The sequence below is a fragment of the Narcine bancroftii genome, chromosome 4, assembly GCF_036971445.1.
Source record: "Narcine bancroftii isolate sNarBan1 chromosome 4, sNarBan1.hap1, whole genome shotgun sequence".
In the NCBI taxonomy this organism is placed as follows: Eukaryota; Metazoa; Chordata; class Chondrichthyes; order Torpediniformes; family Narcinidae; genus Narcine; species Narcine bancroftii.
This window is the reverse complement of record NC_091472.1, coordinates 301796003-302028206: the sequence shown is the minus strand read 5'-3', so window position 1 is coordinate 302028206 and position 232204 is coordinate 301796003. Positions and strand designations below refer to the sequence as shown.

General features: G+C 40.1%; 1 protein-coding gene, 3 long non-coding RNA genes and 1 other non-coding gene across 10 annotated transcripts; 2 read left to right on the top strand and 3 right to left on the bottom strand.

Annotated features, from left to right (window-relative positions):
* The first annotated feature begins 1355 nt into the window (after positions 1 to 1355).
* On the top strand, positions 1356 to 81267 carry LOC138762182 (uncharacterized). Its single transcript, XR_011356809.1, has 3 exons — positions 1356 to 1424; positions 79377 to 79716; positions 81086 to 81267. It is a non-coding gene; the product is annotated as an uncharacterized lncRNA (long non-coding RNA).
* Positions 29263 to 33091, bottom strand: LOC138762181 (uncharacterized). Of its 3 annotated transcripts, none has more exons than XR_011356807.1 (3): positions 33025 to 33091; positions 30624 to 30805; positions 29263 to 30221 (listed from the first exon to the last, which is right to left on the bottom strand). It is a non-coding gene; the product is annotated as an uncharacterized lncRNA (long non-coding RNA). The 3 variants fall into 3 exon arrangements; XR_011356808.1 differs by having other exon boundaries at positions 33029 to 33043; XR_011356806.1 differs by lacking the exon at positions 33025 to 33091 and adding an exon at positions 32895 to 32999.
* On the bottom strand, positions 35559 to 51285 carry LOC138762183 (uncharacterized). The gene is made up of 3 exons (XR_011356810.1): positions 50613 to 51285; positions 47910 to 47974; positions 35559 to 35579 (listed from the first exon to the last, which is right to left on the bottom strand). It is a non-coding gene; the product is annotated as an uncharacterized lncRNA (long non-coding RNA).
* LOC138762546 (U6 spliceosomal RNA) lies at positions 74609 to 74714 on the bottom strand. The gene has a single exon (XR_011356953.1). It is a non-coding gene; the product is annotated as a U6 spliceosomal RNA (small nuclear RNA).
* A 14899-nt stretch (positions 81268 to 96166) lies between the features above and the next one.
* On the top strand, positions 96167 to 217705 carry LOC138762180 (neurabin-2-like). 4 transcript variants are annotated; one of them, XM_069935737.1, is made up of 18 exons: positions 96170 to 98071; positions 158453 to 158585; positions 159559 to 159679; positions 161088 to 161192; positions 165236 to 165374; positions 166395 to 166520; positions 168062 to 168291; positions 169179 to 169275; positions 169365 to 169512; positions 174653 to 174703; positions 175301 to 175452; positions 188527 to 188875; positions 190798 to 190884; positions 193018 to 193099; positions 196090 to 196161; positions 196342 to 196540; positions 214152 to 214322; positions 216096 to 217705. In XM_069935737.1, the coding sequence occupies exons 1-18, from the start codon at positions 96746 to 96748 to the stop codon at positions 216264 to 216266; spliced, it is 3759 nt and encodes a 1252-aa protein (XP_069791838.1). In that variant the 5' UTR covers positions 96170 to 96745; the 3' UTR covers positions 216267 to 217705. The 4 variants fall into 4 exon arrangements, with proteins under 4 accessions (XP_069791841.1, XP_069791842.1, XP_069791838.1 ...); XM_069935738.1 differs by lacking the exon at positions 190798 to 190884 and having other exon boundaries at positions 96171 to 98071; XM_069935740.1 differs by lacking the exons at positions 214152 to 214322; positions 216096 to 217705 and having other exon boundaries at positions 96167 to 98071; positions 196090 to 196165; positions 196342 to 196449.
* Positions 217706 to 232204: the final 14499 nt, after the last annotated feature.

The following is a 232204-nucleotide window of genomic DNA, read 5'->3' as shown; positions in this document are numbered from 1 at the left end:
TGAGTGGTTGTGCCTTGTCGACATAGTGTGGAACCCATTGGGCATAGTAAGAGAAAAATCCCAGGCAGCATCTGAATGCCTTCTGGGTGTTGGGGGCAAGTCCATGAGGGGACACATGCGGTCATGGTCCAGCATGACCACCCCGTTCTCCACCACACAACCCAGAATTGCGAGCCAAGTGGTCTGGAAGACACACTTGTCGAAATTGTAGGTCAAGTTCAGCCGAAATGCAGTCTGAAAATATTTCTCAAGGTTGGCATCATGATCCTCCATGTCATGGCCGCAGATGGTGACATTGTCCAGATACAGGAAAGTAGCAGTCAGCTTGTTCTGGTCCACCATCTGGACCATTTCCTGCTGGAAGACTGCGACGCCATTTGTGACCCCAAAGGGTACCCTGAGGAATTGATACAGCCGCCAATCAACTTTGAAGGCCGTGAAAGGTCGGTCTTCTCAGCAGATCGGGAGCTGATGATAGGCCGAACGCAAGTCAATGGTGGAAAATACACGGTATTGGGCAATCTGATTCACCACATCCGTGATCCATGGAAGGGGGTACGCATCCAGAAGCGTGAAGTGGTTGATTGTCTGGCTATAGTCAACCACCATCCGCGGCTTCTCCCTGTTTTTAACAACCACCATCTGGGCCTCCATGGACCCGCCACCGCTGCCAACCAGGGACTCGAGCTAGGTTCGATAATGCCCTTGTCCTCGCTTGGGATAAATTTCCTGTGTTCATAACTATATTGCTGGCTTTTGGTGGCCACAGGCTTCCAGCCAGGGGGCAGGTTTGCGAAAAGCGCTGGCGGAGCAACTCGAAGGGTGGAGAGACTACAGGTGAGGCCCCGGGGCATGGGGGCGGGAGGCTTGAGCTGCCGCTGGCAGGAGGCTTCCAGGGTGGAGTGGTTACAGACAGAGAGTGGAGTGTGAGGCCCCCCAAAGTGCAGGGAAACGGTTTGAAACTGGCACTGAAAATCCAGTCCCAGCAGTGCAGGGGCGCACAATTGGGGAAGGACTAATAGTTTGAAGTGTGTGAATGTGATGCCCTGGACTTTCAGGGTCGTCACGCAGTACCCCTATACCCCAGTCGAGTCCGATCTGGTCGCCAATGAAATTCTCTGTGCAGTGGGCAACGGTGGGCCAGGTCTGGGCGGATAAAACTGTCAGTTGACCCTGAGTCAAATAAGCAATTGGTATAGTGTCCATGCACTTTAATCAGTTCCATTGCTTTTGTGAGGAGATGGGGAAAGTCCTGGTTGAGGGTTACTGATGCAGAGACTTGTACTGGGGACAGTGGAGTCCTGTGTGATGACATCACGCAACGTGTGTGTGATGACATCACGCAAACAGTTGGGCCTAAATAGACAGTGTCGAGGAGTTGGTGTTGCTGCCTGCAGCCTGCTGGGGGTGTCAGCCAGCCAACGGTAAGTGTTGGGGGTTGCTGCTTGCCATCGGCAGTGGGGCGGTCAGCAACAGCGGGTCCCTGGTCAGCAGCGTCAGTGGTGGCGGGTCCCCAGTCGGTAGCGGCGGCGAGTCCCCGGTCACCAGCGGCGGCTGGTCCCTGGTTGGCAGTAGCAGCGGGTCCCTTGTCGGCGGCGGTGGCGGGTCCCTGGTTGGCAGTGGCGGCAGCCATTGAGGACAGGGCTTCATGAGGTAGGGTGAACATCATTGCGGCGAGGGTGGGTTGTACCTTGCGCACTCAGCGTCTGCCCCGTGACGTCAGTTGCTGCCGTGCAGTGGAGCCCTCGCTCTCATTGGACGAGAGCTCTGAGGAAGAAGTGTTTAAAATGGAAAGTGGCTATTGGGCTTCACACGAGGCACTGTGTTTACAGTGGCCATTTTGGAGCGACAGACTACAGCAAAGTGGCCGTTTTTAAGGCACTTCTGGCACCTGGCTTTTCTCGCCAGGCGGTGGGACCTGCTGTGCTTGTTCCTCCCGCAGAAATAACACTTTGGGGTTGCATCGGGCAGTGTAGCGGCAGAAGTAGGGTAGAGGGAGGGCATCCTACTCACATCAGAGTGTGGGGTCCAGCCCCGAGAGTATATGTCCATACTCAAGACTGCAGCCTCCATCGTCTCTGTGATCCGGATAAAGTCCTCTAGGTTTTTTCCCCGTGCTCTAGCAGGCACTGCCTCACCTCATTTGATCGAACCCCGGCCACATAGGCATCCTGAATGAGATCGTCTGTGGTCTCCACAGCAGTTCTGTCTGTGCCGGCACAGTCCCTGCCCATTGCCCTTAGTGCCTGAATATAAGCTCTACAGGACTCCCCGGGCTGTTGCCTCCTTGTAGCAAGTTTGTACCAAGCATAGACCCTGTTCACCGGTCGCTCGTAGAGCCCTTTCAGCACCTTAATGGCTGCGGCCTAAGTGGTTGCGTCCTGAACACTCTGGTAGACTCTCGGGGACACCATAGTCATCAATATTAGTAGTCGATGGCTGTCCTCTATCATGGCAGGGTCAGAGAACTGTAAGTATATTTCAAAGCATCACACCCAGTGCTTAAAGTCATTCGAGGCTGTAGCTGACTGTGGGCCGATGTCGAGGCATTTCAGCTGTAGCATACGCTCCATCCCTTCAAAACCTTTTAGTTAATAAAATTGTAGAGTGCGTCGAAAGAACCAAAGACTTGTTGATCCAAACCAAGGCTTTTATTTACTATAAGACTGGAGCTTATCACAAGTAGGTTGACCAGTCCAGAATGACCTGGTCTGGCTAGGAGCAATCCTTTAAGACCTGCCAACAGGTGTGGCTACACTCTCAGCCAATCACAGTCATCCTTCACTACATTGGTGATAGAATCTGTACTATCACAAAAAGTTCTTTGGATCACAGTCCAATCTCACTGGTTGCGTGCAATTCATGTACTGTGCACAGAAGTTAGCATTGACAAAGTTCACCAGTTTTTGATGCTTAATAAGCAAATGATTACCACTCAGGAGGGTTCTTGCTGGTTTTCAGAGAGAGATTCCTTTTCCAGGAGATCCACAACTGATTCCTTCTCAATCAGTCTTGCTGATAAAACTTGCCCCCTTCAGGGTTCTCCACATGATCCTCTTTCTTTCAGGTCACCTTTTACACCGCCAGTCTACTCCTTTGACCAGGCAGCCTTCCAAAGTTTGCCAGCTTGTCCTTCTGGAATGGATTTCTGTCTCTCTCCTCTTCCTCTCTGAGAGCAAAAACTCTTCTCCTCCGCCTGCAAAGCTGCTGTCAATATTTTGTTGCCTCCTGCAAAAAGCATTCTGCAAAAGTCCTGCAAATATTCTGTGTTTTAAAATGTGTGTGTGCAAGCTGCTCTAACAATTCCTCCCAAACCACCTCTAAATACTCGGTCACAATTTGCCATTGGAAATCTAATCCTAAAATTATCGGAGTGCACAGATCAGGGAGCACGTGCAATTTGAAATCTTTATATTAATTTCTCTGTACTTTCAGGGTTATTTTACAGCAACTTGTAATGTTTCATTTTAGTCCAGAACAAGCCATGGAAATTTTGTGCTTAGATAGATACAAGGTAAGATTCAGGGCGCTAGTGGTTGTAGGGTGAATATAGCTGTCAGTACTGCCCAAATTGAACAAACAGTCAATAGGCTCCCCATTTACCTCCACCTTCATCATGGAATGCTTCAGGTCATGGGGTCCATCTTGATTAATCGTCATGGACACTAGAATAGGGTCTCCCCCATGACAGTGATCTGACGGAGTTTGTCTCGTCGCTGGCTGTTCCGCTTACGATTTCAGAAGAAGTAGAAGGAGAAGAGGGAGATGAATCATTGGGGCTCTCCAGCTCAACATAGCAGTGTTGTGGTGGCGCCCCCTGCTTATTAGTAGTGCTTGAGTGCTTCTTCTTCTTCTTACTCTTCATCTCACGACATGAGCTAGGCGAGGACTCTTGCGCACAGCCCAGTGCCCTCATTTCCTGCAGTTGGCACAATTGTCTTGCCACGCGGGGCACTGAGAGCGAATGTGCAGCGCCAAACCGCAGAAGTAGCATCTTCTGTAGCGGCTTTTACGCTGCGGTTTAGTGGTGCTCAGCAGTGGATCATTGCCACAGGCGGGTCTTGGGGGTGTCACTTCAGCACCTCTCTCTTTCTCAAGGGCTTTAGCACTTTGTAGTGCAGCCTTAAGGATCTTCACTTGCTGTAGAGCTGCATTAAAAGTTAGGCCAGAGGTCTCCAGTAAATGTTGCCTGATGTACCCTGACTCCAATCCGCTTATGAATGCGTCCAGCATCAAAGATTCTCAGTGGGCTTCGGCTGTGACAGCAGCAGAAGTAGAGGCTCTGGATAGCCTTTTTAGTGCGAGCGCAAAAGCATCTTCGCTTTCTCCGGTTTGGTGTCTTCGAGGGTGACACTGATGTCTTGCAAACAAAGTGTTTTGTGGCATATCACAATAAGTTCTGAGGAGATTCAGTGCATTCTGGTAGACAGCTGTCTCCCTAACCACGGAGTAGGGTACTTCTCCGAGGAGAGCCACAACATGGTCCATTTTCACTGCGTCTTGCACAACATTATTCACTTCATGCTTCAAAACACTGGAGCCAGTGGTGAAAAATTTCTCCAACTCAGGTGGCATCTTGATCTATCTCAAGTCTTCCAGGTTTCAGGGAAGCATCCATGATTGAGAGTCTGTTAATAAAATTGATATGCCATAGATATGGACCAGACAAGCACTATACTAATACAGGGCTTTTATTAACAGACTATAACCACCACTATACTGGCCAGTGGGAAAGCATCTCCATCTGTAATATCAGTAGGGTGGAGTATCTCTACAGCCATAGCCAATAGCAAGCAGTCAGTATAATACGTGCCCCCCACCCCCATGACATTATCACTCTTTTGACAAATGGAAACTTAGAGTAGTAACAGGCTACTATTAAATACCACTCTTGATTCTCAGTGCATAAGTCTGCCCCCACTATGTGCGATGGGTTGGTAGGTACTTCTGTGGAAATCATTTCCTCTTTTTGTTGTATGTTTCTGTACTTTTGGCATATCTTCTTCATCTGAATCTCATAATTGACAGAGATCAATTGCAACTCCCAGCAGCTATCCAGACCTAGAATTGCTGGTCTGTCTGCATCTACCATCTAGAATGTGCAGAGGAGGTTCTTACCCTTATGGCAGCCATTGATCTTAGCTTTCCCTAGCTTCTTGATCATGGGTCCACCATAGGCCATTAATGTGACATTTGCTGTTTCCAAAGCACCATCGTTTGGTGCACCTTTTATTATGTTCTCTGGGAACATCTGGCGGAAGAATCTGAGTGGAAGTACATTGCTTTGTGATCCAGTATCCAACATCACCTTTAGGTTAAATATTGTAGGCTTTTTCTGGATCATCCTCTGTATTTGGATCCTGGTGTGCAACTCGCTTCCTTCTTCCATCTCACCTGACATCTCATGAAGGTGTATGGATTCTATGTCCAGTATCTGGGTGTCAGAGTCCTCATTGATGTTTCCTTCTTCTTGTCTTTTTTGCTTCACTGGTATTACTGTTTTCTTCATACCAGACTTGCACATCTTCGCCCAGTGGATTGCTTTACCACAGGCTCTACATTCAGAACCGTATGCAGGGTATTTGTTTTGGTCATCGAAGGGGTTGTTGTCTACCGCACTTCCTGCAGGTCTTGGGGGTTTGCACTTTTCTGATTGTGTTCTTTATAGCATCAACCCTTCCTTCTGTTTGCTGTGGGTGGGTCTGCATAGATAGGGATTTCATTTGCATCCTCATATCTTCGAAGGCTCTGAATGTGGCCAGCTTCAAGCTATCCTTTCCTATAAGATATTTTGGCACTTTGGGATGGGTATTCCCCCATATTAGTTGATCAACTAATCTTTCCAATATATCCTTAAATCTGCATTTTGCAGCAACAATTTTTAGTCCAGTGAGGAAGTTATCAACAGTCTCATCAGCCTCTTGCATTAAGCCTTGAAATTCATAGCATTTAATTCTACTATGAGAAACAAACTTTGCAAATATCTGCTCTGGATCATTTTTCTCCACCTCTGTAAGCTCCCAGCTATTAAATAAGTCAGGGCTTCATTCCCCTGTCCAGAGAAGTATACAACTGACCTTCTCCTCGATTGTTGCATTTTTAAAATAGCCTTTGAATGCTAAATTTCACTTCTGCTGAAACTTTTTAAATGATTCAACAATGTCTTCAGCCCCACAGTCCATCACTGGGTGAACTGCTGTTGCTCCAGCCATTTTTTTCAGTAATGTTTTTTCTCTTCTTCCCCTTCGTATTTCAGTGACTTACAATCAATTGTATGGCTTTATTCTTATTTTCTTATACCACTGCCACCATGTTATGTCTCTGAATTACTTGGGAGGCTTCTTAAATAACTTGGAGATGCAAGGTTCAAATAACAGAAGAGACTTTACTTACTGATGTTTTCCACCATCTCAGAAAAACTGCTCTCACACACTTATACATATGCCCACAGTGGGGCACTACAGTTACTACAGTGAGAAGGATGTATTCTTACGTGGATACAAAATAATTCACATTATCCTGACTATATAACATACTGTTTATTTGAATTTTGCAAATCTATGAAAACCAAAGTAAAATATAAAAAAAATATATCAAGATTGATAAGTTCCCAGGCCCAGACATGATGCACCCCATTCAGCTGTGGGAAGTGAGAAAAGAGATAGCTGGGGCAGTAGCTATGATCTTTGAGTCCTCTTTGGCCATAGGGGAGGTTCCGGAGGATTGGAGAATGGCAAATGTAGTCCACTTTTTTAAAAAAGGTAAGAGGGAGAACCCTTGGAATTATGGACCAGTGAGTCCTATGTCAGTGGTGTGCAAACTATTGTACAGAATTCTTAAGGATAGAATATAATGAGCATTTGGAGAAATACAGTCTACTTGAGGACAGTCAGCATGGTTTTATAAAGGGAAGGTAGTGCCTCATGAGCCTAACTGGATTTTTTGAGGAGGTAACAAAAGAAATTATGAGGTTAGGGCAGTAAATGCGGTCTATATGGATTTTAGCAAGGCATTTAAAAGATCCCCCATGAGAGGTTCATCCAGAAAGTTGTGAGGCATGGGATCCATGGAACTTTGGCAGTGTGGATATAAAATTGGCTTGCAGGTAGAAAGCAGAGAGTAGTAGTAGAAGGAAAGTATTCTGCTTCGAGGTCAGTGACTACTGGAGTGCAGCAGAGATCTGTTCTGAGACCCCTGATTTTTACAAATGACCTGGATGAAGAAGCGGAAGGATGGGTCAGTAAGTGTGCAGATGATACGAAGATTGGAGGAGTTGTGGATGAAGCTAAAGATTGTCAAAGGTTACAAGAGGATATAGACAGGATGCAGAGTTTGGAAGAAAAGTGGCAGATGGAGTTCAATCCAGATAAGTGTGAGGTGATGCATTTTGAAAGGACAAACCAGAAAGCTGAGTACAGGGTTAATGGTTAATGAATGAACAGAGGGACCTTGGAGTACAAATCCATACATCCCTCAATGTCACCGCACAGGTTGATAGGATAGTGAAGAAGTCCTATGGGATGCTGGGCTTCATTAATAGGGGGATTGAATTCAAGAGTAGAGAGGTCATGTGATATCTGTGCAAATCTCTGGTGAGACCACACTTAGAGTATTGTGTTCAGTTCTGGTTACCTTATAATAGGAAGGAAGTGGAAGCTATGGAGAGCGTGCAGACGAGATTTACCAGGATGTTGCTTGGATTGAAAAATAAGTCTTATGAGGCATGGTTAGCATTTTTCTTTTGGAGTGTAGAAAGATGAGAGCAGACTTAATAGAGGTCTACAAGATTATGGACAGTGTTAGGTCTGCTTTGTTCATGAATGAGTGAGTCAAACACCAGACTGAGTCGAAATCAAGGTTCTTTGTTCTTTATTGCCAGATTGTAACACATGCAACTAACAGTGTTAGTTGGAGAAGGCGCATTCTGCCATTATCAGCAAGTGGTGTTTTTTATATACCTTAGGATACGTACTTAGTAAATTATCATACCATGACATTGTCCAATGAATAAACTGTTGCTATCTTTCTCTGCTAGTTTCCTGCACATCAATTTGTCATCCCCACTCTTATCTTGAGAGTACAAGGTCACAACTGCATCTTGTTATGGCCCAGCACTGGGTGACTCCTTCTACATTCCCAGCTCATGATGCTTTTACCTAACAACAGCCAGGACCTTTTACTCCAGGGCAGGAAAAGCAAACACCAGAGGACATATGTACAAAGTGAAGGGAGGGAAGTTAAGGAGAGACATCGGGGGTAAGTGTTTTTATGCAGAGCTGTGGGTGTCTAGAATGCCTTGCCAGGGATTGTGATGGAGGCTGAAACATTAGTGACATTTAATAAACTCTTAGGCACATGGATGGAAGAGAGGGTTTCATACTATTTTTTAAAGAATATATGGGTCAACACAGCATGAAGGGCTGTGTAGCTGCTGTGCTGTAATGTTCTAATGTTAAATAACTTTCAGGAATTAGCTTTGGTAAAGAAGAAATTAATGTTAAATTGCTCATTAAATCTTTTGGGCAGCTTTTACTAAGCTACATTTTGAGGATCCTGGTTTTCCTTTGGGGCTTTTTTTTGTGCATAACTCTTTGAATATTTTATTTTTAATTTTCAAACTCATATAAATCCAAATAAATAATACATTTTTTTCCAACAATAGTGTATATCATACAGAGCCTATTTTATCCACCACCCCTCTCCCCTCCCCCCCATACTCTAATACAAAAAGAAAAACATTATATAAATTAAATAAATACAAAGAGCAAAATATCGTTAAAGTCAAAAACCTTCAAGGGAACTTTATCTAAAAGGGGTATAATTACATCTGCATACCAATGTGCTGCAGATAGGGTTGCCACACCCTAATGAATATGCCATATTCCTTCCTCAAATTGTACATAATTTTCTCCAGGGGAATACAACTCTGCATTTCTATATTCCTTCGTGTAATATTTAGTTGAGACCTATGCATTTCCTGGCTACTGACAAGTTTTTGTGAATAACTTGACATTGAATTTCCCTTTGTAATTTTAATTTCCTTCTCTCCAATTTCACAAGTCATTTCTCAAACCTTCCATCTCACTCTTTAAGGACAGTAGCCTTTTAGGATTAAGTAGACAGTAGTGCAACTGCAGAGGTGAATCCATGGACACTCGGTGTCTTTGAAGGGACACCCTTTTGCTTCTCTTGCTCAGATTATTGGGGGCACTGGTCTATGCTTGTATGCCTTCACAGCAAACAAAAGATGACAAATTTTGTGTATTATCATGTTTTGTGTATTATTACATGACAATAAAGAATCTTAAATCTGTTCATTAAGGTCCAAAAGGTGAACCTCATTCATGGCATCTGCCCTATGACCACTAAACCTAAATCAATATATTTTTAAAATAGATCAAAAGTCAGAAACTTCATGGAATCAATCACAGAAACATTGTGAGCACTGCTGCATGAATAATTCTGACACAAAATCCACAGGCTGTACAACAGGCTTTAATTAACTTACACTTGTACACATCAGGTCTCAGTATACTGCTGGGTCCACATGTCCCCGGGAGGGGCTGGCTCGAGTCTTTATACAGGCCGGTGATTGACAGCCAGCAGGTGGGGCCAGCCACCCAGGTTTCCCCCTGCAGTAGGCTGGTAGGAGTGTAGCCAGTGTAGTGATTGTATCACCACATTCACCCCCTTCTTAAAATGAGTCCTGAGTGGGGGGGGGGTGGGTATTCTCAGTACCGAGTAGTATCTACGGGTTCAGGCAGTACGGTGGCATCAGGGCTTCTGGGCCCGTCGCAGGTCAGGCTGCTGATCAATGATTGGTAGGGGCAAGGCTGTCTGAGGGTCGGCTGAGTCCAGAGTGGCCGGCAGTGCGGGAGGGATGGTGTCTGGCAGAGTGGGAGTGTAGGCATGGAGCAGGTCCACGGGGAGTGGGGCCCTCTGGAGAGGTGGAGAGAGGGTTTCGGCTCCTGGGGGATCCTGGATAGGCCAGGGGTGCCCGGGGTTGGGGGAGCTGGTGCCAGGTCCCTAGTCGAGACAGTGTCCTCCCATCCACTGAGGTACCTGACATAGGCGTAATTTTTGTTTGAATGAAGGAGGTGCATCTGCTCAACCAGGGGGTTGGATTTGTGGGCTCTCATGTGATTACCAAGGAGTTCTGGTCCCTGAGCGTCAGCCACGCTGGCAGGGAGACGCCAATTGCCAATTTCCTAGGAAAGAAGAAATGGTATTTGTGGGGGGGTCTGATTGATAGCCATGCACAAAATTGACCGTATAGGGTGGAGGTCCTCTTGTCAATAGTTGATGGACCAGCCTTTTGACCTCAGGGCCAGGAAGACCGCTTTCCAGATTACACCATTCCATCTGTGCATCGCCCTTTGGGCTATAGTTGGTTGTGCGACTAGATGCGATGGCTCACGCCACCAAGTACTGGTACAGCTCCTCACTCATGAAGCTGAACCCCTAGGCACTGAGGATGAATGCCAGGTATCCAAACATGGTGAAGATCTGCACCAGTGCCTTGATAACAGAGGCGGTGGAGGTATCAGGGCAAGGGATGGCAAAGGGAAAACCGAAGTATTTGTCTATGACTAAGAGGAAATAGACGCTCTTATTCATGGAAGACAGTGGTCCCTTGATGTGGACGCTGAGTCGTTCGAAAGGCTGAGTGGCAGGCGGAAGAAGTGCGGTTTGCACTATGCAAAGACCCTGCAGGACTCAGTCATGGTCCAGACTTTTTGGATGGTGAAGGGGAGGTTCCGGGACTTAATGAAGTGGTACAGGCACGTAACTGCCAGGTGGCAAAGGGTGTCGAGTAGGGCCTGAGTTGTTCAGACTGTGCAGTGGCGCAGGTCCAGGACAGGGCATCGGGGGAATCTTTGAGCTTCCACGGCCTTTACTGGATGTCATTGCTGAATGTGGCCACCTCGATTCTCCAGCGCAAGATCTTGTTGCTTTTGCTACATGATGTGAAAAGAAAAAAAAGTTTATATGCTTCTATGGGTGGTGCTAAAAATGAATGCCACTGCACGCTTGTCTGTGAGAACGGTGAACCTTCTGCCAGTGGCGGACTGCTTCCATGATTGCCTGGACCTCCTTTTTGATGGCAGAGTGCCCAAGCTCTGAACTGTGGAGGGTCCTGGAGAAAAAGGCCACAGGTCTTCCCCCTTGATTGAGGGTGGTCACAAGGGCAACGTCAGAGGTGTCGCATTCCACCTGGAATGGGGTGGGAATAATGAAGGGCTCAATCCTGAAACCTTGGTTATGTATCTACATCTCTGCAATATAAAGAAAACTGTTTGACCTGCTGAATTTTCCCAGCTTTGTGTTTTTACAAGAACATCAAACTCAAGGATCTCACTAAAATTTTCATTTTATAAGAATTATTTTTTAAAGTTCATTTTGTTAAGTTTTCACATCCTTGAGTTAATACTTGAGGTTCCCGATTGACTCATTTTGTACAAAACATTGTGCTCTATGAATCTTTTAAAAACATTTTTGTAATATGAATGTTCATGTTTTCTTTTTTTCCTTCTTGTTCAATAAGAATGATTTCCTATTTGTCGTTTTGTTCTGGGATCACAATCTGCTGTTGTTAAGCTCAGAGTATAAGCATATTATTCTATTTAGGAGAATCCTAGCGAAGATTTTGCCTGCAATGGAGAGCAGTGTGATTCCCCTGTAGCGCAAACTCCGGGAGATCCAAAATGAGTGGTGGACCAGCCTCACCGAACGAACCCAGCTCAGCGCAAGGGGGTAAATGGCCACATCAGCTGCAGGCTCGTTTGTGGCTGACAAATCCGATGCAGGACAGGCAGACACGGTTGCAGCATTTGCAGGGGAAAATTTGTCGGTTGGGGATGGGTGTTGGGTTTTTCCTCCTTTGTCTTTTGTCAGTGAGGTGGGCTCTGCGGTCTTCTTCAAAGGAAGTTGCTGCCCGCCGAACTGTGAGGCACCAAGATGCACGGTTTGAGGCGATATCAGCCCACTGGCGGTGGTCAATGTGGCAGGCACCAAGAGATTTCTTTAGGCAGTCCTTGTACCTCTTCTTTGGTGCACCTCTGACACGATGGCCAGTGGAGAGCTCGCCATATAACATGATCTTGGGAAGGCGATGGTCCTCCATTCTGGAGACGTGACCTACCAAGCGCAGTTGGATCTTCAACAGCGTGGATTCGATGCTGTCGGCCTCTGCCATCTTGAGTTCTTCGATGTTAGGGATGAAGTCGCTCCAATGAATGTTGAGGATGGAGCGGAGACAACGCTGGTGGAAGCGTTCTAGGAGCCATAGGTGATGCCGGTAGAGGACCCATGATTCGGAGCCGAACAGGAGTGTGGGTATGACAACGGCTCCGTACACGCTTATCTTTGTGAGGTTTTTCAGTTGGTTGTTTTTCCGGACTCTTTTGTGTAGTCTTCCAAAGGCGCTATTTGCCTTGGCGAGTCTGTTGTCTATCTCGTTGTCGATCCTTGCATCTGATGAAATGGTGCAGCCGAGATAGGTAAACTGGTTGACCGTTTTGAGTTTTGTGTGTCCGATGGAGATGTGGGGGGGCTGGTAGTCATGGAGGGGAGCTGGCTGATGGAGGACCTCAGTTTTCTTCAGGCTGACTTCCAGGCCAAACATTTTGGCAGTTTCCGCAAAACAGGACGTCAAGCGCTGAAGAGCTGGCTCTGAATGGGCAACTAAAGCGGCATCGTCTGCAAAGAGTAGTTCACGGACAAGTTGCACTTGTGTCTTGGTGTGAGCTTGCAGGCGCCTCAGATTGAAGAGACTGGTACCGGATGCAAACAGCGTCTTCATTGTTGAGGTCTTTCATGGCTTGGTTCAGCATCATGCTGAAGAAGATTGAAAAGAGGGTTGGTGCGAGAACGCAGCCTTGCTTCACACCATTGTTAATGGAGAAGGGTTCAGAGAGCTCATTGCTGTATCTGACCCGACCTTGTTGGTTTTCGTGCAGTTGGATAACCATGTTGAGGAACTTTGGGGGGCATCCGATGCGCTCTAGTATTTGCCAAAGCCCTTTCCTGCTCACGGTGTCGAAGGCTTTGGTGAGGTCAACAAAGTTGATGTAGACAACAGACTCGCCAAGGCAAATAGCGCCTTTGGAAGACTACACAAAAGAGTCTGGAAAAACAACCAACTGAAAAACCTCACAAAGATAAGCGTATACAGAGCCGTTGTCATACCCACACTCCTGTTCGGCTCCGAATCATGGGTCCTCTACCGGCATCACCTATGGCTCCTAGAACGCTTCCACCAGCGTTGTCTCCGCTCCATCCTCAACATTCATTGGAGCGACTTCATCCCTAACATCGAAGTACTCGAGATGGCAGAGGCCGACAGCATCGAATCCACGCTGCTGAAGATCCAACTGCGCTGGGTAGGTCACGTCTCCAGAATGGAGGACCATCGCCTTCCCAAGATTGTGTTATATGGCGAGCTCTCCACTGGCCACCGAGACAGAGGTGCACCAAAGAAGAGGTACAAGGACTGCCTAAAGAAATCTCTTGGTGCCTGCCCCATTGACCACTGCCAGTGGGCTGATCTCGCCTCAAACCGTGCATCTTGGCGCCTCACAGTTCGACGGGCAGCAACCTCCTTTGAAGAAGTCCGCAGAGCCCACTTCACTGACAAAAGACAAAGGAGGAAAAACCCAACACCCAACCCCAACCAACCAATTTTCCCCTGCAACCGCTGCAACCGTGTCTGCCTGTCCCGCATTGGACTTGTCAGCCACAAACGAGCCTGCAGCTGACGTGGACATTTTACCCCCTCCATAAATCTTCGTCCGCGAAGCCAAGCCAAAGAAGAAGAAGATAAGCATATAAACTTTTTTTTCTTTTCACATCATGTACCACACAGTAAATATCTTTTTTTTATGTAGTCGATAAGAGAGAAGTACAAAAGAAACCAACTAAACTTGTCTGCTTTACAGAGGAATGGGCCCATAAACTTTGAACAGTCTTAAGGGGCTCATCATCAAAAGAAGGTTCAGAATGGCTGATCTAGTCTTGCTATCTCTAAATAAACATTAACATCTTTCTTGAAGGAATGCACAGAGAATATTTTCTGGGTTTATTATCTCAAAAAAATGATATGCCTTACTGAAAGAAACTAAATATCAGAAACATTTTGGCAGAGGTGAAAATCATTAGATGCCAAGAACCATATATTTTGATGTATAAGTCGACTCCCCCTTTTTCAGCCTCATTTTAAGGGTTTTATGGTATATCCAGTGTATGTCGTCCCCAATTTTCTGGCTGCCCGAGGTTCCCTGTTGACTGGCGTATAAGTAGATCTGCAAAGCTCATGATGCCTGAGATGGGCCGTTGACCGACATATACATTGACCCCCATCGTCCACTCCCATAGATTGTGCGGATTGATCTGCTGGGTGTTGGCTGGAAGCGATTGGTATCATGGAGGGTTCATAGACACAATGCAGCAGGTGACAAAAATATGAAGCGAGCTTTAAGTTGATATAGCCAAGAAAACAACAACTGCGCTACTGCAAGAAAATTTGATGTGCATGAGAAGTTGGTAAGCGATTGGAAGAAGAAAGAAGAGACTAAGAAAAATACCAAAAAGTCAATGTTCTTTGTGAAAAGGAATCATTCATTGGCCAGAGTTGGAAAACCACATTGCAGAATGGGTACGTGAATAGAGGCAAGATTGCTACATAGTCATGCAAAATAAAATAAGAACATTTGCACTGTATGGGCCAAATCGCACCCAGACCTCAGTGATGATTTTGAGGCTACAGTCGGCTGGTGCAATCGTTTCATGAGCAGAAAAAATCCAGTATTACACCAAAAAAACAAAAATTGCACAGAAACTACCAAAAGATCTTGATCATAAAATTGTACGTTTTCAACAGTTTATTATATGGAACTGGCAAAAACACCAGTTTGCATTGGCAAATATCAGAAACTTGGATGAAACCCCCATGAATTTTGACATACTAGGCAATGGAGCAGTGGAATGGAAAGGTGATAAAAACTGTGGCAACCAGAAGTAAGGCCATGAAAGGTCCAGGTTTATAGTGTTATCATGCATGGCCAACGGGACAAAGTTAAGACCCATGGTAATCTTCAAATGCAAAATTGAACCAAAAATGAAATTCCCTGCATGTATTTTTGTACATTTTCATGAAAAAGGATGGATGGAGATGAAAATGGTGTAAAACTATGGATAGACAATGTGGGGGACAGGTGGCCAGGTGGTTTACACAAAGAACAGAGTTTGCTGACCTGGGATATGTTTCATAGCCATTTATCTGAGAACACTAAAAGAAGATTAGCACTACATGATGGTTATCCCAGGTAGCTTATGTCTATATTGCAACCTCTCAAAGTCTGCTTGAACAAGCCATTCAAAGACCATGTGCGCGAGGAATGGATGTCGAGTGCAGAAAAGTCATTTACAAAAGGCGGGCAATGTATGCTGTATCACTGTATCACTTGGTGCTCAAGGCATGGAACAAAGTTAGAGACTGATAAAATCATTTAAAAAGTGTGTATCCCTTGTGCAATTGATGGCATGGAAGATGGGACACTGATGACAAAGCTGAAACTGCCTCACCAGACTTATGATGACTGTTTAAACGGTAAGAGTATAGATGGGTTTGCTGTCATCTTTGCTTCAGACAATGAGAGCGAGAGAGACTTACGGATTCTAATTGTGTTGTTGTTTTCAATAAAAACTCGATGAAAATCTTCGCAGTCAGGTTTTTTTTTTTATTTTTCTAAGGGTTGACTTGTACACCACATCAATGCAGATTGGATTTTGAGCTGAATTTAAGGTCTCAAAAGTATATCCGGCGTATAAGTTGACCCCCATTTTTCATAGTTTTTTTTTAGATTTCACGACTTGACTTAAACACCAAAATATATGGTAGTTATGTTTCTACGTGTGGGCATTGCTCCGATAGTCAGTGGTTAGAGGACTGGTCTTGTAAACCAGGGGTCATGAGTTCATTCCTCACTGGGTGCTCACTTCTGTGAGAGCAGCTGGACAAAGTCGTGATTTTGTCTTTCTTATGGTAGACAAAGTTAAAGAATTTCATGTATGCTACATTCTAAATTTAGTATTATGTGACAATAATGGAACCTTTACCTTTAACTTTATTGCAATTTAAATGTTATGAATTGCGATACAATGCTAACTGCCTTGCATGTGACACACTGAAGCCTGCTGGTAATGATTCACTCAGAAACCTACCCTTTGGTACCCAATATGTTCTTTGTTTTGCACAATCTCATGGTTGGCTGAACTGCTGGTCAAGGTGACTACAATTGACAGGACGTATGCAATATCAGCAAATAAATATTACCAGGGAAATAATAGGCCTATAATCATTCCAGCTTTTCTAAAGAGGTGCATTGGTTTAGATTCCGATAATCTGCAGGTGTTGAAATGATCCCCAACAGTTGAAGTGATACAAAGAAAAAACCAACCTATCTGAAATTGTTGAACTTGATATTGAGACTTCAAAGAGCCCAGGTGGAAAATGAAGTGATGTTGTCCAAGGCTGCAGGATTCATGTTCACTTGGAAAGACAGGGACTGGTGAGGGGTCATCAGAACTGTTTTGTGCAAGGAAAATCATGTCTCAAAATCTTAATGAGTATTTAGAGGAGGTAACTAAGAGGCAAAAGTGGTACACATTGTTTACATGGTAGGCTGCTTCTGAGGATTAGGATACAAGGGATCTGAGGCATGTTGTAAAACTGGATCTAGAATTGGCATTCGTGCTCCATCAATTATATTTTACCTTACATTAGTCTAGAGAAATATAGTTTCAGTAAATGTATGATATTTCAGAAAGGGCAGGGGAGGGAGCGCTATAATATAGATTGCAGAAAAAACCATGAAAAATAACAGAAACTGGGAATTGCGCAGTTCAAGGGCAATCCCACATGAAGGATTCATGCAGTTCATTAATGCCAAAATCTTCAGATCATCCTTTTCATTAAAAATAAGGCAGCCGGGGGCGTGGCAAGATGGTGCAGAGGGCAGACATGCGGTCCTAATCCTCCCCAGCCAGTTTTTTTAAACACCCGTTTTTAAACTTTAATCTACATATATAAATGTTTTATTTCTGCTTCTAAGTACATTAGTTGTCCATAATGGCAGCTAATATTAAAAAACCTAAGGTTCAACTACAGAAAAAATTACTTTTTAAAAGTGCTGTAGAACTGAGGCCTATCTGTCCAGCTGGAACCATGGAGCTGCCGTCGGGAGCCTCCAAGCCACAGAGGTCAGCAGCCAGATTGAATATTACGCCAGCGCCGGTCTTCTCCCCGCAAGATGGTGCCGGCTTGTTGAAGAAATCGACCGACGACCCACGCGTTCGCGAAGTTGGGCACGCGGCCGTTCTGACGGAACAAGGAATCCTTGGGCCCGCGCTGCCATCGGGGGAGTCGAGGACACGCAGGAAGGCGCTGGAAACTGCCCCTGCACAGTCCCTCGCTCTGCTGGGTATGCGCGGTGCTTCCAAGGTCCAGGATCTGTTAGAACCCGTGTGGGCTGCGGGGGGTGTCCAAACCCGCAGCCACACAGGGAAAGTCTTAACGATGAGCGAGCAAGAAGAGGACTTACCTGATACAGCTAGTTCACAGGAACAACTGGAGGAGGAGCTTGAAGTAGGTGGGTCTCAAGATGTGGCACTGGAACCTGGACTGAACTCTGTGTTGGAAGGGATTGCTTGTTCTATGGATACTATGTTTCATCAAATGACTCAAATACAAACTACAATATCTGAAGATTTATCTATGCTTAAGAGAGATGTTAATAAATGCCTTAATTCAGTAGATGTGGTACAGGAAAATTAAAAAAAAATTTGAGACAGCTTTTTCTGAATGTAAAGAGCAAGTTCAATGTAATAAAGAAAAAATAGAGAAAGTGGAAGATTCGTTCGTGGATTGGGGAATTCAGAAGAGAGAATTATTTTAAAAAATTTATTCATTGGAAAACCAAAGCCGGAAAAATAATGTAAAAATTGTGGGCCTTCCAGAAGATATGGAAGGTGCGGATCTGATAAAATTTTATAAGGAGTGGATTCCTGAGATGTTAAGTAAAGAGTTCTTTCCAGGTGGTTTGGTACTAGAAAGGGCACATAGAGCGTTGAGGAGGAAACCGTTATTGGGTCAACCATCACGAGCAGTGTTAATTTGGTGCTTGAATTATCAGGATAGAGAAATGATTTTACGGTTGGCGGGACAGAAGGGAAGACAAAGTCAAACCCAATGATGAGTCAGAATAATAGAGGTTTTTTTAATGCTGATTTGAGTCAAGAAATTATCAGACGTCAACGTGAGTTTAATTCAGCCAAAGATGTGCTGTGGCGGAAAGGATATAAATTTGCTTTTCAATACCCTGTAGTGTTGAAGGTTTTTTATGGCAATTAACAGTCTCAATTTTTTGAGAATGATCACGATGCAATGGTTTTCACTAATTCGTTACCGGATCTACGTGTTCAGGGAAGAATTTCACCATCGTCACCTAAAAGAAGGGCCAATGGACATGGAAATGGACAGAATGGAAAGAATGGGAAAGATGGGAAGAAGGAGGCTTTGACACACAGTTCTAGTGATGTTGAAGATTCGAATCAATCTCTGGGACTGGAGTCCCAGGGCTGAATATATTAATGATGTTGAATTTCATTATTATATATATTGTATTTCTGGCTGGGGGGAGGTGGATGGCACTGATATCTTTGATAGTCATCTGCCACTGGTGGGGTGTTCTACACACAGTTTTTTATGGAATTACTACCTTTGGGTGGTTTTTTTGCGGGGGAATTAATTGTATTCCTTTCTATATTAACTTCTTTATAACATTAGGGGAGGGAGAGTAGATTTTGTTTATTAACAGGAGAGCATTTTTTATATTATGTGTTAATATTAATAGTTTATTAAATGTCTAGTTTGAAATTTGCAACTTAATTTGCAATTAAGTGAAAGTGAGTTTTAGCTTATATTAAGAAAATGAAAATTGATATTGCTTTTTTACAAGAAACACATTTGACTGAAAAAGAACATTTGAAATTGAAAAGAGATTGGGTTGGTCATATTTTTTCTTCTTCATTTAACTCTAAGGCAAAAGGTGTAGCGATTTTAGTTCATAAGAATTTATTTTTTGAGTTACAGACTGTAGAGGGGAATGCTAGGAGGGTTTTAAAAGTGGATTGTAAACTTTTTAATGAACTTTGGACTTTACTTGATATCTATGCACCTAATATGGATGATGAATGTTTTATTTCAGACACTTTTTTGTTAAGTCAAGCTAATGAAAATATTCTATAGTTGGGGGAAATTTTAATTGGGTTTTGGATCTGTTAATGGATAAATCCCTAAAATGTATTAGAAAATCAAAAATGGCGATACAAATAGGGGCTTTAATGAAAGACTTAAATTTGGTTGATATTTGGAGAAGGATTAATCTTATAGAGAAAGATTTCTTTTTTTTATTCTTCTAGGTATGATTCCTTTTCTAGAATAGATTTTTTAAAATATCGGCACATTTACAGGGAAAGATATTGCAGGCAGATTATAAAAGTAGAGTAATATCTGCTCATTCTTTACTATTTTTTTCTTATGAAAGTTCAGAGGTGTTACATCCATCTTATAGATGGAGGTTTAATACAATGTTGTTGAAAAAACCTGAGTTTGTTGCTTTTGTTAAGAAACAGATCGATTTTTTCTTAACGGAAAATGTTAACTCTGTTCATAGTAGATGTGTAGTATGGGATGCGTTAGAGGCTTATTTAAGAGGACAAATAATTAGTTATGCTACTAAAGTTAAGAAAGGGTATATGGCTGAAAGTATTAAATTAGAAAAGCAGATTGATGAATTGGAGAAGGAATTTCAGAAGGGAGTAACAGAGGATCAGAAGATAGCTTTGACTAGATTGAAATTGCAATATATGTTACAGACTTATCAATTTGAATGCTTACTCAATCGAACCAAACAACGATATTATGAGTGTGGTGAGAAGGCGCATAAAGTACTTGAGTGCCAGTTAAAGAAGGAGCAAACTTCAAGGGTTATTAATGCTGTTAAAAAGGATTCAATAGTTACCTATAAACCTCAGGAAATCAATGAACAGTTTTATTCATTTTATAAAAATTATGTACTTCTGGGGGGAAACAGGATAATGGATCTATTGATTCTTTTTTATCTACATTAAAGTTACCAGCATTAGATGAAGAGGATATTATAGATTTGGAAGCTCCGTTCACAGATTTAGAAATTAAGACTGCTATGACGGAAATGCCTAATGGTAAGTCACCAGGAGATGACGGGTTTTTGGTGGAATTTTATAAAGTTTTTTATGAAGATTTATCTTCGGTGTTTGGGGAGGTATTACAACAAGTGACTGAACATTATGAGTGACCAGAATCTTGTTCTAGTGCTTTAATTACTGTAATTCCAAAGAAAGATAGAGATCAATTAAAAGTGTCTTCGTATAGACCTATTTCTGTACTGAATGTGGACTATAAAATAATAGTTAAATTGTTAGCAAATCGGCTTGCTAAATATTTACCTAAATTGATACACGTAGATCAAACAAGTTTTATTAAAAATAAATATGCTTCGGATAATATTCTTATATTCTTCGACTAATTAGTTTGACCAATGCATACCGATGGCAGCCCAACCATTTGATGCAGAAAAAGCTTTTGATAGGGTCGAATGGAATTTTTTATTCAAGGTCTTGGAAAAGTTTAAATTTGGCCCCTTTTTTATTGGCTGGGTTAAAGCTTTATATACAAACCCGACTGCTAGGTTGGTGACAAATGGACAGATTTTGTCGTTAATTAAATTAACACGTTCTACTCGACAGGGTTGTCCATTGTCACCAGCCCTATTTGCATTGGTCATTGAACCATTAGCTCAATTAATAAGGCAAAATGAGCAGAAACAAGGGATGAAAGTTTTGGTTGAAGAGTATAAGGTTAATCTATTTGCAGATGATGTTTTGATATATTTAACAAATCCAGAACAATCTTTGCTGCATTTACAGGAATGCTTATTGCAGTATGGATCATTAACTGGGTATAAAGTAAATTGGTTAAAAGTGAAATTTTACCGGTAGGTGAAGGAAATTATTCAGTTTATAAAAATGTTATTAATTTGAAATGGACAGATAAAATTAAATATTTAGGAATAATTGTGAATACTGAGTATCAATCTTTATATAAATTATGTTCCATTGTTGAAAAAGATAAAAGCAGACTTAATTAAGTGGAAAGACCTTCCATTAACTTTAATTGGCTGGGTTAATTGTATTAAAATGAATATTTTTCCATATATTCAGTATTTTTTTCAATCAATACTGTGTTTTCTTACAAGAAACTTTTTTCAGGATTTAAATAAAACTACTAGGGAATTTTTATGGAAAGGTAAATTACCAAGGGTAGCATTAAATAAGCTCACTTGGAAGTACACATTAGGTGGATTGCAATTACCTCATTATCAGAATTATTATGAGGCAGCCCAACTTAAATTTATTCATGGTTTGATGGATTTGGATCAATTTCCATGTTGAGCTAAAGTTGAGATGGCGTGTATTTCTGAAACTGCAGTACATCAATTTATATTTTAGTGTAATATAGATTTATTATGGGAGTATGATGTGCCAATATTAAAACATTTATTGATGTTATGGACAAAAAAGAATAAGACTATAGGATCAAAAGGTAAATTATCTATTTTAATGCCATTATATAATAATCAACTTATTCCTTTTTCATTGTTTAATAGTCATTTAAAGAATTGGGATTTTAAGGGTATAAAAATATTGCAGGATTGCTTTGTAGAAGGTCAATTTCTTTCTTTTATTCAATTGAAAGAACATTTTGATATTGCTGAAGCTTCTTTGTTTGTTTATTATCCACTTCGGTCACTGGTTAAAAAAAAATGTATGGTAGAGAGATGGTTTTACCTGTATTGGAGTTTAAGTCTTTGATTTCTTCTATGCCTAAAAAGGGTTATATTTCTGTTATGTATCAAGTATAACAAGATAATATGGATAAGTTGGAATGGGAGAAATCTAAGTTTAAATGGGAAAATGATTTAACTTTTGTTTTTCCTGAAGATTACTGGATGGATATGTGCCATGATAGTGTTACTAGATTGACAAATGCATGATATGGAATGGTTAATTATAATTTTTTGCATCAGTTATATTTAACTCCTGAGAAATTGAAAAAAATATGGCCTTAGTCATTCAGATTCCTGTTTTAGATGTGGTACATGTGTTGGAACTTTTTTTACATGCTGTTTGGTCTTGTATGTATGTACAACCATTTTGGGAAGAAATTAAGTCAATTTTGGAAAAATTGTATAAGATTAAGTTACCATTAGACCCATCTATTTTTTTACTGGGTTATGTGATTCCTTTAAAGGGATTGGGGTTGGATAAATTTCAAATTGCATTTGTATATTTAGCATTGTCCATAGCTCAAAAATGTATAGCAAGTACTTGGAAGGATAAGACAGTGATTAGTATAATGGGATGGCATAATGAAATGAAAGCTTGTATTGTTATGGATAAAATCACTTATGTTTTGCATGATAATTATTTTTTTTTGTTAATAAGTGGTCATTATATTTGGAATATACGCATTTAGAGGTACTTTGATTTATTTTATTCTTTTTTTAGTTTTTTTAAAATATATATTTCTATGGCTCTCCTTCAGAGGCTGAAGGGGTGGAAGGGGGGGTTGTTTTTTTATTTTTATTTTCATATATATAAAAATTTTGTTGTGAAGTGTATTTTGTATGTTTACCAATAATTTTTCAATAAATAAAGTTTGAAAAAAATAAAGCAGCCATCCATTGTTATCCATTACAAATAAATCATATTTTACTCTTTAATTGCTGAAACATTCAATATAAAATACTGCCCAACAACATTTAGCTGAGCTTCTGTCCAACAGCATCAATGTTTGTGTCATGTCTGTAAATAGCTAAAGCAGCTGCCATCACTCTTGCTCCGGCTGTGAAAAACTGGCAATCTCAGGAGATAGCAATCTCAATCCTACCAACTGTGATAGCCTACTGTATGTAAATATGCAGTTGTAGCAAGTAAATCATTCTGGTCTGGATAATTAACTGAAGTTGGCCAGGTTGGATAAGTTGATCCAACCCAAACCCAATTATCAGAATGTGGACCAGACCAGACCTAAACCCAACACAAATTGTGAGGACACTAATCATTGGTCATTAATGGGGGGCGGGGGGGGGGTGGGGGCGGTGGAAACCTTTAACAGTTCAATATGGCATTTGAACACTACCTTTTCAAGGACATTTGGGGAAGCAGAATAAAAGTAAAACATGAAAGTCTACTTGATTGTAGTAAAAGCACAGAAATGCTGGAGATACTCAACAGATCTTGCAGTGTCCATAGGAGGTAAAGATACATAACCAATGTTTCAGGCCTGAGCCCTTCTTCAAGATACAAGTAAAAAGCAGGAAGTTGCCCAGATAAAAGGCAGGGGAGAAGAGAAGAATGTAAATGAGGAGAAGAATAGACCAACAGACAAAATGTGTTAATTAGATGTGGTGGAGGACAGGAGAGAGGAAAGATGAAAATTGATTGGGGGAGAGTTCGCTATGTGAATGCAGAGCTGGAGGAAATGAGTCTGAGGGAAAATGGAAGGGAGAGACAGAGTGAGAGGAAAGGAGACATACGGATAGATGAGGGTGGGGGGTTAATGGAAAGGGGAGAAGTATATGTTAAGGCCATCGAGTTGGAGGGATCCCAGATGGAAGATGAGTGTTGTTCCTTCAATTTGTGGGTGGTCTCAGTCTGCCAGTGCATGAGATCATGGACAGACAAGTCAGCATGGAAATAGGGTAGGGAATTGAAATGGGTGGCCACTGGGAGATCCATACTATTGTGGCAGACAGAGCCGAGGTGCTCACTGAAGTAATCTCCCTGTCTGTGTCTAGTCTCTCTGATGCAGAAGATATCACAACAAGCATCAGGTGCAGCATATAACGCCATGCAGATTCACAAGTGAAGTGTTGCTTCACTTAGAAGGACTGTTTGGGGCCCTAAATAGTGCTGAGGGAGGAGGTGTGGGTGCAAGTGCAACATCTCCGGCAGTCACAGGGGTAGGTGCCAAGGGGGCGACTGATGGGAAGGGAGGTGTGGTCAAGGAAATTACAGAGGGAGCGGTCCCTATGGAAGTAGAGAAGGGAGAAGGGAAGATGCGTCTGGTGGACGGATGACTTAGTAGTTGTCATAAATTGCGGAGGATTATATGTTGGATGTGGAGACTAGTGAGGTGATAGATGAGGACAAAGGGAATCCTGTCCTTATTACACATGGAGGCGGAGGGGGTCAGGGCAGATGTGTGGGCAATAGAAGATATGTGGCTGAGGGCTAGGTTGACGGTGGTAGAGGGGAAGCCACATTTTTTTAAGCAGGAGATCATCTCTGGCATGGAAGATATTGTCCTTGGAGCAGATGTGACAGAGATGGAGAAAATGAGTGAAGGAAATGGAATCCTTGCAGGAGACAGGTTGTGTAGTCAATCTGTGGGTGTTGGTGGGCTTATAGAAGATATCTGTCGAGAGTTTGTCTCGCAAGATGGAGACAGAGAGATCAAGACAGGAGAGAGTGTTTCCAGATGAGGACCAAGTGAATTTGAGATCTGGGTGGAAATTAGCAGCAAAGTGGCTAAAGTTATTACTATTAACTTAAACCCCCTTCTAATTCTAAGTGCACGTATATGTAATGTGTGTGTAAGTTCAGAAAAGTTCTTTGATTCACAGTCCAATCTCACTTCTCACTCCTCCAAGTTCACTGGTTGCAGGCAATTCTTATACTGTGCACAGAATTTAACATTTATGAATTTCACCAAGCTTTGGTGCTTGAAAGGTAAATGGTTACCGCTCAGGAAGGTAGTTGTCGGTTTTCAGAGTGAAATTTGCTCTCGTAGGATACCCACAACTGATCAGCCACTTCAGCGTCTTGCCAAAGAAACATGCCCCATCAGGGTTTCCAGATGACAACCTCTTTCCTTCAGGTCACCACAGAGTTCCTTTTTGTTTCCCTTATTTCAAGTGAAATATTATGCAGCCAGTCCTCTCCTCTTGTATGGACCATGAGGGGTTTGACCAGGCTGAACTAAGAACTCACAACCCGTCTTCAAAATGGGGTTTTTCCACAATCTTGCCAGCTTGTCATATTCTAGTCCCAGCTGCTGCTAAGAACTGTAGAAATGTAGAACTGAATTCTCTCTCTCTCTCTCTCTCTCTCTCACATGATCCTCTTAGAACAGCCAACTGCACTCAGACAGAATGCAGCTCCGGATCTAATCTTTAGAGTTCGTTCAACTGTTGTTTTCCAAAACAATAATCCATTACTCCACAGCATGTCCAATTAACACCTACTTAAGAAGTCCTTATAGGCATTCTTCAAAGTTTTTGCAAAGGCACCTGGAGCCTGGACTGTCTGGCTTGAGCAGAGCTCTGGCATTTTAATTGAGATCTGTTTTGAAGTGTTTTATGTGACCTACACTAAAAAACCTGCCACAATTTAGCTCCTTTAAAGCATATCCACATACAAAATAAAATATAACATAATTCATCACTGTATCTTATCAATTATTACTTCCATAACATTCTCATGATATTTTTAAATATTCCAAGTCCAGGGATTCCTCTGTCTAAAGATTTTTTTCTTCTTCACAGGAGTCAACTGTTAGCTACAGGGCCTGTGAAATTGGTTCACTTTAAACCTGCTCTAAATGCTAAATATTAAGCTCATGCAGAGCTACTGAGGACAATCTTGAACAAGACACAATTGGCAGAGATCTCTATAGATTTAATTTTCATCATTAGCGCCTATTTAAGGAGATTTCAATGTGGTGCTTCTTGGAGTGGGAGGCAGAATGGTACTTCTTACTTGGAACTTTCTCAGGGAGACTACACACAAAATTCAGGGTTGCAGATCAGTTGGTCCCTTAACATAAGTGTTGTGGTTTCCGGCCTCAGGATCCTCCTTCCTGATGCTGAATTTTCTCTTGGTGACATTTCATATTACTCTTCTAAGCATCTCTCCTCTAAGCCTGAATGCCACATGGAAGACTGTTTGAATTTGAGGTTATGCAACTGCATTAGTGTGTGTGTGTGTGTGTGTGTGTGTGTGTGTGTGTGTGTGTGTGTGTGTGTGTGTGTGTGTGTGTGTGTGTGTGTGTGTGTGTGTGTGTGTGTATGTGTGAGAGAGAGAATTTTTATCTGTCCTGCATGTCTCTATGTGTGTCCTGTCTGGTTATGTGTTTGGATGTTTTGCACCAAGGACCAGACGAGGGAACGCTGTTTTTTGTGGTACTTGCACGATCTAATGATAAATAAACGAACTTAAACTAAGATGCAATGTACCTAGAACCCGAATAAATTCTGATTCTGATTCAAGTTCTGAGCATAATTCTATGAATTAATCTGATGTGGGAAACATGAAAGCAATGCACATTAGCATAAAATTAGAATTCTATGATTTGTGAGATTATTCAATATTGGTATTAAGTGAGATTATTCAACATTAAGTGAGAACTGAATATCCAGTGAGAATTGAATATCCTTTTGTACACAATGGAATGTTAACTTTTATTGCAGTAGGGATGTCCACATTTAAATTGTGATTGCACTTGCTATATTTTCTTCAACAATGCATTGCATTGAAGGCTACTACTGCATATACCATAATATAGGGCGATCTGAAACTAAAATTGCATCATCCTAAAATTCTTCCCTTGATGACAAAGTCTCAACACAACCGCCCTCTTCTTGCGAGCTCCAGTGCTATCTCACACATTCCGCTTAGTCATTTGCAAAGTCACAGCATTCCTCTGCTGGGTCCATCCACCCGATCCGACTGCTGTCAGCTCTGTACAGGCTTTAAACGACCTGTTATAGGAGTGACAGTGGTTTAATTTAAAACATCCAAGTAAAATTTAAACCTTTAAATGATCACGTATTACGCCTATGGCCTGATATCGTCCAATCTCATCTGATCTCGGAAGCTAAGCACGGTCAGGCCTGGTCAGTACTTGGATGGGAGACTGCCTGGCAAAAAGGCGACATGGTAGGCATAGTGGTTAGCACAACGCCTTTACAGCGCCAGCTATCAGGACCTGGGTTCAAATCCCATGCTGTCTCTAAGGAGTTTGTACGTTCTTCCCGTGACTGTGTGGGTTTTCCCCGGGGGTTCCGGTTCTCCTACTGATCAAAATGTACCGGGGGCGTAGGTTAATTGGACTCATGGGCCAAAATGGCCGGTTGCTGAGCTGTTCGTTGACATTTAAAAAAAAAATTTAAATATTGTGATTTGCTTTTAACAGCATTCACAGTGGTAAGTACCAGATTTTCGGGGTGTGGGGGGTTGGTGTGGTCATCTTTTCGAAAGAGTATTGCTCAAAACCAACATTTTAGATGGAAATTCCAGAGTCGTCCAATGCAGATTCATCCTATACAATGGCATATACAGTAACAATAAATTGATTTTAGGGATGAGTGGATTATTTTATGAGGAAAAAAATGAAGAGACTAGGCCTAGAGTGCCCAGAGTTAGACGAATGAATGAAAGGTGATCTCATCAAATTGTAAGGTTCTGAGGGAGCTTGCCAAGGAAGATGCTATGAAGATGGTTCCCCTTGATGACAAAGCAAGAACTAAAGAGCACAGTCTTACCATAAGCAGTTGGCCACTAAAAGCATTTCTTTTCTTGGAGGACTGCAAATCCATCTGAGAGAGTTGTAGCTAGTAACTCATTAAGCCAACTTAAATTGAGCTGTTCAAATCGGGCATGATACTTAATGCCAGATCAGGTCACATTGCCCTATTCTGTTCCATTTTGTTAGGTCTTATTTTCTTTTCAGAGCTTCAAGGGTTTCAGACATTGAATGAGATGGACCACAAAAGAAATTTTCTGCATCTGCATGTGGCTGGGAAATCATCCGAATGTATGCTGAGATGATAGAGACTGCTAGAAATTACAGCCCCAAATCCTTAATGCAAGACAATAAATGAAAGAATGCCACAAAGCAAGTTGGCAGTACTTGGATCCGACCATCTGCATTAAAAGCTTCAGATGCATCTCAATTTACCATATCCCTTCATTAACCTAACCAAAGGTAGCTGTCAAATAGGACTCGTACTTAACCATCGTTTGCACACCAAGCACATATGCATGCATGTACTATTAGCTATTCAATCTTTACAACCCCTTTACCCAAATAGATTACATCGTACAACTTGGCAGACTTCCCTCTAACTAGCAGGACTTGGTGGTACATATTACCACATCAGGACTGATGCAACTGGAAATTCTGTTCATCTCATTCTTAATCCTCACTTTTGATGGCAATCAATAGTGAGTGGAGTGTCACGGGGTCGGTGCTCGGCCCAAAACTGTTCCCAATATATGTTAATGATTTGGAAGAGGGAACAGTGTCGATATCTAAGTTTGCCAATGACAATAGATTGAGTGGAAAAGCAAATTGTGCAGAGGATGCAGAGATACAGGGTCTTGGAGAGGCCTTACATGGTTTAGTGCGTGCATTTCTTGTTTCCTACTTAAGAAAGAATACAGTGGTTTAAGAGGTGGTGCAGAGGAGGTTCTCCAGGATGATTCCTGAGGCAAGAGGGTTAGGCTATGAGTCACCTGGGACTCTACTCGCTGAAATTCTGAAGAATTAGAGGGGATTATAATAGACACGTACAAAATTATGAAAGGGATAGATAAGATAGAAGCAGCAAAATTAGTCCTAATAGTAGGCAAGACGAGAAGTAAGGAAGATAGCCTCAAGATTCAAGGGAGCAGATTTAACATAAGAAGGAACTGCTTTTCCAAGAGAGTAATGAATCTATGTAATTCTCTGCCTAAGGAAGCAGTAGATGTGATCTCATTAAATATATTTAAGACACAATTCAATTGATTTTTGCACAGTAGGAGAATTATGGCATATGGGCAAAAGACAAATAGATGGAGCTGAGCCATGACCAAATCAACCATGACCTTATTAAATGGTGGAGCAGGCTGAATGGGCCTGATACCCCACTCTTGTCTCTATTTATTTTGTTCTACTTTAGAGAGGAGATCTGCATACAGTGAGATACTGCCCATGTGTGAATAGGAATTTGGGGGAGGGGTTAAGGATGGCAGCAGATGGTGTCTTGCTGGAGGCCGAGGTCATACACAAGTTCCGCTGCAAATGAAAGTTAATGGGACAACAACAAAGACAGCTTTAGTTATGGACAATGGATTTATTGGTGCATTGCATTACCAGTCAGAAAGCCTTACAGTCAATGTCAAAAAGCATTAAGAGGCTTGCAGAAACTTTGCACAGGACTTTGTGCAGGGCTTAAAAAACACCTTTTACCATGGTGGAAATGGTATTTGGCTTTACTTTTACATTTAGTATATATACCCAATCACGATACAACATTAATTCATCAATGTTTTCTTTGCAACACATTAACAGCCACTAAATGGTTGACACTGCAGTAGAAAGTTGGATTTCTGTTATCACTTCTGTGATGGCAATATGCATCACAAATAACAAGTAATTTGTCCTTTAACCCAGTCGGATGATGAGATGCTATCCCAGAGGATGACAGTAGCTCCATGGAAAGAACATCTGTTTTCTTCTATCAGGCCAGTATTTGTCATCCCATTCCCCTAGTGCCAGTGCTCTTATTGTAATGAGGAATACAGCAGCCCAGACTCCTATCTGACTTGCTGAGCTACTGCAGTTCACAACCAGCTCTCAAAGCCCAGGAAAACTCAAGATCATTCTTCAAACCGGTTGAGAGTTCATTTTATTGAATTTCAGCAGCCTTTATACATAGAAAGTGAAGATCGAGCTCGCATTCTCTGTCCATTTTACTTTTTTTCCTCACCTCTTCTTCCTTGTGGTCGCCAGATACTGGGAATAAAAGCTGAAAATAAGTGCTATCCCTTACGATGGCATCAGTGCAGCAGAGAACAATCACAAAACATTCATGCTGAATCAGTTTGGCATCATTAGAAATGTTTCATCTTGCAAATAAATTATTTCACCTGGCAAAGTGACTTTTGTTATTATATTGCACATTTCCTGAGATAACGGAGCAGTCATCAGCCATGTGGTCAAGTCGGTCCTTATCACCTATGGCCTTCCTTTTCCATGTTGTGATAAGATAGTTAGCTGACACAATGGACGACTGCAGGTTCAAGATATCATAATTAATGGCAGGAATTTGGGACACTGACCCAGTTTGCATATTTAACTCCAAACATAATTAATGAATCCATTTCAAGACTACACAGACATTTATAAACGTGGAAAGTAATAGCAGGAGTAGACCACTATTCAATACCACATTTCCATTCTCTCTCTATGTCTAGAAACATCTAGAAATGTATCCATCTCCTTCTTAACAACATTCAGTGACTTGGCTTCTTCAGTACACCTTGCAAGAACATTTTACAGCTTCATCAACTTCTGCGTGAAGATATTTTGAATTTCAGTCCTAAATCACATGTCCTGTAATCTATAGCCCTTTTTATGAAGTGACACCATATTGAAGCCGGCTCAATGAGGATAAAAAAAAAGATGGGCTTACCTTTCAAGGAGAAGGCCTATAAGGCTGATCCAGCATTGCGTTTATGGAGAGCCGCATCAGGAGCCATCCTCTGGAACTGAAGGAGGTGGGGCCCAACGCTGTGAGATAAAACCAATGCGTCGAGCAATGGCCGTGACCTTTCAATCTGGGAAAACATCTCCTCACATCCAGTAAATAAATTTCTGTCAGAATTTTCAAAGTTTCAATTAGATTCCTTCCCATTTTTCCACATTATAGTGCACACAAACATTATCAATGTTTCTCCTCATCTGACAGTCTTGCCATCCAAAACATCAGTTGCTGAACTCCGTCCAATGTAACCTTTGTTTTAGATAAGGAGACCAAAATTGTACACAGTACTTCAAGTATGGTCTCAGCAAGATCCAGGATAATTGCGGATGACATCCTTGCTTCTTTATTCAGATGTCATTATATAATTTGCCGTCTTAACTGCTTGCTGCACTAGGATGTTTGTTTTCAGTGGCCAGTGTACTGAAAGATCCAAGATCCTTTGTGCATTAAAACATCCCATTCTGTTATTTAATGCTTTTTAACCTCATAAAATGGACAATTCCACATTTATTCACATTATTCTGCATCTGTCACGTTTTGCCCAATTACTCAATCTGTCTATATCACTTTGAAGCCTCCTCACCATTCTTAGTCACAACAGTTTAATGTCGTTAGCAACCTTAAGAATATTTTGCTTGGTTCCATCGTCCAAATCATTACACTGTTCTCAATATCTTAGGCCCACAGTCTCCTGCTACATATGTTATGCCACTGCAAAATATACCCATTTATTCCAATTCTGTCACCCGATTTTCAATCCATGCCAATACGTGATTCCCTATCTTTTGCACTTTAATTTTGCACACAACTTTCATGTGGGACTTTGACTGACAGACTGGAATGAATGGATCTTTTGGGGGGGGGGGGGGATAGATCTCCCTGATCTATTCTATCAATTATATCCTAAAAATGTCAGTAAATGTGTAAAATAATATTTCCTTTTTACTGTAGAAATCCATGATGGTTTTGTCTAATGCATTTTTAAAATGATTGGTTCTAGCATTTTCTCCATGATTTATATTAGACTTTATATAATTCTAGCTTGACCGTTCACTCCATCTGATTGTGGCAAGAGAAAATTTAATTCTGTAGGTATAGAGTCTAAATGACTTTGCTTATACTGATGACAGACATTGCTAATACATTCAATTTCAAGTCCAAAAGAACTACACACAGTAATTGTAATTTTTTTGGTTACAGTATCTTGGAAAGTCAGAGACCAGAGTTCCAGATGGGACATCTGCCATTTTTCAGCCTATATTTGCAGCTGGTCCAGATCCCTCTGCAAGATTTTAGTCTTCCACACTGTCCATAATGCCTCCAATCTTAGTGTCATCTGCAAATTTGCTGATTCAATTTACCACATTATTGTCCAAATCATTGATATAGATGATAAATAGCAATGGCCCCAGCACTGATCCCTGAGCGCACCACGAGTCACAGCCACCAGTCTGAGAAGCAATTATGTACTATCACTCTCTGGCCTCTCCTGTATAGCCAATGTCAAATCCAGTTTACTACTTCATCATGAACACCAAGCATCTTAACCTTCCTAACCTTCCATATGGAAGCATGTCAAAGGTAGACAACATCCACAACCTTTCTTTAATCAATTTTCCTGGTAACCTCCTCAAAAAACTCTATCAGGTTGGTTAAACATGACCTACCATGTACAAAGCCATGTTACTTATCCCTAATTATTCCTTGGCTATCCGAATATTTGTATATCCAATCTCTTAGGACACCTTCCTATAATTTACTTATTACTGACATCAGGCTCACGGGCCTATAATTTCCTGGATCACTTTTGGAGCCTTTTTTAAACAATGAAACAACATGAACCTCTAATCCTCCAGCACCTCACCCATGGCTAAGGTCATTTTAAGTATTTCCGTCAGAGCCCCTGCAATTTCTACGCTAGCCTCCCTCAAGGTCTGAGGGAATATCTTGTCAGTACATGGTCCACCCTTGTTTGCTTTAAGACAGCAAGCAACCCTTCCTCTTTAATATGCATAGGTTCCATGACCTCACTGATTGGATTCCTTGCTTCCCACGACTCTGTACCAGTTTCCTGGGTAAATAATGAAATAATGACACAAAAACCCATTTAAAATCTCTACTGGCTTCATACATAGCTAACCACTCTGATCTTCAGGGAGACCAATTTTGACCCTTACTATCCTTTTGTTCTTAATATACCTGTAGAAACCATTAGGATTTTCCTTCACTGTCTGCCAAAGCAACCTTTTAACCCTCCTGATTTCCTTCTTGTTTTTTCTTGCATTTTTTATACTCCTTAATTATCTCATTTGCTCCTTGTTGCCTATACCTACTATACACCTTCCAAATCATATCCCTAATATCCCTTGAAAACCAAGGTTCCATCAGCATCTTAACTTTTCTTTTAATCCTGACCAGGAACTTACAAACCCTGCTCTTGTGATGTAAATAATGGAGGGTCATGTGACCTCTCCAACTGGATTCTGGTCAGAATGTGGATTATGGAGGGTCATCTGGCCTCTCCAGTGAGCTTGAGATCAGAAGTAACCTCACCTGCCAAACAAGTGTTAGATTTACCCAAAGCTGAGGCTGACAGGCAATTGGTCCAAGTAGGTTGTGTGTAAGGGCCCTGAATTGAAAAGGCACATGTGCAGCATGTTCGTCCTCTTTTGCTGCTGCCTCAAGACCATCACTGAAGTTCATTTGCTAGAGGGCCGTCTGCGATGGGCCCATCCCAGATCCCTAGCCGCAATCGACGCTGGAAACCAGGTTCATTTGATACACTTGTTAGTTGTAATTAATTTATTGTTCATTAGTGTGCCGAACCTGTGAGTGGAGAGGTATTGTGTGGTTAACCCTTGCATTCCCAACCGGGAGGTGAAAATGTTTAGCAGTGATTTATTTACACCTGATGTGTAATTAATGTGTACTGTTTCTATGGATGATGTAAGCCTGTGAGTGTGTACCCTTTTTGTGTATTCCCCTATGTGTAAATAAAGATCACTGTTTGGTTGTTCATAACATGTCCAGCATTGATTTTTTTGGAACCTGTCAAATCTATTCTTGAACACATCAGTACTCTCAAAATTTTACCTTTGAATGCCTTCCACTTACTGACCACATCCATGTCAGAAAACAACTAGTCCCTATCCATGCTATCTAGATCCTTTCACATTTCATCAAACTTGGCCTTTCACCAGTTTAGAATCTTAATCCAAAGACAAGATCTATCATTATCCATGATTAACTTGAAATTTATGGCATTGCGATCATTTGACCCAAAACGTTCCCCTATACATACTTCTGTCACCTGTCCTGTTCTTGTTTTAAATTCTGTTTCTTTATCTCAAGTTACCTGTTTCACTGCTACATTTTTGACATTCTCTTCTTTTGTAATGCTAGATGCAAAGTACTTGTTTAGGGTCTTAACCTTGCTTTCTACTTACATATGAATTTTTTTGGGTCCTTTGTTGTCCATGCTTTTCTTTAATGTTTTTTTGTTCAAAGTACAGATAGTTCCCTAATAGGAGATCCAGTATTGCACCCTCTCCAGTTGATACCTCTATATATTGATTTAGAAAACTTTCCCAAACACATTTGACAAACTCTAAGCCATCTCAGCTCTTTTCCAGTAAGGGAGTCTCAGTCAATATGTGGAAAGTTAAAATCTCCTGCTATGACAACTTTGCTTCTTGCATGTGTCCTCCAACTCTCGCTGACTATTGAGCAGTCTTTTATACAACCCCATTTGTGTAGTCATACCTTTCTCATTCCTAAGCTCTATCCATATAGCCTCAGTAGTCTGAACACAGCAGTAATATTTTCCGACGAGCAGTACCATTCCACACCCTTTCTTCCCTCCTGCTCTATTGCGCCTGAAACAACAGAACCCCAAAACATTGAGCTGCCAGTCCTCCCCTCCTGCAACCAAGTTTCACTAATGGTCGCAATGTCATAATTCCATGTGCCAAACCATGTTCTAACCTTGTTTACCTTTCCTAGAACACTCCTTGCACTTAAATAGATGCACCTGAGAACATTTGCACCATGTACAATCCTTTGATTTCTGATTTTACATGCAATCTTCACATCACCTTTTTCCTCCTCCACTCCATAATCTGCTCTGGCACTCTGATTCCCATTCCCCTACAAATATAGTTTGACCCCCCCCCCCCACAGAGAACCTTATCCTCCTCCCGAGAATGCTGTGAACTCGATCTGAAATATCTCAGACTCTGGCACTAGGGAGGCCACAAGCCATCCAGGATTGTTGATCTCTTCCACAGAACCTCTTATCTGACCCTCTAACTATGGAATCTCCTTTCACTGCAGCTCACCCTTTTTCCACCCTTCCCTTCTCCATGCCAGCGTCCTGATTGCTGTGGCTTGTCCCTGGTAGGTTGTTTCCCCACAAAAGTATCCAAAATGATATATTTGTTATTGAGAGGAACAGCCACAGGGGTGCCCTACACCGACCATTCTTTCTCTTGACTGTCACCCAGCTACCTTCCTCCTGCCTCCTAGGGGCAACAGCCTCCCTGTAACTCCTGTCTATCACCCCTCAGCCTCCTGACTCTGGAGTTCATCCAAATGAAGCTCCAATTCCATAACTAGGTTTGTAAGGACCAGCAGCTAGATGCACTTCTCAAGATGAATTCAACAGAGATACTGTTGGCTTCCCTGACTATCCACCTTCTGTAAAAGAAGCTTGTCCCTGTCTAGCTGCCATTCCCATTACCTATGAAATAAAAAAAAAGTTTTTTAAAAACTGTTCTTACTTGCCCAACTCTTGCACCCTTCTTCTTACATGTGTCCTCCAACTCTCAGCGAAGCCTTGTGAACCAGAGCCACAAATTCCCATGCAGTCTAGTGTGAGGTGTTGTACTTTGGAAGGACAAACCAAGAAAGGACAATATTAAGGGAACTTTTTCACCTACAGAATAGTAGGATTGTGGAATGAGCTGCCAGCAGAAGTGGTGAATGCAGGCTCAATTTGGACATGTACATGGTTGGGACTGGTATGGAGGTTAGTGGAACTAGGCAGAATCATCATTCAGCACAGATTATAAAGACTAAGGGGTCTGTTTTCTGTGCTGTAATGTACTATGGACTACAGCAGGTTCTGGATTTTAGCAAAAAAAGTCCTAATTGAAGTCTCACACAATGTTCCTTGATTAAATTTAGACAACAAAGTTTGTCCTTTAATTATGCAACCCAGCGGAATATCCTTTGTGGAATCTTGAATCTTTTAATATTGCCAGAGATATACATCCAGTTCTAGAAGTTGCTGACTTAGGCAGAGTGTCATATACAAACATGCTGGAGACACTCAGCAGGTCACATGGCATCCACAGGAAGTAAAGGGTAACCAGCATTTCAGGCCTGGGCCCATTGATGCTGCATGACCTGCTGAGTGTCTTCAGTACGCTTGTGTAGTGTAGTGCACTTGACCCCAGCATCTCTTGTGAAAGTGACTTATGCAAAGTTATAAAAAGAGCCAGAAGTCCTTCACCATGATCACATTATGCAAGTCCAAAGCACCCAGGCATCATGCCTGTTCTACATGTTTCCAGTGGATGGTTTTATGCTCATGCATTAATCCCTTAATCAACAAGTTCCTAGCCCTGGAGAATTTTGTGCACCCTTTGGAAAGCATTTTGTAAATCCAAGGGCACTTCTAAAAATGGGTGCCAGTGATGCTGAATTTGTTCTATTAATATCTCTGATGGCAAAATATTCTGAAAAGGTAGGGATGAATTAAGGGGGACGTGTTGAATGCAATGATCTAAACAATAATTGTACCACTGGAAAGGAATAATGCAGTTGAATGCTCAAACAAGGAACTCATTTGGTTAGAAGAGTAAAGAAACTACTGTACTACTGGTGCAGAACACAAACTATTTATAATAGGAAAGAAAAAAGGTTATGATTATATGGAAATAATAATGAGATTCACTAATTAGCTTAATATGGGTTAACAGTAAAAATGGAAGATGATTTGCTGGAATATACAGAACTTTCTCGATCAGTGTGTTTCCAATTCATAGGAAAAAAAAAATCAAGCTGCATCTAGTTCTATGAAAGAAAGTGGGAATGAAATGTGTTTCCAGCAAGGAGAAAGGTTATTCACCACGTCATGAGGTATGGGATAATTCTTTAGAAAACAATCAAGAATAAAAATATGGAACTGGAGAATGGCTGATTTCTACAAGTTGAAAGGGAACTGGTTCAAGTTCACTGACATAAAAAAATAAGGTAAAGCATTAATCATACAAGAATCCAATGCACAAAAGTGGGTCATGCAGCATCTATAGTTACAAAGGGTAACCAACATTTTGGGCCTGAACCCTTCATCAAGGTGACTAAGAATAAATCAAATGAGAATAAATGGTTTGATTGCAGTGTCTCATTCTCATTGGAGGGGAAAGGAAGGGCATCCAAAGGTACAGAAATTAAAATGAATCATACAAGAGGATAACAAGTGTAAAAATAAATATAAAATAATAGACTCACAATGTTGAGAAAAAATATTGGTCAGTAATGATCAAATTAGTGCACCATTAGAAAGGAATTATGTAGCTGTGTGAGCTGAGATTGAGTACTTGAGGAAGGTTAATAACTAAGCTAAAAAGAAATGCAATAGTTGTCTGAAGTGAAAAATATTAATCCAAAAAAAAGCATGGGCAATAAAGAACAAAAAAATTCATATGAAAGTAGAAAGCAAGGTTAAGGTCCTAAACGAGTACAAAAGAAGAGAATGTCAAAAATGTAGCAGTGAAACAGGTAACATGAGATAAAGAAACAGAATTTAAAACAAGAAAAATCACTCAGTGCATACGAAATGTATTAAATTACTGACCGAGGTGGATAGTGCAGGCTTTGAGATTCTTAATAGATATGTACAAGTAATTACAGCCCAATCAATGAAACACAAGTTAATATCTAAAAACAATGACCTTTGCAGAAGTAGAATAATAATGAAAATGTTGTGGTTGATGAAATGTAATCGTAATTCCAAAAGATAAAGTAAACTTTCTGGATGTAAAGGACAGAAAGAATGTAGAAAATTGTCAAGGTAACAAAAAGCAAAAAAAAGTGGTGATAGTTGTTTTACAGGCTGAAGTTCAGTATACTATTCTACTAGAATATAAATGACAGTAAATTAGTAAATATTGCAATGAAATGGTCAGACAAAATTTAGTCTAGAAAATTGAGAAGAGCCAATACATTTTTAAAGAGAGTGTTGAGAGTCTTGATGTGTTTATCTAAAAATCTTTGAAGGTGATAAGTACAAGTTGAAAAATCTGAATGTTGCTTACATTTAAGTTGTACAAAAGAAAGGTGGTTTCAAAACCAAGGTGCCATACCAGCTGAATTGCTTTGGCAGCTGGTTAAGGGCCACCTCCAGACTGAATCATCAAAGCGGTCAAACAGATTGAACAGCTGTGAATATTGCTAACAACAAATATTCAAAAACTGAAGGAAATATCAAGATTAAAATCCTTGGACCACCTGGACAACAGGGATACCTCTGCCAGACTATTATTTATCAACTATAGCTCCACCTTCAATGCAATAGTAGAAACAAACTCATCCCAAACATTTTTACCTTGACCTCAGCAACCCCCTCGGCAACTGGATCCACAATTTTCTATCCCACAGACAGTAATCAATGAGAATTGGTGACAGCACCTCCTCCACAATCATCCTCAACAGTGAGGTCACACAAGGATGTGCACTCAGCCTCCTACTATACTCCCTGTACACCCATGACTGCATGGAAAAGTTTGAACAGGTTGTGGGAGTGCATGAGTTCTATGGTGCAAGAGGATGGAACCAGAAAGGGGATGGGGATGGGAATGGGCGAGTGGCTGAGTAGGGTTGAGTGGGAAAGAGGAGGAAGAATGGTGAGGAGGAAGAACAGAACTTAACAAAGGTAAGTGGGCATATAAAAGAGAGAAAGAGGGACTGTTGGCTTGGAGCCAAGTCAATATCTTCTCCCTTAATGTCAGCAGGAGCAAGGTGCTGAAGATAGATTTCTGGTAAAGAGCCGTACTCACCCCCCCAGTCCACATCAATGGTAATGAGAGGGAGATTGTAGATAACCTTAAGTTCCTAGGACTAATTATCTGCAGTGACTTGTCCTTGTCCAACCAGATCAATGCGATAAACAAGAAAGAACGCTAATGATTCCACTTACTCAGAAGTCTGAGGAAATTTGGCATGTCACTAACATCCCTCAACAACATCTACAGATCCACTGTTGAAAACATCCTCTCAGGGTTCATCACTACATGATATGCAAATTTCTCCACCCAAGACTGCAAGAAACTGCAGAGAGTTGTGAACTTGGATCAAGGCCATTACACACACCTCTCCCTTCTTCATCGACTCTGTTATGTCTCTTAAATAACCTAGAGATGCAAGATTCAAATAATCAGTAAATACTTACTGATGCCTTCCACCATCTCAGGAAACTGTTCACACACACACATATACATACGCCCCACAGTGGTGCACTTCAATTACTGTGAGAAAGGTGTATTCGTACGTGGTTACAAAATAGTTCACATTATCCTGACTATATAACAGACTCCATCTATAATTCCTGCTGCCTTGGAAAAGCAGCTGGCATATTCAAAGATTCATCCTATTGTGACCAAACTCTCATCACTCAACTCCCCTCAGAAAGAAGATGCATGAATATGTGATCACAATAACCAGATTCAAGGGCATTTTGTTTCCTAACATCAATCTCCTGAATGAACCTCAAAAGAGTAAAATTAAGCCACCTTTGCTCAGTACCACCTGGTCTCTCTATGTAACTCTGCGCTTCTGTACTGTGTCTGACTTGTACCATGCATGAAATGTCTCGCTGGATTGCTCGCAATACAAATTCTATCACTGCATCTTGGTACATGACAATAAATTTGAACGAGCTTGAAATTTTGCAATATGTATGGCTCTATTTCTGCCAACTCTATTAGTATATCATAAGATCCATTACAATGAGCGTAGTTAATTTTGCCAGCAAACACGTCTCCTAAAGCAAATAAAAGTGCTTGAGGAACTCAGTAAATGAAGCAGCATCAGTGAGAAAAGTACCATTACATTTTGAGTCAGAATCCTTCAAGACTGAGAATGCAGAAAGGTCCAGCCATGATAATGAGGACAGGGCGGGAGGCGTTGGAAAGGGGCCAGTAGATTGGTTAACCAATGAGGGGTCAAGTATAACACATTGATGGGGAGGTAGAGACAATTGATTGGCAGGTGCTAGACAAAAGAGAGAGAGGCAATAGAAAAAAGTGGTTAGGTGGAGGAAGAGGAGTCATACAGGGTGAAGTAGTGGAGAAGACCACTGGCAAAGTAAAACTCAATGTAAATTTAAGGAACAAACGACACCTCATATTCCACCTTGTCAGAAATTATCAGATATGGGTGGGAAGGGACTGGACTTGGAGATAAAGGATGAAATCCAGGTACAAGGATATCTCATATATCACCTCCAATCCTCTTTCTCCAAACTCCAGTAAATATTTTCCTTGTACTTAACCAATTGCCCATGAAAGTTCTAATTTTGTCCATTTCTACTCATTTTACAAACAATCATTTCACATGTAAAACAGATTTTATTCAAACCATTCATGTCTCATAAATATGTCCACCCTAGCCCTTGAAAGATCTGATTTACCTTATCTAAATTCTTTATGATCACATGAACTTCTGTGAAACCAACCCCCCCAAATTTTTTTTTTGTTGCTGAGATATAAACCAGAGGCTGCAGATGCTGGAATCTGGACCAAATTTAAACGTACTGGAGGAACTTAGTTGATCGAGCTGCATCAGTGGGAGTGCAAGAATGGTCGACACGAACCCTTCATCGCGATGGATCAGTCTTGAAGCACTGACCATTCTTTTTCTCCCACAATGCTGCTGGATCTGCTGCTCCTCCAGCAGATTGTTTAGTTATTCCTTTTGTTATTGTGCAATTGTAACAACATACAAAATAGATCAGGGATATTAATTTTTGTTTTTATGTAAAAAGGTGAAAGACATATTCACCATAAAAAATTACAAATATACTAAATTTGGGTGCTCTTCTTAGATAATGAAGCATTGTAAACAGATACTAAAGTATTGCTTTTTATCTGCTTTTCATACAGACACATAGCAACCTCTAGATTTTTGTGACTTAATGCAACACAAAGTTTTACAAATTTACAAAGAGAAAACCAGGCATAGACTGGAGTTGCATTGAATGCAACTTTCTGGGCAGAAAAGGACCAGTGGGTAATTCTGAACAGTCTTGATTTGAATGATATTTGCAGCAGTCATAATCATTATTTAAACACTGTCCTTTATACCAAGGCCAATAAATACTTTATTTTACATCTCAGCTTTTTTTTCCAAAACTTTAAGCAATAATCAAGCAATGCCAGAGACCCAAGTTTAATCCTGTCCTCGAATACTGTCCATATAATTTGCTTCTTCTTCCTATGACGACTGGGTTTCCTCACGTGCACTAGTTTTAATGGATTTAATGTAGGATTGGAAATGGATGCTGATGACCTGAAGAACTGTTTCTTTAAGTATGCCTTTATTCCTCTGTGAGCTCCAAGGTGAAAAGCTGATTATTTTTATTGCTCAAGCAAAGTTCAAAAAAACCCCACAAATATTAAGCAATGAATATTAAACCTATGCAGTGAACCAGCAGTCAATCTACACTAATTGCCCAACAAGATTGATCATTGCAAGTTAGGACATTCACAACCTGCATGCCTGTGCTGACTCCATAGTGATCATAGCATATTTGTGAACAGTTGTGGCATGTAAACAAAGTGTTAGCAGGCCTTTCCTTTGCCTGAAGGAGCCTATTTAACAGCTGTCCTTTGTGTTTAAATGAACAGCAGCATAAAATCATAAGGTGTAGAATGCATTCACCCAAACAGATGAATCAGAGAATACGAGAAACTGCAGACACCTGAATTTACTGGTGGAACTCAGTGAGTGGGTTGAAGAACATCTGAGGGCAGGAGAGAAGGAATTACCAACATTTCAGGAAGAGATCCTGCTAAGGAAAATAAGCAACATGAAGAAGAGAGGGGGAAGATGACACAAGATACCATAGGGCAGGGGTGTCAAACTCAAATTCACGGAGGGCCAAAATTAAAAACTTGGACTAAGTCGAGGGCCGAACTAAATATTTATTGAAAATTTTCAACAACATCTGCATGTTTTCTCTTCTTTCAACATATGTAATGTTAAACTTTTTCTTATTAAAATAAATGTTTAATAATAGTTTTGGATAAACTCTTTCCAGAAGCATTAACAAATGAGAAATAAAATATTCAATAAATAATATTTCTCTATAAAGGATTTGTCAAATGTTGCTAGTGTGCTGTCGAATAGTAAAATCTGAGGGCTATTGAGAATGTGGGAGAATAACATGATTCCTGAAACAATCAAATGGGTGACTGATTGTGGGCATGAACTCTAGCAGGGTTATTTGCCATGCCCTTTTTCTATTGGTACAGATATCCTTTGATTTACACACTTATCAAGTTTTATGCCTAATGAGCTTGTATCCAGGTGCAGGACCATTTTTAACCAGGAATATATTTATCACTGTGACATGAAACTATTGGAAGATCGTTTTATCCTGAGATTAAAGTTCATAATACTTATGTATCCCACCTGTGTGCGGGAGGGCGGGATTTGCGGGCGATCGGGTTGGACAACGACAGTGCGGGGGCATCGGCTCTCGCTGCAGGGCGGCATCTCGGTGGATCAGCGGCCCCGTCACCGTGAGTTGTGGGTTGGCCTGTGGCAGGGAGGGGGAGTGGGCAACGGTCCTGGCGAGGTCAGGCCCGAGGCCTCCGGTTCCAGGCGCTAGGAAGCGGCCTTGGCTTCCCCTGACACCAGCCAGGCCCCAAAACCAGAGTCCACGGTGAGACCCTGCAACGTAAACAGAGGAGGTGGGGGCGATTAGCGGGCTGACGCCAATGCATTCTGGGATTTATAGTATTAGCTGTGCATGCGCTATACTGGCGCGACGGCCAGCGAGCCACCTCTAATACATTTTTGAAATGATCTTGCGGGCCAAATATAATTATATCGCGGGCCAAATTTGGCCTGCGGGCCAGAGTTTGACATGTGTGCCCTAGGGCATATATGGACCAAGGAGAGTTGATGATGGGCAGAAGGAATCATGTGGGGAAATGGAAGGGGTGGAGTTGGGGGACAGAGGCAGGTGGTTGATACATAGAGGCAGACAAGGATAAGAAAGAGATCAATGGGAGAATGGAGACCTGAAGCCCGGGGGCAGGAGGTGGGGGGGGAGTTGGGTGGGGTGGGGCGGGAGGTGATGGGGAGAGGGGAGGGTTAAGGAGGGGACAAAGGATAGAGGGTGATAAGCAGGGACAAAAAGGCTACGTGCTGGAATCTGTTGAAAAGGGAAAGTGATAATGGGAACCATTTAAGGGTAAATGGAACCAGATGAGGGAGAGGATCTGGTGGGAGAAGTGTGGGGTTATTAAGTGAATAGGACTAGGAGGGGAGCAAAATGAAAATGGCTGATGGGGAGGGTTGGGGTGGGAGGCACTGGAGAGGTGGAAATGGGAAAGAAAATGAAAATGGGAGGACCAGAGATGGATTAGGAGGAGAAATAAGGACATTGGATCTAAGGGTTAGCTGAAAATGTAAACTTAAAAGTTCAGACAATTGAGTTCCACATTGCCCATGTAGAATATGTGGTGGAGTCTAAGATCATGGCTCCCTTTATTTTAGTTCTTTAGTTCTACTTCTGAACAACAGTATCAATTTTACTTGATTAGTAATGAAACTTTACTGTTTATGATTATGAGAGATATCAGTATAGGGAATAAGAATGTTCTTGTCAATCACCTCAGATTTATTTACTTTAATACCAATCATCATGGCAATATAGATGCAAAGACGAAGTGCAGAACATTATTTTATAATTACTACATTTTACTCAATTGGCAAAAGAAGTTACGACTTCCAATGTTTTGCCCATGGATGTCCCAACCCCACATCTGCCAGGATGAGATTCAACATCAGATAATGATTCCCCTCTTCTTCTGCACTTCCCCATTCCCCCTTTTTATAAAACCCCCTTCCTACACCACTGCCACCCAGCCCCATCCATCCATTCTCATTTGCCTTATCTTCGGTTCCATTCCTCCCCCCCCCGCCCTATCTCCTTACTGGATATACTGTTCTCAACCCCTCCCCTTACCTTCTGTTTCATCTAATCTATCTTTATACCATCACTTTCACATTCTCTTCATATCAGTTTATAGCTCTGAGAGCCTTTGAATATTCTAGCTACACACTCCACCTTGATGACTCATCTTCCCCCTTTATTCTTCTTGCCTCTTCCTCCTTTTATCTGGCATCTACCAACCTGCTGCCCACCATGACTACCAGCCACCCCCCCCACCCCCACATCTCCATCAGGCACACAAAACTCAAAACGATCAACCAGTTTACCTATCTCGGCTGCACCATCTCATCGGATGTAAGGATTGACAACGAGATAGACAACAGACTCGCCAAGGCAAATAGCGCCTTTGGAAAACTACACAAAAGAGTCTGGAAAAACAACCAACTGAAAAACCTCACAAAGATTAGCGTATACAGAGCCGTTGTCATACCCACACTCCTGTTCGGTTCCAAATCATGGGTCCTCTACCGGCATCACCTACGGCTCCTAGAACGCTTCCACCAGCGTTGTCTCCGCTCCATCCTCAACATTCATTGGAGCGACTTCATCTCCAACATCGAAGTACTCGAGATGGCAGAGGCCAACAGCATCGAATCCACGCTGCTGAAGATCAAACTGCGCTGGGTAGGTCATGTCTCCAGAATGGAGGACCATCGCCTTCCCAAGATCGTGTTATATGGCAAGCTCTCCACTGGCCACCGAGACAGAGGTGCACCAAAGAAGAGGTACAAGGACTGCCTAAAGAAATCTCTTGGTGCCTGCCCCATTGACCACCACCAGTGGGCTGATATCGCCTCAAACCGTGCATCTTGGCACCTCACAGTTCGGCGGGCAGCAACCTCCTTTGAAGAAGACCGCAGAGCCCACCTCACTGACAAAAGACAAAGGAGGAAAAACACAACACCCAACCCCAGCCAACCAATTTTCCCTTGCAACCGCTGCAACCATGTCTGCCTGTCCCGCATCGGACTTGTCAGCCACAAACGAGCCTGCAGCTGACGTGGACATTACCCCTCCATAAATCTTCGTCCGTGAAGCCAAGCCAAAGAAGAAGAAGACCAACCTGCTGCCTCTGTCTCTTTTATTTCACCTCTGCCCAGAGTGAAACACAAAAGTCTGCAGATACTGTGATTGTAGTAAAAACACAGAAATGCTGGAGGATCTCAGCAGGTCTCAGGTGTCTATAAGAGGTAAAGATATATAACTGATGCTTTAGGCCAAAGCCTTTCTTCAAGGTATGAGTGAAAAGTAGGCAGGCATCTGAATTAAAAGGCTGGGGGTAGGAAATAAAGGGCAGGGGGAGGAGCACAGACCAAAAGAGAAAAGGTGAGAATTGGACATGGATAGGAGGACAGTGGAGAATTGAACATGGATAGGAGGTCAGGAGAGGAAAGCTGAGAATTGGACATGGATAGGAGGACAGGAGAGGAAAGGTGAGAATTGGACATGGATAGGAGGACAGGAGAGGAAAGGTGAGAATTGGACATGGATAGGAGGACAGGAGAGGAAAGGTGAGAATTGGACATGGATAGGAGGACAGGAGAGGAAAAATGAGAATTGGACATGGATAGGACAGGAGAGGAAAGGTGAGAATTGGACATGGATAGGAGGACAGGAGAGGAAAGGTGAGAATTGGACATGGATAGGAGGACAGGAGAGAAAAGGTGAGAATTGGACATGGATAGGAGGACAGGAGAGGAAAGGTGAGAATTGGACATGAATAGGAGGACAGAAAAGGTGAGAATTGGACATGGATAGGAGGACAGGAGAGAAAAGGTGAGAATTGGACATGGATAGGAGGACAGGAGAGGAAAGGTGAGAATTGGACATGGATAGGAGGACAGGAGAGAAAAGGTGAGAATTGGACATGGATAGGAGGACAGGTGAGAATTGGACATGGATAGGAGAACAGGAGAGGAAAGGTGAGAATTGGACATGGATATGAGGACAGGAGAGGAAAGGTGAGAATTTGGCATGGTTAGGAGGACAGGAGAGGAAAGGTGAGAATTGATGAGGGGAGGAGAGGCTCTATGAATGCAGAGCTGGAGGAAAGGAAAGAGGGAAAAGGAGAGAGAGGGAAAAGGAGTCAGAGCTAAAGATCAAATAGGGATGGGGAAAGGAGGAGATAGGTGGGTGGGCTATTGGAAACTGGAGGTCAATGTTAATGCCATCAGTTGGAGGTGCCCAGATGGAATATGAGATGGTGTTCCTCCAATTTGTGGGTGGTATCAGTCTGGCATTGCATGAGACCATGGACAGACATGTCAGCATGGAAATGGGGTGGGAATTGAAATGTGTTGCCACTGGAAGTTCCCCACTATTGCATCGGGCAGAGCCGTTGTGCTCAACAAAGCAATCTCCCAGTCTGTGTCCAATCTCTTGGATGAGGAAAAGACCACAACAGGGTCACCAGATGCATTAAATGACCACTTCCATTTTACAATGTGTGGCTTCACTTGGAAGTTCCGTTTGGGGGCCCGAATGGTGATGAACGACTAGGTGCAATTGTAGCACTTCCTGTGGTCACAGTAGGTAGGTTCCAAGGGAGTGAGTGGTAGGAAAGGAAGAGTGGGCAAGGGAGTCATGGAGGGAGCAGTCCCTGCAGAAGGCAGGATGGAGGAACTATAGTAACAACACAGAAATGCTGAAAGAACTCAGCAGGTCTTCCACTCCTCCCACCCTGTCCTTTTTACACTGGCTTCTCTATTAAATTTCCCCAGTCTCAATAAAGGGCTTTGTTTTGAAATGTCAAACACTCTTTTTCTCTACTATGCTGCCGGAGCCACAGAGTTCCTCAAGATGTATGTTTAGTTTCAGAGTCCAGCATCTGCAGTCTCCTGTGTGCCTCAAGAATATCCAGTATGTTTGCTTGATACACTATAGGATATACTGCATCAAACAAAAATACCTCAAAATACACTGCCTTTAAATAGCACCATGAATGTCACTTTTTATGAATTCTCACACAAAATGGAAACCTGCATGAGTAAAACTGCCAGCTATTCTGAAATGTTTTGACTTGCAGAACACAGTCAATCAAAACTGAATTAAGGTTGCCAGAGTGCATTTTTCCTTTGCTTGTTTAAGTTTGAAAGACCTAGTTCATTTGATTTCAACATGACAAATATTAATTGACAAGATTACATTACAGTTATATCTGTTATGCTTAATATATTTTTAGTGACGGTAGTTGCAGTATTATTTATGACATTAATGTTTACATTCAATCCCAATGCATAATTTATGAAAAAAATTGTTTTGATAGTTAATAGAAGTTCAGTAATTGATATGTTTCCATTTGGTGCTAGTTATGGAAATTACTATGTCATTACTGAATTTGGTCAAGTGCTTCTAAAGGTTGTTGGACTGAAAGAAAACAGTCCATACAAGTCCCTATAGCTCCACAGAAGGAAAAATATGAAATGCCTACTTGATATAACAAATTGTAAAAGGTGGTTGCAGACAATAGTTATTCAATAATAAATAAATTACAAGTTTACTTTTTTCAAACAGTTCATAAATTTAAATTATTTAACAATTTGATGATTTCTGAGTTTCATATTTCAAGTTCTGATAAATGAGGGAGTAAGTCATAATTAGCTATGATACTTCAAATATATGTTCTACACAAAACTATACAAAACAATCTAATTAACATTTATTTATTAAATTAATAAAGGAATATTACATTCAAAAATTTTAAAACTTCCTTAAAATAAACAATAAGTTTTTTCAATAGAATTTTGGAGCAAGATCCTTTACATACAATGAGAAATACCCCTCCCAACCAATTTTTTTGTCAATGTTTATCTCATAACATTGCTATGATATGCCTTAGGATTTATTTTTACATTAAATGGCCAGAAGCATATGAACACTGAAGCATGTGCCACGTGCATTTTACTGACTTAATTACAGCTACATAATTTGCAGTTGGAGTTGATTTTCTGTAGTTCTGTTATACTTACTAGAGATGAATATTGAGTTAAGTGTCCTTTCCCATTACTGATAGCAAATTGTAATGAAGTGCTTGCTAGACATAGAAAAAGGAAAAATATTGATTAGCAACAGAAGTGGATGAAGTTATAACAGTTGAATTGTACATTGTTTAAAATTCATTCACAAGATGAGGATGTTGTGGGCAATGTTAACAATGTTAACTTTCCTTGCTTGGTCACTTGAACATTTCAAGGCACTGTTAATAGCCAGTAATATTAACATCTATAGTCATTTGAAGACCAAAAGGAACAGCAGATTTCTTTTTCTGAGGACATGAATGAAACAGATGGCTTGAAAGACAATCCATAGTTTCAATGTCATGATCATCCGTACTAGCTTTCTGCTTCTAATCAATTTAATTAATCAAATTTAAATTTCCCAGCTGCTATGATGGGATTGAAATTCATTCAGCAAAGCACATCTCAGATCCAGCAGGCTGAACACCTTCCAATGATGCATACAATTAATTAAGTTCAATATTATGTATTTAATTAGTAAAGGTAAGTGGAATTTTTAAATTAATATTCTGCACGAATACTGACTTGTATCAGACACCTCATACTCTGAATTTAATAGCATCATATATTCATTAAAAATAATCATTACATTTTCATTCAGGTATTGACTCTTCATTCCATGCATGTTATAGTCATGAAGGGCTATTTAATATATTCAGTTATGTGAAAAATATTACTTAACTTTTAAAATTTTTAAAGATTTATTACGCTGGACAATGAAGATATTACTTCTTGAACACTTTTGGGTGTATTTTATGATTGTGGGCTGTTGATCATGAAAATCACCTTAAGATTTTCCTATCACGTACATTTTTTTAGATATAACCTATTTTTTGTGATTTCTTGACATATCTTAAGAAAACAAGTATATTGCTCACAAAACAAGCCATTTTGGTCAGTCTATGTATGCCTGGCCATGCACTCAGTGCTGGCGCAATGCAAATGCTGTCTGAGGCCTGGACATGCTAAGTCAGGATAGACGCAGACAGGCTAATAAAAGTAGCTCACGTATACAGATGCTGTGCACTACATTGATATACATGTTGATTAACATATTCTTCAAGCAATAGCATTGTGAGTGTACATAACAATAGCATTTATTGCCTTCAGGAAGATTTAATACAGCAGAAATGTCTCATCAATGTCACAATAGCTGTGATACATTCTGTTAAATTTGTGGTGAGTATACACTAAAGGCTCAAAGACGCGGCATGACTGCACTTCTTAAGAAAGCCTATGAGCTCTACTTCGATTGCAAAATTGGTGACCAAGGCAAACCTTGGGCTCTTCACATTTGTTATGCAACATGTGCTGTCAACCTGGGAGTTTGGCTTACCATCATTATGCGATTAAACATTCAATAAAAGTTAATTCAATGTTTCTCCAACTTCCTACATGATATAGAAAATCTGAAATTATCTTTGTGTTCATCTTGAAATTGTCTATCATAATCCCCTTTATTTTCAGGAAGCAAACTTTTCAAAAAAAAAAATTGTTGCCAGTGTTATCTATGGGAAAATACAATTAATCATATTCTGATTAAGGTCCTAAGTCATGATTGAAATATACCTTGAAGCATATAATCAGTACAAAGAGGCAGAAAATGTTCTAATCTAAGTCTGTACAGAAAAGAAAATCAAATCACATACAAGAGTATGTACTCTATAAAAGTATCCATTGAATTCTATGCTTATTATTAGTAGTAGTACAATCAGATGGAAAATGGAATTAGGTTACTGCCCCACGGCCAGAACTCTTCATTGAATAAAGTGAAATTGTCCCATTAAAATTACTTTGTAGCCCCTTGGACATTTTAGAGCCCGTAGTCCACTTCCTGAGTGCAGGCTCTTCATTTGGTGACAGACATAGCATGTAATTTATTATAATTTTCATTAAATATAACAAATATTAAGCATTGATTAAAATTGTTTCTGGCACGAACAGTTAGGCTACAATGATTTATTCACTTCTTATACTTATTATGAATTGAGGAGCGGTGCTTCAGACTATCGTGCAGGGCCCTGCACTCAGGACAGCGGCTGTCGCTCTATCCCCTCAAGCTGACTGACAAGGCCCTATGGGTGCTGGATGCTTACCAGCGATGACTGAATCAATGTGTCAAAGGGACCAGGGGAACGGGAGAACTGGGTGGAGGGGACTGTGGGCGGAGGTGGGTCAGGGATCATGAGGGGATTGGTGTCCTGTCTTCCATCCTACCCCAAAAGGGCTAGGCAACAGGTTCCCTCCCACCACCCGCCGCCACTGCTTACTCACCACCAAGCGCTGGTAAGCCTCCAGCGCCCATAGTGCCATGTCGCTCAGCTTGACGTGATAGAGCGACAGTCACTTCCCAAGTGCAAGGTCCCATGCAACAGCCTGAAGCGCTGCTCCTCGCTTCATAATGTGAATAAATTGTTGTAGCCTAACTGTTAGCGCCACAATGTCCAGGATCAAACTTCATTAAAATCAAACAAAACTTTACAGAAGCCATCTGCTAACCCTGAATAATTTGAAAAGTCTGTTAGTTTTAAAAGGATAAATAAAATCAGTTCTAAAAACACTGTCTCGATACAAAATAACATAGAAGGGTGAGTCATTTTTTTAAAAAGTAAACTTCAGCTCCACAGGAATATAGTGATAGTTCAGAGTCTTTACCTCCTGTGGACATTGCGAGACCTGCTGAGTTCCTCTAGCAGTTCCGTATTTTTACTTTGCAAAAGAAGTGCACTCCCCCTCTCCCTCAGGGCTCCCAGCGCACAGGTGCAAGGGAGCACAATTGACTGTTTTCATTGTCGAATCCAACAGGGAGAATGGGACACGTGGTGGCGATTGGCCTGGAGGCAGGTCCAAGAGAGTGACAGTTTTCCAAGGTCAAGCACTGGTGGAAGATAGGGAGCAGGGATGAGTGGTGGGCAGTGCTTGACGATGTCATTACAGGAGATCACATGGTTTAGTTGCAGTCTGTGTATTCTTTTTAAGGCGGGCAAGAAGGAGCAGTTTCTGTACCGCTTTGCATTGTGGGTAAAAACACTGACATCTCTCTTGATGTGCCCCATGTTAAGAATTCTGCTCCAGCCGTACTGCACCACCCTGTGATGGTTGTGACAGACTCCCTTACCTTCTGGGCCCCTAGGCTTCAGCCTATTCAGTCTAATGGTTAATTCGCCTCTGCATAAATGTTATGGAGAAAGAGGTCCACTTGAAAACAAAATTCCCAATGCTCTATATAACATAAGTCACATTCATTTGCAAGGTAAATAAAATACATTTAGCAAAGCCATAACATGGATAATTAGTTTACATGGGCTAATGTTGAACAATTTATAAAGTAACATACTTTAACACAGTCCAAAAGTCATCTAATGATGCAAAAACAAAACTCTAAATTTAAATTTCAGAACAATAGCGATATCAACAATAATTTTAATGATATTCATAAAAAAATTTTCAGAATTACAAATCAATTTTTTATAACTAAACTGTGGTATTTCAACTTGGGAACATGAATAAGAGTGTAATTTGAATGAAAACAGCATTATTTCACTGAGGCTGTGCAGGAACAATTTTAGCACAGGACTGCAAGCACAACATTGGTGCCTGAAATTTAAAATTTCTTATTCATACACCAAACAATAGAGTCAGGTATAAGGTCAGCATTCAACAGCCACTACAGCTTCCTTGGAAAAGTTGATAGTCAAACATCTTCCAAAGCAGCTCCTTCTTTTTATGGTGTAGCTGCAAATCAGATGGTGTGTGATTTGGATAGCAACTTGCGGACATTGCCATCCCTTAACTAATATTGCCAGATAATATTTAGGATGTGAGAGCATTTTTCAAACATTTCCTATTAACTTCCTGTTCACAATATCGAGGAGGGGCTCAACTGGATTTGAAGAGACCCAGATTTTAAAATACCCTGATCCTCCAGAGAGGATGGCTGAGAATCTCTGCTTATCCACTACAAGTTGGCTCCGGGATATTAATTTCTGCTTTTTGATTGATTGCATTTATTTAAAACACTTCAATTGTCAGAGTACATACATCATATACAACCCTGAGATTATTTTTCCTGCGTGGCTATGCTTCAAGGATGATGGCCTTCGTTCGGTTGATCCACCGAGCGAAGATGCCTGTGTATTTCTTTAATGTGTACTTGATGATACACTCGAAGAAGCACATGATACTTCACAAATCAACCAACTAATTCCAATGGTGTGGAAACCACGACACTTGGAGCCAATGGATTTGTTGCAGCCTTCGTCTGCCTTCACAGTCATTGAGTTCAGAGTAACTTTGTCTGTCTGTTCCACTGATGAGATCTTGGTTGGATTATTCTTTGTCAGGGACCTCACCCTCAACCTTACCAACATGGGTGACGCTACCAGGAGAGTAGCTCCACACGGCATCACTCTTGGGATCACAGGACCACACAAGCTTCTTCACCACGTCAAGATGACAATCCATGGAGGCTAGGCAGTATTGGTATTGTGATCTGTATTCAAGGAAAAGATACTTATACAAAAGAGGGAAATGGGAACAAACTGTAAATACAGAAAAAAATAAATATACTGTAATAAATAATGTGCAAATTAAGAGTCTTTAAGTGAGCCTCTTATTGAGTGTTATTTATAAATCTGATGCTCCTGAACCTGGTGGTGTGAGTCTTGTGGCACCAACACCTCTTTCCTGATGGTAGCAGGGAGCATGACCTGGGTGGTGTTGATCCTTGATGATTGCTGATGCTCTCTGATGGCAGCGTATAACATAGATTTTCTCTATGGTGGGGAGAGTTTTGCCTGTGATATGCTGGGCTGTGTCCTGATGAAGTAGAGGTGCTGACATGCTTACTTATTTGCTTCACACCTTCAAGAAATAGCAATTTGGAGCTTAGTTACAGTAGAGATAATCCTTTTTTTTCTTTGGCTTGGCTTCGCGGATGAAGATTTATGGAGGGGTAATGTCCATGTCAGCTGCAGGCTCGTTGGTGACTGACAAGTCCGATGCAGGACAGGCAGGCACGGTTGCAGCGGTTGCAAGGGAAAATTGGTGGGTTGGGGTTGGGTGTTGGGTTTTTCCTCCTTTGTCTTTTGTCAGTGAGGTGGGCTCTGCGGTCTTCTTCAAAGGAGGTTGCTGCCTGCCGAACTGTGAGGCGCCAAGATGCATGGTTGGAGGTGATATCAGCCCACTGGCGGTGGTCAATGTGGCAGGCACCAAGAGATTTCTTTAGGCAGTCCTTGTACCTCTTCTTTGGTGCACCTCTGTCTCGGTGGCCAGTGGAGAGCTCGCCATAGAACACGATCTTGGGAAGGCGATGGTCCTCCATTCTGGAGACGTGACCCACCCAGCGCAGTTGGGTCTTCAGCAGCATGGATTCGATGCTTGCGGACTCTGCTAGCTCGAGTATTTCGATGTTGGTGATGAAGTCATTCCAATGAATGTTGAGGAGAGCGGAGACAGCGCTGATGGAAGCGTTCTAGGAGCCGTAGGTGATGCTGGTAGAGGACCCATGATTCGTAGCCGAACAGGGGCGTGGGTATGACGACGGCTCTGTGCATGCTGATTTTGTGTGTTTCTTCAGGTGGTTGTTTTTCCAGACTCTTTTGTGTAGTCTTCCAAAGGCACTATTTGCCTTGGCGAGTCTGTTGTCACTTGTTGCTGCCGCCGCCGGAGGCCTGAGGTCCTGTTGCTGCCGCCGCTAGAGGCCCAAGGTCCTGCTGCCGCCCAGGGGGCCCGAGGACCCGCTGCCGCCCGGGGGGCCCGAGGTCATGCCTGAGTCCGCCTGAGGTAATGGCCGCATCGCGGGGAGAGACAGCCAGCCGAGACCGGGCCTGCCCGCACCGCTGCCCGAGCACCGAACACAGGCCGCCGTCGCCAGGCAAACCCCGGCAGCCCACACAGCCTGACCGTTGGCAGCCAAGCCCCGGGCCGGGAGCGGTCAATGAGAACAAGCTCAATACTATGTTTACATAACACGACCAGTCTCTTTCCACTCTAGTCTAAACACTAACAACTGTGAACTCCATTGCAGAGTTCTCTCCAGTCTTAAAAAATTTTCTACTAGAACTTTTCTTTCTGATCCTCAACCACTGCTACATCCCCTTTACTCGGCCGCAGCAGGAATAAACGCACGCAGGCCAATTCCAGGGTGCACCACTCTATAACTGTGGACAGCGGTCGTAGATCTCCAGAAATGGTTCAACCTAAAAGGGGAGGCAGGCCTCTTCAGAGATAATCCTATAGTTTTATCAAATATCATGAAGTCTAAGTAACTGTGCCTCTTTACATGGTTTAACAAATTTTATTTTCGCACCTTCTCTTCTACTTGTCCTGCGTTAACACCCGTTTTTCCATGAATCTCCTCCTCATGTACAATCAGAATGATCAAGACTAATATTCCTCTTCCCAGCTTCGCACCATCTAGAGAATAGAGAGCATAAAGTTCCATATAAAGGACAACTTCTCCTGGACTCACAACGCCACCACATTAGTCAGGAAGTCACAGTAGCCCTACATTTCCAAAGGACGTTGACTTCTTTTTCAAGGAGCTCTATTGATAGTGTCCTGTCTAGCTGCATCATTGTGTGGTATGGTAGCTGCCAAGCATTGGACCAGAAGATAATAAGGTGCATCATCAAAACAGCTAAGAATATTACTGAAGTCTCCCTTTCCTCTACTAATGACATTTACTGGGAACGTTGCTCAAATAGGCCTCATTATTATACAAGACCTTTTCCATCTCACACACAGTACCTTTGCTCCACTACCATCAAGTACAGGAGCATCCAAATCAGGACTTCCAGGATGGGAAATAGCTTCTTCTCGCAGACTGTGAGATTGATGAAGAGTATCCTGTAACTGAGTAAATCATCCCAAAATAATATATATATAAATATAGATATTTTAAATCATTTCCCTATGTAAATAATGATTATAATGTAGGTGTACACTATATAAGTGTACACCATGGTCTGGAGAAACACTGTTTCATCATGTTGAAAAAAGTTAGATGATAATAAACTTGAACTAAGGAGAGGATCTGCTGGGTGTACTCTCACTTACCATAGACAATTTAATGAATTTGTTAAATTGTCTCTATGTAAGAATATTAACTTCAAAAAGGGCTGCAGTGAACAAGTATGTTCTCAAGCACAAATAAAGTTAACAAATAAATGCTCGCTTTAGAGTGAGGTCAATATCCTGAGTAAGAAATTGATTGATTGGGTAGATTTTCATTTTATTCATTCACAGGATATTTTCCCATGTACAGAGGAGGTAATTAAGAGTCAACATTATTGGTAACTCTAAAGTCACTTGAGACTTTCTAATGTGGATTCTGGTTGTCATTCTCCCATGAACTTTCCCCTTTTTTCTGCTGATGAATCAGGAAAATCAGTGGGACCTTCTTAAGAATGACTGAACAAACTCAAATTTGTTCAGTCATTATTAGTCTTCACAATTGTAATGCAAGGTCTTGACTCTACATGTCAATCTTCCACTTCGCAGATGCTGCTTGTCCCATTGATTAATTAAATAATGGTTGAAAAGTTAAGCATGTTCCAATAACAACAATCAAAATTCCTTGTGAAACTTTCTGATGTGTTCTCTGGTAACTTGATCATTTAACAAATACTGTACAATTAAGGAATTCTGCCTTATAAATGTCTTGAGGTGTGATGCTCATAATATCTGACATTGTTTTGCATTTTTTAATGTATTAAAGCTATTTACTTAGTTGAGTTAATTTGGAAATAGTTTTTTTGATTAACAACTTATTCATTTCATGTGTGTCAGTAAAGGCTTGTCATAACATATGTAACCATAACCATATAACCATATAACCGTTCACAGCACACAAGCTACTCAATTTATGGTGAATCTATATTTTTAATGGACTATAATTAATTACACAGCAGTTAGTAATTCAAAGTATTTTGTATTCCAAACATCCCTTGCATTTGTACCACTCCTACTGTTTAATACTTTTCAACCCAAGCTTAAATATGGAATCACCACTTCTGGATGAACCATATGTTCACTTCACTAAATTTTCCTGGTGTTTTCGACTGGAGGCCTCCTTGATTTTTCAACTAAAGCTTACAGAATCTTTCTCTTACTATTTGTATCTCTATGACCTTTATCTCAAATTAGAGACTGGTTTCTCCAGGTAAATTAGAATCCATCATGAGTAGAGACTGAAAAAATACACATCACCTCTGTCTATTTATGCCTCAATCTACAAAGGACCTAAATTGGGGTAAGTTTAATTTCAATGGCATCAGACAGAAACTCACTGAAGTTGATTGGGAGAGGATGTTTGTAGGTAAAAGTTTGTCAGGTAATGCAAAGCTTTTTAAAGAGAAATAGGGGGAGTTCAGAGCAGCAAGTTCCTGTTAGAGTGACGAGCAAGGTTGGCAGGATTATGGAACACTGACAGACACTGAGAATGTCAGGAAGGAGGAGGCATATGTCAGCCAAAAATGGGCATTGAGATATCCATAATAAAGGAGAATCCCAAAAGATTCTGCAAGTATATTAATGACAAAAGGTTAGCTAGGAAAAGAGTAGACATTTAATGGTCAGTGTGGTAATCTACACATGGAGCAATTGTAAATGGATGAGGTATGAAATGAATACTCATCTGTATTTACTGTTGAGATGGACATGGAAACTAGTTCAAGGGAGGCAACTGATACTCTAGAGCAAGTAAACACTGCTAAGGAGGAGGTGTTGGAGGTTTAGAAAAATAAAGATGGATAAAGCTTCGGGACTTGACCAGGTGCATCCTAGGACATGATGGGAAGCAAGGGAGGAAATGGCTGGAGCCTTGGCAGAGATTTTGTATCTTTGTTGGCCACATGGATAACAAGGATTGCTAATGTGCCTTTATTTAAAAAGTGCAGCAGGAGTAAGCCATGGAACCACAGGATCTTTACATCAGTGGTGAATGTTGCTGGAAGATGTTCTGAATTACAGAATTTATTTGCATTTCGAAAGGCAAGAAATGATTGGGGAGAATCAGCTTTATTGTGTCTCACTAATTTTGAACAGGTGACCAAAAGTAAACATTGTCTACAAGGACTTTAGTAAGGTCTTTGCCAAATTTCCACATGGTAAGCTAGTAGGAAAGTTAAATCACACAGGATCCAGAGTGAGATTGCCAATTGGATAAAATTGTCTTGGAGTCAGAGAATTGGAAGCCTGAGACCAATGGTGTCCTGCAGGGATCAGTGCTGGATCCTTTACTGTTTGTCATATATGTTTTAATGATTTGGATGAGAATATACAGGTGATTAGTAAGTTTGCAGATAACAATGATACTGGCAGTAGAGTGGATAGTGAAGATTGTCTCAGGTTACCATCAGACTTGGATCAACTGGGAAAGTAGGTAAGGGAAAGGCAGATAGAATTTAACTCCACCAAGTGATGCTTATGGGACGTTAAACTAGTGCATGATATGCATAATGAATGGCAGGGGTATTGGAAGTGTTGTTGAACAGAGATCTCTGTGTACTAGTAAACATTTCTCTGAGAGCATCAACACAGATGGACAAGATGGCAAATTGGAACCTGCTTTCATCAGCTAAGGCAATGAGTCCAAGAGTTGAACAAAGGGTGGGTTACGCTGCACTGGGGACGATTGTGTGCAGATCTGGTTGCTGGATGTGATTAAGCTCGAGATTGTGCAACAAAAAATTCACAAGAATATTACTTGAATTAGAAGGCTTGAGATAAAATCAGAGGTTGGATAGATTAGATTTGTTTTCCCTAGAGTGAAGAAGACTGAGAGATGACATGATAGAGGTATATAAAATTACAAGAGACACAAATCAGGCAGATAGCTGTCACCTGTTTCTGATGGTTGGGGTATCTAAAGCCCTTTTTACACAGAAATCCCATAATACTGCTGTAAAGAAGACCCATCATTAATCCAGCTTTGCTAGTTTACACTGAACCAAACAACATAATGTTGGGCCAATGTGTCATTTTACACAGCAAGCCAGCATTCTGGGAGCAAAAAAGCGGGACGTGTATCACAATGGTGTTGTCGTTTAGTGTGATGTATAAAATATCATATTTGACGGCATATAAGACCACCTTTTTTCCCCCAAAATTGGCTCAAAAATATCCCCCGGATCTTATATGTGAAGTTGAAATTAGGGTGATGATGGTGACCGATGCCGACAGCGATACGTTGTTGTTGTATGATATATTGTCGTTGCGTGGCTCACAAGCATCACCGGTATCTATCGTTGGAGGCTGGTGGCAGGATGTTGGGGGTGGGGAGGTGTGGGGTGGTGGGATCACTGTGGGGTCTTGTGGCAGTCAGTTGGGAGATTCTCCTGATGGGCCTCTGTCAGTCCCCACAGTGTTCCCACTGCCCCGCTCCCCCTGGGAGAGAGAAGGGCAGAGCAGGGCCTGACAGTGGGCCACCAGGAGAGAGCAGGCTGTGGCCATCAGAGAGAGCGGGACAGTGGTATTATTATTAAAAAGATTTTTCTTGCTGTCCTACTTGCATGTTTTCTCCAAGTTTTAAAAGCTCACCCGAAAATACATGAAAAAAATCCCCACTGAAATGGGGGGGGGGGGTTCTTATATGCTGTCAAATACAGTACACATACACATCCTTTCCCATCATGGTCCCAGGCTGCCAGATTGCCCTTTTTACATAGATGTTGATTTAGCTATGTGACTTCCTATCCTGCCATCTTAAAGATGGGACTGCAATGGCATACACCCCCACATTCTATGCTTGTACCTTTTACACAGACAGTGTGGCACAATATCCCTGCATTTAAGTGGCTATGTAAAAGGGATTTAGGACTAGTGGGCATAGGCTTAAGCTGAGAGGAAGGTGGTTACAGTGGATCTGAGAGGTATATTTTTCACTCACTGGTATCTGGAATAAGCTGCCATAGGAAGTGATGGAAGAGTAATAACATGGAAGAGTAATCAAAGAGTAATTGAATAAGCAAGGTATGGAAGTATATGCAATTAAAGTAGGCAAGTAGGATTAGTATAGATAGGCATAATCGTCCAAATTACATAATGTGATGGGCTGAAGAACCTGTTTCTATCCTGCACAACTCTAACTCCAGAAAATGTTTTGTTTGTCTTCAACTGGAACTCAATGAAAATGCCCTTGAGATTAAAGAAAGCCAACAAAAAAACCACTACCAACAAAACTAAAAACCCATCTTAATAAAAAAAATCCCTTTCACATCACAAATTATCAATGAATCAACAATCACCACAAAATTAACCAATCATACTCCCCCTCCCTGAGACAATAGTTTCTGAGCAGTCAAACTGATTCCCTGAACAAACTCACTGACCACCACAAATAAAATCTATTTGTATACTACAAAAATTGTATCTATCAAAAAAAACTTCAAACTAACTATAAATATAACAATTCCAAATTCCAATAATCCTACGTCATGCAGCTCTGACCATGATTAGTATAATGTCGATTTCTGAAGATAGTTCTAAATGCTAGAAATTGTATCAGATGACTGGAGGACAGCTACTAAGAATTGTTGAACAAAATGTCTTCATGCATATTTTTATAAATGCATTTGCCTTTCATCCCTTAATGTGTTGTTTCATCCAACTGCGCAAAGAAAAAAATTGTTACTTTTCATGTTGGTTTACCATGTATTGATTTCATATCTCATGAAAAAAGTAATTAATATTCATATTAAAAATGTTTTTCACAAGTAAAAAATTACCAATGAATAAATATCAACTAGCACAAAGCAACAAAAGTAAGTTTTTGTATCATGTTCTTTCTGTCAGTGTAACAGTTACTTCCTCCATTAGCTTTTTTAATTTCTGACCAAGTGCTCTCCAAGCCTATTAGGTTAGGGTTAGGGGAGGGAATGAAGAGAGGGATGGGAGTGGAAAGCAAGTGGAAAAACGAATTGTGGAGAGGGTGGGGAGACTGCAGATAGGTTGAATGAGTGGGCAGGAGTCTAGCTAATGGAGTACAATATTAGTAAATTTGAAGTCATCCACTCTAGTGGGAAAAAAGTGGATCAGATCATTATTTAAATGTTGAAATATTACAGCATGCTGTTGTGCAGAGGATCTTGGGAATGCTTGTACATGAATCTCTAAAGGTTGTTGTGCAGGTACAACAGGTAATCAAGAAGATCAATGGAATGTTGACCTTCATTGCAAGAGGGATTGAATTGAAGACAGGGAGGTTCTGCTGAACTGCACAGGATACTGATGAGGCCACACTTAAGACACTGTGTGCATTTCTGGTCTCCTTACCTAAGATTCTATCTGGCTTTGGTGGCGATGAAGAGAAGTTCCATCAGGTTAATTATGGAGATGACAGAGATAGCCCAAGTAGAGCGATTGTGTCATCTAGGATTATATTACCTGGAATTCAGAAATATTAGAGGGGAATCTTATATAAATATAAAATAACTAAAGAGAGAGGCAGCAAAGTTGTTTCCACTGGTAGGTGAGACTAGACTAGGGGACATATCCTCAGGAGAGAAGGATATAAATGAGGAGGAACTACTTTTCCCAAAGAGCAGTGAATCTGTGGAATTCTCTGCCCACGGAAATAGTAAATAGATTTTTACAGAGTAGGGGAATTAAGAATTATTGGCAAAAGGCAGCTAAGTAGACCTGAGTCCATGGCCAGATCAGCCATGATGTTATTAAATGGAAGAGCAGGCTTGATGGGTCAAATGGCCTACTCCTGCTCCTATTTCTCATGTTCTGTTTTGTTTTGTTCAGATACCTTTACCTGCTTAAATCCAGAATTTGCTGGCTGGGCACGTTAATTTTGGTTTTAGTTGATTATAAACTGAGCAAGTAATTTTTTGGGTTCATTTTACTGCTGGATGCTGCCAAGTGTTCAATGGTGGAAGAGGAATTTGCTGAATTTGGGGATTCTACTCTTGGATCTTGCATTATAAGTTTTTCAAAATATTAAGATATTTAATGATATGGATATTCAGAAACATTGAATGATGGAAATCTGGAAGCATGGCTCGCTCATCTGGCAGTTTCTCAGAGGAGTTTCATGGTGATGTTTATTCAGGTCTGCCCATGTGCCTTAGTGGCATAGTAAATCATGTAGGGCTAAAAAATTTGTCTACAGGACTATCTCACCACGCAAGATTCTCTTTCTAGATATGGATGTTAAGTGAACAAAATCAATGCAGTCATTCATGGTGAGCTCCACTCAACAAAATTAAGGCCACTGTTTTTTTTATCTTGATATTTGCTACGAGAGTTTATAGTCCATATGATATTTTAGTCATCAGTCTGAATTTTTATGGTTTCCTGATTTTTTTCCAAGTAATATTTTTTTATATTCTTTGTCTTTGGCTTGGATTCGCGGACGAAGATTTATGGAGGGGGTAAATGTCCACGTCAGCTGCAGGCTCGTTTGTGGCTGACAAGTCCGATGCGGGACAGGCAGACACGGTTGCAGTGGTTGCAGGGGAAAATTGGTTGGTTGGGGTTGGGTGTTGGGTTTTTCCTCCTTTGCCTTTTGTCAGTGAGGTGGGCTCTGCGGTCTTCTTCAAAGGAGGTTGCTGCCCGCCGAACTGTGAGGCGCCAAGATGCACGGTTTGAGGCGGTATCAGCCCACTGGTGGTGGTCAATGTGGCAGGCACCAAGAGATTTCTTTAGGCAGTCCTTGTACCTTTTCTTTGGTGCACCTCTGTCACGGTGGCCAGTGGAGAGCTCGCCATATAACACGATCTTGGGAAGGCGATGGTCCTCCATTCTGGAGATGTGACCCACCCAGCGCAGCTGGATCTTCAGCAGCGTGGACTTTCTCAACAAATCTCCTGTTGGATCCCAGCAGTCAGGATGGCAGTTTAATTTTTTCTCCCTTCAATCATTCACACATATCTTCCACTCACGTTCCCTTCCATTTCCCACCCTTTTACTGATTCCCAATGACTACTATAAGGCACATGCCTGGAAAACAAAAGGCACTTTAAACTACAAAGAGGTCAGTCGCCCTGGTTTAGACAAAAGCTTCAGTGAGGTATAAAGAGATTATATTTAGAGCTTAATGCTGCTCCTTCTGTTCCTCTCCAAGATTTTTGCAGTGAAGATCATGAGCAATGATGCTTCTAATTGGATGGAATCAGTGCTGCAATTCAGGAAGTTGATCTTCAAACATCAAAGGTGGTTGAGACCCTGCTGGTTAATTTCCCTGTGGCAGACAGTTAGGAGACCACACTTCAGTTTCAGCAATTGAATGTCTCATTTCTTCATAACAATGGTGATGTTATTCCCTTGGGGAAATAACCTCAAACTAATACCTAATCGAGTTTTGTATGATGTGAGATTGTAATCTGATTTATCAATTAATTGAGATATTTGACTATGAATATCAAAATTTTTTTCCAGCAATTACTAGGTTTATATGCTGTGAGAACTTTGATTATTTATGTTTATCAACATAAATTGGGAAATTCAGGAAAGAGATAGCAATATCTTTAAGCGTATCCACATTACAAAAGAAAGTTTTGGTGGTCTTATAGGCATATAGGTGGATAAATCCCTCGGACTTGACCAAGTGTATCCTAGAACATTGCAGGAGCTAGGGAAAAAATTGCTGGAATCCTGGCAGAGATATTTGCATCATCATGAGCTATGTGACGTTGTTCCTTTATTTCAGAAGGATTACAAGGAAAAGCCTGGGAAGTACAGACCAGTGAGTTATTAATTTTTTTATTTTTCACACCATAAACCACATTGACCATGATACATACATTTTCCTTTTCAAATATATAGTGTCATTTTCTCCCCTCCCTCCTCCCATCCCACCCTCCCTACCTCCCCCCCATCCATTTAAAGTACAAAATCTAAGATACATTAAACCAGTCAAACAATGTTGTCATTCAATAAAAATAAACAAGAAATTCCACTGAGTCAATTCTTTTCATTTCCTTCTCCTTTCGTTAATTTAGGTGGTAAATGTCCCCGGTAGGTTTTCTCTATTGTGTTTCATGTATGGCTCCCATATTTGTTCAAATATTTCAATATTATTTCTTAAACTATATGTTATTTTTTCTAATGGAATACATTTATTCATTTCTATATACCATTGTTGTATTCTCAAATTATCTTCCAATTTCCAGGTTGACATAATATTTTTTTTTGCTACGGCTAGAGCTATCTTAACAAATCTTTTTTGTGCACCATCCAAATCAAGTCCAAATTCTTTGTTTTTTATGTTACTTAGGAGGAAGATCTCTGGGTTTTTTGGTATATTGTTTTCTGTAATTTTATTTAATATCTGGTTTATATCTTCCCAAAATTTTTCTACTTTCTCACATGTCCAGATTACATGAATTGTTGTTCCCATTTCTTTTTTTACAACGAAAACATCTGTCAGATACTGTTGGGTCCCATTTATTTAACTTTTGAGGTGTAATGTATAGCCTGTGTATCCAGTTATATTGTATCATACGTAACCTCGTATTTATTGTATTTCTCATCATTCCAGAACATAACTTCTCCCATGTTTCCTTTTTTATCTTTATATTTAAATCTTGTTCCCATTTTTGTTTAGTTTTACCATTTGTTTCCTCATTCTCCTTTTCTTGCAGTTTAATATACATATTTGTTATAAATCTTTTGATTATCATTGTATCTGTAGTCACATATTCAAAGTTACTTCCCTCTGGTAACCTCAGACTGCTTCCTAATTTGTCCTTCAAGTAGGATCTCAATTGGTAATATGCCAGCACTGTATCTTGAGTTATATTGTATTTATCTTTCATTTGTTCAAAGGATAATAATCTATTTCCTGAAAAACAATTTTCTATTCTTTTGATCCCTTTTTTCTCCCATTCTCTAAAGGAAAGGTTATCTATTGTAAAAGGGAGTAACTGATTTTGCATCATTATTAGTTTTGGTAATTGGTAATTTGTTTTATTCCTTTCTACGTGAATCTTCTTCCAAATATTGAGCAGATGATGTAATACTGGAGAACTCCTACGTTGTACCAATTTTTCATCAAATTTATATAATGTGTTCAGGTATCTTTTCCCCTATTTTATCTAGTTCTAATCTAGTCCAATCTGGCTTTTCCCTTGTTTGGTAAAAATCTGATAGGTATCTTAATTGTGCGGCTCTATAATAATTTTTAAAGTTTGGCAGTTGTAAGCCTCCTTGTTTATACCATTCTGTTAATTTATCTAGTGCTATCCTCGGTTTCCCCCCTTTCCATAAAAATTTCCTTATTATTTTCTTTAACTCCTTGAAGAATTTCTCCGTCAAGTGTATTGGCAATGCCTGAAATAGGTATTGTATCCTTGGGAAAATGTTCATTTTCATACAGTTTATCCTTCCTATTAGTGTTAGTGGTAAGTCTTTCCAATGCTCTAAGTCGTCCGGTAATTTTTTCATTAGTGGATAATAATTGAGTTTATATAAATGGCCGAGGTTTTTATTTATTTGTATACCGAGGTATCGTATAGCTTGCATTTGCCATATTCTGTCTTAAATTTTGAGAAATCCGCATTATTCATTGGCATTGCTTCACTTTTATTTGCGTTAATCTTGTATCCCGACACTTCTCCATATTCGTTCAATTTCTTATGTAATTCTTTTATTGATATTTCTGGTTCTGTTAAGTATACTATAACATCATCCGCAAATAAACTGATTTTATATTCCTTGTCTTTTATTTTTATCCCTTTTATATTATTTTCTGTTCTTATCAATTCTGCTAGTGGTTCTATAGCTAACGCGAACAATAAGGGTGATAGTGGGCATCCCTGCCTTGTTGATCTGCTTAAGTTAAATTGCCTTGATATATATCCATTTACTGTCACTTTCGCCAATGGCCCCTTATATAATGCTTTAATCCAATTAATATACTTCTCTGGTAAACTGAATTTTTGCAATACTTTGAATAAATAATTCCATTCTACTCTGTCAAAGGCCTTCTCTGCATCGAAAGCAACTGCTACTGTTGGCGCTTTACTCCCTTCTACTGCATGAATTAAGTTAATAAATTTACAAATATTGTCTGTTGTGCGTCTTTTTTTAATAAATCCAATTTGGTCTAGATTTACCATTTTAGGTACATAATCTGCTAATCTGTTTGCTAATAGTTTAGCTATTATCTTATAATCTGTGTTAAGTAATGATATTGGTCTATATGACGCTGGTGCGAGTGGATCTTTCCCTTGCTTTGGTATTACTGTAATTATTGCTGTTTTACATGAATCTGGTAAGCTTTGTGTTTTGTCAATCTGGTTGATTACTTCCAGGAGGGGAGGAATTAATAAATCTTTAAATGTTTTATAGAATTCTATTGGGAATCCATCCTTTCCTGGTGTTTTATTATTTGGTAGTTTTTTTATTATCTCTTGTATTTCTACTATTTCAAATGGTTCTGTTAATTTATCTTGTTCCTCTATTTGTAATTTTGGTAGTTCAATTTTGGTTAAAAATTCATCTATTTTCCCTTCTTTCCCTTCGTTTTCAGTTTGGTATCATTGTTCATTGAATTCTCGGAAGTTTTCATTGATCTCCGTTGGATTATATGTGATTTGTTTGTCTTTTTTCCTTGATGCCAATACCATTTTCTTAGCTTGTTCTGTCTTAAGCTGCCATGCTAGAATTTTGTGCGTTTTTTCCCCTAGTTCATAATATTTCTGTTTTGTCTTCATTATGTTCTTCTCCACCTTATATGTTTGTAGTGTTTCATACTTTATTTTTTTATCTGCCAATTCTCTTCTTTTAGTTGTATCTTCCTTCATTGCTAATTCTTTTTCTATATTTACTATTTCCCTTTTCAACTGCTCTATTTCCTGATTATAGTCCTTCTTCATCTTGGTTACATAACTTATTATTTGCCCTCTAATGAACGCTTTCATTGCATCCTATAGTATAAACGTATCTTTCACTGATTCCGTATTTATTTCAAAGTACATTTTAATTTGTCTTTCAATGAATTCTCTAAAATCCTGCCTTTTAAGTAGCATGGAGTTTAATCTCCATCTATACATTCTTGGAGGGATGTCCTCTAACTCTATTGTCAATATCAAGGGTGAATGGTCCGATAATATTCTAGCTTTATATTCTGTTTTTCTTACTCTATCTTGCATACGAGCTGATAACAGAAATAGGTCTATTCTTGAGTATGTTTTATGTCTACCCGAATAATATGAATATTCCTTTTCCTTTGGGTGTTGTTTCCTCCATATATCCAAAAGTTGCATTTCTTGCATCGATTTAATTATAAATTTGGTTACTTTGTTCTTTCTGTTAATTTTTTTCCCAGTTTTATCCATATTTGAGTTCAAATTAAGGTTGAAATCCCCTCCTATTAATATGTTCCCTTGCATATCTGCTATCTTCAAAAAAATATCTTGCATAAACTTTTGATCTTCTTCGTTAGGTGAATATACATTGAGTAGATTCCAAAACTCAGAATATATCTGATATTTTATCATTACATATCTCCCTGCTGGATCTATTATTTCCTCTTCTATTTTAATTGGTATATTTTTACTGATTAATATAGCTACTCCTCTTGCTTTTGAATTGTACGACGCTGCTGTTACATGTCCTACCCAATCTCTCTTTAATTTCTTGTGCTCCAATTCAGTTAAATGTGTTTCTTGCACAAATGCTATATCAATTTTTTCTTTTTTCAGTAAATTTAGCAGTTTCTTCCTTTTGATTTGGTTATGTATTCTGTTAATATTTCTGTTGCCATTTCATACTTTGTTTATCTTCCCTTTCCGTTTCTTCATCATCACCTTTACTTCTTATCCATTTCTGCTTTCTTGTTTTGAACACTTTATACGACAACATTTCTAAATCATCAAACATTTTCCTTATTCTCCTATTTAAAACTTCTTTAACCCCATTCTCCCCTCCCCCTCCTGAGTTGCCCTTTATCCCTTGTCGGGCAACCATATCTCCCCTCTCCATTTGGATTTGCGAATTCACTCGCAAACGTCACTGATTTTGCAGTGACTGTAACTCCTCCCCACCCAGCCCCCCCCCCGGAAAAGATTTCAATTTTCATATGTAACAAAGGTCACTCTTTTAATTCCCTCCTTATTCCCTCTATTCCCTTTCATTCCCTTATTAATTCCTATCTACACTCTATATATTTTCCTCTAAATACGGATACATTCATGTATACACACACATACATACACATCTATATATATATATACACACATATACTCTTTTCAATATTCTTCAGCATGATGCTGAACCAAGCCATGAAAGACCTCAACAATGAAGACGCTGTTTACATCTGGTACCACATGGATGGCAGTCTCTTCAATCTGAGGCGCCTGCAAGCTCACACCAAGACACAAGAGAAACTTGTCCGTGAACTACTCTTTGCAGACGATGCCACTTTAGTTGCCCATTCAGAGCCAGCTCTTCAGCGCTTGACGTCCTGTTTTGCGGAAACTGCCAAAATGTTTGGCCTGGAAGTCAGCCTGAAGAAAACTGAGGTCCTCCATCAGCCAGCTCCCCACCATGACTACCAGCCCCCCCACATCTCCATCGGGCACACAAAACTCAAAACGGTCAACCAGTTTACCTATCTCGGCTGCACCATTTCATCAGATGCAAGGATCGACAACGAGATAGACAACAGACTCTCCAAGGCAAATAGCGCCTTTGGAAGACTACACAAAAGAGTCTGGAAAAACAACCAACTGAAAAACCTCACAAAGATTAGCGTATACAGAGCCGTTGTCATACCCACACTCCTGTTCGGCTCCGAATCATGGGTCCTCTACCGGCATCACCTACGGCTCCTAGAACGCTTCCACCAGCGTTGTCTCCGCTCCATCCTCAAAATTCATTGGAGCGACTTCATCCCTAACATCCCCACATCTCCATCGGGCACACAAAACTCAAAACGGTCAACCAGTTTACCTATCTCGGCTGCACCATTTCATCAGATGCAAGGATCGACAACGAGATAGACAACAGACTCGCTAAGGCAAATAGCGCCTTTGGAAGACTACACAAAAGAGTCTGGAAAAACAACCAACTGAAAAACCTCACAAAGATTAGTGTATACAGAGCCGTTGTCATACCCACACTCCTGTTCAGCTCCGAATCATGGGTCCTCTACCGGCATCACCTACGGCTCCTAGAACGCTTCCACCAGGGTTGTCTCCGCTCCATCCTCAAAATTCATTGGAGCGACTTCATCCCTAACATCGAAGTACTCGAGATGGCAGAGGCCGACAGCATCGAGTCCACGCTGCTGAAGATCCAGCTGCGCTGGGTGGGTCACGTCTCCATAATGGAGGACCATCGGCTTCCCAAGATCGTGTTATATGGCAAGCTCTCCACTGGCCACCGTGACAGAGGTGCACCAAAGAAGAGGTACAAGGACTGCCTAAAGAAATCTCTGTGCCTGCCACATTGACCACCACCAGTGGGCTGACATCGCCTCAAACCGTGCATCTTGGCGCCTCACAGTTCGGCGGGCAGCAACCTCCTTTGAAGAAGACCGCAGAGCCCACCTCACTGACAAAAGACAAAGGAGGAAAAACCCAACACCCAACCCCAACCAACCAATTTTCCCCTGCAACCTCTGCAACCGTGTCTGCCTGTCCCGCATTGGACTTGTCAGCCACAATCGAGCCTGCAGCTGACGTGGACTTTTACCCCCTCCATAAATCTTCGTCCGCGAAGCCAAGCCAAAGATACCCGTATACACACATACATATAGTTCGTGGTCATTTTTACTCTCATTACATGTCTTCATCTCTCTGCTTGTTTTGTAGTTGTTCTGCAAATTTTCGTGCTTCCTCTGGATCCGAGAATAGTCTGTTTTGTTGCCCTGGAATAACTATTTTAAGTACCGCTGGGTACTTTAACATAAATTTATATCCTTTTTTCCATAAGATTCCATTTTTGCTGTATTGAACTCCTTCCTCTTCTTCAGGAGTTCAAAACTTATGTCTGGATAGAAAAAAATTTTTTGACCTTTGTATTCCAGTGGCTTTTTGTCTTCTCTTATTTTCTTCATTGCTTTCTCCAATATATTTTCTCTTGTTGTATATCTGAAAAATTTTACTAAAATGGATCTTGGTTTTTGCTGCGGTTGTGGTTTCGGGGCTAATGTTCTATGTGCCCTCTCTATTTCCATTTCTTCCTGTAATTCTGGTCTTCCTAGGACCCTGGGGATCCAATCTTTTATAAATTCTCTCATATTCTTGCCTTCTTCATCTTCCTTAAGGCCCACTATCTTTATATTATTTCTTCTATTATAGTTTTCCATTATATCTATCTTCTGAGCTAACAGCTCATGTGCCTCTTTAACTTTTTTATTAGATTCTTCTAATTTCTCTTTTAAGTCCTCTACTTCCATTTCTACGATTATTTCTCGTTTTTCCAAATTATCCATTCTTTTTCCTATCTCTGTTATGACCATTTCTATTTTATTCATTTTTTCTTCTGCATTCTTAATTCTTCTTTTTATCTCATTAAATTCTTGTAATTGCCATTTTTTCACTGATTCCATATATTCTTTAAAAAAAGATATATCCATTGTCTTGCCTTTCTCTTCTTCTTCCATTTTTTTCTGTTCTTCTTCTTCCTCTGGGTTGACCATCTGTTATTTCCTTGTTTTCTTTTTACCCTCTTCTTTCTTGTTGTCGTTATTTTCTGTGTTCTGTACCTGCTGCTGTGTTGCAGGTGTCTCTCTCAGCTGTGGAGATCGACTCCGCAGCTGTTCCCCCCTCCCGTCAGTGTTTTTTTTTAATGCGCATTGCGCACTTTTACTCGGCTCTGCGAGCCATTTTTGTAGTCCCGAGCCCGGGACTTCCACTGACCTGAGGGAGCGGGCTTCTCTCTCTGCGGCGGGCCTCCTCGGACAGGTAAGGCCTTCACCTTCTTCTTCCGACGTTCTTTCTTCTTCTCTTCTTCCCGTTGTTCTCGACTTTTCTCTCTTCGCTGCCATTTTCTTCTTACCTTTATTTTTACTTTGTTTTAAATTTTAATCTTGTACCTTTGTGTTTTGTGCATTTTTTTTAACTTTTCCGGAGAGGGCTGGAATTCCCTGACCGGCCACTACTCCATCACGTGACTCCCCCGACCAGTGAGTTAAATGTCACTTGCTGGCAAGTTAATGGAGGGAATTCTGAGAGAGTAATATATGCATTTGGAAAGGCAAGTATTAATTGTGAATAGTCAGCAGAGCTTTGTGTGTGGGAAATAGTTTCACAAATTTGATTTTTATTTGAAGGCATGACCAACAGGAATGCCAAGGACAAGAGAGTGGACGTTGTCTATATGGGCTTTAGCAAGGCACTTCATAAGGTGCTGCATGGTAGGCTAGTCCTGAAGGTTGGATCACATAAAATCCAGAGTGAGCTAAACAATTGGATTCAAAATTGGCTTGATGGGAAGAGTCAGTGGGTGGTGGTGGAGGGTTGCTTTTCAAATTGTGCTCTTCTGACCACAGGGAACAATTCTGATTCCACTGTTGTCTGTCATCTATACTAATAAGTTGGATGTCAATGTAGTGGACGTGGTTAGTAAGTTCAAGATGACACCAATATTGTAAAAGGCTAATATTAATATTTTCTGTGCACCCACCTATGTCAAGGATGTCATTAAAATAGAAAGGGTGTAGGAGAGATTTATGAGGATGTTACTCGTACAAGGTCTTATACTATAAGGAGAGGCTGAAAAGGCTAGGACATTTTTTCCCTGTACATAGAAGGTTGAGGGGTGACCTCATAGAGGAATGTAAAATCATTAGGAGGCATTCATAAAATGAATGGTCTTAATCTTTTGCTCAGGCTAGAGGTCTAAAAGTAGCTGGCATAGGTTTAAGGTGAGAGGAGAAAGACTTAAAAGGAACCAGAGGATAGGGAGGGGGCATCGTTTTCCACACATTGGTTGGTGGATATATGGAATGAGCTGCTAGGGGAATCTGCTGATGCAGATACAATTACAGTGCATATTTAAAAGACATTGAGACGATACATGGAAAGGAAAGATTTAGAGGAATATGAGCCAACTGCAGGCAAGTGGGTACAGCTTAGGTGGATAACTTAGTCAGCATGGACAAGGACAAGTTGGGTTGAATGGCCTGTCTCTGCAGAGTATAACTCTATGACGCTATGACTCTATTATTATGTAATCAACTTTATCCTTTTTGGAGGTAGTTTTGTCTTGTAGACTTTTCCTTGCGTAAGAGAAAATATAAGAACATAAGAAATAGGAGTCGGCCATCTTGCCCGTCAAAGCTGCTCCTCCATTCAATAAGATCATGGTTGATCTGATCATTGACTCAACTCCACCTCCCTGCCTTTTCCCCATATCCCTTAATTCCTTTTATTTGTAAAAATCTATCTACCCGAACTATAAATATGTTTTATGAAGTAGCCTCAACTGCTTCCCTGGGTAAAGAATTCCAGATTCACTAATCTCTGAGAAAAAGTTTTTTCTCATCTCTGTCTTAAATCTTCTCCTCTGAATCTTGAGGCTGTGTCCTCTTGTTCTGGTCTCACCTACCCATGAAAATAATTTTCCTGCCTCTGTCTTATCTATCCCTTTCATAATTTTATGTTTCTATAAGATCTCCTTTCATTTTCTGAATTTGATTGAGTATAATCCCAGACAATTTAGTCTCTCCTTGTAGGTCAACCCCCTCATCTCCAGGATCAACCTGGTGAACCTCCTCTGGACTGCCTCCAAGGCCAGAATATCCTTCAAGTATGGAGACCAGAAACTGCACACAGTGCTCCAGGTGCGGCCTCACCAGTACCTTGTACAGTTGCAGCATGACCTCCCTTCTCTTGAATTCCATCCCTCTGGTGATGAAGGCCAACATTCCATTTGCCTTAATAACCTGTTGTACCTGCAATCCAACTTTTTGCAATTCATGAACAAGCACTCCCAAGTCTTTCTGCACGACATGCTGCAGTTTTTCACCATTTATATAATAATCTGCTCCTCTATTTTTCCATACCAAAGTGGATGACCTCACATTTACTAACATTGTACTCCATCTACCAGACCTTTGCCCACTCACCTAACTTAACTATATCCTTCAGCAGCCTCTCCACATCCTCTGTACAATTTGCTTTTCCACTCTATTTAGTATCATCTGCAAACTTGGCTACATTACACTCCTTCCCCTCTTCCAAATCATCAATGTAAATGGTGAACAGATGAGGGCCCAACACCGACCCCTGCACCCCCCTCCCCCCACTTACCACTGTCTGCCAATCAGACAAACACCCATTTATCCCAACTCTCTGTCTTCTGTCAGTTAACCAATCCTCATTCCATGCCAATATATTTAACCCAACTCCATTCATTTGTATCTTATTGCTAAATCTCTTATGCGGCATCTTATCAGACATCTTCAAATTCCAAATATACAATATCAACCTGTTCCCCTCTATCTACCGCACCAATTATATCCAGCAAGTTTGTCAAACAAGACCTGCTCTTTCTGACTCCATGCTGCGTGTGCCTGATGGAACACCTTCGTTCTAAATGTCTCGTTATTTCATTCTTAATGACACCTTCAAGCATTTTCCCAACTACAGATGTTAAGCTAATTACAATCACAACCATATAACAGTTTATGGCATGGAAACAGGCTATCTTGGCACTACAAGTCCACACCGGTTCACGCAAACAACTCCACTAGCTCCCCCCACCTATTCTCCGCCCATAACCCTCCAACCCCCTCTTATCCATGTATATATCCAGCTTCCTCTTAAATGAAAGAATTGACTCTGCCTCAACTATTTCCTCTGGAAGATTATTCCATTCAGCCACCACTCTCTGAGTGAAGAAACATCCTCTAATGTTTCTCCTAAAATTTTGCCCCCTTACCCTCAACTTATGTCCTCTTGTTTCAACCTCCCCTGCTCTCAAGGGGAAGAGACTACTTGCATCTAGTCTATTTATTCCCTTCATAATTTTAAACACTTCTATCAAATCCCCTCTCAACATTCTACATTCCAATGAATAAAGTCCTAACCTCTTCAATCTTTCTCTGTACTCTAAGTATTTTAAGCCAGGCAACATCCTTGTAAATCTTCTCTGCACCCTCTCCACCTTATCTATATCCTTCCTATAATTTGGAGTCTAGAACTGAACACAATACTCCAAACCTGGCCTCACCAACACCTTAAACAGTCACAGCATCACTTCCCAGCTCCTATACTTTATGCTATGATTTATGAAGGCTAACCTACCAAATGCCTTCTTAACTACCCTGTCAACATGGGAATCCACCTTCAAGGAATGCTGCACCATAACTCCGAGATCTCTTTGTTCTTGTGCATTCCCCAATGTCCTCCCCTTTACTACATTTGTCCTATTTTGATTATTTTTATTGAAATGAAGCACCTCATACTTCACTACATTAAATTCCATCTGCCATCTTTCAGCTCAACTGTCCAGACAAACCAAATCCCTCTGTATTCCCTGAAAACATTCCTCGCTATCCACCACCCCCCCCAATTTTCACATCGTCTGCGTATTTACTTACCCAGTTAACCACCCCATCATCCAAATCATTAATACAAATTATGAACAACAGGGGACCTAGCACTGATCCTTGAGGTATTCTACTTGTCACAGGCTTCCATCCTGACAGACAGTTGTCCACCCTCTGCTCTCTCTCCTCCAGCCACCTCTGAACCCATCTTACTATATTTCTCTATTAATTAGTGACTGAACCTTCCTTACTAACCTTTCATGTGGAACCTTATCAAAAGCTTTGCTAAAATCCAGATAGACTACATCAACTGCCCTACCTTCATCCACCTTTCTTGTCACCTCTTCGAAAAACTCAACAAGGTTCATCAAACAGGACTTCCCCTTCACAAACCCATGCTGGGTGATCAGTCCCTGCATATCTAGATATTTATACACACCATCTCTGGATTATAGTTAGCTGTCTTCTGGCTACAACCCTTTTTAAAGTGTCATGACATTTGCTGTCTTCTAATCTGCTGGGATCTTCCCAGAATCCATAGAATTTTAGTAAATGACTACCAACGCATCGACTATAACTCCCACCACTTCCCTTAGTACCCTGGGATGCATCCCATCAGGACCAGGGGATTTGTTCGCTTTCAGTCCCATTAGTTTGCTCATCACTGTCTCTTTTGTAACAGTTATTTTATCGAGGCCCTCACTTCCTTTCTTGTCCCTCTCACCATTCTTTGGCATGCTGGATGTGTCTTCCACCATGAAAATTGACACAAAATATTTGTTCAATGCCTCGGCCATTTCCTCACTACTCAATATCAATTTCCCTTTCTCATCTTCCAAGGGACCTATGTTGATTCTAGCTACCCTCTTCCATTTTATATATTTATAAAATATTTTGCTGTTTTTATATTTTTATATTTTGTGCTGACTTACCTCTTCTTCCCTCTTCTTATTTCCCGTTTAGTCGTCCTTTGTTGCGTTTTAAAGCTTTCCCAATCCTTCAGTTTCCCACTACACTTGGCTACTTTGTACACATGAGCTTTCAATTTCATACTTTCCTTTATTTCCTTAGTTAACAAAGTCACCTCACTGTTCCCTCTTTTTTCACATATTTTTCTCTCTCTCTCTCCAACTGCCTGGGAATATTAAGAGTTTCTTCTGTTCCTGTTTTCTTTCTACAGATAAATTGTATTTTTTTATAAAATATGGAACGCTTCAAAAATTTGCATGTTATCCTTGTGCAGCGCCATGCTAATCTTCTCTGTAATGTTCCAATTTTAGTATAAGTGCTGCCAAAGCGAGCACAATTGTATTTCTATAAACTTTAAAAAAAAAGACTACTTTTGTACTTCAAGGTCCACTGTGAAAATTTCCCTTCCATTATCATATTTTGCTGCCATAATGTCTACCTTTGGACAAAAATAGGCAAATACGGTTGAAGTAGTAAATGAAATTTTTAGACTAAGGTAGTTTGTGCAGAAGAAAAAAAACTTATTTTAATTGTTACGAGTTGTATTATATTTTATATTATATATAAATGTTTTTAAAAGAGATAGATTGTGGGGGAGGTTTAGTGTGTAGGTCACCTCACAAATAGAGTAACACTTGACAAAACACATCTCATTTAAAATGCCAGAGCTTTGCTCAAGACAGATATCCAGGCTCTGAGTGCCTTTGGAAGGAATTTAAAAAATCAGGTGCAAATGGACAGTCCACGCTGACAAGATCCTTCAAAGATTGGGTTTGGAGCCCTTCAAGGAGTTCTGGTTTTGCAAACAGAGAGGAAAAAAGCAAACAGGATTTCTCTGCGAGAGAGAGAACAGTTCTGCAGTAGTTTTTGGAGGCTCCAACATGGCAAGCTGGCAGCTTGTTGAAAACCCCATTTTGAAGATGGGTTATGAGTTCTGAGTTCAGCTTGTTGAAAACCCTTGTAGTCCTTTCAGGAGGAAAACCCATGATGGGGCAAGTTTCTTTGGCAAGACACTGAAGTTACTGGTTGGAGAAAATCTCTTTATATGTGTCCAACGAGCAACAAATTTCTCTCTCTGAAACCAATGAGAACCTTCCTAGAACCATTTACCTTTAAGCACCAGAACCTGGTGAAAATTCATATGTTAAATTTTGTGCACAGTATAAGAATTGCCCGATACCAGTGAACTTGGAGAAGTGAGATTGCATTGTGAACCAAAGAACATTCCTGAACATATGCACATTACAGACACGTGCGCTTAGAATTAGAAGGGGGTTAAATTAGGTTAAGTTAATCGTAATAAGTTAAAGTTTGATCCTGTTTTTATGCTTAAAGAAAATTAAAAGCAACTTTTGTTTAAGTAACCATTAGACTTGGTGAATTTCTATTGCTGCTGGGTTTTGGGGTCCTCTGGACTCATAATTAAGGTACAAGGGTTTTAAACGGGATTTCATGCAAGATTCCAATTATTCCTTGCAATTTTTATATTTTGCTTAAGCGTTTATAGCTAACAATAAAGATAAATGCATGCAATTTCTCTTTAATTGACATTTAAACCTGTGACCTTTCAGATTTTTAATGTTATATTGTTAATAAACAATGCTGCCCCTCACATTGAGTGAAGCTAAGAAAAATACACACACACCGTGAGATAATTTAATTCCTTCATAGTTCTTTAGTGCCCACGGGTGTGTATAAGACTCTGTGTGTGGTACACTTGCATTTAAGCATATATATGGATGAATCATCAAAATGAAAAATATATTGTTAATTTATTGTTAATTTGATCTGCAATGCAAAGGAAGACCCTTTTTTTTTCAATTTAAATGTTTATTTCTCAGCTACAAACCTCGAATGTAATTATTTAATTTAAACTTTTAAAATGTTGCAAATTTGGATCTGCTGTTGTTACTTCTATGGGTTCATTAGCAATAGTCATATCACATGTTTTAGCAATCTTATTTCACTAAGAGCGATCACGTTACCCAAAACCTGCTAGAATAAAAACAGCCTGGAGTGTAAGCATAATATCCTGTCCAGGACTGAATATCTTCACCAAACATGCAGATGGCTCTTAAGCTGCCTTATTTCATGGTGAACATAGCCAGTAACAGTTAACTAGTTCATAGACAGCAGTTTCATTTAGCTAAGTAACACAAAGCATTGTAATTTTCAAAATCTGTAGTTTCTCTTGCCCAAACTAAAATTAATTTCTAACAATTCTCTGCCTCTGTCATGCCCAGGACTTTGGAGCTTTGAGCTTAACACATTGGCTGGTTACTTATTTTAAAATCTAACCCTCTGGGTCCTGTTCTCCTGTCCTATTTCTGTCATCCTACACCACCGTAAAAAGTAGTCAGACTTTTCAGTTCAACTATTGTGAGGGATTTTTCAATTACTGTATTATGCCAATGAATGGTTTACTTAGTCTATGAGGAAATGTAATCAAGACTACCCAAAATAACTATTATTTCAGAGTTCATTTTCAGAAAAGATAACATTTGAAGCAGACTACATACTGCATATTTCAGCATATAAGACGACCTTCAGATAAGATGGGTCCCCATTTTCAGCCTGAATTTATCATATATTGGGCTTATAAGATGACCCTCCAATTTTCTGCTCCACATCCCAGAGAAGCTGCAAGGAATGTGCCAGGGACTGGTGTCTGTGTCACCCAGCAACAACCCAACTTTGTTACAACACCCCAATCACCAAAATAATAAACCTGTAAATTAAGCAGTGATTACAATAACAGTAAAAAAAAACCTTTGCTTCTGGTCAGGAAGATGCCAAACAGTGGTGGGTCTAAGAGTTCAGAATCGGCTGCAGCCTGAGTCGGCGACAGCGACTCCATTCTCAACATCGGGTGCAGTGCCGTCCGCATTGAAAAAGTCACCTCACTGTCCAAGTGTGCTAGGTGGGAGGGAACTGGTTCCTGAACAGCTCAGGTTCCTGGGCAGGAGTGGGGACCTTAGGCTCTACAATTGTAAAACGTCTGGGTGGGTCATGGTGGCGATGGGGAGGTGTCAGGACCAGTCTGCTTTTCCAGCATGTTTTTTGGGTGCTTCAAGGGTCGTCATATACACCGAATATACATTGAGTGTTATTTTGAGTAGAATTTAAAGTCTCATTTTTGTATCTGGCCTATAAGATGACCCCAGTTGCTGTCATTTTTTGAGGTGTTTCAAGGGTCACTGAAATATATGGTATATACTGTTCTGATGTTGTAGCTAGTTGGAGTGGAGTGATTGGGTAATTCCCCTGTCAGTTAAGGTTAGTGCCCATAATGCTCTAAGCGCTTGTGATTTATTTAATGCACATAATATACATGGAATCATCCTCCACACCCTGAATTATACTGGAGAGAGCAATGTCCTTTCTTTTGCAGGATGTAGTTGCTTCAACTTCATCCTGTAAAAGCAAGGACATTTCCTCCACTCTTGTAATAAACTGTGCATTTAATAAATTAATTTTGTTTGCTGAATTATGGACTGCTTGTTGTAAGTTAAATGTCTGCTGCAGCTCCATTTGATTGACCAGTTTTAATAACAGATATTGTTTTAAGAGTTACTTTTTATAGAAAATAATTTCCAAAAAGAATCATTAAACAAACTTGTAAAATGGCAGTGAATTTTGTCTACACAAACATAAGAAATAAAACACAAAGACATATGAATTTTTTTTCACTGGCTTGATTATAATCAATGCTAAAATACGGACAGGGAAATGAAAAATAGGTGGTGCCTATGTTTAAAACTCAAATAAGTTTGCTGCCGAATTTAACATGTTCATCTTTGTTCAAACGAAGTGAGCTATTATGATTGTAAAGCTGGAATCTGTGCAACAATTATAACCACGTCTTTGGGAGTGTCTTCCCCATCTCAACCAACTACGTGTCTAGAATCTTGTGATGAACCTCAGAGAACAGAATCAGAAGAGGAACTCTGTACATCATCTATTATAAATCTTTGAAACAATCATGATCTTATTTATTTCAGGGTTTTACACTGGAGTGGAGTATCACCTTTGGTTATAGCATCCAAAGAAGAAATATACAAATAAGGTGGAGCACATTTAAAGTGCAAACAAATGTTCTATGAAGAGTTAGCAAATATTTTGTAAATAAGTTATGCAAATCTATTCAAATTTAGATTAAATATTTCTCCAGATATTATGAACTGAAACAAAAAGAGTACCTTTCACAATCACCCAGTGCTTTACAGCCAACAAGATACAATAAAATCTGTAAATTAGTAAAGCATTGAGTTAGTCTGCACTGACATTGTGGCTGTCTTTTATTTACAAGGGGGGGGGGGGGCCTCAAACATAACAAGACTACCGTATCCACAAAGCTCCATGGGTGTGGGTAGTCCTGAAAAATCTCAGCCCATACTTGTATCACATCCTAGTGGGGAACACGATATGGAAAAGACACAACGACCAACTAAGACTAGTTGTCAACGCAAAGACACCCGAAGCCAGAAAGTACAGTGTGTTCAGTGAGGGGTCGACCTGGCTACGAGTAGAAGTGTCTCCACCACAAGTCGACAGGCACAGAGAAGGGCCGAGACCACCGATCAAGGAGATACAATCAAGAAGGGCACCTGAAATCAGAGACCAGGCGAGCCACCCGCTGGATCTTCGCACGTCAACTCTGAAAAGACCGCCAAGATAATTTTCTCCACTGCTCAGTTATATCCTGACCGATGAACCAGAACAGATCATGCCTAGAGCTCCTTTACAACAAAGTGCCCTGACCAATACCATCCCTTTCCATAGATCCAAACGAACCACACACCCACCTGAACATTATAAAGACTATGTATGCTGGGTGGGGGAGGGGGAAGAGTGTTGGATATGACACCATTACGTGAATATGATGGCGTGGGGAATTGATTCATACTGAACACTTCATAGCAATGCTTGTAGTATGTAATTAGTAAAGCATTGAGTTAGTCTGTACTGATGTTATGGTTGTCTTTTATTTACAACAGGGTACCTCAAACGTAACAAAATCCCTGTTATTTGGAATTCAAGCAACCAGCAACCGGCAAAAAAAGTTGAGGAGATAAATAAATTCAAAAAACTAAATTAAACAAGAATAAATAAATATTTAAATAAAAGTTTAAAATTGTAAAAGTAAATGTTCTCCGAATCAACACACAAATCCTTGGAGAAGAAGGGAGAAAACATGCAGCCAGAGGAGTGCCCCGTCCACAGCAGCTGTTTGAATAAATTGTCTTTAAATAAAATGGTGTCGCCCAGGATGAAGAGCCAGTCGATGCCGCTCACAGCTGGGGTGGATCTCCTGAAGTGCCTCCCTATATCAGCCTAGTAAGTGTTTTTGTCTTCATTAGTATATTATTTAAGTATATTAAAAGAGGCTTTATCTGTAAACTTGGAGGAGGGGTGATTAATTATGATGGCCACATAGTTAGTGCAACACTGTTACAATGCCAGTGACTGGGGTTCAAATTTAAATTTTGTAAATTACAGGAATTACCTGATTAAAGTGAATTTTACATCATTAAGGATTACAATACTAATCAAATTACTTTACATTTTGCACTGCCTTTTGTCTTTTAAACTGTTCTTAATGCAGGTGTATTATTCTCAGGCGATTAGAAAGTTCGCATATCTGGCATCCGCAATCCCTTTAGGTGCTGGATACTGGGAGTTCTACTGTACTTTTAGAATGTCATTTCTGTAAACAGAAGGCGTGATAGCTAATATGCCCACAGTGGGATTCCACAAACTACAATGTTTTCATGACCAGATAATGTGTTTTAATCACACTTGGCCTTTTTACGTGGAAAAAAAATAGCGAGTGTAAAGGCAGATATTCTCCACCCACACGTCGCTTAACCTACCTGAGTAATAGACATTTGCCATGAAAAAAACCCTTATCCTTTGATAACATATAGCAGGTTGTTCAATAATGTTCAATGAAAATCCATAAGAGGACACAATCTTAGCTGCCATCCAAAAGATGTCACTCCCTCAGCCTATATATTCTGGAACATCGCTTCACAACCACCTAACACAGTTAACAATTCTCCACTGAATCATGGTTAATAATTAAGGGACTTACAACTGCACAGTAACTACAAAGGGTCTGGAATTTGCCAGTAATTCTAAACAGTACTGTCAATATTTGCCTTTTCAATTAAAACTCTGATATTATTTGATTCAATGGTTCAAAAATCCCAATAATTTGGCATCTGACTCAGGCATTAGTCCAGAATATTTTGACAAGCTAAAACTCACAGAGTTTCCTGCTCTTTTTAAGGTCACTAGGAGTTAGTTTCTCACTCCTTTTCAAGGTTTTTAAGAAAGTGAATGATTAAATTGTATTAATTCAACTAACATCCAATAGTATCAAAAATCTGTTCACTACATTACTGAAGATTTACTAAAAGGACTGACATGTTTGAGACAACAGTAAGAGTACAGGTCGTCTCCAATAAATGCAAATGATATTTACAGATATCTCCAAGTCAATCTTGACTACATTGGAAAATACACAAAAGTTACTCGATATGGTAACAATACCTCACAGTATTGCAATGAATGTAAACAAGACTGACAAGAAAGAACAATTATTAGAAGTAGAGAAAGAGAGGAAACTAGTTCTGCCATTCGCAGGAATGGATTTAAGTGTGAAAGTCAGATATTTAAATTATATGATGGGTTCTTGTCCCAGGCTTGGCTTGAACCTAGGACTCCAATTTATTGATCAACTCCTCAAGTGATTTCCAGGTTGCAATGGACTCGAAATGCTGTCTAATGAAGGAGCTGAGCTAGCTGGAGTTCCTTTACAGTGACTGAGGATCTGCTCTCAAATCCACACTCAACCTGGCAAGCAATCAGTTTGAACAGAATTATTTGGCTACAAGAAAAGATAAGTCACCTGATTTAAATATTTGTGATTAATATTTGCAGTTCATTAAATATCTTTTGAAATGTGTTAATATTAAATATAAAAATTAAACATTTTCTTTTATGCTACTGAATATCACAGGATAAATAATGATAGAGATGACAGATCAGTGAGGATTGGCAAGAACATCTCCGCAATCTCCATTAGCACAGGAGCAACATAGGGTCACATACTTAGACCCCTGCTCCAACTCACTTTTCATGGTCTTGGAGAAATGCTGTCTCGTCTTTACTGTGCTATTAGTGGTTATGGCATGAATGATAAATGAAGGTGACTGAGGTGATATGCCATTACACCACTAGGTCACCAGGGGCCACCACGTGACGACGTGGAGTACATAAAGCCGATCGGAGCTCAAGCCCCTCCTTCTGACCTGGGCTTGCACAGAGGAAAGACTTAGCAGTATATATCACTCTATTAAAGTCTGCATTTAACCTTCACTCTGCTTCGTGTGGTTGATGTCAGTCGCAGTGATGACCTTTGACTGTGCAGCTCAACACCATTTACAAATTTGGTGATGATACCACAGTAGTGGGCTACATTAAAAAGGGGTGATGACTCAGCAAACAAGAGGGAGATTGTGCAGGTTGGTAGCAGAACATTGAGCACCTTCTTGCTGAGTATTGGTGCACATTTACTTACCCACAACTGAAACACTAGATCCAGCTCTAAAATAATTAAGTTTGTACATGATCCGACTGTAGTTGGGCTTCATCAGCAACAATGATGAGTTGTACTACAGAGAAGAGAAGGAAAATCTGGTGAAATGAAGTGAGAATAACAATCTGAGTCTCGATGTTGACAAGACAAAGGAGATGATTGTGGACTCCTCATGAGAACTAGGGACAACTACCCTCCACTACACATTAATTGCTCAGTAGTGGAGAGAGTAAAGAGAACCAAGTTCCTCAGAGTCCACTTAAGTGACCTATCCTAGACACACACCTTCTCACTTGTTAGGAAGGTGTAACAGCAACTACACTTCCTGAGAAGATTGTGGCAGGCAAGGCTACCAGCCACCATCCTGTCAACTACCTACAGGAGCTGTCGAGAGCATCCTGGCCGCTGCCTTACAGTGCTGTATGGTTACTGTAGAGCATCAGATCGAAAGTCAATTCACAGGGCCATAAAGGTGGCAGAGAAGATCACTATGGCCTCCTACACCCCACCAATGTGATTTACTCGGATAGTTGTCTAACGAGGGCTTGCAAAATCAGTGAGAATCCCTACCACCCTGCACACAGCATCATCCAGCTTCTCTCATCAACAAAGGTATAGGAGTATCAGAGCCAGAACCACCATGCTGAGAAACAGCTTCTTCCCATAGGCAGTGAGACTGCTAAATGACAGTTGAACTGCTCATACAAGCCCTCCGCAACCCTACTATTTATTTAACAATATTTATTTTAATATTTGTATGTAAGTACAATGCATATATATAATATGCGTGTTTATGTCTGTATGTGGTTTGCAGTGCTTTTAGTCTGAGTATTTGATCAGATTATACTTCTACAATTGGATGATAAACTTGACAATTAATTTTAACTATGAGATATGCTCTGACATCTATCAAAGATCATAATTGGCGTAGTGGTTAGTGCAACACTTTTACAGCACCAACAATTGGGACCAGACCTGGGTCGAATCCCACACTGTCTGTAAGGAGTATGTATGTTCTCCCCATGTCTGCATGGATTTTTTTTCAAGGGCTCCAGTTTCCTCCTACCCTTCAAAAACGTACTGGGGTGTAGGTTAATGGGTATAAATTGGGCAGCATGGATTCTTAGGGCTGATTTACCCTGTTACAGTGCTGTATGTATAAATTAAATTTTTAAAAAATATACTTTTATGGGTAGGGCCATAATCTGGAGTGTTGTTTCAAGAAAAAACACCCAAATCTTACACGATGGTGCATAAAATAATCGTTAAATTCTTAGTTTATCAAGAGTTGAAGAGCTTTCTGTACTGCTCTTGGATTTTTAATTCAATTTCTTGCCAATTTGGTTAACTCACTCAAGTTATCAGTGATATACTTAGGATTATTCCATTCTAAAATATAACTAATATTTCAAAAAGCACATCTTAGAAAGTAGGTCAGCAAGATGTCATTTGACACTGTCCATTTTCAGTCATATGTGCATTGGGTGGTTCCAGTCACTGAAATAACTGTTATTGCTTCGCTAAGCTTCTCATTCTTGAACCATTATTAGAGCAGGATGAAAATTAGATTCCCCTCAATGTTCTGTCATAGAATATCAGATACCTTTAATTAAGTGGAAACATCAGTGAAATCAAAGTGTTTTTCCTGTGAATTTGCAGATAATTATTATTTATTAACTACTTTATTTATAAGCAATAATACTACCATACTACTAATTTGACGAAAGTCCAAGTTAATTGGGTTAACATAAGATTTTTTAAAATCTTACTTACTGTATATGAAGTGTCTTATCCATGCAGGAATCCTCTGAAGGTCCCATGGCAGAAATCTTTGATTTCTTTCATCCTTAACAAAGTTATTAGAAAGGTTTAGATTTTTGATGTAAGGCAGATGAAGGGAAAATTAATGCTCATGAGATCAATGGGTTGTCTATGTTCTTTATAATTTTTCCTTCATCTGTCTTACATCAAAAGTCTAAACCTCTCTAATAACTTTACTAAGGATGAAAGGAATCACAAAGATTTCTGCCATGGCACCTTCAGAGGATTCCTGCATGACAAATTCCTGAAGCAACCAGCAATTTCCACCCAGAGTGCCCCTTCCCTGTACTCACATTCATTCTCAAACAGGCAAAATGAAATTGAAGCATTCTGTAGTCTTTGGGAACTAATTTTTAGCTACATGTCTCAAAAATCACATACATATTACATACAATAATAGATCATTTTGGGTGTAGTGCATATATTAGACATGTTGAAGTGATGATCAATAAATAAAATGTTATTTTTGAAATAATTGTACCATTCATTGTATCACAAGTATTACATTACTTATATTTTATTTTTCCTAAACATTTGCACTTTTAATTTGTTTTTTTCTTCCCACATCTCCATTGCTTGATTTCAATACTGAGTACTAACATTCATTTTCTTTCATCAGGATTTATATCATCTTAGCTCAATTAGCAAATTTCTTTCCTTTGACGCAAAAAAATCCAGCCTTGAAACATACAAGTTATAATATCAGACCAGTTCTAAGGAAGTCTTGCATTAGTGACATTCATTTCTTCATTTGAGATGATTAAGCTAAAATATTCCTGTATTCTGTTTCACTGGTTCTGATTTACTGTACAATAATCCAATGTGAGAACCCCTATAATCTAATTTCCTGAACAATTCAAAACAGATGACTGATGATTTCTTGCATTTCTTCTCCTGGATTTAGCTATGCATGCAGTTTTATCAAAAAGGTAAATGCCTCAAAACTGATTATGCAAAATATAATAAGGCCCAAGAATAAATGCAATTTTTATACTTTACCATTTACCAATCGTTAAGAGGTTATTTTGTTGACATTTCAAGATTTGAGGCGTCTTCTGGGGGTAAACCAAGTCTCAGAAGCCAAAAGGAAGGCAGGGAACATTGTCGCCTGATAGACCATGAATTAGATGCCAGGCTTGAGGTCTTGATATTCAAAAATTCTTTTCCTCCAAAGCTTTGCTGATGCATTGAAAGAAAAGGTGAATTTTAGCATTGATGTTTGCAATGCAGAGGGTTGCTCTTGAGATAGAGAAGTAGTCTCCTTTTGCAGGGTCTCACCATGAACCTTTATTGTCCAAGTGCAGTGTTGTACAGCAGGGGCAGATTGGTAAAGCATTTTTGGCTTGCAGATATTGAGTGTATAGCTCATTCTCTAGACATCCAAAGAGCCGCTGTGGACCAAGAGCAGCACCAGAAAGAGAAAGTTCAGTGACATAGATATAAAACACTACACCACAGTACAGGCCCTTCAGCCCACAATGTTGTGCCAACCCATATATTCCTTTAAAAAAAAGTACTGAACCTTCCCTTCCCTGTTACTCTCTATTTTTCTTTCATCCATCTGCCTGTCTTAAGAGTCTTAAATGCCCCTAATGTTTCAGCCTCCACCACCATCCCAAGCAATGCATTCCAGGCCCCCACAACTCTGTGTAAAAAAAAAATTACCCCTGATGTCTCCCCTAAATTTCCCTCCCTTCACTTTGTACATATCTTCTCTGGTGTTTGCTGTTCCTGCCCTGGGATACGGGTGGTGCTGTCCACTCTATCTATGCCTCTCATAACCATATAGACTTCTATCAAGTCTCCTCCATGATCTAAAGAGAGAAGTCCCAGCTCTGCCAACTTTGCCTCATAAGACTTGTTTTGCAATCCAGGCAACATCCTGCTAAATCACTTCTGCACCCTCTCTATAGCTTCCACATCCTTCCTGTAATGAGGTGACCAGAAATGAACACAATACTCCAAGTGCGGTCTTACCAGAGATTTGTAAAGTTGCAACATGACCTCTCTACTCCTGGACTCAATCCCCCTATTAATGAAGCCCAGCATCCTATAGGCCTTCTTCACTATCCTATCAACTGTTTGTCCATCTATCTTTGTGCTTACAGTTAGCTTGACAGCAAAATTCTGTTCCAAGACAGACTGGATGAAACAAGATAATTGATGTCAGGGATCACTTTTTTTTAAAAAAACAACGGTGAGATGAAATCCATTCTGAGCTGTTAAAAGTTTGAACATTCAGTCTTAATAGTTCGGGATTTTTCAAAATGTTATAAATATTTTGCTTATATTTATTAAATGCACAGCTTGACAAAAAATTGCCATTATATACTGTACCTCATTATTTTGTAAAGCCTAAGACAAATTTAATTGTTCTAATGAAAGGTCATCATTTCAAACATCGAGTATGTTTCTCTCTTCACAGATGCTGTTTGATCTGTTAAGTAGTCCCAGTATTTTCTTTTTTGTTTGGTTATGATTTAATAACAATGAATATGCTAAAATCTCAAAAATTGGCAATTTATTACTATTATATTAATACCTCTAAATTTCTTTTTATAGATTTGCATTTCAAAATAGAAGGATAAAGAAATGATCAGATGTCGAGCATCAAGCTGTTTTAGTATCTAGCTTCATCTGACCCTCAAACATCTAAAATTAATGTCTCATTTACATTATCATTCTAATAGAATGAATTTTTTTTCTTTGGCAAACATGAACAAGTGTGACAGATTTGTTTTTTGCAGACTTAGTAGTGTCCCTGCAGATTGGGGAGTAGCAAATATAGAGGGGACGATCAATTTGTGAAACTGGTATTAGTTCTTGGAAAAATATTGGAATCTTTTGCAAAAGATGTTCATGTTCCTGCTGGGTCTAAACACCTACCTCGGCAATTGGATTCTCAACTTCCTGTTGGGGAAACGTCAGGCAGACGGGATCAGTAACAGCACCTCCAAGATCATCACCATGAGCACAGCAGGGGTGGGTGGGGGGAAGGGCTGAGGGCTGAGTCCACCCACAACTGTGCAGCTAAATACAGCTTGAACCACATCATCAAGTTCGCTGACAACACGACCACGGTGGCCCCGATCAGTAAGAATGACGAGTCAGCAAACAAGTCAGAGATTAGGTGCAGTCGCTAACAAACTGATGCACAGGAAACAACTCGACCTCAAGAGGCCCCAGGGACCATGTTCTGCTGACCATTGACAGCTCCACCATTGAGGTCGTCAAGAGTATCAAGTTCCTTGGAGTGCACTTGGCAGAGAATCTCACCTGGTCCATTAACACAATCTCCATAGCCAAGAAAGCCCAGCAGCCCCTCTACTTCCTGCAGTCTGAGGAAAGTTCATCTCCCACCCTCCATCCTCACTACATTCTCCAGAGGATGTATTGAGAGCATCCTGTGCAACTGCGTCACCGCTGGGTTTGGAAGCTGTACCTCCTCGGACCACAAAACCCTGAAGAGGTCAGTGAAGTCAGTGGATAAGATCATTGGGGGATCTCTTCCCACCATGAATGACACATGCAACACTCAATGCACACAAAAGGCAATGAACATTGTAAAGGATTGCACCCACCTCTCATGTAAACTGTTCTCCCTTCTGCCAACTGGACCCTTGCGTCTAGATCGGGCAACAGTTTTCCCCCCAAGCTATCTCAATCCTGAACTTCCAGAAAATTTATGAATCGGGTACCGTGAACTGTTACTGTATACATCTTAATATTTTAATGTCTTTAACTTATATTCTAACTTATATTTATGTAAATATGCTCTGTGGTCCTGGAGTAATGCTATCTTGCCTTTACCGTGCGAGCATGGTATAAATAATAAATAAAAGTGACCTGTCTTGAAGATGCAAGGACGAAAGAAGTAGGAGTCGGCCATCTGGCCTGTCGAGCCTGCTCCGCCATTCAATAAGATCATGGCTGATCTGGCCATGGAGCTAGCTCCATCTACTTGCCTTTTCCCCATATTCTTTAATTCCCCAACTCTGCAAAAATCTAACTGGGTCTTAAATCTATTTGATGAGCCAGCACCTACTGGTTCCTAAGGCAGAGAAATCCACAGACTCACTACTCTCTGGGAAAAGTAGTTCCTCCTCATCTCCATTTTAAATATACTCCCCCTAGTTCTAGTCTCACCTAACAGTGTAAACAACATTTGGCCTCTATCTTACCTACACTTTTCATATATTTTTATAAAATCACCTCTCATTCTTCTGGATTCCAGGGAGTATAATCACAGATGATTCAATCACACCTCATTAGCTCACATTCTCATTAGTTACATAAGCACAGTAAAGACCCTTTAGTCCACGATATTGTGCCAACCTAGTTAAACCTATTCAACAATCTAAACCTTCACTACCTCACATCCATAAACCCTCGATTTTTCTTGCATCCATGTGCCTGCCTAAGAGTCTTCTAAATGTTCCTCTTGCACCAGCCTCCATCATCAATCTTGGCAATGCATTCCAGGCAGCCACAACTTGCTGTGTAAAAAAGCTTAACCCTGACTAGTGGAGTTCTGCGGGCATCTTAACCCTCCCTTACATTTTCCTCCCTACACCTTGTAGCGATGTCCTCTGGTGCTTGTTACTCTCACTCCTGTAAAAGAGTGCTGTCTGTCCATTCTATCTATGCCTCTCATAATCTTGTAGACTTTGATTAAATCACCTCTTCTCTCCAAAGAGAAAAGCCCTAGCTCTGTTAACCTTGACTCAGGAGACACATTCCTTAATCTAAGCAACATCCTGGAAAATCTCCTTTTGCACTTTATTCACAGTTTCCATATGAATAATATGACAACCTTCTACAATATCCACACCACCTCCAACCTTCATGTCATCTCCAAACTTACTTACCCAATGCTCTACTGCTTCACCTAGGTCATTTATAAAATTCATGACAACCAGGAGGACCAGAACAGATGCCCGCAGAACTCCACTAGTCCCTGGCCTCCAAGCAGAATACATTCCATCAACTACTAACCTCTGCTTTCTGCAGGCAAGTCAATTATCCAGAGTCAAGATTCCACAGATCCCATGCCTCATGACTTTCTGAATGGGACCCTTGTCAAATGCCTTACAAAATCCACATACACCACATCTACCACCTGTGACTGATTATATATTTTGTATTGTATATAGATATGTTTTTGAAGGAGATAGATTGTGGGAGTAGTGTAGGTCACAAACAAACACTTCACAAAACAGTTCTCATTTAAAATGCCAGAGCTCTGCTCAAGCTAGATAGTCTAGGCTCTGAGTGCCTTTGCAAAAACTTTGAAGAATGCCTATAGAGACATCACAAGTAGGTGTTAGTTGGACATGCTGTGGGGTAATGGATTATTGTTTTGAAAGCAACAGATGAATGACTCAGAAAATTGGGTCTGTGCCACAATCTATCTAAATTCAGTTTGCTGTTTTAAGATCATGTGGTTTCGCAAGGGGGGAGAGAGGGGGAGGGGGGAGAGAGAGAGAGAGAGAGAGAGAGAGAGAGAGAGAGAGAGAGAGGAAGGAAGAGATCAAAAAGGCTTTCTCTAAGAGAAGGAGAGAGAGAGAAAACGGGTTTCTGCAGCATGGCAAGCTGCCAGCTTGTTTAAAACCCCATTTTGAAGACGGGTTGTGAGTTCTGAGTTCAGCCTGTTGAAATAACCCATGTGGACCATACAAGAGGAAATGACTGGCTAGAGTGTTTCATCTGAAATAAAGGAAACAAAAAGTAACTCTATGGTGACCTGCAGAAGAAGAGGTTATCATTTGGAAAACCCTGATGGGGCAAGTTTCTTCGACAAGACACGGAAATGGCTGATCGGAGGGCATCAGTTTCTGTGTCAAATGAGCAATGAATCTCTCTCTGAAACCAAAAAGAACTGCCTGCAACCAGTAAACTTGGAGGAATGAAAAGTGAGATTGGACTGTGAATCAAAGAACATTTCTGAACTTGTACACATTACATTGTTACAAGCCCAGAGGACCCCTAAATCCAGCAATAGATATTCACCAAAACAGAGTTACTTAAACAAAAGTTGCTTTTAATTATCTTTAAACATGAAAACAGGATCAAACTTTAACTTATTACTATCAACTTAACTAACCTAACTTAACCCCCTTCTAATTCAAAGTGCACATGTATGTAATGTGTGTGTAAGTTCAGAAAAGTTCTTTGATTCACAGTCGAATCTCACTTCTCATTCCTTCAAATTTACTGGTTGCAAGCAATTCTTTATACTGTGCACAGAATTTCACATTTATGAGGTTCACCAGGCTTTTGTGCCTGAAAGGTAGATGGTTACCGCTCAGGAAGGTTCTTGTCGGTTTTCAGAGAGAGATTTGTTGTTCGCTGGACACCCGCAACTGATTCCTTGCAAACAGCCACTTCAGTATCTTGCTGAAGAAACTTGGCCCATCAGGTTTTTCCAGAAGATAATCTTTCTTTCAGGTCACCAGAGTTCCTTTTTGTTTCTCTTATTTCAATTAAAACATTAGGCAGCCAGTCCTCTCCTCTTGTATAAACCACAAGGGCTTTGACCAGGCTGAACTAAGCACTCACAACCCATTTTTCAAATGGGGTTTTCCACAAGCTTTCTAGCTTGTTCTGTTCCAGCCCCAGCTGCTGCTGCTGACTGTAAAACTGCAGAATTGAATTCTGAGAGAAAGCCTGTTTTACTCTCTCTGCTTGCAAAACCACATGATCCTCTTATAACAGCAAGTTCCACTCAAGACAGCCTGCGGCTTTGACGTTCTTTTATCTGTCGCCTTTTTGTAAACAACAATCCATTAGTGAAATCTCTTGGACACTTTCCAAAGCGCTTGCAAAGGCTCTTGGAACCAGCATTCTAGCATGAGCAGCGCACCAGTATTTTAAATAAGATCTGTTTTAAAGTGTTTGTATGTGACCTACATTAAAAAACCTACCCCAATTTATCTCCCAAAAACATAAATGCGCGCTTAGAAATAGAAGGGGGTAGAAACAGATAGGCAAAATAAATTGATGAACAGAATAACAACCCTCTTCTCAGTACTGTGAGCAAGTCGATCGTTACTAGGTCTCAACACTCCAAGATTCTTCCTCTTAGACACTTCCTCCAGAGATGGACTTATTTCCACTCCAGTCTGTTGGTTTCGACCACAAATTCCTATGCAATTGAGGCAGGCAGTAGCCGATGACAGACGGATTGGTAATTTGAGAGGTGGTCAACTGCTTTTGCTGATGTATCAAATTTATAACAGGAACCTGCAATAATTTTGATGATTGAGAATGGAGAAAGTCCCTAATTTGCAAATGTCTAAAAAAATGAGAATTTGGTCATTTAAATTTAAAAGAAAATTCCTCAAATGTAGCAAGATTATTATTAATAAATAAACTATAAAAACATTTAATACCTAATCTGGACCATTCCTGAAAAGCAGTATCTATCAAAGGTTGAAAAAATAATTTGATAAAATAGGGCTGAAAAGAAGAAACCTTTGGAACCCAAAATGTTTTCTAAACTGAAACCAAATCTTAATTGTATGTTTAACCATTAGATTATCAATATTTTTTACCAATAGGAAAAGCCAGAGGCACTTCACGTATTGAAGCAATAGAAAATTTCTGGGTCAAATTCAGCTCTAAATTAACCCAAACAAGGTCACCCATTTTGGAATTGTACTTTACTTAAAAGAGGATATTTATTTTTCCAAATAATATGATGGAATCAAGTGAGTCAAAAAATTTAGGTACAAAAATCGGAATAGCGTTTTCACTGTTTTGTGCGTGTGCTCTTGGTGCATGGCTTCATGGTTCAATATCATCCGATTTGCTTTTCCACTTCATGGGCCAAAATTCCCAGGTCAGTGGAAACATTGCATTACTTCAAGGAAGCTTTGAGTACATCCTTTTTCTGATTCACTAGATAATCTCTTCCCATGGCAGAGCTCAGAATAGAGTCAATTTTGCAAGCCTGGTGTGCATGTGGACAACCTGCCACTCCGGTATAGCTGAATTACTGCAATTAGTGCCTTAATAATGACGTTGGCCTGGGAGAGGATTCCAACTTTGGTTCTTATTCTTTCAATAGATTTGGAGAATTTTGCAGACAGTGTGACTGAATTCTCTTCACTAATATAAACACTGAAAATTTTTTACTGGATCACGTTTCTGAATTTTAAAATCTCCATAATCAACCTCAATGAACCTCCTCTGTACCTCCTCCAATGCCAGTTTATCTTTTCTCTAGTAAGGAGACCAGAACTGTACACAGTATGCCAGTGCGGCATCATCAATACCTTGTACAGTTGAGATAACCTCCCTGCTCTTAACTTCAATCCCTCTCACAATGAAGGGCAGCATTATCTTCTTGATTACTTGTTGCACCTGCAAACCACCCTTTGGTGAAGGCACTTAGAAAATAATAAGATTGAGCAGAATCAAAGTGGATTTATGAAAGGGAAATTATGTTTGACTGATCAATAATTCTTTGCAGTGAACGTGGTTTCTGTTCTGATGAAGAATCTTCAATCTAAATATTAATCTTTCACTTTCCACAGATGCTGCCTGACATGCTATGGATTTTCAGGATTTTGTATTAATTCTAATATGCAGCATCTGCAGTTTTTTTTAAAAAGTGTGCTTTGCTAGGATCAATTATAACATTTAAAATCAATGACAAACTCTGAAATCAGTAGGAATACAAGTTGTGTTGAGGGCACAGAAAGGCTTCAAGGGGATGTAATTAAGCTAATTGCGTGGGAAACAGCTTTGGCAGTTGGTGTACAGTCTCTGCTTCAGTGGAATAAAACAGAAACATCGTAATTTTTAAACGGCAAGATGTTGGGAAATGTTGATATTGAAAGGGACTTCGGCATCCTTGTCCTGAAAGCTGTTTAAGGTACAGGAGGCATTCAGGAAAATAAATAGAAGATTGGCCTTCATTGCAAGTGAATTTGCACTTAGAGTAAAGATGCCTTACTACAGTTATAGTAAGACCACACAGGTACATTGTGTACAATATTGGTCTCCTTTCCAAGGAAAGATAGACTTGGTAAAGAGGAGCAATAAACATTCACCATACAAGTTTCTGAGATGGCAGGTCTGTCAAACAAGGAGAAATGGAGGAGGATTTTCCTCTATTCTCTGGAATCGAGAAGAATGAGAGATAACATGGCCTGTTTCTGCTCCGTAAATGGTTATATGGTTAACTACATCAAAACAGAAATTTCTTGGAGGATGTAACCAGGTAGTTGCAGAGAGCATTATTTCCCTCTGGTTATGGTGCCTGGAAGTGGGGAGGCATGGTTAAAATGTGGAGATAAAGAGAAATGTGTTCACTCCAAGGCTGGCAAATCTTCAGAATTATTTGTCGCAAATGCTATGCAGCCTCAGTCATCAAAGCAAAAAGTGTTACATTTTTAATGGGAATAGAGCAGAACAGTAAATTATGATCCTGATAAATGACAGAACAGGCATTAGAAGCCGAAAGGCCAATTTGTGCTGCTATTTCTTGTGCAATATAATGTAGTTAATTACAACGCATAATCGCAGCTTAGAGGATTGCATTGATTTAATGACGATTTGGAGTACCTCAAAACAATTCGGTGAAGTAAATGACTACCTGCAGTGTGAAAAACGGTTCCTCATCACTTCTCCACATAGACACGGAATAACCCGATCTCTTCTAAGTGGGTCACCAGGCCCCCACTGGGGGAGGGCTCGAAAATTTCAATAGCAAGGAAAATGGACACACAACCTACACCCATTCCCTTCCATGTTTATCAGGAGTGATCCCCCCCTTACGATGACTGATGCAGGTAGTGGATTGGCGTTTTAATTTCGATCCTCTCAAAGCAATGGGACCGTGGCTCCTGTCGCCGTTATTTCAGTCACATTGCAAACATTTTTTTTTAAAAAGCGTGGCAGCAGCTGAAGGAAAGGGCGGGGTTGGAAATGTCCTGGAGGAGCTCGGCAGGGCAAGGAGGCAAAGTTGCGCTGGAGGGGCTGAACCCAGCCCTTCATCGGCCATCAACCCGCTGAGAAAATCATCACCCTGAGGGCACTCCGCAAACAAAATTGGGGAGGGGGGAGAGGGGGGAGAGGGGGGAGAGGGGGGAGAGGGGGGAGAGGGGGGAGAGGGGGGAGAGGGGGGAGAGGGGGGGAAGAGGGAGAGGGGGGGAAGAGGGAGAGGGGGGGAAGAGGGAGAGGGGGGGAAGAGGGAGAGGGGGGGAAGAGGGAGAGGGGGGGAAGAGGGAGAGGGGGGGAAGAGGGAGAGGGGGGGAAGAGGGAGAGGGGGGGAAGAGGGAGAGGGGGGGAAGAGGGAGAGGGGGGAAGAGGGAGAGGGGGGAAGAGGGAGAGGGGGGAAGAGGGAGAGGGGGGGAAGAGGGAGAGGGGGGGAAGAGGGAGAGGGGGGGAAGAGGGAGAGGGGGGGAAGAGGGAGAGGGGGGGAAGAGGGAGAGGGGGGGAAGAGGGAGAGGGGGGGAAGAGGGAGAGGGGGGGAAGAGGGAGAGGGGGGGAAGAGGGAGAGGGGGGGAAGAGGGAGAGGGGGGAAGAGGGAGAGGGGGGAAGAGGGAGAGGGGGGAAGAGGGAGAGGGGGGGAAGAGGGAGAGGGGGGAAGAGGGAGAGGGGGGAAGAGGGAGAGGGGGGAAGAGGGAGAGGGGGGAAGAGGGAGAGGGGGGAAGAGGGAGAGGGGGGAAGAGGGAGAGGGGGAGGGGAGGAAGAGGGAGAGGGGAGGAAGAGGGAGAGGGGAGGAAGAGGGAGAGGGGAGGAAGAGGGAGAGGGGAGGAAGAGGGAGAGGGGAGGAAGAGGGAGAGGGGAGGAAGAGGGAGAGGGGAGGGAGAGGGAGAGGGGAGGGAGAGGGAGAGGGGAGGGAGAGGGAGAGGGAGAGGGAGAGGGGAGGGAGAGGGAGAGGGGAGGAAGAGGGAGAGGGGAGGAAGAGGGAGAGGGGAGGAAGAGGGAGAGGGGAGGAAGAGGGAGAGGGGAGGAAGAGGGAGAGGGGAGGAAGAGGGAGAGGGGAGGGAGAGGGAGAGGGGAGGGAGAGGGAGAGGGGAGGGAGAGGGAGAGGGGAGGGAGAGGGAGAGGGGAGGGAGAGGGAGAGGGGAGGAAGAGGAAGAGGGGAGGAAGAGGGAGAGGGGAGGAAGAGGGAGAGGGGAGGAAGAGGGAGAGGGGAGGAAGAGGGAGAGGGGAGGAAGAGGGAGAGGGGAGGAAGAGGGAGAGGGGAGGAAGAGGGAGAGGGGAGGAAGAGGGAGAGGGGAGGAAGAGGGAGAGGGGAGGAAGAGGGAGAGGGGAGGAAGAGGGAGAGGGGAGGAAGAGGGAGAGGGGAGGAAGAGGGAGAGGGGAGGAAGAGGGAGAGGGGAGGAAGAGGGAGAGGGGAGGAAGAGGGAGAGGGGAGGAAGAGGGAGAGGGGAGGAAGAGGGAGAGGGGAGGAAGAGGGAGAGGGGAGGAAGAGGGAGAGGGGAGGAAGAGGGAGAGGGGAGGAAGAGGGAGAGGGGAGGAAGAGGGAGAGGGGAGGAAGAGGGAGAGGGGAGGAAGAGGGAGAGGGGAGGAAGAGGGAGAGGGGAGGAAGAGGGAGAGGGGAGGAAGAGGGAGAGGGGAGGAAGAGGGAGAGGGGGGGGAAGAGGGAGAGGGGGGGGAAGAGGGAGAGGGGGGGGAAGAGGGAGAGGGGGGAAGAGGGAGAGGGGGAAGAGGGAGAGGGGGGGAAGAGGGAGAGGGGGGGAAGAGGGAGAGGGGGGGAAGAGGGAGAGGGGGGGAAGAGGGAGAGGGGGGGAAGAGGGAGAGGGGGGGAAGAGGGAGAGGGGGGGAAGAGGGAGAGGGGGGAAGAGGGAGAGGGGGGGAAGAGGGAGAGGGGGGGAAGAGGGAGAGGGGGGGAAGAGGGAGAGGGGGGAAGAGGGAGAGGGGGGAAGAGGGAGAGGGGGGAAGAGGGAGAGGGGGGAAGAGGGAGAGGGGGGAAGAGGGAGAGGGGGGAAGAGGGAGAGGGGGGAAGAGGGAGAGGGGGGGGAAGAGGGAGAGGGGGGAAGAGGGAGAGGGGGGGAAGAGGGAGAGGGGGGGAAGAGGGAGAGGGGGGGAAGAGGGAGAGGGGAGGAAGAGGGAGAGGGGAGGAAGAGGGAGAGGGAATCTCGTTTGTCACTGAGTTACCCTGTTCGAGAAGAGAGTCGCGCTCGAATGGTTGAATTTACACTAAGTCGAGGATCGAAGTTCTCCTCACGAGAAGTTGCGGAGCGGCCGGGGAAAGTTTCCCGAAATCTGTGGTTTTAAAAGGACTTTCGCGACGCTTCCTCCAATCGCTCAGGGCAAGTCCTGCTCGAGTTTGGCGTCTTCCCCGCGAGGGAATGCAAGCCGGCGCGAACGCCTTGAGCCCCCGCCCCCCCGCCCCCAGTCTGGGTGTCGCGCCTCCACACTGTTCTCAACGCCTCGTCGCCCCACGGAGAGAGCGGCCCCGCCTCGGGAGCTCTGGGAGGACGCGTTAATGGCGAAGGCCGGGAGCTTGAGGGGAGACCAACTCCTTACCGGTACCAAGAACTCGTAGTCTTGGGGCGGGGGCGACCCTCTTTCTCTCTCCCCCCCCCCCCCGAAAGTGGGCGGAGACGCTTTCTCTCCCTGAAGTGGTGACGGGAGTTTCGAGCGAAGTAAAGTCCGGGGGCGGATTCGACCGGAGCGGCTCCTCCTGTTGCCTGAGCCCCCAGGCTCGGGCGGGAGAGCCGGGCCCGGGCCTGACCGAGCGGCGCCACTTCCTTTGGGCCCCCCCCCCCCCACGTCATCTGTCTCTTTCCGCAGACGGGACCGGTGGGGGGGGGGGGGAGCTTCGATCCGCCCGAGGAGCAACCGCCGAGGTTTCGGCCGCGCTCGCGCTGAGGGAAGCCGTTGGTGACGGACCCCCCTCCCCCTCCCCCTCCCCCTCACGGGGACGGACACCCAGCCTCGCCGAGCGATTCCCTTCGCGCCTTCATGGGGTGGGAGTGATCGATGATGATGATGAAAGGCGACGGGAAAGGAGACCGGACGTTGAGGAGCGCTTCTCCCCATAGGAATGCGTACAAGGCGGACTTCCAGGCGCTCAGGGGCACTTTTGATGGCAGCAGAGCGGAGAAGGATTGGAGCATGGGGGTCCCAAACCGGGAGGGGGAGGACGTGCGAGGAAGACCCTTCGGTAACCGGGTGCATAAGATCAAAAACCTGCTGCTGCAAATGGGCAACCCGGCCGACGACCCCACGGAAAGGCACGAAAGCAGCAAGCCGGACTTTCCCCCCCTGTCTCCGTTGAAGCCCCCCGGCGGCCCCGTCCAGGGCGGCGGGCACAAGCCCCCGGCGCCTGCCGCCAAGAGGAAGGGCGAAGACGGAGAGCTGGACAAGGCGAGCATGGCGGAAAAGTTCACCGAGACGCGGAAACTTTTTGAGCGCCAAGCCGGGGGCGGGAGGACGGCCCTGAAAGGCTCGCCGGGCGCTGAGGGCAAGGGGGGCGGAAGGAAGGTGGAGGGCGACCCCCCTGCTCTGGGCAGCCGCCGCCGCCGCCGCCTGAGGAGGGAGGAGGGTCACCGGAGCGCGGCTCCACATCAGGCGCTCAACGCTGGCCCCATTTCCCGACGGCTCGAAAGCTTTCTGGCCGACAGCGACAGCGACGAAGCGAACAAAGACCACCCGACGCACGGCGATGCATCGCAGGCCCGAGCGAGCGCCGGGCCCGTCCGCGCTCCGCTGGCCACTCAACCCGCGTCTCCCGCAGGAGACGAGGCCAAACGGGGGCCTTGGGCTTCGTCCGCCCAAAGGCGCCGGCATCCGAAAGGGGCCAGGCTGGAAAACGGTGGGGACCGGGGCGGGGCCCCGCCTCGGGCAGACCCTTGCCGGTCCCCGCTTCGTGAGCCCCCCGGCGGCCGGCTCCCGGGTGCGGGGCCGAGCCAGATGGGGGTGGTCAGGGCTGAGTTGGTGGACGTTCAGGACGAGTCGTCCGAGAGTGAAATTGAAGCGGGCGGCGATGCTGTTGGGCTGGAGCAGGAAGGCGCAGAGCTCACGCTGCACGGCGGCGGCCAAGAGGAAGATGAGGAGACGGAGAACACCGAGGAGGAAGATCGACTGAGTGCGAAGTTGGACTTGGCACCAGAAGTTTGCGGGATTGAGAATGCGGCATTTGTAGACGACAAAGATGGGGAGGGCTCCCTCCAAGGAGAGAGCAAGGGCGATGATGAGATGGATTACAGCGTTGACGACGGCGACTATGAGGAACGAGCTGGACTTTCCGAAGAAGAAGACCCAAAGTTGCACAGAAAAGTTCATTTCTCCACAGCCCCAATCAAGGTAGGATTCTGTATTTTTCTGCTGTTGCATACTGTTGATGGAGAACATCTAATTCCGAGTGGCAGGGGAAAAGTCCTCCTCACTTTGATAAAATCTGACATACTGTATCATTTTCAGTGAAGTTTTACATTGAGAGATCAAGCTTTTGAGTATCCGGTGTCAGAAATAAAACTTCTCACACATGAGTCTCTTTAAAACTGATGACACGACAAGCTTTATTTACAAGTCTGCAGAGTTGGACTCAACTGGCTTCTCACCAGTTAAGCCCCGATACATACAGTGCATTGATTTTTATACCCTTGTTGTTTGCCCTTCCCCTTCTTATTAATACTGTTTTAATTGGTTAGTATTGCAAAAGCATTCTAAGTACAACTGCATTTTTAATTATCACGTTCGTTACGTACGCTGCGAACTCTACATACACTAAATTCTGTTTCTCACCCTTCTTATCAATCTTTTGTCTCCTGCATGTCTCTCACTATGACCATGAAAAGATACGTTTAAAAAAAACATATCCAGCTGAACTTTTTGTCCTTGGCTGCTAGTAAGCTCCCTGTCCGTTCTGGCTTCCCTTTTTATGATTAATCATCACATTTTAACTTAAGCCATTTTAACCTAAATTCTCTATCTATAACAATCCACCCCTTTCTCTCTTTAAAATGTGTGTATTATATATATATGAATGGGGATTTTAACTCGGGGAAGAGAAACGTCTCATGATAAATTAATTTCGTGCTGAAGTATAATTCTAACGGGGTCTCCCAGTTCCCCTGGTTGCATAGCCTGTTGGACCATGGAAATCACCAGGCTGCGTAGACAGGGAATAATACAGGGCAAAACAAGTAGGAGGAATAAAATACCTCCGATGACCCACAATAAGGTACACCACTAGGTTCCTCCAAACCATTTGTCCATCCAATTTAATTTTGCAAAAGGATGCCAGGTTTGAACCGGTACATGGGACAAAGTACGAATATTATCAGCGATTTTTTTCGAATGGCTTGGCCATTATCATCAATCTGTAAGCAGCAGTTAGTCAAATTAAGCTTTCCACATACACCTCCTTTCTTCCCCAAGTGCGGTCCTGAAACAGGACCGCTGTGTCTCTGCATTTCTTACATTTCACACCTGATAAAGACATAGGCAAACTAAGAAAAATCAAAGAACATAACAATAACATTGTGAATCAAGTCTTTCTGCGAAATCGCAAGGTAAGAGGTTTTTCTCCAGGAACACAAGTCCAATCTGAGTTCGTATCAGGGTCCTGAGGCGCCTCTACAGGTCCCTTAAATCTGGATGCGTGTGTCCACCCCTTCTCTCTTGTTCGTGCTGCAGCCTCTGTAGTTAAGAGAACTTGGTATGGACCTTCCCACTGGGGCTTGAGTTTTTCAGTTTTCCAGGTCTTGATGAGAATCCAGTCTCCTGGTTCCACTTTGTGTAAAGAAAAGTCTAGAGGCGGTGTTTGTGCCAATAGTCCACTCTTTCGTAAATCTGTAAGAGAGCGTGACAGTGCCTGTAAATAGTTCCTAACAAATATATCCCCTTCCCCCAAGGTGGGACACCCCTCAACTTTACTCCAGAAGGGAAGCCCAAACATCATTTCATAAGGGGACAACCCTACATCTTTTCGTGGGGCAGTACGAATTCTCAATAAAGCCAGGGGCAGACACTTTATCCAAGGCATTTTAGTTTCCACCATTAATTTTGTCAATTGCATTTTTAGGGTTCCATTCATACATTCAACCCTCCCTGAGCTTTGTGGATGCCAAGGGGTATGCAATTTCCAAGAGACCTGTAATGCATTACAAATCAATTGCTGGATTTTTGAACAAAAATGTGGACCCCTGTCTGAGTCTATAGAATCCATTATACCATATCTGGGGATTATCTGCTCTAGGAGGAGGCGAGCTACTGTAGAGGCTGTAGCATTTACTGTTGGGAAGGCTTCCACCCATCGGGTAAAGTGATCTATTACCACCAACAGATACTTCCATCTTTGGACTCGAGGTAACTCTGTGAAGTCGATCTGGATACTTTGAAAAGGGCGTATGGCTAATGGTTGACCTCCCATGGTCCCTGTCCTCATTACTTTCTTATTAATTTTTGTGCATAGGTGACAATTCTGCACCTCCTGTTGGGCCAAGGTGTAGATTCCCTTACACACATATTCTCGAAGCACTGTGTCACATAAGGCTTGGGTGCCCCAGTGGCTCTGATGATGCAGGTGTTTTAAAATATTGCGAGTTATTTCTTTATTTAGAACCATTCTTCCATCTGGTGTCTTCCATGTTCCATCAGGCAGCTGGCTTGCGCCCAGCTGAGCCATGTCCTTTTCTTCCTTAGCAGTGAAAATGGGAGCCTTCTTTATGCCTTGTCTTATTGGGATTAAGGTCAGCAAACGGACTTCTTGTTGCATGGCTGCCCTTTTAGCTTCTTCATCAGCCAGTCTGTTTCCAATTGCTGTCGGGGTATCTCCCCTCTGATGGCCTGGTATATAGACCACTGCTATTTCCTGGGGTAATGTCAAGGCTTCTAAAGTCAGAGTAATCATCTGTTCGTCTGCCAATTCCTTTCCTCTTGATGTAATTAGACCACGCTCCTTCCAGATCTTACCAAAGGTATGCACTACCCCGTATGCGTATTTGGAATCAGTGTAAATCGTTCCAGTTTTCTCTGCCAGTATTCTGAGGGCTCTCTGCAAGGCATATAGTTCACAGGACTGTGCTGACCAGCTTCCGAGTAGTCTCGTGGATTCTATTACTTTCCAAGTATTTCCTTCTATTATAGCATACCCACTTCTTCTCATTCTGTCAACACATCTGGCGGAGCCGTCAATGTAGAATTCATATCCTTCTCCCAGAGGAGTATCGCAAAGGTCTTCTCGGGTCTTGGTCTGAAGATCCGTCAACTCGACACAGTCGTGCTCCACCTCTCTCTCTGTTTCACTGCCGTATAAAAACTGAGCTGGGTTGCAGCTATTAATCTTTGCAAACTGTAGATCTTCTCCGATCATTAAAATGGTTTCATACTTTAATATGCGAGAATCAGTCAGCCATCGATGGGCAGTTTGTGTTAATAAAACACTCACAGAATGGGAGGTGTACACAGTCATCTTTCCTCCAAAAGTAAGTTTACGTGCTTCCTCTACCAACAGAGCAGCAGCCGCTACTCCCTGGATACACGTCGGCCATCCGCGAGACACTGGGTCCATCATTTTGGAAAGGAAAGCCACTGGGTGTCGCTGACCGCCTTTTTCCTGTGTTAAAACTCCCACAGCTGTTCCTTGGTTATGAGTGACAAATAGCTGGAAGGGCTGTTTTAAAGAGGGCAGAGTGAGTACCGGGGCTCGTGTCAGGCGATGCTTCAAGTCCTCAAACCATCCCTCCTCCTCCTGGGTCCATTTCAATGGATATTCATTTTCATTTGTCAGCTTTTCATACATAAACTTCACCAACGCTGAGTAGTCCTCTATCCATAACCTACAGTAACCTAAGAGTCCCAGGAATTGTCTTATTTCCTTCTTATTACGGGGTAACGGCATTCTAGTGATTCCCGCAATCCGTTCAGGGGTAATCCGTTTCTGTCCTTTACTTATCTGGTGTCCCAGATATACCACAGTTTTCTCAATGAACTGTAACTTGTTCCTGGACACCCGTAGACCCTTTTTCCCCAGATAATTCAAGAGTCTAATTGTATCTCCCCTCATTTCTTGTTCCTTGGGTCCTGATAATAGTAAATCGTCCACATACTGCATTAGTTGGGAATCATCAGATTGTGGATAGTCCGCCAAGATTTGTTCTAGCATTTGTCCAAACAGGTTTGGAGATCAGTGAACCCTTGGAGCAATACAGTCCACCGAAGCTGTCTCCGTCTACCTGTCCATGGATTTTCCCATTCAAACGCGAACATATCTCTACTTTCCTCTTCTAATGGACACGTCCAGAAGGCATCCTTCAAGTCGATAACACTAAACCACTCATGGTCTGGGGGAATCCGACTCATAATAGTATAGGGATTAGGCACCACTGGGTGGCGGGTCTGAACAATAGCATTCAAACTTCTTAGATCCTGAACTAGGCGATAGGATCCATCTGACTTTTTCACTGGGAGTATAGGGGTGTTATAAGGTGACATGCATTCTTCTAATAGTCCGTCTCATATTAGAGTCTCAATTACCGGCTGTAGCCCTTTTCTCCCTTCCAAAGAAATAGGATACTGACGTTTCCTTACCGGCTGATGACCTGGTATTAATGTGACATGTAAAGGTGGGATGCCCAGACCTCCTCGATTTCCCTCCTTATACCAGACTCTCTCGTCAATCTGCTGTTCATCCCCTTCCTTTAGAGCACAGAGGTGGACTCGCACTTCTCCGTCCACAGGGAGAGCACCCAAACCTAGGAGAGCCTGTAAGTCCCTTCCTAGGAGGTTAAATCCAGCCGACGGTAACAACAAGAGGTCTTGTAGCCCTTCTCTTTCTTCCAGTTTCACTGTTACTTGGGGAATTATTGATACCATTCTGGGAGCCCCTTCTATCCCAGAAATTTTCAAATTACTTTTTACAGGTTCAGTCCCGATTGGCACAGTTATTACACTACTTCGTTCCGCTCCTGTGTCCACCATAAACACCACCTCTTCTCCCTTGGGACCAATTTTTAGTTTTACCAGGGGTTCCCTCTTATACTTGGTCCCCAACATTTGGAACCCCTGACCCCCCTAATCTTCTTCCATAAGTTCGAGGGCACGCAATTCCCTCTTGTATCGGGGGCATTCCCTCTTAAAGTGTCCTTCCTCATTGCAGTAATAGCACTTAATGAACCTCCGGGGTCTTCCCTCTCTTGGATATCTTGGATTGTTTAGAGGAAGGTTTTGTTTTCTTTCCCCTCTGGATTCGGCATTCATCTGTCGGATAGTCTGTACCATAACCTTTGTCGCCCTCTTTTGATCTTCTTCTTCTCTCTGCACATATACTTTTTGCGCCTTTTTTAACAGGTCGCTTAGGGGTTTTTCGCTCCAGTCCTCCTCCTTTTCTATTTTCTTTCTAATGTCCTGCCATGATTTGGAAACAAATTCAATTCGAATAAGCTGTTCACCCATTGGTGTACTAGGGTCCACGCCCGCATACTGTTGGACATTCTTTCTCACCCTCTCCAAGAAATCAGTAGGGGACTCGTCTTTCCCCTGGTGGTTCCCAAATGCCTTGGTGAAATTGTGACCCTTTGGCACAGCCTCCCGTATCCCTTTAATTGTCCACTCTCTATATTGTCTCATACTTGCCAATCCCTCGGGTGTTCGTTTGTCCCACCTGGGTTCATTTAAGGGATATTTTTGTTCATGGGGTCTGGGGTCCCCAGGTTGTTCATATTCCCACATGAGGAGGGCAGCCCGTCGAATCATCTGCCTCTCCTGGGGTGAGAATAATGTTCCCATCATTCCCTGCATCTCTTCCCACGTATATGTGTTTGGTCCCAGGAATTGGTCGAGCTGTTCGGCCAGTCCTATAGGATCTTTCAATAACTTTTTCATTTCTTTCTTAAATCCCCGCACCTCTGTACTAGTTAGGGGAACATTCACATATCCCGTTCCCCCTCCCGGTCCTCCCATAGGAACTTCCCTCAGGGGATTTAGGCTTACTGAAAACTTTGATGGTCCTGGACCAGTCTGGGATCTTGTCCAGGGTCGGTTTACCGGTGGAAGTTTAGGGTCCGACTCCCTTAATTCATTCTTTTTTTCCCGGCCCCTTTCGGGGCAATCAGATTCATCACCTTTCCCCTCCGGTAATGAGCTTTCCTCGGGCGCAGTAGGCACCGGGGGAATATAAGGAGGGGGAAGGTTGTCCAGAGGTTCCCACTTCTTTTCTCCCGCTACCCTCAATTTAAAACATTTTGTTAAGGATCCTGGCCAGGGAACCCAACAAAATGCATATGCTGACTCTTCTTGATTCACCTTTGGTCTCGAATTTACATATATGTTTAATGCTTGTCTAACCCAATCCTCATCAGATCCAAATTTCGGCCACCAGACCGAGGAACCTTTAATAGGTTGTTTCGACCAAAGGAGACAATATTGAACCATCTTTTTCTTGTTTTTGTCTCGATATCTTTTACTATCCCAATTTTCAAACATTCTCCCCAAAGGGCTGTCAAGGGGAACTCCCAGGAATTGTCCTGAATTTTCAGACGAGCCCTTAGATTTTGATCCTCCCATTTTCCCACCTAGATCCGTTTATCGTTGCTGAGGACCCTCTCGTTCTGGACCCTACTCCCTTCTTCTCAGACGCCTCGTCGGAGGTACTGTCCCTACTTCGGTTACCGCTGAGGTTTCCCTGGGGTCGACCCCTCTCTTCTCGGCACTTCGTCGGAGGTGCTGTCCCTCCTTCGGTTACCGCCGAGGTTTCCCTGGGGTCTATCCTAGAGTCCCACGACAGGGTCCTCACGCCATGACAAAAGCTCAAAACCTGATCTATTACGTTAGGTTTTTTTTTATCCAAACAGGTGTATCCCGTTACACCTGTTACCCAATCCCCACACCACAATCGTAAGTCGTCACTTACCGGTGTCTTCTCGGGGATTGAACCGTCACCCTTCTCCTCTCCGTCTTGTCGTGTCACCTTGTCCGGATACCACTCGCTCAAGCCGCCCGAAGCGACGAGCAAGGGACAAGGAGCCGCTGAACTCAGCGGGGTGCACCACCTCCGATGTCCCTCTTTTCGCCTCCCCTCACGGCTGGAGTGTAGATACCGGACAAGCCCCCATTTGTCAGAAATAAAACTTCTCACACATGAGTCTCTTTAAAACTGATGACACGACAAGCTTTATTTACAAGTCTGCAGAGTTGGACTCAACTGGCTTCTCACCAGTTAAGCCCCGATACATACAGTGCATTGATTTTTATACCCTTGTTGTTTGCCCTTCCCCTTCTTATTAATACTGTTTTAATTGGTTAGTATTGCAAAAGCATTCTAAGTACAACTGCATTTTTAATTATCACGTTCGTTACGTACGCTGCGAACTCTACATACACTAAATTCTGTTTCTCACCCTTCTTATCAATCTTTTGTCTCCTGCATGTCTCTTACTATGACCATGAAAAGATATGTTTAAAAAAAACATATCCAGCTGAACTTTTTGTCCTTGGCTGCTAGTAAGCTCCCTGTCCGTTCTGGCTTCCCTTTTTATGATTAATCATCACATTTTAACTTAAGCCATTTTAACCTAAATTCTCTATCTATAACATCCGGGAAATAAAGTTGTTCACATCTGCAGATATTCTATCTTTAAACATAAAAAGTAGAATGACACACCGACTGGAGATCAAGCAGGATCTCTGTAAAGAGAAACCGTTCAGAGCTCATTTTGCTTTTGGATCTCCATATTATCATTTTCAATGAAGCACTTCCAACTCTCAATTTAAAACAAGCTTTTGAGTATCCGGGAAATAAAGTTGTTCACATCTGCAGATATTCTATCTTTAAACGTAAAAAGTAGAATGACACACCGACTGGAGATCAAGCAGGATCTCTGTAAAGAGAAACCGTTCAGAGCTCATTTTGCTTTTGGATCTCCATATTATCATTTTCAATGAAGCACTTCCAACTCTCAATTTAAAACAAGCTTTTGAGTATCTGGGAAATAAAGTTGTTCACATCTGCAGATATTCTATCTTTAAACGTAAAAAGTAGAATGACACACCGACTGGAGATCAAGCAGGATCTCTGTAAAGAGAAACCGTTCAGAGCTCATTTTGCTTTTGGATCTCCATATTATCATTTTCAATGAAGCACTTCCAACTCTCAATTTAAAACAAGCTTTTGAGTATCTGGGAAATAAAGTTGTTCACATCTGCAGATATTCTATCTTTAAACGTAAAAAGTAGAATGACACACCGACTGGAGATCAAGCAGGATCTCTGTAAAGAGAAACCGTTCAGAGCTCATTTTGCTTTTGGATCTCCATATTATCATTTTCAATGAAGCACTTCCAACTCTCAATTTAAAACAAGCTTTTGGGAGTCCGGGAAATAAAATTGTTCACATCTGCAGATATTCTATCTTTAAACGTTTAAAGTAGAATGACACACCGACTGGAGATCAAGCAGGATCTCTGTAAAGAGAAACCGTTCAGAGCTCATGTTGCTTTTGGATCTCCATATTATCATTTTCAATGAAGCACTTCCAACTCTCAATTTAAAACAAGCTTTTGAGTATCCGGGAAATAAAGTTGTTCACATCTGCAGATATTCTATCTTTAAACGTAAAAAGTAGAATGACACACCTACTGGAGATCAAGCAGGATCTCTGTAAAGAGAAACCGTTCAGAGCTCATTTGGCTTTTGGATCTCCATATTATCATTTTCAATGAAGCACTTCCAACTCTCAATTTAAAACAAGCGTTTGAGTATCCGGGAAATAAAGTTGTTCACATCTGCAGATATTCTATCTTTAAACGTAAAAAGTAGAATGACACACCTACTGGAGATCAAGCAGGATCTCTGTAAAGAGAAACCGTTCAGAGCTCATTTTGCTTTTGGATCTCCATATTATCATTTTCAATGAAGCACTTCCAACTCTCAATTTAAAACAAGCTTTTGGGAGTCCGGGAAATAAAATTGTTCACATCTGCAGATATTCTATCTTTAAACGTTTAAAGTAGAATGACACACCGACTGGAGATCAAGCAGGATCTCTGTAAAGAGAAAACGTTCAGAGCTCATTTGGCTTTTGGATCTCCATATTATCATTTTCAATGAAGCACTTCCAACTCTCAATTTAAAACAAGCTTTTGAGTATCCGGGAAATAAAGTTGTTCACATCTGCAGATATTCTATCTTTAAACGTAAAAAGTAGAATGACACACCGACTGGAGATCAAGCAGCATCTCTGTAAAGAGAAACCATTCAGAGCTCATTTTGCTTTTGGATCTCCATATTATCATTTTCAATGAAGCACTTCCAACTCTCAATTTAAAACAAGCGTTTGAGTATCCGGGAAATAAAGTTGTTCACATCTGCAGATATTGTATCTTTAAACGTAAAAAGTAGAATGACACACCGACTGGTGATCAAGCAGGATCTCTGTAAAGAGAAACCATTCAGAGCTCATTTTGCTTTTGGATCTCCATATTATCATTTTCAATGAAGCACTTCCAACTCTCAATTTAAAACAAGCTTTTGAGTATCCGGGAAATAAAGTTGTTCACATCTGCAGATATTCTATCTTTAAACGTAAAAAGTAGAATGACACATCTACTGGAGATCAAGCAGGATCTCTGTAAAGTGAAACCGTTCAGAGCTCATTTGGCTTTTGGATCTCCATATTATCATTTTCAATGAAGCACTTCCAACTCTCAATTTAAAACAAGCTTTTGAGTATCAGGGAAATAAAGTTGTTCACATCTGCAGATATTCTATCTTTAAACGTAAAAAGTAGAATGACATACCGACTGGAGATCAAGCAGGATCTCTGTAAAGAGAAACCGTTCAGAGCTCATTTTGCTTTTGGATCTCCATATTATCATTTTCAATGAAGCACTTCCAACTCTCAATTTAAAACAAGCTTTTGAGTATCAGGGAAATAAAGTTGTTCACATCTGCAGATATTCTATCTTAAAACGTAAAAAGTAGAATGACACACTTACTGGAGATCAAGCAGGATCTCTGTAAAGAGAAACCGTTCAGAGCTCATTTTGCTTTTGGATCTCCATATTATCATTTTCAATGAAGCACTTCCAACTCTCAATTTAAAACAAGCTTTTGAGTATCCGGGAAATAAAGTTGTTCACATCTGCAGATATTCTATCTTTAAACATAAAAAGTAGAATGACACACCGACTGGAGATCAAGCAGGATCTCTGTAAAGAGAAACCGTTCAGAGCTCATTTTGCTTTTGGATCTCCATATTATCATTTTCAATGAAGCACTTCCAACTCTCAATTTAAAACAAGCTTTTGGGAGTCCGGGAAATAAAATTGTTCACATCTGCAGATATTCTATCTTTAAACGTAAAAAGTAGAATGACACACCGACTGGAGATCAAGCAGGATCTCTGTAAAGAGAAACCGTTCAGAGCTCATTTGGCTTTTGGATCTCCATATTATCATTTTCAATGAAGCACTTCCAACTCTCAATTTAAAACAAGCTTTTGAGTATCAGGGAAATAAAGTTGTTCACATCTGCAGATATTCTATCTTTAAACATAAAAAGTAGAATGACACACCGACTGGAGATCAAGCAGGATCTCTGTAAAGAGAAACCGTTCAGAGCTCATTTTGCTTTTGGATCTCCATATTATCATTTTCAATGAAGCACTTCCAACTCTCAATTTAAAACAAGCTTTTGAGTATCTGGGAAATAAAGTTGTTCACATCTGCAGATATTCTATCTTTAAACGTAAAAAGTAGAATGACACACCGACTGGAGATCAAGCAGGATCTCTGTAAAGAGAAACCGTTCAGAGCTCATTTTGCTTTTGGATCTCCATATTATCATTTTCAATGAAGCACTTCCAACTCTCAATTTAAAACAAGCTTTTGAGTATCTGGGAAATAAAGTTGTTCACATCTGCAGATATTCTATCTTTAAACGTAAAAAGTAGAATGACACACCGACTGGAGATCAAGCAGGATCTCTGTAAAGAGAAACCGTTCAGAGCTCATTTTGCTTTTGGATCTCCATATTATCATTTTCAATGAAGCACTTCCAACTCTCAATTTAAAACAAGCTTTTGAGTATCTGGGAAATAAAGTTGTTCACATCTGCAGATATTCTATCTTTAAACGTAAAAAGTAGAATGACACACCGACTGGAGATCAAGCAGGATCTCTGTAAAGAGAAACCGTTCAGAGCTCATTTTGCTTTTGGATCTCCATATTATCATTTTCAATGAAGCACTTCCAACTCTCAATTTAAAACAAGCTTTTGGGAGTCCGGGAAATAAAATTGTTCACATCTGCAGATATTCTATCTTTAAACGTTTAAAGTAGAATGACACACCGACTGGAGATCAAGCAGGATCTCTGTAAAGAGAAACCGTTCAGAGCTCATGTTGCTTTTGGATCTCCATATTATCATTTTCATTGAAGCACTTCCAACTCTCAATTTAAAACAAGCTTTTGAGTATCCGGGAAATAAAGTTGTTCACATCTGCAGATATTCTATCTTTAAACGTAAAAAGTAGAATGACACACCGACTGGAGATCAAGCAGCATCTCTGTAAAGAGAAACCATTCAGAGCTCATTTTGCTTTTGGATCTCCATATTATCATTTTCAATGAAGCACTTCCAACTCTCAATTTAAAACAAGCGTTTGAGTATCCGGGAAATAAAGTTGTTCACATCTGCAGATATTGTATCTTTAAACGTAAAAAGTAGAATGACACACCGACTGGTGATCAAGCAGGATCTCTGTAAAGAGAAACCATTCAGAGCTCATTTTGCTTTTGGATCTCCATATTATCATTTTCAATGAAGCACTTCCAACTCTCAATTTAAAACAAGCTTTTGAGTATCCGGGAAATAAAGTTGTTCACATCTGCAGATATTCTATCTTTAAACGTAAAAAGTAGAATGACACATCTACTGGAGATCAAGCAGGATCTCTGTAAAGTGAAACCGTTCAGAGCTCATTTGGCTTTTGGATCTCCATATTATCATTTTCAATGAAGCACTTCCAACTCTCAATTTAAAACAAGCTTTTGAGTATCAGGGAAATAAAGTTGTTCACATCTGCAGATATTCTATCTTTAAACGTAAAAAGTAGAATGACATACCGACTGGAGATCAAGCAGGATCTCTGTAAAGAGAAACCGTTCAGAGCTCATTTTGCTTTTGGATCTCCATATTATCATTTTCAATGAAGCACTTCCAACTCTCAATTTAAAACAAGCTTTTGAGTATCAGGGAAATAAAGTTGTTCACATCTGCAGATATTCTATCTTAAAACGTAAAAAGTAGAATGACACACTTACTGGAGATCAAGCAGGATCTCTGTAAAGAGAAACCGTTCAGAGCTCATTTTGCTTTTGGATCTCCATATTATCATTTTCAATGAAGCACTTCCAACTCTCAATTTAAAACAAGCTTTTGAGTATCCGGGAAATAAAGTTGTTCACATCTGCAGATATTCTATCTTTAAACATAAAAAGTAGAATGACACACCGACTGGAGATCAAGCAGGATCTCTGTAAAGAGAAACCGTTCAGAGCTCATTTTGCTTTTGGATCTCCATATTATCATTTTCAATGAAGCACTTCCAACTCTCAATTTAAAACAAGCTTTTGGGAGTCCGGGAAATAAAATTGTTCACATCTGCAGATATTCTATCTTTAAACGTTTAAAGTAGAATGACACACCGACTGGAGATCAAGCAGGATCTCTGTAAAGAGAAACCGTTCAGAGCTCATTTTGCTTTTGGACCTCCATATTATCATTTTCAATGAAGCACTTCCAACTCTCATTTTAAAACAAGCTTTTGAGTATCCGGGAAATAAAGTTGTTCACATCTGCAGATATTCTATCTTTAAACGTAAGAAGTAGAATGACACACCGACTGGAGATCAAGCAGGATCTCTGTAAAGAGAAACCATTCAGAGCTCATTTTGCTTTTGGATCTCCATATTATCATTTTCAATGAAGCACTTCCAACTCTCAATTTAAAACAAGCGTTTGAGTATCCGGGAAATAACGTTGTTCACATCTGCAGATATTCTATCTTTAAACGTAAAAAGTAGAATGACACACCTACTGGAGATCAAGCAGGATCTCTGTAAAGAGAAACCGTTCAGAGCTCATTTGGCTTTTGGATCTCCATATTATCATTTCCAATGAAGCACTTCCAACTCTCAATTTAAAACAAGCTTTTGAGTATCAGGGAAATAAAGTTGTTCACATCTGCAGATATTCTATCTTTAAACGTAAAAAGTAGAATGACATACCGACTGGAGATCAAGCAGGATCTCTGTAAAGAGAAACCGTTCAGAGCTCATTTTGCTTTTGGAACTCCATATTATCATTTTCAATGAAGCACTTCCAACTCTCAATTTAAAACAAGCTTTTGAGTATCTGGGAAATAAAGTTGTTCACATCTGCAGATATTCTATCTTTAAACGTAAAAAGTAGAATGACACACCGACTGGAGATCAAGCAGGATCTCTGTAAAGAGAAACCGTTCAGAGCTCATTTTGCTTTTGGATCTCCATATTATCATTTTCAATGAAGCACTTCCAACTCTCAATTTAAAACAAACTTTTGAGTATCTGGGAAATAAAGTTGTTCACATCTGCAGATATTCTATCTTTAAACGTAAAAAGTAGAATGACACACCGACTGGAGATCAAGCAGGATCTCTGTAAAGAGAAACCGTTCAGAGCTCATTTTGCTTTTGGATCTCCATATTATCATTTTCAATGAAGCACTTCCAACTCTCAATTTAAAACAAGCTTTTGGGAGTCCGGGAAATAAAATTGTTCACATCTGCAGATATTCTATCTTTAAACGTTTAAAGTAGAATGACACACCGACTGGAGATCAAGCAGGATCTCTGTAAAGAGAAACCGTTCAGAGCTCATGTTGCTTTTGGATCTCCATATTATCATTTTCAATGAAGCACTTCCAACTCTCAATTTAAAACAAGCTTTTGAGTATCCGGGAAATAAAGTTGTTCACATCTGCAGATATTCTATCTTTAAACGTAAAAAGTAGAATGACACACCTACTGGAGATCAAGCAGGATCTCTGTAAAGAGAAACCGTTCAGAGCTCATTTTGCTTTTGGATCTCCATATTATCATTTTCAATGAAGCACTTCCAACTCTCAATTTAAAACAAGCGTTTGAGTATCCGGGAAATAAAGTTGTTCACATCTGCAGATATTCTATCTTTAAACGTAAAAAGTAGAATGACACACCTACTGGAGATCAAGCAGGATCTCTGTAAAGAGAAACCGTTCAGAGCTCATTTTGCTTTTGGATCTCCATATTATCATTTTCAATGAAGCACTTCCAACTCTCAATTTAAAACGAGCTTTTGGGAGTCCGGGAAATAAAATTGTTCACATCTGCAGATATTCTATCTTTAAACGTTTAAAGTAGAATGACACACCGACTGGAGATCAAGCAGGATCTCTGTAAAGAGAAAACGTTCAGAGCTCATTTGGCTTTTGGATCTCCATATTATCATTTTGAATGAAGCACTTCCAACTCTCAATTTAAAACAAGCTTTTGAGTATCCGGGAAATAAAGTTGTTCACATCTGCAGATATTCTAACTTTAAACGTAAAAAGTAGAATGACACACCGACTGGAGATCAAGCAGCATCTCTGTAAAGAGAAACCATTCAGAGCTCATTTTGCTTTTGGATCTCCATATTATCATTTTCAATGAAGCACTTCCAACTCTCAATTTAAAACAAGCGTTTGAGTATCCGGGAAATAAAGTTGTTCACATCTGCAGATATTGTATCTTTAAACGTAAAAAGTAGAATGACACACCGACTGGTGATCAAGCAGGATCTCTGTAAAGAGAAACCATTCAGAGCTCATTTTGCTTTTGGATCTCCATATTATCATTTTCAATGAAGCACTTCCAACTCTCAATTTAAAACAAGCTTTTGAGTATCCGGGAAATAAAGTTGTTCACATCTGCAGATATTCTATCTTTAAACGTAAAAAGTAGAATGACACATCTACTGGAGATCAAGCAGGATCTCTGTAAAGTGAAACCGTTCAGAGCTCATTTGGCTATTGGATCTCCATATTATCATTTTCAATGAAGCACTTCCAACTCTCAATTTAAAACAAGCTTTTGAGTATCAGGGAAATAAAGTTGTTCACATCTGCAGATATTCTATCTTTAAACGTAAAAAGTAGAATGACATACCGACTGGAGATCAAGCAGGATCTCTGTAAAGAGAAACCGTTCAGAGCTCATTTTGCTTTTGGATCTCCATATTATCATTTTCAATGAAGCACTTCCAACTCTCAATTTAAAACAAGCTTTTGAGTATCTGGGAAATAAAGTTGTTCACATCTACAGATATTCTATCCTTAAACGTAAAAAGTAGAATGACACACCGACTGGAGATCAAGCAGGATCTCTGTAAAGAGAAACCGTTCAGAGCTCATTTTGCTTTTGGATCTCCATATTATCATTTTCAATGAAGCACTTCCAACTCTCAATTTAAAACAAGCTTTTGAGTATCAGGGAAATAAAGTTGTTCACATCTGCAGATATTCTATCTTAAAACGTAAAAAGTAGAATGACACACTTACTGGAGATCAAGCAGGATCTCTGTAAAGAGAAACCGTTCAGAGCTCATTTTGCTTTTGGATCTCCATATTATCATTTTCAATGAAGCACTTCCAACTCTCAATTTAAAACAAGCTTTTGAGTATCCGGGAAATAAAGTTGTTCACATCTGCAGATATTCTATCTTTAAACATAAAAAGTAGAATGACACACCGACTGGAGATCAAGCAGGATCTCTGTAAAGAGAAACCGTTCAGAGCTCATTTTGCTTTTGGATCTCCATATTATCATTTTCAATGAAGCACTTCCAACTCTCAATTTAAAACAAGCTTTTGAGTATCCGGGAAATAAAGTTGTTCACATCTGCAGATATTCTATCTTTAAACATAAAAAGTAGAATGACACACCGACTGGAGATCAAGCAGGATCTCTGTAAAGAGAAACCGTTCAGAGCTCATTTTGCTTTTGGATCTCCATATTATCATTTTCAATGAAGCACTTCCAACTCTCAATTTAAAACAAGCTTTTGAGTATCCGGTAAATAAAGTTGTTCACATCTGCAGATATTCTATCTTTAAACATAAAAAGTAGAATGACACACCGACTGGAGATCAAGCAGGATCTCTGTAAAGAGAAACCGTTCAGAGCTCATTTTGCTTTTGGATCTCCATATTATCATTTTCAATGAAGCACTTCCAACTCTCAATTTAAAACAAGCTTTTGAGTATCAGGGAAATAAAGTTGTTCACATCTGCAGATATTCTATCTTAAAACGTAAAAAGTAGAATGACACACTTACTGGAGATCAAGCAGGATCTCTGTAAAGAGAAACCGTTCAGAGCTCATTTTGCTTTTGGATCTCCATATTATCATTTTCAATGAAGCACTTCCAACTCTCAATTTAAAACAAGCTTTTGAGTATCCGGGAAATAAAGTTGTTCACATCTGCAGATATTCTATCTTTAAACATAAAAAGTAGAATGACACACCGACTGGAGATCAAGCAGGATCTCTGTAAAGAGAAACCGTTCAGAGCTCATTTTGCTTTTGGATCTCCATATTATCATTTTCAATGAAGCACTTCCAACTCTCAATTTAAAACAAGCTTTTGAGTATCCGGTAAATAAAGTTGTTCACATCTGCAGATATTCTATCTTTAAACATAAAAAGTAGAATGACACACCGACTGGAGATCAAGCAGGATCTCTGTAAAGAGAAACCGTTCAGAGCTCATTTTGCTTTTGGATCTCCATATTATCATTTTCAATGAAGCACTTCCAACTCTCAATTTAAAACAAGCTTTTGAGTATCAGGGAAATAAAGTTGTTCACATCTGCAGATATTCTATCTTAAAACGTAAAAAGTAGAATGACACACTTACTGGAGATCAAGCAGGATCTCTGTAAAGAGAAACCGTTCAGAGCTCATTTTGCTTTTGGATCTCCATATTATCATTTTCAATGAAGCACTTCCAACTCTCAATTTAAAACAAGCTTTTGAGTATCCGGGAAATAAAGTTGTTCACATCTGCAGATATTCTATCTTTAAACATAAAAAGTAGAATGACACACCGACTGGAGATCAAGCAGGATCTCTGTAAAGAGAAACCGTTCAGAGCTCATTTTGCTTTTGGATCTCCATATTATCATTTTCATTGAAGCACTTCCAACTCTCAATTTAAAACAAGCTTTTGAGTATCCGGGAAATAAAGTTGTTCACATCTGCAGATATTCTATCTTTAAACGTAAAAAGTAGAATGACACACCGACTGGAGATCAAGCAGCATCTCTGTAAAGAGAAACCATTCAGAGCTCATTTTGCTTTTGGATCTCCATATTATCATTTTCAATGAAGCACTTCCAACTCTCAATTTAAAACAAGCGTTTGAGTATCCGGGAAATAAAGTTGTTCACATCTGCAGATATTGTATCTTTAAACGTAAAAAGTAGAATGACACACCGACTGGTGATCAAGCAGGATCTCTGTAAAGAGAAACCATTCAGAGCTCATTTTGCTTTTGGATCTCCATATTATCATTTTCAATGAAGCACTTCCAACTCTCAATTTAAAACAAGCTTTTGAGTATCCGGGAAATAAAGTTGTTCACATCTGCAGATATTCTATCTTTAAACGTAAAAAGTAGAATGACACATCTACTGGAGATCAAGCAGGATCTCTGTAAAGTGAAACCGTTCAGAGCTCATTTGGCTTTTGGATCTCCATATTATCATTTTCAATGAAGCACTTCCAACTCTCAATTTAAAACAAGCTTTTGAGTATCAGGGAAATAAAGTTGTTCACATCTGCAGATATTCTATCTTTAAACGTAAAAAGTAGAATGACATACCGACTGGAGATCAAGCAGGATCTCTGTAAAGAGAAACCGTTCAGAGCTCATTTTGCTTTTGGATCTCCATATTATCATTTTCAATGAAGCACTTCCAACTCTCAATTTAAAACAAGCTTTTGAGTATCAGGGAAATAAAGTTGTTCACATCTGCAGATATTCTATCTTAAAACGTAAAAAGTAGAATGACACACTTACTGGAGATCAAGCAGGATCTCTGTAAAGAGAAACCGTTCAGAGCTCATTTTGCTTTTGGATCTCCATATTATCATTTTCAATGAAGCACTTCCAACTCTCAATTTAAAACAAGCTTTTGAGTATCCGGGAAATAAAGTTGTTCACATCTGCAGATATTCTATCTTTAAACATAAAAAGTAGAATGACACACCGACTGGAGATCAAGCAGGATCTCTGTAAAGAGAAACCGTTCAGAGCTCATTTTGCTTTTGGATCTCCATATTATCATTTTCAATGAAGCACTTCCAACTCTCAATTTAAAACAAGCTTTTGGGAGTCCGGGAAATAAAATTGTTCACATCTGCAGATATTCTATCTTTAAACGTTTAAAGTAGAATGACACACCGACTGGAGATCAAGCAGGATCTCTGTAAAGAGAAACCGTTCAGAGCTCATTTTGCTTTTGGACCTCCATATTATCATTTTCAATGAAGCACTTCCAACTCTCATTTTAAAACAAGCTTTTGAGTATCCGGGAAATAAAGTTGTTCACATCTGCAGATATTCTATCTTTAAACGTAAGAAGTAGAATGACACACCGACTGGAGATCAAGCAGGATCTCTGTAAAGAGAAACCATTCAGAGCTCATTTTGCTTTTGGATCTCCATATTATCATTTTCAATGAAGCACTTCCAACTCTCAATTTAAAACAAGCGTTTGAGTATCCGGGAAATAATGTTGTTCACATCTGCAGATATTCTATCTTTAAACGTAAAAAGTAGAATGACACACCTACTGGAGATCAAGCAGGATCTCTGTAAAGAGAAACCGTTCAGAGCTCATTTGGCTTTTGGATCTCCATATTATCATTTTCAATGAAGCACTTCCAACTCTCAATTTAAAACAAGCTTTTGAGTATCAGGGAAATAAAGTTGTTCACATCTGCAGATATTCTATCTTTAAACGTAAAAAGTAGAATGACATATCGACTGGAGATCAAGCAGGATCTCTGTAAAGAGAAACCGTTCAGAGCTCATTTTGCTTTTGGAACTCCATATTATCATTTTCAATGAAGCACTTCCAACTCTCAATTTAAAACAAGCTTTTGAGTATCTGGGAAATAAAGTTGTTCACATCTGCAGATATTCTATCTTTAAACGTAAAAAGTAGAATGACACACCGACTGGAGATCAAGCAGGATCTCTGTAAAGAGAAACCGTTCAGAGCTCATTTTGCTTTTGGATCTCCATATTATCATTTTCAATGAAGCACTTCCAACTCTCAATTTAAAACAAACTTTTGAGTATCTGGGAAATAAAGTTGTTCACATCTGCAGATATTCTATCTTTAAACGTAAAAAGTAGAATGACACACCGACTGGAGATCAAGCAGGATCTCTGTAAAGAGAAACCGTTCAGAGCTCATTTTGCTTTTGGATCTCCATATTATCATTTTCAATGAAGCACTTCCAACTCTCAATTTAAAACAAGCTTTTGGGAGTCCGGGAAATAAAATTGTTCACATCTGCAGATATTCTATCTTTAAACGTTTAAAGTAGAATGACACACCGACTGGAGATCAAGCAGGATCTCTGTAAAGAGAAACCGTTCAGAGCTCATGTTGCTTTTGGATCTCCATATTATCATTTTCAATGAAGCACTTCCAACTCTCAATTTAAAACAAGCTTTTGAGTATCCGGGAAAAAAAGTTGTTCACATCTGCAGATATTCTATCTTTAAACGTAAAAAGTAGAATGACACACCTACTGGAGATCAAGCAGGATCTCTGTAAAGAGAAACCGTTCAGAGCTCATTTTGCTTTTGGATCTCCATATTATCATTTTCAATGAAGCACTTCCAACTCTCAATTTAAAACAAGCGTTTGAGTATCCGGGAAATAAAGTTGTTCACATCTGCAGATATTCTATCTTTAAACGTAAAAAGTAGAATGACACACCTACTGGAGATCAAGCAGGATCTCTGTAAAGAGAAACCGTTCAGAGCTCATTTTGCTTTTGGATCTCCATATTATCATTTTCAATGAAGCACTTCCAACTCTCAATTTAAAACGAGCTTTTGGGAGTCCGGGAAATAAAATTGTTCACATCTGCAGATATTCTATCTTTAAACGTTTAAAGTAGAATGACACACCGACTGGAGATCAAGCAGGATCTCTGTAAAGAGAAAACGTTCAGAGCTCATTTGGCTTTTGGATCTCCATATTATCATTTTGAATGAAGCACTTCCAACTCTCAATTTAAAACAAGCTTTTGAGTATCCGGGAAATAAAGTTGTTCACATCTGCAGATATTCTAACTTTAAACGTAAAAAGTAGAATGACACACCGACTGGAGATCAAGCAGCATCTCTGTAAAGAGAAACCATTCAGAGCTCATTTTGCTTTTGGATCTCCATATTATCATTTTCAATGAAGCACTTCCAACTCTCAATTTAAAACAAGCGTTTGAGTATCCGGGAAATAAAGTTGTTCACATCTGCAGATATTGTATCTTTAAACATAAAAAGTAGAATGACACACCGACTGGTGATCAAGCAGGATCTCTGTAAAGAGAAACCATTCAGAGCTCATTTTGCTTTTGGATCTCCATATTATCATTTTCAATGAAGCACTTCCAACTCTCAATTTAAAACAAGCTTTTGAGTATCCGGGAAATAAAGTTGTTCACATCTGCAGATATTCTATCTTTAAACGTAAAAAGTAGAATGACACATCTACTGGAGATCAAGCAGGATCTCTGTAAAGTGAAACCGTTCAGAGCTCATTTGGCTTTTGGATCTCCATATTATCATTTTCAATGAAGCACTTCCAACTCTCAATTTAAAACAAGCTTTTGAGTATCAGGGAAATAAAGTTGTTCACATCTGCAGATATTCTATCTTTAAACGTAAAAAGTAGAATGACATACCGACTGGAGATCAAGCAGGATCTCTGTAAAGAGAAACCGTTCAGAGCTCATTTTGCTTTTGGATCTCCATATTATCATTTTCAATGAAGCACTTCCAACTCTCAATTTAAAACAAGCTTTTGAGTATCTGGGAAATAAAGTTGTTCACATCTACAGATATTCTATCCTTAAACGTAAAAAGTAGAATGACACACCGACTGGAGATCAAGCAGGATCTCTGTAAAGAGAAACCGTTCAGAGCTCATTTTGCTTTTGGATCTCCATATTATCATTTTCAATGAAGCACTTCCAACTCTCAATTTAAAACAAGCTTTTGAGTATCAGGGAAATAAAGTTGTTCACATCTGCAGATATTCTATCTTAAAACGTAAAAAGTAGAATGACACACTTACTGGAGATCAAGCAGGATCTCTGTAAAGAGAAACCGTTCAGAGCTCATTTTGCTTTTGGATCTCCATATTATCATTTTCAATGAAGCACTTCCAACTCTCAATTTAAAACAAGCTTTTGAGTATCCGGGAAATAAAGTTGTTCACATCTGCAGATATTCTATCTTTAAACATAAAAAGTAGAATGACACACCGACTGGAGATCAAGCAGGATCTCTGTAAAGAGAAACCGTTCAGAGCTCATTTTGCTTTTGGATCTCCATATTATCATTTTCAATGAAGCACTTCCAACTCTCAATTTAAAACAAGCTTTTGAGTATCCGGGAAATAAAGTTGTTCACATCTGCAGATATTCTATCTTTAAACATAAAAAGTAGAATGACACACCGACTGGAGATCAAGCAGGATCTCTGTAAAGAGAAACCGTTCAGAGCTCATTTTGCTTTTGGATCTCCATATTATCATTTTCAATGAAGCACTTCCAACTCTCAATTTAAAACAAGCTTTTGAGTATCCGGTAAATAAAGTTGTTCACATCTGCAGATATTCTATCTTTAAACATAAAAAGTAGAATGACACACCGACTGGAGATCAAGCAGGATCTCTGTAAAGAGAAACCGTTCAGAGCTCATTTTGCTTTTGGATCTCCATATTATCATTTTCAATGAAGCACTTCCAACTCTCAATTTAAAACAAGCTTTTGAGTATCAGGGAAATAAAGTTGTTCACATCTGCAGATATTCTATCTTAAAACGTAAAAAGTAGAATGACACACTTACTGGAGATCAAGCAGGATCTCTGTAAAGAGAAACCGTTCAGAGCTCATTTTGCTTTTGGATCTCCATATTATCATTTTCAATGAAGCACTTCCAACTCTCAATTTAAAACAAGCTTTTGAGTATCCGGGAAATAAAGTTGTTCACATCTGCAGATATTCTATCTTTAAACATAAAAAGTAGAATGACACACCGACTGGAGATCAAGCAGGATCTCTGTAAAGAGAAACCGTTCAGAGCTCATTTTGCTTTTGGATCTCCATATTATCATTTTCAATGAAGCACTTCCAACTCTCAATTTAAAACAAGCTTTTGGGAGTCCGGGAAATAAAATTGTTCACATCTGCAGATATTCTATCTTTAAACGTTTAAAGTAGAATGACACACCGACTGGAGATCAAGCAGGATCTCTGTAAAGAGAAACCGTTCAGAGCTCATTTTGCTTTTGGATCTCCATATTATCATTTTCAATGAAGCACTTCCAACTCTCATTTTAAAACAAGCTTTTGAGTATCCGGGAAATAAAGTTGTTCACATCTGCAGATATTCTATCTTTAAACGTAAAAAGTAGAATGACACACCGACTGGAGATCAAGCAGGATCTCTGTAAAGAGAAACCGTTCAGACCTCATTTTGCTTTTGGATCTCCATATTATCATTTTCAATGAAGCACTTCCAACTCTCAATTTAAAACAAGCGTTTGAGTATCCGGGAAATAAAGTTGTTCACATCTGCAGATATTCTATCTTTAAACGTAAAAAGTAGAATGACACACCTACTGGAGATCAAGCAGGATCTCTGTAAAGAGAAACCGTTCAGAGCTCATTTGGCTTTTGGATCTCCATATTATCATTTTCAATGAAGCACTTCCAACTCTCAATTTAAAACAAGCTTTTGAGTATCAGGGAAATAAAGTTGTTCACATCTGCAGATATTCTATCTTTAAACGTAAAAAGTAGAATGACATACCGACTGGAGATCAAGCAGGATCTCTGTAAAGAGAAACCGTTCAGAGCTCATTTTGCTTTTGGAACTCCATATTATCATTTTCAATGAAGCACTTCCAACTCTCAATTTAAAACAAGCTTTTGAGTATCTGGGAAATAAAGTTGTTCACATCTGCAGATATTCTATCTTTAAACGTAAAAAGTAGAATGACACACCGACTGGAGATCAAGCAGGATCTCTGTAAAGAGAAACCGTTCAGAGCTCATTTTGCTTTTGGATCTCCATATTATCATTTTCAATGAAGCACTTCCAACTCTCAATTTAAAACAAACTTTTGAGTATCTGGGAAATAAAGTTGTTCACATCTGCAGATATTCTATCTTTAAACGTAAAAAGTAGAATGACACACCGACTGGAGATCAAGCAGGATCTCTGTAAAGAGAAACCGTTCAGAGCTCATTTTGCTTTTGGATCTCCGTATTATCATTTTCAATGAAGCACTTCCAACTCTCAATTTAAAACAAGCTTTTGAGTATCAAGGAAATAAAGTTGTTCACATCTACAGATATTCTATCCTTAAACGTAAAAAGTAGAATGACACACCGACTGGAGATCAAGCAGGATCTCTGTAAAGAGAAACCGTTCAGAGCTCATTTTGCTTTTGGATCTCCATATTATCATTTTCAATGAAGCACTTCCAACTCTCAATTTAAAACAAGCTTTTGAGTATCAGGGAAATAAAGTTGTTCACATCTGCAGATATTCTATCTTTAAACATAAAAAGTAGTATGAAACACCGACTGGAGATCAAGCAGGATCTCTGTAAAGAGAAACCGTTCAGAGCTCATTTTGCTTTTGGATCTCCATATTATCATTTTCAATGAAGCACTTCCAACTCTCAATTTAAAACAAGCTTTTGGGAGTCCGGGAAATAAAATTGTTCACATCTGCAGATATTCTATCTTTAAACGTTTAAAGTAGAATGACACACCGACTGGAGATCAAGCAGGATCTCTGTAAAGAGAAACCGTTCAGAGCTCATTTTGCTTTTGGATCTCCATATTATCATTTTCAATGAAGCACTTCCAACTCTCATTTTAAAACAAGCTTTTGAGTATCCGGGAAATAAAGTTGTTCACATCTGCAGATATTCTATCTTTAAACGTAAAAAGTAGAATGACACACCGACTGGAGATCAAGCAGGATCTCTGTAAAGAGAAACCATTCAGAGCTCATTTTGCTTTTGGATCTCCATATTATCATTTTCAATGAAGCACTTCCAACTCTCAATTTAAAACAAGCGTTTGAGTATCCGGGAAATAAAGTTGTTCACATCTGCAGATATTCTATCTTTAAACGTAAAAAGTAGAATGACACACCGACTGGAGATCAAGCAGGATCTCTGTAAAGAGAAACCATTCAGAGCTCATTTTGCTTTTGGATCTCCATATTATCATTTTCAATGAAGCACTTCCAACTCTCAATTTAAAACAAGCGTTTGAGTATCCGGGAAATAAAGTTGTTCACATCTGCAGATATTCTATCTTTAAACGTAAAAAGTAGAATGACACACCTACTGGAGATCAAGCAGGATCTCTGTAAAGAGAAACCGTTCAGAGCTCATTTGGCTTTTGGATCTCCATATTATCATTTTCAATGAAGCACTTCCAACTCTCAATTTAAAACAAGCTTTTGAGTCTCAGGGAAATAAAGTTGTTCACATCTGCAGATATTCTATCTTTAAACGTAAAAAGTAGAATGACATACTGACTGGAGATCAAGCAGGATCTCTGTAAAGAGAAACCGTTCAGAGCTCATTTTGCTTTTGGATCTCCATATTATCATTTTCAATGAAGCACTTCCAACTCTCAATTTAAAACAAACTTTTGAGTATCTGGGAAATAAAGTTGTTCACATCTGCAGATATTCTATCTTTAAACGTAAAAAGTAGAATGACACACCGACTGGAGATCAAGCAGGATCTCTGTAAAGAGAAACCGTTCAGAGCTCATTTTGCTTTTGGATCTCCATATTATCATTTTCAATGAAGCACTTCCAACTCTCAATTTAAAACAAGCTTTTGAGTATCAAGGAAATAAAGTTGTTCACATCTACAGATATTCTATCCTTAAACGTAAAAAGTAGAATGACACACCGACTGGAGGTCAAGCAGGATCTCTGTAAAGAGAAACCGTTCAGAGCTCATTTTGCTTTTGGATCTCCATATTATCATTTTCAATGAAGCACTTCCAACTCTCAATTTAAAACAAGCTTTTGAGTATCAGGGAAATAAAGTTGTTCACATCTGCAGATATTCTATCTTAAAACGTAAAAAGTAGAATGACACACTTACTGGAGATCAAGCAGGATCTCTGTAAAGAGAAACCGTTCAGAGCTCATTTTGCTTTTGGATCTCCATATTATCATTTTCAATGAAGCACTTCCAACTCTCAATTTAAAACAAGCTTTTGAGTATCAGGGAAATAAAGTTGTTCACATCTGCAGATATTCTATCTTTAAACATAAAAAGTAGAATGAAACACCGACTGGAGATCAAGCAGGATCTCTGTAAAGAGAAACCGTTCAGAGCTCATTTTGCTTTTGGATCTCCATATTATAATTTTCAATGAAGCACTTCCAACTCTCAATTTAAAACAAGCTTTTGAGTATCTGGGAAATAAAGTTGTTCACATCTGCAGATATTCTATCTTTAAACGTAAAAAGTAGAATGACACACCGACTGGAGATCAAGCAGGATCTCTGTAAAGAGAAACCGTTCAGAGCTCATTTTTCTTTTGGATCTCCATATTATCATTTTCAATGAAGCACTTCCAACTCTTATTTTAAAACAAGCTTTTGAGTATCCGGGAAATAAAGTTGTTCACATCTGCAGATATTCTATCTTTAAACGTAAAAAGTAGAATGACATACCGACTGGAGATCAAGCAGGATCTCTGTAAAGAGAAACCGTTCAGAGCTCATTTTGCTATTGGATCTCCATATTATCATTTTGAATGAAGCACTTCCAACTCTCAATTTAAAACAAGCTTTTGAGTATCTGGGAAATAAAGTTCTTCACATCTGCAGATATTTTATCTTTAAACATAAAAAATAGAATGACATACCGACTGGAGATCAAGCAGGATCTCTGTAAAGAGAAACCGTTCAGAGCTCATTTTGCTTTTGGATCTCCATGTATTTCTATCCCAGAAGCAGAATCATCCTAGTTTCACTCGAAAATGGTAAAGTTGCTGAAAAGGGTTTCCTCGGTAGAAATATTCCATAAAATCAATGAAATGCATGACTTTTAAACTGGGACAGAAAATAGAGATACATGAATTTAAAATATTGTAACATTAACTTTTTTTCAACTTCACATAAAATGATGTTTTGTCATGACTTTCTCTATTGAATATCATGTGAGATTGGTTCATTTAAAATCTAAATTTGTTCCAGGTATTCTGTGTCGTAGACAAAATGTTAATGGTTGTTGTTGAGGATAAAGTGTTGTCATGAAAGAAGTTCTGGTCATTTGGCTTATGATTAAATATCTTGCAACACTAAAACCACCAGAATTTGATGTTGATAGGAAGATTTGTCACTCTGTAAATATGGTTTTGAAATAGATGTAGTGATACCAAATGATCACTGATGGTTTTTATAAATTCTTATCCACAAAATCTTTGTTAATTATACATTTGATCAGCATTTAAAATTACTTCTGGCAGTATATTTTCTGATAAAAAATACAACCTTAATTTCAGTTTTAAAATGAATTATTTTGCTGGTGTGTTATCCTTTTCCTCCTCATGTCAATGTTGAATAGATCAAAGTTGATGTGATGTATGAAATATCTGTATCGTCAGTTGATTAATTTTATTATTAATTATGGGGTACTTTGAGTAGTACTTCCTGTTAAAATAGGAATGTTGCAAGGAGAAAAGGGCCACTTAAATACCAAACACCACAAGTACAACATTTGTAAAGTATTCATTTGAACTTTCTTTGTTTAAAGATTCTCCAAGTTAGTGACACCAGATATTTTTGTAGATAAAAAGATTCTCCATGTTAATGTGACATCAGATATTTTCCTAGTTGAAGTATAAACAGTCTGTAGGAAGAACTTGATGTTCTGACCCAAAACATCACCAATTCTTTCCCTCCCACTGATGCTGCTCATCTTGCATTTTCCTCCAGCAGATTGTTTTTGCTCCAAATTCCAGCACCTACAGTTCCTTGTGTTCCATTTTTATAGATAAAGCTTCTTTAGCAGTTTTTTTTGAGGGGGGGGGGATGCAACAGTTGGTAATTATGCAGATGATGAGGGGGTTGAGATTTAACCCTTTTGTGGCAAATATGATTCTTTTTAATCTTTTGGGTATTTCACCTTGTGCTTGCCTGAAATTACACCGCAGTGTTATCAATTGTAGGTAGTGTTTCCAAGTAACTTGATAAATAAACACAAGAGTTATAAAGGTGTTGGTGTTTGGTGAGGTTCTGGAGCATGTATCATACTTGTGTTTTATACTCCTATTTTTCAGTCACACTTTTTGTTTCAAGTTAAAACTCGTGCTAATGAAGTAGGAAACGAATAAATCTAATATGAGGAAATCATCTGGGAAATATCCAGGAACTACCCAGAACACACATTGTTGCAGCCATTCTCAAGCTTTTTATGAATATGGTCCCCATAGGACTCTGCTCAACGTTTATAGGTCCCCTTCCTTGTGAAGTGGTCAAATTTTAGTTGGTTTCTTTCGTTCTTCTCTCCAACCAACTATATAAAAATCTTTTTTTTTAATTAAGATTTCAGTCCGTGCCCCCCTTAAATGTGCTGTGACCCCCCCCCCACCCCAGGAGGAGCCTTATGACCCCTGTTGAGATGGCTGGTGTAAGCCATTTAATCCTTCAGAACTGTTCTGTCATTCTCCAAGTTAATCTACCTCATTTCCACTCTCCTGCACTATTTGATTCGATATCTCTTCATTGTTTTAGCTTCCAATAATATGCTAATTTGTCTTGCTATTCAACAACGAAGCATTCATTGTACTCCAGGATGGAGAATTCCAGGCATTCATTGGCAATATTTCTCTTCATCTCAGTTCTAAATAGCCATCTGTTATACTGAGACTGACATCAAGGTCAGGGAAATATTCTTAAAACTTTTATAGTTTGGTTTAATGTTACCTAAAAAAAAATCTAAAGTGAACCAAACATGCCTACCTATTCATGCCTCTTTAGAATTTTATTCTTCAAATAGATACCTTTTTATTCTCAATTCTGGGGAATATAGACTATTCTATCCAGTCTCGCTTCTGAACTGTGCTTCCAACCCAATCATCAATCCAGTGTGTAAAGTAAATGTATTTGTTCTTCTACACAGAGGCTGAAAATTCATAAATTGTATTCTAGTCTTGTTCTAATAGCATATCATTACCTTGCATAACTGATTGAGTGGCCTCATGTTAACTCTGTTAACATTTCCCCAAGCTTTAAAATTTTTTTGACTTTCTGCATCTTCTTAGTGGCTAACTTTCATTTTTCCACACAAGTCTATCTAAAACATACTTTGCCACACAATTTGTCTATATATGTATTTGCATCTTCTTTGTGAATGGCTTTTCTTTGTCATCAGCCAACCTGCTTACTCTTTGTTCATATGGCATTTGTACAAATTAAACATAATTAATCTACTAAATAGAATAATACCTAGTGTCGCTGAGAATATTCTCCCAGAATCACAGTGCGGCTTTCGCGCAAACAGAGGAACTACTGACATGGTCTTTGCCCTCAGACAGCTCCAAGAAAAGTGCAGAGAACAAAACAAAGGACTCTACATCACCTTTGTTGACCTCACCAAAGCCTTCGACACCGTGAGCAGGAAAGGGCTTTGGCAAATACTAGAGCGCATCGGATGTCCCCCAAAGTTCCTCAACATGATTATCCAACTGCACGAAAACCAACAAGGTCGGGTCAGATACAGCAATGAGCTCTCTGAACCCTTCTCCATTAACAATGGCGTGAAGCAAGGCTGTGTTCTAGCACCAACCCTCTTTTCAATCTTCTTCAGCATGATGCTGAACCAAGCCATGAAAGACCCCAACAATGAAGACACTGTTTACATCCGGTACCGCACGGATGGCAGTCCCTTCAATCTGAGGTGCCTGCAAGCTCACACCAAGACACAAGAGAAACTTGTCCGTGAACTACTCTTTGCAGACGATGCCGCTTTAGTTGCCCATTCAGAGCCAGCTCTTCAGCGCTTGACGTCCTGCTTTGCGGAAACTGCCAAAATGTTTGGCCTGGAAGTCAGCCTGAAGAAAACTGAGGTCCTCCATCAGCCAGCTCCCCACCATGACTACCAGCCCCCCCACATCTCCATCGGGCACACAAAACTCAAAACGGTCAACCAGTTTACCTATCTCGGCTGCACCATTTCATCAGATGCAAGGATTGACAATGAGATAGACAACAGACTCGCCAAGGCAAATAGTGCCTTTGGAAGACTACACAAAAGAGTCTGGAAAAACAACCAACTGAAAAACCTCACAAAGATAAGCGTATACAGAGCCGTTGTCATACCCACACTCCTGTTCGGCTCCGAATCATGGGTCCTCTACCGGCATCACCTACGGCTCCTAGAACGCTTCCACCAGCGTTGTCTCCGCTCCATCCTCAACATCCATTGGAGCGCTTTCATCCCTAACGTCGAAGTACTCGAGATGGCAGAGGTCGACAGCATCGAGTCCACGCTGCTGAAGATCCAGCTGCGCTGGATGTGTCACGTCTCCAGAATGGAGGACCATCGCCTTCCCAAGATCGTGTTATATGGCGAGCTCTCCACTGGCCACCGTGACAGAGGTGCACCAAAGAAAAGGTACAAGGACTGCCTAAAGAAATCTCTTGGTGCCTGCCACATTGACCACTGCCAGTGGGCTGATATCGCCTCAAACCGTGCATCTTGGTGCCTCAGAGTTTGACGGGCAGCAACCTCCTTTGAAGAAGACCGCAGAGTCCACCTCACTGACAAAAGGCAAAGGAGGAAAAACCCAACACCCAACCCCAACCAACCAATTTTCCCCTGCAGCCGCTGCAATCGTGTCTGCCTGTCCCGCATCGGACTTGTCAGCCACAAACGAGCCTGCAGCTGACGTGGACTTTTACCCCCCTCCATAAATCTTCGTCCGCGAAGCCAAGCCAAAGAAAAGAAAGAATCCTTCAAGATCTACTTTCCACTCTCTATATCAGGGGTGGCCAAACTTCTTTAAGATAAGAACCACATACAGTAATCTTCAGGTGTTTGAGAGCAGCAACAATCACGCAATCAAAAATGCCCAATAAAACTAATTGTATAGTTCCTGTGAGCCAACACATTCTGCGACCTGCACATTATATGTCAAAGAGCTGCACGTGGCTCGCTTGCCATGGTTTGGCCACTCCTGGTCTATACGTTAACCAGTTCTCAATTCAAACAGGATTTTGTGATTCATGTTGAAATTTTTTTGTTATTTAATGCTCTTGCTTAACTGCTGTTTACAAAATTTTAACCTATTGGAGAAGAGGGTAGTAGTCTGGCGGAAAAGCCATCCACAATGGCCACTTTATGGTAAAACTATTATTGATCTTACCCATATATTTTCAGAGAAACTTTAATTTTGATGCACCGGAATATTTTTGCAAATTGCGACAGCAGAAATCCTGCCATCCCCCAAAGCCCAACAGGAAAAACACAATTGATTAAAAATATATGTGCAATAGTGTTGCCATGATTTTCACAAAGCATTGGGTTGTAAAATGCAAATATTATTGTAAAATAGCTATTTTAAAATGTTGTATACTTTGCTGTACAACACCCACAATTAGTCGGCTCTTCAAGACACGATTCCAGTGGCGATCAGATGTCACAAGCACCAAGGCTGTTACAAAGCAAGAGGAACTTTAGGACAGAGGGTCTTTGCAATTGTTCATTTCTCTGCCACTTTATTTCTCTGAATTGGTGCTACCTGTTTGAGAACGATTGACTAGTTGAACACAGACTTGAGCATTTTGAACGATTGAGTCAAGCATTTTCTAATTAGTTACATACATGAAACATGTAAGAAATCTTTAGTAAGTTTTCTGGCAACCTCATGAAATGTTCTGATGAAAGCAGTGATCATTGATTAAAAACCATGGCATATTGTGCTTTTTTTTGTGGCTGTTTACACAATAATTTTCTGCATCTGGGAACTCAAATTGTATTGATAATGAGCTTATTGTCATACGTAAACGTTCTTACTTGCTGCAGCCGAACAGATGCTTATAAAGAAAAATTGTGAGTAAACAATTGAACTAAGAGATAATAAATATAAAATATAGATAATAATAAATATTCAAAGTAATCCTAGTGCAGACAGACCGATCGTGCTTTTGGAGCAGTTCCTGATTACTGTACCAAGGAAAGGTTCGAGAGTCTGATGAATGTTGCAAAGAAACTGTTCTTGAACCCATGAGGTAGGTGGTGGTTTTTGGGCAGCTGTACATTCTACCTGAATGTAGCAGTAAGGATGGGTGACCATGTTGATGGGGGTCTTTAGTGATGTAGGCTAGCTTCTTGAAGCAGGGCTGGCATAGATGTCGCCAATGGATGAGAGTTTGGAACCAGTGATGGACGTGACTATGTTTGAAACCTCCTGCTGCCCTCTGTGTTCCTGGGCATCTGAATTACTAAGCCACCTAGAGAACTTTGATAGAGTGTCTGATCACATGCCGAATCTTCTCAAACATTTTAGAAAGTAGAAGCATTGATGTGCTTTCTTCATGGTGAAATTTGTATTCCATAAGGATTGATATCATTTGAATTCAATGAATCAGGAAAAATATTAGATGCTTAAATGTGTATTTACCACTGATATTGTCCAATCCAACTTTGTAGTTGGTACACTTTCACCTGGTCATTAATTTTTTAATTAGTTTGAACCACAAGAGTTTTAGTTAATGTTGCCCTCTTCAGATTGAGGGTTTACTTATCAACTGATCTCTTTCCTGTTATATTGTGTTACTGAGTGTTACTTATGCTCTCAAACACTTAAGCAAATACGGGATGTATTCACTGCAATCTTTTGAGAAAGATTTTGTGCATACATTACCGAAATGGTTATCTATTGATATTTTTTCATATTCTCTTGTGACATGAGGTCAGTGCCAGTTCTCAGGGTAACCAAATCAGAGTACTTGGCACAGCCAAATTAGGATTCAACTCTATCTACAAATTTGCTAATGACGCCACCAAATTACTGGAAATAATAAGTCAGATACAGAATGAGAGATCATGAATCTGGTGGGATGGTACCAGAACATCAATCTCGCTCTCTTCATCTCCATTTAAGGAGATTATTGTTGGGTTTAAGAAGAAGAGGCTGAGGGACCACACAAATGTTCGCATTGAGGGGTTAGGGGGTGAAAAAGGTTAGAATCCTCAAGTTCCTGAAAGTCCATATTTCAGAAGATCTTGCCTGGAGCCAGCAACCATGAAGAAAGCACATCAATACCTCTACTGTCTAAGGAGTCTGAGAAGATTTGGCATATCATCAAATATTCTATTAAATTTACACAGACACACTGTGGAAAGTATTCTAACTGGTTGCATCATAACCTGGTTTGGGAATTCTAATGCCCAGGAATGCAGAGGCTCCAGATGGTAACAAATGTAACCAGATCCATCTCAGGCTTTAACCTCATCCACTCAATGCATCTGTGCGAAGTGCTGCCTCAAGAAGCCAGCACTATACCCTGGTCACAACCACTTCTCGCTTTTATCCTCTGGTAAAAGATAAAGGAGCCTAAAAGCCAGCACTTAATTCAAGAAAAGTTTCTTTCAACAGTTATCAGGCTCTTAAACATCCTCTTGTTACATTAATCAGGGAATGTTCCAACACCACAAAACAACTGTTGCACTATTGACAGTCTTTTTTTTAGTGTCTGAGTATTTATTATCTACCTTTTGTGAATTTGTTGACTTTAATTCGGTAAAGTATTTGGTATGTATTTTTTTGTGTTGTTGTAGTAGTTGTTTTCTTACAAGGTTCCTGTTCTGCAGTAAATAAGAATTTTGGTTCATGGGTACATTATGCAATGTATGTGACAATAAACTCATCATTTTTACCCATTCCCTGCAACTTTCTTGTGCCTTTTAAACTGTCCTGCTTCTCCCTCCAGCCACCTGTACTAGAAATAATATTCAGAAAGCAATTAACTACATAACCAACCAATCCACCTTTGTGCTGTGGGACAAAATTGAAGGTCTCTGGAGAGACCTTTGTGGCCTTAGGAGAAAATGCCAGTGATCTGAGTTCTGGAGCCTCTGGGATCAGAATTGAACTTGCCTCCAGTGAAATGGTGCACTACCTGCAATCGCATTGTGCTACCCAGTTAGTACGTTCTCACTATAATCATGAATTTTTTTTTCCCTCCAAGTCCTTTAGTTTCATCTCGCATCTCAAAGAAATGCTGTTAGGTTAATTGGCTACTTTAAATTGCTCTTTGAGCAGATATTTTTGTTGTAAGGAAGTAAATGGTACAATGGAACTGACAGGAATGCTTTGAGACCCAGTCTAAATAGGCCAAATTGCTTCATCCAAAGATGTAAGAAAATAATATTTATGTAAAATGTTTCCTCTGCCTGTGAACATATGTTTTCTGATTTGTAAAATACTCCTAAAAGTGGTAGTACCTTGATATCAAAAACCTTTATTATGGGCAAATTGTGTGAAAATGTTGTCCTAGTATTGCAATAGGAGTGCAGCACTGGGGTTTACTACTGACACCAAGGTGCTACATTTGGATCTGCCAAATCTCTGATTCAAGATTATTTTATTGTCAAGTTGTAGCGGGCCGAGCAGGCGCATAGCGTGGTATCGCGAACCATCGCGGGTGCGGCTCATTAGCGAACGCTATGCACTCACCTAGGCAATGGACCGCGTACATGTAGTACTGCGTGCAGAGTAGCGGCATGCTGGGGTTGCTATGCCTCTTTCTAGCTTCCACCGTGTTTACTTTAAACCTGCCAGCCCCGCAGATTGGCGGCAAGCACATAGTGACATCACCCTCTTCCGTCCCGTGGAGTCCAGGACGGGAGGGATATAAAAGGGGGATGGCAAACTTAAATAAACAGTCTTTGGTTGACTAATCTTGTGTATGTGTGTTGATTTAGTAGCTCTAACAGAGTAGTCGCTACTGTGACAGAGTCTATAGAAATTTGTTTGGGAGATAAATTGGGAAAGGTTTGTTAGAGTAGGTTACATACAAACACTTTAAAACAGATCTTATTTAAAATACTGGAGCTCTGCCCCATGCTAGACATGTCGGCTCCACAGTTTTTGCAAGAGCTTTTAAAAGGGCTCAAGAGACTTCACTAATGGATTGTTGTTTACAAAAGGCAACAGATGAAAGATCTTGGTGGAGCCGCAGATTGTCTGGAAGTAAACTTGTTGTTCTAAGAGGGTCATGTGGTTTTGTAAGCAGAGAGAGTAAAACAGGCTTTCTCTCAGAGAGAAAGAAAGAGACACACACAGAGATCACTTCCACAGTGTTACAGCCAGTAGAGGCAGATGGGACTGGAACAGGACAAGCTGGCAAGCTTGTGGAGAGCCCCATTTTGAAGACAGCCTGGTCAAAGCCCTTGTGGTTCATGCAAGAGGAGAGGACTGGCTATCTAATGTTTCACTTAGAATAAGAGAAACAAAAAGGAACTCTGTGATGACCTGAAAGAAAGAGGTTATCATCTGGAGGACCCTGAAGGGGCAAGTTTCGTCAGCAAGACATTGAAGTGACTGATGGAAGTACATCAGTTGTGGATGTTCTGGAACAACAAATCTCTCTGAAAACTGACAAGAACCTTCCTGAGCAGTAACCATTTACTTTTCAAGCACCAAAGCCTGGTGAAATTCATAAATGTTAAAATCTGTGCACAGTATAAGAATTGCCTGCAACCCGTGAACTTGGAGGAATAAGAAGTGAGCTTGGACTGTGAAACAAAGAACCTTTCTGAACTTGCACATTACATACATGTGCGCTTAGAATTAGAAGGGGGTTAAGTTAATAGTAATAAGTTGAAGTTTGATCCTGTTTTCATGTTTAAAGATAATTAAAAGCAACTTTTGTTTAAGTAACGATTTGTCTTGGTGAATATCTATTGCTGCTGGGTTTTGGGGTCCTCTGGGCTCTTAACACTACAGTCTAATAAAACATAAAATGTAATATTACACAAAACTTCCTTTGATCTGCCATAAGCCAAACAAAGAGTTACCATTAGTATTACCCAGCGCTTCTTGCAGTAAGAGAAGACAAAGAGAAGAAGCAAAAGAGTCTCTTCAGAGTCACCGTGGATTTGCCTTTAATCTCTGCAGCCACACACCCCTGTTCTATACAATGGCAACCTGAGCTCCAGATCCAAACCTCCGATTATGATCAGGAAGCCTTCAGTGCCTGAGGCACTTCGGGAGCCCTCCTTGCCCTCAGCACCTTTCAAATCCCGGTTCTGATACCTGGTTCCCGTGAGCCTATAGCCTGTGTGAGTTCTTCAGCCACTGAGCCCCTCGCTGGTCTGCTGTCATCATCATCCTGTAGGATTATCTCTGTGCTTCTCCTGCTCAATTTAGGCTGTTTCGCACCTTTTCTGGTGCCCTGCACCAGTCTGCTGGCTCTCCCAGAGTCTGCAACTCCTCAAGGCCGTTGCCAGCACAAGCGCCACCATCTTGGGTGCAAACTGCATGGTTGCAGGTTTTTAAGTAAAACGCACCATCAGTTCCTTTATCTTTTAAAGCCTGTACAGAGCAACCATCAACATTTAGACTGGGCAGTTTGACCCTGCAGAGGAGACCTATCTCTCCACTCCCTGCTCTCCCAGTCTGCACCGGCGAGAGCAATCTTTTAGACCCCAATCCACAAAGTAGTTTTCTGATGAGAATACCTTCGTCTTTCAGTTCAAATGCATCTCTGGCATTCCATAATTGTGAGTGTACAAGTTGGCTGAGCAATCCATCACATTAGACATTTTAGTTAAAAGCATAAAATAATTTTCAATGTTTTTGGAAAAAAAGGTGTAAACAGATAATACACACCATTTTGAAATAATTATAAGACACGCTTATTTTAAAAGCTAGGTAGTTTAGTGATCTAATTCTCCAAAACCTCATTTGGACCTTGCCATGTTTTCTGGGATGTATTACATGAGAGAAGGCTTAAAAACATGAACGTACTCTGCATTATGGACACGAACTCAGTGACGTATGTATCAAATCTCAAAGGTAATGTCAGTTTCAGAATGCAATATTGATGGACAGTTATTGTTGCTGCAAAATCCAAGCCAATAACAATTGTTCACTTTCCATTTTGGTCACAAAAGAAAGGTTGCAGGATAAAAATGATCTCCCTGTTGATAAATAGAATCATTATTTATTTGGAATATTTAATACTTTTCTCCTTACCAACTTTTTCATCTAGTTCACAGAAATAGGCCTTAGAATTTTATAATCTTCCAGCCCAGAACAGGCATTTCAGCCCACCATGTCCATGCTGAATATGGGCAGCACAGTTGGCGTAGCAATTAATGCTTTGCCTTTACAGCGCCAGCAATCGAGACCTGGGTTTGAATCCTGTGCTGTCTGTAAGGCATTTGTACATTCTCCCTGTGTCTGCATGGGTTTTCCCCGGGGGCTCCAGTTTCCTCCCACCATTCAAAACGTACCAGGGGTGTAGGCTAATTGGGTAGCATGGACTGAAATGGCCTATTACCATGCTGTATGTCTTTAAAAAGTATCAGTGCTAATCTTGTTTTCCATTAATTTTCCCGTCACTTGGTCCTCAGCCTTCTAAGTTTTAGCCATTCAAGTACTCCTCCAAATATTATGAGAGTACCTGCATCTACCAGTCAGTTTAGCAGTGTACCTCTGATTCCATCCACTGTCTGTAGAAAAGATTCTTCCTCACATTTCCTCTAAACTTCATTCCTTACTCTAAATCTTTCCCTCTATTATGGGTTGAAGTTTCCTATTTATCTACTACATCCATATTCCTCATAAATAAGTATATCTATCTGGTACACCTTGGCCTCTTCCCTCCGAGGGAAACAAACCCAGCTTATCCATGCAACGTCTTTATGAATATCCTCTGCAGATCTCAGTGGATGGTGCCAGAATAGTACACTGTCCTTCATTTGTAGCCTTTTATGAAGCTGTACCATAACCTCCTTGCCCGTGTATTGTGCTGTAGCTAATGAAGTAAGTTGTATACTGTACTTTCTTCAGCATTTTGTGTCCATTCTTTGACTTGTACGCTGTTTACTCTGTTCCACAATATTCCCTGTCTTCTAAATTTTAACAATTCAGGTACTAATCTAAATATGTGTTCCTATCATTCATTGTATATGTCATACCCTTAATAGTCCTTTCAAAAAGTATCATTTGTCATGATTAAATTTCATCTGTCATTGCTCTGCCATCTTACCAACCAATTAATATAATTATGTAGCCAGTTACAATACTCTTTGGTCATCACTGATTCTTGTGCCATCTGCAAACATACTAATCATACCTTTTACATTCCTATTCAAATCATTAATGTACAGCAAGCAGTGAAACTCTTAACAACAAACCTCACCACAGGTCACAGGCTTTCAATCAGGAAAGCAATGCTCCACCATCACTCTCTGCCTCCTATAACCAACTTGTTCTGGATTCCATGGGCTCTAACCTTTCAGGCTAGTCTCTCAAGTGGGACTTTTTTTTTCCCTACAGGCCTTACGGAAGTCTTTGTATATAAATCAATTTCACTGCCCTTCTCTATAAATTTTATTACCTCTTAGAAAAATTCAATCGAGTAATTAAGACAGGATCTTCCACTTATAAAATTATGTTGGCTGTGTTTGATACATACCTGTGTAGACTTTAAGTCCAGTTCAAGTTTATTGTCCGAGTACATACATGACATATCACATTACCCTGAGATTCTTTTTCCTGCAGGCCAGGCAGAATTTCTACTTATCAGTAGTGTAAACTGTACTCAAGAAAAATGTACATGTACAAAAGTAAGAAATGTAAATCAAGAAATAAACTGTGCAAATACAATTTTAAAAATTCAGTAATAAATAATGTGTAAAGTAAGAGTCCTTAAATGAGTCTCTGAGTCTGTTGATTTGGAGTCTGATGGTGGAGGCACAGCAACTTTTCCAGTATGTGTCTTGTGGCACCTATACCTCTTTCCTGATGGCAGCAGCAAGAATACGGCATGTCCAGGATGGTGTGGATACTAGATGATTGCTGCTGCTCTCAGAGGCATGCTACATAGAGTTTCTTGATGGTGGGGTGAGTTTTGTCTCTGATCTGCATCTTTTGCAGGTGTTTCTGATCAGAGGTATTAATGCCCTCATACCAGACCATAATGTAGCCAGTCACCACACTTTTCATTACACATTTGCCAAGGTTTCCTTTTTCTTTTTAAAATATATTTATTGAGTTTAACATATAAACTTGCGTACAAAATTTTAAGGAAAACCTAACAAATCATTTCATACATACAAGTACAAAAAAATAAAAAATTATGGAACTACCTTGACAGTTCCTTGAGCCACATAAGAGACAAGCAATTGAAATAATCTATGATAAGCATGTTAAACACATATTTGACAAATTAAGCCAAATAAAAAGAAAAAAGAAAACAAAAAAACCTAAAGATCTAAATCTAATATACCCCCTCCCTCTAATTAAGGTTACTGTAACGTCTGCGCTACACAAGCGTGGAAAAGAACAAGATGCACACCAAAGCCTTGGAAACGAGACTGGTTTATTGCTCTGGCCATCGTGCTTATATGGGCCCCTGGCATTGACCTCAGGGCCCCGCATCATCGGAGCGCCAGGCTAGGATTGACCAACATTCCTGCCAGAGTTCCCCATCTTCCTGCCATGTGGAGGTCACCTGGGATGATGGCCAATGTCACCCCCAGTTCTGCACAGTTGTCACCTTTAGCCATTTTGTGGGACGGTCCGTGTCTCTCCGTGTGGGCTACTACATGAAACCCCCCCCCCGCAAGATCTGGCAACCAAGCCATTGTCTGTAGCCTTAGGTGGCCTGGCCCTGTGTCGCGGGGGAGAAGTGGAAACCAGCTCATTACAGTGTAGATATGCCGGTTTCAGGCAGTCGACAGTAAAAGTCTCAATAAAACATCTTCCCAAGTAATATTTATTGACTTGCCTTTCATCAGCGCAAAGAGGGGGTGCATGATGCATGCTGCTGCCGGTATGAACCTGTGGTAAAAGTTTGTCATATTGGTGAATTCCTGTAGCCCTTTTACTGTGCGTGGCTTAGCAAAATGCTGGACCACCTCAACTTCCCAGGGAGAGGTGCAGCCCTCTGTCTGTTAATCCTGTGCTGATAAGCTAAACACCAACCTCTCAAAACACTTCATCTCTGAATGTGAGTGCCACTGGTTGTTAGTCATTTAGACAGGTTACCACACTTTTCTTGGGCACGGGTAAATTTGAAGCCAGTTTGAAACAGGCGGAGACCACACTCTGTCGATGTGAGATGTTAAAGATATCCATGAAAGCAGTTGGTCAGCACAGGTTTTCAATACATGGCCGAGTACTCCTTCTGGTCCAGATGCTCTCCTTGGATTCATTCTCCTGCAGCCTATTTGTTATCTTCAGATGCTGACAGTAGAGGATCATCAGGTGACGTGGGGATGCGCAGAGGTTCTTCCTTGTTCTGGTAGTCAAATCAGGAGTAGAAGGCATTGAGCTCATCTGAGTGTTGCTTTTATGTCTCGTATTGTATCAAATTTCTCCCTCAGAATTTTTCTTCTTTAATGTCCCTACATTAGACTCATCAGCCTGTGATAAACTGGTTATCCCTGATGCCCACGTTCAGGAAACTATAGATAGAAGAAACCACAGAGGGGAAGAGGGACTCTTAGACTCGGCATGACTCCCTTGTCTGCTCATCTCTCCCCATCCATCTCTCAATGACCCCTGTTATTTTCCCCTCGACCACAGGAAATCCAACACCTGTTCTTTTTTTAATGAATATTTTATTTAAAAATTTTCCATACATGTAATTAATAAACAATTATACAAAACAATAAATATTTAAATTTAAGAGAATTTCAATCATTTCATGATGGTTATAAGCTCTCCCCTTCCCTCCCTCCCTAAATCCTCCACCCCCTCGAAAAACAATTCTATGTAAAAAGGGATATATAGAATTATAAAGAAAAAGAAAGACAGCGTCAGCACCTGTATCTTGAACCTGCTTCCTCACCACCATCCAGAGACCAAATCAGCCCTTCTATGTGATGCCAAGATTTACATGCACCTCCTCAAACCTCATCAACTACATTCAGTACTTCTGATGTAGCCTCTTGTACAGACTCAGGGACAGTTTTGCAGAGCATCTAAGCTCTGTCTGTAATAGCCATCTTGGTTGCATGCTATTTCTGTTCCCTTTCCTACTCCCACAATGATCTCTTGGGCCTTCTCTCTGCATTTCCAATCTATAAAGGGCTCCAGTCCAAAACATTTGCCATTCTTTCTCGCCCACTCATGCAACTCAACTTGCTGAGTTCCTCCAGCAGATTGAAAAAAAAAACACATAAATGATGTATCTTTACCTTTGCCTCACAAAGGCACTGTTTGACCTGCTAAGTTTCTCCAGCATTTGTGTGTTTTTTACACTTAACCACGACGTCAACAGAATCCTGTGTTCTACTTCCTCCAGCAGATTGTATTTTTCATTATTGCCCTTTTGGAATAAAGATGGGAATCTGATAAAAATCCTGTTGATAAACATTTCAAGATCAAGTTTAATATCATGTGTACTAAGGTGCAATAAGAAAATCTGCTGCCCTCCAGTCATCTGGCACCTCTCTTGTAGGCAGTAAAAATTTAAAAATCGATCGGAGCCTCAGCTCCCTTGCTTAGCAACCTAAGCTCCATTTATCCATTTTTGCTTGCTAAGAGATCCTACACCTTTTTGTTTCATGATAACATATTCCAAATGTTCAGTATCCATCTTCCTGAGTTTTGTGTCCTTCATAAATTCAAATCGGTTCTCTTAAAACCTCTCTTAGAACAACCCAGCAAAAAAAACAATTCCTTCAGCTCACTGAGTCCACTGCCTACTTCTTGCCCTATTTGTGCCCAATACAATAGAAGCCAAAAATCCAGATGCTGAGAATCCAGATTTTTCACTCTCAATTTTTTTAAATTTAGCAGACTTTTGTGACTACTGTATTTTTCTTTAAAACAGGTGGGGACCAGACCATGTCAGTGAACATATCCATGAAAGCATTGGCCAATTCTTTAAAACTGATACATGAAGCATGCTGTATTTGCTAATGTATGAACTTTCAAAATTTGAAAAATACACACAAATGCTAGAGAAACTCAACAGGTCAAACAGTGCCTTTATGTAGCAAAGGTGAAGATACATCACCAACATTTCAGGATTGAGCCCTTTATCAATCTACGCCATCATTCCACATCCCCCATAAATATATAAAAATTCAATAAAAATATTAAATTAAGTCCTTGATGAAGGGATCAAGCCCAAAACATTGGTGATGTATCTTTGTACCTTTGCTACATAGAGGCACTGTTTGACCTGCTGAGTTTCTCCAGCATTTGTGTGTGTTTTTTTTTCACTTAACAACAGTGTCAACAGAATCCTGTGTTTTACAACTTTCAAAATTTATTTGTTAAATTTTTTTTATTCTTAAATTTGAATTTTAAAAGTACTGCCCGAGAATCTGGAAAATCCAAAAATCTGGACTGATTCAATTCCTGAGCACTCCAGGTTTTTGGAGTTACACTTTAATCCCTAAAATGATGTCTATGAATGCTATTTCATGCCTTCTTTAATTTTATGTACCTCCTGCATAATGTACCCTCCTGAAAGGCTGGCCCTATTTTCAGTTCTCTATTACTGCCTTGTGCTGTTTATAATCAAGCCTTCTATGGGTCTTTGAATTTGCTGTCCTACCTTTCATTTTTATGGAAAAAAATTACCTCGAATTTTCATTACCAGTACTTCACTTCTGAATCTCTCTCGCTTATTGAATGTAGACTGGTCCAAGTAGCTGCTCCCAGACTGTTTTGACAAGTTCTGCCTTATGATATTGAAATTGCCCCCAGCCTTCCCTTTCAGTATCATTCTTTTGCCTTTCCATAACTACCTTGAAACTTGCACAGTTATGGTAATTATCTCTAAGCTTCAAACACTGTTCCCATCTATAGTTCCATCTATTACTCCTTCTTTAGTAGATCTATCTACACGCTAGCTCAATAAGTTCTCTTGGTTACTCTCACTCTTGCATTCCTCTGACTTGTTTACACGTCTGCTACTCTGCCTTCTGCTGACTGTTAGGAGATCTGCAGTATACCCCAGCAAATTCTCCTTTTAGTTTTTAAGCTATGCCCATTTGAAGTGTCTTCCAGGATAACGTTCATTTTGCAGTAATGGACTCCCATCAAAACTACCACAAACCTACACTTTTCCATACCTCCCTATCATGCTTCAAGATTTTAATCCTTAAAGCAACTATTTTCCAGCATGATATTCTAAGATTTGAACTTTTATTCTAAGTGTCTCTGCCTGATACGTCTTTTCTAATATATCCAGACTTTCAGAAGGCTAAAGATTTAGGAATTAAAGCTAAGATTTTTAAACAAAATTAATTTAATAATTTTTATTGTATTTTTATATATTATGGGAGACATGGCATGATGCTGTAGGTTGGAGATGTGAAAATACCCCTCTCACGGCAGAATTAATTAAAACCCGAATAGAAAAACTTGAAAAAAAAATAGAGATATTGTAACACTTACAATGTTATAAGCTGCTGGGTTTTGGGGTCCTTTGGGCCTATAACAATAGGAACAGAACCATTCAAGGGAAAAAGTTCACTTTTGTGCAAATTAAACTTGTAACCTGAAAAAATTCTAAAATTTGATAATAATTTTAACATAGCGGCTATGGAGCATTCTGAATGTGATATATATCATTAAAAAAATCATGATCATAAAGTGAAACTTCGATTTTTGTCCTCCCTTTGAATGCCTGAAATAGTAATTACAGTTAAGGTTTGTGTAAGGCCAGCCAGGCTCTGGGGAGGCTGCGTACCAGAGTGCTCAAACAACAGTGACCACATCTCCACAAAGCTGAACGTCTCCAGAGCTGTGGTCATCCCTTTCTCTCCTATATGGATGTGACACCTGGACTCTGTACTGACGTCACATCAAACAACTAGAGAAATTCCATATGTGCTCCATCCATTCCATCCTTGCCATTTGTTGGCAAGACTGTGTCTCCAACCTGGAGGTCTTGGGTTGTGTGAAGTCCACCAGCATTGAGTCCCTGATCATCAGAGCCCAGATGCGGTGGATGGGACATGTCTTCAGAATAGATGACCACCTGCCTTGCCAGCTGGTCTATGGTGAACTGAAGACCAGAAGAAGACCTCAAGGTCATGCATGCAAGTGCTAAAAAGATGCTGTGAAGGAAACCCTATCCTACCGTGACATCCTGCCAATACAACTAGAAGCTATGACTGCTGAAATATCCCATTGGCGAGTCTTGTGCTATGAAGCCGACATCAGTTTTGAAGACAGACGCTGCCAAAAACTGATGGAAAACCGTGAATGGTGTCACAAAACAGCAGCCACAGTTATTACAACAATGGACTTCCAGTGCCCCCATTGTGCTAGACTCTGCGCTTCCAGACTGGGACTGCAATGTCACCTTCGTGTCCATAGATGAACTGCACAACAACGTATCTTCTTCGAAGGACTTACCAATATATACTTTTCTTTCTTTCTTTGAATATTTTATTTTTGTTTTTTTTTCAAAAATATACATAGTAACATCTTAAATATACAATATATTAAACTTTTTCTCATAAACACAACAAAAACAAAACAGTCCTTCCCTCTCGCCTGCCCCTTCCATTCATACAGATCCGTTCACTGTCAGAGCTTACATACCTTTTAAATATATACAGTTGGGGAAAGTACTTTTATGCCCTTTTTTGTTCCTTTTATTACTGTTTCTGGGCCCCTGTGTAGTTAGGCTGCCAGACCTTTTCAAAAGTCTTATATTTATTCTTTAAATAAGTTATTTTTTTCCATAGGGATACAGCTGTTCGTTTCCGCAGTCTATCGTGCTATGAGTAGAGGGGAGTCAGACATTTTTTTAACCACCAGTGTTATTTTTATAAATGAGATTTGATATTTGGTCAATTTGTCACTTATTTGCATGAAATTACCTGATAGGTATAGTTCCAGGTCACCTGTTAAGGCCACTCCTGATCCTAGTTAATTTTCCTGCGATTTCTTGCCGAAATGCAATATATACATTATAGTATGTTCCACTGCATATGAAAAATAGCTGGAGTGAGAATTTAAATCTTTAATGTGCAATCCTGTATTATCTCACAGAAAATTCTTTGCCGAGTATTACGACATTTATACGGATATAAACTGATAATCTGACATGCTTTTGACTAGATGCACCAAACTGGCAGATTTTCCAGATCATTCTTTCAAATTGACCAACCTATTTTAATTCATTTATTTAATATTGGTCCTATAATAAAATTCCCAAATTAATCCACTGAGTTGGCAAACCAGGGACCTAATGAATTCAAAAGAAGAGCAGCAAACGTCAACCAATGAGCCAGAGAGCAACCCATCAACATTTTCGAAGTGCCAGCAAGTGGATGATTGGAACTTCATTGATACTGTAAAATTGTATGAGTACATGTCAGATATTGGGCTAATTTTTTTTAAAAATTGCTCTTCGTTATGCTTTGTGCATCATTTAATTTGATTCACTCACATTGCTTTTGTTGGAGAAGAATTTTTTTTCCCTCCAACTGGAATTACTAATCTCAACATGAAGTATTTTATAATATTTTGCATTACTTAAATTATTTTGGAATTTCTCTGAAACATGTATTTTTGCATGTCAAGTTTCACCCAGAAATGCTTGGACTTGAATGTCATATTTTCGCCATATCTGGAACCCTGTAGTGCAATTGCAAAGTCTACAACACAGGTATGTGTGTAAATTTTCTCGAGATACATCATTGGAATTTAGCCAGTTTCATTTTTGGAATGTTTACATTTGGCTTCAGGCCAGACCACATCTGTGAGAAGCGAATGAGAATTTCCATTTTGAGTCGAAGACCCTTTGTCAGAACAATCTTCTGATTAAGGGGCTTTGACCTGAAATGATAACTCTGCATATTTTCCTACAGATGTCGTCTGACCTGCTGAGTATTTCCAGCATTTTCTGTTTTTGTTTTGGGTCTTAGATTGGATTTTTTTAAATCAAATCAAAAAAGAAGAGATTGCAGGAGAGGAAGAGGTAAACCTCAGTAATTATAAATCTATTTTTGGGTTCAAATTATTAAAAGGTTCCCCAGGGACACCACATTTTTTTCTGCCTTAATAATTTTGGATGATAATGAAAATTTATAAAAAAACAGTGAGCAAATTAAAGGAGACACGTGCACGGTGCTGTGAATCTCCACAATGCATCTCATGTATTTATGAAAATCACTAAACTCTCTCAATTTTGATGAACATCCTTTGACTTCAAAAAACAACTCTTGTTCTAATTGTATCTATATATTTTAGTCTATTTATGCTACTTTGCACAAATGGCATGAAGTAGTTAGCTCTGTTCTATGCTGTACCTGTATTTGCACACAGACACACACACACACACTTCCTATTAATTTACTCTATAAGTAATTCAAGTTTTTTGTCATCCAGTTGTACCAGTACAACCTGACAAAGCAGCATTCTCTGGTTCGTAATGCAGAACAGTGCAAAACACTTGTACAGACATTACACACATGCAGACAACAATACATAGTACATGTGTACAAATATCAAAATAAATATTCTTAATAATTAGAGTAACGGGGAGTTGCTTTTGTAGTCATTCAGTTGTCTCACTGCTCATGGGAAGAAACTGTCACTCAAGCCTAGTGTTTCTGACTGTGATACTTCTCTCTCTTTTTCCCAATGGGAGTAGCTGGGAGATGTTGATTTTGCAATTCCCTCTTTAAACCACAATCTTGGTTAATCTCATCAATGGTCCTGTGGACTGACCTCCAATCCGATGCTATACTGCATCCATACCACATTGAGTTGCAGCTGGCCAGGACGCTCTCGATAGAGCTCCTTTATAAGTTGACAGAATATTGGTGGGTAGCTTTGTCCGCCTCAGCTTTATAAGTAAGTGCAGTCGCTGTTGTGGCTTCCTGACAAGAGAGGTGATGTTGTGTTTCCAGGATAGGTCACTTCTTGAGTAGATTCTGAGGTGCTCTCCACTATCTCAGCTGTTAATTTACTGAAGTCCAAAACCCTTTGATTCTTTCTGGACAATAGACCCAATCAGTTCCCCTCCATCACCACCCTACTCCAGCTGGCAGAACCTGTCCTTATCCTCAATAATTTATCCTTTGACTCATCCCACTTTCTCCAGCTCAAAGGGATAGCCATGAGCCCCAGCTATACCTGCCTTTATGTTGGCTATATGGAGCAATCCATGCTACAAGCCAATACAGGCAGGGCTTCTCAACTCTTCCTCTGCTTTGGTGCTGCCTTATGTACCACTGATGAGCTCATTGACTTCATCACTTTGCTGCCAATTTCAACCCCGACCTCCAATTTGCTTGGTCCATCTCTAGCAACACTCCCTTTCCTTGATCTCTTTGTCTCCATCTCGGAAGACAAACTTAACAGACATCTACAAACCCACCAAATCCCACAGCTTCCTTGACTACACCTCTTCCCACCCTGTGCCCTATAAGGATTCAGTCCCATTCTGTCAATTCCTCCATCTCTGTCGCATCTGCATCCAGGATGTAGACTTTCATGCCAGATCATCAGAGATGTTCTCCTTCTTCAAACAATGTGGCTTTTCCTCTAACACCATTAACTTGACACACACCTGCATATCCTCCATTAACTGCACGTCTGTCCTGTTGCCCTTTGTCCCCACGTGCAACAAGGACAGGATTCCTCGTGTCTTCACTTACCACCCCACCTGCCTCTGAGTCCAACACATCCACCTCTACCATTTCCATCACCTACTACGTGATCCCACCACTATACACAAGCCCCTTTTACACACCCTCTTCTAGGCGGGAATATTGCACCTTTATTGTGCCACATCGTTCTATGTAAAAGGTATGAACATGGAATGGGGGGGGCGGGGTCATTGTCCCACCTTTCAGCTGGCAGTGGAGATAGTCACAACACCGAATTTTATTCTTCTGGCATTGTTTAGTTCAGTGTATTAAAAAAAGCAAAGCCAGCTTAATAACAGGTCTTCTTTATGGCAGAATTGTGGAATTTCTGTGTTTTTAAAAAAAAAAAAAGAGGCTACATATACCTCTCTCCTCCCCATCTTCAACAAGGACCACTCCCTCTGTGACTCCCTTCAGTCAACCCTCCCTACCAATTGTCCCCTTGGCATCTACCCCTGTGACTCGGGATATGCTCCACTTGTGCCCACACCTCCTCCCTCACCATTATTTGGGATCCCAAAGAGTTCTTCCAAAGCAACATTTCACTTGTGAATCAGCAGGGGTCATCTATACTGCATCTGATGCTCTCATTGTGGTCTCTTCTCCATCGCAGAGACTGGACGCAGACTGGGAGATCGCTCTTTTGAGCACCTCTGCTCTGCCGCAATAGAGTGGATCTCCCAGTGGCCGTCCATTTCAATTCTCCACCCATTTTCTTGCTAACATATCTGTCCATGGTCTCATGCATTGCCAGACTGAGACCACCTGGAAAATGGAGGAACAACACTTCATCTTCTGACTGGGCACCCTCCAACCAGATGTCATTATATCAACTTATGGCTTTTGTTTAAACCTCTCCTCATTTCTTCCCCTGTTGCCTTCTTCTCCCTGCTCTGTCTCTCTTCCTTTTCCCTGTCTCCTTTTGCACAAGCATGATAAATTCTCGACTCGCCCCTTATCTTATCCAATTAACACCTTTTGATGGTCTGGATTCCTCCCCCAGCCAGCCCTGTCTGAATTCTGAGACTTCATTGATAATTCCTGTTTCTGACTCATTCTGCTTGTTCCTTGAAGGGCCGAAATGTCAGCAATACATCTTTACTTTTTATGGATGCTGAAAAGACTGCCTGAGTTCCTCCAGAATTTTGGTCTGTTTTCACTATAATCACAGCGTCTGCAGATTTTCACTCCTTAAATCCACAATCATATTCTTTGTCTTGGGTGCATTAAGACTCGGGTTGTAGCAGTTGTGGGTCAGTAGTGTGAACATTGGCAGGCTAAGCACACAGCCCTGAGGTGTGCCAGTGCTCTTCTTTCTTTGGCTTGGCTTCGCGGATGAAGATTTATGGAGGGGTAAATGTCCACGTCAGCTGCAGGCTCGTTTGTGGCTGACAAGTCCGATGCGGGACAGGCAGACCACGGTTGCAGCGGTTGCAAGGGAAAATTGGTTGGTTGGTGTTGGGTGTTGGGTTTTTCCTCCTTTGTCTTTTGTCAGTGAGGTGGGCTCTGCGGTCTTGTGATGGTTATCGACATTGCGCAGCTTTCCATTAGGAAGTCCAGAATCCAATTGCAGAGAGGTTCTGATGGTTTAAAAACAATGGCACTGCTAACAATGTAGAAATTAATATTTATAGGGTTTCATAGTTGGCATTTAGTGCAATGCTATTACAACGTCGGTGACCCTTATTCAAATCTGCTGCATTCTGTAAGGAATTTGTACGTTCTCTTCATGATGGAGTGGGTTTCGTCTTGGTGCTCTGGTTTCATCCCATTTCCAAAGCTATACGAAGTTAGTTGGTTAATTGGTCACATGGCTGTATGGGTGGCACAGGCTCATGACACCTTCATGTTCTTTGTTTATTCTTTGAAGAAGGACTCAGGCCCTAAACGTCAGTCATCTATCTTTACCTCTTATGGACGCTGCGAGACCGGTTGAGTTCCTCCAGCATTTTTGTGTGTGTTTTACTGCAATCACAGTGTCTACAGGCTTTCATGTTTCACATGAGCCAGAAGGACCAGTTACTGTGCTGCATCTCAAAAATTAAAACTAAATTTAGACATGCAGTATGGTAACAGGCCATTTCACCCCACAAGTCTGTGCTGCCCTATGACACCCAATTAACCTGCATCCCCAGTACGTTTCAAACAGTGGGAGGAAACAGAAGTCCTCAGGGGAAAGCCAGGCAGACACAAGGAGAACTTACAAATTTCTTAAAGGCAATGCGGGATTCAAACCTCTGTCCTGATCGCTGGCGCTGTAACAGCATTGCGGTAACCGTGCTGCCCTCTAATTGAGCACTCTTGCTCAAAAGTAAACATTCAGTCTCGTTGCTGAATATAATCATTGTATTTTTCAGAATGTCAAATTAGACACTACTGGCTGTTTCCTTTTATCTTATCGCAATAATTTCTTACTTTATCCCAAATTTGACACTTATTCAACTTCCTCCTTCATCATTCATCTACTTCTCTTTTTAACCCAGTATCTTATTAATCTACTCTCTTGATACTTTTGTTTGCTAAAGTCTCTGATAGATTTGGAAAGAAGCTGGCAGAGTAAATAACAGGTTAAAAAACTTTAAACATAACGCACTGCTAAACTGTTGTTACTTAATGTTAGTAACATCCCATAAATTTGGCCCTTGATTGCTAAAAGCTCAAGGAAGCCAAAGTCCAAGGATCTTTGAGCAATAAGATTTAGGGTAATCAGAAGTGTGAAATCCATTTGTTTTAGTTTGCCCTATCAAATGTACACATTTATTTGGTTGATACACTCGTAGCCACTTGAGTACATATTCTTGAAAAGAATTGCTTTAAAATCAGCTAAAAGAAGAATTGCATAAGACTAATCCATGTAGAGCTGGTTTAAAGTGCAAGTTATCAAATCTAATAGATGAGGCATGGAAATTAGGTGGGATTTCAGTTTTCCAAAATGGCAGGTCTTGGAGCACTTTTTAAGGTAAGCTATTGAAGCAGACAAGGTAAAATGATTTAGGAGAGCAAAAGAAAATTAATCCTGCTGGTGAGTAGGGATCTATTGAAAAGAGACTATTTTCACTTTTTCCAGTAAACCATTTGCATTTTTTTCTCACTATTATACTTGAGACTCCCATTTGGAGTCCAAATTGTTCTGCCCTTTTGAATATTTTGTATGGTATTGTAGGACGTGTGCTACTGACGCTAGAGAATTTTTAATTGCTACAGCTTTTTCAAAAAGTGGAAAGTCAACAGCGTGGTCATAGAAACATAGAAAAATTACTAGGCTTTCCCATAATCCTCTATTTTTCTAAGCTCCACGTACCTATCCAGAAGTTTCTTAAAAGACCCTAACGTATCTGCCTCCACCACCATTGCCGGCAGCCTATTCCATGCACCCACCACTATCTGCATTTTTTTTAAACTTACCCCGACATCTCTTCTGTACCTACTCCTCAGAACCTTAAACCCATGTCCTCTTGTGGCAACCATTTCAGCCCTGGGAAAATGCCTCTGATCAGTCATCTTAAACATCTCTATCAGGTCATCTCTCATCCTCACTGCTCCAAGGAGAAACTTGGTTTAATAAGGTATGCACCCTTAAACCAGTAGAATCCTCTGCATCCTTTCTATGGCTCCCACATCCTTCCAGTAGTGAGGTGACCAGAATTGCACGCAGTATTCCTTGGGGTCTGACTAGGGTCCTATATACCTGCCACATTACCTCTTGGCTGCTAAGTTGAATTCACCATTAATAAAGCCCAATACTGTATGCTGCCTTAACCACAGAATCAACCTGCACAGCTATTTTGAGTGTCCTATGGGTACGGAGTCCAGAGGACCTCAAAAACCAGCACCAATAGATATGCACCACAACACAGGGTTACTTAAACAAAAGTAGTTTTTAATTATATTTGAACAAGAAAACAGAATTAAACTTTAACATTACTTAACCTACCTAACTACTTAATTTCCCCCCCCCTCTAATACTAAGCGCAGGTGTGTGTAATGTATATTTAAGATTAGAAAAGTTCTTTGTGATCCAAAGTTCTTTGTGTCTTATCCTTTGACTAGGCAACCTTCCAAAGTTTTCCAGGTTGTCCTTCTGGAACTGATTTCTGCCTCCTCTCTTGCTGTTTCACACCCTCCCTCTCTGAGAGCAAAACTCCTCCTCTGCCTACAAAGATCACATGCTCTTCCAGTTAAGCTGCTGTTGATATTTTGTTGCCTCCTGCAAAAAGCATTCTGCCAGTATTGTTTTTTAAAATGTGTGTGTGCAAGCTGCTCTAACAATTCCTCCCAAACCACCTCTAAATACTCTGTCACACTATGGACTCAGACCCCACCAAATCCCTCTGATCCTCCACATTGCCAAGCCTTACTATATTCCGCCATTATATTTGACCTACCAAAATGAAGCACTTCACAATTATCTGGGTTGCTCTCCATCTGCCACTACTTAGCCCAGTTTTGCATCTTGTCACTGTCCTGATGTAACCTCTGACAGCCCTCCACACTATCCACAACACCCCCACCTTTGTGTCATCAGCAAATTTACTAACCTTTCCCTCCACTTCTTCATCCATGTCATTTATAAAAATCACAAGAGTAAAGGTCCCAGAACAGATCCCTGAGGAGCACCTCTGGTAACCAGTCTCCATGCAAAATATGACCCGGCTACACCCACTCTGCCTTCTGTCGGGAAGCTAGTTACAGATCCACAAAGCAATGTCCCTTTGGATCCCCTGCCTCCTTACTTTCTCAATAAGCCTTGCATGGGGTACCTTATCAAATGCTTGCTGAAATCCATATACATGACATCTACTGATCTTCCTTCATCAATTTGTTTAATCACATCCTCAAAAAAATTCAATCAGGTTTGTAAGGCACAATCTGCCCTTGACAAAGCCAATCATAATATGCCTCTCCAAATGCTCATAAATCCTGCCTCTTAGGATCTTTTCCATCAACTTACCAACCATTGAAGTAAGACTCACTGGTCTATAATTTCCTGGGCTATCTCTACTCCCTTCCTTGAATAAAGGAACATCAGCCACCCTCCAATCTTCTGGTACCTCTCCCTCGCCTCCCACAGTAGCCTCATCCGGTCTCGGCGACTTATCCAACTTTTGCTTTCCAAAATCTCCAGCACATTATTTCTCTTAATATCTACATGCTCAAGTTTTTCAGTCTGCTGCAAGTCATCACGACAAGCATCAAGATCCTTTTCCATAGAGAATGCAGAAGTAAAGTATTCATTAAAGTATCTCTGCTATTTCCTCCGGTTCTATACACACTTTCCCACTGTCAAACTTGATAGGTCCTATTCTTTCATGTCTTATCTTCTTGCTCTTTACATACTTGTAAAATGCCTTGGGGTTTTCCTTAATCCTGCCCGTCAAGGCCTTCTCAAGGCCCCTTCTGGCTCTCCTAATTTCCTTTTTAAGCTCCTTCCTCTTAGCCTTATAATCGTCTAGATCTCTAACATTACCTAGCTCTCTGAACCTTTTGCAAGCTTTTGTTTTATTCTTGACTAATTTTTTTTACAGCCTTTGTACACGGTTCCAGTACCCTACCATAACTTCCCTGTCTCATTGGAACATACCTATGCAGTACTCCACACAAATATTCCCTGAACAACAAAACAAAATCTTTGCATTTGATTATAGGCCAGGGTCAAAATTGCCAATGTTGTTTACATTATATAAGTTTTGTGTATGTGTGTGTACATAAGACATAAAATGCCAGTGACCTGGGCAACGTGAAAACAAAGTACGAAATATACAGCTAAACGCAAATAATTTCTGTCAATTCATTTATTTTCTAAACTACACAAGTTCACTATGTGTTCCTATGCACAGTAGAACTTGATATAAAATGGAATTTCTGGACTAAACGAAACCATCTTGAGTACCTACAATTTGGCCATTTTACAACTACTTTTATAGGCATTATTTTGAGCTGTAATAATTCATTTTTCACATTTGGGGTACAATTCTAATAATTCTTAAGCTTGAGTAAGGCTTGGTCTATATTGTAAATGATGATTACACCTACTGCATTTTGGATATAAAGGAGCATTGTTCAAATTAAGTTTCCATGGTTACCTTTTTAAAAATGTTGAAAGGATTTTGTATCTAGGTCACACCAACTTCTAATGCCCCAAGAACATCATTGTGTGGTATGAACTATTAACGTAATTTTCAGTATAATTAGGCTATAAATCCATCCAGTGTGCTGTAATCTGGGATGGAGTTGTATACCTGGCCTGATTAATGTCTTGGCTCTATCATTTTAAAAGGGCTGTTGGCCATCCTCCTTGAATTTGGCTGCCCAGCAATAATGAATAAATGAATTTTTTCTTTGCCTCTTTAACTAAAAGACAGTAAGAAGCTTCATTTAACGTGATGTCTAGGCAATCCAAATCATTCAGTCAGTAATAACAAACAAGACACCCGTGAAGAGAGTAGTGTTACACTAGTCATAGGCCACATATACTCGAGTAATAGTCGATTTCTCCCCCCCCCCCCCCAAAAAGTCAATCCTCCCCTCCCCACCCCCCACCCCCTATTTTTTGGCCTCTGCCGCCCGAACTCTCGACACCATGGACCCTCGCCCTGGCTGCCCACCCAGCGTTTTGTTTCATTTTTAAAAACAGTAATCCAACATTTCTGCTTTCTGATCTTCTGGAACGTTTACAGAATCTATAGAATTTACTATACTAGGAAAGCTGTGTATTTCTGCAGTGATTTCTTCTGCATCCCTGCTGGAGTCCAGAGCATGTGCATTCCCTCAACCTCATTAGTTTTCCTGATACCTGAGCTCTGGTAATATTAATTCTTTTTTCTTCACTGTTTGTTTCATGGTTGTAACCTAATTTAAGTGTCTTCTATTGTGAAGACTGCTGTAAATCAAAATTTCTCAGTATTAATACTTTTCTCAGATCCATGAGGCCTGTGTTCCCATCTACTTATTATGCAATCTGTTATATTTCTTGTTAGCATTTGTTGGTATTCAATTTTCCTTCTCAGTTTCTTTTACTTCATTTGATCTAACCAGACCATGTTGGTGTTGATGCTTCATCGACATGTAGAACATTCTTTCTTATTCTAAGTCTATTATTGTTGTTTCCTCAAAAATACAGGTTTTCTGCAATATTGGGCACTTTATCCTGTATCCTTCTTGCCGAAGGACATAAACTATACTCAATATTTGGTACTTCTATGTTTAATCTTATTGGTGCTGAGTGAGGAACTTGTCCTTCTATTGAAAATTTTTATAATATCAACAAAACTAATTTTGGGCATATGGACAACTGTTCCATTCCCAAAGTAGACTTTAATATGCAGGTTTTCAGATTTCATGGTGCTGTCATGCTAAATCCTTTCCTTTTTTCCTTCTCTCCTTTCTCCAACCAGCTACCAATGAACCGATTTTTATTCTGTACTGTACCTCTGTATAGGTAGGCATATGATTTGTCGAGAACAGATTGTTTGTTCTGATTAGGAAAGAACTATATCTGAAAACTTGCTCTAAATTAAATTACATGTTACCAAATTGCAGATGAGTAAAGCCATTGCAGGATCCCAAGTCAGGCAGGGATCGTCATCAACAATCACCAATTATACAATATAATTTCTAACTGCAAATCAAGGATAGCAGGCCAATTCTGCATTTCAGATCATCAAAATTATGTTTACAAAATGTAGGTTTTGCATTTTAAATCTTAAGGATATTCAGGAAAATCAAAGAAGAAAATCTGAAGTGAAGGATCCTTACTGATGTCCTGAAATAAAAGCCTGAAGTGATCTGAACATCAGAAAAATAGATTCAGCAGCCAATATCATTTTTGTTTGGACTTTGAACATTCATACCAAGAAAAGTACCAGGCAATTTATTAGCCTCCACTGAAACAAAACTAATTGCTTCCCAATTAGGATGGGATCTGTGTATATCTGGCCCTTCTTTAATGGGTGGGCAGAGATATTTGAAAGTAGTATACAAAAGAGTGTTGAACTGATGAACTGAATCTTTCTTTGAAGGATACTGCTGGTTCTCAGAATATTGTTGTGATCAAAGCCTTGTCTACGACAGGTCTTACTGATTTTTATGGTCATCAAAATAGCTAAGTGGTGAAGTTAAGTTAGTGAGGGTGGGGGTAGAGGGGGTATTTCCTGATACCCTTTACCAATATTTTTTATAATTTATTCAATATAATTTAAATGTAAATTATATGCATTTTTCTTCACTCTCAGCCTTGAAGTTAGCTGCATTGTTACTTTCAGCTGATTGTCAGTTAAGGATATAAGGCTGAATACTGAACTTTATGAGTATCTGAGAAGGAAAGTGAAACGCAAGGATTTTTGGTGTATTAAATCCACAGCTAATAGCTTGAATACGCCTGAGATTGGCTGATCTTGGAAGCTAAACAGGCTCAGGACTGATAAGTATTTAGAGGGAAGACTGCCTGGGAATACTAGGTGCTGTAGGTTTCTGTTAGGGGTGCTGGACAAAGTGGAGACTCTCTGTCTGCCTTACAGTAGACAAAGGTTAAAGAATTTCATGCATATTACATTCTAAATGTAGTATTTATTACATGACAATAATGAAACCTTTACCTATGAGAAAGACCCTTTATTTTTGGCATTGTATAGGATTGGAGGCCAATGAGGCAATAAGCTACTACAAACAGAAAAGAACATCTGATTTGGTGTATAATGAACCAGTTCATCACTTCAAACATCATTCCCTTCCCCACCATCACATAGTTGCTGAGGTATAATACTGTTTTCACTTGCTTGCTTGGGCTAATCCAACAGTCCCTTCAAATGGATAGTGAAACCAGATTCAAAAGTGCAGGTGACACAAAAATAGTGTTGTGATCCATATAAAGGAGATAAAGGATATTGCAGAATATGGATCAATTACAGATATGAATCGTTAAATGGTAGATGGAATTTAATCTGACAAGTGTGAGATGTTGCATTTAGGAGAGATTATACATTTAATGATAGGACCCTGAACAGCTTTTTTTTGAATAATCTGGGGGTCCAAATCCACAGCTCCCTGAAAGTGGCCATGCAAGTGGATACGGTGGTAAAGAAAGCATATGACATACTCGCCTTCATTGATCAGGATATTGAGGGCAAGCATATGAAGTTTTGTTGCAATAGTTTTTTTTTAAAAACTATGGCTCGGTTACACTTGGAGTATTATATGCAATTCTGGTTGCCACATGACAGAAAAGAGTGGAGGCTTTGGAAAGGTGATGAGATTTACCAGGATGTTAGATTCGAGCATATAAACTATAAGGAGATGTTGTACAAACTGGTTATTTTCTCTGGAGTGTTGAAGGCTGAGGGGAGAGTTGATTGAAGTTCATAAAGTTATGAGTGGTATGGATGGGATAAAAAGCAAAATTTTTCTTCCAGGGTAAAAATGCCAAGTCGAGAGAACATGTATTTAAGGTGAGAGTGTGTCAGTTTAAAAATCTGTGGGGCAAGTTTTGCAGCAAGCAGTAGGTCTCTAGAATGGGCTGCCAGGGGTAAAAAAGGAATCCGTTATAATTAGTTGTATTTAAGTGGCTTTTAGGTCGATGCAGTACAGCACATATAGATGCAGGAAATGGAGGAATATGGATTTTGTGCAAACTGAAGAGATTACATTTATTTTGGCAGACATCATGGGTCAAAGAGCCTGTTCCTGTGCTTTAGTGTTATATATTCATCATCGTTGGGTCTAAAGTTTGGAGTTTTCTATTCAGTAGCTCTGTGGTATCTATCAGAAGGACTGCAACAATTCAAGAAGTTCGCTCATACCCACTTTCCCAATGGCAAAAAAGCATGTGCAGTACGGCAGCACGGATGGCATAGCAGTTAGTGCAATGTCTTTACAGCATCAGCGATAGGGGCCGGACCTGGGTTAAAATCCCACACTGTCTCTAAGGAGATCTCCCCGTGTGACTATGTGTGTTTTCTTCGGGAGCTCCAGTTTTCTCCCACCCTTCAAAAACATACTGAGGGTGTAGGTTAATGGGGTGTAAATTAGATGGCACGGACTCAGGGCTGAATTGGCCTGTTACGGTGCTGTATGTCTAAATTTTTTTTTAATGAAATGCTCGTCTCCCCTGGATTACCCACATCAAAACAATAACAAATTAAAAGTGAAGAATGTATATTTCCAGAGTATGTTTCCTAAGAATAATTTTCACAATAAAATTGAAAGAGTGAATTGAAATAGAAGATTTACACAGGTGTTGCCAGGACTTGAAGAAATGAGTTACAGGGAAAGGTTAATCAGTTAGGACTTTTATTTCCAGGAGCACAGAAGAATGAGGGGAGATTTAATAGAGGTGTACAAAATTATGAGGGGTATAGATAGAGTAAATACAAGTAGGCTTTTTCTATGGAGATCAGGTGAGATATAAACCGGAGGAAATGGGTTAAGGGTGAAAGGGGAAATATTTAAGGGGAATATTTGGAAGAACTTCTTCATACAGAGAGTAGGGAAAATGTGGAATGGCCTTTCAGCTGAAGTGGTGAAAACAGGCTCAATTTTATTAAGAAAAATTTGGACAGGTAAATGGATGGGAGAGTGGAGGGCTATGGGCAGAGTGCAGGTCAATGAGGCTAGGCAGAATAATAGTTCTGACTAGAAGGGCCGAAGGGCCTGTTTCTGTACTGTAATGTTCTAGAACTCTGCTGAATATTCAAAATATCAATTAAAGGTTATTTAATTTAAATTGAAAGCACTCAAGGGATTATTTTGTATGAGGCATTTGTGTACTGTATTGGAAAAATGGCAACTTACATTTTTATTTTTAACTAAATCAATGTAATGGGGTAGTTTAGAGGAGGGCTGGGAGGGTGGTTGGGTTGGGGGTGGGGGCTTATAAAGGGTATTTTAATTGTTTGATTTATTATAATCAATCAATAAAATTTTCCAAAAAATCAATATAATTATTGTAACTGAGTTTACTATAATTTCTGCTTTGACAGTAAAATATTTGACTTGAATAAGAAAAATGATAAGTGTTCCTACAAATTACCCTTTGTCAAAAATGCCTGATATTTTTGGTGAAGATTGACAATACAGAGACTGCAATCATTTTCCAATGTGTGGCAAAAAGTTGCACCCTTCCCAGGAGTGGTGTAATTGATATGTTTTTAATGAAGATTGAGCCGAGATAGGTAAACTGGTTGACCGTTTTGAGTTTTGTGTGCCCGATGGAGATGTGGGGGGGCTGGTAGTCATGGTGGGGAGCTGGCTGATGGAGGACCTCAGTTTTCTTCAGGCTGACTTCCAGGCCAAACATTTTGGCAGTTTCCGCAAAACAGGATGTCAAGCGTTGAAGAGCTGGCTCTGAACGGGCAACTAAAGCGGCATCGTCTGCAAAGAGTAGTTCACGGACAAGTTGCTCTTGTCTCTTGGTGAGAGCTTGCAGGTGCCTCAGATTGAAGAGACTGCCATCCGTGCGGTACCGGATATAAACAGCGTCTTCATTGTTGAGGTCTTTCATGGCTTGTTTCAGCATCATGCTGAAGAAGATTGAAAAGAGGGTTGGTGCGAGAACGCAGCCTTGCTTCACGCCATTGTTAATGGAGAAGGGTTCAGAGAGCTCATTGCTGTATCTGACCCGACCTTGTTCGGCTGCACCATTTCATCGGATGCAAGGATCGACAACGAGATTGACAACAGACTCGCCAAGGCAAATAGCGTCTTTGGAAGACTACACAAAAGAGTCTGGAAAAACAATCAACTGAAAAACATCACAAAGATTAGCGTATACAGAGCCGTTGTCATACCCACACTCCTGTTCGGCTCCGAATCATGGGTCCTTTACCGGCATCACCTACGGCTCCTAGAACGCTTCCACCAGCGTTGTCTCCGCTCCATCCTCAACATTCATTGGAGCGACTTCATCTCCAACATCGAAGTACTCGAGATGGCAGAGGCCAACAGCATCGAATCCACGCTGCTGAAGATCAAACTGCACTGGGTAGGTCACTTCTCCAGAATGGAGGACCATCGCCTTCCCAAGATCGTGTTATATGGCGAGCTCTCCACTGGCCACCGAGACAGAGGTGCACCAAAGAAGAAGTACAAGGACTGCCTAAAGAAAGCTCTTGGTGCCTGCCACATTGACCATCGCCAGTGGGCTGATATCGCCTCAAACCATGCATCTTGGCACCTCACAGTTCAGCGGGCAGCAACCTCCTTTGAAGAAGACCACAGAGCCCTCCTCACTGTCAAAGACAAAGGAGGAAAAACCCAAAACCAAACCCCAACCAACCAATTTTCCCTTGCAACCGCTGCAACCGTGTCTGCCTGTCCCGCATCGGACTTGTCAGCTACAAACAAGCCTGCAGCTGATGTGGACATTACCCCTCCATAAATCTTCGTCCGCGAAGCCAAGCCAAAGAAAGAATGAAGATTGACAATTATTTAAATTTGTGATACCAAAATTGTCAAATCCTTTGCACTTCTGCAGTACTGAGCCTTTTTCCCTTGCAAAGTGTATATTTTACCAAAATATGGTATGTTAATGACAGTTCAGTCTGCCACTTCCCTATTTTACCATGTCTATTGGCATTTCTTTTGAAGATTGGGCTAGATCTACAGACAATCCTGAGATAGGAATACAATCAATAGTAGTCATAACTAATTATGATTCTTCCTATTTTTGAGCCACTTCCCCAATCCTTTATCCAAATATATCAAGAGCAGAATGTAATGAAATAGAGTTCTATGCTTTATTATTATAAAGGTTTACCAAATTTTCTAAAAACAATTGTTAATTTATAATCCTTGTGTCACCTTGTATTTTACCTTGGATTGTTTATTATTATTTTAAAGCCACCATTTGCCAGGGACTGGCAATAGCTGTTTCATGTGTTGACAGATGAACTATATCCTGTGATCGATCTTATTAGATGTGATAGAAGCTCTTATTTCTATTTCCTTAGCTGCATGGCTCTCCCTAGCTCAAAGATTTTGCCATGGTAATAGACTCGATGGTGATCACCAGCTAGGTTGAATTAGTTTCCCTGACTTGAGAATCCAGTGAAGGACTGTTAAATTTTTATTGGTAATGGCATCCAAAACTGCACACAGGAATTAGGCAAAATTGAAATGATTGGTGTCTTTTGACAGTAGAATGTTGTCTGGGACCTGGATGCTTTATTACTTTTCCTCGTGAAATATGTTAGGTTGATGGGATTTAATGTCATAAATTGCAGTGATAATAAAGTTTTTGAACAAATTGAATGTAGACTTTGAATAAGAAACTGACATTTTTTATTATTCAAATAAATAGTGTAAGATTTCAGGTAGCATGTTGTAAATATAGTCAAGCTTTGGAGGATTGATTATAAAGTACTTTAGGATAGCCTTAGTACATTGGTGAGTAGCAGAATTTTCCTGGTAACCACTTCATGTATTTGTACCGAAAACATTGATGAGATCAGAAAATTGTTGATTTGAAATTAAATGGCTCTATGGAAGATGCTTGCTTGCAATTTCACCATCTTTTTGTAGGTTTACAGTACCTATTCAAATGATGACTATGACAGGCGAAATGAAGAAGTTGACCCTGTGGCAGCGTCAGCAGAATACGAGTTGGAGAAAAGAGTCGAAAAAATGGAGGTTTTTCCAGTTGAAATTGAAAAGGGTGAGTTTTAAAGGAGCTATTTTGTTCATTGTTCTCTTCTCCATCAGCTATCAATTTGTTGTTTCAATAGTTATTTGAATTCATGGCAGAAAAGTATGTGTTACATCTGATACATCCTTCATCCTTTTTGGTAATTCCCCAGAGGAAAGAAAAGTGTTTTTCACACTATAAGTGGAACAATATAATTTAATTTTTATTATTTATTTATTTATTCACTCATTCAAGGGATATGGACATTATTGCTGGTGCAGCATTAATTGTGAGTCCCAATTGAGATTCTGAAGTAAAATATAATTTAGACCAACCTTGAAAGGTTTTTTTAAAAGATTTTTTTTTTTAAAGATTGATATTTTTAATGGTTATTGCTATTGAGATTCGCTTTTAACATTTGAAATTTATTTAAATACTTGAATTTATGAGCTGAAATTCGTGTCTGTGGATCAATGACCCACAACTCTGGCTGCTTGTTGAGTAATTTCTGCTACATGAATGTATCCCAAGAAAACATTTGTGCAGCTTTTCAAAGATTATTCACATCCTTAATCAAAATTATTTATGGAGCTCAGCTCGAGCATTTAAACATTTTAAATTCCAAAATACAGTTTTTACATCTTGTTTACAACTGGTTCATTAACTAGCTCTAAATTTGTATGTTGATTGCACAATCTTGCTAGTTTATTGCTGAAAGCCGTGTCACTGGTTCATTCAGGAATTGACTTTGTACTTATTCAGCTTTCCTACATTTCTCCTCATCCTCAGAGTTCTCCTCTGTACTTATTTTTCATTGGGCTCAGCCTGCATTGTCTAGCTCCCCATGCTCAAGCTCGGGCTTGACTATTTGTTTCAAGCACATCACTTCATTCTCTTTTGAAGGACTTTGGAACCTTTTACTACAGCAGAATTCATAGATACCTGAATGTGATCATTGCTTTGCAAAAAATGAACTTTGTGCAAAAATGTATCTAAAACTTAGGTGAAGGTGGACTTGGAATTAGCATTATTGGAATGGGTGTTGGTGCAGATCAAGGCCTTGAAAAATTGGGAATTTTTGTGAAGACTATTACTGAAGGTGGAGCTGCATGTAAAGATAAACGGTAAGATGTTAACCAGTTGATCTATCTTCACAATTTCTTCACAATCTGCATTTGGATTGCTCCAACCACAAACTTGTGTGTTCTCACATTTTTGAATGCTTAAGGACTTGTGAATGAAATATACTGTTTGCAATTGAATCATAATTCAGAGTTTATATAAAATTGTTATCCTTTGATTAATTTACACTTTCTAGCTGTCTATTTTCATAAACCGATTTGATCTTAAAATTGTAAATCATTTTCTGAAATCAAACTGAGAAACTTGAAAAGCCTGATGCATTTTGTGTTGCTTATAAATTTCTTTAGACATTTAACACAGTAACAAGTCATTTCAGCCCATGAGTCCGTGTTGCCAAATTTACATTCAATTAACCTACATCCCTGGTGTGTTTTGAACAGTGGAATGAAACTGGAGCCCCTGGGAAAACCCATGCAGACATGGGGAGAACATACAAACTCCTTACAGACAGCACGGGATTCAAACCCCTGTCTCGATTGCTGGTGTTGTAAAGGTGTTCTGCTAGCTGCTACGCCAATTGTGCTGCCCTTGTACTGCGAGACAACTTAGAGAAACAAGAATCAGTCGAAAATATCTACAAAACTCTTTATTGCTCCCTGGTCACCCACTTCTCTATCTGTTCTTAATCAGAGTGAACCAACTTGTATAATTATCTATAAAGGAGCCAACCATTACTTGCTTGGTAAGGCCTGAGTACGACAAGGACTCACTGAACATTAATGCCACGTGCAGTTTGATAACAGTTGTAAGCCTGAAAATGCTTAGCAACTATTAAACTGAGCCTTGAGTTTAAAAATATTTTCAAAATTTTTTAGTTTTTAATTCTAAAACTTCAAACGCAGTCATTCTACCATTTATCAAATTCAAACTCCATCTTCAATATTTTGTAAACTTTTGTGATTCTAATTTTCAATTGAAAGAAGCCTATGAGGAATTCAATAATAGTTCCTTCAAATACATTCTTAATTTATATTGTTTACATTGTACTGTAGTGGTTTAATTATCATTTAAAGCTTCAAAATTCTTTAGTGGTTTCTCATTATTTATTCCTATTGTCACTTCCTAAATTCTGTTGTTAATTTAGGCATTTTAAATAGGGGTATAACATTGGTTTTCTTTTGACTCCGATTTAAATATGTTTTATTTCTAAGCAGCAATGTCATCTGTGTGTCGAACACCACAGTGACCTATTTGGGAAAAAAATAGCCTTCTTATTCAGTTTGCCAACCTGAAACTGCTTCTCTAAGAAAATTGTTCCAATTTTAGTGAAGTAAATAATAGTTTTCTTATGGTACTGTCATTTGCTCATTGAAGCTGTTCGATATTCCCATAATTTTAAAAAATACTATATCAAAGAGTGTATTGTTTTAACTTTTTGTGTATTTACAGAATCCAGGTAAATGATCAGATAGTAGAAGTGGATGGTGTCAGTTTGGTTGGGGTTACACAAATGTTTGCAGCAACTGTATTGAAGAACACCAATGGTATGGTCAGGTATGTAGTTGTAATACAGTAGATGTGATAGGCTTGGATCAATACTTTCATTTGTATATTTAAGTTGCATCAGTTTGGTAAAATTGGAATATGACTGCATGAATATTTTCATACCACAATCACTGAACTTGCTTTAATAATAACTAGACTAAATTTGATCCTTGTACACAAGAAAGGGAGCAGTAGCTCAATGATTATGTTTCTGCATTTGTGTCCTAGAGACCAGGATTATTGCTGATGTCCAATGAGTTTCATATGTGCTACCTATTAAATTTAAATTCAAATAATTAGTGTAGTCTGGAACAATTGACTTATCTAACTAATAATAACTAGGATATAACTGGATTTTCTAGTTTATTAACATCCATGAAAAGAGCAAAATTCCCTTTACAAGCTGCTTTGTCTCATACACCCTCCAGACCAAAACAAATTATTAACTGCCTTCTTAAAATATTTATCTAGATCGGCATTATATCTCCAGTATTTATGAGGCCTACCCATATGAATCTTTCTGGTAAACTCCGGAACATTATGTTGGGAAATTTGACTGATTATATCCATTATTTTTAGTGAGGTGTTGTTGGAAATGGTCATTGTTGAGCACTGTGATCCACAAGAGATGGGAGCAAATTAAGTATGCTTCGCCATATGAAATATGGCTGATGTATTCTTCCTTTCAACCACATTTTTATGCCTTCCCCTCATTAATGTTTGACATCTTTACTAACCAAGAACTTGCCAATCTCCACTTTAAATCTACCTAGTGACTTGGCCTCCGCAGCTGTCTGTAGCAGCAAATTCAACAGATTCACCATCTTCTGGCTGAATAAAATTTTCCTCCTCTCTGAATTAGAAGGAGGTCCTTTACTCTGTGGTTGCTCCCTCTCGTCTAACACTCTCCCACTTCAGGAAGCATCATATTTGTTATGTTTCATTGAGATCCTTCTAAACTCTCTTGAGAACAGGCCCAGAGCCATCAAACACAGCTCAAACATTAACTCTCCCAACCCCAGGATCATTCTAGTAAACGTCCTCTGGGCTCTCTCCAATGCCAGAACATACTTCATTAGATGGTCTAACCAATGCCTTATAAAGCTTCAGCATTACATATTTGTATTTATATTCTAGTCTTCTCATAATTAATGTCATCATTGCATTTGTCCACCTGCATTAATCTTTAGGGGATCCTGCACAGCAAGTCCCTTTGGACCTCTGCTTTCTGAAATGTTTCCCCATTTAGAAAATAGTTTGTGCCTTTACTCCTTCTGTCATATTTCATGACCATACATTTCCCCCTGTATTCCATCTGCTACTTCTTTGGCCATTTTCCAACCTGTCAAAGACTCTGCAAACTCCCTGCTTCCTCAACACTACCCGCCTCGTATCATCCACAAACTTGCCACAAAGCCAGCAATTCTGTTGTCTCATTCATTTATATTCAAGATTCCTTTATTGTCATGTAATAATACAGACTCTCTCTTTGGCTTGGCTTCGCGGACGAAGATTTATGGAGGGGGTAAATGTCCACGTTTGTGGCTGAAAAGTCCGATGCGGGACAGGCAGACACGATTGCAGCGGTTGCAGGGGAAAATTGGTTGGTTGGGGTTGGGTGTTGGGTTTTTCCTCCTTTGCCTTTTCTAATATTACAGACTATGTAATATTACAAGAAATTACCTTTCTTGTCGCCTAATGCCCCTTTCAATATGAGGGAAAGAGAAGCAGCTGAGTGCCCTTTTAGAGTCACTGAGTGTCCATGGATTGGCTTCCAGTGCTCCCGCAGCTTCTGAAACCACACAGATTCCTGTTCAGTCCATCAGCAAATCAAGCTCCAAATCCAATCTTTTGACATGATCAGGAAGCTTTCAGCACTGACGCCCTTTGGGAGCTCTTCTTGCCTTCGGCATCCTCTGCACTTATAATATAAGAAGTAGACCCAATGCTGATAACTGCAGAACACCACTAGTCACTAGCAGCCAGCAAGATCAGGCACCCCTTATTCCCACTCTTTGCCATCTCTCAAACCGCTAATCTTCTATCCACACAAGTACATTTCCCATAATATCATGAGCTCCTATCTTATTTGGCAGCCTTGTGCGCGGCACCTTGTCAAATGTCTTCGGAAAATCCAAATAAAGAACGTTCACTGACTCTCCTTTAACCATCCTATTCATTACTTCCTCAGATTTGTCAAAACAAGATCTCCCTAAAGGAAATCATGCTGACTTCGGCCTATTTTAACCTGTTTTCCAATACCCTGAAAACTCGTGCTTAATAATGGGCTCTACTTCTGATGCCAGGCTAATTGACCTAATAGTTTTTTTTTTACATTTTAAATTTGGAGATTCAGCACAATATCAGACCCTTCCAGCTCACGAGACTGTGCAGCCCAAATACCCCAATTTACCTACAATTCCCATGCATTTTGAAAGGTGAGAGGAAGCCAGAGCACCCGGAGGAAATCCACGTAGAGACAGAGAGAATATACAAACTTCTTTCAGAGAGCGCCGGTTTCAAACCCAGGTCACCAACACTGTAATAGTGTTGCGTTAACTGCTATGCTAACCATGCCACCCCAGTCCTGTCTTTTGCTTTTCTCCCTTCTTTAAGGTGGAGTGATATTTGCAATTATCCATTAGTATTAAATAATTCCCGACTCTAGTGACTTCAGGAAGATCAGCAGTAATGCGCTCAATCTATTCAGCTACCTCTTTTAGAATCCTATATGTACAAGCCAGAATTCAACATTAGTAACGTAGCAACTGGATACCACTGTAAAGCAACACTTTCAGTGACATTCTGGGGTTGAGATGATCGGCATCCACCAACCACTGCCATTCTCCTTTTTATTCAAGTTATAACTCAAGGCAATGGTAGCTCTTAATTTCAATAGATTTTGGTTTTTAACAGTGCTGCTTGAAATCACATTTGGTCAAATGCAGCAAATGAAAATACATTTATAATTACCTTGTGGAATTTGACTCATTTATTCATGTGTGAATCAATGTTGCAATAAAGTCTGAAATCAGGATACCCAAATAAACTCTAATGAGCAGAGTATTGATAACTGTTCAAATCGTTTTTAAAAACTGTAAAGGCTAATAATCTGAATAACAGAAAATGCCAGAAATACAGGTCAGGTAGCAACTGGCGCAGAGAAACAGTATTCAGGTTTCAAGTTGATATTTTGCTGGTTATGATAAATTTGCATTCCACCATTTCTATAATGAAAGGGAACCTTATAAAGAAGTTGTTGGCCATATTGGATTTGAGTTAATATTTGACTTGGTTTGCTAGAAAAATTGCAGAATATTTTTCACTTGACAACTCCAACTACAATTTTTTGGAAAAAAAACTGAGCTCACTTAAAAAACAGCCAATCCACATCATTCAGTGTTCACTGCACAGTTTGACTGGTGTCTGCAATCTTAAAAATTGACCAGTCTTCAGGTGCATTTCCTAAACCTGCAGCCTCTGCCAACTAGAACTATGAGAGTATTTGGCACAGGCATCAATACCACCTGCTAGTTGTTATACAAGTCTCTTAGAAGCCAGGCCATTTGTCAGATTGTTGTTTTCAAGTATCCTAAACCTCCATCCTTAATTGCTTTGAGGGAATAAACTCAGAATGTGAACTGCAATGTTTGCATTTAGGGAGAGGCAATAAATGCTGGTTTTCAAGTCTTTTTATAATTTTCCTAAATGGGAAAATAAAAAGCATTGCAGTTGGTAATGTGCTCTGCCACAATGTTGTAAAATATTTAACTATACACAGAAAATGCTCAGAACAGCCAGGATCTGTGGAGAGAGAAACTGATCTAATGTTTCATTTTTGACAAAAGGATATCGACCTAAGATGTCAGCTTTTTCTCTCACCAGAGATGCTGCTTGATTTGCTGAGCATTCCTAGAATTTTCTACTTCATTTCACATTTCCAGCATTTTGCCATTGTAGAATAGTGCAGTTATGGATGTGCTGTGAAAAAGAAAATCAAATGTATGGAATATGTGAAAATTAAAAACAATTAAAGCAAAATGTTTTCATAGATTTCTTATTGGTCGAGAAAAACCTGGGCAGCAGAGTGAGGTTGCTCGACTTATTAGCGAAACATTAGAACAGGAAAGATGCCAGGAGGCATATCTTGAGCAGCACTGTATTCAAGACAGTGGAAGCGATATTGGCCAGGTAAGAGGAATTACTACTTTAGTTCTAAAAATGTGACAATAAATTTAGGAGATATCTGTGTGAGTGCCCCCCCACCACCACACCCCCCCCCCCCACCAACCATAACTTTATAGTAGGACAGAGCATAAAGAAAAGTCGATAGAATTATAAAGTGGATTTTTAATTTAAAGGCAAAAGAAGCCTTGTTGAGGGGTTTGTAATATTTTTCGGAATCAATTGGAGTGGAGGCTATTCTGGACTTGAAATTGTGCAACAAGATCGGATTAATTAATGATTTAATTGGAAAAGCACCCTGAGCTTGTATTTTAAAAGATAACTTCAAGAGCATAAATGAAGAATTAGTTAAAAGTCAACTGTCAAATTGGGATCAGTCAATTGATATGCAGTGGATTGCATCTGAGAGGATCTTTCCATTTACAGAGAGTAGCTGGAGATACAGTGGACAGTCACCACATTTTTCCCATGGTGACAATGGCTAATACCAGAAGACTGAGTGGAGGAAAGTTTAGTGGCTATGTCACAGGAAGGTTTTTTTTTCAGGGAGAGTAGTGAGTGCTTGGAAGTGGTTGAATTTGATACAATAAGGACTGAAGGGTCTGTATTATGGTAGAAAAAAAGATGCATTCCAACAAGAAAGACATTTCCAAAGGGAGACTATTTATGGTTCACTTGTGATCACTGGAGATGTGGGACTCAGCAAGTTGTTGGATCTGTGGGCTGGCAAGTCTTCTTGTCTGATGATTTTATTGCCACGAATTGTCAGTATAGGTTAAAACTTTAATTCCAACACAGCTAAGCAAAATCCCAATGGTTTGATATTTAGCATGTTCATGCTAATAGAATATCATTAACAAAAGTAATAGCCTGCAAAAAAATAAATAAATGGAAGAAGTGTTGGGATGATCCACATAAATACTAATTGTGGGGACACGGGCTAATTATGAATGTGTTGATAAGATATTTTATGAATCTGTGGTAAATCACATCTGCTTTCCCCCCCCCCCCCCCCCCCCCATCAAGCCTGAAGAATTTCCTGAAGATGAATCTCTAGCTTTGGAGATAGATGAAATTCCTAATCTATCTGCAAATGATGATCGATGTGTACCAAGTGATTCGGATTCACAACTTGCTCTTAAACTAAAAGAGGTAAATCCATTGTATTTTTTCTTTGATAGGTTTCATATTTGCACAGTTAAACTGATGCATCAACTTTCAGGGCTTTTCTAACACTATGTTTCCTGTAGCAGATGTTTCATAAATCATGGAATGTTACTATCAGTATCTTGTGTTTTTCACAAATGCATGTTTAGATTTTGCATTATCTTTATGTTTTTAGTGGGTTCATTAAAATTATACCACAGGTCAACTGCCTCCTCCACAAAGATTTGTAATTGGATTTTATGTTTCCCACAGATGAAATTTAAATTTTGTAATCTGAACATATATTAATCTTAAATTAAATATGGTGCTTGTGGCAGTCAATAAATGACATCACAAAAGAACTCTTGCTAAGTCACTTTGTTTTGCACTAGGATAACTGAATTTTAAAAAAAATTATTATCTCTTTTTAATTTAATTAACTATTGTAGTTGTTTTGGTAGTTCTTTTGTGGATCTTTTTAATTGAAGTACCTGTTCAGATGCAGTTAGACTTTGGGTACATATGTCCATTGTACAAAGTATATGACAATAAATTCATTATCAAATATTTTTTATCTAGGTTCCCAGTGACTGATTAAATATTTCAATAACTGAAGCTAAACTGGCAGACAAATTTTAGCAACTTTAATGATAAAGTTATTTGGATAAAAATCAAAGTTGACATGGGTGAGAGAAAAACGATGATGGATTTACTGTACATTTTTTTGTAGCTTTAATAAATATGCTTACATTTTAACAAGTGAGAGAAGAGCACCTCCGTGAAAAGGAAGCATATCTTTTATTTTCAACTTCCATTGGAAACAAATTTAAGGCAGATTTTTTTATTTAGGAAAGGTCATGGAATGAATTAGACTAATTGCACGTGGGTGAGTCTGAAAGCAGAAAGAAGGGAACACCCATTTTATCAGATTTCTCAATTGAATGTTAAAGAATATTGAATTTTAAAAGCAAACAAAAATGCTAGATGTAATATTTTTAAAAAGCATGTTTACTAAGAACAAAGTGTATTCCATTCATTGAATTTAAATAAATAACATTTCTTTAACATCTTGATACAACATGAGCTTATATTCCTCACATTTTATTCCTCAGTTTATTCCACCAATTCATATCATGTAAGATGTAATTTGCCCTTCTGCATGAGTAAATGATGAACCACTTGAAGGATCGTTGAAATTGTCATAGTTGATTGTTTACAAACAATTTAATTGAAAAAGGTCCAGTAACTTTTGAATTTGAAAGTGCCTTTTGAGCCATGTACATACAATCCAGCCATGGAGTATTTAATTGTTGCATTAATACAGTATAAAACATCAATCCTTGCCTTTTTAATAGGGTTCAAAATTGCACTATTGTGTATATCTGCACCCAATTTAACTTTTACCACGTATTTTAATTTTAATTTTACCACGTAGCAGAAATCAAAATTGTTAGATGTGTGGATTTTCTAATCAAGTCACCTGAGAATGAAAAATTAAGTGCTTGTATGGATTGTTCTAGTGCCAACATGTTCTTCAATTTCACTAGCTGAAAATTACTGAAGCAGAGAAGATTAAATGGGAAAGTGAAAAGATGCAGCTTCAGCAAAGCATTGAAGAGAACAAGGAGAAAATTGAAAAGGTGGAAAAGTACTGGTTTGAGGCACAAAACCTTTGCAAAACGCTAAATGAACATTTGAAAGAAACCCAATCTCAGTATGATGCTTTGGAGAAGAAATATAACAAGGCCAAGAAACTAATAAAGGAATATCAACAAAAGTAAGCTTTTCATCTACCTAAACAGTGAAGCAGCAAAGCTTGCAAACTGTCATAATAAACTAATAATGGAGCTATTATGCCAAGTTTCTATTTTGATGTTCAGCTCCCTGCTACCCTACTACCCCATTCCCACCACACACACTTTTTAATCTCTGGAATTTGTCACTTCAAGTAATTGGCAAGAATGGACTGGTGGCTGTACCATATTGAACCAATGCACATTAGAGCATTCCAGTCTTCTGCATTGAAAGGCAGTGTTGGTCAAATATGCAAACGTTGACCCCTAAATGTGTTCAATTCAATTCCTTTCAGTTTCAGAACTAAAGGGCCAGCTACACATTTTTTTCACTCACATTGTCCTGCATTCATTGTGCTAGTTTATCTAGCACAACCCCATTAATTTTTGAAGAAATGATAACCTCATTCAAAAACTAAGATTAGGTGGATTGTTTAAAAATAAAGTGCTGTTAATTTTGACTTGTTTTATTTTTATTAATAGTGATTTTTTTCCAAGTGTTTCTAACTTCTCTGGGTGATTTCTTATTGGAAACTGAAAAGGCTTTCTGACAGCTTACAAATCCAAACTGCAGAGTCAGTGAAAAAATTCATCAATTTTTAAAAAAAGAAATGAGTAAAGTAGTTACGTAGTTGTGTCTATGTACAAGAATTATAATTAAAATGCTCTAAAGAACAGGACCATTGAGCCATGAAAAATAATTGGCCATTGATTAATAATATGGAATGTAAATTAGATAGTTTAGATTTTCAATTAGATTTCCTTTGCAAAGGGATAAAGAGCAATCTAACCTTTGCATGGAGTAAAAAATGTGAATTTTTTGAAATAGCAATTGCATCATTTTTTTTTACAATATATTTTCCTTCTTTAGAGAGATTGAATTTATTAGAAAGGAAGAAGATCATCGGAAAAATTTGGAAGATCAAGAAAAAGAACATGCAAAACAGCTGAAAGCTTTGCATGACAAGGTTGAAATACAATTAAAATAGTTGCTTTTTGTGAACAGAGTATGTTAATTTATCGGTGGAAAAGCTAAACATGTTTGTGTATTCTTCAGATGCAAGAACTGAAAAATGAACTGCATTCAACTGGTCGTGAACTTCCATTGCTTAACTACAGCGAACTGGACAAAGCAAAATTGGTGCTTGACAATGAAGAACAATTTGAAGCAATTTGCATGGAAGAAAAAGTTGATATTAACCAAAGTAAGTCAGACGCATGAAAGGGGAAATGTAACTTTTTAATGATGGCCTTCATTTCTGGTATATTGCACAGATTTCTTGAATGCAACCCATTTTGTTGTGATTAAATTATATAATAGGGAACTATATTTGACTAATTTTGTGCTATATTAAAGAAAAACCTAATTATTTTTTTTTCCTGACCTTTGCACTGTAGGTTCAATTCTTCCAAAGATGTTTTCAAAGTCAACATTAGTTGCACTCAAGCAGCAAACTTCTCTATTTTAATTCTCAATGTTCCTTCCAACTATAAAGTCCATCATTGCATTCACTTTCCCAATTGCTTGCTATTCCTGTATATTCCATATATTGTTTTAAACTAATTGTATTTTAATTAAAAAATTGTTTTTATTTAAAATTGAAATTGCTTTCGAATATATGTATCAAACAAATTTAGTAATGCATAAAGTCTCAATAATGTTGCTAAGAGATGAGATTTTGTGCCCTTCCAAGAGCTGACAGGGCATTCAGAAGGCAGGATCGCAGTAGTTTACTAGGTAGGGCGGATTTGCCATTAAGGCTATATCAATCCTTTCTGCCCAACACTGGAGTTGATGAGACTCGAGCAATAATGACCATAGGATATAGGAGCAAAAGTAGGTCATTAGGCCCATCGAGTCAGCTCCGCTATTCCATCATGAGCTGATCCATTCTCCCATGCACCCTGACTCCCCAGCCTTCTCCCCATAACCTTTTATACCCTGACTCTTCAGCTATGTAACAATCTTTACACTACTCTACACTCGACAACCTGGCCTACATAGCTGCCCTTGGTAGCAAATTCCAGAGATTCACCACTCTGCAGATAAAGAAATTCCCCTGTATCTCTATGTTAAATGGGCACTCTTCAATCCTGAAGTTGTGACTTCTTGTCCTAGACTCCCCAACCATGGGAAACAACTTTGCCACATCTATTCTGTCTGGACCTTTCAACATTCAAAGTGTTTCTGTGAGGTCCACCCTCCTTCTTACGAATGCCAAGGAATCCAATTCACAAGCTGTCAAACATTTCTCCTATGCTCATCCCTTCATTCCACGAATCATTCTTGTGAATCTTCTTTGAATCCTCTCCAATGAAGCACATCCTTTCTTAAATAAGGAGTCCAAAACTGTTCCCCATACTCCAAGTGAGGTCTCACCATTGCCTTGACAGGGGAGTAACCTATAGTTTAAATTTGACATTATAGGACCATGACCAAGATTTTTAGGGAAAGATTTTATTTACTTTTTGGAAAAATCATGGACTTGAATATTGTCAATGTGACCTTGTGTAGGAGACGGTATATCTTAAGAATTTGATTGAGGAGCTGCAGAAGATTAATTGTCTGCATTAGAGAGCATGAGCCATAAGGAGAGGTTGGTCAAACTTGGATTGTTTTTGATGGCGTGCAGGAGGCTGAGGGGCAACTTGAGTATGAGAGGCAGAAATGGACAGTCATTTTTTTTATCCCAGGGTAGAAATATCAAATACTAGAGGTTTAAGGTGAGAAGGAAGAAGTTTGAAGGAGGTGATTGGGGGGAGTTTTTTTTTAATTAGAGAATGGTACATGCTTGGAACAGATTGCCAGGAAAGTGGTGAAAGCAGATTTGATAGCCTTGTTTAAAAGACATTTAAACAAGCAGATAGGGAATGGGGATATATATCATGCACAGGCAAATTGGATTATTTTAATTTGGCATCATGATCAGCACAGATTTGATATGGCCTTTTCTAAATTGGAGACACTGGGGACAGATTGGGAGATTGCCTTGCTGAGTGCCTTCGCTCCATCCGCTACAGTGACCTCCCAGTAGCCAACCATTTCAGTTCTGTGTCACACTCCCATGCTCGCATGTCTATCCATGACCTTATGTACTATCCCACCAAGACCACCCGCATATTTGAGGAACAACACCTGATTTTATGTCTGGGCACTCTCCAACCAGATGGCATTAACATTGACTGCACTTTTCTTTCCCCCTCCCTCCTTCCCTTTCCAATTCGCCTCCCTCCCTTCACCTAGCCATCCCTTCTCCCCTTGATCGCTGCTATCCCCTCCCTCCCTTCTCTACCTATCACCTCCTGCCTTTGCGACCACACCTTCTCCCCCCCCACCTTTACTCTTTTGCTCAGATGCCTGGCCACATTTTTCTATGCATTGATGAAGGGTTATGTCTTTTTGCCTTTGCTAGATAAAGGACCCTGTTTGACCTGCTGAGGTTCTCCAGCATTATGAGTTTTTACTTCATGTGCTAAAGGGCCTGTTCCTGTGCTGTACTGTTGTATGATCTATAAGTACAAGAAGAAATATTATTGCCCATTTAGAACTGAGTAATAAATGTTTTCCTGGACAGCAAAGTCAACAACCTGAGAAAGAAAGGAAATAAAACATTTTGTATTTATGGCTAAACCTAGAATGATGTGTCTAATTCACAAAATGAAATTTCTCGGAGACAAAATATGAGAGAAATCTTAACTTGTTAAACTTGTGGATGAATTCTTCAGCTTCCAACACTGAAGACGATAGAATTAAATATGTTTGAAATATCTTTCACTTGATTAGACAATATCCTTGGGTATTACATGACTGAGCATTATCTCAGATGTCAGTGAATGTTATGGCTATATAGTGAATGTAACAAAGTGGTTTGCTTGTGATGTCCACTATCTTTTGCACAACTTTCCAGTTAGAAGTATTGGTGCCCCCATGCCAGGCTACGATGTGGCCAGCCATCATACTTTCCACTACATATCTGTGGAAGTTTGCAAAGATTTCCGATGACATACTGTACCTCTGCGAATTCCTGATGAAATAGAAGCCCCAACAAAAGATTCTCCATCACCAGAGTTTGCTGCTGCTTCAGCATGGATGTCTGCTGATCGATTCTATCTAAGCTTTCACAATTTCTTGTGCAAATCATCAACATCCTTGTCATGCATGTCATGGCACAATTGTTAACATTCTGATTTTTGAGAAGCTTGTGGGTTCAAATCCCTCTCCACATAATGAAACCCAATAGTCTAGACTGATGTGAAAGTGCGCTTCAAGTGAAGCATTAAATTAATACCTTTCTTCTTTGGTTAATGTAAAAGATTGACAGATCTATTTCAGATAAAAGTGGTGAAATAGTCATTGACTTCCTAATATTTATCTCTTGCTCATCTGCATTAAAAGTAGGTACCTGGCCTTTATCATATTGCTGCATTTTCTACTTTGCAAGAACAACTATATTTCAAGAGTACTTCATTAGCTGTGAAGCTTAAGGCTAGTGACCCTACCATCTCATTCAGGCAGAGCGTGACACCCATCTGTTTCAAACAGGCTTCAATTTTACCACTGTGCAAGAAGTATGTGGTGATCTGCCTTAAAGATTACCAACCAGTGGCACTCACATCCATAGAGATTTTTTGAGAGGCTGGTGTTGAAGCATTTCAGCTTCTGTCTGAGCAACAACATAGATTCATTCCAATTTGTCTACTGCAGCAATAGGCCGACAGAAGATGGTTATACACTGGCTCTACACAAAGCCCTGGAACAGCTGGTCAGCAAATATGCATATACAGTATCAGGATGCTCTTTATTGATTACAGTTCGGCATTCAACTCTATCATACTCTCAAAACAAATCAGCAAACTACGAGACCAGGGTCTCAATACCCCAATGAGAGATTGGATCCTGGATTTCCTCGCCTCCAGACCACAAACACCAAGGATTTGGCAAGAACATGTCCAGAATCTCCATCAGTACCAGAGCACCACAGGGTTGGATACCTAACCTCCTTAGCATTGTGTGGCTCAGTTTGACAACAACATTAATTACACATTTCCTGATGTGTGATGTGTCAGAATACAGGAGGAAGATTTAAAACTTGGCTGAATGGTGTACCAACAGCAACTTCTCACTTTATGTCACGAAAACCAAGGATTGTGGACTTTAGGAAAGGAAAACCAGAGGTGTACAATCCAGACATCATTGCAGGATCAGAGGTGGAGGTGAGCAAATTTAAATTCCTGGCAGGACATTTCCTGGACATATCATACTAATACTATCGTGAAGAAAGCACGTGGGGGCCTCTATTTCATCAGGAATTTGCAGAGGTACAGTATGTCATCGGAAATCTTTGCAAACTTCCACAGATATGTAGTGGAAAGTATGATGGCTGGCCACATCATAGCCTGGTATGGGGGCACCAATACTTCTAACTGGATAGTTGTGCAAAAGATAGTGGGCATAGCCCAGTACATCACAAGCAAACCTCTCCTCATCTTCAAGAACATCTACATGGAATGATGCCTTTGAAGAGCAGCAGCAATCATCAAGGAACCACACCATCCAAGACACACTCTGTTCTTGCTGCTGCAATCACAATAGAGATGTGGGTGCCTCCAGACTTGTACCACCAGGTTCAGGAACAGTTACTACCCCTATACTTTCAGATCCCGAAACAACAGATTCAATCAGAGACTAATTGGTCTCTTCCTTTGCTCATTACTTACTGCTGAATATATAATTTTCTATATTGTTTATATTTCTTCTTTTTGCATATTTTACTTTTTTACATTTATTTATTTTGTTTACATTTTATTTTCTTGAGTGAAGTTTATAGTTACTGATAATTAGCAATTCTACCTGGCCTGCAGGAAAAACAATCTCTGTTATTCATGAGGTTATGTATGTACTCTGACAATAAATTTGAATTTGGAAGCACAATATAAATGCATGATCTTTTTCCACTCTTGCCCTGGTTTAACTTGCATTTCAGCTGTTTGGATTAATTTACTCTCATGGTAGGTAAAGGAAATTGATAGTCCAATTGTAAAAATTCTTCGCATAATCTGTTTAAGTGCCTAAAAATGGTCAATATGTGTTTGATTTTGTCCATTTCTAGTAGTAAAAGGTGCAATATGTGGAAAAGTTTGTAAATTTACTCTCTTAAATGAATTTTTTAAGTTAATGGAGTGAGTGAATTTCCAACTTTTGACTTCAAATTTACATTTACTCCTTTACAAATATAGCACGTCAGACAAATGTAGAAATATTGCTACCACAGGATCTTTCTCATTCGCGCCTAATCAGTAGAATATATAATTTTTATGTGTTAAAATTTTCCTCTATTTTTAAAGGTCCAAAACCTTCTGAGGAGTGGGAATACCAAAGTATTTCCAAGATCTGTGGTAAGTTGGTGCACCAAGCTATTGTTAACTAATGTGAAGGGATTATCACAAATTATAACAATAGTGCATTTTTTGAGAGACCACAGAGGCAAGTACATTTATGTAAATATATTTGGTGTCTGATCACGAAACTAGTTTGTTGTGTCCCAACAAAAATTATGTATTTGACTGAATTGTAAACATAAATCTCTAGCGGGAAGATGGAGATGGAAGGAGGCAACAAAGGGTTACAGATTATGGAATCTGATAAGAAAGGAAGGTGAAGATTAAAACCAAATACAGGAGGGATGGTGATGCAGTGGGAACAGTTATGGGTGAGGGACAAACTAGTGAAAAGTGTGTGAAAGATGGACAGATGGGGTGGAAGGAAGAGGGGAATGAAACTGGGTAACTGTGATGGAGGGGATTGGAAAGAAGGGTGTGTGAGAGTTATGGGTGTGTGTAACATGGATATAAGAAAAATGTGGGGTTATAAATGAGGGAAAGAAAGGTTGGATTGATCGTGGAGTGGTTAATATAGGTTGGCACAGCATTGTGGGCCGAAGGGCCTGCTCTTTGCTATACTGTTTTATCTATCTATCTATTTTAATGTTTCAGATTTTGATGAGGCTGTTCCAGAAACCAAGCTATTAGATATAAGTTCTCACAGAGCAAAAGCACAGCTTGCCTTGAAAGTAAAAAGACAGCCTCCTTCTAGATTAAAACTAAAGGAATATCTTGGAGCTGGTGATGAGAATGAAAGTATGCAGGTAAAGGCAATATTTTTTTTTTGTCTTATCATTTTGACACTTTTTTTAAAAAAATAAGTAATTTGATTCAAAAGCACTTAATTTCCAATTGAATTCCTGGATAATAAGGAGCCATAAAGCTACCACTGAGAAGAAAATGTTTCACTCTTTAACACAGAGATCCTGCACCCTAAGATGAGGTTTTGATGTCCACTTCATAAAGGAGTACTCAAAGCTCCTTTATCTCCTCACTTGTCTACATGTTTTCAGTCAGTGCATCTTAACTCTTAAATCTCTAATTCCTCTCCTTCTGCCTGCCTTATATTCATTTTACTCTTAACAATTTCACCGTTAATCAATTCCACAACTCCACAAACAAACATTAATTTTATTCTCAACAATTTCATTGTTTATCAACTCTGCCACTCCACAAAATATCCTCCAGCATTTCCATGTTGCTCAACACATTCTTCATATTTTTGAACCATCAGTTTTTAAAAAAAAATTTAGACATACAGCACCATTACAAGCCCTTTCAGCCCAGCACCCAAATTCACCCAATTCAACTACACCTGTGGTATGTTTTTGAACGGTGGGAGGAAACTAGAGCACCTGGAAAAAAACCCACGCAAGCATGGGGAGAATGTACAAACTTCTTACAGACAGCTCCGGATTCGAACCCCTGACACAGTTGCTGTAAGAGCGTTGCACTAACCACTACTCTAACTGGGCTGCCTTTTTTTAAAATATTTACATCTGAGTTTTCTCCTCTAAATCCAATCCTTGTTTCTTTCACTTCTTTAACCACCATTTTGGTTAAGTTTATGCACTGTTTCTCCTCTCGATCACCAATGTTCCAAAAACTCTATGGTTCTTTTTGCAGTCTGACACTTTTGTAGGCAAGAGGTCATAAATGTTAGTAAGTTTGCTTAAGTAAGAAAATCAGGCCCATTGGTGTTTTTTGTAAAAAATTCAAATACTTTTGAAATGCTGCGTTGCGCTTAGGAAGAGCCTCAAGGACATCTCTAAAATTTGAAGCTTTATGCTGGAAACTCAATATACAGAACTGTTCAAATATTCTTTGACTTTTTGTTAGTACTGTTATGAGTCCAGAGGACCCCAAAACCCAGCAGCAATAGAAATTCACCAAAACAAATGGTTACTTAAACAAAAGTTGCTTTTAATTTTCTTTAAACGTAAAAAGAGTATCAAACTTTAACTTATTATTATTAACTTAACTTAACCCCCCCCCCTTCTAATTCTAAGCATACATATATGTAATGTGAATATGTTCAGGAAACTTCGATTCACAGTTCAATCTCATTTCTCACTCCTCCAAGTTCACCGGTATCGGGCAATTCTTATACTATGCACAAAATTTAACATTTATGAATTTTCACCAGGCTCTGGTGCTTAAAGGTAAATGGTTACTGCTCAGGAAGGTTCTTGTTGGTTTTCAGAGAGAGTTTTGTTGCTTGTTGGACACACACAAACTGATTCCCTCTGATCAGTCACTTCAGTGTCTTGCCAAAGAAATTGCCCATCAGGGTTTTCCAAGTGATAACCTCTTCTTCTGCAGGTCACCCAGAGTTCTTTTTGTTTCCCTCATTTTAGGTGAAGCACTCTAGCCAGCCATTTCCTCTTGTAAGGACCACAAGGATTTTCAACAGGCTGAACTCAGAGCTCACAACCCGTCTTCAAAATTGAGTTTTCAATAAGCCTGCTAGCTTACCATGTTGCATCCTCCAAAAGCCACTGTAAAACTCAGTTTTTTTCTCTCTCTCTCGCCACTTTCAGGTGCATTCTCCACCAAGAATGCGCCTGTAGAAGTGGATGCAGAGCTTTGGAATTGATGTTCAGGTGGCAGCCCTGAAAGCACTGCACTGTCCACCTGAAAGGGACAGCTGCACGGGAGGTGCCTCAGAGCGCACTCTGGCTCCTGTCCACTGTAGCTGTACTCCCATCCACTGACGTGATGTTATTTGAAGCGCGATGAAGGGGAAGCAGAAGGAACACCGGATTATGGTGGACCCGGAGCAGGCAAGAAAAGTACTGATGATGGCTTCAGCCTTAGTGTTCAGAACAAGATACGTGAAATCCCTGGCAATACCCTGCCTGCGCACTGTGTTTCCAAATTCGCGCCAAGCATCTCGGGCTGATGACATCAATGTGATGTCATCAGCCTGCCCCTTAGCAGACACTCTCGGGCAGCTGGATTCAGATAAATCCTTTGTTCTTTCCTCCCTCTCTCTCTCTGCTTGTAAAATCCAGAACTCCTTGCAGGGTTCCAAACCCAATCTTTGAAAGATCTTTATTAGCATTTGAGCCCAGACTCTTCCAATTGCGCCTGCTTTTTGAAATTCCTTCCAAAAGCAATTCCATTAACATCTATGTGAGGTGCTGTCTCAAGAATGATCTGGATTGTGATCTCTTTCCACTACAGCCATCAGGCAGAAGATACAGAAGTATGAAGTTCAGAACCTGTGGGTTCAAGAATTGTTTTTTCCAACAGCTATCAGGCTTTTGAACCTTCCAAATGATCCTAAACATAAACTACCTCAGAAGTTTATCATTAGGATCATTTGGAAGGTTCAAGTTGACCACAATTTGGCATTCAACACCATCATTCCCTCAAAATTGAATAGCAAATTCTGAGACCTGGGCTTCAATACCTCATTGAGTAACTAGATCCTGGATTTCCTCACCTCCAGACCACAATCATTGAGGATTAATAAGAACATCTCCACAATCTTCATCAGCACTGGAGCACCACAGAGTGGCGTACCTGCCCCCATTCTACTCTAGTTACACCTATGGCTTAGTACATCAATAACACCCTCTACAAATTTGCTGATGGGTAGTGGGTTTGTATGAAAGGAGGTGACAGGTTATATGGTTATGGTTATATGGAAGAGGTCAGCATATAGGAGGAAGATTTAAAACTCGACTAAATGGTGTATCAACAACTACTCTCACTCAATGTCACCAAAAGCAAGGAGCTGATTGTGGACTTTAGGTGGAAAAACCAGAGGTGTATATTCCAACGATCATTGGGAGATCACAGGTTGAAAGGGTGAGCAAATTTAAATTTGTGGGAGTCACTATCTTCAGGAATTTTCATGGACCCAAAAACATGAACATCATCATGAAGAAAGCATGTCAGGGGCTCTCAGGAGTTTGTGGAGGTTTGGTCTGAAAGTAAACTGACCAGCTGCATCACAGCCGGGTATGGGGGCACCAATACCTCTGAGCTGAAATCCCTGCTAAAAGTAATGGCCGCTAGACTCGTACCAGTACATTACAGGCAAAACCCTCCTCACCATTGAGAACATATAGATGGAAAGCTGCTGTCAGAAACCAGCGGCAATCAGTAAGGATTCACACCACATGCTCTGTTCTTGCTGCTGCCATCAGGACAGAGGTATAGGTGCCACTAGACTCATACTAGCAGGTTCAGACAGTTGCTATCCCTCCGCCATCAGACTCCTATTCTCTCCCCTCCCCCCACTTTATTTGTTATGATGTAGTGTGCCGAGCAACCACGCAGTTAGACAGGCCGAATCACTGTCCCAGTCGGTTGAGACAAGATGGTGCGGGTCCCCCTTTTCTTCTCTGGAGAAGCTCGTGTTTGGCAACACGCATTGCCCAGGAGATGGCGCCACTTCCTGGTTATGCATCTCTGGGCAGGCAGTGACTCCGCAACATGCTGATGTTCACTCCCTTAGACCAGTGCACCCCAGACAGAAAGTGGGTCGTCCCTTTAAAGCAGCGCAAGGGATTTAAATAAAGTTCAGTTGCTAGTTCACCCTCGTGCTATGTGGACATGCTTCATTCCAGTAGTGCTGCCATGAGCAACCACTATAATTGAATATTTTCTGTATTGCAGTCAGTTTGTACTGCTTTCTTTTTTTACATTTCTCTCTTTTGTGTTCGTATCATTTCTTGAGTACAGTTTTTGTGCACTGCTAATAAACAGAAATTCTGCCTGGCCTGCAGCAAAAAGAATCTCAGGGATGTACGTGATGTCATGCATGTACTCTGACAGTAAATCTGAACTTTGAACTTTAATACAGAAAGCATAATTACTGTGAGAGATCAGTTCAAAAGGAGTAAGGCAACTTTATTTTACTAAAGTGAGTTTTGTTCAGTAGCCTGATGGTAGTGGAAAAGAGACAGTCCCTGAATTTGGTTGTGTATGAGTTTTATACTCCTGAATCTTTTTGACAACATTGGGAGGGAAAATAGAGTGTAGCTGGGATGGGATGAATTATAGATGGAGGTAAGGAAGGTTTATCTAGTGGTCTGAGCTTCGTTAATTCTTGGTTAGAGAATCTCCTGTACCATCAGTTATGCATCTTTCCATGATCATTTCAAGGGTGTATTATTAGAAGTTGCTTAGGAACGTTGGGGACATGCCAAATTTCCTTAAGATCCTGAGAAAGTAGAAGCAGTGGTGCGCTTTCTTGGCTGTTTCATCCAGGACAGGTCCTTGAAGATAATTACTCCTAGGAACTTAAAGCTTTTTACTGTCTCCGCCTTAGTACCATTGATACGAACAGGTGAGGAGCTCATCTTATCTTTCTGAAGTACTTGACTAGCTCTTTTGTCTTACTTATATCGAGGGAGAGGTTGATGTCTGATACCAGACCACTAGATTTCCTATCTCTTTACTGTATTCCTCTCATCATGGTTTGAGGTCCCTCTTAAATGGTAGTTTAATTTACAGATGGAGTTAGACTGATGTTTGGCTACACAATCACAAGTGCGTCATGGGTTTTAGTAAGTAAAATAGAATACATGGTATTCAAATCACGAGGGTTTTCAGTTGTCCATCTTGACAAGAAACTTGAAGGTCTAATGAATCTTATGGATATCATCATTTGTAAATACTATCCAATATACAAAATTGCTTTGAAACTCCACAATAAGCTTGATAGTAATAATACTGTGTTTCACACAAAGACACAAGAGCAACTTGTCCGTGAACTACTCTTTGCAGACGATGCCGCTTTAGTTGCCCATTCAGAGCCAGCTCTTCAGCACTTGACGTCCTGCTTTGCGGAAACTGCCAAAATGTTTGGCCTGGAAGTCAGCCTGAAGAAAACTGAGGTCCTCCATCAGCCAGCTCCCCACCATGACTACCAGCCCCCCCCCCCCCCCCCCACATCTCCATCGGGCACACAAAACTCAAAACGGTCAACCAGTTTACCTATCTCGGCTGCACCATTTCATCGGATGCAAGGATCGACAACGAGATAGACAACAGACTCGCCAAGGCAAATAGCGCCTTTGGAAGACTACACAAAAGAGTCTGGAAAAACAACCAACTGAAAAACATCACAAAGATTAGCGTATACAGAGCCATTGTCATACCCACACTCCTGTTCGGCTCCAAATCATGGGTCCTCTACCGGCATCACCTACAGCTCCTAGAACGCTTCCACCAGCGTTGTCTCTGCTCCATCCTCAACATTCATTGGAGCGACTTCATCCCTAACATCGAAGAACTCGAGATGGCAGAGGTCGACAGCATCGAATCCATGCTGCTGAAGATCCAACTGCGCTGGGTAGGTCACGTCTCCAGAATGGAGGACCATCGCCTTCCCAAGATCGTGTTATATGGCGAGCTCTCCACTGGCCACCGTGACAGAGGTGCACCAAAGAAAAGGTACAAGGACTGCCTAAAGAAATCTCTTGGTGCCTGCCACATTGACCACCACCAGTGGGCTGATAACGCCTCAAACCGTGCATCTTGGCGCCTCACAGTTCGGCGAGCAGCAACCTCCTTTGAAGAAGACCGCAGAGCCGACAGGTTTTCTGGAGGAGTCACGTGATGGAGTAGTGGCCGGACGGTGAACTCCAGCCCTCTCCAGAAAAGTCGGGAAAAACAAGAGAAAATACAAAGGCACAGAAATACAAGTTAAAGAAAAGTGAGTATAAAGGTGGAAAGAAGATGGAGACAAAAGGAGAAAAATCAAAATCAACGGAAAGAAGAGAGGAAGAGAAGACAACGGAGGAAAAAGGTGAAGGCCTTACCTGTCCGAAGAGGCCCGCTGTGGAGAGAAGACCCCACTACCTCAGGTCGGTAGAAAGAGAACTACAACAATGGCTCACAGAGCCGAGTAAAAGTGCGCAACCGCGCATGAAAAAAAACACACCGACGGGAGGGGGGACCAGCTGGGGAGTCGATCTCCACAGCCGGCAACGACAGCTGCAGAACACCTGCAGCAAGAAGAGACCACAGAAGACAATGGAAACAAGAAAGAAGAGGAGGAAAGGGCAGCAAAGAAACAACAGATGGTCAACCTAGAGGAAGAAGAAGAGGAAGAATACAGTGAAATAGATAAAGGGAAAGGCAAGGTAAAGGATATACTTGCTCTTGTTAGAGGATACATGGAGTCATTTAAAGAATGGCAAACACAGGAATTCAATGATTTAAGAAGAAGAATAAACAACACAGAAAAGAAAATAAATAAAATGGATATGACCTTAACAGAAATGGGGAAAAAAATGGACAAGATGGAAGAACGGGCAATAGCAGCAGAAATGGAGGTAGAAGACTTAAAAAAGAAATTGGAGGAATCTAATAAAAAAACTAAAGAGACACAAGAATTACTAGCCCAAAAAATAGATATAATGGAAAATTATAACAGAAGAAATAACATAAAGATAGTGGGCCTTAAGGAAGATGTAGAAGGCAAGAATATGAGGGAGTTTATAAAAGAATGGATCCCTAAGGCCCTAGGATGTCCAGAACTACAGCAAGAAATGGAAATAGAAAGGGCACATAGAGCATTGGCCCCTAAACCACAACCACAACAAAAACCAAGATCTATTGTAGTAAAATTCCTAAGATATACTACAAGAGAAAAGGTACTGGAGAAGACAATGGAAAAAGTAAGAGAGGGCAACAAACCACTGGAGTATAAAGGGCAAAAAATCTTCATTTATCCAGATATAAGCTTTGAACTCCTAAAGAAGAGAAAAGAGTTCAATGCAGCAAAAGCGATTTTATGGAAGAAAGGATATAAATTTACACTGAAGCATCCGGCGGTATTGAAAATATTTATTCCAGGACAACAAAACAGACTATTCTCGGATCCAGAAGAAGCACGAAAATTTGCAGAACAATTACAAAAATAGACTGAGGGATGAAGACGGGTAATGAGAGCAAAAATCATCACGATTGATATGTATGTGGGTAAAGACAAAAATAGACTGAGGGATGAAGACGGGTAAGGAGGGTAAAAATGACCACGATTGATATGTATGCGGGTAAAGAGGTATAAGAGTGAATAGAGACAATGGGCATATGTGAAAGTATCTGTAATTAGAGGAAAACATAGAGAGTATAGACAAGAATTAATAAGGGAAGGAAATGGAATAGAGAGAATAAGGAGGGAATTAAAAGAGTGACCTTTGTGACATATAAAAAGCGAAATCTTTTCTGGGGGGGGCTGGGTGGGGGAAAAGAGCGGTCACTGCAAAATCAGTTGACGCTTGCGAGTGGATTCGCAAATCCAAATGGAGAGGGGAGATGTGGTTGTCCGACAAGGGATAAAGGGCAACTCAGGAGGGGAAGGGGAGATTGGGGATAAAGAAGATAGAAATAGGAGAATAAGGAAAATGTTGGATGTTGTAGGAATGTTGTCTGGTAAAGAGTTGAAAATAAGAAAACAGAAATGGAAAAGGAGGAAAGGTAATGATGGAAAAACGGAAAGAGAAGATAAACAAAATATAAAATGGCTACGCTGAACTATATGACTCTAAATATTAATGGAATACATAACCAAATTAAAAGGAAGAAACTACTAAATTTACTGAAAAAGGAAAAAATAGATATAGCATTTGTCCAAGAAACACACTTAACTGAATTGGAGCACAAGAAATTAAAGAGAGATTGGGTAGGACATGTAACAGCAGCATCGTATAATTCAAAAGCAAGAGGAGTGGCTATATTAATTAGCAAAAATGTGCCATTTAAAATAGAAGAGGAAATAATAGATCCAGCAGGGAGATATGTTATGATAAAATGTCAGATATATTCAGAGCTTTGGAATCTACTTAACATATATTCACCTAACGAAGAAGATCAAAAGTTTATGCAAGATATCTTTTTGAAGGTAGCTAATACGCAAGGGAACATACTAATAGGAGGGGATTTCAATCTGAATTTGGATCCAAATATGGATAAAACGGGGAAAAAAATTAACAGGAAGAACAAAGTAACCAAATTTATAATTAAATCAATGCAAGAAATGAAACTTGTGGACATATGGAGGAAACAAAACCCAAAAGAAAAGGAATACTCATACTACTCGACTAGACATAAAACATACTCAAGGATAGACCTATTCCTGTTATCAGCCCACATTCAAGGGAGAGTTAGGAAAACGGAATATAAAGCTAGACTATTATCGGACCACTCACCCCTGTTATTGGCAATAGAGCTAGAGGACATCCCTCCAAGAATGTATAGATGGAGATTAAACCCCATGCTACTTAAAAGACAGGATTTTAGAGAATTTATTGAAAAACAATTAAAAATGTACTTTGAAGTAAATACGGAATCAGTGGAAGATAAGTTTATACTATGGGACGCAATGAAAGCATTCATTAGAGGGCAAATAATAAGTTATGCAACCAAGATGAAGAAGGACTATAATCAGGAAACAGAGCAGTTGGAAAGGGAAATAATAAACATAGAAAAAAAATTAGCAATAAAGGAAGATACAACCAAAAGAAGAGAATTGGCGGATAAAAAAATAAAATATGAAACATTACAAACATATAAGGTGGAGAAGAATATAATGAAGACAAAACAGAAATATTATGAACTAGGGGAAAAAACACACAAAATCCTAGCATGGCAGCTTAAGACAGAGCAAACTAAGAAAATGGTATTGGCAACAAGGAAAAAAGACAAACAAATTACATATAATCCAAAAGAAATTAAGGAAAACTTCAGAGAATTTTATGAACAATTATACCGAACCGAAAACGAAGGGAAAGAAGGGAAAATAGATGAATTTTTGACTAAAATTGAACTACCAAAACTACAAATAGAGGAACAAAATAAATTAACAGAACCATTTGGAACAGTAGAAATACAAGAGATAATAAAAAATTTACCAAATAATAAGACACCAGGAGAGGATGGACTCCCAATAGAATTCTACAAAACATTTAAAGACCTAATAATACCGCCCCTCCTGGATGTAATCAACCAGATTGATGAGACACAAAACTTACCAGATTCATGTAAAACAGCAATAATTACAGTGATACTAAAACAAGGGAAAGATCCACTCTCACCAGCGTCATATAGACCAATATCTCTGCTAAACACAGATTATAAGATAATAGCTAAACTATTAGCGAACAGATTAGCAGAACATGTACCGAAAATGGTAAATTTAGACCAAACTGGATTTATCAAAAAAAGACGCACAACAGACAATATTTGTAAATTTATTAACTTAATTCATGCAGTAGAAGGAAATAAAGCACCGGCAGTAGCAGTTGCTTTAGACGCAGAGAAGGCCTTCGACAGAGTAGAATGGAATTACTTGTTCAAAGTATTGCAAAAATTCAGTTTACCGGAGAAGTATATTAATTGGATTAAAGCATTATATAAGGGACCGTTAGCGAAAGTGACAGTAAATGGACATGTATCAAAGCAATTTAACTTAAGCAGGTCAACGCGGCAGGGATGCCCACTATCACCATTATTGTTTGCGCTAGCTATAGAACCACTAGCAGAATCGATAAGAAGAGATAATAATATAAAAGGAATAAAAATAAAAGACAGGGAATATAAAATCAGTCTGTTTGCGGATGATGTGATAGTGTACTTAACAGAACCAGAACTATCAATAAAAGAACTATATAAGAAATTGAAGGAATATGGAGAAGTGTCGGGATACAAGATAAACGTAAATAAAAGTGAAGCAATGCCTATGAATAACGCGGATTTCTCAAAATTTAAGGAGGAATCCCCATTCAGATGGCAAACGCAGGCAATAAGATACCTAGGTGTGCAAATAAACAAAAATCTAGGCCAATTATATAAACTCAATTACAATCCACTAATGAAAAAATTACAGGACGATTTAGAGCATTGGAAAGAGCTACCACTAACACTGATAGGAAGGATAAACTGTATTAAAATGAACATTTTTCCAAGGATACTATACTTATTTCAGGCATTGCCAATACAACTGACAGAAAAATTCTTCAAAGAGTTAAAGAAAATAATAAGGAGATTTTTATGGAGAGGGGGGAAACCGAGGATAGCACTAGATAAATTAACAGAATGGTATAAACAAGGAGGCTTACAATTGCCAAACTTCAAAAATTATTATAGAGCCGCACAATTAAGGTACCTATCAGATTTTTATCAAACAAGGGAAAAACCAGACTGGACGAGACTAGAATTAGATAAAATAGGGGAAAAGATACCTGAACACATATTATATAAATGGGACGAAAAATTGGTACAACATAGAACTTCTCCAGTATTACACCATCTCCTCAATATATGGAAGAAGATTCATGTAGAAAGAAATAAAATAAATTACCAAATACCAAAACTAATATTGACGCAAAATAAGCTACTCCCTTTTACAATAGACAACCTTGCCTTTAGAAAATGGGAAAAAAAAGGGATTAAAAGAATAGAAAATTGTTTTTCAGGAAGTAGATTCTTATCCTTTGAACAAATGAGAGATAAGTACAATATAACTGGAGATACAGCGCTGGCATATTACCAACTGAGATCCTACTTGAAAGATAAATTAGGAAGCAACTTGAGTTTACCAGAGGGAAGTAACCTTGAATATGTGATTACAGATACAATGTTAATCAAAAGATTTATAAAAAATATGTATATTAAACTGCAAGAAAAGGAAAATGAGGAAACAAATGGTAAAACTAAACAAAAATGGGAACAAGATTTAAATATAAAGATAAAAAAGGAAACATGGGAGAAGTTATGCTCTGGAACGATGAGAAATACAATAAATACGAGGCTGCGTATGATACAATATAATTGGTTACACAGACTATACATTACACCGCAAAAGTTAAATAAATGGGACCCAACAGTATCTGATAGATGTTTTCGATGTAAAAAAGAAAGGGGAACAACAATTCATGCAATCTGGACATGTGAGAGAGTAGAAAAATTTTGGGATGATCTCAATCAGATATTAAATAAAATAACAGAAAACAATATACCAAAGAATCCAGAGATCTTTCTCCTAAGTAACATAAAAAATAAAGAATTTGGAATTGACTTGGAAGATGCCCAAAAAAGATTTGTCAAGATAGCCCTAGCCGTAGCAAAAAAATGTATTATGTCAACCTGGAAATTGGAAGATAATTTGAAAATACAACAATGGTATATAGAAATGAATAAATGTATTCCATTAGAAAAAATAACATATAGTTTAAGAAATAATATTGAAATATTCGAACAAGTATGGGAGCCTTACATTAAATACAATAGCGAAAACCTACCGGGAACAAACATTACCTAAGTTGATGGAAGGAGAAGAAAAGAAAAGAATGGACTCAGTAGAATTTCTGGTGTATTTTTGTTGAATGACAACATTGTCTAACTGAATTAATGCAACCTAGATTGTATACCTAAAATGGATGGGGGGGGGGGGGGTGGGGGGGTGGCTTGGGAGGAGGGAGGGGGGAGGGAGAAAATGTCACTGTAAATGTGTGGAAAAGAAAAAGTGTATATCATGGCTATTGTGATTTATGGTGTGAAAAATAAAAAATTTAAAAAAAAAAAAAGAAGACCGCAGAGCCCACCTCAATGACAAAAGACAAAGGAGAAAAAACCCAACACCCAACCCCAACCAACCAATTTTCCCTTGCAACCGCTGCAACCTCGTCTGCCTGTCCCGCATCGGACTTGTCAGCCACAAACGAGCCTGCAGCTAACGTGGACATTACCCCTCCATAAATCTTCGTCCGCGAAGCCAAACCAAAGAGAATTCATATATGGACCAAAATTCTTTCTTTCGGCAGCCAAACAGGTACTTTGTGTTTTTTAAAAAACAGTATACATTAAATAAATTTAAAATAGGTAATGAATACAAAAGATGGATAATAAATAATCAGTTACCAAAGTGCAGGAAAAAAAAGTGGCGATGCAATAGAGCAGACAGTTCTTTTTCTGTTGTCAAGTTAGTTTATTATTCATGTAGTAAGGGAGGGGGGGGGGGGGGGTTTAAGAACCTGATAGTCATTTGATAGAAACTGTTCTTGAACCAAGACTTGAGGCTTCTGCACCTTCTTCTCCAAGATAACAGTGAGAAGAGGTTGTAACCAGGGTGATGGGGATGCTTTATGATGTTGGCTCCCTTCTTAAGGCAATGCTTTGCATAGATGCCATTAGTGAAATAGAGACCAGTGCTAGCACTGTATTTATAGACAATATTAGAGCTGAACTTGGCTACACAGTCATGAATGTACAGGGAATAGAGCACTGGACTAAGAATACAACCTCCTAATGTTCCTGTGTTGATGGTCAGCAAGGAGTAGTCAGTGTTACTAATGAGCACTGGGGTCTGCTGACAGGGAAATCGGGGTTCCAGTTTTAGAGGAATGAACAGAGTCGCAGATCCCTCAGTCTGGTCACTAATTTTGCTGGTCTGATGGTGTTGACTACAGCTGTAGTCAATGAACAACGGCCTGACGTAAATATCTTGAAGAAATAAAAACATTTGCTGAAATGTATTATTTTCAACAATTACATGGAGAAACTGAATTTAAATAACCAATTTCTGAGATTTTTTTCAGTGGTCAAATTAGTGAATCTTTTCATCAAAATGTAATACCTACATTTGCATGTTTTTTTTTTAAATCATTTTATTTATATTTTCAAATCAACATGAAAACATGAAATTTTTGAGCTAGACCTGATTTGATCATTTATTTTATTCCATATATTAATTATGTTTTAATAATGGGGCTTCTTTTACACCCAAAATTAATGTTGAATTCCATTTACATATAAAATCTTCAGCTATCCAACATTGCTTGTGTTAACTAACGTGAACATTGTTTCTCACTTTTCAGAATAATAAAGAGGAGGATAATCATGAAGATGTTCAGCAATCTGATGCATCATGTATTCCAAGTAGCTTGGGTTCAGTACAAGTTGTTGAAAATACACCTATCTCTGTACTTGAGACATCCACAAAAGATGAAGCAATAGGGGAAAAGTCTGATGTGGCAAGCACAGTCAGCTTGCATGATCAAAGCCCTTCTGCATCACCTTGTTCTTCGCCAGTTCATAAGACAGCCGAGAGTAGTACAAGCTCAAAACAGTCTCCTTCTAAAATAACAGCACCATCAAATTCTCCTTCATCATTTCTTATAAAGATAAGGAAACGTGAATCAAAAGGCAAAAGAAAAGAGACTAATGGTAAACCCACTTTAATTATCATTTCTCTGAATTTGATTGATTGCTTTCTAAATAGCTTCAGTAATTCTGAGTTTTGAGTAAAACAAAAAATGTGAGAAAGGACATCAGTAAAGAGGGAACAAAATTAGTGTTTCATGTTAGTGACTTCTAAATTGAATGGTCAGTGGCCTGAAACATCAACCATGCTTTTCTCTCTCCATTTATATATGCCTAACATCCTCCATGCCACTATTTGTATTTTGGATATCCAGTTTCTGGTTTTGTAATTCTAAATTATACACCAAAATAATCATACATGTGCACTTAAATTGTGGATGATGAGTACAAGGTGTGTATTATATGCTTGTGGTCAAGCTGAGTAATACAGAGCTAGTTTTTTTGAGATTTTACTGTGACCTGATTTAGAATTTAAATGCATGTGGCACGGTTAGCAATTCAGTTAGTGCAATGCTATTAATTACAGTGTCAGTGATCTGGGTTGGAATCCGGCGCTCTCTGGCAGGAGTTTGTGCGCTCTCCCCACGTCTGTGTGGGTTTCCTCCAAGCTTCAGATCAGCAACCTCATCTTTAATTGAGGAATTTGGACAGTATGGGCTGTGGGCCAGAAGGGCCTGTTCCTGTACTACGTCTAATTTTTTAAAATTTCACTGGATGTATTTATTTATTTGTTTAAGATGGTTAATGCCAATGCATTTTCAGTTGAAGTTTGGCATACATTTACAGAAAGTTGTTCATGGTGGGTGTTCTTATTTTTTTAAAATATTTTTATCTGCGACTTTCAATTTTAAAAACAAATTCCACCTGTATTCCTTTTGACCCAATTTAGACTGCTAATTATTCAGTGGATGCAAAACTTAAATAAACCTTGCTAATGTTCGAAAAAGTGAAGAATTTTTCATTTTTTTGCCATTTCATTCCTGACAAAATAATGAGCTATTCTTTCAGTATCTATTTTTATTCTAGAATCAACTGGTTGTAAATAGATCTGATGGATTAATACTTGCATTTTTAGTAAACATTGTCAATGCATCCAAAATAGAACATGTAGAAAGATTAATGACTTGGTAGTTTGTGCTCTCATCTCCAAGGCATTTTGCTTCAGATATTTGACTGTATAATATAGGTTAACAGACAGGTCCACTGGTAGCTAACTTGGCACTACCCCACAGAACATCTATTTTTTATAGTGCTTTTGGTCTTGGTCTCAACACTCACAAGAACATGCCTTGCGTGATTGATTTATGATACCATTTATGATACCAGATCAGAATAAATCTGTACCAGTGATTGCACAAAGTAACATAGCCCATGGCTCAATGTGGGGAAGCTGCCTGAGAGGGCTGGTGCTGAATATGCCAGGCAAATGATGCTGACGTGTGGGCCTCAGACTGTGCCTTAGCTGACATGGTGAGAGCTGGGGCATGAAAATACCTGATACTACAGAGCCCCTTACCATTTGATGTGATGCGATGAAAGCTAATAATTCCCTTATTCTTTGTTCTCTCTCCAAGGCAGTGTTCTCCAAGATAATAAGTTCAATGGCTAGCAACCACTGTTGGGGTTGTGCATTAGAGTAATCACCAGGCTGATGAAAGCTACAGAGATGGAGCTACCAACACAACCAAGGAGAGTGTAATGAGAAAGACTATAGATTCAAGGGGAACAGGCAACATATGAAATGTTTGCCATTTGTCTCCAGCAATGACCCATTTTTGTGCTAATTCTATTGACACACTTGTTTCTAGGCAGGCATTATGATTACTAAGCTAGGTACCAGTATATTTAATGAAGGATTAGTCTTTCAGATAAGACGTGAAACTAATAATCCCCTTTAAAAAAAGAACAAGTATTTCCAGAGAATTTTGGCAAGCATCTGTTACTCAGTCGATAGCAATAAAGCAGATTATCTGGTCATTTTGTAGGTAAAACTTCCATATATTGGCTGCTTCTTTTCATACAACATTCAGTGTACTTCAGAAAAAAACACAATGCCTGGAGAAACTCAGCAGGTCAGTTTATTTGAGCAAAGATAAAGATTCATAACAAACGTTTCAGTTTGTACTGTATCATGATTCTGAATTTTAAAACTGATTACAGGTAAATATATGCCTTGCATGTAAACCTCACATCCTCTGACTAAATACTAATAAAACAAACGGATGAAAGCAACCATGCTACTTGCACAAGAATAGAAGAAAGTAGATGTAGGCACTTGGCCCTGAAGCCTGACCCACCATTCAATATAATCCTGAATGATCTGCCAGGCATGTAGGCATGGGAGGGGTAGGGGAGGAGCAGAGACCCAAAGGCAGGAGATAAGGGAGGAAGGGCACAGCAGCAAGCAGAGGGAGAAGGGATGGCTTTGTGAATGGAGAGGGAGGTGGATGAAGAGCTAAGGGAAAGAAGTCAAAGAGAAAAAGGAAGACAGAGAGAATGGAGAATGGGTTAGCAGAAACTAAAGAAGATGATGTTAATGCCATCTGGTTGGAGAGTGCCCAGATGGAAAATCAAGTGTTGTTTCTTCTATTTACAGGTGGTCTTGGTGAGACAGTATATATGAGACCATGGACAGACATGTGAGTATTGGAATAGGATGCAGAATTTAAATGGTTGGCCACTTGGAGATTCCTGTCACTGATGCAGACAGAACGAAGGTGCTCAGCGAAGCAATCTCCCAGTCTGCTCTCAATCTTTCCGATGTACTGCATCCCTTGCTCCCTTTGTGGCTTTCTCTACATTGGAGAGACTGGGTGCTGACTGAAGGATCACTTTGCTGAGCAGCTTCGCTTGGTCCACTTCAATGACAGGGGTCTATCTCCCAGTGGCCAACCACTTCAATTCTGTGTTCCACTTGCACACATGTCTGTCCACACATGTCACACATGCCTCATGTACCATCCCACCAACACCACCAATAAATTGGAAGAACAACACTTGATTTTTCCGTTTGTGCATTCCAACCAGATGGCATTAACATTGCCTTCTCTGGTTTCTGCTAATGTATTCTCCCTCCCTTCCCTTTGTCTTCTTTCCTTTAGTTCTTCACCCCTTCCCTTTCTATTCACAGAGCCATTCCTCCTCCCCTGCTTGCTGTTGTGTCCTCCCTCCCTTATCCAACTAATACCTCTTGCCTTTGAGTCCATGCTCCTCCCCACCCCACCCCCCCACCATTTGTATGGATGCCTGCCAACATTCTGTCATATGTTGATGAAGGGCTCAAGCCCAAAACTCAGTGGAAATTTTGTTTCTCACACCGACCTAGTGATGTCAGACCAAAAAAAACCCTTAATGAAGGGTTCAAGCCTTTCTCGCACTGACCTAGTGATGTCAGACCAAAAAAAAACTTTAATGAAGGGCTCAAGCCCAAAATGTTGGTTTTGTACCATTATCTTTGCTATACAAAGTATTCTGTTTGACCTGATAAGTTTCTCCTGCATAGTGTTTTTACTTCAACTACGGTGTCTACAGCCTTATGTGTTTTATTTCCATTCAGTGTACTTCAACAGGACGTTATTGACTTGGGCCATGAGGGTCATCAAATAAGTGCAAATCATTTTTTCCACTGTTGGTTACTTGAAAATTGCAGATCTCAAGATACCAGAGATATTTCAATTGGTCTCACTATTTTGGGGCTATCACAAGGAAAAATAAGAGCCATCTTATAAATTAGTGTTGTTAACAAGTGCACATGGTGATAGAAGTGATTTTGGCTGTGATGCTCCACATGGCTCATTCACCTGTCAAAAGTAAACTGGGTTCAAACACAAAACCGATACTTGGATAACATTTTGTTCCAAAATTGGTGCAGGTAAATTATTCACCACTGTATGTTATGACTTTTAAGAAATATGGTAATCACTTAATAATTATTCAGAGCTTATTATGTTAATCTCTACAGTGGAAACCAATTGCTGGGATGGAGGAGGGGAAGTTCATCTTCAATGATTACCCAAAACATAATTATCAGTAGTGTATGAATTAGTGTCCATTTGTGGCATTACCTGTGTATTAATTTTGGCATTTAAATTAGAAGGAAGTTTGAGGCATATTTTCAATAGTGCTTAGGTTTTTCTTAGTGTAATGTACACTTGATTTATAAAAACAAAGTCATAAAATGGAAAAATATTATTTTGTATTGGCAGAAGGCAAGAAAAATGAAGATGAAACAACTAATACAAGTGAAAATATATCAGGAAAATCCAAAAGAAGATTTGCTGATTTTGGGTAAGATCTCCACAGTCTTGAAATTATTTTGCATGATTTTCATTCTGACCTACTAAATTCAGAATCCACATAATACGACATTAACTCTTAGATAATCCACTATTCCTTTGTTTGGAAATACCATCTGACTCACCTGGTTCTGCTCATTTAGATTCACTATAGCCTTAGTTCTCGCTCTCTCATTGAACACTCCTTGGCCCATTTCCCGCATTCCTTTGAAGTCAAATGTGCCCCCCTTTCCGTTGAAGTCATCTGGGCCCACTTTCATGCCCTCCTCTAGATTGAATAGAAAATTTAACAAAGCATCATTAAAAGTGTGTTCGGGTATGAATAAGAGTATGGAATGTGCCAGTCTGGCAATATGAAACTCCCAACGGTGATGGATTATCAGTGCCTTACTTTACCCAAATCACATTTTAAGATGAGTCGGAAAGTGATTAACATCAGTTTGCTTGATCCTGATTAACATCAGTTTGCTTAATCCTGAACTTAAATTCACATTTTATTTCCATAATGTGGCCAAATTCAATTTCTTTAACTAATTGTAAGCACCTAAAGATATTAGCTCTATATTCTTTGGAGCTTATGAAAATGGGGGATAATCTTACTGAAACCTTTTGAAAGCCTTATGTGAGATGATATCAGGATGTTTCCTCTAATGTCAAAACCTCAAATGAGTGAGCATAGTTACAAGATATGGGGACATTATTTAAGAACAAAGTGTATAGAAACTTCACTCATTTAGATAGCAAATCTCTGAAATTCTCTACTCTAGAGGGTTGTGGAAGCTAGATCATTGCGAATATTTAATGATAAAGTTGATCCGTTTTTGAAAGATTGAGGACTTTAGGGAACTGGTACAGAAGAGGAAATAGCTCTTGGCAGATCATCCAGGATTATATTGAATGGTGGGTCAGGTTTCAGGGCCAAGTGCCTACATCTACTTTCTTCTATTCTTGTGCAAGTAGCATGGTTGCTTTCATCCGTTTGTTTTATTAGTATTTAGTCAGAGGATGTGAGGTTTACATGCAAGGCATGCATTTACCTGTAATCAGTTTTAAAATTCAGAATCGTTAGATTCAGAATCATGATACAGTACAAAGTTTTCAATTTATATTTTATTTCAGTGAATAGAAATCAGCAATGCTATCTCTGGAAAATCTTTCAAATTTATTGAAAGAATAAGTGAACCAAAGTTGGAACCTTCTTCCAGGCCAACATCAGTGCGAAGGCTCTAATCACAGTCATTCAGCTACACCAGCATAGCAGGTTGCCCACATGCATGACACCAGTCTCTCAAAACTGATTTTATTTCTGAGCTCTGCCATGGGAAGAGATTATCTAGTGGATCAGAAAAAAAGATTCAAGGATGTACTCAAAACTTCTGGGAAGAAATGCAATGTTCCCACTGTCTCCTGGGATTTCTGGACCATGACCACTCAAAGTGGTGGAGAAGCATATGGGTTGATATTGAGAACCATGAAGCCATGCATAAAGCAGCAAAAGAAGTTGGCCATCTCTCAACCTGTCTGTGCCATTGGTCCTGGCTTGCCTCATTGACATAAGAATTTGTGGTCAAATCCCACAAACTGGAGTGGAAATAAGTCCATTTTAATCCTGAGGAAATGCCTATGAGGAAGACACTTGGAAAATTGAGGCTTAGTAACAACTGGCCCTCGGTATTGAGAAGAAGGTTATAACTCGGTTCATTAAAATTGGGAACCCATGTATTTTGCCTAACTGTGACACAAAACTAAATCAAACTTTTTGCCACTGAGTAGCAAAGACAGTTATCTGTTTCCTGTGATCATAATTTTTTGAGGAAGTAACAAAATTAAATTGAGTGTATGGTATATATGAATTTTAGTAATGCATTTGACAAGGTTCTCCGTGGTAGACTTGTTCAGAAAGTCGTGAAGCATGCGATCCATACCTGAGTGAATTTTGTAGAAGGGTACAGGAAGAATGTGGAAAGAGGTCTAGGTGCCACAAGATTCACACCACCTGGTTCGGGAACAGCTGTTACCCTTCCACTATCAGACTCCTCAACAATAAACTACATTAAGGACCCATTTTAGGACTTACTTTTGCATTTTATTGATTTTCTTCTCTCTCTGTGTTGTACAGTCAGTTTGTTTACATTGCTTTATTTGCTTACATGTGTATGTTGAGTACAATGTTTTTTGCACTACCAATAAGTGGTAATTCTGCCTCACATGCAGGAAAAAGAATCTCAGGGTTGTATATGATGTCATGAATGTACTCTGACAATTAAACTGAAGCTTTAGATAGAGTGCAGAGGACATTTACCGGGATGTTGCCTGGATTGAAAAGTATGTCTCATGAGGCAAGGTTTACTCTTTGGAATGAAGAGGATGAAGGGTGACTTAATAGAAATCTACAAGACTGAGACATAAATAGGGAGACAGCCAACATCTTTCTCCAGGACCATGAGTTGCAAACACCGGAAGGCATCGGTACAAGGTGTGGGTATGAAAATTTAGGTGAGACGTCAGGGATAAGATTTTTTTTCACACAGCAAGTAGTGGCTGTCTAGAATGCATTGCCGGGGGTGGTGATGAAGGCTGGTACAATAGGGACATATAAAAGACTCTTTACAGGCACATCATTGCAATTAAAATAGTGGGTAAGGGTGTGAGGTAAAGGAGATATAGATTGTTGATTAGGTTAACAAAGGTCTGCACAACATCATGGGCTGAAGGTCCTGTGCTGTGATGTTCTATGTAATTAAACAACATAATGATAAGGTGGAAACTTATTTTCATTAGAATAGAATTTCAGGTGCAGGAAACTTCAAAAAAGAAACAGGTAATATTTTAAAAAGTAAAAACTTGTAAAATTGTTTTTTATGTTGTTTAAAAGTATTATCTGTTGATTAGCAGTCGTGAGGAATATGTATAATGTTCTCTGTTTATGTCATTAATTTTTCCTCCTTTGCTTTCCCATCTCTTTTTCACTTCAATAAAAAGAGGATTAAGGAAATCTGGTGGAAAAGGCAAGAAATTAGATAAAGAAGATTGCAGAATTTCACTTGATAGCAGGCAGGTATCTTGCTACTAATTATGTCAGTTAATCTTTTCACATGATATTTAAATATGTGCAATGAAATTGTAACTGCATAATTTGCATGCACTGTGCATTCATAAAATAGTATTTTTAAATGGGTTTTGCATATTCTTATCCTGTAATTCACATTTTTTAAAATTGTTTTTGTTTGTCAGGGGATCAAGAGAATTGCTTGAAAGGTCAGGTGGCAACCTTTCACCTGCAGATTCAGTTTCCTCTATCCCAACATGCATGCCTTTTTCTTGGTTTGGTGATAGTCGTAGAGAACCTGCCGCTTCTGACAGCAGCCTTCCATCGCCTTCAAGTTCACATGATGTTTCTTGTGAGCAAGATAAAGAAAAGACTAGAAATCTAGTAAGTTGGGAAAAAATTGGTTCTTGTCTCCACCTCGCTGCAAGAAAGAGACATTATCAAAGATTTAAATTTTGTTTAAAAATAGCACGGGGTAAGTATATTTTATGAATTTTATATTTGAAGAGGAACAATAAATAAATTCCCTTCTATAGATTTTCCTAAATATTCATTTACTATTTGCTGAATACATTTATTCAGCAAATAAATGTACATTTTTGTTCCATCCCCTGAAAACATTTGTTGCTTTATTAAATGGATTTTCAACCAGAATCTATATTTAAGCTATTGAAATAAAGCAAATTAACTGATCCACTCCAGTAACTCCGAATGTAGTGGCAGGATCCAGCTGTTTGATGCATGAATCTTGCCACATCAACATTGATGTTTAGCAAATAAAAACAAACCCTGCATGATCTCCCATATTGGTATAATCATTCATACTGAACCCAAGTACTGAATCCATCAAGAAAACCCAAAGGTTTAAAAGAAAAAAGGAAACCATTACAGTTTCTTTTGAATTCTGTTTGTTTGTATATTATAAGCAAGTTAACTCTGTTTAGTAATGTTTTTCTTATCTAGCATGGATATAAAAAAGGAAACCATTGCAGTTTCTTTTGAGTTCTGCTTGTTTGTATATTATAAGCAAGTTAACTCTGTTTAATAATGTTTTTCTTATCCAGCATGGATATAAAATCTAAGGCTTCTTTGTCAGTTTCTAAATGGAACATAATGAAGTCTCAGCTTTTCTCAATTTCTAGAATATTTGACAAAATTCTCGTGGAGAAAAAAAATTGATTTTAATTCCTAAACTAAAATAATATCTTAGACTAATAATTCTCTTAAATTAGTGGTGACTGAACTCAGGCCATCATGGGAATGATGAACCTGCCCACTGTTCTGGACGATCCCATTATGCATATAGTGCAACATTCTGTTTTCAGTCCAACTTCATTTTCACCGTTGCTGTTTCCTGCCACCTGCTGTTCTCAATGATTGTATGTTGTGAGCAAGAATTATGGTCAAGACACAAACTTTCTCCCACATTGTAATATGCTGCTCAGTCGCTTGGATTAACTACAAATTGAAGTTAGCATTGGCGTAGAGTACGACAGACTTGGAAGATAGGGGAATGACAATATAACATTGTCTAAACTTCTAAAGTGAGAGGTCAAAATCTAAGAATATTGATGAGAATAGGAGAGGAGAATGACGCTGCAGAGGTTGCTGGAGATAAAGTCTCAGCATGAAACTGAAAAAAAAATGACATGATGGCAACAGCATGTAGAAACTAAGGGGCTCTTGAATTGAGGCAAGTTTGGCAGGGAGAAAATGTGTAGCAGTATGAACTTGGAGAAATATGGCATTGTGACTGGAAAGAGGAAGGAATAAGAGCTAGTTTCAAATAGAACTACCTTTGAATAACAGAGGAGACTCAGGTGCTGGAAACTGAAACCAAATACAATCTGCTAGAAGAACTTAGCGGGTCAAGAAGCAGTCAATAGGAGAAAAAGAATGATAAACATTTCAATTTGAAGTACCTTGTATTCTGCCTGGGCAGTTTGCAGCCCAATGGCTTGAACATAGAATTTTTTTAAAATTTCAGGTAAGGAGTCCCCACTTTCTTCTACTGTACCCCTCTGCTCTTCCATCCTCCATTTTTGTTCCATCCCCTGAAAACCCCATCTCCCCACTCTATTCTTCTGCTCTTCCCCTTTCTACCCCTTCCCACTGATTCCATCTGGGTTTTCTTAATACCACCATTATCATCTCTTACCAGATTCCAATGGATGAAACCCTTTGTTTTCCTTGTTTCTCTCTCCCTTTAGCATCTGCCGCTCCTCTGTCTCTTGCCTCTGCTGGTTGGTCATTGCTGTGTGGGGGCCACTGCCTCACCCCTCCCACAGTGTCCTCTTTCACATTGCTTCTGTACAATCCTCAATGCTGATGTAGAATTTTGGATTAAAGCGTCAATCGTTCTTTTTCTCCCACTGATGCTGTTTGACCTACTAACTTCCTCCAGCAAATTGTGTTTGGGTACCTGATGATAACATTGCTAATAACATACATCTTCCTTTATAAAGCACTGGTGCTTGAGCAGCTTTCAAGAACAAAATGTTTTATACTGCTGTGCTTTGGTTGTTCATTCATCATTTATTTGGTATGAACCACAATCATTTATTAATTATTCTAAAGTTAACTGAGCAACAGGAATTAATCACACTGAAACTTGAACAATATTCAATTTTTGTCAGGTTGATTCTTGTATTTATGAAATGTAGTTCTTATAAATAATAGCATGCATTTCTTATTTTGCCCACTGGTGTCCACATTTAACAATTCCAAAGTCAGCCTGCTCTGCTTAGCTTTTGCATATGGTCTCAGTCAAGCAGTGTACAGAGGCATTGCTCTATTCAGAAATGTTTAAAGATCACCCATTAACAACGTGGCAGTTTGATTTTTGGAAGAGTGAGCAGTTGGTTTCTGATGCCAGTTGCTAGACTTCCAGGCACAGGAACTCCTTTGTTCTGTCTTGGCATGGCATCTTCAAACATAAAGAGGGTTGTGATCTTTCTTGTATATTTGATTAAGAACTACTTTCCAAGTAAAATGCAAAAGTCAGCAGACATCACGATTAAAGTAAAAGCACAATGCTGGAGAAACTCAACAGGTACTTATGTAGCAACGATAAAGATGCATAACCACCACTTTGGGCCTGAGCCTTTCTTAAAGGTATGAGAAAAACATAGGTAGGCACCCCAACAAAATGGTGCAGGGAGAAGAACACAGGCCCACAGGAGGAGGTAATAGTGGATAAGGGAGGGAGTACACAACAGCAAACAGGGTAAGGGGGTGGGGGGGGAGGGTGGTCCTGTAAATAGAGAGAGAAGAGATGGAGAGCTAGAGAAAAGAAGACCGAGGGATGGGGAAGAGAGAAAGAATGAAGATTGGGTTCGCAGAAACAAAAAACAATGTTAATGCCATCCAGTTGGAGAGTGCCTAGATGGAATATTAGATATTGCATCTCCAATTTACAGGTGTCCTTGGTTTTACAGTACACGAGGCCATGGACAGACATGTCAGAGCAGGAGTGGGGCGCAAAATTGAAACGGTTGGCCATTGGAAGATCCTTGATCTGGACTGTTAACTGATGTGGACAAAACAAAACTGCTCAGTGAAGTGATCTCCTACTCTCCATCCAGTCTCTCTGATGTAGAGAAGGCCACAACGGGAGTACCAGATGAATTACTGGTAGATGACACCTGCAGATACACTGTTTTGAGGCCCCGAATGGTGGTGAGGTAGGAGGTATGGGCGCAAGTGTGGGACTTGCTGTGGCCATAGGGGAAGGTGCAAATTGGGCGATTTGTGGGAATGATGAGTGGACGAGCGAGTCAGGGAGGTAGAGGTCCGTACAAAAGGTGGAGAGGGGAAGATGTCTAGTTGTGGGATCATGTAGGTGAATGAAATAGCAGAGGTTAATGTATTGGATGCTGTGGCTGATGGTGGTAGGTGAGGACAATGTTCTTGATCTTCTGGGGCAGAGTGGGCCAGGGCAGATGAATGGGAAATGGAGATGATGCAAGAAGGACTGACTTGATGGTGATAGAGAGGAGGCCACATTTTTGGAAGGAGGAGATTTCAATCAGTCTTAAATACTCAAAATTTCTACATCCAAATTTATAACATAAGCATGTACTCCAAACTTGCTACCTGTATCCTGAACTACAGTAACATGAATTTTTGCTAATTGGTGAAGCTCATGCTGCCATACTGTGAAACATCCCTGCAGCTGAGTATTTTATAGATCGTGCATTTCAGGAAGTGATCACAGAGTGGTCACCTGATCTGTATGTGGTTTTTCCAGAATAGTAAAGACCGCAAGATGAACACTAAATACCGTGGACTCGATTGGAAAATGTGGAAGATTCACTACTTCACCTGGAAAGACTATTTAGGCTCCTGGATAGTTGGATGGGTGTTGCATCTGTGGTTACTTGAAAACTGCTTTAAGAAGGGGAGTGGTTGTTGGGAAGGGGTGGGAGTATGCCAAGCAGTCTTCTTCTTTGGCTTGGCTTCGCGGACGAAGATTTATGGAGGGGTAAATGTCCACGTCAGCTGCAGGCTCGTTTGTGGCTGACAAGTCCGATGCGGGACAGGCAGACACGGTTGCAGCGGTAAATTTGTTGGTTGGGGTTGGGTGTTGGGTTTTTCCTCCTTTGTCTTTTGTCAGTGAGGTGGGCTCTGCGGTCTTCTTCAAAGGAGGTTGGTGCCCGCCGAACTGAGGTGCCAAGATGCATGGTTTGAGGCGATATCAGCCCACTGACAGTGGTCAATGTGGCAGGCACCAAGAGATTTCTTTAGGCAGTCCTTGTACCTCATCTTTGATGCACCTCTGACACGATGGCCAGTGGAGAGCTCGCCATATAACACGATCTTGGGAAGGCGATTGTCCTCCATTCTGGAGACGTGACCTACCCAGCGCAGTTGGATCTTCAACAGCGTGGATTTGATGCTGTCGGCCTCTGCCATCTCGAGTTCTTCGATGTTAGGGATGAAGTCGATCCAATGAATGTTGAGGATGGAGCGGAGACAACGCTGGTGGAAGCGTTCTAGGAGCCGTAGGTGATGCTGGTAGAGGACCCATGATTCGGAGCCGAACAGGAGTGTGGGTATGACAACGGCTCTGTATACGCTAATCTTTGTGAAGTTTTTCAGTTGGTTGTTTTTCCAGACTCTTTTGTGTAGTCTTCCAAAGGCGCTATTTGCCTTGGCGAGTCTGTTGTCTATCTCGTTTTTGATCCTTGCATCTGATGAAATGGTGCAGCCGAGATAGGTAAACTGGTTGACCGTTTTGAGTTTTGTGTACCCGAGGAGATGTGGGGGGGCTGGTAGTCATGGTGGGGAGCTGGCTGATGGAGGACCTCAGTTTTCTTCAGGCTGACTTCCAGGCCAAACATTTTGGCAGTTTCCGCAAAACAGGACGTCAAGTGCTGAAGAGCTGGCTCTGAATGGGCAACTAAAGCGGCATCGTCTGCAAAGAGTAGTTCACGGACAAGTTGCTCTTGTGTCTTGGTGTGAGCTTGCAGGCGCCTCAGATTGAAGAGACTGCCATCCGTGCGGTACCGGATGTAAACAGCGTCTTCATTGTTGAGGTCTTTCATGGCTTGTTTCAGCATCATGCTGAAGAAGATTGAAAAGAGGGTTGGTGCGAGAATGCAGCCTTGCTTCACGCCATTGTTAATGGAGAAGGGTTCAGAGAACTCATTGCTGTATCTGACCCGACCTTGTTGGTTTTCGTGCAGTTGGATAACCATGTTGAGGAACTTTGGGGGGCATCCGATGCGCTCTAGTATTTGCCAAAGCCCTTTCCTGCTCACGGTTTCGAAGGCTTTGGTGAGGTCAACAAAGGTGATGTAGAGTCCTTTGTTTTGTTCTCTGCACTTTTCTTGGAGCTGTCTGAGGGCAAAGACCATGTCAGTAGTTCCTCTGTTTGCGCGAAAGCCGCACTGTGATTCTGGGAGAATATTCTCGGCGACACTAGGTATTATTCTATTTAGGAGAATCCTAGCGAAGATTTTGCCTGCAATGGAGAGCAACGTGATTCCCCTGTAGTTTGAGCAGTCTGATTTCTCGCCTTTGTTTTTGTACAGGGCGATGATGGTGGCATCACGAAGATCCTGAGGCAGTTTTCCTTGGTCCCAACAAAGCTTGAAAAACTCATGCAGTTTGACATGCAGAGTTTTGCCGCCAGCCTTCCAGACCTCTGGGGGGATTCCATCCATACCTGCTGCTTTGCCACTTTTCAGTTGTTCAATTGCCTTATATGTCTCATCCTGGGTGAGGACCTCATCCAGCTCTAGCCTTAGGGGCTGTTGAGGGAGCTGGAGCAGGGCGGAATCAAGCAGTAGTCTTTTTGGAACTGGTGGAAACTTTCTAGCATTTTGGTTTTTATCTAAAATATAAGTCAATTTGGTACATCAGTGTATACTTTTCAGATGCTGAACTAGGTGATTGATTCTAGTCATCAAATCTGTCCACGTGAACCTCGTTGCTGATTGTGTGCTTCCTAAAATTTGCCAGCACTTGGAATGAGGAGTCTGTTCATGGGCCCTGCAACAGTTTAGGCTTGCTACAAGAGCCACAAACTAATTTACTTTAATTAATTCTTTACAACCGGAAGAGAGAAATAAAAGAATAAATAAATTATTTGTAATGCTTTCTATTTTTTAATAATTTATTAATTTTTATTTGCAATGCTTTTGCATGTCAAGGCAATAGAAATTATTCCATAAGCTTGACAGCTTTGACATGACAAAAGTGAAGGTGTGACTTTCCCATCTGTAAAATGTTTTCTCTGCAGGATCTTGCCTGCACCTAAGATGTTGAGTATTAAGCATCACATAACTTCACAGATCAGATCAGGGAGTAACATGGTGCATATTTTTACCCTCAAAGACGTGAGCAATTTAATGGTGGGCAACATGGAATCTGACAGCAAGCACCATTCTGCAAAATTTGGGCCTTTATGTATGAGCTCAGCATTCATTAGAAATAATATTGTGGAGTTTTCCTGAGTTAATTCTGCTAGAGGAAATGAAAGGTGTACATTAGTACTCAGGTTAGAATGTCCTACAGAATACTGATTTGTCATAGCACTATTGGTCCTTGCATTCAAATGCTCATAGGTACTTAATCTGTTTCCCTTTACTTTTCTAAAACTAGTTACTCTGTTTGCACACTCTACTATGCCGGAAACCTGGTGTGAATCCTTGTACTCTGTTGATCCTCCCCAGCAGTGATTCAGTACAAAGAGACTGCCTTTGAAGGCTAGTGGTGTGCAGTTGGGACTGCATACCACTAGCTCTAAGATGAGTTCAGAGCTGGACCATGGCCAGACTTTGAGTGTAGAGCTAGGCCATGGCCAGACTTTGAGTGTGGAGCTAGACCATGGCCAGACTTTGAGTGTAGAGCTAGACCATGGCCAGACTTTGAGTGTAGAGCTAGACCATGGCCAGACTTTGAGTGTGGAGCTAGACCATGGCCAGACTTTGAGTGTAGAGCTAGACCATGGCCAGACTTTGAGTGTAGAGCTAGACCATGGCCAGACTTTGAGTGTGGAGCTTGACCATGGCCAGACTTTGAGTGTGGAGCTAGACCATGGCCAGACTTTGAGTGTAGAGCTAGACCATGGCCAGACTTTGAGTGTAGGCTGTTGTTCTGGGCTGGTTGCACCTGTTCCATTAATTGACAAATCACCTTGATCCTCTGGCATCTTTTGACACCTTCCATTGGATGTGATGGCAACTGCTATGTCCCATGGTCATGTGAGCTTAAGACAGAGAAAAATCTCTAGCACAGGGAGAGGTGTATAGCCAAACAAAGAGAAGCCGAGAGCAAAATGAAAATTTATTGTCATGAACGTGTTTGTTTTGTTCCAGCATCATTAGTGCAAATATTGCTGTAAAATTACATTATAAAATTACAAAAATGAGAGAAAGTGAGGTAGTGTCTGTTCAAAAATCTGATGACAGAGGGGAAGAAGCTGTCCTTGTGCTGTTGGGTGTTCATCTTTAGGCTCTTGAACCTCCTTCCTGATAGTAATAGTGAGAAGAAGGCATGGCTTGGATGGCGAGTTTCCTGAGGGTAGAGGTTGCTTTCTCAAGACACCACCTAGAGTAGATGTTCTCGATGGAGTGGAGAAAGATGGCCGAGTTTACAACTCTCTCGTTTTTTTCGTGTCCTGTGCATTAGCACCTCCATACCAGACAGTGAGGCAACTCGTCAGAATGCTCTCCTTAGTACACCTTAGAAATTCACAAGAGTCTTTGGTGACATATAAAATCTCATTGAGCTCCTCACAAAATACAGCCGCTGGTGAGCCTTCTTCGTGAATGGATTGACTTGGAGGCTCCAGGACAGATTGTTAGAGATGTCGACACAGAGGAACTAGAAGCTCTAAACCCTTTCCACTGCTGACCCCACTACATTGAGGACTGGTTCATGTTCTCCTGAGTTCCCTTTCCTGAAGTCACAATCAGCTCCTTGGTTTTGCTAATGCTGAGGGCAAGGTTGTTTTTGTCGCACCACTGAACTAGCTGATCTATCTCCCTCCTGTAATCTTCCTCGTTGCCGTCTTATTCTGCCGATGACTGTGGTGTCACCGGCCAATTTGTAGACGGCATTTGAATTTCACCTAGCCACACAGTCATGGGGGTAGAGCGAGTAGAGCAGTGGATAAAGCATGCATTTTTGAGGAGCACCTGTATTGATCATCAGTGAGGAGGAGACGTTTTTGATTTGTTCTGTCTGTGGTCTTCCATTGAGAAAGTCAAGGATCTAGTTGCAGGGGTGGTGTGGCGGGGGGGGTGGGGAGGGGGGGGGGTGGGGGGGGGGGGGGGGGTGGGGGTGGTGAAGAGGCCCAGATTTTGGAACTGGTTGACCAACTTTGAGGGTATGATGGTGTTGAAAGTTGAGATGTCATCGATGAAGAGTAGGCTGATGTATGTGTTGCTGTAGTCTAGGTGATCCAGAGGTGAGTGGAGAGCCAGTGATTATGCTTCTGTTGTGGAGTAATTCGGTTGGTGAATTGCAGTGGGTTCAGATCTTTGGTGCAAGCTAATTCTGGCCATGACCAACCTCTCAAAGTATTTCATCACATTAGGAGCTAGTGCTACAGGATGATAGTTATTGAGGCAGCTCAGCCCTGCTCTTCTTGGGCACCAGGACAATTGATGCCTTTTTGATGCAGGTGGGAACCTCGGACGGCAGGAATGGGAAATTGAATATGTCTGTGAACACCCTGGCTAGTTGGTTGGTACAGATTTTCAGTACCCTTCCAGGTATGCCGTCAGGGCCCGACACCTTTTTTAAATTTTTTTTATTTTTCACACTATGAACCATATCAACCAAAACTTACAAACGTTTCTCATTAAATTTACACAGTGGTCTTTTCACCCCTTTTTTTTCCCCTTTCCCTCCCTCCCCTCTACCCACCCCCCTCCAAAACCCACAAACATTCAACATATACAATACAACACAACCATAAAACATTATCTTCACACAAGGGAAAATAAACAGGAAAAATGTGTCATCTATTTATTACACACTGAATCTAGTCATTTTGTCTCCTTATCATTTTCATTCTCATTTTAGGGGATGGATGTCGTAGGCAAGCTCTCTCTGATATGTTCCATGTATGGTTCCCAAATTTGTTCAAACATTGTGACTTTATTTTTTAAATTATATGTTATTTTTCATAATGGACTACATTTATTCATTTCCATGTACCATTGTTCATGCTCTCTTCCATTTTCCAAGTTGACATACATTTTTTTGCTATTGCTAAGGCTATCATAATGAATTTTTTTTGCACTTTATCCAATTTGAGGCCTAATTCTCTACTTCTTATGTTACTTAAAAGAAATATCTCTTTTTTTTGGTATGTTAATTTTTGTAATTTTATTTAGTATCTGATTTAATTCTTCCCAAAATGTATTTAATTTCGTACACGCAAATGTTGTTCCCATTTCCTTCTTACAACGGAAACATCTATCCGATAATGTTGAATCCCATTTTTTTAAATTTTGAGCAGTAATATATTACTCCGTGTAACAAATTATACTGTATCATGCATAACTTTGTGTTTATTGTATTCTTCATAGTTCCAGAACATCACTTTTCCCATACTTCATTTTTTATCTTTATGTTTAGATCCTTTTCCCACTTCTGCATAGGTTTATAGTTTATTTCATTTTCCTTATCTTGCAGCTTAATGTACATATTGGTTATAAATCTTTTATTTATCATTGTATTCAAAGCTGCTTCCTTCAGGTAATCTCAAGCCTTTTATCCTTTAAATAAGCTTTCAGTTGATGATATGCAAACATTGTACCATGAATTATTCCATATTTGTACTTCAACTGTTCAAATGTTAATAAATTATTTCCCAAACAACAATTTTCTATTCTTTTGATTCCTTTTCTCTCTCATTCTCTAAAGGAAAGGTTGTCTATTGTAAAAGGGATTAGTGGATTTTGCATCAATAGTAATTTTGGTATTTGATAATTCGTTTTTTTTCCTTTCTAAATGGATCTGGTGAGTTTTTATATTTTACCAGCTTTTTACCCCACTTATAAAGTATATGTTCCGGTACCTTTTCCCCTATTTTATCTAGTTGTATCTTAGTCCAGTCTGGTTTTTCCCTTGTCTGGCAAAAATCTGATAAATACCTTAATTGTGCGGCTCTATAATAATTTCTAACATTTGGTAACTGCAAACCATCTTGATTATACTTCTCTGCTAATTTATCTAACGCTACCCTTGGATTCCTTCCATTCCACAAGAATTTCCTTATTATTCTCTTTAGTTCCTTAAAGAATTTTTCTGTTAAAGGAATTGGTAACGTTTGAAATAAGTATTGTATCCTTGGGAACACGTTCATTTTAATGTAGTTTACCCTCCCTATCAACGTTAGCGGTAATTCTTTCCAATGTTCTAAGTCTTCCTGCAATTTCTTTATTAGTGGCTGATAATTTAGTTTGTACAAGTTATTATCTAACCTGATCCCTAGGTATCGGATTGCTTGTGCTTGCCATTTAAATGGTGATTCTTTTATAAATTCTGTATAATCCGCGTTACTCATTGGCATCACTTCACTTTTATTTGCGTTGATCTTATACCCCGATATTTCTCCATATTCCTTCAATTTCTTATGTAATTCTTTTACTGATACCTCTGGTTCTGTTAGGTATACTATGATGTCATCTGCAAATAAGCTGATTTTATACTCCTCTTCCTTTATTTTTATCCCTTTTTATTTTCTATTTTTATCAGTTCTGCCAAAGATTCTATTGCTAAGCCGAACAATGAGGGGGATAGTGGACATCCCTGTCTAGTTGACCTATTTAATTTAAAGTGACTCAATACATGTCCATTTACTGTTACCTTCACCAATGGTCCATTATACAATGCTTTAATCCAATTAATATATTTTTCTGATAGATTGAACTTCCGTAATACATTAAACAAGTAATTCCACTCTACTCTGTCAAAGGCTTTTTCTGCGTCTAGAGCAACAGCCACTGTTGGTTTCTTATTTCAGTTGTAATAGTTCTGAACGGGAATATGTGATGATGACTCCCATCAGAGCTGCACGCAAAGAGTTGGCACTGTGAGGCGCCATCTTTTCTGTCACATCCCACAGACTGATGAGGAAGCCCTCTGAACACAAGAGCATGTGTTGCCCATCTCAACTTGCTGCTGTATTCCAGAATGTCAACCTCGCATCTCCAGGCTGAGCAGCAATACCATTTGTACCAGCTTGCTCAACACCGGCCCTTACAGGCAACTTCTGCATGTTGAGATATAGTGTGATTCATTGTCAGTGATTCCTGGCCCAGTATCACACCATAACAGGGAAGGCAAGATTTTATGCCAACTTCCCTGAACCCAACTTCCTGGCATGGTTGCATACATTAATGAGGAGGTAATGGGTAGTACTAGATAAGTGTCAGGTTTATTGTCCTCTAATTGCACAAGTGCAACCCAACGAAACAGCATTCTTCGGTCCTTAGAACAAAGCATGCATGCACACACATCCAGATGTAACACTTCATATACTGGACAAATATTTCATTTATACAATAAATCAAATTATTCCATGTAAATGAGAGTGTTGGATGGTTAGTGTGAGCCATTCCTTTGGTTGTTTAGCATTCTCACTGCCTGTGGGTAGAAGCTGTTCCTCAGCCTGGTGGTGTTGGTTCTGATATTCCTGTATCTCTTTCCGATGGGAGCAGCTGAAAGAAGCTGTGTGCAGGGTGGAAGAGGTGCTCAATGATTTTGTGTGCCCTCTTCAGACAACAATCACACTAATGGAGAGGGAGGGAGACTCCAGTGAGCCTCTCTGCCACTTGTATGGTCCTGTAGGTTGACTTCGGATCCATTTCTCTGCAGCAACCATACCACACTCTGATGCTCGATAGAGCTCCTGTAGAAGGATGACATAATGGTGGCCAGTAGCCTTGCTCGCTTCAGCCTTCTTAGGAAGTGTAGTCGCTGTTCTGCCTTCCTGACAAGTGAGGAGATGTGTGCTGATAATGGACAGATGGAGCCAGCCTCTGTCTCAATACTCCTCCTTCTTCCCCTAGCTCCATCATTTCTTACCCACGCCCCCCTCCCCATCCTTTCCCCCCCCCCACCTCATCTAGTTCCATCTATTCCTTCCTGCCTCTCTCTCCACTCCCTCTGCCTCTCACTTCCATATACTGATACTTCTTCTACTCTCTGTCCTAATGCCTGGTCTCAATTGAAAATGTCAGCCAGGCCTTTGCCTTCATGATGCTGCTTGACCCACTTTGTTCTTTGACAGTCTTTTTTTGTTCATAAACATGGATTAATGTACATTGGATGTAGTGTAAAGTTGGATGATTCACGTGGATAGAAATAATTCAATTTGACTGTTAATGATTATAGACTTATCTCTCTGGTCTCTTTGTTCAACTAAAATTGATCAACTTATCACATTTTAGCACTATTTTGAAATGTGCTTGCCATATTTGCCTTCAAGTTTACAATTATTTTCGCTGTAAAAAGGAAACGGGAACAACAGTTCATGCAATCTTGACATGTGAGAAAGTGAAAACATTTTGGGAAGATCTAAACCAGATATTAAATAAAATCACAAAAAGCAATATACCAAAAAACCCAGAGATCTTCCTCCTAAGTAATATAAAAAACAAAGAATTTGGACTTGATTTGGATGGAGCACAAAAAAGATTTGTTATGATAGCCCTAGCTGTAGCAAAAAAATGTATTATGTCAACCTGGAAATTAGAAGATAATTTGAGAATACAACAATGGTATATAGAAATGAATAAATGTATTCCAGTAGAAAAAATAACATACAATTTAAGAAATAACATTACAATATTTGAACAAATATGGGAGCCATACATAAAACACAATAGAGAAAACCTACCGTGGACATCTACCACCTAAAATGACAGAAGGAGAAGATAATGAAAAGAACTGACTCAGTGGAATTTCTTGTTTATTTTTATTGAGTGACAACATTGTTTAAAGGGCTTAATGTATCTTATATTCTAAACTTTAAATAAGTGGGAGGGGAGGGGAGGGGAGGAAGGAAGGGGGAGAAAACGACACTATATATTTGAAAAGAAAAATGTATCTTGATCAATATGGTTTATAGTGTGAAAAATAAAAAAAATTTTAAAAAAGTTTACAATTATCAAATTAATTAACTGGATATAAAAAGTTTTAAATTGCTTGAGAAATGACAGGACTATTTTATTGGACTTTTGACTGGCTATGTGTATCTGATGATTTAGGCTTGGTTGATGCCATCGTAAATAGGAGTTATAGTCAGGTGGTCACACCTGGCCCACAGGAGAAGAGGCAGTGGGCTACTGTTAGGAAGAATAAAGAGAAAGGTCAGGTACCAGAGAGAGCATCTGAGTTTTAAATACTCAGAAATTGCTACTCCTCCTTGAGTACTGAGGAAGGGGATAGTCGGGCTAAGGTAGGCAGAGGTGTAGGGTCAGCCTCTGTTGCCCAGAAAGGAAGTAATAGGATGAATAGGGCAATAGTTATAGGGGACTCGATGGTGAGGCAGACGGACAGAGGATTTTGTGGATGAGATCAAGAAAACCAGATGATGGTTTGCCTCCCTGGTGCTAGGGTCTGGGATGTGGCTACACGAGTCCAGAGCATCCTAAAGGGGGAAGGGTCATGGTTCACGTCAGTACCACGACATTGGTAGGAAGGGAGAAGTGGTCCTGCAAAATGAATATAAGGAGTTAGGCAGGGAGCTCAGAAGAAGGACCACTAAGGGTGTAATCTCTGGATTACTTCCTGTGCCACACGATAGTGAGGGCAAAAATAGTCAGGTGAAGATTGAATGTGTGGCTGAAGGGGTGGAATAAAAGACAGGGTTTTAAGTTCTTGGACCACTGGGACTGTTTCTGGGAGAGCTGGGACCTATACTGTAAGGATGGGTTACATCTAAATCCCAGAGGTACCAGTCTCCTGGCAGGGGTGTTTGCTAGGGCTTTAAACTAGTAAGGTTTGGGACAAGGGTTCATGTCAGGGAGGATAACATTAAAAGAGTATTTAGGCAAAGAAAAAAGGCTTTTTCACACAATCTGGAGGTGGAACAGCAGCAGGTAATAAATAGTGGCCATAGTAACAATTGTAGGGAGGGTGAGAGGCAGAAAGTTAAAGGTGGAAGATCTCTGAGATGCATTTATTTCAATGCAAGGAGTGTGGTAAACAAGGTGGATGAACTAATGGTGTGGATTGACACGTGGTGTTATGATGTTATAGCAATTTGTGAGACATGGTTGAAGGAAGGTTGTGACTGGCAGTTAAATTTTCCGGGATTTTGCTGCTTTAGACATGACGGAATTGGTGGGGTACGAGAGGGAGGTGTGTCGTTGCTTCTCTGGGAAGATATTACAGCGGTGCTGAGGAAAGATAAATTGGAGGACTCATCGCACGAGGCTCTTTGGGTTGAACTAAAAAATAAGAGAGGCTACAAATATAGGGGTATATTATAGGCCGCCAAAAGAGTATAGGGTACTGGAAGAGCAAATGTGCAGGGAAATAGCTGAGATGTGTAGTAGAAATAGGGTTGTGATAGTTGGGGATTTCAATTTTCCTAACATTGATTGGGAAACACAATCAGTGAGAGGGCAGAATGGGTTAGTCTTTGTACAATGTGTTCAGGATTGCTTTTTACAGCAGTATGTTGAGATGCCTACTAGAGGGGAGGCAGTGTTAGATCTATTGTTAGGGAACGGAATAGGGCAGGTGATGGAAATGGGTGTTGGTGAGAACTTTGGGTCTAGCTTCAACTGAAATATGGAAAGGGCTAGGTTGAAGGTCTTCGAGTGGGGGAAGGCTAGATTTGAAGAAATGAGAAGGGATTTGCAGAAAATTAGATGGGCTGATCTTTTTTCTGGAAAGAATGTAGAGGAGATTTGGAGGGTATTTGAAGAGATATTGAGAGTACAGGATCTTTACGTCCCAGTCAGATCGAAAGGTAAGGCCAAAAGCTTTAGGGAACCGTGGTTTTTTGGAAAAATAAGGAAGTTTGTTTGGGATAAGAGGGGGGCATTTACTAAATTTAAGAAGCAAAAAATGGATAAGATGTATGATTATTACATAGATTGCAGAAAAAACCTTAAGAAGGATATTAGAAAGGCAAAAATAAGGAATGAGATGTCAATAGCTGATAAGGTAAAAGTGAATCCTAAGGGTTTTTACAGATATGTAAATAGTAAAAGGAGGGTTAAGAATAGAATAGGAACGCTGGAAAATGAGAGCGGTGAACGGTACGAGGAACCGTATCAGGTGGGAGAGATATTAAACGATTTTTTTCTCATCTGTGTTCACGAAGGAAAAGGAGATTGGACTACGTGAGATAAGTGAGGCAAATGGCTTAGTTATGGAAAAGATAGGGATTAATAAAGAGAGTGTTTTGGAGCTTCTAGGGTCAGTAAAAGTGGATAAGTCTCCTGGTCCTGATGGAATATTCCCCAGGACATTAAGGGAGGTCAGGGAGCAAATAATGGAGGCACTGTCAGAGATTTTTCAACGATCACTGGAGGAGGGTGTGGTGCCGTGGGATTGGAGGGTTGCTAATGTAGTTCCTTTGTTTAAAAAAGGCACGAGTTGTCGGCCAAGTAATTATAGGCCTGTAAGCTTGACTTCGGTGGTAGGGAAAGTTATAGAGGGTATTCTTAGAGATGGTGTGTATAAATATCTAGATAAGCAAGGATTGATCAGGAGCACCCAGCGTGGGTTTGTGAAGGGGAAGTCATGTTTGACAAACCTTGTTGAGTTTTTCAAAGAAGTGACAAGAAAGGTGGATGAAGGTAGGGAAGTTGATGTAGTCTATCGATTTTAGCAAAGCTTTTGATAAGGTTCCACATGAAAGGTTAATAAGGAAGGTTCAGTCACTAGGGATTCATAGGGAAATAGTAAGATGGGTTCAGAGGTGGCTGGAGGATAGACAGCAGAGGGTCATGGTGGACAACTGTCGGTCAGGATGGAAGCCTGTAATGAACGGTGTGTCTCAAGGATCGGTGTTTGGTCCCCTGTTGTTCATAATTTATATTAATGATTTGGATGATGGGGTGGTTAATTGGGTAAGTAAATACGCAGATGTGAAAATTGGGGGAGTGGTGGATAGCGAAGAAGGTTTTCAGGGATTACAGAGGGATTTTGTTTGGAGAGTTGGGCTGAAAGATGGGAGATGGAATTTAATGTAGAGAAGTGTGAAGTGCTTCATTTCAGTAAAAATAATCAAAATAGGACATGTAGTAAAGGGGAGGACATTGGCGAATGCACAAGAACAAAGAGATCTTGGAGTTATGGTGCAGCGTTCCTTGAAGATGGATTCTCATGTTGACAGAGTGGTTAAGAAAGGATTTGGTATGCTGGCCTTCATAAATCATAGCATAGAGTATAGGAGCTGGGAAGTGATGCTGCGACTGTTTAAGGCATTGGTGAGGCCAGATTTGGAGTATTGTGTTCACTTCTGGTCTCCAAATTATAGGAAGGATATAGATAGGTAGAGAGGGTGCAGAGAAGATTTACAAGGATGTTGCCTGCCTTAAAATACCTAGAGTACAGAGAAAGATTGAAGAGGTTAGGACTATATTCATTGGAACGTAGACGGTTCAGAGGGGATTTGATAGAGGTGTTTAAAATTATGAAGGGAATAGATAGACTAGGTGCAAGTAGACTCTTCCCCCTGAGAGCATGGGAGGTTGAAACAAGAGGACACAAGTTGAGGGTAAGGGGTAAAATTTTAGGAGTAACATTAGAGGATGGTTCTTCACTCAGAGAGTGGTGGCTGAATGGAATAATCTTCTGGAGGAAATAGTTGAGGCAGAGTCAATTCTTTCATTTAAGAGGAAGGTGGATATATACATGGATAAGAGGGGGTTGGAGGGTTATGGGCGAAGAAAAGGCGGGGGGGATCCCGCGGTTGTTTGAGTGAACTGGTGTGGACTTGAAGGGCCGACCGAAATGGCCTGTTTCCATGCCATAAACTGTTATATGGTATTTTCTGAATCTGAACTATGCGTGTGTTTTTGAATTCCTCTGTCAATCAGTCACACATCGTAAGGGTGAAGAGCCATGCTATTTTCCCCAGCCTGCTCAACACTAATCCTCAGCATCTCCATGTTGTTGATCCATTCAACTCCAAGAGCAATGCAGCACAGAAACAGGTCCATACTGAGCCAGTCCCACTTACCAGCACTTGGCTTATATATCTCTAACCCTTCCTTTTCTGTGTATCTGTTCAAATGTCTTTTAAATATTGAAATTATACCTGGCTCTACTATTTCCTCTGGCATCACAACCTCTGTATGAAAAGTTGCTTTTCACTTTTAAAGTTGCTCGGTACATAAGCAAAACAGTATAAATTAAGATTCCTAATGGAAAAAAAGTATTATTGGTGCAAGAAGTGGGTCTGAATTGCTTGTAATAACAATTTTTAATTTCCCTTTTAATATCTGAACACCCAAATGTATAGGATTATATCCATTTCTTAATGATTTTATTTGCCTTGTCCAAACAGATATTTGATACACAACTGACAACAGGGCAAATCCGAACTCTTCCTGAGTGGACTACCCAACAAGTCTGTCAGTGGCTGAAGGAAATTAATTTAGAGCAATGTGCTGCCAGTTTTTCTTCTAAAAACATTGATGGAGAACAATTAATGCTGCTAGATAGCAATAGACTTAAGGTATGTATGACATGGTCTTCCATATGTGTTGTAATTCTTGGACTCTCCCCTTTAAATGTTAGCTTCAGAAAGCTTTAAATATGTTTGTATGGGCCAGTAGATTATGAAGTTCAATCCGTTTATTCTCAAACTGTGAGCAAAACTGTTAACGCTTCATCGATTTATGCACAGAAAACATTGTGTCAGGACATCGGTTGAATTGAACTGAAATAAAATGTTCCAGTATTGCCACTAGGTAAAGAATTAAATATGAAATTCATTTTAAAGAAGAATCTGGAAAATGGCTAGTGGCAGAACATATCACGTTGACAATAGAAGAGAAAGTAACATCTTCCCTTTTCACAGCAATTTCCCATGCAATAGCTGTGTCAGCTGACACCCCTTAAGAGATGTCCACACAAGCCACTGGCCAAGTACTGGAAAATGGAATTATTGCCCAGTGGTCGGCATAGATGTAGTTTAGCCAAATGGCCTGTTTCCAAGCTGTTGAGCTCTGTGTCCTATTATTAAGCCCTCTACATTATCCAGGGGCAGAATCAATCTTTACACATGAAGCCGTGATTTATTTATAATCATTTCAATTTAATACATTTGCTGTGGCCCCTTGCACATCGACACCAAACACAGACTGCATGGAGTCTTTCATAGCTCCCAAGCTTCTAGCTGTCTATCATTTTGATTCACCATCCCCCTCCCATACTGTTTTCCATGTCCTCAGCATCCCAAATTTCAAAAGGTTCAACAAATGCTCAAGAAGTTTCATCTTTGAGCCTTATGGACTATTGTGTTTCATCTTTTCAATAATACAGCCATTTGCCTTTCCAGAAATATGGATTGCATTTTTTTTTGATTGCAGTCAGTTCATCCCAGAAAAGACTTTGCATAAACTAGATTCATTGTTCATCAACCTTGTGTTTTTCAAATGTCAAACTTAACATAACATAACATAACAATTACAGCACGGAAACAGGCCATTAGGCCCTTCTAGTCCGCATCGAACCAAACACCCCTTTCTAGTCCCACCTCCCTGCACAATGCCCATAACCCTCCATCTTCTTCTCATCCATATACCTGTCCAACCTTTTCTTAAATAATACAATTGACTCCGCCGCCACTATTTCTCCCGGAAGCTCATTCCACACGGCTACCACTCTCTGAGTAAAGAAGTTCCCCCTCATGTTACCTCTAAACCTCTGCCCCTTAATTCTTAACTCATGTCCTCTTGTTTTAATCTCTCCTCCTCTTAACGGAAATAGTCTATCCACATCCACTCTGTCTATCCCTTTCATAATCTTAAATACTTCCATCAAATCCCCTCTCAACCTTCTACGCTCCAAAGAATAAAGACCTAATCTGTCCAATCTCTCGCTATACTCTAGATGCTTAAACCCAGGTAACATTCTGGTAAACCTTCTCTGCACTCTCTCCACTCTCTCTCTCCACTCTGTTTATATCCTTCCTATAATTATCAAATCCCCTCTCAACCTTCTACGCTCCAAAGAATAAAGACCTAATCTGTCCAATCTCTCGCTATACTCTAGATGCTTAAACCCAGGTAACATTCTGGTAAACCTTCTCTGCACTCTCTCCACTCTCTCTCTCCACTCTGTTTATATCCTTCCTATAATTAGGCGACCAGAACTGCAACTGTTTTAATTCTTCTGAATTCTGTAAATTGAGAACATTCAATTTGTACTCTGCTCATGCATGCAGTAGAATAGGGTTAAAATCGGGTTGCTGTTTACGACATTTTGTTATTCTTCAACTTTGCAGGCTTTGGGCATTACCAGTCAAAATGATCGTGCCACCATTAAGAAAAGGCTTAAAGAAATTAAGAAAGCATATGAAAAAATAGAGAAACAAAGAGAGAAAATACAAAAGAAAGAGAAAGATCAACAGCGAAGATCTGGTACACAAGGCACATCTGTAGAAACAATATGTTAAATAGGACTCCAAGTGCAATTGAAAACAAATGTTTTAAATAGTTGTCCTATTTAGTGTTTCAGTACGTTGAACACTTCGCAAGTTAATTGATTCACTTATACAGAGTAACTAATGTACGTTAGTTTGACATTTTATATTAGAGAAATTTATGGTACATTTTCTGGTTTGTTTAATGGAGTAGGTAATTTTCTGTATATAATGTTCATATGTTTTGTAGGTTTATTATTCTATGCAGTCTCGATTAGCTCTGGCCTTAATAGTAATAAATGAAATTAATATTTTATTAAAACAAGCACACTATTTTGCTAAAGGGTGTTGAAAGGGGTGTTGAAATGTAATCCAAACTACATTGCAACAAAAATTACACCACCCAGTTGATTGATTATGTACAGAGTTGCAGAGAATGAGGTACAAAGGTGGAACACTATTAAGCCTTGGCATTAATTGATTCATTGTTCAATGTGCATGTCACCAAGGGGTAAAATTGCAATAGCTTTTTGTATTTACAGTGAAAACTGAACAATGGTATGATTTTATAATTCTGTACTTTATAAATCCGTTGCACAGAAGGGGAACCACTGTATTGTCTTATGTCCTTAATCTTCTTTATTGAACTTGCTAGTGATCAATTTTTATCCAAAGTACAAATGATGATCAGAAGTGATTACAGGAATATCTCATTGAATATTTTAATATAGTAATTTACATAAACTAAGCTTTGACATCTGTTGTTACCCTTGAATCTTTGGGAGTTTAATATCTTTCCCACTTGCAAGTTTTTAATTATGTGTGTTAGCTGTGATAGTTTTGTGCTTCTCTGATTTCAGTTTCTACACTTTACTGATTTTTTATCATCCAAAATATGAAAATCTTCATAGTGTGTTCACTGAAATTTGATATTTGTTAAAACAGCTCCCAACTTTTGTTTCTGGACACCAAGATTTAACTAATATAATATAGGTATATGACCTTCACTCCCTCTGCCACGTCCATCAAAAGATAAGATACAGCAAATGTAAAGGTAAAACATAACATTGATTATCTGCTTACTCCCATCTGCCAGTTTGATCAGCTTCCACGTGACTTTCTGATGCCTATCCACTCAGCTCACCTGTATTCTCCTTTCTGTCCTATCCATTTAGCACAGATTACAAATTTGATATTCAGAGCATGCCTGGTTCCCTTAGGAATTCATGATTACAGCAAAAAAATGTATTTTACATTATTTTCCAATTTTGCATTTTTAAATAGAATTGGAAAACAGATTTAAAGAATTACCTAATTAAGAAGCTACTTGAGTAGATACACAGTACTTTGAGGGATCATTGAATTTCTTAATGTAAAATATTTTCTTGATTTTCATTTGAATGTAATTTTCTGAAGTTTAAAAACTGAAAACAAAGAGCCATTATTTACTAATCATTAAAAATCAAATCTGACTTCTTGTTGCGTGGAGTACACTTTTTGTCAGTGGGTGTTACTGCCAACATTTGCAACCAGGAAGTTATTTTCAGATGTCTGATGACACAGTTACAGCAGAATTTAAAGGTTTTGTAATTAAGGAATCTGTTTGTTTTCGTCAGCGTTAACATTTGTTCCCGTCATTACTAAAGAAACATTGATAAAAGGAAAGGGAAAAATTGGTTATTTTTCATTGGTCAAGGAATAAAGTTGAATAATTATCCAAATAAAATTTGTTGGATGTCGTTCCTTTAGACTGTCTTCCTTGATGGTCATCTGTTCGTTGCCTTCAATTCCCCAACATTTTTAATGCATACCTGGTTTTACACCTTGATTTTTCTCATGCTCTGAGATCAATTTTATTGTTTAAAAACTGGAACAATTTCATTTGTTAATTACAGTTAGTAAGCTTTTGGGGGATTTTTTTTACAGTTTTTTTGGAATATATGTGGCTTTACTTTTGTTATTTTGAAATTTAATAGTATCAGACTTTTGATTTGCCTCACAACAAAAGTGAAAAGCAAGAATGCACGAGGTCAGAATTGGATATGTGATGTTGGGAAAGTTTCACAGTTGGAGCATGTTAAAGCAACAGAACAGGACCATAGAGGGTGAGAATTTAAAAATTAAGGTATTGCTCAACTAGGCACAATGCTTGAGGGAAATGGAGAAATTAGGATGTATGTAGAAAATTGTGGAACTTTTGTTTTCTGAATTCTAACATTTCCTGCTTTTGGCTTTATTCTGCTTATTCCTTGAAGAAGGGCTCAGGCCCAAAATGTCGGCAATACATCTTTGTCTTTTATGGACACTGAAAAACCGGCCGAGTTCCTCCAGCATTTCAGTGTGTTTTTACTACAATCGCAGTGTGTGCAGACTTTTGTGTTTCACTTAGTTCCTGGGATGAGAGAGTTGCCCTATTTTGAGTGGCTAAGGATTGAGATCTGTATTCTTTAGTGTAGAAAAATGAGGGGCGATCAGAAAACATTTAAGATTTTTACAAGTTACAATGCCCTCCATAATATTTGGGACAAAGACACTTTATCCTTTTCTTTACCCCTGTGCTCCACAGTTTTAAATGTATAATCATACAATTCACATGATTTAAGTGCACATTCCAGATTTTATTCAAAGGTATTTGTATACATTTTGGTGTAACCATGTAGAAATTTCAGCACTTTTTATACATAGTTCCCCCATTTCAGGGCACCATAATGTTTGGGACATTTGGCTTCACAGATGTTTGTGAGTACTCGGGTATGTTCAATTGCTTCATTAGTGCAGGTAAAAGAGAGCTCAACTTGCTTCTAAGCTTTTGATCACCTTTTGAGTCTGTAGTTGCCATTTTTCAAATTGAGGGCTATGAAGAGTCAAAGAAGCCATTATAAACAAAAGTAAAACAGGAAGAGATATCGCCCAAATCTTAGGATCACCAAAATCAACAGTTTGGAACATCATGAAGAAGAAAGAGCATGCAGGTGAGCTCAGTAATCACAAAGGGACTGGTATTCCAAGGAAGAGCTCCCACTGTTGATGACAGAAGAATCCTCATCATAATGAAGAAAAATCTCCAAACTCCTGGCCAACAGATAGAAACACTCTTCAGGAGTGTTTCTCCTGACTACTATTTGCAGAAGTCTTCATAAACCGAAATAAAGGCTACAATAAATATTGTTTTCAAATCATTAATATTTAATTAATATTGTAAATCAGATAGTCTATGTAAAAAAAAATGGCTGCGCCAGTGTATTTTGACTACCCATCATTGTTTAGATAACCAATTTATTCCTAATTGTATGTTCTTTGTTTAAATAGGTTGTGTTAAATGCACTTTATAAATAAACTACTACTACACTGCAATGTTCAAATCACTAGCTAGCCATAGAAATAGGATGGCCAGATTACATTTTGCCATTGGTCCCCTTATCTTTTGATGATGTCATTGCTGATGGCAGTAGTAAAATGAATTCTGAGATGTATAGAAACATCTCATCTGCTCAAGTTCGAGTAAATGCCTCCAAACTCATTGAACGGCGCTTCATCCTCCAGCAAGACAATGATCCTAAACCTACTGCTTAAGAAACAAAGAAGATTTTCAAAGCTAAAAACTGGAAAAATTATTAAAATTCTAAGTCAGTCTCCTGATCTAGATCCAATTGAGCAAGCCTTCCGTATGCTGAAGATAAAAGGGGACAAGCCCCCGAAGCAAGCAGGAGCTGAAGATGGCTGCAATAGAAACCTGGCAGAGCATCACCAGAAAAGATACTCAGAGCCTGGTGATGTCGATAAATCACAAACTTCAAGTAGTCATTGCATATAAGGGATATGAAACAAAGTACTAAACGTGACTAATATACATACCATTGGTATATCCCCAATATTATGGTGGCCTGAAGTGAGGGGACTATGTATAAAAAGTGCAGTAATTTCTATAAGGTCAAACTGAAATGTACCAATAACTAAATAAAATTTGAAATGTGCACTTTTATCACATTCAAATTTTTTGGTTACAATTTTAAATTGGAGCACCGAGGCAAATGAAGAAAAAAAAAGTGTCAGAAACATTGTGGAGATGTTTCAATTCGTGGGAAAAACTGGATTAGGAAGTTTACAGATTCATAGGAATATCTCAGAGAAAGTGATGAATCTCTAAAATTCTCTGCTCTAAAAGTGTCATGGAGGCTAGATCATTGGGGATATTTAAAGAGGAAGGGGATAGATTTTTGAGAGATCAGGGAATTGAGGGCTTGGGGGAACCGATGCGGAGGTAGCCTGGGGCAGATCAGCCATTGATTGATGGGACAGATTAGAGGAGCTGAGTTGCATACCTCTGCGTCATTTCTCTTTTGATTTTGTGTCATTTAATGGTGATTTTTTTTGTACAAAATCTCAAATAATTCTGATATGTTTCATTGGTATAGAGATATGATTTTGAAAATGCAGTATCTGTATTGCAATTTTCAAACTTTGCTGGTCTGTGGAATTGTTCTTTTTAGGATGGATGGAGACAGTTTGTAGAGGAGAAGGTGGCTCGTTAGTAAACATAAATCCAACCTTTCCTATCCAGACACTTGTCTACTTCACCAATGTCACTTTTGCTTAATCCCTACACAATGCATTTCTCACAATCTGAAATGTAGCTAGGTTTTCACAATTTTCACGCTGGTTTGGAGAAAATCAGCCAGAATCCTATGTTCTTATGATAGGTTAAGCAGACTTTGAAGATAAAATTCTGTGGTAATCAAAAAGCAAGAAGCTGCGGATAATGAAATTATTGATCGTGAGGTGGCACACATGGACAGAGAAACAGAATTAATGGTTGCAGAGTTGATATTAACTGTCTATCTTCACAGAAGCTGCCTGACCTGAGTATTCCTTGCATTATTCATTGCAAAATTGGATGGGATGATCCAATACAGTTTGTACAATTTCCACATTAGTATTATTTTTGTGGCTGTAAATCAGTGGTTCTCAACCCTTTTCTTTCCACTTACATATCACCTTAAGTAATCCCTATGCCATTGATGCTCTGTGATTAGTAAGGGATTGCTTAAGGTGGTACGTATGTGGGAAGGGAAAGTTGAGAATCACTGCCCTAGACTCGATTGTTACTGAAATTTTGTGCTTGAGAAAAATTGCTATTGCCCCTTTTCCTTTGGAGTTATGAAACCGTGCACATAACAAGTCAATTAGGTATGATTATAACAGTGGTTTTCAACCATTTTCTTTCCACCCATATACCACCTTAAGCAATCCCTTACTAATCACAGAGCACCTATGGCATAGGGAATACTTAAAGTGGGATGTGAGTGGAAAGAAAAAGGTTGAGAGCCACTGCTACAAATCTTATAGGAGAGAAGTATCTTCTTTACTGTAGAATTACAGAGTAGTATGTGGAGGGGGCTGTGTTCAGGGGAGAATCAGGAGTATTGTTTGGCCAGATGATCAAGGAGGAGAGGTGCAGAGCTCAGCTACATGATGGAAGGGGGGGGAAAAAAAAAACAAGAATCGTCTGGTGGAGCAAAATCCCGGGAATAAATGTTTTGATTGGGACTTGGGAAGGAAACCAGAGCACCTGGGGAAAGCTCAAATTATAAGCTAGAATTATACTTATTAGCTGTGTTGCTGTGCCTGAGCAGCACTACCTGCTGTTGGCAATCATCTCTACTTGTTTTTCAGGAGAGCAGGATGTGGAGAAAACTCCTCACTGATTACTCAGCCGCCAGGATGGTAAAACGTAGGCTCTGATAAACTCTCAATGATGTGCACAGTAACCAATTGTCCTTTTTGTAAAGATGAATGTATTTTCATAAACAATGTACATATCCATTGAAATTCTTACTTGATGTAGCTGACAGGTACTTCACAAAAAATTACAATAGTGTGCTTTAAGTGAAAACAGATAATAAACATTAACAGTTCTCATACTGCAAGAACAAAAAATGGCATTAAAATAGTGCAAAGTCAGAGCAGTCCATGATCAGTGTAACAAGGGAGGTTTAAGAAACTGATAACCATTGGAAAGAAACTTCTTAAACTCCGAGGTGCTGTTTTCTCGACTTTTGCACGTTCTACCTGAAGGTAGCAATGTGAAGAGGCTGTGACCAGAGTGATGGGGGCCTGTTATGTTGGCTTTCTACCTGACACCGATGTTTTCATGGAGCCTGTGATAAGCCTGGCGATGTTTGCTATCTTCTTCATACCTGGGCAATTGAATTACCAGTCTGTGATGCAACCAGTCAGTACACTTTCCACAGTGCAGCTATAGAAATTTAATAGAGTATTCGACAAGAAGCCAAATTTCAGAATTCTTGGAAAGTAGAGGCTTCAGGAGAAGCCTCTAAAATATTGACTCAGGCAGATATACATTCATGCAAGGAGGTTAATGTTTTAATAGATTTCTACAATGTCAGCTTTGCCTCACTCCAAACAAGCTTTCCTTGACTTCAGCTCGATGTTTAATATGATCATTCCCCAGAGGCTGGTGGAGAAGCTGTCCTCACTGGGACCTAACACTTCTCTCTATAACTCGATTCTGGACTTCCTAACAGAAAAACCACAGTCTGTCTAAGTCAATAGCAGAACATCAAGCAATGTCAGGCTAAACATTTGTGCACCTCAGGGTTGTGTACTCGGCCTGCTCCTGTTCTTGCTGCTGACCTACAACTGCATTGCAAGATCGAGTTCCAACAGAGTCATCAGGTTTGCAGATGACGACAGTAATGGGTCTCATCAGCATCAAGGATGAGTCGCACTACAGAGAAGAGGTGGAAAATATTGTAAGATGGTGCAACAACAACAACCACCTGAGTCTCAATTTGGCAAGACAACGGAGATGATTGTGGATCTCAGGAGTGGACGAGGGGCTACCACCCTCCACTACGCATCAGTAAATATGTAGAGGAGAGAGTAGAGAGACACCAAGTTCCTTGGAGTTCACTTAAGTAGTGACCTGGACATAAAACTTTTCACTTTTCCAGACGGGGCTGCAGCGACTGTACTTCCTGAGAAGACTGAAGCGGGCAAGGCAACCGGCCACCATCCTGTCAGTTCTCTACAGGAGCTCTATTGAGAGGCCTAGATGGCTGCATCACAGCATGGTATGGTAACTAGAGCAGTGGCTTTCCAATTTTTTCTTTCCACTCACATACCACTTTAAGTAGTACCTATGTCATAGGTGCTCTGTGATTAGTAAGGGATTGCTTAAGGTGGGATGTGAAGGTTGAGAATCACTGCTCTAGACCCAATTGTTACTGAAATATTTCACTTAAGAAAAATTGTCATTGACCCATTTTCTTTGGAGTTATGAAACTGCACATATCGAGACAATTAGGTAGGAGTAAAACACTGGTTTTCAATTTTTTTTTCCGTCTACTCACATCCCACCTTAAGTAATTCCTTACTAATCACAGAGCACTTATGGCATAGGGATTGCTTAAGGTAGTATGTGAGTGGAAAGAAAAAGTTTGAAAACCACTGCTGTAGAGCATTTGATCAGAGATCTATCTGCAGGACTATAAGGGTGGGAGAGAGGATCACGGGATTTCCCTCCCACCCCATCACATGATCTACCGGTATCATTATATGAAGAGGGCTCCCAAAATCATTAAAGACCCCTACCTCCCTGCACACAGCATCTTCCAGCTACTTCCATAAGGAAAGTGATACAGAAGGATCAGAACCACCAGGCTGAGAAACTGCTTCTTCCCGTTGGACAGTGAGACCTGCTGAATGACTGATGAACTGCTTGAACAGGGGAGGGAGGAATCCGTCAGCGTGGACTGGGAGCACAGTACAGTTGAGGAACAGTGGAAGACTTACAAAGAGATGTTTCACAGTGCTCAACAAAAATATATTCCCATTAAAAATAAGGGAATTAAGAGAGGGAAGAGTCAGCCTTGGTTAACTAAGGAAAGTATAACATTAAAAGCTCCTATACAAAGTCACCAAGAGTAGTGGGAAATTGAAGGATTGGAAAAACTTTAAAAGGCAACGAAGGACAACTAAATGGAAAATAAGGAAAGGGAAAGATTATGGTTAAATTACTGCAAAATATAAAATAAAATTATATAAAACAGAAGGGGGTGACTAGAGTCAACATGGGTCCCTTAGAAGATGAGAACGAGAGATTGATATTGAGTAATGAGGAAATGGCCAAGGCATTGAACAGATAATTTTGTCAGTCTTCATGGTGGAAGACAAATCCAGCATGCCAAAGAGTGGAGATAGGGATACGAAGGGAAGTGAGAGCCTCGATAAAATAACAGTGATCAGCAAACTAATGGGACTGAAAGCGAACAAATCCCCTGGTCCTGATGGGATGCATCCCAGGGTACTGAGGGAAATGGTGGGAGTTATAATTGATGCGTTGGTAGTCATTTACTAAAATTCTCTGGTTTCAGGCAGGTCCCAACAGATTGGAAGGCAGCAAATGTCACGCCTTTTTTAAGAAAAGGGATGTAGACACAAGACGGGTAACTATCAACCAATTAGCTTAACATCTGTAGTTGGGGAAAATGGTTGATGCTGTCATTAAGGATGAAACAGCGAGACATTTAGAACAAAGGGGTTCCATCAGGCAGACACAGCATAGAGTCAGAAAGGGCTGATTTTGTTTGACAAACTTGCTGGGGCTCTTTGAGGATATAATGGGTGTGGTTGAGAGCAGGGAACAGGGTTTTTTAATATTTTATTTAATTGTTACATGTATTAAGATCATATACAAATGCAATAGATAGATTATATACCAAAATTAATACATGCTTTTTCCAACAATTTTCTCCCTTTCCCTCCCACCCACACCATCCCACTCCAAAATCCCCATCAAGGACATGAAAAGAAAAGAGAAAAACAAAAGAATGAAAAGAAGAAAAAGAAAAGACAGTACACTGGAAATAGTTTTAGATTGAAACAGTATATATACCTACTAATTCTAATTACATATAATTAAGTATATAATGACTAACTCTTATTCTATATAAATATAACAACTAATTCTAAATCTATATGTGCATAATTAAATATGTGTGTGTGTGGAGCCAAGGAGTAGATGAAGTTCAAGATGAATTATATAATTATATACTACAGTGTACAATTATATAATATTTATATATTTATATCACCAATAGATTACATATATAGAGACCAAATTTTTAAGAATTTATTATATCTATTTCTTAAATTAAGTGATATTTTCCAGAGGAATATAACTATGCATTTCTCCATGCCATCTGTCCAAATCCAAATCTGTGTCCAGTTTCCACGATACTGCTACACATTTCCTAGCTATGGCTAATGCTATTTTAAGAAATTCTTTCTGAAATAAATTAATTTTTAATTTTGGCCTAATCCCTGAAATGTTTCCTAGTAAAAACAATATTTATTACCTGTTCAAGAAATGTTATTAAATTTGTCCAAAAAAGGTTCAGTTTAGGACATCACCATGTAGAATTTAAGAAGGTACCAACTTCTTGATTACATCTGATGATGTATATTTGGATTTCCGGAAGGCGTTTGATAAGGTGCTGCATAAGAGACCTATCAATAAGATACAGATAAATGGAGTCGGGGAAGTATATTGGCATGGATTGAGGATTGGGTAACTGACAGAAGGCAGAGAGTCGAGATAAATGGGTGTTTTTCATTGGTAAGTGGGGGGCTGCAGGGGCTGGTGTTGGGCCTGCAGCTGTTCACCATTAACATTGATGATTTGGAAGAGGGGAAGGAGTGCAGTGTAGCCAAGTTTGCAAATGTTACTAAATTGAATGGAAAAGCAAATTGTACAGCGATGTGGAGAGTCTGCAGAAGGATATAGTTAGGTGAGTGGGAAAAGGTCTGGCAGATGGAATACAATGTTAATAAATGCGAGGTCATCCACTTTGGTAGGAAAAACGGAAGAGCAGATTCTTATTTAAATGGTGAAAAACTGCAGCATGCTGTAGTTCAGAAGGACTTGGGAGTGCTTGTGCATGAATTGCAAAAAGTTGGGTTGGAGGTACAACAGGTTATTAAGAAGGCAAGTGGAATGTTGGCCTTCATCACTAGAGGAATTGAATTCAAGAGCAGGGAGGTCATGCTGCAACTGTACAAGGTCCTGGTGAGGCTGCACCTGGAGTATTGGGTGCAGTTCTGGTCTTCATACTTGAAGAAGGATATACTGGCCTTGGAGGCAGTCCAGAGGACTGATCCTGGAGATGGTGGGGGGGGGGGGGGGGGTTGACCTACGAGGAGAGACTAAATTGCCTGGGATTATACTCACTCAAATTCTGAAGAATGAGAGCAGATCTTATAGAAACATATAAAATTATGAAAAGGATTGATAAGATAGAGGCAGGAAAATTGTTTTCACAGGTAGGTGAGACCAGAACTAAGGTTCACAGCTTCAAGGTTCAGGGGAGTAGATTTAAGACAGAGATGATTAAAAACTTTTTCCCAGAGAGCAATGAATCTGTGCAATTCTCTACCCAGGGAAGCAGTTGAGGCAACTTCATTAAACACATTTAAGGTTCAATTTGATAGATTTTTACATTAAACAATGGAAATAAGGGATATGGGGAGAAGGCAGGGAGGTGGAGTTGAGTCAATGATCAGATCAGCCATGATCTTATTGAACGGTGGAGCAGGCTCGATGGGCTGGATGGCCGACTCCTGCTCCTTTTTCTTATGTTCTTATACAGCATATCTGAAATTATCTTTGTGTTCATCTTGAGTTTGTCTATCGTAATCCCCAATTTCATTTCAGGAAGCAAACCTTTTGAAAAAATTTGTGGTCCAGTGGTTCTTCTTGGGCACAAGAATATGGAAGCCCCTTTTTGAAGCAGATAGGGACCTCTGACCTTTACAGTGTAAGGTTGGAAATGTCCACCAAAATGCCAGTTGTTTGGCACAGGTTTTAAGGTTAGAGCCAGGAATGCTGTCTGGGCTGGATGTTTTCTGAGGATTTGTCCTCCTATGCATGACAGCATCAGAAACGGGGAGCACTTAATTGCCGCGGGGTGTAGGAACTTGTGAGGGGTTTTCATTGCTTTTCTTTTCAATCTGAGCATAGAAGACATTGAGCTTGTCCAGAAGAAATATATCATTGTTAATGATTTCGCCAAAAGGATGTAAAGGCATACAAACGCTGCCACAGCTGTTGGACATCCATCTGAGACAACAGTTTACTCAAGAATTGTTTTTTTCCATTGTTAATGGCCTTACAGAGGTTATACCTGCTCTGTCTGTATATTCCTAAATCTCCTGATCTGAAAGCTATAGATCTGGTCTTCAACAGTTTATGGTTCTCTTGGTTCATCCACTAGCCTACACGAAACTGAGAGAAATGCAAGTGAATTGCTGCTTCAGTGAAATGGTCTTTTAGGAATAGAAGAGGTGAAACCGCAGATATTCCATCTATTGTATTTGCATGAGAGAGAGTCATGTAAGAAGTGATTGGTTAAGATAGATGACCGAACCAGGATCTCAAAGGGACTAGTCCCTTTGGAGTGCTCTAAGGCAGTAGTTTTCAAACTCACATTCTGCCTTAAGCAATCCCTATTGCCATAAGTGCTCTGTGGTTGTTAAGAGATTACTTAAGGCAGTATGTGAGTGGGGGAAAAATGGTTGAGAACCACTGCTCTAGACTTCATTGTTACTGAAATATTTTGTGGGAGAAAAATTGTCTTTGTTCCATTTCCTTTGGTGTTATGAAACCGTGCACATAACGAGCCAATGAGATACAATTGAAACAGTGATTCTCAACCTTCACACGCCATCTTAAGCAATCCCTTACTAATCACAGAGCATTTATGGCATAGGGATTGCTTAAGGTGGAGTGTGAGCTTAGGGGATAGTTTGAAATCCATTGCTCTAAGGGAACGGAATTTTACTGAAAGTGGAACAATTTCTGGCAACTTCAACCCTCACAACTTTTACAATCCTTTATGTGCTCTCTAAATTCTGTCATAAAACTGTCCATCACATAATTTCCTCTGCAGATTATCTCCTTGGCAACACTGCTCTCAACCTATGACAGTTTTTCCCTTTGTGCTATGCATCCCTCTCCCACCTTCTCCAGAACTTAAAACTAACTTTTATTTTCATTTCATTTTGAGGGTCTTCAATCTAATATATTAACCCAGATTTTCTTTCCATAGGTGCTACCTGACCTGAAATTTCCAGGATTTGCACCTTCTTGATTTTCAAAGGCCAACAAAGACATAGTTTCAGTGAATAAGATGCACGAACTGATGCAAACTAGGTTCCAACCTTTGACCCGGGTTTAAAAAGGAATATCCGGTGGAGGTGGTTGAAGCAAGGACGTTATTTACATTTAAGGAAAGACTGGATAATTACATGGAGGGGAGAGGATTGGAGGGGTATGGACCAGGTCTGGTCAGTTGGACTAGGAGGGTGGGGATTTGTTCCAGCATGGACTAGTAGGGCCAAACTGGCCTGTTCTGTGCTGTATATGGTTATATATTTGGCACTTTCTGTAAAAAAAACCTCTCAACTCCCATGTAAGATTGAATGATCATCAACGTAACAAAAGATTGTACTGAAAACTTTGCAAAACCACATCACCATTCATATCTCCTTAAAAGATGCTTAATTTTATTTAAAACATCAAGGTTTGATCATCTATTGGAATGTTGGCCTTCATCGCTAGAGGAATTGAATTCAGGAGTAGGGAGGTAATGTTGTAGCTGTATAAGGTACTGGTGAGACCGCACCTGGAGTACTGTGTCCAGTTCTGGTCTCCATATTTGAGGAAGGATATACTGGCTTTGGAGACGGTCCAGAGGAGGTTTACTAGGTTGATCCCTGGGATGAAGGGGTTGACTTATGATGAAAGATTAAATCGTCTAGGATTGCATTCGCTCGAGTTCAGAAGAATGAGAGGAGATCTTATAGAAACATATAGGATTATGAAGGGTATGGATAGGATAGATGTAGGAAGGTTTTTTGAGCTGGCCGGGGAAACTAAAACAGTCTCAAGATTCGGGGGAGTAGATTTAGGACAGAGACGAGGAAAAATAGTTTTTCCCAGAGAGAAGTGAATGTTTGGAATTCTCTAACCAGGGAAGTGGTTGAGGCTGCCTCATTAGACATATTTAAAATTCGGTTAGATACATTTTTACATGATAGAGGAATTGGGGGATATGGGGAGAAGGCAGGTAGGTGGAGTTAAGTCATAAATTAGATCAGCCATGATTGTATTGAATAGCGGAGCAGGCTCGATGGGCCATTTTTGGCCTACTCCTGTTCCTACTATGTTCCTATGTGCTAACATTCAAAATATGAATGATTAGTAGTTCAGAAAATGTCCAGTGATAGAAGTTACAGTATATAATTATTTTATTCTCGCATTTCTTAATATCAAGGAAGCTAAAGTGTCAGCAATGACCTTTTCAGCTGATTTTTAAAAATTAGAGGCTATACTTTTAACAGTGGCATTATTGATATTCTCAGAAGAGATGGACATGTGACCTCCCACACTTGCCAATAAGACCAGCCCAGAGGTAAATATTGACAAAACTTAACATGACTTTGCCAAGCAGTGTATCAGAGCACGTTGAACCCAGGTAAGACACTAGTGAGCTGCAGCTCCAATGCAAAGCTATTAGCTTCGCAATACAGAGGAGAAGTGCGTCTGCACCACCAGGCAGACAGATGTTCATGCGAGAAAGTTAATGTTTTCGTGGATGCCTGCAAATGTCAGCTTTGTTTCACTCCAAACAAATGTTGTCTAACAGTATGTGTCTTTCAACAATCTAGATTTAATTCAGATTTCTGGCATTTTTTTTGATGGAATTTAAGTTGTTTTTTTTATTGAAAAATAAGTTTTGAAATTTATCTTGCATTTAATTGTCTAGTTTAACCTTAAGTAAAAAAATTGTAAAGTCAACCTGCCACAATATTGAAAAGTGAACCTATATATAAAAAAAGCTTCAGAGGATTTTGGCGGCATAAGGTATCAAGTTGCAGAAGTTGATTGGGAGAGGATGTTTTCAGGCAAGGGGACAGCTGGAAAGTGAGAGGCTTTACAGAGTGAAATAGCAAGCGTTGAGGGACATCATGTTCATGTTATGGTAAAGGCAAGGCTGACAGGTTTAGGGAACTATTGATGAGGGATATTGATGACCTGGTCAGATCAAACATATCGTTTGGTGAGGACATGAGGTGTTGGACTACACTCAAGAGGGAAACTGGAAGGACGAAAAGAAGACACAAGATGGACTAGCAGGAAAGATTTTCTATGGTAAATGAAGAGTAAAAGCATGGCTGGTGAGAAAATTGAGAAGATCAACAAGGTCATCCTTGTGAGAAGCCATGGGAGATAGGGGTGATTTCAAATGAATATTTTTCATCACTGTTTACTGATCATGGAAGCCAAGGAATTGAAGCAAATGAACTGCAATGTCCTGAACCAAGTAGTAGGGAGGAGATATTGGTAGCCTGGCAGCATATTGAGGACACATCCCCAGGACCTGATCAAGTGCATCCTCACACCTTGTGGAATGGGAGAGAAGAAATCCACTGATTTCTCTAAAATGGGGCAACTCAGTGGCACAACACCATCACAGCACTAGCAGCCTAGGTTCCAATCCACTGCTGGCTCTAAGGAGTTTCTTATGTTCTCCCCATAACTACAGGGAGCTTCTATGTTCCAAAAATATGGGTTAGTAAGTCGCGTGTAATCGAGCTGCCTGGACTCATGGGCCTGAAGATCCTGTTACTGTGTTGCATCTCTAAACACTTGCATCATCTTTGGCTTTGTTACTGACGCAATAACTCCAAAACACTGCAAGTTATGTAAAACCGATAGGCTTTTATTCACAGTAGTATGAAGGTACGTCCATGATGGTTGACTGTCCTGAACTGGGGAGGGGGCTATGGAACAGGCACCTTTATTCAGGAGTCTGTGGTAGGAGGTCACGGGTACAATCAGCCAGTGGGCAGGCCCAGGTAGATAAATATACAAACAGTGGTTTACCACAGTTACACCCACTGAGCTGTGAGCTTGATGTCAGTGGGAAAACTTCTGGAGAGGATTCTGAGAAATAAGAACTACTACCGTTTGGATAGATAGGAAGTGATCAGGATGACATTGTGGTTTGGAGATCATGTCTCTTAAACCTGAAAGGGCTTTATCAAGAAGTGACCAAGAGGATTGATGAGGGTAGGGCAGTGAATATTGTCAACATACATTTTAGTAAAGCCTATGACAAAGTTGCGTATGATGGGTTGGTCAGAAATTTAAGTCACGTTGGCTTAGTGAAGATGTAATGGAAGGTTGTTTTTCTGATTGGAAGCCTGTAACCAGTCGTGTACCAGAGGTTTAATTATTTGGATAGCCATGCAGTTAGCACAATTAGTAAATTTGCAGATGACACCAAAATTGACAATGTAGTGGATACATACGTTTGCTGCAGGTCCTAGAAGAGATGGAGAGGTGTGCCAAATGGAATTTAACTCCAACAGAATGGGGTAGACCTTCAAGGTAAATAGTAGTGTTGCAGAACAAAGATTTTGGGGTGTAAGTGCATCATTCCCTGAAAGTAGCAATTCATGGACAGTGTGATGAAGCCTTTTACCACACTCTCCATTGGTTGAGGTATATAAATTCACAAACAATGGGCCTGCAGTGACCATATACAGTATATCTGAGGTGTGTACAAATGTCCTCACAGCAGGTACTAAATCTCTTGAATTATCTGCCCCTGGGGATGATGGAGGCCAGACCAAAAATATATATTTAAATTAGAGACAGATAAATATTTGAATGATTGTGATTTGAAAGTTATGAAAAGAGGGGTTTGGGCTAGCATAGATCATATTGAATGGAGGAGCCAACTTGAGAAGTGGTATGGCTAACACCTATTTTCTTTGTAGTTGATTTACAGAAATTTAGAGCAATTGAACACAGCTTGGCTTTCTTGCTAGCTAAAATAGTTATCCAGTCTTATCCCACTCACCAGCATCTATAGCTTTGTGGC

Excerpts from the sequence above, each read along its gene's own strand:
- LOC138762180 (XM_069935737.1), top strand. The coding sequence starts at position 96,746 with ATGATGATGATGAAAGGCGACGGGAAAGGAGACCGGACGTTGAGGAGC. Across the intron at positions 174,704-175,300 it reads AAGTATTTCCAAGATCTGTG|ATTTTGATGAGGCTGTTCCA; the intron begins GTAAGTTGGTGC and ends TTAATGTTTCAG. Across the intron at positions 188,876-190,797 it reads CAAAAGAAAAGAGACTAATG|GTAAAACTTCCATATATTGG; the intron begins GTAAACCCACTT and ends GTCATTTTGTAG.